A 288,358-nucleotide genomic window follows, 5' to 3' on the forward strand; every position below is an offset into this window, starting at 1 on the left:
TACGGGCAGGCGTTCCCTCAGAGCAGGTCTCCAGGCGCGTCGTGGTCATGACAGACGCCTCCAAGATGGGCTGAGGCACCGTTTGCAATGGGCACGCAGCCACGGGCCCGTCCACAAGGTGTTACATCAACTGCCACGAGTTGCTGGCAATTCTGCTTGCCCTGCAGAAGTTCCGGCCATTGATCTAGGGAAAGCACGTATTAGTTCGGACAGACAACACGGCAACGGTAGCATATGTCAACCGCCAAGGCGGTCTGCGCTGTCGTTGTATGTCACAACTCACCTGCCGTCTCCTCCTCTGGAGTCAGCAGCACCTCAAGTCGCTGCGAGCCACTCACATCCTGGGTGACCTCAACACTGCAGCGGATGCGCTGTCATGGCAGGTTACCCTCAGGGGAGAGTGGAGACTCCACCCTCAGGTGGTCCAGCTGATCTGGAGTCGATTCGGACAGGCACAGGTAGACCTGTTCGCCTCCCAAGAATCCTCCCATTGCCCGCTCTGGTACACCCTGACCGAGGCGTCTCTCGGTATAGACGCGCTGGCACACAGCTGACCCCCTGGACTGTGCAAATATGCATTTCCCCAGTGAGCCGACTTGCACAGACATTGTGCAAGGTCAGGGAGGACGAGGAGCAGGTCATCCTGGTAGCACCCTACTGGCCCACCCAGACGTCTCGGACCTTACGCTCCTTGCGACAGCCCCCCCCCCCCGGCAAATTATCCTGAGGAAGGACCTTCTTTCTCAGGGACGGGGCACAATCTGGCACCCAAGACCAGACCTCTTGAATCTCCATGTCTGACCCCTGGATGGGATGTGGAAGACCTAAGCGGTCTACCACCCATGGTGGTTGACACGATCACTCAGGCTAGGGCCCCCTCTATGTGGTGCCTCTATGCCTTTAAGTGGCATCTGTTCACTAAGTGGTGTTCTTACCGACGGGAAGACCCCCAGAGATGTGCAGTCAGATCGGTGCTTTCCTTCATGCAGGAGAGGTTGGAATGGCGTCTGTCCCCTTCCACCTTGAAGGTGTACGTAGCCGCTATAGCAGCACACCACGACACAGAGGATGGTAAGTCCTAAGGGAAGCATGACCTGATTATCAGGTTCCTGAGAGGCACCAGGAGGCTGAACCCCTCCAGACCGTGCCTCGTTCCCCATATGGGACCTCTCTGTAGTACTTCAGGGTCTACAGAGAGCCCCCTTTGAGCCTTTGCAGTCAGCTGAGTTTAAGGCACTCTCCTTGAAGACTGCCCTCCTGACTGCGCTCACATCCATCAAGAGGGTTGGAGACCTGCAAGCGTTCTCTGTCAGCGAAACGTGCCTGAAGTTCGGTCCGGGCTACTCTCTCGTGATCTTGAGTCCCCGACTGTGCTATGTGCCCAAGGTTCCCACGACCCCTTTTAGGGACCAGGTGGTGAACTTGTGAGCGCTGCTCCAGGAGGAGGCAGACCCAGCTCTATCGTTGCTGTGTCCGGTTTGCACTTTATGCATCTGTTTGGAGCTTTAGGATCTCTGAGCAGCTCTTTGTCTGCTTTGGTGCACAGCGGAAAGGAAGCGTTGTCTCCAAGCAGAGGGTCGCCCACTGGCTCATTGACACCATAGCTATGGCATATCACGCTCAGGACGTGCCGCCCCCGGTAGGGCTACAAGCTCATTCTACTAGGGGTGTAGCGGCCTCCTGGGCCCTGGCCAGGTGTGCCTCTCTAACAGACATTTGGGAGATTTTACAACCTCCGTGTGGAACTGGTTTCGTCCCGGGTAGTGCCACGCAATACAAGTGGATAAGCCCAAGATAGCCGGCCGGGTGTATCGCTTGCACACTGAAGACATGCACCATTAACTCCCAGTAGTGTTCACAAACTATGTTCCCTGGTTGACTTCCTCCGAGCCCTGTGGCAGTTGAGTTTTCGGGGAGACTCGCTGCCAGCCCAGTACACGTGCTAACTAAAAGCCCTATTCTGGGATAGGTGCTCCGCATGTGGCGGTTCCCTGTAAGGTAACCCCATGCGATGTATATCTTCCGCTAATTTGTTTCCCTGTTGGCAAACGGTGTCTTCCTTGGGCAGAGGCCCCTCTGCCACAGTCTCCATGTTTGTAGTAACTCCTCCCCTGTTGGGTAGGACCTCCCATGAGACTTCTCCACATGATCGGCAAGACCATGTGACGTATTTCCCACTTAAATATCCTCCCTCTCTCTGGGCGAGGTGTGGTCTCCGCGGTGTCCTCCCCTTGGGAGGGACACCCCCCAACTAGACCTGGCTGACCCAGTCAGATAATCCCCCCTTTTTTTTAGGGAGTGGAAAAAAAGAAGGGGAAAAGAGGCCACGACTGGGCTAGCCTGTCTCTATCTTTTGGGTAGTCGACTTGTCCCCAAAGGGCTGTTCAACACTCATAACTATGTTGGGGGAGGTTACGTGTCGGCCTGGTGCGCTGGCTACGAGGCACACAGTTGTCTGCCCATCACACACCGCCAGTTCACGTAACACAGTTCAACCAGTTGTGGCGTTTTGTATAGGGACCCCTAGTGTCACTACATCGACACAACGTCGAGTGAGTGACAGTCCTGGTTACTTCCATAACCTCCGTTCCCTGATGGAGGGAACGAGACGTTGTGTCCCTCCTGCCACAACACTGAACTACCCGCTGAAATGGCCGGACCTTGTCTCGGCTCCTCAGCATAAAACCTGAATGAGTGGTTGCATACCAGCTCCTTTTATACCTGTATGTTCGGGGGAGTGGCATGCAAATACCACTCACAAATTTTCATTGGCCTTTTATCAAAGACCAGAGGTGCCTCGGGCTCCCAAGAGTGACCCCTAGTGTCACTACATCGACACAATGTCTCGTTCCCTCCATCAGGGAATGGAGGTTATGCAAGTAACCATGACGTTTTTTTTATCTGTTATAACACCACAAAATATTGTCTGTAACACTTTACAGTAAGGTTGTATATGCTAACATTAGTTAACTACATTAGTTGACATGAACTAACAATCAACAACACTTATTAGTCTTGGTTAATGTTAATTCTAACATATACTTGTACATTTTAAACATTAAAAGTTATGCTAATATATGGTTAATGCTAATATTAGTTAATGCTTTATGAACTAACATGAACTAGTATGAACAGGATTGTAGGATTATAAATTAACATTGACCAAGATTAATAAATGCTGTAAAATATATTGTTCTTTGTTAGTTCATGATGCATTGTTAACGAGTACAACATTTTTCTAAAGCATATCATATTATCTGCCTGTGATGACACTTGATCAGAAACATGCTCAAAATAAGTTGTTTTTGTCAAATTCACAACAATGCAACATACTGTAGCACTGACTGACATGAATGACGTGCTATAAATGTGCCACTTGCCGATACATTTAGCAGTAACCACTCTAACATCTCTGCAGCATTTATCTGTAGCATGGACTGGAATCACAAGGGTCTTGTGTCATGCTGCCCACACCAGAGAACAAGTAGTCACTTATTTGACAAAATTCATGAAATTAATATATATTTAGACGTTTTGTTTGAGGTCGACTAAACAAGGCTCTTTCGTGTTTTCATTACGTTCAGAGACATTAGCATTATTGTTTTCCGTCACCAGTTTAGTCATGCTGGTTTATTTTAGTGTTGTCCAGAGCCCCTCCCCAAGATTTACGAGCCACTAAGCATCACATATGCAGACGAACTGGTTGGTTGTTTTTACATGTTAATCAGACGGCTGCTCGCCGGGACTTACACCGAGAAATCAGACTTGAGTGATAATTTAAATAAGATTATACAACATAGATTGAAAATATGAAAATTAAAGTCATTTTCTCTATGATTCTATTTAGTTTTCCTTTGTACTGTAGTGCACATTTATAGTTTCAGTTTAGATTGAGTTTTTTTAAACTCCTGTTTTTATTAAAATTTTAGTTAATGAAAAATATTTTGTTTTCACTGATAGTTTTCCTCTTAGTAATTGTTTTTGTTAAATATAATAACCTTGGTCCTGTCACCCGTGGTTGAAGTGAACAGGCCAGTACTCTCTTCTATCCCTTTTCTGGCCTGTCAACTACAAAAACTGTAATGCTGTAATCTTCTGCATGTTTCATCATCTCATATTGCCTCAGATATGAAAAGTCTGACAGACATTTTAAACCAATCACACTTTAATTTCATATGTGATGTTTTGGGGTGCGTATAACCTCCGTGGGCATCATAAGTAGTTTGTCAAACATGCTGGGATATCTCATTTACTTACAATAACTGCCTTAAAGTTTTTAAATGTCTTTTAAAGATACGATGCCACGAACCTTGTAAACTTTTGCAGGTTCTTTATTATAATCATGTTTTTGAATTTGCAGAAATTTGCCTAATATATTTATTCCCTTTCATACTGTAATCTATTCAGTTCTAATTCATCTAGCCTAGTTCATCTCTTAAGAAAAGATGCAAAATATTAAAAAAATTGGAGACCATGAAAACAGTTTTAATATTAAATTAAGTACGTTTTTTTTTTTTTAAGCAATGTTTAATTTAATAATCAGATTACCTTTGTCAATCTATATATGGCTATATTAAATGTGAGTAGAGTAGTGAGTACACAAAACTTTAATCCGTGTACATTCTTTGTGTAAACCTATGATAAGATAAAGACATTTTTGGGGGTTTTGTCATGGAAATGTGTTATTTAAACCTTAAACGCTATTGATCCTCCGTCGGGTCCAAAGGGGGCACTATATCGTGAAATAGTTTATGTTTAAAACGTTAAAGTCCCCGTATACATAATTCAGGCATATGAGTTATCATTGGAATGCTTAGAATCTGAACCTTTTAGAGATTATCATCACTTCTACATTTATGTTACAGAAAATAACAAAATAAGGCCTAAATAAATTTGCGTCGCAAATTAGTAATGGGGTAGAAATATTTATATGAAAATATAAGTCTTTCACATTGCACCTAATTGGACAAGTCATATATCAAATGAAAGCTCTCATTCTCAGAAATGTAACTGTACAGTTTATTTAGTTGCGCTAATACCACAGCTTGAAAGATTTCAAAAGAATAACAAAGTGAAATATGATTTCTGTAAATCATCAAATACAAATGTCTCTTTTATGCTCCAATAACTGCTGCTGTAAGCCCTAAGTAGCCAAAAACTTTATATATGATTTTACCTTGGGGAGTTCTCTAAAAAAAATGAGCCACTTTTACTTGTCTGTGAGCTTGTTTGGCTGAATAATCCAATGTTATATCTTAGATGTCCAGAACAAATTATGCCATCCAGCAGGAAAAGCATGCTAAACAAATTATGGGAAATATATGTTATTGACTATTGATGATAAAATGTTATCATCAGCTTTCAAATGACATCAAGATTGATCTTCTAGTCCACTTAGAGGCCGAGATATTCGATTAAATAACGAGGGTGGTGTTTGAACTGAAAATTAGGCTGAATGTCTATGGACGAGCACATCTTTAAGGGCTAAAATGCGTTAGAACGCCACCTACATTTCAGATAATCATTTTGTGATGGAAGGTGATAGAGGAAAAAAAAAATTTCTAGTGCTTGCTGCCATCTTGTGGGATAAAATGAGAATTTTCAAAGTGAGATAGTGGGAACAGAACCAGAATTACATGTTTACAAATTTAGGACCAAAAAAAAAAAAATATATATATATATATATATATATAAAACACCACAGAGAATTTAAGTGTGTTAAAAATGCTTTTGATGCAGAATAATTGGCATTCAGAGAAGATATGAAGACATTAAGTCTGGCCAAAGAACTGTAAGGTGTAAGACACATGCATCTGAGTTTAATCCTTAGTTTAATCTTAGTTAAGTTTAAGGTTCAGGTGTCTTAATCCTTCTTGCTCTTTTCTTCTTCTCATTTGATTTTCTCCAGCTTATCCTGTTTTAGGTGGATGCTTATAAAGACATCGTCTGAAAGGGGCAGTATAGACAAATCTACCAGAAATCATCTTCCAACTTTCTTTCCTCATCCATCCATCCCTCCTCCAGCCTATCAATGCCTGCTTATCAAACATCATTCAGGCTTGAATGAAGGGTAGAGGCAGAGGCTTTGTACAGTTTAAAACCCCCCAAAATCAGTATGCAGAGCCAGAAACTAAATGTTTTGAAAAAAGGTAGCTTAATCTGTAGTCCTAGATCAGAGAACACAACTCTGCACAAGAAAATGTGTGTGACAAAGTGTGCCATGCAAGCTGAGTTTTCAGTCCTCGCCCCATCGCTTTCTCCTTTTCTCTTGCATTCTCTCTCTCTCCTTCTTGCTATTTTTGTCCTCTCTGATGTTCCTGATATTGCAGTGCCAGACTAGGTACCAGCATCTTCAGTTCTGCCCTTTTGCCCGCATCTCCATATTACATAAAAGACTCGGCTCTGAAGGAAAGATGAAAGAAATGGCTTGGAGGTGCAGAATGACAAGCAGCTACACACCATCACTAAACTCACTGATTCATCAACCATCAATATGTTGTTCGTCAAGCTCCTGACAGATGTCCAAAGGCAAAGAACATTCTGACAAACTCAAGTCAAATCCGGTGGAACTAAAGATAAGAGAATGATTTGAGTAACTGTGATAACTTGGTCTTAAGCTCCATTCTGACAGGAATAGTTTTTCCTGAGGAGGTACAGGGAAATTTATGTTTCACAGATGCACTTTGTGATTTTAATCCCTTCTGAATTGAACATGGCAGTGTTTTTTCTCACACAAGGAAAAATTATTGTGCAAATTGAATTAAACCTAAAATCATGGAGAGTCACGTGACGCCATGCGAGGAAGGGACGTGTGAACGGCGAGCTCTGCACACTTTGCTAGTTTAAATACCTTTTATGACATAAACCGGTGAGATTCGATACACTCTGTTCCATAACTGTTCTAGGAGGACAATATGTCAAAGAATTAAAAATCCTCGGGCTCTGGAGACATTAAAAGACAGTTATGTGCTCAAGCTGACACCCCTGAGCAGGTTGCATGCCTGGGAGTTGATTTGGTTGGAGAGATGAGGGAAATGTGGCGGGAGATGCTGAACATGTCGGCAATGCTGACGAAGGTCGTTGCTGACTAGGAGGTTCTTGCTGTGATATGTCGATCGATCACTGCCATGGAGGCGAAGGTTACTGATGTGGTCACAAGAGTGGGGTATGTCGAGAAACGGATCGATTATCTGGAGTCATTGGAGAGAGAATTATCTGCTAATCCGCTAGCGACCAAGGTGGATTTGGGGTGTGTCTGGGAGAAGTTGGAGGACATGGAAAACTGTAGCCAGCGGAATAACGTCCGTATCGTGGGAGTACCGAAGGGAGTGGAGGGACAGGATATGGTGGAATTCATGGATGGGCTCGTTCCGAGTCTGCTCGACATACAGTTGTGCTCAAAAGTTTGCATACCCTTGGAGAATTGGTAATGTATGTACCATTTTTAAAGAAAACATGAGTGAGCAGGCAAAACACATTTCTTTTATTTCTTATGGGATTCATATTCAACTGTAGGTTATAACAGAATGGAACAATCATAAAACAAAAATGGCAACAAAGAAAAAAAATGAAATGACCCCTGTTCAAAAGTCTGCGTACCCTTAGATTTTAATACTGTGTATTGCCCCCTTTAGCATCAATGACAGCGTGCAGTCTTTTGTAATAGTTGTCTGTAAGGCCCCAAATTCTTGTAGGTGGTATAGCTGCCCATTCGTCTTGGCAAAATGCCTCCAGGTCATGCAAAGTCTTTGGTTGTCTTGCATGAACTGCACATTTGAGTGGCTCGATGATATTAAGGTCAGGAGACTGTGATGGCCACTCCAGAACCTTCACCTTTTTCTGCTGTAACCACTAGAGGGTCAACTTGGCCTTGTGCTTAGGGTCATTGTCGTGCTGGAAAGTCCAAGAGCGTCCCATGCGCAGCTTTTGTGCAGAAGAATGCAAATTGTCTGCCAGTATTTTCTGATAACATGCTGCATTCATCTTGTCATCAATTTTCACAAGATTCCCCGTGCCTTTGAGCTCACACACCCCCAAAACATCAGTGAGCCACCACCATGCTTCACAGTGGGGATGGTATTCTTTTCACTATAGGCCTTGTTGACCCCTCTCCAAACATAGCGCTTATGGTTGTGACCATAAAGCTCTATTTTGGTCTCGTCACTCCAAATTACAATGTGCCAGAAGCTGTGAGGCCTGTCAAGGTGTTGTCGGGCATATTGTAACCAGGCTTTTTTGTGGCATTGGTGCAGTAAAGGCTTATTTCTGGCAACTCGACCATGCAGCTCATTTTTGTTCAAATATCGTCATATTGTGCTCCTTGAAACAACCGCACCATCTTTTTCCAGAGCAGCCTGTATTTCTCCTGAGGTTACCTGTGGGTTTTTCTTTGTATCCCAAACAATTCTTCTGGCAGTTGTGGCTGAATTCTTTCTTGGTCTACCTGACCTTGACTTGGTATCAAGGGATCCCCGAATTTTCCACTTCTTAATAAGTGATTGAACAGTACTGACTGGCATTTTCAAGGCTTTGGATATCTTTTTATATCCTTTTCCATCTTTATAAAGTTCCATTATGTTGTGATGCAGGTCTTTTACAGTTCTTTTCTGCTCCCCATGGCTCAGTATCTAGCCTGCTCAGTGCATCCACGTGAGAGCTAACAAACTCGTTGACTATTTATACACAGACACTAATTGCAATTTAAAAAGCCACATGTGTGGGAAATTAAACTTTAATTGCTATTTAAACCTGTGTGTGTCACCTTGTGTGTCTGTAACAAGGCCAAACATTCAAGGGTATGTAAACTTTTGATCAGGGCCATTTGGGTGATTTCTGTTATCATTATGATTTAAAAAGGAGCCAAACAACTATGTGATAATAAATGGCTTCATATGATCACTATCCTTAAATAAAAGACAGTTTTTTTGCATGATCAGTCATATTTTCTAAATCAATGCCAAAATTTCATAATTTCTGACAGGGTATGCAAACTTTTGAGCACAACTGTAGCAGGCCATAAGCTGGAAATCGAGCGAGCTCACGGTTCCGGCTCAGCGATCCGCAGACGAGACAGGCCCCAATCAATTCTGGCCAAATTTCTGAGATCATCTGATAAAGAACTTGTGTTACGCGAGGTGTGGAGTAAAGGAAGGCTTTCTTGGAAGAACCACAGCATTTTCTTGTTCCCAGACTTTGCAAACTCGACAAGAGAGAAACGTGATCGATTCAAGGAATGCAAGAAACTTTTACATCAATGATATTCCTGGCCAAATTGAGAATAGATGCTAAGGATGGCCATAAAAAATGTAAATGCCCACAGCAAGCGATTGTCCTTCATAAAGTCAATGGAGTAAGTTATCTTGTGGTACTCACGTTGCAGCCGAGTGGACCAGCTCACTGAACATTCGCTTGACTATTTGAAGATTCTGCGCACTCTTTTTGTGCTGGTTCCGCCTGGCGGCTGGAGTTTATTTTGTAGAGCAAAACACCTTCGGGACTGTTTCATGAATGAATCTACACGCTCTTTGCGCTTATTCCACCTGTCGGCTGGAGTTTATTTATGGAGCATTTCTGGCGAAGTCATTGGAGTAAGTCATTTGCTTGCACTCATGTTGCAGCCGAGTGAACCGGGTCACTGAACATCTGCTTGACAGTTTGAGGAACCTGCACGTTTTTTTTGAGCTGGTGCCGCCTATCGGCTGGAGTTTATTTTGTGGAGTATTTCTTGCAAAGTCATTGGAGTAAGTCAATTGCTTGTACTCATGTTGCAGCTGAGTAGACCGGCTCACTGAACATTCGTTTGACTGTTTGAAGAATCTGTGCATTCTTTTGTGCTTTTTCCAGCTAGCTGCTAGAGTTTATTTTATAGAATAACACACCTTGAAGACAGTTTTATGGATGAAGCTACACGCTCTTTGTGTTTATTCTGCCTAATGGCTGGAGTTTGTTTTATAGACTATCTTTTGCTGTGTAATACTATGTCACACAATGTGTATAAAAACACTGGACTTGAGTAATGCAACGGCAAGGTTGTCGCGGGGGCTCTCGTAGGCATGCATGGATTGTTTGAGTTTGGAGGGATGGACGCCAGTTGGCGCTGTTGTGCGAGGGGTTAATGCGCATGTTTTTCTTTTTTCTGTTTGTTTTGTTCTAGGGGATGTTCGGGGTTTGATTGTTGCACTAATGTTGGAATGTGGTCTTTATAATCATGTTTTTGACACACGATCTATTTTTTCTTATATGTTAAAATGTCAAATGTTAATATGAGTGGATTGTCTCTCTCCACGTGTAATGTGAATGGGTTGGGGCACCCCATAAAAAGTAGGAAGGTTATTTCTCTTCTTAAGCATAAGAAATATGATATAGTGTTTCTTCAAGAAACTAACCTTTCTCCGCAGGAAGCTGAAAAATTTGGAAAGATATGGGGTGGCATATTTAAAGATATTGGGTGCATATGGCTTTTTTTTTTTTTTTATAGTGCTGGCTCGAGTAAGAACAGGGGAGTCATTACTCTGATGAGTAAACACCTATAATTCAAATGTCTCAAACAGTGTAAAGACAAACTAGGAAGAGTCATTATTGTTTTAGCTGAAATTCAGGGACAAAGTCTTATTTTGGCTAATATTTATGCACCTAATGTTGATGATCAGGGCTTTTTTTATAGATCTTGAAGGGATGTTCCAAGCCGCTGGCACCCCTCATGATGTAATATTGGGAGGAGACTTTAATCTTTTGATGAACTCAGTCCTTGACCATAGTGAAGCAAAAGTGTGCAATCCCCCTAGAGCAACATTGACACTTCACAGGATGTGTAAATATCTTGGTCTATAGATATTTGGAGCCTTTTGAACCCATCTGGCAGGGACTATACTTTTTTTCATCAGTCCATAAGATTTATTCTAGAATAGATTTGTTTTATATATATATATATATATATATATATATATACAGTATATATATATATATCTGAGTCCCTCATTTAATCTGTTTTTGATTGCTCAGTTGGAAACATTTTAGTCTCAGATCATGCCCTGGTGTGTTCAGAGGTGTTGCCATATATGGAGAAAAAGAAATCATATAGTTGGCGCTTTAATGTATCCCTTTTGCAAAATCCGGAATTCTAACAGATGCTAAAAGCTGAAATTAATTATTCTTGGGGGTATGGCTTGGGAGGCACTTAAGGTGGTTCTTTTGGGGCGGATCATACAGTATGCCTCATTCCCAAAAAAATCCAAAGCACAAGAACTCATGGAATTGGAAGGGAATATTAAAATTGCTGAGGCAGATCTGAAGTGCCGGATGCCATCTAATGGCCTCAGGGAATTGACCCGATTGAAATACAGATATAATACTACTTTGTGATAGAAGGTGGAGTTTTGGCAATTCAGTCATACTTTGAGTTGGGGGACAAAGCAGGGAAATTTGGCTAGATATATAAAACAGAGAGAGTCTTTTTCTACCATTCCCTCAGTGAAATCTGATGATGTGAAACATTAACCATTGATATTAATAATGCTTTTAAGGAATTATGTCTTGATCTCTATAGTTCTATGTCTTCATCTACTGATGAGGATATTAGAAACTTTGTGGAATTATCAGAACTTCCTAAACTGACAACTGAGCAAAAAAATTCTCTTGATTCTGAGATAACCTTGGAGGAGCTTGGCAAGGTAATTAAGGCCTTGTCTACAGAAAAGGCTCTGGGGCCAGATGGCTTTGCCACTGATTATTTTAGATCTTATGCTACAGAACTGGCTCCACTTTTGCTAGAATTTTATATGGAATCATTAAAGAATGGAAAGCTTCCACCAACCATGACACAAGCCTGGATCAGTCTGATTCTTTAAAAGGACAAAGATCCAAGCGAGTGTAAGAGTGTCCATCCAACTTCCCTGATCCAGCTAGACGTTAAAATACTGTCAATAATTTTGGCTAGCTGATTAAGTAAAGTTATGACATCTCTTATACATATAGATCAGGTGGGGTTTATTCGGGGCTGTAACTCTTCTGATAACATTAGGCGTTTCATTAATGTCATGTGGGCAGTAGTGAATGATCAGACCCCTGTCGCTGCCATCTCACTTGACACTGAAAAGGCATTTGATATGGTTGAATAGGATTATCTTTTTAAGTTTCTGGAAATGTACAGGTTCGGGAATACTTTTTGTTGGATTAAGTTACTTTATAGACACCCGGTAGTGGCGGTTCAAACGAATGGATTAATTTCAGATAATTTTACTCTGGATGGGGCACCCGGCAGGGTTGCCCTCTTTCCCCCTTATTTTTCTGTCTTGCCCGTAATCATTAGCAGCCACGATAAGAAAGGAGGATGATTTTCCAGGGGTGGTGGCTGGAGGTATGGCGCATAAGCATTTGCTTTACGCAGATGATATTTTATTATTTGTCTCCGACCCTACTAGATCTATGCCTTGCCTCCACAGAATTATGAATTCCTTTTCTAAATTCTCAAGATACAGAGTGAATTGGTCTAAATCCGAAGCTTTGGCTCTGACAGCGTAATGCATGGTATCGTTTTTTTAGCCGGCGCATTCCAGTGGATAGAAAAGGGCATTAAGAATTTGAGTATTTTATTCCCAGCAAATTTGGGTGATTTAGAAGGAGTTAATTTTGACCCTTTAATAAAAAGGTTTTCAAGCGATATGGGTAGATGGGCTTCATTACATTGATCTATGACTGGGAAGGTTAATGTTATTAAAATGAATCGTATTCCAAAATTCAACTACCTGCTACAGTCTCTCCCTATAGATGTTCCCCTCTCTTATTTCAAGCAATTTGATAGCATAGCGAAGTCCTTTATTTGGAATGGTAAGCGTCCCAGATTACATTTCAGTAAGTTACATAGGCTGATTGACAAAGGTGGGCCTACCCAAGATTTTGTTTTATTATTACGCATTGGGCTCAGACATTTGGCTCATTGGTCTCTTCCACCTGAGAGAGCCCCTCCCTGGTTTTGTATTGAACAAGAAGTCCTTGCCCCTATTTCGTCATTGCAAAGCATTTCTATCAAACTAACCAGAGAAGTTAAGTTACACCCCGTTATCTCACATTTGCACTCGGTATGGACAAAAGTGTCCAGAGTGTTTAATTTGGACATTTATTTAAAAGCTGCTTCGAGTATATGGCTGAACCCAGTTCAGGAGAGAGAGAGCCACACGCAGCTGCAGTGTGTGTATTTGTGTTTGTGTCTTTTTGCTTAAATTAAATATTATTTTGACTGTTCAGCTGGTTCCCGCCTCCTTCTTTCCCATTTTAACCTTGTTACATTGGTGCCGAAGCCCGGGAAGGAGGAAGGACGCGCTGTCTTGGAGTCCTCACCACTGCCATCCACCCAAAGGAGCAGCCGCGGCCACCCACCGGGGGATGGAGGAGTTGCTGCCGGCTGCCTGGACCCGGAGGAACAGCTGCCATCCGCGAGAGGAGGAGGGGCACGCTGCCTGGAGTGGTGGAGCCGCTGCTAGGGGCGGAGGAGTTCTTTACCGGCCGCCAAAATGCGGAGGGGCATTCCATCTGCCAGGGGTCAGAGGACTGGCTCCGGTCTGCCCAAGGAGGAGCGGCAAAATATAATTTTGACTGTTCAGCTGGTTCCCACCTCCTCCTTTCCCATTTTAACCTTGTTACAACAATAGTTTGCTGTTAAAAATTTTGCATTCTGGGAGATCAAGAGCAGGCTCACTGTGAAGTGACTAGTTTTATGGTAAATAGGTGTTGTTTGCAAGGCATTAGTGGAAAATGAACTTGAAAAATCATGATATCATCTTGATGAAAGCTAGTGACATTTTGAAACATATATTTTAAAAGCCCCCATGATAATTCAAGTTTGTGGCACATGGTTAGTGTTCATGATGTTTTTGACCAACTCCTCTGTTCTTTATTATCTCACATCAGCCTTCACTTGTCTGTCTAATGAGAAATCAAATTTAAAAAGTATAAATCAACCTTTGAAGCAATGTACATATTAAATGTAAAGTGTTGCCAGGATTGAATAGTATATTTTTTTTGTTAAAAAAAAAAAAAAAACTGTACACAGTAAAATAACAGTAAGCACTGCACTGTGGGTTATAATGGTGAAATACCCATAAGCATTTGCGCTTGAATAAGTATGTATGCTTTGGCAATGTATTGGGGCTACAAAAATGTAAAAATAAATAAATAAATAATAATAATAATAATAAACTATAAAAGTTGTAATTTAGACTTAATAGAAGTCATAGTTTTATTTAGTGTTGTTGTTTTATCATCAATAGTTGTGTTTTGTTTGAAGTCACCATTATAGTGATTAGTGTTCTCTTGAGGTGGCACCTTGGACCTTCTTTATTATTATTTTATGCACTGTGCTACTTGGAAGACAAAACCTAAGGTCAAACTGAATGTCTGATCCTACCTTGCAAATGGTGTTATATGTGGCAATAGTGATGCGTTACACATAAAAACATAAAAGCAAAAACATTAAAGGATATTTCAGAAAAATTATATCAGCAAATTGAGTATTTGATGTTTCTGATGAACTTACAGCATAACTTGAGTTGCTAATAAGACACAAACAGAAATCAACTCTCTGCATACAAGATGCAACAATGGTGAAAATTAACAAACATACTTTTACATAAAAAAGTTAAAGCTGAACATTAAAATACAAGTAACTTAGACTGCAACAAAAACAACGTCAAAATAAACCAGTAAATAGTCAAAAATCTAAGTAATTTCTTCTTGCCGCAGTGCATGCTGGGAATTTAGCTTTTAATTTCAGCAACAGTAGATAGTATGTAATTTGACAGCTATATGCTGCTAAATTACAGTTGTATACTGTAGCTGTAAAAACAGTATCTAGCTGTTCCCTATCTGTCACTCACTCGACATTGTGTCGATGTAGTGACCCTAGGGGTCACTCTTTGGAGCCCGAGACACCTCTGGTCTTTGATAAAAGGCCAATGAAAATTGGCGAGTGGTATTTGCATGCCACTACCCCGGACATACGGGTATAAAAGGAGCTGGTATGCAACCACTCATTCAGATTTTCTCTTCGGAGCCGAACGGTCATGCTCATTGAGCTGAATACTACTGTTCGTTCACCTCTGCTGGATCTGACGGCACATTTCAGCGAATTCTCCCTCCTCTGCACTGGTGCACTGCAGAGAACGCCCCTGGGCGCTTCGGCAGAAAAACTAGAGAGTATATTTTCTGAAAGAGCTTTTTCCCCTCTAAAAGAGTATATATTTCTCAAAAAGAGCGCACACACGGAACGTCTTTTTAAAGACGCGTCTTTTTAAAGATGCCTTTTCGATTGTGTGTTATTCCTGGTTACGGTCGTTATCGCTCAACTTCGGATGGTCATGATCGCTGTCTTTCGTGTCTGGGCGTGACCCACACAGAGGCAGCATTTGTGAATGGTTCATGTTCTCACTGCGAGAACATGACCATGGCAACATTGTGGTCGTGACTTGCTTTCATAAGAAAGCCACCCCAGTGGCTACCCGCCTCGGTCCTTCTACCTACGGGTATGAGGCCAGCGTGGCTAGCACTGGGGGCGATTTGGGAACCCCAATGTGATCGTCTCCGCCGGGTATCCCTCCGCGGACCTCCCATTCCCCAGCACGCTCATCTGCCCCAATCGGGCTTCCGGATGAGTTCACCGGCTCGTCTCATGGCGAGTCTAGCTTCTTGTTCGGAGCCTGCGAAGATGATGAGCTCTCAAGCACAGCATCGCAGAGCGGGCTTGTCCAGTCGGACGTAGAAGCCTCAGCTGGGCTTCACCCTTTGGGGACGATTTCCAGTCAAAGGCTGATGCCGAAATGACGGACATGCTTTCCCGGGCGGGTTAGAGTGGAACCCTCTGCTCTCCCCTGAACCCTCGCGGCTTGGCACCGCTCAAAGCAGCCATGCCCCGCTCCAGTGCCATTCTTCCCGGAAGTGCATGAGGAGCTGACGAAGTCGTGGGAGGCACCTTTTACTGCCCGGCCCCGACTCCGCAGTTCCCCCGCTCTCACTACCCTCGATGGCGGGGCGGCCAGGGGCTATACGGCGATTCCCCCGGTGGATAAGGCGCTCGCGGTTCACCTATTCCCGCAGAGCGCCGCCACCTGGCGCGGATGCCCTAAACACCCGTCCAAGCCCTGTAGGCTCACGTTGTCCCTGACGGCTAAAGCCTACAGTGCTGCTGGACAAGCCGCCTCTGCCCTGCACACCATGGCTCTCCTGCAGGTCCATCAAGCCAAGGCGCTGAAAGAACTGCACAAGGGTAGTTCCGCCCCAGATTTGATGCAGGAACTGCGCTCAGCGACTGACCTTACTCTCCGAGCGACGAAGTTCACAGCGCGGTCTCTCGGGCGGACGATGGCCACACTAGTGGTCCAGGAGCACCACCTTTGGCTCAGCCTGGTCGAGATGGGCGAGGCCGACAAGACACAGTTCCTTGCTGCCCCCATTTCCCAGGCGGGCCTATTCGACGACACCGTCGAGGACTTTGTCCAGCAGTTCTCGGCGGTGAAGCAGCAGACGGAGGCAATCCGACACATCCTGCCCCAGCGCGGCTCAAGATCCCGCACCCTGTCTGCTCGTTGCCAAGGGTGTCCCCCTGTGGTGACTGCATCGGCTCCACCGCAGCCCGCCCCTTCGGCCCGGCCCTGGCGTGGAGCCCGCCGCAGGAAGCTGACGCCACCCGTCTCACAGCCGGCGCTGAAGAACCCACGGAGGTCCTTGAAGCGCCCCTGAGACGGGCAACCCAGGAACGAGGGAACCCACTCACGTGGAGCTGGTAAGAAGACCACTCCATCCCCCGGTGGAGAGCTGGGTGGAACATCTTTTGTTGCCTTTTTGTTTGATTTCGCCGCATGCCCAAGTGGCTGCAGTACCCAACAGTTCAGCAAAAGAGCGGCTTCCTTCCTCCCTGGGTCACTTACCCGGTGTGTACTGTCGTCACCACGACTACTGTCCACGGGCTTTTTCTTGCAGGATTGGCGCTCCAGCGGTGGCCTTTCTGCCCCTGAGCGCCCAGCTGTGGCACACAGCCGCCCCCAATGTGGCAGTCTCCACGGGTTACGAGGACAGGCCACTTCCTCCCCCGTCCCAGGCTGTTCCGGGGGTGGTCACAAGGAGCCAGGTAAGTGCTTCATGTCCCTAGATTCAGCATGGCCACGACGTGGTGTGGCACCTCGTGCTCTGCCCTGCCGCGAGGCCCCACCTGCCGGTACGTCTGACGACGTTGTCCCCTTAGTCCCCCTCGCATGGAACTTGGACGTGTGGCTCGCGCTTTCCAATCCATCGCGATGGCTGATCCGGACCGTCCGACTCAGCTACGCGATTCAGTTCACCAGGTGCCTGCCCAGGTTCAGCGGTATTCACTTCACCTTGGTCAAGGGCGAAAACGCTGCCACCCTGCGTGCGGAGATCGCTACCCTCCTACGGAAGGACGCGATAGAACCTGTCCCTCCAGCCGAGATGAAGAAAGGGTTTTACAGCCCCTATTTCATCGTACCGAAAAAAGGCGGTGGGTTGCGGCCAATCTTGGACCTGCGAGTACTGAACCAGGCTTTACACAGACTCCCGTTCAAGATGCTGCCGCAAAAACACATTCTGGCGAGCGTCCGGCATCAAGATTAGTTCGCAGCGGTAGACCGGAAGGATGCGTACTTCCACGTCTTGATCCTTCCTCGACACAGACCCTTCCTGCGGTTCGCGTTCGAGGGTCAGGCGTATCAGTACAAAGTCCTCCCTTTCGGCCTGTCCCTGTCTCCTCGCGTCTTTACGAAGATCGCAGAGGCTGCCCTTGCCCCGTTAAGGGAAGTGGGCATTCGCATTCTCAACTATCTCGATGACTGGCTAATCCTAGCTCACTCTCGAGACATGTTGTGCGCATATAGGGACCTGGTGCTATCACACCTCAGCTGACTAGGGCTTCGGGTCAACTGGGAAAAGAGCAAGCTCCTCCCGGTTCAGAGCATTTCTTTTCTCAGATTGGAGTTGGACTCAGTCTCCTTGACGGCACGCTTTACGAAACGAGCGTGCCCAGTCGGTGCTGGCCTGTTTGAAGGTGTTCAAACAGAGAACAGCGGTTCCACTGAAACTTTTTCAGAGGCTCCTGGGGCATATGGCGTCCTCGGCGGTGGCCACCCCGCTCGAGTTGATGCATATGAGGCCTCTTCAGCACTGGCTCCTGACTCGAGTCCTGAGATGGGCATGGCGCCACGGGACACATCGCGTGGCCATCACGCTGGTCTGTCACCGTTTTTTCAGCCCTTGGACCGACCTCTCCTTTCTACGAGCAGGTGTTCCTTTAGAACTGGTCTCCAGGCGCGTCATGGTCACGACAGACGCCTCTAAAACGGGCTGGGGTGCTCTTCGCAATTGGCACGCAGCCACAGGCCTCTGGATGGGCCTGCGACTGCATTGGAACATCAACTGCCTCGACTTGTTGACAATTCTGCTCACCCTGCGGAGGTTCCAGCCGTTGATCCAGGGCAAGCATGTGTTAATTTGGACAGACAGCATGGCAACTGTAGCATATGTCAACCGCCATGGTGGTCTGCGCTCTCATTGTATGTCACAACTCGCCCGCCGTCTCCTCCTCTGGAGTCAGCAGCACTTCAAGTCGCTGCGAGCCACTCACATCCCGGGCAACCTCAACACTACAGCGGACTTGCTGTCACGGCAGGTTACCATCAGGGGAGAGTGGAGACTCTACCCTCAGGTGGTCCAGCTGATTTGGAGTCGATTCAGACGGGCACAGGTGGACCTGTTCTCCTCCCAAGAATCCTCCCACTGCCTGCTCTGGTACGCCCTCACCGAGGCTCCCCTTGGCATAGACGCGCTGGCACACAGCTGGCCCCCTGGCCTAAGCAAATATGCATTTCCCCCAGTGAGCCTGCTTGCACAGACCTTGTGCAAGGTCAGGGAGGACGAGGAGCAGGTCGTCCTGGTAGCACCCTATTGGCCCACCCAGACGTGGTTCTCGGACCTCACGCTCCTCGCAACAGCTCCCCCCTGGCGAATTCCCCTCAGGAAGGATCTTCTTTCTCAGGGACGGGGCACCCTCTGGCACCCGCGCCCAGACCTCTGGAATCTCCATGTCTGGCCCCTGGACGGTACGTGGAAGACCTAGATGTAGACACGATCACTCAGGCTAGGGCCCCCTCTATGAGGCGCCTGTATGCCTTTAAGTGGCGTCTGTTCGCTAAGTGGTGTTCTTCCCAATGCGAAGACCCCCAGAGATGCGCAGTCGGATCAGTGCTTTCCTTCCTCCAGGAGAGGCTGGAAGGGAGGCTGTCCCCTTCCACCTTGAAGGTGTACGTTGCCGCTATAGCAGCACACCACGACGCAATCGACGGTAAGTCCTTAGGGAAGCACGACCTGATCATCAGGTTCCTAAGAGGTGCCAGGAGGCTGAATCCCTCCAGACCGCGCCTCGTTCCCTCATGGGACTTCTCTGTAGTTCTTCAGGGTCTACAGAGAGCCCCTTTTGAGCCTTTGCAGTCAGCCGAGCTTAAGGCACTCTCCTTGAAGACTGCCCTCCTGACTGCACTCACTTCCATCAAGAGGGTAGGTGACCTGCAAGTGTTCTCTGTCAGCAAAACGTGCCTGGAGTTCGGTCAGGGTTACTCTCACGTGATCCCGAGACCCCAACCGGGCTATGTGCCCAAGGTTCCCACCACCCCTTTTAGGGACCAGGTGGTGAACCTGCAAGCGCTGCCCCAGGAGGAGGCAGACCCAGCCCTGTCATTGCTGTGTCTGGTGCGTGCTTTATGCATCTATTTGGATCGCACGCAGAGCTTTAGAATCTCTGAGCAGCTCTTTGTCTGCTTTGGTGCACAGCGGAAAGGAAGCACTGTCTCCAAGCAGAGGATCGCCTGCTGGCTCATTGACGCCATAATATGGCATATCTCTCCCAGGACCCCCGGTAGGCTACGAGCACATTCTACGAGAAGTGTAGTGGCTTCCTGGGCCCTGGCCAGAGGTGCCTCTCTAACAGACATTTGCAGAGCAGCGGGCTGGGCAACACCCAACACCTTTGCAAGGTTCTACAACCTCCGGGTGGAACCGGTTTTGTCCCTGGTAGTGGCACGCAACACAAGTGGATAAGCCCGGGATAGCTGGCCAGGTGTATCGCTTGCACATAGTGCCTTCCACCTCCCTTGGAGCTGAAGACGTGCGCCATTGTGTTCACAAACTTTGTTCCCTGGTTGACTTCCTCCAAGCCCTGTGGCAGTCGAGCTTTCAGAGAGACTCGCTGCTGGCCCAGTACACGTGCTAATTAAGAGTCCTGTTCTGGGGTAGGTGCTCCGCATGTGGCGGTTCCCTGTAAGGCTAACCCCATGCGATATATATCTTCTGCTAGTCCGTTTCCCTGTTGGCAAACCGCGTCTTCCTTGGGCAGAGCCCCTCTGCCCCAGTCTCCATGTTTGTAGTAACTCCTTCCCCATTGGGCAGGATCTACCTTGAAGACTCTCCACATGGTTGGAAAGATCATGTGACGTATTCTTCCACTTAAATATCCCCCCCTCTCTTTGGGTGAGGTGTGGTCTCCGCGGTGTCTTCCCCTTGGGAGGGACACCCCCCGACTAGACCTGGTGGCCCAGATGGATAATCCCCCTTCTTTTTGAGGGAGTGGAAAAAGATAAGGGGAAAAGAGGCCATGACTGGGTTAAGCCTGTCTCTATCTTTGGGTAGTCGACTTGTCCCCAAAAAGGGCCGTTCGACACTCATAACTATGTTGGGGGAGGTTATGTGTCAACCTGGTGTGCTGGCTATGAGGCACATAGTAGTCTGCCCACCACACACCGCCAATTCACGTAACACAGTTCAGCCAATTGTGGCGTTTCGTATAGGAACCCCTAGTGTCACTACATCTACACAACATCGAGTGAGTGACAGATAGGGAACGTCATGGTTACTTGTGTAACCTCCGTTCCCTGATGGAGGGAACGAGACGTTGTGTCCCTCCTGTCACAACGCTGAACTACCCGCTGAAATGGCCGGACCTTATATCGGCTCCTCAGCATAAAACCTGAATGAGTGGTTGCATTCCAGCTCCTTTTATACCCGTATGTCCGGGAGAGTGGCATGCAAATACCACTCACCAATTTTCATTGGCCTTTTATCAAAGACCAGAGGTGTCTCGGGCTCCCAAGAGTGACCCCTAGTGTCACTACATCGACACAATTTCTCGTTTCCTCCATCAGGGAACGGAGGTTACACAAGTAACCATGACGTTAATTTCAGCAACAGTAAAACACCATTAATTTTACAGTAACTTGCTGGCAACCCTGCTGCCAATTCTTTACTGTTTTTTGATGGGAAAATCTTTAACAGTGTATTGGATCCCCTCTAGATTGTATAGTCTTGGACTTAAAGACACGCCCGCCTGCTGGTGATGCCAATCAGAAGATGGGGACACAACCCAAGTTTTTTAGTGGTGTGTTAAGATCCAAGAATTCCATGTATTCCAAAAATGCAACTACCTGCTGCAATCTCTCCCTATAGATGTACCCCTCTCTTATTTCAAGCAATTTGATAGCATAGCGAAGTCCTTCATTTGGAATGGTAAGCGTCCCAGATTACATTTCAGTAAATTACATAGGCCGACTGACAAAGATGGGCTAGGCCTACCCAAGATTTTGTTTTATTATTACGCTTTGGGCTCAAACATTTGGCTTACTGGTCACTTCCCCCTGAGAGAGCCCCTCCCTGGTTTTGTATTGCACAGGAAGTTCTTGCCCCTATTTTGCCATTGCAAAGCCTTTCTATCAAATTAACTGGAGAAGTTAAGTTACACCCTGTTATCTAGCATTTGCACTCGGTATGGACAAAAGTGTCCAGAGTGTTTAATTTGGACATTTATTTAAATGTTGCTTCGAGCATATGGCTGAACCCAAATTATGTATTAATAAGTCCCCTTTCTGCAGGACAGAGTGGATTGTGAGGGAGGTTAATACGCTTGGTGTCCTACAGTTGCAATCAAAATCATTCAACCCCCCCACCCCCGCAGGCTGTAAGGATTTACAAAGGTAAGCTTTTCTGATGACCCTGAATTTTTAAACTTTACATCTATATCAGTTGAGTGACGCATTCAAAGTCATAGTGTGAATATATAACCTAATATTTCTAAATAGCAGGATTTTTAAAAAATACAGCCATGTCATAATTATTCAACCCCTATTGCATGTAGCTGTTTCTTAAATATGTAAGGCTACACAAGTAATTGTTTTAAAACAAAATTAAGTCATCAGTCTGCAATGGCACTTATTTAAGTTTTGAAATGTAAGTTTAGCGTTGTAAGCAAAAATGTATTTCTATGCAAAAAATCAAATCTCAAATTTCCAATAGACAAAGTTGGCAGCACCATTCATAATTTTTTTTAATTATGGTACAACAGCAACCTTCTTGGGGTGTGGAATAAAGCAAAACTTCACTAAGGGAAATGTTGACTCCAGTTGACTGAATATTCAAGAAGTAATTAGGAAAGACCTGGAAGAAGGTTTTATAGACGTATGACACTAAACTGAAAATGAGTTTTAGACCCATGGGTCAGCAGTACGTCTGGAGTAAGATGACAAGATGATGACAAGAACGACACCATCCCCACAGTCAAGCATGGAGGTGGGTCAGTCCTGTTATGGGGGTGTTTTGCAGCTGCAGGAAACAGCTATGTGACTGAAACCATGGATTCTTTCAGGTATCAGGCCATTTTGGTATGAAAAATGTGATGCCTTCAGTGTGTAAATTGAAGCTCGTGATCACTGGATTTTCCAGCAAGACAGTAACACCATGGATACATCCAAGTTTTCCAAAATCTGGTTCAGGGATATGTCGTGAAATGTCCTTAAATGGCCCTTTCAGTCCATCATTAAAATCCCATTGCAGACATATGTTGGGATTTCAAGGAAGCAGTGGCAGCACAGAAACCAAAGGATGTCAATGAGCTGGAAGCTTTTGCTCATGAGAAATGTGTAAAAATTCTAATAGAGAGGTGTCCGAAACCTGAGAACACTTACCTGAAACATTTATTTGCTGTTATTAAGGATAAAAGTGTCAGGAATACCCAGACTCGGAGATGGTGTTGAACCCAATGGCAGGAGTTTATTGCAACACAAAAAACAAACAGAAACCAACAGGTGAATTGTAATCAAGCAAGATGGTTCAGACGTATAGTGTCGAGCTGTGAAGGACTGGGATAATTCAGGAGTGGGATATTCTTAAGGTGGTGATCATACAACTGGGTGCTTACATAGGAAAGGAAGATATCGGGATCACTGGAGTGGAGAGGAATTGTCAGGAGATCAGGATCGCAGGAGTGGAGTGGAATTACTCGGAATCTTGTGAAGAAGTTCCTTGGAGGACCAGTTAAGTGAGTCTGAATTCTTTGTCGAGACCAGACAATGATTGACAGTAGAATGGGGTTTAAGTAGAGGAGCTGATTGACGCGGTGATGAGAAACAGGTGCAGGTGATTAGTAATCAGGAGAGAGCGAAGTTTGAGTGAATGTGGCAGAAGGGTCAGATGGGTCCGTGACAAAAAGATGCTCCACAAATGATTGACTTTGGGGGTTGAATATTTTTGACATGACATTTGTGGAGAGAATTAGTTATTTTTTATTTTAAAATTTGGGTAAACTGAACTCTTTGTTTTCAAAATCACTCAAATGTGTATTAAAAACTTACTTTGACTGTTTACTGAGGTTTTAGTTGATGTGTTTTAATTCACATCACCAGAATGTATTGCTGGTCAGGGGGGGTTGAATAATATTGATTGCAGCTGTATATGAGAGTGGAGTGTTGAGGTCCTTTGAAAATACATTTCAACATTTTGGGATTCCCAGGTCTCAATTCTTTAGGTATTTACAGTTGCGCCACCTGCTCTGTACTATTTTTGGGAGTTGCATACACCCCCCTAAAGTGGCAGATACTCTGGAAGTGGTGATTACTGCTTTTGGAAAAGGTAATGAGGCATCAATGTATTACTCCCTGCTAATTAAGAGTCTGGGGGACGGAGCTTCAAATTCTCTCAAGAGATTATGGTAGAAAGATTTAAACTTGGTACTGGAGGAGGGAGTGTGGGCTAAGATTCTAAAAAATGTCAAGTCTACATCTAGAGATGCAAAGGTGCGCCTTATGCAATTTAAGATTTTACATTGATTTATTGGACCCCCTCTAGATTGTATAGGCTTGGACTTAAAGACATGCCCGCCTGCTGGCGATGCCAATCAGAAGATGGGGACACAACCCAAGTTTTTTAGTGGTGTGTTAAAATCCAAGAATTTTGGTTGAGGGTTCAGAGTTTTATGTGTGATGTATTAGGCACTCAAATTTCATTTTGCCCCAGGCTCTGTATTTTAGGTGATGGGGTGGTTTATTTATTCTTAAGTGTTTCCTCTTGTCTGGTTTTATATTTTATTTATTTATTTATTTATTTTTATTTATTTGTATGTGTGTATATTTTCATTTTGTATTGATTGTTTGTAAATCAATCCTGATTTTTGAATCAATAAAATGTTAATAAAAAAAATAAAAATAAATAAAATCATGTGGTTTGTTGAGAAGAGATGTGCTGTTACTTTTCTGGGCAGTGAGACTTGCACTTGTTGCCTGGTGGATGATAAAACAGGTGAAAGAATTTACTTACTTTGAAAGTCGGACCCAAGCATATCTCCCGACCAGAAATATTGAGGCCTATGGCAATTATTCCCTGCAACCACCCAGAACACTGGAGTAGAGTTAGACCAATATATCGGTTTTGCGGATTAATCGATGCCGATAGTTGCTTCTTGGAACTATCGGTTATCTGCAAAAGCCTATGGCGATAGTTGCCAATAGCTTTTTTTTATATAAATATATATTTACAAAACCCTTTATCTCATAAATATATAGGTTTAATTTGGTAAATACTTACAGGCCCTGTCTCAAATGGCACACTCCGCTCCTGCGGTCTTCCTCTGAGTGCAGACTTTGGTGACATAAGCGAGTGTAGACCGATGGGGCGCTAGTCAGCAAGTCCATGAGGGGGCACGAGTGGTACAAGTGTGCATTTGGGACAGACTTCAAGACTTCAATCAGATGATGCATTTTTTACATTATGTTTTATATAAATGCAATTTTACAAATTATTATTTTAATAGGTTGTGGCATTGATAGATAAAGAAACCCACTTAAAATTCACTATAACATTTTTTAATTTTTTATTAAATAATTTCAAGCAACACACTGACAATAAAGAATTAGATAATTTAATCAAGAACATCTGAAAAACATAGCGCACATATAACTACAGCAACCAAACTCCATCGTTTTAAATCTTTAGAGAACAAATAAACATGATTCAGACACATGGATGGTTACAGGCAGGTGCTTAGAACAAAGTAAAATGTATTGAAAGAACATAGCGCCATATATTCGCAAAGATAGTTATAAGATACACACAGCCACACTGGGGGTATAAATATCACATGTTAGACCGAATGTTGCTATATCAATAAATATAAGCAATCTTACAAGCTTCAGCCATTTCCATTAAATTATTCTCTCCTGTCTTGATATTTTAGAGACTCACAATAATTCTTAAATCCTCTTTGAAACAAAAATAGCACAGTTTTAATGTTAGGTTACTTACTTTTATGAACGTAAAACTTCCCCAAGGAGTACTATTCAATAAACGAATTCCATATCTCAGTAAAATTAAATAAAACAAAGTTTTGAACCAGTTCTACACATCAGACTTAAAAGTGATACTACATACGCATGATAAGAAAGTGATCCACCGTTGACAATCAAGCAATTTATTAAAATTAATCTTTAATCCGCGATTAACATCGCCTCATCTGCCACGTGTTTTCCTCCAGCTCAGAAACTCCTGTCCGCTGTGATTGATCGAGAGGATCAGCAGTGGTGACTGTTGGGTAATAGTCCACTGTGGAGCTCGCACTGATGTGGGCTCAGCTGAAGGGCGCATTGAGGGTGCAAAGGGGGCACTCGCTAGCCCCCCTCGGAGTCAAATGGGACACCCTACAATGATGGAGACTTGGCTCTAGTACAGTGCTCTATGGCCCTGTCCCAAATGGCACACTTGATGTGGACTTGCGGTCTCGTGACCTTCATTTGCGGATTCCCGCGAAGTCGACGAGACCGCAAGTCCACATCAAGTGTGCCATTTGGGACAGGGCCATAGAGAATTGTACTGGAGCCAAGTCTCCATCATTTTAAAATAAGAGTCACTGGTGTATTTCAATTTAAAGTCCCACGTTACACACCAAATTTCTTTATTTTTTCTTGTTATTGTTGGGATTTTGGTTGCACAATAAACTGCATCTGGGATTTTATTAATTTTGGACTCTTTAAGCCTCTATGTCTGTGGATATCATAGTAAGGAAAGACATTTTAACATTCTATAAACCGATTTTTAAAACTATCGGACGATCTGCCTTTTCCACCACCTTAGTTATCAGTATCGACAAAATCTGCTAATTGCTGACCTCTACACCCTAGCAACCTCATAGCAATGCCCTGGCAACCCACAACACCCTAGGCTAGCATTGTGGCAACAGGTGTTCATTAGTTGTGGACATTTACTGTACAAATGGGCTTATTTTTATGTCCTTTTAAAATGGCTGCCAGCCATCCATGTTGAAATTAAGGTTATTTGAGATAATAAATGACACTTACATGTAATAAATTACCTAAGATGATTATCTGATTATAAAGATGCTAGCTTGTGCATAAAACACAAAAATTGTTGCAAAGATACACTTTCATTACATTTTAAATATTTAATTTTGGCACCCCTAGCTAGTGGTGGCGGCACCCAGTTTGGGAAGTGTCATCAAACACGAAAATAATTACTGTTTTCAAACCCTGTGTGCCATTGGGCACTCAACAAAAATAGGGCTGGTCATGATTATCAAAAAGAAACAGAACAATGTTTCGTTAGCACTAAAGAGCCACAATATTTACAATTGTCAGGTAAATCAACCTAGAGCTTTCTAACTGTATAGTGTGTCTCTGCTCACATCAAAACATTATAAACCTCACCTTAAAATGTTCAACAGAATCAGAATGAGCTTTATTGCCAATGTTCTCATGTACACAAGTAATTATTATTATTTATTTTTTTGGTGATAGGAGAAACAAGTTCACAGAAGTGCACATGTCTGCAAACTTCAGTAGCTTCAGGATATGCTTTACATAATACATACCTCATTTGACTTTCAACAGGACAACAATTTATACATGTAGAAGAGGGTAGAAAAGATGTTAAGCATTACATCAGATGCATAAGCCACTGGCTTTTAGTCTGCTATTTTTTTGTGCTTTCTTTAGTGTAAGACAGAGGTGAGTCTTTTAATGAGAGCAAACTTACATAAGTAACCCACTGAAACACTCAGGCCCCTGGAATAATCTTTAGTCTCAAACCAAATGGGAAATACTTAATTGGAGAAGCATAATTAAGTTGTTTTACAATATGGGAGAAAAAAATCTATACATTTGATAAGCTAGCAGAATGATTAGCCCTTTGAGTCGACAAGGCCTTGTAATAACGTTGTCAATGTAGCAGTTTTGTGGTGCAATTTTCCTGCTGAGAAAAAGGCTTAAACCAGCCTAGGGTGGTTCTCTGGTCTAAACTGGTTTTGTTTGTCTCCCGGTTTGGCCAAACAGGTGTTTAGCTGGTTTTTCTGGTCGGTCAGCTGGTCCCACAGCCTGACCAATTAACGAGGGCCCAAAACTAAAACAAACGAGCCTAGCAGCTTGGCCAAGTTGAGAGACAAATTAATCACCTTGGGCTGATTTAAAGGGTTAGTTCACCCAAAAATGAAAATTCCCTCATCATTTACTCACCTTCGTGCCATTCCAGATGTGTATGACTTTCTTTCTTCTGCTGAACACATTTGAAGAAAAATAGAAATATTTCATAGCTCAGTGGGTCCTTAAAATGCAAGTGGATGGTGATCAGTCAGCATAACATCATCCATAGTGATCAATTTTGCTGCGAAAAAGATAAATATTTAAGTATTTTTTAACTGTAAATAATCACTTCCGGTCAGCAGAATTACGCACGTGTGACAATCGCGTTGGCATGTTCACGCTAGAACAGACACACGTGCTGCACACCCGAAAGAGAAGCGCTGTTTACAACTGAGTTTTACTCACTCACAGTGGGGCATTTGTGTGCTCATCCTGGATGTCTCAAATGAGAGAAAAACCTGAGATTACATATATAACATGCCAACGCGAAAACGTCACGCCATGATTTATAGTTAAAAAGTACTTAAATATTGATCTTTTTCACAGCAAAAGCGATCGTTTTGTTTTAGAAGACATTAATTTAACCAGTGGATTCGTATGGATGACGTTTATGCTGACTGTCTGTTCTTTTTGGAGATTCAAAGGTCTAATCACCATCCACTTGAATTTTAAGGACCTACTGAGCTGAGATATTCTTCTATTTTTCTTCAAATGTGTTCTGCTGAAGAAAGAAAGTCATACACATCTGGGATGGCATGAGGGTAAGTAAATAATGAGAGAATTTTTCTTTTTGGGTAAAGGAAGTTTTTTAAAATTAATATTAAACAGGTCTCTGGAAAACTCAATTCAGATTGGTCAGTGGCACCATCTAGCGGTCTGATATTTCTGAGTAATAACTGCACATTCAGAGAATAATACACATAAGTGTCAGAAACGTGAGACAGAGGACCCAATAGAGGAGGAAAACAGTTCAAGTATTTATTAATAACAGAACATTTATCTTTTTAAACTGAACAAAGCCCAGGCAATGGAGGGCTGGAATTTACCGACACACGGGCAGAGATGAGGAATCCTCCTCGGCGATAGTGGGCGGCGAAGACAGGCGTAAGGCGAACTGAAACGTAAACAAACATTAAACATTGACTATCACATAGAACGATCCAACGTCGGACATGACACACGAGGGATTTAAATAAGTGGGAAACAAACAAGGGGCAAGTGCCGCTCGCAGCTGAAGGTTGTCATGATCAGCGTTCCCATGGAAACAATCAGGGTAGTGGCATCTGAAACACATAAGGGAAAAATGTAAACACGCTTTGACCAAAACAGACAGGGAACGATGATGCCACTGTCCTTGTCAGACAAAACACTCAACCTGGCAAGGTGACAAAACTGTGACATCACCGCATGGCGGTAACTTGCGCACGGCATAACCAACTACTAGACCCGTGCACCCACACAAAGCACATAAACGAAACACAAGACAGACGGGACAATGATGTCATGGTCCTCATCAGACAAAACCTAACCTGACAGGGTGATAGGATCATGACATCACCGGAGAGCGCACGGCGGTAACTCGCGCACTGCAGTCACCAACAACCGGACCCGTGTGCTCGCAAAAAGAGAGTACACAAAACACGAGGCAAGCTGATACTGCCACGATCCCGTCAGGCAGAAACCCAACCTGACAAGGTGACAGGACCGTGACACATAAGACCGGTTATCCAGGTATTGCGAGCCATCTTTCCTACTTCTCGTATTACTCTGTGATCTCTACAAGTAAGCTAATAAAATAATTTAAACTTAAATCAATGTTTCATGTCCATTTATTTATTTATTTGGCAAGTAGTTTTGTAATAAGCTTGATAATGAGCAGTCAGGTGGTCATTTTTTACAAAATAAACACCAACTGAACTCTGACACAAACCTTAAGTGGAATTCAGCTGTTCATCGATTTCTTTCTTCTCACATAATTACATAATTTAAAAGCAAATCAGTATTTCAAGTCCATTTATTATTTATTTGGCAAGTAGTCTTGTAATAAGCTGGATAATGAGCAGTCAGATGGTCATTTTCGCAAAATAAACACCAACAGAACTCTGATGCAAACCAGAGGTGGAATTCAGCAATTCAGTGATTGCTTTCTTCTCACATAATTACATAATTTCAACATAAATCAATATTTTATGTCCATTTATTTATTTATTTGGTTAGTAGCTGTGTAATAAGCGGGATAATGTACAGTTACTTCATGTCGGGGTTTATTTTGCGATAACAACCAGCTGATTGTACATTATCCCGTACTTAACAGAGTGTAGATTGTAGCCAGATTGTTGTACTAGTCCTCACTTGAGTCATTGCTTTCAGATTACAGCCATAACAGTTTATTAATATGCTGATTTACCCGTGTTTCTTCCTACAATGCTGTTCAAGGTTGGAACAACGATGATAGCAGCTCAGCAGTTTTGTTTACTTTGTCTTCCTCCTGATTAATAATTTAATAGATTTAATAATACATTTAACAAACTAACATATAGACCCTGACACATAAATAATAACATTAATTCTATAGGTACTCTGCAGTGATATAAACAGTAGCTATGTGTGCTTGTTAAGCTAGGAAACCAGGTGTTTTGGCATCATAACTATATCATAAATTTTAGCACGGCTGACAGCTGACCAATCTGCATTCTGGACCAGAAATATCTGTTTAATAACACGTCTTTTGTTATTCTCTACAATCTTACTGTTGATGAGTAGAGGAAGGAATTAAACAGTTTAAACTCAGATTACAACCCAACAGGGTCCAAACAATACTGATGCAGTGGATTGCAGTAAAGATGTATTAAATCTCTCCATCTCCATGCTAATGTTGTTCCTGCCAGTGCTGATTACTTTTCCTTATAGTGGCAAAGCCCTCCTGCCCTGGGTCACAACTTAATTTGCTCTTTCAGAACACCTGTCAAGTGCATAGCTTTTTTTTTCTCTCTCTCTCTCTCTCTCTGAGTCTTTTGCTTTCTGCTTCCTTTCCTCTTTCTCTTGCTCCTTTTTCACTATCTCCCCCATCACTTTATCTCTTGCTGTGGCAGACACAGGGCACTAGCGGAATGCTAATAGATCAGATAGTCACTGAAGTAAAACCACATTTCCATTAACAATAATATTTTCTCTCAGTTATTCTCAACAGAAACTTTGTAAAAACTGATATTTCTTAGATTGCTTGGGGAAAATGTATTACCGCGGCTGGTATTAAAGATTATTCATTATTCAAATTTGGCATTAGAACTGCATATCTATTTGCATAACAATAAACCACGTTATTATTTGGACGTGAACGTGATTAATGAGACTGCTGCCAGTTCTGGGCAAGAAATGATCGGCCTGTTGGTCCTTGGCTTATTTGGTTCTTCAGATAAAATGGTCTTTGAGAATTTTAACTTACCCCTGGATTGCTTGATTCAGTTGATTTATTGTTAGCACATTAAGAACCTTTGAAACTCTTTAACCTTTCCAAACATTCATTACTGCTCACAGCAGCAACTGGCGATCCTGGCTTCTCTCACTCCTAATGTGTTTTCAATATTAATTAAACTCAAAACGGTACTGTCATTGCTCCAACTAAAAGAGATATATATTTTTTCAATTTAGTATAGCCCAGCGGTTCTTAACCTTTTTGCGAGTGCGACCCCCTTTCAAGAACGACAATGTATTGCGACCCCCGCCCCCCCACGGAATTGCATTTGCATGTCATTTAGGTGAGCCCCGATATCCGGCCACAAGTTTGCTTATAGCATGGTGATCCCGTTCAGAAAATCGTCCAGTAACGGGAAAGCATCAAAGATATCATTGTCCAAGCGTGTTTGCCATAATGACAGTTTTCTGATCCATGCTTCAATCTTATCAGAAAGAGTGAAGAGCGATGAACTTTTCCTACTAGAAAGTTTTGGAGTTAGCGGGGAGTTTTTCTCCAAAAGAGAGATCCTCACCTCTTCTCGGAGCTCATACAGTCGACTGAGAACTTTTCCTCTGGAAAGCCACCGTACTTCACTGTGGAACAGCAGCTGCTGATGTTTTGCGCCCACCTCTTGACAGACAACTTTGAAAAGTCGTGTGCTTGTTGCGCTCGTTTTTATCGCTTTGACTGTGCAGACGGCTTCATCCATTACTTGTTTTAGTTCGGGTGGCATTTTCTTGGCCGCAAGAGCTTGTCTATGTATAATGCAATGTGTCCATACTGCAAGTGGAGCGACGGCCTGTACTTTTGTCACAAATCCACTGTGTTTACCGGTCATTGCCCACGCACTGTCAGAGCAAATTCCCACGCAGTTCTTCCACTCAATGTCATGTTCATGTACAAATGAATCCAATGTGGCAAAAGGTTGCTCACCTGTTGCACATTCAGGAAGAGGGCGACAGAACAGAAAATCCTCGTTAATTTGTCCTTCATCAACAAATCTGACGTAAACCAATACTTGTGCTTCTCCGGCAATATCAGTGCTCTCGTCAATTTGGAGAGAGAAAAAAACGCTCGATTTAACTTTCATGATTATCTGCATTCGCCCAATACGATTAGCCACAGTATCATTTGACACTGGAATCAATGTTAATTGATCAGCAGCACTTTGTCCACACATAACAGAAACAGTCTCTTTAGTGCAGGGTAAGAAAAACTTCTTACCTAAATTGTGTGGCTTCCCAGTTTTGGCAATCCAATGAGAAATAATAAAAGAGGCGCAAAGAGCCCTCTCATTCACCGTAACGGCTTTCTACATGAGTGATTTTTGACCACGTAACTCCTGTAGTTTTTGCTGGAAAAACTCAAGTGGCTTTGTCTGCAGTGATTCGTGTTTAGTTGTCAAGTGCCTTAGCATTTTTGAAGGTTTAAGGCTCTCCTTCACCAACACCTCGCTGCAAATCATGTGGTCGTGGATCCCCCCCCAATCTCTGGTCTGAGTAAAGCCATATTCCAAGTACTTATCGTCATATTTCCTGCTTTTGGCCTTCTTTCCTTGTTTTGACTGTTTCTCGGCTGGATGCTTTTTAGCGTCAGCACCAATTAAAAATCGTTCCATGTCTAATCAGCAGTCCAGCTATGATGACTATGAACCACAAATTGCTATGCCCATGTGACTACTTCCAATCAGCAGTTAATAAGTTATATCATGTCACCGGAAGGTGGTACCATTAGGTGAGTGTTTTATGTTCAAAATTAAAGTTTTTCCACGACCTCCCAGCTACCGCTTTGCGACCCCCCCAGAGGGTCGTGACCCCCAGGTTAAGAACCGCTGGTTTAGCCTAAAGCTTGTTCTTAGTCTTAGACCAAACACAATTTGTAGTTGATGCAACATATCCATGGACTTTCTCTTGTTCTCAGTGACAGGTGTATCTAGTGCTCCAAGCTTGAGAGACTGAGGGATTTGGTTTGCTTTCCTTGTCTAAATAAGTTGTGACACTTAGCTTGATGCCTGTGTTTCGGAGGGATCAACTCTGCTTGATGAACAGGAAAAAAGCCAGATAAGGTCTGACAAAGTGAGAAAGGAAAGTGTGTGTTCGTTTGTTTAGTTAAACATAAGACATGAAAGATGATGAGTGTTATGACCCCTTTGTTTAAAGAGGCCATTTCCCCTGGGAACCCAGTGTTTAAAGGGGACATACTGTATTTATTTTTCCCTGAAATCCACTTACAATGTAAGTCAAGGTTCCATTAGTTTCGAGTAGTCATACTTTTGACTTGTGGCATAAAGTCCGGTCCATATTGCAGCTTATTCTGGCCAAGAACTGTCCACATCAACTCTGCTTGATTAACAGGAAAAAAGCCAGATGAGGTCTGACAAAGTGAGAAAGGAAAGTGTGTGTTCGTTTGTTTAGTTAAACATAAGACATGAAAGATGATGAGTATTATGACCCCTTTGTTTAAAGAGGTAATTTCCCCTGGGAACCCAGTGTTTAAAGGGGACATACTGTATTTATTTTTCCCTGAAATCCACTTACAATGTAAGTCAAGGTTCCATTAGTTTCGAGTAGTCATACTTTTGACTTGTGGCATAAAGTCTGGTCCATATTGCAGCTTATTCAGGCCAAGAAATGTCCACATCGACAGATGAAGAACAACTGCATATAAACTGACCAACCACAGTTTAAATAGATGGGCGTGGAAAAAAACAATTTGTGGACAAATTCAAAATAATGTGGTGTTTTTGATCAACTGTACAAAAACACAGAAAAAAAGAAAATAGCAAAAATGTATTTAGACTTTGTAATTAGAATTTAATTCCATATAGAAGTAATAAGTACTGATTATTTCACAGACATCAAACACCAAAAACAAAGTGGTAAGTATAGTTCTGCTCGAGGAGTTTGAGTTTATTTGCTTCTAAACATCTTTAAAAAAAAAAAATTATGCCTCTACTAACTTGCCAAACTTGGCTTGGCCAACCAGCCAGCCAGTTTTGTATGTAATATGAATCAGACGGTCAATGAACTGACTGCGGGTATTGGTTTCTTGCATCAAAAACAGACATCTTCTGGCCCTTAGAATTCAACAGTCTGTTTTTGTTACTGTCACTTTAAAAGTTTTATATGTAAATGACTTCTGTTATAATTGGCTAAACTCCAGGAACTGTAATTCCTACTGTCATACATCAGGACAGGCCAAGTTGCTGAGTACTGAAGAGGTATTCACTGTAAAAAAAAATTCATTATATTATATAACATTATATTATATAACATGGAGTGGTGGTGGTGTAGTGGACTAAAGCACTGAACTGGAAGGTTGTTGGTTCAATCCACACAGCCATTGTGTTCTTGAGCAAGGCACTTAACTCCAGGTTGCTCCAGGGGGATTGTCCCTGTAATCAGGGCACTGTAAGTCGCTTTGGATAAAAGCGTCAGACCAAATGTAAATATATAAAACAATTTTTTTTTTTTTTGTTTCCATCCATTTAATGTGTCACGTTAATTCCTGACATTTCTATTCAAGTTTTCTGAGTTTCAACTTTGTTCTTAATCAGTAATCACAGTGGCAAGAAAAAGTATGTGACCCCTTTGTAATTAGCTGGTTTGCTCCATTAATTGGTCAACATTTTATCTCATCTTCATTAAAGCCACAAGTATAGAAAAACACAATGTGCTTAAGCTAACAACACACAAACAATTATAATCTTTCATATATTTATCGAACAAATCCCATTAACCCTCTGGGGTCTGAGGGTGTTTTGGGCCCTGGAGAAGTTTTGACATGCCTTGACATTTGTGCTTTTTTAGTTGCTTAAAAACATATTAATGGCTAAAGTCTGATAACACTTTTTTTGCAACAAAAATTATGTGAAAACCATCCTGATCACTCATTCATACAAAACAATATAGTAATTTAACTTTTGTATGACACTTTTAGTGTTAGAAAGGCCATATGCGAGGAGGCGTGGATGATCATGAATATTGATGTTATTCACACCTGAGGAGACAAAGACCCCTCCCCTGAGAGAGAATGAATGTGAGGAGACTTAATGATTGAATGTATTGTTTGTAGCTTATTCACAAAATCAATTTTAAGTTAAAAGAAGTAATCTGACTATACATTTTCTTTACATAAAGACTTTACTTAAAAACTTTAGACCTACACTACCGTTTAAAAGTTTATAGATCTGTAAGATTATTTTAATGTTTTTAAAAGAAGTCTCTTCTGCTCTCCAAGGCTGCATTTATTTGATCCAAAATACAGCAAAAACAGTGATATTGTGAAATATTTTTACAATGTAAAATAACTTCTATTTGAATATATTGTAAAATGCAGTTTATTTCTGTGATCAAAGCTGAATTTTCAGCATCATTACTGCTGTCTTCAGTGTCACATGATCCTTCAGAAATCATTCTAATATGCTGATTTTCTAATATGGGCATATTTACGGCACATTTTACACATTTACACCCAAACAGATATTTGCAAGCACAAGTTTCGTCGATGATAATGAGGCAGCATAAACACTAGTTAAAATATAATCTAAACATGCATATTATTTTTATATCATTTACATATCATATTGATATCATACAGCATACAATTTAAATACATGCTTTAGCAAAAACAACATTTAAATGTAACTAAAACTTGCCTATTAGGACATATTTCAAATTTCAATACTTTGAATACTGGCTGGCAAGTCTGGAAATAGTCCAGCTAGTAAAATATGTACATGTTTATTTAAAATAGCATGTCAACTAATATGTAAGTAAAGACTTACTCATCCGAAATTGTATCCTCGGCTAGATCAAGTCGCTCTTCAAAATGCAAATGTTCCTCATTGGATTCTGCTCTCCTTCTGAGGAAAATGTGAACTCTTCTTCACTATCCAGGAGCTTCCTCACCTGTGTAGCGTGCCATCTTACAAAAGTGTATGAACTTGATGCTTTTTAAGGCATTGTTGGGGGCGTTTACCATTTGCATTGATCGCCTCATCACATTACCATATGAATAGTGCGCTGTGCTGGTGGGTGTGATCACATTAGCGATAATTAGCTGAGCCAGGACAAACTGTACATGTTTCATAAAGATTACATTTCCGGAGAATATTTGTTTTAAATTTGAATTGTTTTATTTAAAAGTAGACATTTTAAGCTTTCTTTAGACATATGTTTCACGTTTGTGTGATAAGTATTCACAGAGTTTCAGTTCATTTTTGTGACGTGTTTCAGAAAGATGCTCACGGAGACAGAGACGGCTGAAAGCGCACCCTGTTTATTTTCTTTATTTTAAAAAAGCACAAGATTTTGTTGTCATTGTGAGTGTACACAAATAAAAGTAGACCGTTTATAGTCTCTAATGATGTCTTACACTTATCTGTATGCCCCAAAATGATGGAGTATTTTAAGTTGTTTCCGCTGTTATGAGGAAAATATCCAGCAGGACGCGCCGGTGTGTCCATTGACCCCAGAGGGTTAAACATTCACAGTGCCGTGGAAAAAGTAAGTGAACCCTTGAATTTATTAACTTGTTGATCCTCCTTTGGCAGCAATAACCTCAACCAAGTGTTTCCGGTAGCTGCGGATTAGACCTGCACAACATTCAGAAGGAATTTTGGACCATTCTTGCTAACAGAACTGCTTCAGCTCAGCCATATTCTTAGGATATCTGGTGTGAATAGCTCTCTTGAGGTCATTCCACAGCATCTCTATTGGGTTAAGGTCTGGACTCTGACTGGGCCACTCCAAAATGTGGATTTTCTTTTTTTGAAGCCATTCTGTAGTGGATTTACTTCGATGTTTAGGGTCATTGTCCTGCTGCATCACCCAACTTCTACTGAACTTCAGCTGGCGCACAGCCTCCCTGACATTATCCTGTAGGATATCTTGATAAACTTGGGAATTAATTTTTCCTCGATGACAAGCGGTCCATGCCCCAAAGCAGACCCAAATCATGATGCTCCCTCCACCATACTTCACTGTTGGGATGATGTTTTCATATTGGTATGTGGTGCCCTTTTTACACCAGACATAGCGCTGCATGTTCTTCCCAAACTATTTAACCTTAGTTTCATCAGTCCACAAATTTTTTTTCCCATCAGCGTTGTGGAGTGTCAAGGTTATCTTTGGCATACTTCAGGTGCGCAGCAATGTTTCTGTTGGAAAGTACTGGCTTCCTTTATGGTGTCATTTCATGGATACCATGTCTGTTTAATGTTTTCCGTATAGTAGACTCATGAACAAGGATTATAACTACTTCCAATGATTTCTTCAAGACTTAAGCTGTCACTCTAGGGTTCTTTTTTACCTCAATAAACATTCTGCAGTGTGCCCTTTGAGTCATCTTGGCTGAATGGCCACTTCTAGGGAGAGTAGCCGCTGTACTAAATTGTCTCCATTTATAGACAGTTTCTCTAAATGTTGACAGATGAAAATCTAAGCCTTTGAGATAACTTTGTAATTCTTACCAGCTTTATGCAAAGCAACAATTCTTGATTGTAGGTCTTCTGAGATCTTTTTTTTTTTTTTTTTTTTTTTGCGAGGCATGGTCCAGGTCAGCAGATGCTTCTTGTGAATAGCAAACTCAAAATGTTTGAGTGATTTTTAGAAGTCAAAATAGCTCTAACCCACTCCTCCAATCTCATTTCATTAATTGGATGCCAGGTTTGCCAAATTCTGACTCTGATTAGCTTTTGTTGACGTCATTAATTTAGGGGTTACCATACTTTTTCCCATCCTGTACTGTGAATGTTTGAATGATGTACAATTGTATTCAATATGTACAAGAACAATAAAATAATTTTTGTGATGTTAGTTAAAACAGATTGTGTTTGTTCATTATTGTAACTTAGATTGAGATCAAACCAGATTTAAAAAAAAAAAAAAAGATACATAAATGCAGAATTCCAAAGGGTTCACGTACTTTTTCTTGCCACTGTAATTATTAATAAACTTGAAAAAGGCATGATTGCAAATTTAATAAGAGACACTAAAAAACAAATTTACGTTTGAATAAAAAAAACTTAAATGATGCATTTAATAAAACTAACTATAGTATATAGCTATAATGAATGAACATGCATTTACATTTAATGATGACAAATATTAGAATTTTTGATCAAGTTAAGAGAATTGGAACTGTGTTTTTAATGTAAATGTTGGCTTTTTTTACATGTTAATTTAAGAATATCTAATGGCAAACAAAACCAGATTTTTCCCTACAATCAGAGCATTAGTACAGAACAGATTTTACACAGCAGGAAAACCGATAGCTTGGTCCATAATTAATGGAGGTCCCGGTTTATAGCCCTTTTATTTATTTTATTTTATTTGTAAGAATTACCAAATGTTAAACCACGGATGGCCCTCCAAAAAAAAAGTACCCTAAACACATTTATAATCAATAACTAAAACTGCCTTCATTATAATACAAACGGAATAGACTTCTCCTTTCCCTTAAATAGTTGTAATATAAATCTATAACATTTCAGTTGTTGTTGCTACAGTAATGGCACACATTATGTTTACAATATTGGGGCTGTTTGGCCTTACAAGATGTTTGACACTCTCCATACTCGTCCACACAAGCATGAAAATGAGCGCAACTCACGACATACGTTGCACTGTATGGAAAGCGAATTTAAAATAAAAATGCTTTGGGATAAGCCAGTGAATGTCTTAAGGGTGAGCCCACACACTAGATCACATTTTATTACCAAGGAAGAGCAGTCTTTATTCTCGCTTACCTGTGCGAAGTGGCCATTTATCACAAAATTCTGCAGGAAAAGAGTCGGTGGTTTTGCTGCCCCCCTTCCCCCCCCCGACACACACACACATAACAAGGGAAATGCTTTAATTAATGAAGGCAAAAAACAAAGATGGAGAAAGTTTGTCTGTCAGTCTGTCCTGTACATCTGTGTGATGCTTGGCCTGTGTAGGAGTCTGTGGTTTTGCTTACCAGAGAGAAGCTTCTTTACATCGGGTCGACTACATGTATCCAGGCTGCTGTCTGCTGCCCCCTCATATAGCCACAGAACTTTACCACACCGCGAAGGTGTCGGGTTTGTTCTACTCAGCCCATTTAATAGAACACTATTTTAAGCCCAGATTAATCAAATGTCTTTTCTTTCATGCCTCAGGGTCTGAGCAATTCAATTTGACATGTAGGGGCTGTTGTTATCACACATATTAAAACTGTGATGTTGGGCCTAATGTACTTATTGGAAACCATGTAAGGTCTTACCGACTTAATAGAATTACATTATTACACTTTTAAGCTGCCAGCTACCTTTCTTGCTATGCTGTCATTGTGTCTTTTAACATTAGCTTTACTGGCTAAATTTTTTATTTTAGCATTGACATTTGGAGGTTTGCACTCTATGTATCGCAGGCAAAGAAGGCGTGGCCGGATGTTGAGTGTGTGTGAAACCAGCAAAAAACGAATTGCCAAGCAGCCTCTTTTAAATGCTGCACTTCATACTCTGGGAAAGTGAACTTAAAAAGAAACTCACCGCTAAAATGATATCCCGGTCCATTGTGAATATTCAGTGTAGCTGTGTTCGCAGGACTGCCCACACAGAGGTCACTACCAAACCAAGCAACTTTCTATACATTTCTAGTATGGTGGAAGTTCCAGAACGGCTGACATGTTTAATAAGTTCTGTTCTCTGGTTTGTGTGCAGCTGTGTTATGTTCTGTTGTTACTATCACTGTGGAAGACCTTTTTTAGAGTAACAAAACAAGTTTTCGCTCGAACACCCCATCTCACAAGCGAGGGCTGTGTATTCTTCTGCTCTCATGCACTCTCATGAACATGCACAGATCAACGGGCAGTAAAGATTTTCACTAAATAATCTATTTGATTTCGGTTTGTTTGTCACCAAACCTTATCGTATGCCTTCAGAACAGGGCCAAGTCGCATACAATAATTCATTAGACTTCTGAATTAAACTTTTGCATTCTTTTTGAAGTTTGAAGTGGTGGTCACCATAAATTAACTTAATTGAAAGTCTGTACATGTAATCTGATTACAGGGATTAAAAATGTAATGCCTTGCACTACTTTTTATATTAAAAGAGTTAAAAGTATTCAATTTTAATAATTAAATACTTTTTAATTAGATATACCCAACAAAAGTTGTTGTAAAGCAACAATTACACAATAGTTATAATAAAGCTACTGTTATACTGTAATTGTAGTAGAGTATTGATGTCATTATATGATTATACTTTCATAATAAATTAAGAATACTGCTAATTTTAAAACTTAGCAACCACTTAGCAAGGCTCACATAAAACTTATATATATATATAAATGTCTTATAACCTTCAGTCTTCAAACTTACCTTCAGACTGTTTTAAAGTTGGCAAGGCTTTGCCAAGCCACTTGTTGAAAGTTTTCTTGATAAAAGTACCTTTTGTAGTTGCAATAGTGACTTTTGTAAAAGAGAACCATGACCACACATTTAGTATATCGGAGTGTTTTACTGAACAGTACCACATTAGCTTTATTAATTTGGATTTAAAGTGTTCCGATTTTGCCCCTGTTGTTAATAATGTGGTATTAATAATTGTTTTCAAAATTTATTTTATAATATTGCATAATATTTTTTGGTTTAGTCACATAACCTGAAATGTGTTTCATCAAGTAACAAATAAATGAACTGGATTTATTTATTTTTTAAGTCAACATTTTTATTTAATAGGCCTGAATCAATCTGAATACATTAGGTTTCACCATTGAAAGTCATTTTGAAGGGTCAGATCAGATAGAAATAGCTCTAAATGTAATAACCGCACATTTTCACTTTTTAAAGTGTAGGCTTATTTATTGTATTTCTTCTTTCTTGTTAACATAGAAAGAGGATAGTGAGATAGTGAGATGTTAAAAATGAGCTACTGTAGTGTATTAGGAGAACCCAAGAGCATAATGAGCTTCTGTTTTGGTAATAAATACACCACTTCAATTCCCTAAATGTGTTTTTAAGAGTCACACAAGGACCTAAATTGTGCCTCCCTTTAATGCGCTTAATTTATGATGATGCATGTATCTAAAAGCTGTTAATGGTAAAAACAACAAAACCAAATGTATTTTGAGACATAGACAGCATTTAAAGCCTAAAGCCTTGCCCCAATGCTTCAAATTACACTCTAGATCCACAGTGAGCATCATTTGTGTCTCATTAATGATGGCTTTCGGCCTTTTGTAACATCAAAAGCAATTAGCTGATTACATGATGTGAGAACAGTCTGTATGCACAGATATGCAATCACAGCATTCACTAATGACTCATGATTTTCTGTTAGATGGAAAAGGTTTCATTGCACATCTGATGTGTGTTTTGGTTGGAGTCAGGCTGTAATGTGTCATATTTGCATTTGTGATTCAGATGGAATTCATTTTTGAAATGATGTTTGAGTTGCAGTTATTATGCCCGCCATTTCAGTGTACTGATAGAGGCCTGTTAGTTTTTGTTTTACTAATGTAGCAGTGTCTAGTGTGTGGATCGGGGCGTTATAGAATGTTATGTGTTTTGGTGTGTGCCTCAAGAAACCCATTGAATTGAACAAGACTTAAAAATTTGAGACATTTGTAACATTATGTATGTATATAATTTAAAGGAATTTAATATTTCAGTGACCGTTCTGAACAGTGCGTGATCAGACTCTCCTCATTGTATTAATTCTCATTTTCTTTTTACGTTGGATGTGTTGCCAGCAGTACTTGATCCACCAACTGTTATTTTACTCTAAGGTCTAAACCCACAATGAAGGTGCACCAGGCTGCACAAGTTACGATATTCAACAAAAAAAATACAGCAATTACAGACATTCCTATCTGGATGGGATTTGATTTCTCAGCATACGCCTGAGTTAACTGAAGAACAGTAGGTAATTTTCTCTGCAATTTTTACTGAGGTTGTGTGTGAAAAACACAGCCATGTTGAATTCAGATGGGATTAAACAAGCATTTGCAATACCTCATGAGAGAAAACTGATCCTGTCTGAACGGGGCTTATGCCTCTATTTGTCATAAGGGCAGTTTAGGTGACCCCCAAATTGGATGAAGGAATATGATGTTTCAATCAATTACAACTTCAAAAACATAGCCATTTGTCCAGTTTTTATTTTCTTTGGTCCAGAAAAAAAGGGATAAAAGTTATACACCCTTTAAATAAGTGGTAACTTGTGTGATCATTTGAACAGTATTTTATGTGCAGGCTCATGCACTTCAGCTGTATTTTTTAAAGAAAATGGCATTTATCACATGCTTTTTCATCCAAGGCAACATTAAATGGACTAAAATTGCAGAGACAGTCCACCTGAAGCAGCTTTAGATTAAGTGCCTTGTTCAAGGACACAACAGTGACAATTCTTTCAGTATCTCTCCAGTTCTCAGGTTGCCCCTGTGCCAAGAACAAAATCTGTGAATGCAATATATGTGTTTGCACAAGACTACCACTACCAAAGTGTCTACAGCCTTGGTAATTGCAAGGTTAGGTGTGAAGATTGGTTTTGTGCCACTAGTGTCACCAAACTAAATAGCTAAAATAATGACTCCGAACTCTCACTCTGTCTTTCATTGGTCGTCCAAGCACATATAGTCTTACCCCTGGTTGAGCCAATGCTGCCATGTCAGGCTAGTCTGGATGCTCAAACAAACATAGCAAAGTTTTAATAGCGTCACAGAGCCGGTGTTCACGGTTTATGCAGTAATCAGGCTATTATTGGCTTACTTATAGTTGTCTCTGAATATAAAGCTAGGATAGGAAAGTATATTTACATTGGAATAAAATACCCATACCCATACCCAGTGCTGAAAAAACACCTCACACCAGTTTAAGGTGGTATGCTGGTCTTTGCTGATCTAGCTGGTCTCCCAGTCAGACCAGCTGAAAAGCTTAGCTAGGCTACCAGATAATCACTTTAGGCTGGTTTAAGACATTTTTTTTTCTTTTTTTTTACATTCAGTCATTTAGCAGATGCTTTTATCAACAACAAAAAAAAAAACTTATAAATGAGGAACACAGCAAGCAATTTGTCATACAGAAGTCAACAATATCTGCACCGCCATGTTCTCAAAGTGGCTGGAGTAGTATAGAAGATAGTGTTGAAGAAAGAACAAATTTTATATATAAATATTGTTAAATTTTAAGTAGGTGCATTTAGTGTGGATTGATTAAGTGCTTTTGGAACTGGTTCTTGAATGTTGTGATGGTTTCAGCAGAACGTGTGGTGGTTGGAAGCTCATTCCACCACTGAGGAACAGAGAAAGTGAATGATCGTGAAATAGACTTTGTGCCTTTATGCGACAGAACCCCCAGGCGTCACTCATTCATTGACCGCAGAGAGAGAGTTGGGACATAGACCTGGAGGAGTGAATTGAAGTAAGAGGTATTGTGCCACAGGCTGTCGTGAAGGCCAGATCTTTGAATTTGATGCGGGCAGCTACAGGTAACCAGTAGAGTGAAATCAAAATGAGGTGATGTAAGCCCTCTCTGGCTGTTTGAAGACCAGATATGCTGCTGCATTCTGGACCATCTGCAGTGGCTTAATCGTGCTTGCTGGATGTCTGGCCAACAAAGCATTACAGTAGTCCAGTCTTTAGATGACCAGAGCTTGGACCAGGAGCTGTGGAGCATATTCAGACAGGAAAGGTCTGATTTTCCTTATGTTGTAAAGTGCATACCTGCAAGATTGTACGGTCGATGTGATGTGGGCAAGTTGAGCTGGTCCTCTACCACCACTCCTAGGCTCCAGGCTGTTCTGGTTGGTTTAGTGTAGTTGAACCAAGATGAATAGTGAGGTTGTGGTCAAAAAACAGGTTGGCTGTGATCACAAGGATTTCTGTCTTGGCCAGGTTGAGCTGAAGGTGACGTTCCTTCATCCAGGCCTATATCTCAGAGAGGCAGGCAGAGATACGAGTGGAGATGGTGGAGTTGTCATGCTGGAATGACAGGTAGAGCTGTGCATCATCTGCGTAGAAGTGGAAGGAAAAGCAATGTCCCTTTATTATCAGTAGGAACTTTTTTTCTTGTTGAATGGTCTGGGAATACAGTGCTTTATGGAGGTGTAATTTCAAAGTTTGAAGGGGGTCATGTCATGAGGAATAACATTTTATTTGATCTTTTGACATATTAGAGTTTATTGTACTATAAAAACAGACAGTAAGATTCAGAACTCAAAATTTCCTCTAGTCCAAAAAAAACAAAAAAACATTCTCTACTTCTGCAACTTCTCTACGCCACTTGGGGGCCTTCATTTATGCATTACTACCTCATGAGACAGCATGAGATCAATGCCCCTACATCATCACTTTTTTGGTCCGCCCACTGGTGCGCAGTCAGAGTGAATGATAAGGAGAAAGCTGGACAAGGACAGCCATTGTTACACACTTAGTGGGACTATTGCTGTAGTTGTTATTTAATTAACAAAGAGATTGCATTGTCGAGGAAGATACTAAAACGTTTAGCCATTCCTGACTGTGAAAATGTAGCATGTCTGCATAGCCTTCTGAAGGATGATAAAGTTAGGATAGAGTGGCTGAAGTTTATTTTGAATAAAGTTCCTGATCGTGTCAATGTGGGATTCTTTTTGGCACATTTCTCTAAGGATTTTATTGAGAACTATTATGATTTAGATTTTGCAAAGAAACTTGCTTTTCAAACTATGGAGTAGTGCGATCAGGACTCCAACACGGAGCGGATCATGCATATTACACGTAAAGAAAAACATAATTGCGCGTGAAATATTGATGTGAGTTTAAATAATTTTATTATGTAATCAGAATGTGTAACAGAGTGCAATGAAAGACAATGGTGTTGTACAAGCTAATGGCTGCCATCTCATCTGTCTTGTGTTAGCCAGGACGTCCCGTATTTTGGCTGAAATAAACACATCGGGACGCCCTTATCCCCTGTTTAAGCAGCAAAACAGTCGAAGGTGATCCCCTTCCCCCTGTTGACTGGCGAAATGTCCAGACTCCCCACCCAGCAATCACCGTACATCCTATTACACGGGATATGTATTGAAGCAGCTACACAGAGGCGAACACCTGGGTCAACTGTCCGTTACAGCTGGATACAGATTTATAAACTCTTCACATTCACTGCTTGTGTTACTCTGGACTGTTTTGACTGTTCTCAGTTTTATATAGCATTAATGTATCACAAAATCTTATATGCATAATAAAATAAGTATTTGGGAGCAACAGTATGCAGACTTTCTTCAGTGTTCGAATTTTTATTTCAGTCGGTAGTTGTAGTAGTTCGATTGCATGCTTCACATAAATTGGGACATACTGTAGCTTTTTAAGTCAGGACCACTTTGTCAAATGAATACATGACTTGAATGAATCATTTTATTAACTTTGACAATTTAAGTAATCTGTTGGTGTTGGTGGTATGGTTCTATTTTGTTACCGCCACTTTTAGGTTAGGGAGGTACATTTTACTCATTAAAACCTCCATCTAAAATTCACCTCAAAAACCTTGTCTGATTAGGACACAATTTCACTCGCTTGTGGCATCCCCCACTGGACATTTCACTGGGAAACTGCAGCCAAATGTGTAATAAGGCAGGTAATTTTGTTTTGCAAAAATGTTGCTACATTCACATAATTTTCATGAGACCAGGCTGTTAATTGTGGTGTAGATCGACGTCAGATAACAACGTTTATTCAGTGCCATTAACGTTGACGCATCAATGTTGACTTAACATTGTTTCAATGCTTGTTTGCTGTCTTGGTAAGAGTAAAGAAAATTCTGAAAAATATACTTATGTACTATGTGCTTGTACTTCAACGTATGGCTCTTGTTGCTAAAAGTGTTTGGGTTATGAAAAGGCTGACAAAACAGGGTGTGATGTTCCTACAAAAGAACACTGTTTTTAGGATAAAGATCTCCATTCACTCTCCAACGTTGAGGGGAGGGTCTCTGATTTAATGTCTACAGTACAGACACCAGTACTGTTTATCACTGTATATGCAAACCACAGAAACGTCTGCAATGTAGATCATGTGAAACACGCACATCTGAAATTCATTTACTACAGGTATACAACAAAAGTGATGCTTATAAACGAGGGCCTCAATCTAAGAGAAACCAAGTTTCACTTGCAAATGCACTTTAAAAACTTGTGATAATGCCATCAAAACTGATGAGTAATGTGTTCTAATTTTCTGATGAGTAATGCTTTATTATCTTCAGTCACACTGGTGGCATTGGTGTAATGTATTTAATTGTATCAGAAACAGTCTGTCATTTTTTAGCTTGAAAATGACATAAGCAGACAGGCAAAATCCTTCAACAAGGCAACATGAGCAGATCGTCTTTCTCACTGTCTGGGGTTTTCATTAGTTATCTTGGAGAGAGAGAGAGAGAGAGAGAGAGAGAGTGAGAGATAGAGAATGTGATATGGAGTGCAGGAATAGGCAGTCACTTAGTTTGTATGCTAATGGTCCTTGTATATATGCACATAACCAAACAGGAAGCTCTTTAAACATGTGGCGGAGTGTTAATGACAACGTTATTGGGTAATATAAAAGCTTGATATTCTCTGTGCTGTGCAGAGGCTATTACAAGCAGTACACTTCCAATTCATCCAGTCTAAACAAGCTCTGGATATTTTGGGAGAGTTGTATTATTATTTTTTCTTCTGTACTGTTTTGCCTGTTTCTGAATTAGATTTCATGGGGAGAAAGCAATAAGCCTGCTTAGTGCATTACACATAATGGGCTTTGGGTAGTCTTATCCTCTTCAAAGACATTAGGTTGCATGTGTGTGTGCATGGAGTTATGCAAAGTTTTTTTTCGATGCAGGTTTTAATTGCAATTTATCAACAGTAATTTGAATTATGCCTAGAACATATATTTCTCAGTGTTTTTGATATACATTTTGCTCTGTCAGCATTGCATTTCACACCCATTGACCAATTGAATTTGCTCCTTTCCAACCTCACCATCTCTACTTTTCCATTTCTAAATCCCAAGGTTTGAATTTCTAAGCTAAAACTCTTTTTCTCTGCAGGTGTTTGTTTAGCCCCCTCTGTCCGCTGCCACCATGTTTAGAAACAGCTTGAAGATGCTGCTGACGGGGGGCAAGACCAACAAGAAGAGCCGCAACAGCAGCGGTCAGTCTGACCTTTCATATTTAATGTCTCAGTGACATGTATTTCCACTAAACATGAATTGGTCAAAGCAGATGTGTTTACGTACAGTGGCAAGAGAAAAAGTATGTGAACCCTTTGGAAATAGATTGTTTTCTGCATTAATTGATCATAAAATGTACTCATCTTAATCAAAGTCACAAGTATAGACAAACACAATGTGCTTAAGCTAACAACACACAAAGAATTATAATATTTCATGTCTTTATTAAACACATCCCATTAAACATTCACAGTGCTGTGGAAAAAGTAAGTGAACCCTTGGTTTTAATAACTTGTTGATCCTTCTTTGGCAGCAGTAACCTCAACCAAGCATTTCCGGTAACTGCGGATTCGATGTTTAGGGGCATTGTCCTGCTGCATTACCCAACTTCTACTGAGCTTTAGCTGGCACACAGCCACCCTGATATTATCCTGTAGGATATCTTGAAAAACTTGGGAATTAATTAAGTAGCAAAGCATCCCCAAATCATGATGCTCCCTCCACCGTACTTCACTTGTTGGGATGATGTTTTCATATTGGTATGCGGTGCCCTTTTTATGCCATATGTAGTGCTGCGTGTTCTTCCCAAACAATTCAGCCTTAGTTTCATCAGTCCACAATACATTTTCCCAGTAGCATTGTGGAGTGTCAAGCTGGTCTTTGGAAAAATTTAGGAGTGCAGCAATGTATTTGTTGAAAATCAGTGGCTACCTTCATGGTGTCCTTCCATGGAGACCATGCCTGTTTAATATTTTCCATGTAGTAGACTCATGAACAGAGATCCAATGATTCCTTCAAGTCTTTAGCTGTCACTCTAGGGTTCTTTTTTTTACCTCACTGAGCGTTCTGTGGTGTGCCCTCGAGTCATCTTGGCTGGACGGCCACTTCTGGGGAAAGTAGCTACAGTTCTAAATCATTTCCATTTTTAGACAGTTTATCTAACTGTGGACAGATGAATATCTAAGCTCTTCGAGTTAACTTTGTAACCCTTTCCAGCTTCATGAAATGCAACAATTCTTGATCGAAGGTCTTCTGAGATCTCTTTTTTTGCAAGGTATGGTCCACGTCAGCAGATGCTTTTTGTGAATAGAAAACTCAAAATGTTTGAGTGATTTTTATAAGTCAAAGTAGCTCTTACCCATACCTCCAATCTCATTTCATAAATTGGATGCCAGGTTTGCATGATGTATTCAATATGTACAAGAAAATTAACCCTCCTATGGTATTCGGTCATTTTTGACCGAAATACATTTTTAAAATTTAATAAAAATGATTTCCTTTATCTGAGCAGTACAAGACTTCATTGATTCAATAAGTCTAAGTGGTCGTAAAAGAAAAACAGAGCAATTTTTTTTTTTTTTTTATCTGTCAAATACTATCAATAAATCAGCCACAATACAGAAAGAAAAAAAGACAGAAATTACAGGGTGAGCCTCTAAAACATCCTCAGTGCAAAACATATGTCAAATAAAACTAATAAATCAGCCACAATGCTAAACATTCACACTCAGAAATGAAGGTTTGACACACACACACACACACACACACACACACACACACACAGAACCAGGACATCAATAAGTGTAGCTCTACAGCCATCTTTTGGTCATTGTTGGCGTTACAAGTCATCTGTTGTTTTCCAGCTGATGACAGCAATCTGACACACACACACACACACACACACACACACACACACACACACACACACACACACACACACACACACACACACACACACACACACACACACACACACACATATACATATACATACACATACGTTTGCAAAATTTTTACTATAGAATATTTGAAATTGCAAAATGTTTACTCTGATTCTTCTGTTTTAAACTCTAATTGTATTTTCAGAATTTTGCAGTTAATTTCAGTTTCTTGATTAGGGCTGCAACTTTTGATTATTACAATGATTATTCAACTATTCGGCGATTACTGCAATTGATTATTCAGCTTGTATCCAACTTAAAAGGTTGTATTAAACATGCTTACTAACAATAAGGAGGACAAAATCATCTTTTAGAAATACCTCTAAATGACATTCACTGAATTAAAGGGAAAAATACTTTTTTATTAAGTTTAATTCAGTAAAGAAATTCACTGCAAAAAAATCCTTTTGTTATCATGTGTTTTTGTCTTGTTTTCCATTTAAAATAGTCTAAAAATCCTGAAAACAAGATACATTTACTTGAGAAGCAATATATAAGATATTTAGACTTGTACATATAGATACATATAGAGAATGTATCTTAAATATAAGTGTATTTTGTATATAAGTGTATTTTGTCACTTGGTTATACTTCTGCGAGTGCAGTAAAGATAAAATATACTTATATTCAAGATCTATTCTCGTAAAAGCAAGTCTAAACATCTTATATGCTGCCTCTTTGAAAATGCATATTTTTTAAAGGATTTTTAGATATTTTTAAATATTGTTATTTGTAATATTATATTCAACATTCTCAGATAACAATATTTTCTTCTGCAGTATAGCTGCTAAAGAAAATTTACATTATTTTAAAGGAGTTGTAGATATTTATAATGGAAAACAAGCCAAAACAAAAACAAATCAAAAACATATTTTGTTGCAGTGTATAATGGGGCGAAGACTACCCTCTCTCACCTTTCTGTTCATTTCAATCCATTTTAACTCACAAAAATAAACTCTCTCTTATTAAAAAAGCTGCGTATTGCCAATTTTTACAATAAGAAATGCACAGTGACATATATTATGATTCAATAAATCGGGAGCCATCATGTTATAATCTAGCTGCATTAAGCGTGCACGCTCGAAGGATCCCCGCGACAGAGTGTGCCTCAGCCGGGTGCAGTTTCAATCTCTCCCCCTTAGATCGGGACATTCGTGGAACTCATAGAAGAGGCGCTGACCGCGCAGAGAAATGGCAATTTCTGAGTTTGTAGTTTTTTACATGATCTGCTTCCGTATTATTTGAACTTTAATAAAGCTGTTAAGATGTAATGCTGGGGTGTTTCTTTAAAGACACTCAACACACAAGTTTTGCTTCAGTGGAGCGGCAGCTCCAGATCAACTTATTCCACAACGAGAATGCTTCTGTATTTATTGTATTTTTGTATAATTCCCTCATACTTTGCGATCTACATCACCTGAAGCTGGTTGGAAAGTTTAGAGTGCATCTGGACTGTGAGATGTGAAATTCTTCCTCTCCTCAGTCAGGCATGAACTGCAGTGCTGCTCTCGTGCGTCATCATTAGAGTTTATTGTGATCTCATGTTACGTTAAATGAGATCAAACGACTATTCGACAACGAAACATTTTTGTCGACAGTTTTTATTGTCGACTAATTGTTTCAGCCCTATTCTTGATGTTCATTTTCTTGACATTATTATGTATACAACAATAATGAACAATAATACAAGCATAATGACAAAAAATGACACTTCAAATCAATTTTAAAATGCTAAACTTTGACAAATAATAGTTTGATAATGTCTATATATATATCCAAATGCATGTTTTGTGATTAAAATATAAAATTTGGTTGCAACAAGCCATCAAACTACACAGTAGGTCGCTACAGCCATCTACTGGCTGTTACTGGCATGACATGACTGGCAAGTTTTTAAGTAACATTATTTATATTTTGTTCACAGATGGCAGCAATCTGCCTCCAATTTATGTCACATTCTCATATTTTTTCAGGTTTCAACTTAAAATCCCAAAAGAAATGCATAATTGTATTGTTCTTACTTCAGTGACGAAATGTTTTTATCATTATCATCATAAAAAAAAAAAGAAAAAAAGGGTTACGCATCTAAACCTTCCAATCAAAAATGACCACAAATACCAAAGGAACGTGCCTTTTTTGAATACCATAGGAGGATTAAATGTGTTAAAACAGATTGTGTTTGTTCATTATTGTAACTTAGATGAAGATCAAACTGGATTATAAGACAAATTTATACATAATGCAGGTAATTCCAAAGGGTTCACATACTTATTCTTGCCACTGTATGTCTATTTAACACCAACATGATCAAACAGGAAATCGACATGTTGCTTCTGAAAGTTCATGTACCCAGAAATGAACCCCATTTGGCTGAATTACTGACAAGCACTATCAGACATTTTTGCATCAGTTGATTGTGAAAACCTTTCCCTACTGATAGCGCATTCACAAGCAACCTCAGAGATTTGGGTTCTGGTCCTGGGGAATGCAGGAAGTAATCGCAAATCACATAAAAAATGTAGAGCGCAATTCGAAGGTTGCATTTTCGTTCTAAAATTAAAATTTTACTGCACTGACGGTTAGGTTCAGGGTTGGGTTGGGGTCAGTGGTAAGAGTTAATAAAATATTCATTCCCATTGTATCATTTACAAGTAAAATTACAACTCGCTTTTGGCAAAGGTCTGTGGTTATTTCACCCTGAAATGAGCTCATGTTTTTGCCCAGTCATTCAACAACACTTCTAGCTTTGGGATCTGGGCACTGGGGGGCAGTGATTTAAATTTACAAAAGCGCAGAGGATAACACAAATTTCAACCCCCTGTTGCCGAATTCAACATGAGCATTCAAACTGGCATTCCTTGGACAAAGTGCTTTATGAAATTTCTCTAACCAAAAGAGGATATTTGAATAAGCATGCAGTACTGCTAAAACTACTATGCACTTGGCTTTTTCATAGAGTAATGAGAAATTATTAATTTAACGGTCTGTTTCGGAAGTCAGTATCAAGTGCATTCACTCTGGGCTGGCATTTCAGAAGCATATAAGAAAAAGAACAGCCTAAAGTCTTTATTATCCATCATGCCTCAGCAATAGATCTTATTTCTCTCTGGAATAGTGGGACATTCTGCCAAAATATGGGGTTCCATATGTTTCCTGATATCACTGACAAATCTGAAACAAGCACTGCCTGGGCATGAGTCACAAATCAAGGGAAAAGTGAAAAAAAAAACAAAAAACCAAACAAGGTTTTATAAAATTAAGTTCTGATGTTTCGGTAAACCAATTAGCCAAAATCACAGTAGCGTCATCACAAAGCCTCTCAAATACAACTGTACTCCCGCTGGAGTTGGTTTAGCTGGAGATGACTTCATTATCCAATGTGTCACAGAGATCAAACACACATTTTGAGTTTTACTGATGTTAACATTATCTATAAGGCTTTTCCCTCTAGGATGACGTAATAGTCAAAGCGTGTGGAATGGTTTTATGTTAAATCCCAACATTTATATGACAGTGCTACCAGACCATGCATGTTGCAGGATGAAACTTATGAGGTCAGTGGGCAGATTGGGCTCACATCCTCAGTTGGATGGGTATGTATGATATTTAAACTCAATCATCAAACCTCCTCTGCCTTGCAACCATACAAGGTTTTCTTGTTTAATTAGTCAGTAAACCTCAGTTAATTTTGCTAGATTAATTTAAAAACAAGACAATATCTTCTGTCATTTTGATTCTCAAGTAAATGTATCTTGTTTTAAGGATCTGTAGATACAGTATTTTCATTGGAAAGCAAGACAAAAATACTGAGTAAGAATTTATTTATTTATTTACTACTGTAAAGGTGAAGCTCAACAGCCAAACAGCATCAAAAGAACTGCTGCAAGAGGCACCATAACCACCATAAGGCAACACCAACATTACCAGTGGTGGGCAAACTACTCAAAAAAACGTAAAAAAAAATTTTTCAACCAGATGCACAGATTATACTGTCATAGACAAAGCATCTAAAAGACTTATTCAGCCATAATACAGTATAGTGCAATACTGTATACAAGTATAAAATATGGTGCAATATAAAATGTAAAGTCATGTAAAAAAACAACAACAGCATGTCAATTCATATTTATACATATTTATGCTACCAATACAAACCCAAGTGTTTAATATGCAAATTCACTACTTTTAAATTTTTATTTTTCATATTTATACTACTACCTGTTCAAACCCATACCCATTTAAACATAATTAATTTTGCACATTCCTATATAACAACTCTATGTACATATGCAATGTATTTCTCTATGTACTGGAAGCTTCTGTTCAGAGGCCAAATTCATGGGCACATGGGCAATAACACTCCAATATCTGATGGTATCAGATGGTACTCTCATGTTTTTTTTTTATATACATTTACCGTATTTATGTATCTTTACGTATTTACATGGTACTTCAAAGTACTTCAAATAATACCATGGTACTACCATAGTACTTTGTTACATGATTCATTACCATGTTCATATACCATTGCATTTGCATGGTGCTTCCAGGTGGTAAATGTCCAAAAAACATAGTAACGCCATGGTTCTTTGATGTGTTTTTGTACTTTATTGGTTGGAAAATGCCTTTACCTGCAGTAGTCGTTCACAAGCTGAATACGTGTTTAGCTTAATAAAGACTTTCTTCATCACTGGCAAATGACAGGATGTTTTTTTTTTCTCCGTGTTTTAAAATATTCAGCAAATGTGTTGTCGAGTGAGTAACCGCTCAAAATGTTTCAGTAGCGTGTGTGTGAGCATTCTAAGTCATTCAGATTGAATCGCTAACCGATTCAGACCACTTGGCTATCATGCGTGACTCTGGCTGAGAGTTCCACTTCACTTTAAACATCCACTGGCTAACTTCCCCTTGGGGAATCCCCTTCACCATTTTGGAAGTCCGTTCTACTTCGTAAGTGGGTGAGGGATGTTTTTGTTGATAATCCCTCAACCCCTCGATTTTGACCGAGGGGAGCAAGCCTACACAGATGTATGCTTCAGGCAGCTCCATATCCCACAATGCAACTCGACTGTGACATCACAGCACAAATCACGCTTAACCTACCCCACTCCCATAGAACTCTTATGTATGATGGAAGTGAAGTTAGTTCAAATAAGAGTTATTTTAAGAGTAATTATAATTAAGAGTCAATTAGAAGAGTTATTTTGAGATTTAACAGCATAATACTTTTAGCTACCTTAAACGGACTGTTTTTAACACAGCCATAGCCTATGTGTTCTTTGAAATCTTACCATTTTAGTTTTTTTTAAACTTGATTAATTCTTTCTAACAATTAATTTCATTATATACACTGGTGGCCAAAAGTTTGGAATAATGTACAGATTTTGCTGTTTTGGAAGGAAATTGGTACTTTAATACACCAAAGTGGCATTCAGCTGATCACAAAGTATAGTCAGGACATTACTGATGTTAAAAACAGCACCATCACTATTTCAAAAAAGTTATTTTTGATGAAATCAAGACAGGCCCCATTTCCAGCATTCATCACTACAACACATTATCCTTGAGTAATCATGCTAAATTGCTAATTTGGTACTAGAAAATCACTTGTTGAAAGCTATTTGGTTCGTTAAATGAAGCTTAACATTGTCTTTGTGTTTGTTTTTGAGTTGCCACAGTATGCAATAGACTGGCATGTCTTAAGGTCAATATTAGGTGAAAAATGGCAAAAAAGAAACAGCTTTCTCTAGAAACTCATCAGTCAATCATTGTTTTGAGGAATTAAGGCTATACAATGCTTGAAATTACCAAAAAAAAAAAACTGAAGATTTCATACAGAGGTGTACACTACAGTCTTCAAAGACAAAGGACACTTTTGAAACAGAAAAACAAAAAGAAAAGGTTAGAGTGGGCAAAGAAGCACAAACATTGGACAACAGATAATTGGAAAAGAGTGTTCTGGATCTTAACCCCATTGAGCTTTTGTGGGATCAGCTAGACTGTAAGGTGCGTGAGAAGTGCCTGACAAGACAGCCACATCTATGGCAAGTGCTACAGGAAGTGTGGGGTGAAATGTCACCTGAGTATCTGGACAAACTGACATCTAGAATGCCAAGGATCTGCAAAGCTGTCATTGCTGCACGTGGAGGATTTTTTTGAAGTAGTTTGAAGAACTGAATATTTTTGTTCAAATTGTAATAGTAATTTTTCACGTTACTAATGTCATGACTATACATTGTGATCAGTTGAATGCCACTTTGGTGAATAAAAGTACCAATTTCTTTCCATAAGAGCAAAATCTGTACATTACTCCAAACTTTTGGTGCCTTTGTATATATTTTTTAACAGACAATATTTATACATACACCTCTGAAATTACACTAAATCAGAGTTAAATGTTCTCCCAAACAGATGAGGTTTTTAAGTTTAATGCTCTATTGAGTTTTAAATCAACAAAACCTACCTCCCCACCATTTACCTTAAACCTCAACCTAACCGATAGTGTCAAATAAAGCAAATGTGACATGAAAAATGGTGCTTCAATGTCACTTTCACCTCACGTCGACTTGTGTGCTCTGCGGTACTCGTTCCTTGGTCCTTCACATTGCTAGTGCAATGTCCTATCTATTGAGCTACTGCACATTTCATCACAATTGAACAAGCTTGTAAATGTATCACCTTACGAGTCATGTGCTATAGGAAAAGTGTGTGTGAACTGATAATCTGCCATTTTACTCTTGATTTGCAACAAACAATTGAAAACTCGTTTTGTGAAAATGTAATCATGGTAACATGATTCTACTAGACCGTGTTGGAGTTTACCCTCTTTAGTTCTTTTGCCCATTTAGTGGTAAGGTTACCTTATCCCTGCCCCAATGACCTCATCATCTTGAGTCAGTGACAGAAAAGCACAATGGAGCTGTTACTGTTTTCATACGGTTGCATTGATATGGCATAAATAAGCAGAAGCCAGACAAATTTATTGACCTCGCAGTTGTTATGTACTCTGAAAGTGTTGTACAGCACAACTTTTATTCTCACTTATGTACATATATTTTGTTCTATTTTTCTCCCTTTCTTTATGTATTAGCAGATGTGTAGGTACTTCAGTGTCTCTCTCGTCTTGTTTAGTGCTCTTGACCCATATAATGATGATGTTCAGCCATTCAAATGCCACTTCCAATCCGACCTACTTTTTTATAAATTTCCATCCATCCACTCTCTAACTTTTCTTTCTTTCTCTATCTGTCTCTCATTGCCTCTTTCAATTTGCATCAGCTTTCTAAAAGGAAGAATTCACCCAAAAATGAAAGTCTGTGTATCAGTGAATTTCAGTGAACATACTGTATTTTAGTCAAATCAGCCTCGCTCCATTCTGGTATAGAACGGCCACTTTTCACAATCCAATCAGTTCCCAATGGATAAAATCAAGTCCCTCCCTACATTTTCTCATTGAATATCCTGCTTTACTCAGAAATGTAAAATGGGTTGTAAACTGTGTTTTATGTTGACTTTAAGAGAGAGGGATTTTTGAGGGTCTGTATGTGTGATGTAGATCAAGGACATTGCAGACTGGCACCAGCTTTCACATATCATTTTAGGTAGCAATTGCATGGCATCAGAGAGATTGCTCACATGGCCATGATTTCATCCTTTAAATGTGTTGATGTTGACGCTTGTATATATTGAATTTCCTCTTGGTATTTAACTTGAAAGACAGAGGTAATTAGATGCATCAAGGACTCCAGCTTTGTGTCAGAGGAGTGATTCTGCCACATTCAAGAAACATGGCAAGAAAAAAAGGGACATTTAATAGATTGAAGGTAAAGGGTTACCTCTTTGTATATTATCCATTATTTGTTCATGTGTGGTAAGTGTTGATGTATGCATGCACATACATTCAGACATCAGATAGTTCATCAGACTGTAGAAAGCTTTCTTTCTGTCTTGACCCATAATCAACACTCCTCGCTATTTTTTAAGTCATCTGTTTTTGGGTAGTTGACAAATAAAATCAATATTATAGGTTAAAATTTTAATGAATGTATAATAGAAGTGCTGTAATGCTGTAATGTCAAAGGCAGCAGACCAGGAAAAATAAAAGTCCATTTCAAGTGTTTGAAAGCCCTAAAAATATAGGGCACTTGTAAAACTTCTTTAATATAATGCGATTAATCACATAATTGTTCGTAGTTAATTGAGATAAATCACAGATTTTGAAAGTGCTGAAATTAGACTCTAAATATACTTATTTTCCTGTCCAAATGCATTTATTATTCCTTCTTAGGAAAGAAGACAAAACAATATGTAACAATAAAAATCTATATTAACATTTTCCAAACAAAGCGTTCCACAGTATAAGGATAGAAATGCACTAAAATAGCACCATTTCAAGTAACGTAAACGTTTCCCAAAGTAGGAGGTTGACTAATTTAAAATAACTAGTCCCCACATAGGTTGAGTATTCATTGCAATGGGCATTACATCTCTTAAACTCTTATCTTCCAAAATATTAATCAGCCAGCAGGCTGTAGCTATCTGTTTTATTACAGGAATCGTGAAGCCGCGTTCATGATTCGCGTCAGGGCGTCAACGCCAGTGTTAAGTGCCGCTTTGAACTCCACATGAAAAGCGATTGAGAACAAAAATGTCTCATTCTGTGTTTTGGTGATAGCTAAGACTTGGTGTGCTTCTGTGGTAATTAAAATGCACCTTATGTAGGCTGAAAAATACTTGATTTCTGTCACAAGTCCCATCTGGGCTTGTTTTGTACAACAAATAGCATTAAGAGCTCCTTTCTCCATCATTTGATCAATGACACGGAAGCACTGTTGTGTGTGTGTTATGAAGTGTGCGTCAGCGACTTTGGGCGGACACGTCGAAAAAGTTTTGCCCTTCTGATGCTGGTTTATGCTTTGTCTATTGTCATTCAGCTGTCACAGAAACGCAAACAGATGTACATATGTAAATCATATTATTTTAGACATGTGTGACCCAAGTAATGTTCTTTACAATAATTTAAAATCTAATGCGTTACACTACTTTTTGTCTGAATTAGATTTTGACTAATTAGATTACATTAACTAACTACTTTGTTATCAGATTACACCTAACACTTTGCATTATTTACATTGAACTAATTGCTGCATGCAGCTTAAGACTTGTACTTGGTCCAATATGTTGAATCAAAGCTTTATCTCTAACAACTTCCTTAGCGTTGTTTCTTTTTTTTCTTTTTTTTTTTTATTATTCCTCCACATTATTCCCATCCACTCACGACTCATGCTGTGGAATTGACAACAAAAGTAGCGAGAAGGAGTAAGAGAGTGAGAAAAAAAAGAGATAATAAAGGTTAATAAGCATCTGCACAGTTTATCAATCTTCTCTGTCTGTTGATTAAAATCTCAGTAAAATTCTCTCCTGTCTGACAGTCCGTTTCTCTCGGCATTTAATCTGCATTTTTTTTTTTTTATAGCTGCCTCATGCCTTCTTTCAACTTCCCCCGCCCTTCATCTTCAAACCCGACCTTCGTCTCTCTCTGCCAAAATCATTGTCACCTTTCTATGTCTGCTCCTCCTACACAGCAGATAGAAGCAGTCTTATCTACTGTAGGTTTGTGTATGTGTGTGTGTGTGTGTGTGTGTGTGTGTCTGGGCGGGTTTGGGTGGTTTACGAGGACATTGTTTTAGGTTACAAACTGGTAATTACAAGGGCATTATGCTATAAATGTGGTTTATGAGGACATTTCTAGTGTCCCCATAATTCAAATCACTTAAAAAACATACTAAACAATGTTTTTTTGAAAATGTAAAAATGCAGAAAGTTTTTTGTGAGGGTTAGGGTTAGGGTTAGGGTTAGGGGATAGAATCTATAGTTCGTACAGTATAAAAATCATTATGTCTATGGAGAGTCCTCATAAACATAGCCGCACCAACATGTGTGTGTGTGTGTGTGTGTGTGTGTGTGTGTGTGTGTGTGTGTGTGTGTGTGTGTGTTCTCATTAGATTAATGCTGATGAAATGTTGGTTAAAATGATGATGATTTGAGTCACTTTAGCTGACATTCTGTTACACTATTTTGTATTTTTTGTTTGTTTTTCAGCTACATTACAGTAGCTGCTCCAAAATCAGTGTACTCTCTCTTCTCTAGCTGCGTTTAGACCTGATATTAAAATCTGTTAAGATCTTGGGTTAAAGCCAAGCAGACTGTGTACATAGACTGTCACTTATGTCTGTATGATATACATCTTAGCTAAGACTTTACATGATTGACAGCATGAACTGTCGCATTTTAAAGACATTTTATACAGCACAAACCAACAAAAATGCAAAGTAAGAGTGTCTAGAGATAAGCACGATCATAACATGAAGGGAGCGCTAAATAATGAAATATTTATGTTGCCAGAATGCAAGACTGCAACCCAAAATTTGTCGGAGGCTAAAGGCCGAAAATACTTAGGTTTTCCACTTTTTGCTATGTCTCAAATTTCAAATATGCCATACATTTCGTCATCAGCACAGTATGCGCAGCCTAGTTTGTGTAGATACGCAGACTGTCCACATCTGTATGCGCATCTGCATATGCACCTGCCGTTGACTGTACATAACCCTGTAAAGCCTGACTTACGAAAATTTAATTTTTATTTACTTCAAACTGTTTTTAGTACCATTTTACTAAATATGAGCATAGACAAACAATTTTTTTTATGTATCATATTTGAACCATTAAGCTTTAAAGGTCATTATCCTTCTGAGGCCCAGCAGTTAATTTTTGTGTAGGACATTTGTTATTTAAGTTTTTCTTCAAACAAGGACAATTTTAAAACTTTTTTTTGCTGAGTCTCAGGAATTTATGGCAAGATGAAATCATAATAGCCTGTAATGTAAAATAATAGATATTTATAATCACAGAGCAGGCTGCATATATTAAAATACACAGAAATATTAGTTCACACTTTAAATAATTTTATATATAATATTTATATGTCAGAATTTTCAAAGCTCTGTGATTTTTGTTTTTGTTTTTTTGTGGTGGGCATGATTGGAATGTAATAGTGATTGTGAGATATACCTCAAAAGCCTGTTGTATCATATTTGATACATGGATTTCAAAGGGTTTTCAATAAAATATATATTTTTTTTAACCAAGCACATGTTGGGGGCCTGGGTAGCTCAGCAAGTATTGACGCTAACTACCACCCCTGGAGTCGCGAGTTTGAATCCAGGGAGTGCTGAGTGACTCCAGCCAGGTCTCCTAAGCAACCAAATTGGCTCGGTTACTAGGGAGGGTAGAGTCACATGGGGTAACCTCCTCGTGGTCATGATTAGTGGTTCTCGCTCTCAATGGGGCATATGGTAAGTTGTGCATGAGCCTCCACATGCTGGGAGTATCCGCGGTGTCATGCACAACGAGCCACGTGATAAGATGCGTGGATTGACGGTCTTAGTAGCGGAGGCAACTGGAACATGTCCTCCGCCACCCTGATTGAGGTGAGTAACCGCGCCGCCATGAGGACCTACTAAGTAGTGGGAATTGGGCATTCCAAACTGGGGGAGAAAAGGAGATAAATTAAAAAATAAATAAATAAAAAACAAGCACATGTTGCTTATTTTCAGCAAATACTCATTTTTAAATATCAGTAACAATATAATCATTACTGTCACTTTTACTTTATTAAAATAAGCTGACATTTATCCCAACATAAGTCACTTTTCACACATGTCTGTCCATCTCCATTTTAAATAGATCGATATAAATATTGAAACCACTTTTTTTACACAAATAACCACTAGATGGTGCCATAAAAGTGAAACTTACATATACCATAGGTTGTTTGGCTCATCAGCTTGAACAGAGAGTGAAACAGGAGCTACAAATGGCTTTATAGGGTTAAAGAGTATCACAAAGCAGTCATAGTGCGCATGCGTGCAACTTGCCCATATGGGCTTGCGGTCAAAAAAGTATACTTTGAAAGGCTAAGCGCTTGATCATGCGCAAGACTGAATGGCATGCAGAAAAACGTATAACCTGACGTGTACCCTTCATCTCAAAGGCATTTAATTGGCTGCCGGTTAGCACTAAGCAATCAAAGACTGCTGTTTTGTAGAAATGTTTTACGATTACCAAAATGTTTCGCAATCAACAAAATCAAGAACAAATTCGTACAGTTTGGGGCAGACTATAGTTAGAAATGCATGTGACCACATTGCATTTGTTGTGTAAATAAAAATTGGTTTCTTATGGTTGCAAACAGTGAAGTACCGCCTACTCACCTGTCAATCAAGCTTTCTGCAAAAAAAGTGTTTTAAACTTTGCCTATTAGGTATGGCTTTAAAGGAAAATATCTGTCCAATCTAAAAAATTACATATACATGCACAAGACCACACAAAATATCAAACCCACTCTCATCACAAGTCGTAATAATTAGTATGAGATGGAAAAATTGTAAGAAAATGCACAAGTTGGCTTACGAGTTGGCTCGTATCCCTAACCTAACCCTAACTTCCAAAAGAAAAATAAACAAACCTGCAAACAATGTTTTTATGATTTAACCCCAAACCATAAAGTCTAACCCCTTACCAGAACCTTAAACCTAACCATTCATTTAACAGGAAAATAACTTTTGTTTATCATGGAAGAAAGAAAACATTGGGGTTTTAACTAGATGAGGGTAGCGCATTACAGGTTATCGAAATTCATTAGTCATCACTTAAATAAATACGGAATGAGTAACCAAATTTGCTCACAGAATTTTCCTTTCTTAAAGTGTTAGATAGGAGGCTGGCTAAAATTTGATGTTTGTATTATATTGATTTGAAATTCAGTTTTTTATAAGTTTGTCTCTTTGAGAATAAAAATTATACACCTTTTTGCACGAGCCAAGATGTACGATATCTTACGATTCCGCCATCTCCTACAAATCATTTAAGAGTGGTCATATTTTGGAATATACTGTAGTTGGTATGCCTGACACTAGATTAATTGGCTAGATTTCTGATTAATTTAGATTTCAGTTAAAAAAAACCCCTTGGCTTTACAGAGCCAAGGGTTGTCACAGAGAGAAGTGTGATTTTTCAAGACGCCATTTATGCGATATCTGTCATATAGTAGGGACATTATATGAGTGCTATTCCAAATCACTTACAGCATCTTTAATTCTGTGAACATTTTTCAGCAGGGAATGAAGAGCTCTTTCTGTAAGCTCGGCTCTGGCATACTGTAGTACAGTACCGGACATTTGTCAGCAGCCTGCTTGGACGCACTCATCTCAATGTCTGCCAAGAAGTGCCATATCACATTCAGTCTATCAGGCCGAGGAGTGTGTGAGTGTGTATGTGTGTTTTTGAATGGGCTGACACTTCTTCATTATAGTGGTGTGTATCTTTGCTGTGCTCCTGCTGATAGCTCAGTCTTTGACGCACACACTCACTCAGACCTGCGTCATCATGAGGTACCCACATGGGTTTTCATACAGACACACACTTTTAAGTTTGGAGACAACCCAAAATTATTGCACTCATTGATGCAGAAAAAATTAAATAAAAAATATCTTATTTCACTGAAGTCATTCTTTCTAAATGACATCTTATATTTATCTACCTGCACTGTAAAATCTAATTGGTATACCTTAGTTTGATCTAAGGCAGTTGTTTTGCATGCTTTTTCTAAGTAAATATACTTATTTGCCTCAAATAAAGTGAACTTAATTATTTAAGTACAGTTAACTAGTTACTAGTAAACTTAACTCATGTAATTAAAGTATCATTGTTTTTATTTGGATTCTAGGTTAGCCATATGGCACCTTGGATTCTCCTCAGTACTTCTTAGAAGTGATGGGTCATTCATGAACGATTCGTTCATTTTGAACTAATCTTTTATGTGACTCAGAAGAACGAATAGTCTCGGAGAGTAATTCGTTCATTTTGTGTTGGCCGCGCACGTGCATTGCGCAACCTCCGTTCGTTTGTTACGTGAAAACCGCATAGGCGCTGTACAGGAAACAGAAATGATTAGTTCACCTCTCGACTCTTTTGGTCCGAGTCGTTCGTTCTTTTGTCACGTGACAGCCGTATACGCTATGCGTTGCTCACACAGGAAACAGAAATGATTAGTTCACCTCTCGACTCTTTTGGTCCGAATCGTTCGTTCTTTTGTCACGTGACAGCCGTATACGCTATGCGTTGCTCACACAGGAAACAGAAATGATGTTCACCTCTCGAGTCTTCTGGTCCGAGTCGTTCGTTCTTTTGTCACGTGACAGCCATATATGCTATGCACATACGGGGGGGGGGGTTTGGCTATTGAAAATGTAACATTTTAATTTAATTCTGCTCAAATTGAAGATTCTTTCATTTTGCTGAACGAGACTTGAATCTTTAAGTCAGTAAAATGATCCGATCTTCCCATCACTACTTTTAGTGCACATAAATTTGCACCTTTATAAAGTACAATTGAGTAAAGAAGAATGGCTTTAATTTAACAGGCTCCAAGTTCACCAGAGGTAACACTAATCACCCTCATGGTGATTTCACAAAAATCACAACTATCAACCAGTTACAAAAACAACAACAATAGTCATAATAATTTAAACTTTATACATTTTTCAATAACAATGATTAAACTTCTCCATAAGTTCTGTTGTCTTGACCAAACATACTGTACATAATTTATTCAAGTGCAAGGGCTTATGGGTATTCCACACAGCTGCAAATTTGTACTTGATAATTTTGAGTAAGTAGTACTCTAATCCAAAGTTTAAAGTATGTATATATTCGAGTTATGATTCCAAAATGTGACATTTTAAGTACTGTTTAATTAGGACCACTTGATTGTTTTTATTAATGACAACTTTAGGGTTTAGAGAATAACAGTAACTTAATTAAAACTAGTAAGAATAGTAAAAAAAAAAGTTTTATTTTTTAAGTTGTCAACTATTTTTTATTTTTTATTTCAGATAACTAAGTATTTACAGTGTGCCTAGTCGTAATGTCTTAATACAGACAAGTGGTCGATATGGGTTTGTAATAGCTGATCCTGATATTTAAGGAGCAGGGTGGCCAAAAGGCAACATACAGTACGTATATAATATAATATAAAATAAATTATTATAATATTTAATTTAATATACATTGGCAAGAAAAAGTATGTGAATTAGCTGGTTTTCTGCATTAATTGGTCATACAATATAATCTCAGCTTCATCAAATTCACAAGTATAGACAAATACAATGTGCTTAAGCTAACAACACATAAACAATTATAATCTTTCATGCCTTTATTGAACACATCACATTAAACATTCACAGTGCTGTGAAAAAAGTAAGTGAACCCATGGATTTAATAACTGGTTGATCCTCCTTAGGCAGCAATAACCTCATCCAAACATTTCCGGTAGCTGCGGATTAGACCTGCACAACGTTCAGAAGGAATTTTGGACCATTATTCCTTAAAGAACTGCTTCAGCTCAGCCATATTCATAGGATGTCCACAGCATCTTTACTGGGTTAAGGTCTGGGCTCTGACTGGGCCACTCTAAAAGATGGATTTTCTTTTTTTGAAGCCATTCTGTAGTGGATTTACTACAATGTTTAGGGTCATTGTCCTGCTGCATCACCCAGCTTCTACTGAACTTCAGCTGGTGCACAGTCACCCTGAAATTATCCTGTAGGATATCTTTATAAACTTGGGAACTAATTTTCCCCTCGATGATGGCAAGCGGTCCAGGCCCTGAAGCTGCAAAGCAGCCCCAAATCATGATGTTCCCTCCACCATACTTCATCATTGCGATGATGTTTTCATGTTGGTATGCGGTGCCCTTTTTACACCATACTTAGTGCATGGGATTGGGATTTTCCCTTAGCAAGCATGACTAATGATTCGCTGTATAGTCTAATATACAGTGTCAGTCTTCACCCTGCCTCGGATGAAGTTGAGCCACATTCAGCCTGTCAGCCCACTCTCATCTCCACCTCCATGCTTTTGGCCTCTTGTCTGCTATGAACAGACTGAAGAGCAACTAATTTGTGTAGAGGGCCTGTTGCATCTGTTGACACGTTCATCACTGTCCTGTCACTGATGCGGGCATCACGTCTACCTGGAGGTCCAGGACCAGGTGGCAGATCTGAAACAATCTGTCTGATGGACGAGTCTGATGTGTGGGTCCTGTTCTGGTGTTGTCACTTGAGGTAGAATGAACTTCAATGATGTAATATATTTGAATAATGTGAACTATTATATATTAAATTATTTTTAATTGGTGGTATTTTTCAGCATATATTGGTATATGCAATTAATTAGATTAATTCATTGCCACATCATGTAATTAATTTGATTAAAAATTTTAATCTATTGACAGCCCTAGATTACATTTATAATCAGAACTAATTGCAGAATTAAATAATATCATCCAATTGTTATATATCTAAAAATATTTTTTTCTTTAAATAGCTTCATTGTAGTAAGCTACTTTTCTAGTAGCTTGTAGTGTAGCTAACAATTTTTTTAAAGAGTAGCTTGACTGTAGTTTAACTACTTTATGTGAGTAGCTTGTACAGTTGAAGTCAGAAGTTTACATACGCTTAGGTTGAAGTCATTAAAACTAATTTTTGAACCACTCCACAGATTTCATATTAGCAAACTATAGTTTTGGCAAGTCAATTAGGACATCTACTTTATGCATCTCACAAGTCATTTTCCCAACAATTGTTTACAGACAGATTGTTTCACTTTTAATTGCCTATATCACAATTCCAGTGGGTCAGAAGTTTACATACACTAAGTTAACTGTGCCTTTAAACAGCTTGGAAAATTCCAAAAAATGATGTCAAGCCTTAAGACAATTAGCCAATTACCTTCTGATAGGAAGTGTACTGAATTGGAGGTGTACCTCTGGATGTATTTTAAGGCCTACCTTCAGTACTTCTTTGCTTGACATCATGGGAAAATCAAAAGAAATCAGCCAAGACCTCAGAAAAAAATTTGTTGTGGACCTCCACAAGTCTGGTTCATCATTGGGAGCAATTTCCAAATGCCTGAAGGTACCACGTTCATCTGTACAAACAATAGTAGGCAAGTATAAACACCATGGGACCACGCAACCATCATACTGCTCAGGAAGGAGACGCATTCTGTCTCCTAGAGATGAATGTAGTTTGGTGCGAAAAATGCAAATCAATCCCAGAACAATAGCAAAGGACCTCATGAAGATGCTGGAGGAAACAGGTAGACAAGTATCTATATCCACTGTAAAACGAGTCCTATATTGACATAACCCGAAAGGCTGCTCAGCAAGGAAGAAGCCACTGCTCCAAAACCACCGTAAAAAAGCCAGACTACAGTTTGCAAGTGCACATGGGACAAAGATCTTACTTTTTGGAGAAATTTCCTCTGGTCTAATGAAACAAAAATTGAACTGTTTGGCCATAATGACCATCATTATGTTTGGAGGAAAAATGGTGAGGCTTGAGAGCTGAAGAACACCATCCCAACCGAGAAGCATGGGGGTGGCAGCATCATGTTGTGGGGGTGCTTTGCTGCAGGAGGGACTGGTGCACTTCAAAATAGATGGCATCATGAGGAAGTAAAATTATGTGGATACATTGAAGCAACATCTGAAGACATCAGCTGGGAACTTAAAGCTTGGTCGCAAATGGGTCTTCAAAGGACAATGACCTCAAGCATACCTCCAAAGTTGTGGCAAAATGGCTTAAGGACAACAAAGTCAAGGTATTGGAGTGGCCATCACAAAGCCCTGACCTCAATCCAATAGAAAATTTGTGGGCAGAACTGAAAAAGCGTGTGCAAGCAAGGATACCTAAAAACCTGACTTAGTTACACCAGTTCTGTTTGGAGGAATGGGCCAAAATTGCAGCACTTACTGTGAGAAGATTGTGGAAGGTACCCAAAAAATTTGACCCAAGTTAAACAATTTAAAGGCAACGCTACCAAATACTAACAAAGTGTATTTAAACTTCTGACCCACTGGGAATGTGATGAAAGAAGTAAAAGCTGAACTAAATCATTCTCTCTACTGTTATTCTGACATTTCACATTCTTAAAATAAAGTAGTGATCCTAACTGACCTAAGACAGGCAATGTTTTCTACGATTAAATGTCAGGACTTGTGAAAAACTGAGTTTAAATGTATTTTGCTTAGGTGTATGTAAACTTCTGAGTTCAACTGTAGTTTGGGAAGTTACAGTTTCTAAGTAGCTTTCCCCACATAGATAAGGACCATGGCTCAAAAAAAGGCATATAGCACCTTAAATGCAATTTCACAAACTTTGTGAAAAGTATTTGTGAATTTCAAAGTTTTAACTATAGTGCAATTATTGCAGTAAATGTTGCAGGTCATTTAGACCCTTAATTTATTCTTTTATTGTACTGAATTACAAATCCGTCATTGAAATTAAGTTCTCTGTGATATATCTTAAGCACTGAAACTCCAAATTAATCATCTGAATGTAGCATTCTTTGTAGCATTTTGTTTTTATAAAAACCTGAAAAATGCTGGTTGCATAAGTATTCAGCTCCTATGTTGAAAAAGGTCTGGGACTGCACAGATGAAAAACACAGGACACAATTATAACAAGAGCACAATTGTTTTCTAATTGGCCTCTGCCTGTGAATAATTAAAATCTACCGCTTTCCTGGATAAAACCCCCACTGTTAAGGGGTCATTATGAAGGACAGCTGTGGAAAAAAGACAACTGAACACTCAAAAAAAGTAGACCTAAAGCAAAACACATGCATAAATTAGGTACAAAACAATGTCCAATTGTTTGGATGTCCCACTGGGCACTCCTGGTTCAATTATCAAGATGTACATTTATAGACAATATCAAACCACTCAGACATCGGCTAGAAAAGGTTGGCTTCAAAAACAAAAAACAAAAAAAAAAATACCAGCACACAGCCACCCTGACATTATCCTGTAGGATATCTTGATAAACTTGGGAATTAATTTTTCCCTCCATGATGGCAAGCGGTCCAGGCCCCGAAGCAGCAAAGCAGCCCCAAATCATTAGTCTCCCTCCACTTCATCGTTAGAATGATGATTTCATGTTGGTATGTGGTGCCTTTTTTCGCTTGTTCTTCCCAAACAATTCTACGTTAGTTTCTTCAGTCCACAAACATTTTCCCAGTAGCATTGTGGAGTGTCAAGGTGGTCTTTGGAAAACTTCAGACACGCAGCAATATTTTTGTTGGAAAGCAGCGCCTTCCTTCGTGGTGTCCTGCCATGGACACCATGACTGTTTAATGTTTTGTGTATAGTAGACTCATGAACAGAGATGTTAACCAGTTCCAATGATTCCTTAAAGTCTTTAGCTGACACTTTAGGGTTCTTTTTTACCTCATTGAGCATTCTGCGGTGTGCCCTTTGAGTTATCTTGGCTCGTCGGCCATTTCTAGGGAGATTAGCCACAGTACTAAATCGTCTGCATTTATAGACAATTTGTCTAGATGCATATCTAAGCTCTTTGAGGTAACCCTTTCCAGCTCAGTGAAAAGCAACAATTCTTGATCGTAGGTCTTCGGAAATCTCTTTTTGGTGAGGTATGGTCGACGTTAACAGATGCTTCTTGTGAATAGCAAACTCAAAATGTTTGAGTGTATTTTTATAAGTCAAAGTATCTCTAACCCACTCCTCAAATATCGATTCATTACATCGATGCCAGGTTTGCCAACTCCTGACTCTAATTATCTCTGAGAAAACTTGTTTGTGCAAAAGTTCTGGAAAATACTGCAGAGACACCTTCAGTCAGTTGAAGCTTGACAGAAAATAAAACTTGTTCTTTCAGTTGAAAAATGAATTCAAACACAGTGCCTAGTTCATATTATACTGTGCAATATTATAGTTAAAGGTGCAGTCAGTAATTTTTTTGTTTATTTCGTCTTGGACTTACACTGACACGTAGGGGTATGGATGCAGCATCACTCAAACACAATACTTTTCAGTTACCAATGCCATTGTATAAATTCACTATTTACAGTCAGCCATCACTAATGTAATTCATGGGTGAAAGTGTCTGAAAACAAGGTGGTAACTGAGTTGTATTCGGCTGGTCATATGATGCAAACATGGCAGCCCTTGTGAGGGGGCCCTATCCATGTAGAATAAAACAGCTTTTGTAAGGTTACAGATGTAACTGGAATCTTCATCTCATGTGACTTGACATGATTTTTTAGGTTTCAAAATAATACATTTCTTTAGGAGTAAAACTTTTTTTAATGAGTAGCATGAGGTACTGACTGTACCTTTAATATTACTTATAGACAGTTATAGTCAAGAATTTAATGACCCAGTCAAAGCCTTGAATTAAACCGCAAATCTGTGGTACTGTTTGAAATTTGTGAATCCTTCTTTTGAATGTGAATGACTTAGCGTTTTTTAACAAATCAGTTGAATCAATCACTAAATGACTCACTCATAACACAAAATACTCTAATTTGTCAGTACCTGCTGATGTAAAGATATAATCTGTAGAAATGGTCAATGAATGAATCAATATAAACTCAGCAAAAAGAGAAACATCCTCTCACTTTCAACTGCTTTTATTTTCAGCAAACATAACGTGTAAATATTTGTATGAACCAGCTGCATTAAGTACTGCAGTGCATCTCCTCCTTATGGACTGCACCAGATTTGCCAATTCTTGCTGTGAGATGTTACCCCACTCTTCCACTAAGGCACTTGCATTTCTGGGGGGAATGGCCCTAGTCCTCACCCTCCGATCCAACAGGTCCCAGATGTGCTCAATGGGATTGAGATCTAGGCTCTTCGCTGGCCATGGCAGAACACTGACATTCCTGTCTGCAGGAAATCACGCACAGAACGAGCAGTATGACTGGTGGCATTGTCATGCTGGAGGGTCATATCAGGATGAGCCTGCAGGAAGGGTACCCAATGAGGGAAGAGGATGTCTTCCCTGTAACGCACAGCGTTGAGATTGCCTGCAATGACAACAAGCTCTGTCTGATGATGCAGCATAAACGTCTATTGCGGTGAATGGGTGACGAGAGCAAATATTATTTTTGCTTACCAGTTTGCCAATACTGAAAAAAAAAAGTTTGAAAAATTAGGCATTTTTTACTCGTTTGTGAGCTTGCTTGTGTGAATAATCCAGTGTTATATCTAAGATGTCTAGAACAAAAAATGCAGTCCAGCAGGAAAAGCATGCTAAACATGCTATCGACTTTTGATGATAAAATTTAAAAAATCATCGCAAAGAGGAGGATCTCAGCTTTCTAATGACACATTGAGCTTCTAGTGCACTGAATAGACTGAATGTCCATGGAAGAGCACATCTGTGAGGACAAAAATGCGCTAAAGCGCCACCTACATTTCAGATCGGCATTTTGTGATGAAATGTGATAGAGAAAAAATATTTTTTTCTAATACTTGCTACCATCTAGTGGAATAAAATGAGACTTTTTGGAGCGAGATGGCGTGAACAGAACTAGAATTACGTGTTTACAAGATTAGGACAACAACAACAAAATTTGAAAAAGTGAGTACTGTTACTCCCTCAGCAACTGTATTAGAAACCTCATCACAGATGTGGTAACTAGTATTATTAAACTAATCCCAGGGAAATACATGATTAATAATAATGTTATGAATTTACACACAAAAAAAGTAAACATTTCAAATGTAAAAAAGTTTTCTAGGTTTATGCTGCTAAATAAGGCAGAAATGAAATATTTATACCATGATCAATAGAAACATGTAGATGCTTCATGCTGTAACATCTCCCCCCCCCCTTCGATCTACGCCCTTGAATGTAGCTATACTGTATGTCCTCTTGTTTTAACAGATGTCTCTGTTATCGCTCTAAAGGTGGTGATTCATTTGAGTACATCTGTTCACTTTAAAGTGAGTCTGCTCAATAACTTTTTTGCTTTTAAACAACAAAGTATACTGTATGTACACATTTGCATACAGGTAATATGGACAGAATGGAAGAACCTTAATATTCTGTTATTTCAAAAGCTGTTTTAGAAGTAATTATCTGCACACTGCATGAGCACTTTAAACCTTATGGCCTTGAGTAAGCATTACAAATTATCTTGATTTTCTGTTCTGCGGTGTAGATACATAATGAAACTCACTCAACCAAAGATATAATGCAAATCACTCCTGTGGGACAAACGTAGCCCCCAGTGATCATATTGCATGTAATCTGTTCTTCTGTAATGAAAGATACAAGCACATAAAGATCTGCAGTTGTGTCAAGACCAAAACCCAGGGCATAAATTTCAGCATAATGAGTGGATCATTTAACCACTGTGAAGTGATTTTGTACGCGATACTCAGTGGGAATTATACAGTTTAATTTTTAGTGTTTGCACTAAATCCCAAACTAGTCTAAGACAGTGTTATAATCTTTACCAAAAATTAAATGACAAAATTTTCGCTAACTTAAATAAAAACAGAATTGGAAAAACTGAAACTAAACTAAAATATATTTTCTAGAGGTCGACCAATAGTGGACTGTGGCAGTGGGGGCGTGGTCAAGCATCTCTCCAGAGAGAGAGAAAGCGGTAAGGGCGCTTACACCTGAGCTAAATTATGTCTAACACCTGTCTCTAATTTCAGTGAGCACGGGGAGAGTGGCATAAAAGAGCCACACCGCCAGTAGACGCAGTGAGAGAGAGACTGGCACAAGAAAAGCCACACTGCTACAGAAGCTATTGTGATGTTGTATGTTAAAGTAAATATTTTCCTGTAAAACTGTAAGCATCAAGCTGGACAAATTAAACACCTACCTGAACTGGGAAACCTTGCTTCTCGCCTCCTCCTTTCCACTGAACCCCCTTACATGGACTTTGCCTATATATTCACCAGATGAAGAGTTTGTGTGTGTGTGTGTGTATGTATGTATGTATGTATGTATGTATCTATATATATATATATATATTCACTAGATGAGGTTTACTGATGAGGAATAAAAAAATGAGGAATAAAAAACTATCGGCATAGATTTTTCCCGATAACCGATAGTTGCAAAAATTGCACTGATTAATCTGTAAAACTGAAATATCGGTCTAACTCTAACATTTTCATGACTCCAAAATTAACTGCAATAATCTAAAAATGACCAAGGATTAATTTTAGTTTCAGTTTTGTCAGCCAGACAGTATCTTCATGTCTAAGTGGGTGGTTCTTGGCCAGGGGTGGTTTTTGGCCAGGATAAGCTTCAATTAGGGTTGCCGCCCGTCCTGTAAAATATGCAATCATCCCGTATTTAAAGATGAAATTATGCATCCTGTGTCGAATCAATATGGGATGTGACTTGTCCCATATGTAAGCTTGTCCGATGGCGTCACCGCAAAATTGTTCAAGATCATTAATTTAACCGTAATATTTGTTGGAAACTGTGCCTACAGACCCCCCAACTCTAGAGAGAGTATCCCGTATTTTACAACTTCAAAAGTGGCAACCCTAGCTGCAGTGTGGACCAGACTTTATGCCGATAGTAAAAAGTCAGGCTATGTGAAAGTAATCTAAAACAAACCTCATATACCCCATGATCATCTGGGCCTTTTGGGTAGTGATGATTGTATTATTATGTTAAGCTAGAGAAATAAGCCCTGATTTTATATACTGCTGCAATAATTCTTGTCTTATTTCCTTGACGTAATTAAAAGAAATGCATGTCTTCGTCTCACCCTCTCATCTCCTTTGATCGCTTCTTAATGGAAAATTGATTGTCGTGACAGTAAATTCCTGTTTGATGTGCTGTAACAGGACAGCAATTTCCTTAAGAGAATGGGAGAAAGCAATCACCAATGTTCACATAATGGCTGAAGCTAATTTAGCATCGGTTAATCGAATGTTCTGTGTTGAGAAATGTCCAAGCCTTTCAGTGGTCTGTGCAGCATTTCGGTATCACTCTGTGGTTACTTAGTTATAGAAGATATTCATTTGAGATTCAAACTCATGACTGGACACTGGGAAACAAGGTTGTTGTTAGCCAAGCAAACACTGACCTACATTGCACATGTATGCCGTGTTGCAGTGCTTGACCCTCAGGCATGTAATATTCATGAATCGATTTAGGTTGATCATTTCACCCACTATGGGCACTGTGTGTTGGATTTTTATGTATTTACTTTCAATTTATTATTTTCATTTCTCTGCTAAAAAAAGAAAAAAAGAAAGTGGTTTGCTGGTCTTAGATTAATTATCTAGCCAAGCTGGTGTTTAAATGGTTAGGCTGGTTTGTTTTGATGGTTTAAGAGTGGTTTTTGGCACTTGTCAGCTGGTCAGGTTGGGAGACCAGCTGGTTGACCACTAAAACATGACTTTCCCCTCCTTTTCTTTAAAAAAAAAAAAAAAAAGCAAACGTCTGGGTCTCAGTGAGGCACTTACAATGGAAGTGAATGGAGCCAATACGTAAACGTTAAAATACTCGCTGTTTCAAAAGTATAGCCACAAGACGTAAACAGTATGCGTGTTAACATGATTTTAGTGTGATAAAATCACTTACTAACCTTTTATGTGTAAAGTTATAGCCAGTTTTACAACTTTGTTGCCATGATGATGTAATGTCAACAAATCCTAAAACGTCTGTAAAAATGACGATTTAACTTTAGAGCTCAAATTGTACGAGTTTTAACAGAAGAATCAATTTAAGTGCTTTTATAAAATTATAGGCATCACATTTCTGCCTTTAAACCCTCAAAAAAATTGGCCCCATTCACTTCCATTGTAAGTGCCTCACTGTAAGTTCGGTTTTTGATTTTTTTAAAGAAAAGGGATGAGTCAAAATTCATTTTTGTGGTAATCAATATTATGCCACAAATGCTGTCGATTGAGCTTAACTTGTATTGAACCTGGAATATTCCTTTAAGGTGTTTGCTGAACTTAGCTGGTTTAAGCTGGTCCAGCTAGTCTCCTAAGCTGGTGTCTATCTGGTTTCAGTGGTCAGCCAGCTTGTCTCTCAGCTTGACCACTTGAAAAGTGCCCAGAACCCCTCTTAAACCATAAAAACAGACCAGCCTAACCAGCTTGGCCAGCCTGGGAGAACAGCTAACCACCATAGGCTTTTTTTTAGTAGGGTTGTAATTCCTGCAAATAATAATCTACTTATTAACACACAGGGGGATTCAAAACATGACTGTTTCACCTTCCATTTCCTGCCAATCCAGAGAATAAAAGCACTATTACCAAGACCTGGCCAATGTTTTTGTGATAGCAGTCTTCTTATGAGATCCTCTGTATGATACGCTTGCTTTGTGTCGCCACTGATCAAGATCTATAAAGAGGTCTGTTCTACAGGGATGAAGCTAATGCCCATTGACGAACCATACTCCTGTCATAATAGGCCAGGGCCGTTCTCTCCAGTCCCCTGAGGTCAAAAGTAGTGATCCTGCTATCGTTAGCTCAATGCTAATCCATCATGTACAGTAGGCTACTGTATTTTCTCTCCAGCTCCACCTTCTTCTACGCCAAAACCACAAAAGTGGAGCAGTCTACAACAGCTTGACTGTTTCCTGCACAATGCTAGACTTCCATTGACTTAACTACACTGCACTTTTGGAGCTTATCACTTCCTGTACATGCCTACCAGTCCGTAGAGGACAAATATTTAAGTTTTGATGGAGTCATGTTTGTTCACTGAGTGATTATGGGGAAGACCAAGAAATGGCGACTTCCCTTAGTCCCACACTTTGCCACCTTGAGGGGCAAGTCGCCCTCTCGGCGGAAGAACGTAGAGGGTCTGTGCGCGAGCACTCTGCTGGGGGTTTTGCACACTAGAACCTGGTTACTGGACGCCAACTTAGTGTATTTGCTGGAACGGACTCAAGCTGGCCCCACTCCACCTCCTCGTGCTCACTCGCTCTGCTCTTTCTCTCGTACTTCCTCTGCAGATGGAGGGAACGAGGAAACATTTGATCTACCAACTTCCAGCCTGGATCCCCTGCACAACTTCACTGGACAAGGTAAGATATGATTCAGCTCTGTCTTTTGGTTGCCATATCTTTTAGAAACTATCCATTGCCTTGTCTCATACTAATTCTTTGTTTTAAAATAGTACTTCACTGAAAAGTTCCCAAAACCATCCTTAGAAGGTTAAAAAGGCACCCCTTTGTATTTTTATTTGTTTGTGTCATTTCTCTTTCATTATAGCACTGTACATTTTAACATCTACAGTATATAGAATATGCATGATGGTGTCTTTTCTACAGCGATGTGGTTGACTAATACCAGCAGCGTTTTAAAGGGATAGTTCACCCAAAAATGAAAATTCTCTCATCACTTACTCACCCTCATGCCATCCCAGCTGTGTATGACTATCTTTTTTCTTCTGAACATAAATTAAGATTTTTAGAAAAATATCTCAGCTGTGTAGGTCCATACAATGCAGGTGAATGGTGGCCAGAACTTTAAAGGTCCAAAAAGCATATAAAGGCAGAATAAAAGTAATCCACATGACTCCAGTGGTTAAATCAATGTCTTCAGGAGTGATATGATAGGTGTGGGTGAGAAACAGATCAATATTTAAGTCCTTTTTAATATAATTTCTCCTTCCTGCACAAAGAAAGTAAGTCACACACATCTGGGATGGCATGAGGGTGAGTAAATTATGAGATCATTTTCATTTTTGGGTGAACTATCCTTTTAGTATGTCACCTCGTAATCGTTTCATAGTAGGTTTTTGAGCGATCAATGTCCCAATGTTCATTGGATCAACCCCCATTCCAGTGCTTGAATTCATGTTCATGATATACTGATTCGTGACATAGAGAGCTAGGGAGTGAGGTGAGACACCCTGAGATTTTAGAGCTGCACCGAAGGGGAATATTTTCTCTGAATAATAAACTTAAATTTTGGCATAACATGCATGTCCATACAAGGGGGCCAAAAGTTTAGAACGTCTTTATTGCCTTTAGACTTTAATAGCATGTTGTTGATATTCTACTTGGATTGACAAGTTCAATAATTCGGAAGAGTACCATGATGTGCTTTACTCTGCGTCTGTGTGAGCACGTGTACATTTTGCCCCACAGGCATTTTGTATTGGATGGACAACAAAGTCATGCAGAGATCATATCATTCAAATACAGCCCTGATAAACAAAAAATAACATTCAACTGTGTTACGCATATCTGCTGTGTTCTAGCTTAAAGGTTATTTGTTCTGCAAATTCATTAGTAAAAATGATTTTCTTTATGTATTTAAATAGTAACATTTAAAGGTGCACTAAGTAAGTACATATTTAGCTTTCACTGGCTCTAATCCATGGAGGCATACAGTTTTCAGTTTAAAAAGGTTATTACCTCAGTTGAATTACAAGACATGGCTGGTCATGTGATATCAACATGGCAGCCACCATAGGGAGTGACCCGCCTTATTTGCAGAAAATGACAACTGATCAAAATAACTAAGGTTAAAACTAAACTAGGTTTTCAGACCTCGAATAGTGCAAAGAAAACATTCACATTCATTTTTAAACAACACAATACTAATGTTTTAACTTGGGAAGAGTTCAGAAATCAATATTTGGTGGAATAACCCTGATTTTCAATCACAGCTTTCATGCATCTTGGCATACTCTCTCCACCAGTCTTTCACATTGCTGTTGGGTGACTTTATGCCACTCCTGGCACAAAAATTCAAGCAGCTCGGCTTTGTTTGATGGCTTGTGGCCATCCATCTTCATCTTGATCACATTCCAGAGGTTTTCAATGGGGTTCAGGTCTGGAGATTGGGCTGGCCATGACAGGGTCTTGATCCAGTGGTCCTCCATCCACACATTGATTGACCTGAATGTGTGGCATGGAGCATTGTCCTGCTGTAAAAAGCAATCCTCAGAGTTGGGGAACGTTGTCAGAGCAGACGGAAGCAAATTTTCTTCCAGGATAACCTTGTACGTGGCTTGATTCATGCGTCCTTCACAAAGACGAATCTGCCCGATTCCAGCCCCAATCAATCAATCAATCAATCAATCAATCAATCAATCAATCAGTCAATCACATTTATTTCTATAGCACATTTAAAACACATGGACAATATAGAACATAAACCCAAGAATAAATACAATGCATCTAGACACAGTTATAGGCAATAGAGAATAGATGAGCCTTCAGCTGAGATTTAAAAGACTCAATTGTACCACAGGATCTAATGTGAAGAGGCAAACTATTCCAAAGGCGAGGGGCCACAACAGAGAATGCATGATTTTAAGACAAGACTTGGGGACACTCAACCGCAGGCTCTGTGAAAATCTTAGTGGTCTAGTGGTTTGATATTGATGTAAAATTCCGAAATGTAATCAGGTGCAAGCCCATACAGACAATCAAGAGCACCTTAAATTGAACTCCATATTCAACTGGAAGCCAATGTAGAGAAGAAATACTAGTGTGCTTCCTGGTGCAAGTTAGGAGGTCTGTATATAATGCACAGAGAACAGGACTAGACATATCTATTTTAAATAGTTGCACCTCAAAACTCGCATAGTTTTCTACTGATATTGTTTGGCATTTAAAACAGTTCCTGAAAATTGTAGCAACCTCCCAACTTGGCCCAAAACATTAGTACTGTGTTGTTTAAAAATGAATATGAACTTGTTTTCTTTGCATTATTCGAGGTCTGAAAACACTGCATATTTTTTGTTATTTTGACCAGTTGTCATTTTCTGCAAATAAATGCTCTAAATGACAATATTTTTATTTGGAATTTGGGAGAAATGTTGTCAGTACTTTATAGAATAAAACAAAAATGTTCATTTTCTCAAACACATACCTATAAATGGTAAATCCAGAGAAACTGGTAATTTTGCAGTGCTCTCTTAATTTTTTCCAGAGCTGTATATATATATAATATTTTATTTTTATTTTTTTTTCATGTTTTTTAGGTTTGTTGTTTTGTACCAACAAGTTTTCATTTGTGTGCTGAAAACATGCCCTACTGTAATCATACCCATTAATACTTTCATTTGTTTCATGTGTCGCTGCAATTCTGTAGGTGGCAGTATAGACAGTGACTGTGCCTTTGAGGCTGACTACGCAATACCTCCCATCTCCATGGCTGAGGGTTTGCAGCACATTCGTATGATGGAGGGGTCGTCTCGCTCTCTCCCCTCATCGCCTCTACTCACCCACCAAATCGCCAGCTCAAGACTGCCGCCCGTGAGGACCGTCACAACCACAGGTACAGATGGGACACTTAACGTGAAACTATCCTCTGTTCATGTGTGACGTAAAGTGACAGAATCATAGCCAATGAGAAGCTATTTTATGTTCAATGTACAGTTTTGAGTTGCAGAATTTTGGACTAATTAGATTTCACGGTGGGCACAGCTTTTCAGAAGTACGCTGCATAATAGAAACCAAGTGACTGACAAAATGTCGTGGCCGCAGCTGGTAAGAGTTACATGGAAAGGGGCGTTCACACTGATAGAGATTTGGAGCAACAAAACCTGAATTGCTTAATTTTCAGTAATAGTTAACAATTTCTGGTAACTTGAGTTAATTCATACAAATGCAGCACAAAGACTTGCCAACCAAATTAATGTTAGTGTGAACACCCCTAAAGAGAGAGGTTTTATCGCTTGTTGCTTTATTGCCAGGCAATATGCATACACAAAATGTTCTTTTGGGACTTATTTCAAGATCGCTGTTTGTAATTTTGATACCATTGTGCAGAGAGACAGAGGGATGCTGTGCTATATTGCTGCTGTGCCAGTATATGGCTGGTGTTGGATGTGTCCACTAGGGTGTATCAGTCTCAAATTCCTGTTGAGGCTGAACACAGGAATAAATTCTATACTCTCTGGACTCTACACTTAATAGACTCTAACAGATAGCCTACATGTCTGTTCATTTGAACAGATTTCACGCTGATGCTTGTTTGTCTGTATTAAATATCTGTCTTCATATTTATTTTTATTTTTTTATGAATGTGTGCATTTGTGGGTCTTTTTTGTGTTGGAGCCATTTAAGTTTAAATGCATTTGTTCAGTCTAAGTTTCCAATATTAAATTGATTGTTGATTTATTGATTGTGCATTATAAAAATTTGGGTTTTGATCATGCTTTATGGACATACAGTGGTTCTGAATCTGAATTTATGACTTTTAAACATTGTTTGATTTAAAACGTACAAATAATGTGTTCTATTAACTTCCATTTGTAACACTTTACAATAAGGTTCCGTTTGTTAAGTAATGGATAATGTACAGTCAACCATTTGTTATTGCAAAATAAACCCAGATATGGTGATCTTGTATCACACTGAATAGGTTTATTTTGCAATAACAACCGGTTGACTACATTATCCCACTTATTACACAGCTACAAACAAAATAAATAATAAATTGACATGAAATATTTATTTGCATTGAAATTATGTTATGTAAGAAGAAAGAAATCACTGAACAGTCGATTTGCACCTACGGTTTGCATCAGAGTTCTGTTGGTGAATATTTTGTAAATAATGACCGTCTGACTGCTCACTATCCAGCTTATTAAGACTACTTGCCAGATAAATAAATAAATGGACATAAAACATTGATTTTAATTTAAATTATTTTATTAGCTTACTTGTCGTGATCGCAGAGTGATATGAGAAATAGGAAAGATGATATGCAATACCCAAATGACCGCTCTGATATGTCTTAATCCCCTGAGGTACGGTTGATACTCAGACATATCAGACTGCTAGATGGCGCTATTGACCAATCAGAATCGAGTATTCCAGAGAGCGGTGTAATAACATTTGTTAATGCACTATGAACTAACATGAACTAAAAATGAAATATTGTATTTTTATTAACTAGCATAAATGCTGTAAAAATATAATGTTCATTGTTAGTTCATGATACCTAGTGCATTAACCCATGTTAAGCACGAAGCATGTTTTTTGTTGTATTTTTTAACCTTTGGATAATAAATCCATTGTTATTTTATTATCAACTACCTTTTTTGTTTATTATTTTATGGATTTTCAATGTGTGTGGAAAACCCTCAACCTTCTTACCACGTGGATGGCTTAATTTTTAATTTTGTATAAAGAATGCCCCTACAGTTTACAGTGGTTTATCAGATACAGTATGAAGGTGTCTGAAAGTTAGTCTAGACAAAAAAGATTGTTATATTGTCCTCGGTATGAATCTCAAATTCTTGTATAAGAAAGTATATACTTAAACTTTCGTCTGCTGTGAAATCAAGTGCATTTGTGGAGATGTACTGAAAAGGACAGCATGTTGTTCATTCATATGAGTCACTAAATGGTTCTTTTATTGCTCTTTGTGATGTTAATGTGTCTTACTGCTTTATGATTTAAGGTTCACTGTCTTTCAGATTGGATGATTAGTTTCAGAGTATGGGATCAGAATTTGGCTAGTTTACAGAAAATAAAATGGCAGCACCATCATTTGTTTAAAGCTGAAAGGGGGGAAGGGAAAACTATAACGCTCTCACACCCACACATACTTATTCCATAACATCAAAAGCATATTTTTAGACTCTTAAAGTGATTGTTCATCCAATAATGAAAAATATCTCATCATTTACTCACCCTCATTACTTTCTATATTCTGTGAAACACTAATAGAGAAATGTTAAGCAAAATGTTTCATTAGGGACTGACAGCCTCAGTCAACATTCATTTCTGTTATATGGAAGTAAAAGAAGCAATAAAAGTAAAATGATGACTTAGACTGTCAGTACGAAGAATGAAAGTCATGTGGGTTTGGAACAACTTGAGGGTGAGTAAGTGATGGCAGCATTAAACTTTCACTTTACTGTAAATGCAATTCCATGAAGTCATCTATAAAATGAATGGTTAGAGAATCATCTACGCCTTGTTTAGGAGAAACAGAAAAGTAATTTTACCAATTTAAGGGTGTAGTGGTTCGCTCCCAGCATTTATTGCAGTGTTTTCTTGGTGGCTGATTTGTAATTCTCCAGTGTAAGCAGCGCTGCGAAGCTTCTCATCTCCGCTAATGAAAGTCAGGCCTCTTTATGAGCGCCCTTTCATCCTCTGTTCTTTATGCAGTTCTGCATATTTATGAGAACCTAATCAGGTGTTGCTTTTGCATTTAGGCTCTGTCTGTTATTACAGAAAGAGAAATGTACCATATGGACCAAAAAACTAAGAATTAAACAGTGATATCACTCAAAGGTTTGCAATTAGATCTTTAGATTAAAGAAAACCAAGTCTTCTGTGATTTGAAACTATAAGATGAAAGATCTTATGTTATAAAGGATGGATTTGAAACTGTTCCACTCTACTTTGGTCAGCTTGGTCCAGATCCTAGTTCCCTATCTGTCATTCACTCAAAATTGTGTCGATGTAGTGACACTAAGGGTCAATCTTGGGAGCCCTAAACACCTCTGATCTTTGAAAAAAGGCCAATGGGAATTGGTGAGTGGAATTTGCGTGCCACTCCCCCGGACATACGGGTATAAAAGGAACTGGTATGCAACCACTCATTCAGATTTTCTTTTCGGAGCCGGGCGGTTCTATTTATTGAAGCTGAATTCATCCGTGAGTTCATTCACCTCATCTGCTGGATTTTACACCGCATTTCAGCAGCTTCTCCCCCTCTGCACCCGTGGAGTGCAGAGAATGCCCCTGGGCGCTTCAGCAGAATAACAAAAAGAGTATATTCTAAAAAGAGTATATTTTCATTCTAAAAGAGCGGCACACACGGAACGTCTTTTTAAAGATGCCTTTCCGTTTGTGTGTTATTCCTGGTTGCGGTCGTTATCTCTCCGCTTCTGACGGCCACGATCGCTATCTTACGTGTCTGGGCACTGCCCACGTGGAGACATTGTTCGTGGATGGGTCTTGTCCTCATTGCGAGAACAGGACCATGGCAATGTTGCAGTCGCGGCTTGCATTCTCCCAGGTTGGCCTATTCGGCGACACCGTTGAGGACCGTTCTCGGTGGTGAAGCAGCAGATGGAGGCAATTCAACACATCCAGCCCCGGCGTGGAGCCCACCGCAGGAAGCAGATGCCACCCGTGGATGACCCAGGGATGAGGAGATCCGCTTCTACGGAGCTGGTAGACAGACCACTCCATCCCCCGGTGGAGGGCCGGGAGGAGAATCTTTTGTTTCATTTATCGCCGCCTACCCAAGAGGCTTCAACAAAAGAGTGGTTTCCTTGTTCTCTGGGTCACATGTCAGGTGTGCACAACCGTCGTCATGACCGCGTCCACCGTCCCATTTTCGCAGGTTTGGCGCTCCAGCAGCAGACCCCCCGCCCCTGCGCTCCCAGCTGTGGCACAAACACGCCCACACCGGGTTGGTTCCGAAGGACTGCGGGGACGATGTTCCTCCTCCCCCCTCCTCGACCAATCTTATGGTGGGTATCAGCAGCCAGTTAAGTGCTTCGATGTCCCTGGGGCCATGGGGCTCGAGCCCCTGCGATGTGGCACCTCAGGCTCTGCTCCGCCACGAGGCCCCACCCGCCGGTTCGTCCGACATGATTATCCCCTTGGTCCCCCTCGCCTGGAGTTTGGACGCGTGGCTAGCACTTTCCCAACCCGTCGTGATGGCTGACCCGGACCGTCCGACTCAGCTACGCGATTCAGTTCGCGTCCGCTTCACCTCGGTGAAGGGCGAGAGCGCCGCTACCTTGCGTGCGGAGATCACGACCCTTCTGCGCAAGGGCGTGATAGAGCCTGTCCCTCCAGCTGAGATGAAGAAAGGGTTTTACAGCCCTTACTTCATCGTACCGAAGAAAGGCGGTGGGTTGCAGCCAATCTTGGACCTGCGAGTTCTGAACCGGGCCTTGCACAGACTCCTGTTCAGGATGCTGAAGCAAAAACGCATTTTAGTGAGCGTCCAGCATCAAGATTGGCTCGTCGGTTTTACCTTGACACAGACCCTTCCTGCGCTTTGCTTTCGAGGTCCTCCCTTTCTGCCTGTCCTTGTCCCCTCACGTCTTCACGAAGGTCGCAGAGACAGCCCTTGCCCCGCTAAGGGAAGTGGGCGTCCGCATACTCAACTACCTCGATGACTGACTGATCCTAGCTCACTCTCGAGAGTTACTGTGCACAGACAGGGACCTGGTGCTCAAGCACCTCAGCCGTCTAGGGCTTTGGGTCAACTGGGAAAAGAGCAAGCTCTCCCCGGTTCAGAGCATCTCTTTTCTCAGCTTGGAGTTGGACTCAGTCTCGATGATGGTGCACCTCACGAACGAGCGTGCACAGTTGGTGCTGAAATGTCTGAAGGCGTTCAGACAGAAGACAGCGGTTCCACTGAAATTTTTCAGATGCTCCTGGGGCATATGGTATCCTCTGCAGTTGCCACACCGCTCGGGTTGATGCATATGAGACCGCTTCAGCACTGGCTTCAGACTCGAGTCCCGAGATGGGCATGGCGCCGCGGGACACATCGCGTGGTCGTCACGCCAATCTGTCGCCACCTCTTCAGCCCTTGGATGACCTAGCATTTCTATGGGCAGGGGTTCCCCTAGAGCAGGTCTCCAGGTGTGTCGTGGTTATGACAGACGCCTCCAAGACGGGCTGGGGCACCGTATGCAACGGGCACACAGCGGCTGACTCCTGGACGGGCCCGCGGCTGCGTTGGCACATCAACTGCCTCGAGTTGTTGGCAGTACTGCTCGCCCTGCAGAGGTTCCGGCCGCAGCAGACGCGCTGTCATGACAGGTTATGCTCAGGGGAGAGTGGAGACTCCACCCCCAGGCAGTCCAGCTAATCTGGAGTCGATTCGGTCGAGCACAGGTAGACCTGTTTGCTTCCCGCAAATCCTCACACTGCCTGCTTTGGTACGCCCTGACCGAGGCACCCCTTGGTATAGATGTGCTGGCACACAGCTGGCCCCCTGGACTACATAAATATGCATTTCCCCCAGTGAGCCTACTTGCACAGACCCTGTGCAAGGTCAGGGAGGACGAGGAGCAGGTAATCCTAGTAGCACCCTACTGGCCTGCCCAGACGTGGTTCTCGGACCTCACGCGCCTCGCAACAGACCCCCCCCCCAGCGAATTCCTCTGAGGAAGGACCTTCTTTCTCAGGGACAGGGCACCATCTGGCACCCATGACCAGATCTCTGGAATCTCCACGTCTGGCCCTTGGACGGGATGTGGAAGACCTAAGTGGCCTACCACCCATGGTGGTAGATACAATCACTCAGGCTAGGGCTCCCTCTACGAGGCGCGTGTATGCTTTGAAGTGGCGTCTGTTCGCCAAGTGGTGTTCTTCCCAACATGAAGACCCCCAGATATGCGCAGTTGGATCGGTGCTTTCCTTCCTGCAGGAGAGGCTGGAGGGGCGACTGTCCCCCTCCACCTTGAAGGTGTATGTAGCTGCTATAGTGACACACCATGACACAGTGGACGGTAAGTCCTTAGGGAAGCACGACATGATAATCAGGTTCCTGAGAGGCGCTAGGAGGTTGAATCCCTCCAGACCACATCTCATCCCCTCATGGGACCTCTCTGTAGTCCTTCGGGGTCTACGGGGAGCCCCCTTCGAGCCCCTGGAGTCATCTGAGCTTAAGGCACTCTCTTTGAAGACTGCCTTCCTGACTGCGCTCACTTCCGTCAAGAGGGTAGGGGACCTGCAGGTGTTTTCTGTCAGCGAAACGTGCCGGGAGTTCGGTCCGGGCTACTCTCACGTGATCCTGAGACCCCTATGTGCCCAAGATTCCCACGACCCCGTTTAGGGATCAGGTGGTGAACCTGCAAGCGCTGCCCCAGGAGGAGGCAGACCCAGCTTTGGCGTTACTGTGTCCGGTGCATGCTTTACGTATATATTTGGATCGCAAAAGCTTTAGAAGCTCGGAACAGCTCTTTAGAAGCTCGGAACAGCTCTTTGTCTGCTTTGGTGGACAGCGGAAAGGAAGCGCTGTCTCCAAACAGAGGATCGCCCACTGGGTCATTGACGCCATCGTGATGGCATATCAGGCTCAGGATGTGCCGCCCCCCCCGTGGTGCTACGAGCCCACTCTACTAGGAGTGTAGCGGCCTCCTGGGCCCTGACCAGTGGCACCTCTTTGGCAGACATCTGCAGAGCAGCAGGCTGGGTGACACCCAACACCTTTGCGAGGTTCTATAATCTCCGGGTTGAGCCGGTTTCGTCCCGTGTGTTATCAGGTCTGAACAGGTAAGTTCCGAGACAGCTGGCCAGGTGTACCACTTGCGTATAGCGCCTTTCCCCTCCCATGAGGTGAAGACGTGTGCCTTTGACTCCCAGTCGTGTTCACAAGTTGTGATCCCTGGATGATTTTCCTCCTCGGCCCTGTGGCAGACGAGTTTGCGGAGAAACTCGCTGCTGGCCCAGTACATGTGCTAACTAAGCCCTGTACTGGGGTAGGTGGTTCACATGCGCTGGTTCCCCATAGGTGACACCATGTGATATATCTTCCACTAAATCGTTTTCCTGTCGGTAAACTGCGTCTTCCTCGGTCACCATGCTTGTAGAAACTCTTCCCCCCTCGGGTAGGACCTACCAGGTGACTTCTCCACATGACATACTTCCGACAATACTCGGTAAGGCCATGTGATGTATTTCCACTCAAAATACCCCCCTTCTCTGGGTGGGGTGTGGTCTCCGCGGTGTCTTCCCCTTGGGAGTGACCCCAAGACGATGTAGACATTTATGGCCCCCAGTCGGTTAACAAATTCCTCTCTTTTTTGGGGAGAAAAAAGAGGTAAAGAGGCCACAGCTGGGCTAGCATGTCCCTATTTGTTGGGCAGTCGACTTGTTCCCGAAGGACCGTTCGACGCTCATAAGAGTGTTGGGGGAGGTTACATGACGGCCTGGTATGCTGGCTACGAGGCACACAGAGGTCTGCCTGTCTCGCACCGCTAGTCCACGTAACACAGTTCAGTAGTCTTGGCATTTTTTATAGGGACCCCTAGTGTCACTACATCGACACAAAGTCGAGTGAGTGACAGATAGGGAACGTCCTGGTTATTTTCGTAACCTCCGTCCCCTGATGGAGGGAATGAGACGTCGTGTCCCTCTTGCCACAATGCTGAACTACCCGCTGAAATGGCCGGGACCTTGTCTCGGCTCCTCAGCACACAACCTGAATGAGTGGTTGCATACCAGCTCCTTTTATGCCCGTATATCCGAGGGAGTGGCATGCAAATTCCACTCGGCAATTCCCATTGGCCTTTTTTTCAAAGATCAGAGGTGTTTAGGGCTCCCCACAGTGACCACTAGTGTCACTACATCGACACAACCTATCGTTCCCTCCATCAGGGAATGAAGGCTACGAAAGTAACCAGGACGTTTGCCCAAATTACTGTATAAAGACTTTTTAAAATAATAGAGTAAATGTTTTATTCTTAGGGAGACTAGGCCAAGTTGTGGAAGATGTCTATTTTACTTTAGATTGTATTTTAAACAAAGGTATTCATCTCAAATCAGTGTCAATATACACTTACTGAGCACTTTATTAGGAACAACTGTACACCTACTTATTCATGCCAATCGTGTGGTAGCAGTGCAGTGCATAAATTCATGCAGATATGGGTCAGGAGCTTCAGTTAATATTCACATCAACTATCAAAATGGGGGCATAATGTGATCTCAGTGATTTGGACCATGGTATGATTATTGGTTCCAGATGGGCTGGTTTGAGTATTTCTGTAACTGCTGATCTCCTGGGATTTTCATATACCAGTCTCTAGAGATTACTCCGAATGGTGCCAAAAACAAAAAACATCCAGTGAGCGGCATTTCTGTAAATGGAAATGCCTTGTTGAGGAGAGAGGTCAAAGGAGAATGGCCAGACTGGTTTGAACTGACAGAAAGGCTACGGTAACTCAGATAACCACTCTGTACAATTCTAATGAGCAGAATAGCATCTCAGAATGCACAACACATCAAACCTGCAGATGGGCTACCTCAAATACACTTCTACATCTCATCCATCCTCTTTTGCTCTCCTCCCTTTTCCTTTTGTTGTTCTTTTTCTTTATCTCCCTTATTCCATTTGTCTGCTATTACTGATTGCCAGAGAGGAGAAAATGGCAGATTGTATCCATCTCTTCACGTTCAGATTTGAACAAAGCCCAGCAAGAGAGCATTGACCTTTTTACAGGATCAATCACATCCTGATTTAAGCCTCCCAGGGCGAGGCGGGAGGTCCCATGCAGCCCCTCATCCATCAGTTCAGCCTGAGTGACTAGTGAAGGTGTGCAACCCCTGAAGAACCACCAGTTCTTGATTAAATATGTCACTAGTCCTTTGTTTTCATAGATTGATTCACATTTCTCTTATGTGCATATCGGAAACGTCAATTAACTTCTGTGGACACTTGCAGGGAAGCACTTAATTCACTGCTGAGTGCTACAAAGTCAGATATATGCCACCCCAATGTGGCTTAGTTGATTTATTGAGATTTAATAAGGCTGTTTGTGTCATCTATTGAGAACAATTTGTCACTTCTCTGTAGAGTATCACTGGTAAGGTAATTGTAAAGAGGGCTGGCCCTGCATGCATTTGAGAGACAACTTGTTGATTGCTCAGCACGGTGTCTTAAGGCCGGTCGCACGGTTTTAAATGTGAAAATTTACTAAATTTATAAAAACCTGAGCTTCTGAAATACTGAATAGACTGAATTATTAGCTACTTTTAAAAAGTTAGCCCACTGTATTCTGAATTCTTCATGCTTTAGAGACTTATGAATTTTCTGTGAAAGGAAATACGTGTAGAGTGTTTCTTACACAACGCAAATTACGCATATTCTGACTTGCGCATCATTTAGTTCAAGTTCACATGTTCATTCACTTAACTATGCAGATGTAAGTGGTTATACTACATACATGTATATGTTGTGGATATAGTGATTAAACTCATGTATACTGTAAATAGGATGCGTTTGAATGAGGTATTTACCCTGATTTAAAGCGGTTAATTTTAGTTAGTGCATTCAACTCACGCAGCTCAAGCGGAGAGTATCACTTTTGTCTCATCATATTTTCATCAAAAGTATACTTTAATAAAATCGTTTAACTATCGTCATGAGGCGCCTTTTTTGTCTCGTCTTCGTTATCGTTGACGAAATAAAAAAACAATTTCGTCAGTGATTTTGTTAACAAGATTAACACTGACTGTGTAAGAAAAATAGTAAGTGTGAGATTATAAAGACATGTTTTTTGGAAAATTTAAGAATTTATGTTTATATTGTCAGTGTTCTAAAGCCAAAAGAACATTTTAAAAGTCTATCCGGAAAATATTCAATTTGTATTACTATATACAATACAAATTAATTAAAATTACACTGTTGGCAGATTTTTGTATGCACTATTAGAGTAATGGTGGGTGTATGACCTTTTTAGAAAAAGTAGAAATTTTTTTAACTAGGTCTGGGTAAAAATATTTTTTTTCCTCATTTGAACGATCTTGATATCGATTCTTTAATCCCAAGATGGATCTTTTACTTTATGCACAACACTCTTCTATAATTAGAGAAAATCGCTTGCATTTGCAACCAAATTTCATGCTATTCGACTAAAAATTTCTATGATTTGCCATTGGCTGGTAAATGTTTACTCAACAGTGACTATGTTCACATGGACACCAGAAAGCGGCTTACTGGAAGAAAGCAGCGTATTGTGAAAAAGCAGTGTTGCGGTTTACATGCACTGTTTAAGCGGCGTACTCTTTACTCCTGTATACATGCAGCTTGGTCAGTAAGCAGCTTTCTCCACAGCAACGTTGTAAGGATGAGGTAGGCTGAGAGGATTCCATTTGCGGATATTTATTAGAGGGATTGAACAAACAATCCAAACAGTATTCATTAAACGTAGTCAGGTCACAGGCTTGGGTCAAAACACAGATAAATCGGTCCACAGGCAAACAAATCCAAAACAGTAATCCAGAGATGTGAATCCAGTAAACGATGACAGAGAATAAACGCTTGTAAGACAGATAACTGGCAATATTTTGCAAAGTGATACTGTGAGCACATGGCTTATATACATGGTGAATGACCAAACAGGAACTGATGTGGCAGGAACAGGAAGTGACAGAGTTCAGTATTCAGGTGAGGGCTCCCTCTGGTGGACAGGAGCCTATTCAGACGTTACAAACGTAGTTTCCCCGCAACGCTTGTGTAAATAACAAACATGGTATCTGAGGAAGACTTCACTATTTTATTCTCTGTTGCTTCGCTTTATTTCCAGATATTCCAGAGTTGTTGTTGTGTTTGTTTCCTTAACTTTCTATCGCAGCCTGCAATGGAATTGCGCTGCAATAGTGGGGTTTGCCTCTAACGTAAAACTCTGGGATTCCCTCAATGTACAAGCCCATATATGCGAACATGAGGGACCGTCGATACTTTACAGTGGTGTTTATAAATTGGTATAGTTTAAAGTGTGCTTTTCCCACTGTACTCCCAGAAATGTTTTGATGACTTGTTGTTGGGCTCCATCCTATGACGTTTGTTCTCCGTTTTGTCCCACGTAAATGAGCACTCCTCAAAACCCTTTAAGAACGCCGCTTATGTGTTTACATGGCCACGTAAGGAGCTTTCTTTGGGAGAAACCTGGGTGAGTTAACCTGCTTTCTCTAAATCCCTTAAATGGCGTAAAGTAATCTGCATTCTCGTTTCATGACGTTTCAGAACGCCGCTTTCTGCAAAAACCCTGGAATAACCCACTTTCTTAATTGCATGTAACCATGGTCAGTGTTTGAGTAATATAGTGGTGAAGAAGTTCAACAGCGAGATCCTTTCACTGCGTGTTGAAAGTAAAAGTTTGGTTTGACTCATTCCATGTGTATATCCAAAGACGAGATCCACGCAACCCATTTGTCATTGAATAATGTCTCTTCTAATATTCAATTTTTTCTTTAGTCAGTTTTTGATAAAAAAAACAAAACAAAAAAAGAAACATTTAATTCTCATCACGCATAGCCGGATGAGTTAAAGCCATTTGATTCCTCTCTTGTTAATATGCGCTCGTTTACAGACGCTCCTTACAGAAATGCCGGTTTTCTTAAAGAGACAGTACCAGTTTTTAGCATGTGTTCAACAAATCAATGTAAATACTTGGAAATAGTACAAATTATGCAATTAAACAGTAAACATGTAACAAAATATAATATATGCAAGATAATGTCATATTTATTGATGGAATACATGGATTTGTTCATTTTTAATAAGCAAAAATGTGACCAAAAATGATGAAAAACGAATAAATATGATTAGTAAAATGTATATTTTCTTACATTTACCTAGTTAGAAGGTCCCCTGAATAATTAGCAGCATTAGCTGGGAGAGAATTTCTTTCATATGTAAGCAAAAGGGACATTATAACTGAAATATACCGATATGAATCAGTATCGAATCGGAATTGAATCAAAAAAGCTTGTAAATTGGAATCAAATTCAATTGGGAAATCTGTATCAATACAAGCCCTATTTTCAACACAATTCAAGTGTATTTTTATATCGCCTTATGATGTTGCCTCATGATGTCTAACCAGTCTTTAGAAAGCAGAATGAAATGCTAATAATATCAAATTTGTGTATATGTTAACTTTTTTACCTTTTATTTTAAGTACTTTTTTTTTTCTCTGAAATTTTCCTGTTTGAAGGCCATGGTCTTTTGAGAATGCAGCTTTAGCTTGTTGATTTCTGGGGTTGTATCAGAAGAATCACTCCTCCTGCATTTCAATCCTCACATCCCCTCCTTTTCCAAATCCAAATTAACTACCACAATCAGTACCATTATTGCCATCCCAATAGATCCCTATGGAAAAAATAAAAATAAAATTTTCCCTCATTACAGCACCACATCCTCCGCTGTCGATGTGCGTCCACTTTTTCTCCTCAATCCATACCACAATTACACTGCTATGATTAGCCCTTACAACAAAGCTCAGGCTTTCTATTCTCAGTTACCCTTTTTGAGAAAACAAGTGGTTCTCTCTCCATCCATGAAGTAGGATTACACCTGAAAGAAAAGGGTCTTGGGAAGATTCTGTCATGATTTACTTACCCTCATATCGTTTCGTATAACTTTCTTATACAAAACAGTTTGGAAAAGGAGGGGATGTGAGGATTGAAACGCAAGAGGAGTGATTCTTCTGATACAACCCAGGAAATCAACAACAAGCTAAAGCTGCAATCACAAAAGACCAGGGGCTTTCAAACAGGAAAATTTCAGAGACATTTAGGCAAATTTTACATTATTAGCATTTAATTCTGCTTTCTAAAGAGTGGTTAGACATCAAGAGGCATCAAGAGATTCTCTGTAAAGCTGCTTTGGAACTAGGAGACATTTTAATGAATATCCCGGTCTGTCTTTTTAATACAATGGTAGTTGATATAGACTGAATAGTGAACAGTGTAAAAAAGGACCCAAAAGTATCATAAATGTTGTCCATGCTACTTGCGTGTCATATTCCAAGTCTTCTGAAAACATACAATAGGGCTGGGTGTAATGGTCAAAAAAATTATCACAATATTTTTTTCTATATGTCAATATATTTCGATACTGAACAATATCGATATTTATCAAGATGTATATTTCATACCCTTAATGGTGGTAGAACTGTATTCCACGTTTGTTAGACCTCAAGAATGAATTAAACATGACTTGTTTGTTTACAAGTAAACTCTAGAGGGTAAGCTACCTTTAAAGAACACTTAGTTTATGATGTAATCCTACATAAACTGTGTGACATCTTTTCAGCTGATCTTTGACTCCAGTGATAGACTTTCTTTTGACGCTCCACACTCCAGCTCAGTAGGTGGCGGTAATGCACCCAAAGCTGGATTGCAAACCGCGAATAAACATCACTAGAAGAAGAAACACTTTCTTGCCTGTGACATCGCTATGGATCATGAAAAAACTTTTAACTAAATCGTGCATAAATAAACAGCAGTGATGTTGATGTCAGAGTTGTTGTGTTCAGTCGATAGCTGTATTGCATTGTCAGTGTTGTGTTGCTCGGTACACAACAATATCATATTAGTCGGATAGCTAGCTGCTAGCTAGCGGCTACCAAGCCTCATTGCCACTTTCCATGACAGCAGGACTGCCTGCTAATATTTACTAACAGGCTGATTTCATGACTGTGATTCAGTTAGATAGTTGTGTGTATAACTTTGCCAAACTGCTTGCGTTTTTAGCGACACCTGATCCGATCGTATAGATGCAGGACATAGGCTAAATATTAAAAATTACTCAAAAGTTTATCATCGATATCGAACATTTATATTTTTCGATAAATATCGATATGGTTTACGATAGGTTTTGGTGAGAAACAACCTGAAATTTAAGTCATTTTTTTGTGAAAGTGTTGATGTTCATTGCACGTTCATGAGCACTATGAAAGAAGCTTGATAACTACTTCTGAGTCCCTTTTTTTAGCTTTAAGGTGAGTCACTATAAACTGCCGTTGTAAAGACAGACCAAGTTATTTATTAAAATTTGTCCTTTCGTGTTCCACATAAGAAAAAAGTCATGGAGCTAGATGGTTTGGAACACATGAGGGTGAGTAAATTATGACAGAATTTTCATTTTTCTTTAAATCGTAAAAGTCGCGGAAATTTCTATAGCGAATACACCTTTTTCTAGTTTTGGTCTAAAATACTAATTGGCTTGATTTGCTCTTGAGTTGAGTAACACTTGTATATCCTTGTCTAAAGGATTTTTGGAAAAGCATAAACCTCTTTAAATTGTGTTGGATTTATGCTTAAAACAAGAAGAATACAGTTTGCCAAAGTCTTATCTTACTTTTGCTTTCAAATACATGTATCGCCTTTTTTTTTTTTTTTTTTAGGATGTTTAGATATTTATACAGGTAAACAAGTAAAAAATACTGATTAAGAAAATATTTTTTTTTTTGCAATATGGAAAGGTAATGTAAAATTCATTGAAATTCATTTGTCAAACAGTACGGGAACCCTGTCGGGAGGTCAGGGACCACCTCAGAAAGGCATGACTTGAAAGATTGTCTTTCCTCATGTTCAACCTCCTTCTCCTGTGGCTTTTCCAAATCACTTCCCAATTACACCCCCTTCCCCCACCTCAGTCATTTGTTCAGCTAAATGGAAATGTGACATTTACTGCATGGAATTGTACTCAGGTGAAGAGGGTTGGGGAGAGAGTGGGCCCAAATGATAAAGAGATGGCTATAAAATGAGAAAGAGCTCAAAAAAGGCAGAAGGTCACAGACAATGATGACGTCGTTTCCTCTTAGAAGGTAGAATCAGCATTTATTTGTATGAATGTAGGTCTAAATCAGTGTATTACTGTACATATACTGTATTACCTATGTGAATAACTGGAATTGCAGAGCTCTTTTATCAACGATTCAAAGGCTGTTACAGCCAATGATGCTCCCAGCTGACTGATGTTAGGTCAGGATAAGGGTTGCCAACTGTCCCTTATTAGCCGGGATGTCCCATATATTAGCTGAAATTAACATGTGCAATGAAAGGGGACATTCAGCTGTCCCCAACCGTAATTGATATCCTCTTAAATTTTAGATCAAATGACAGACCCAGTATTTCATATTGTTTTTGTTTTGTTTTGTTATTTGCTTTTTTTGTACATATGCAGCTCAGTGCACTATTTAGTATGCCATAGCATACAGCGCAGAAAACAGTGCAGTGTTTATCATGCAGGACTGCTGCTTGACATTCAGAGGACAGAGAGACATGGAGTGATATTAAACCCATAAATCTTTGTCCGTTTAAACAGAACAAATATAGTGCAGCCAGTGAAATGGAGGCTGTCGAAAAGTTAGATAAATTCAGGACAGATCACTTACTACCATTCAAGGCAGATTTTGACCAGAATGATAAATTTGTATGATTCACTGATGCATTTAATCTTCTTGATCTTTAATATTTATGTCTAATTTAATAGTGCCCAACACCAGCAATGGCAAAGTTGTGAGTTCGATTCAGGGGTGCACACATACTAATAAAATGTATGCCTTGAATTAAGGCTGGGCATACAGTATAGCTAGAAAATTATATCAATATTTTTCTTAATAAATATTTATATTATATATATATATATATATATATATATATATATATATATATATATATATTATACAGCATCTACTACATATAATATATTGGCTTAATAACTTTTTTTTTTTTTGGTTTCCCAATCAGAGGAACCATCATTTCAACCAAACAGCCAAGAATTATGTTTAATAATTTTCATTTATATGAACCCATATAACAACACATCGTAATAAACAACAATATTTAATTACACTTATTTTTACTAAAACATAAAAAAAAAATTACAAGCAGTGACTTCCTTGAACATTTTTGAGCAATAGCACAAGTTACGAGACAAGAAAAGAAATATAATGGCCGAATAAAAAGCGCATTAAAATCATCATCATACTCACATCATCGCCAACAAAACCAGCGTAAATACACTGTATTGTGAATATTCAATATTTTGCCCAGCCCTACCCTGAATGCACTGTAAGTCTCTGGATAAAAGTGGCTACCAATTCATAAATGTAAACACAGTTCTGTTCTCAATGAAAATCAAAAAATATATAATTAAACAGATTTAAAAAAAAAAAAAAAAAAAGTGTCATTTTAAATGACTCATTTGTCATTAAAGCAACCCATTGCTCAAGTGCTCTGATGTCTATCAAGTTTGAATTAAGAACAAGATCGCTACAGTATCATCTCAAATAGAACATTAGTGAGAGCAGCAAGAGTCACTAATGATCTCTAGGCATCATTAGATCACTAAAAACTCATTGTGAGAAGTGGAGATAGGCACTGAATAAATCCAACAAAATAGAACAAACAGCCTCAGGTTTTTAAGTCGCCATTTTAAGGGACAGTTCACACAAAATGTTTAACTCTGGCATCATTTATTCACCCTCATGTTGTTCCATACCCATATGACTTTCCTGCCATGTTTGACACCAATGGATCTTAGTCAGAGTAGATGCCTTATTTAATTTCACATGAATGAAAGCAAGGAGTAGAGGGATAGAAGTGTGGTATACATGTACAGTCCATTCAATATGTTGTACTATTGTGTACTTTGGTGTCGATTGTTCAGCTGATGAAACACTGAAAATACATCTTTCCAAAAAAATTCAATTGGTCAAAAAACTGGAAAACATGGGTTGTGAAAATGAGATGTGTTGACCTTTAGACAGTACACCCAACTGAACCGACTGCACACCTGTCCCTCACAGCCTCATTTCACTCGCCTCAAATTTCAGGCATCCACACTGACTAAAGGCCAGTTTCTACATTGAACCTACAAACCTGCGTAAGCTCTGCGTAGTTGGTTTGCATTTATAGTTCTGCATCGGTACGTCTGCATCGTTCAGCGAGTACTCAGCCAAAATGCTAGTGTACTGAGAGAAAATGCCTCCATGAAATAATGAAAGAATTACACATTTCATAAATAAACAAAAGCAATTTAATTTGTGCATTCAAAAGTATTTAATAATTATTGTAGCATTAAAAAAGAGTTCACCAAAATGTATGAACATATTATTTATTATACATGTTGTCTGGAATGCAAAGAGAAATTAAATTAGGCATTTACTGAATACTTGCCCTTGAGTCACTTTAATAATATAATAAATCAATATTATGGCATACTTTTGACGCTCCGTGCTGAAAAAATAAATAAGTGAATTAATTAATTATTTGCTTGACCAACACAAAATGGGTGTCATTTGAAAGTTTAGAAGCTGGACTATACAATGCATATAGGCAATATAACCAACTCTGAACAGGTGCTTTTTAATTTGCTGATAAATTTGATATGTTTTCATAACTTATGAAATATGATTATTTACTACACACTAGAGATGTTGCAATTATATGGTTTCATTTTAAAGGTGCTGTAAGCATTCTGGAACTTCCACAAGACCGAGCCGCTGAATTAGACATGTCCCCTCTTCCCAAAACACCACCCTCCAAAGATAGCATTTATCAGTGCATCTTCTCATGGTTGTCAAACACAACAATAGCAAAATAGTAGTGGATTGATACGTATACTATATTTGTTAAGTGTGAGCTGATTGAAGCAAATATTAAGAAAAAAAAATATGTATTTTCAGTCCGGGCTATGTTATAAAAGAGAGATATGTCATTATTATCTTTATTAAAATTAAAATAAAAAAAAGTCAATATTGTTATTTCTTATGGGCCCCCCCACCCCTCAATTCGAGCACTGGTGCTGCTGTTTCTATGGTTACAGACCGTGTCCGCGTGGTGCTTGGCCAGGTATTGTGGACTGAACGTGAACTTTAAATTCACGTATGAACACATGGACTCGAAAATATAACAGAGGAATTCAATCTACTACACACATATCTACCAAAAGTGACTTAAATCGGCTGTTTGGGAGCATTTGATTGACTAAGGTTTACTGAAGACTACAAATGTAAAACATGTAGACAGATGTCATATAAAGGTGCACATCCTCCAAAGGGACAGGATGTTCCACTAGTTGTCCAACAACAAACTAGTGAGATTAATATTTTAGGGTTTAACATTTGCGTGTTGTTACTATCAGCGTGGTAAACTTCGAGTAGTTGCATCTCAAATCATTCTCATTATTTAAAGCATTACTTGCGTACAAATGCACCACATTCAACAATATATACATTTTTTTGTCATCAGTCATCACTGAACTTGAAATCGCCTGCTGTAAGCAATTTTCCATCATCATTCTCCACCCAGGATGCGCATAAGCGGTGTTGTGCCCTATCTTGGATTGTCTCTATTACTTCCTATTTATTTGTTGTGTAATATATCAGATTTCCAATTTTAAGGCTGCGCTTAGCATCCATATATCCCTAGGAAACGCGTCCATGAACACTTTCAATTGTGATATTATATTACTTTTTTTGCCTCAGTGCTGTTGCACACCATACATTTTGGAAAGTTACCGAATAGAATACAACAAATATTGTGTCACTCACATACCAAATACGTATGTATCGAGTAAAAGCCCAGAGGAAAAAGCCCAGAGTTTATATTAGGGATGTCTTGATACCGATACTGGTATTGGAATCGCATCCGATATCGCGCTCATGTACTTGTACTCGTGCTCCGATTCCAAAAACCGATACCATCTGATTTACGCATCATGCATCATGACGAATGTCGCACAAATTTAAATCACATTTTGTCCAGTTGTGATTCATAAACTGCAAAGGCTGCAATTTAATGAGTAAATATATTATTTGCATGTGCTGCACGCTTCAGTGTAAATAGATCTTGTTTTAAGAAAGTTTGAATGTAAACGTGAAGCTGGCTGCTCATACCATGGAGCTCTAAAACACCATCATGAGCATTGCGTTCTTTGTTTGAAGATGATGACAGCAAGCATATCGCTAATTCCCTATGTAGTGTACAGCACATACAGACTACATATTTATTTAATGAAGTAGCAGCCTTTTGCGGTTTAATAATCACACTGCTTTTCTGGAGGTGAGAAGCTACTGTCAAAAACACACAGAAATGGAAAGGACTTCACTCAAAAATAAAAGCTTTCGCCAAAATAAAAGCTCCATTTAAATGGAAAAAGAAAAATATGTAACTATAATAATCATAGTATTAATAATAAATCAAAAATAATTATCTTATATTTAAGCAAAATCTCACATCTTTGATGTTCTGTTGTGCAGCACTTTTATTTGACAAAAATAACTCCAATGTTGTATTTTGGAATGTGCTGTGAGGATCTGTATAAAAGCACTTCATTTTATAAAAATAATACAATATTATGTTCATTTGATTACAGTTTTAATGAATTCATTTATTTAGACACTGTTTCGATGATCAAATTGACAAACTGACAAAAAAAACAAAACAAAAAAACAGGTATCGGTATCAGCGAGTACCAAAAAGGAAGTATCTCCAAAAAATCTCTAGTTTATATGTTGTAAACAAATGTCTTTTTGTAGCATTTTTGCTTGTAACTTCATTAAACATTAGCACAGAAGATGCTCCTGATTAAAACAATGCTCCAGAGTCCAAATACAATGTGATATGATGCATATGTAACAGGAGCCAGCTGCTACATGCTGTGCAGTGTGTGTAAACCTCACTCCCCTGGCCTCAAGAGGTGCACTAGCGACTGACGCTAAGGGCTGCAGCCTTTAGCCTCCACGTTAGCGCGCCCACCTCCCATGCCGGAGATGCCAGTTCAAATCCCATTTGGTGTGGGTTGAGCAGGACCGGTTACAGTGGTGCCGTGACCCAGATGGGAGTGAGGTTTAGGGGCATGAGTGTAACAGGAGCCAGCTGGTAGGTAGCTGTACAGTAGGTAAACCTCACTACCCTAGCCTCAAGAGGTGCACTAACAACTGAAGCTAGAGGCCGTAGCCTTTAGCCTCCTTGTTAGCACGCCCACCTCCCACACCAGAGACGCCGGTTCGAATCCTGTTCGGAGCGGGTCGAGCAGGACTGGTTACAGTGGTGCTGTCACCCAGATGGGAGTGAGGTTTGGGGGGGTGAGTGTAACAGGAGCCAGCTGGTAGGTAGCTGTGCAGTAGGTAAACCTCACTACCCTAGCCTCAAGAGGTGCACTAACGACTGATGTTAGAGGCTGTAGCCTTTAGCCCCCTTGTTAGTGTGCCCGCCTCCCACACCGGAGACGCCGGTTCGAATCCCGTTTGGAGCGGGTCGAGCGGGATCGGGTTACACATAGATTTTAAAATAATATTGGAGAAAATGCAACACTATCTAAGATGTCTTTTTTTCATCCTGGGGGATGGTCCCTGGTTACAAAGTGGACCAATCACAGCTGCTGTGGTCTGCGGTGATGTGATGCGTTGTTAAATTTTTGGAGAGGTGCACGTCAGGCTGCGGTGTAGCAGAAGTATAAATTGGCCTTAAGATCCATGACAAGATACGAAAAATGAAGATATTTGACATCATGGACGTCAAACCTAGCACAGTCTGGATTGACACGCAATGTTTGAATTGAATGTGAGTGAATGTGATTTGAGAATTACACATTTTTGTGAATAACAACTTCAATTTAGTTTTTTCCTCAAGCAAAACCATCATATGGCTTTCGAAGATATGAGTCATTTGCACATTTAGCATACGGTTGTGTCATTTTTGGAGTCCCTTATTAAAGAAAAGAACACTCTGGACATTCTGCAAAATATCTTCTTTGTGTTCTAAAGAAGAAAGCCATACAGGTTTGAGGATAAGTAAATGATGACAACATTTTATTTTTGGATGAACTGTTCCTTTAACTGTGCAGCTTGAATTTCCCTAGCATGACCAAATATAGCACAAAAATGGAAAGTCATTCATTTTTTTATTTTTTATTTTGGAATGCCCAATTCCCACTACTTACTAGGTCCTCGTGGTGGTGCAGTTACTCACCTCAATCCAGGTGGTGGAGGACAAGTCTCAGTTGCCTCTGCTTCTGAGACCATCAATCTGAGCATCTTATCACATGGCTTGCTGTGCATGACACCGTGGAGACACCACGCACAACTTACCAGGCACCCCACTGAGAGTGAGAACCACTTAATTGTGACCACAAGGAGGTTACCCCATGTGACTCTATCCTCCATAGCAACCTGGCCAATTTGGTTGCTTAGTAGACCTGGCTGAGTCACTCAGCACACCCTGGATTCAAACTCGCGACTCCAGGGGTGGTAGTCAGCGTCAATACTCGCTGAGCTACCCAGGCCCCCATGAAAAGCCATTCATGATTTGATGCATGCTCTTCATAAAACCAACAAGGGCGATGAATAGATGAATTATAAAAGCTGGAATGGCATGAATCTGAGGGAGATAAGGTGAAAGAGTGAGTCGAGTACAGGTGGATAATTTGATAAATTGATTTGTAGATGAATAGATGGTTAGTTGGCATTTTCAAGGGTAACAAAAGGTCACGCCGGCTGATGAATCAGACCTGTGCACCGGCAGCACCTAGAGCCCCTAGTTATACACCAGCTACAATTACCACTCTCCCTACACACACACACACACACACACACACACCACTGGCCATTCCAATGCTACAGTGTCCCTCTCTCTATCTCGTTCTCTTACTCCCCCTCACCACTTTACCAGCCTCCTTCCCAGTGGTTGCCATGACAACAGCAGCACTGCACCATTCATGGACTGTAGCGGCAGACACACACTCGCTTTCTCTCGCCCTCTGCTTGCGCTGATCACTGCTTTCCAGTTCTGTCGAAGGGGTTCTCCTATGCACACTTCAGCTGGATAAGGTGGTCTTCAACGTGTGCACAGAAGACGAGGAGTCAACCTTCCTCAGGAAACGGAAAGAGAGGCTCATTGAGGGAGGAAGTGAGCATTTTCAACTTCCTTTAGGATCCTGTTATTTATTTGCATGCAGCTGTTTCAAGCCAAACAGAGTAGAATGATTCTTCCCTGACGTTTTTCCACCTCTGTTACGTCCTTTAAACCCTTCATTCTTCCATTGGATCTTGTGGGCTGAGAAGGCATTGTTTCTGAGAGGAGATACTCCTCGCTGTGTGTCCGAACTTTAGAGAGAGTGTGTGTGTGGGCACACAGTGAGGTGTTGTGGATGAGCTGGCCATCGTTAAGGTGCTCTCAGGGGCTGTGTGTGTCCGTGGACGGAGAGGGAGGACAGATCTACACCCGTCTGCCAGCCCAATGCGGGATTTGGGTTGAGCATGGTGAGCTACTGCTACCCCACCCTCTACGTATCTCCTTACCTAACCTCTCTCTTTCTCTCTGCCTCTTTCTCAACCTCTCTCCTCCCACACACACATAAACACACACATTTTCGCACTCTCTATCTGTCCTAAACTGCCTGCGATGTGGATATCTAATGAAGTGCATGTGTGGGTGTGTAGGAGTTAGGTTGTTGTTGGCAATATGGGCTTTTCAGTTTTGTGCTCATATTTCCTTAAGTATCGGTGTGTTTGACATGCCAATTCCATTCTCATTCCAAAAAGCCAGTTTTCATTTAAAATATTTTAAATTTTTGGGGAGCTGTAGAGTCTAGACTAGTCCAGACTTCTGTGTGTAATTTAGGGGATTCAGTGTAAGCTGTCAGCTGGTTCGAATGGGTTTCTCGAAGATGGGTTGGGGTGTTTATGCTGCAGAAATGATAGGCTGAAACTAATGATGCTGGTTGGAGGACCTGTGGTACGTGGAAAGTGCTGCAATGTTCACAATGTTCTTCTCAGCTTGAGGATGCTCACCAAGAAGGACTTGTGCATGACTCGTTAGTTGAATTGTACCCTTGTACCCTAAATTGTGTCCTTCCTCTATCTTTGTGTGTTTGTGTGTGGGAGGTTTGGATCTATATGTTAGCTTCTGGTTCGTAATGGTGTGTTTTGATCATAAAGTCTCAGGGGGGCGGCTCTATTGCAGACAATATACGAAGGCTCGGTAAAGCGCAGCACAAATCAATCCAAACAGAGACAGATCTGCTAAATGATGATCTTTATTGGGGCTTCATTTTCCAAGGTCATTACAAACATGACAAATGCTTTAATGGTTGGAGGTGTTCATAGCTTTATGAAGAATCTTGCCTACTGGTTTTCAAACAGGGTGTGACCTTAGGGCACAATGATTGTAGAGATAGGCACTGTCCTGCTCTGTCACCATCATGCCCTTAGCCATGAACACTTTTCTCCAAGTTTCTCCAGGACAACAGTCCCTACTCCACTGCCATTTAAATCTATAGCACATACCTAATATATTTTAAGCATTAGTTTACCCATAAATGACAATAACTTTATTTACCTACTCTCATGTCTTTGCAAATCTGTAGGATTTTATTTCTCCTAGGGGAACTCAAAAGGTAAAGTTTTACACAATGTCCGAGCTGCAAAATTCAAATGAATGGTGATTTATACTGCCAAGCTCCAGAAATGACAAAAAAGCACAATAAAAGATTCCATGCTGCTTGTGTTCTTTGTTCCAAGTCTTCTAATTATTTTCAAGTTATCCCATTCGTGCACAGTCTGTCAAAAGACCTTTTGGAGGTAAGAGCAAATGAGATCCGACAGCTGTGATGCGAGATTTAAATAACAGCTTTTAATCTATTCCTATCGAATATCTTCAGAAGACTTTTTGGCAGTTCCTGGTCACTATATGTCTTCATTGTATGGAAAAGATCAGCTTGGAGATTCTGTTAAAATCAACTTTTGTGTTCCATGGAAACCGAATAAAGTAAAAGCATTGTTACATGTAACTGCACATCAATAGTATAAGTTACATACATCATTCATCAATACCAACATTTTTGAAGAAATATGTTTAATAGATTCTGAGTAAGGTACAGACATGTATCCATTTATTCTACAATAGCTATTGCGAGTCATTAACTCATTTTAGGGATAAGCTAATGGATGAACATACAGCTGCTTATATATATACAGGTGCATCTCAATAAATTAGAATGTCATGGAAAAGTTCATTTATTTCAGTAATTCAACTCAAATTGTGAAACTCATGTATTAAATAAATTCAATGCACACAGACTGAAGTAGTTTAAGTCTTTGGTTCTTTTAATTGTGATGATTTTGGCTCACATTTAACAAAAACCCACCAATTCACTATCTCAAAAAATTAGAATATGGTGACATGCCAATCAGCTAATCAACTCAAAACACCTGCAAAGATTTCCTGAGCCTTCAAAATGGTCTCTCAGTTTGGTTCACTAGGCTACACAATCATGGGGAAGACTGCTGATCTAACAGTTGTCCAGAAGACAATCATTGACACCCTTCACAAGGAGGGTAAGCCACAAACATTCATTGCCAAAGAAGCTGGCTGTTCACAGAGTGCTGTATCCAAGCATGTTAACAGAAAGTTGAGTGGAAGGAAAAAGTGTGGAAGAAAAAGATGCACAACCAACCGAGAGAACCGCAGCCTTATGAGGATTGTCAAGCAAAATCGATTCAAGAATTTGGGTGAACTTCACAAGGAATGGACTGAGGCTGGGGTCAAGGCATCAAGAGCCACCACACACAGATGTGTCAAGGAATTTGGCTACAGTTGTCGTATTCCTCTTGTTAAGCCACTCCTGAACCACAGACAACGTCAGAGGTGTCTTACCTGGGCTAAGGAGAAGAACTGGACTGTTGCCCAGTGGTCCAAAGTCCTCTTTTCAGATGAGAGCAAGTTTTGTATTTCATTTGGAAACCAAGGTCCTAGAGTCTGGAGGAAGGGTGGAGAAGCTCATAGCCCAAGTTGCTTGAAGTCCAGTGTTAAGTTTCCACAGTCTGTGATGATTTGGGGTGCAATGTCATCTGCTGGTGTTGGTCCATTGTGTTTTTTGAAAACCAAAGTCACTGCACCCGTTTACCAAGAAATTTTGGAGCACTTCATGCTTCCTTCTGCTGACCAGCTTTTTAAAGATGCTGATTTCATTTTCCAGCAGGATTTGGCACCTGCCCACACTGCCAAAAGCACCAAAAGTTGGTTAAATGACCATGGTGTTGGTGTGCTTGACTGGCCAGCAAACTCACCAGACCTGAACCCCATAGAGAATCTATGGGGTATTGTCAAGAGGAAAATGAGAAACAAGAGACCAAAAAATGCAGATGAGCTGAAGGCCACTGTCAAAGAAACCTGGGCTTCCATACCACCTCAGCAGTGCCACAAACTGATCACCTCCATGCCATGCCAAACTGAGGCAGTAATTAAAGCAAAAGGAGCCCCTACCAAGTATTGAGTACATATACAGTAAATGAACATACTTTCCAGAAGGCCAACAATTCACTAAAAATGTTTTTTTTATTGGTCTTATAATGTATTCTAATTTTTTGAGATAGTGAATTGGTGGGTTTTTGTTAAATGTGAGCCAAAATCATCACAATTAAAAGAACCAAAGACTTAAACTACTTCAGTCTGTGTGCATTGAATTTATTTAATACACGAGTTTCACAATTTGAGTTGAATTACTGAAATAAATGAGCTTTTCCATGACATTCTAATTTATTGAGATGCACCTGTATATATATATATATATATATATATATATATATAGTATTTATTTATTTGCAGTGGTACCTTTTTGTCCTGTGGGACATAACTTGCATAGTACTGAATGTACTGTATAGTTCGTTTTATGTTCTCTGCACAAAAATGGTTAGAACAAAGATCCATTCCAAAATCTCTCCTCTCTCTCCCTGTTCCCTGTTTTACCTTTAAAATCCTCTGGGTCTGAAATATACAGCATTGTTATTGTAAAGCTGAAGTTGCCCAGGCAATGTATGAACAAAAATGAGTAGGTGGCTGCCATCCAACGTTTCCAGTCATGTTTATCTTAAATTGTGTTTTCCAAAAGAAACAGAAGCTCTGTTCCAAAACCTAAAGAGCTACCTCGCTGCGTACTGCTTACATAGGCAGCTGCCTTCGCAATTTTGAACTGATTTTAAATGCTATAGGCCTTACATAGGCAGCAACTAGCAAACAGCACTCTAGACAGGAGACTCAACTCACAACTGATTTCAATAGATTTTGAAGTGCACATGTTGCTAAGTTAACTGCATGATATCTGCTCAGCATAAAAATACACAACTCCAAAAATATTGGGTCAAAACATTTTTTTTTATTATAATTAACTATCTGTATTGATACTTTTCAATACAGAATGAAATAAAAGTTAACTTATTATTAACATTTCAGACTGATCTCACAGTGAAATCAGAAACAGTAGATTGACTTTTCTCAGCTGAAATCGGTCTGTGCTCACCGACATTCGAAAACACTCCCCCCAGTGGCCAGAGTGGTAAATGTTGTTGGCACGTGTAACCTCATTTTCTGGTCAAAATGTTGAGAAGGATATAGCTTCAGGCAGAGCTCTAAAAAGGGGCGGGAGTTCAAAACCACCAGCAAAGTTATAGGAAGTCCCTAACCCTGACCGTGAGTGGAAGTGATGCCCCCTTTTTGAGTTGGTGTAAACCCACCCCTTCTGGAGTAACCCCGCCCTCTTTTTGGAGGTCTCCAGCCTGCAGCTATACCTACGTGGAAATGTCCACGGTTGTGAAGCGAGTTGTTTTCAGCTGTACAGGCTGTAATATATTAAAGAGGAATGCATATTGTATAAACTGTACCCCCAAACCTAAACCTAACCATCAGCGGAGTAAGAATTTAATGTAAGGTGGGAAAATGCAACCTCCAAATCATGCGCATTACTGATTACACGGACATGACTTCTTGATTTTAAACATTGGACCCGGGTCTTACACGCTGCTCACACAATGCGCTCCCGGTCACGCCGTTGGGGATGATAAACACGACAGAGCTGATCCGAAAATGTCTGATAGGAAATGGCGCTTGTCAGTGAGTCGGCATAATGTGGCCGATCCTAGGGTACCTAAACTCTCGGAAATATTTCTTGAACATTTCTCTCGCTCCATCTTGGATTTAATTCTTCACTAAGTTTGTTACAAAACATAATGGGATTGCCTAAAATGAGGCATAATTAAGATACCTGTTTTTTGGAAGAGCTTTCGCCTTGGGAGCGTCCCTTTGATACAGCTCACTAGGTTTTGGAACGGAGAGATGCCAAAAATGAAGCTTTTAAAAGAAAACTCCACGAATTAAACCTGAGATAAGATGAGGAGAACAGAGAGAAGGAGAAGGTGGGTGAAGTGTACTGAAAAGAGAGACTGAGTGGGAGCGAGAGAAGGACAGAGAAAGAGGGAGGAAGAGAGAATTCTGCAGTGTGCCATTAATAGTCTTGATAATGATTTGCTTACAAAACAGAGCTGTGGGATTAACAGTGTGTTGGATCTTTCCCCACAGCCCCACAGCTAATACCGATGCTACCGAGGTGAGCTGCCATTCACGGGTGTTTTTTTACGTGTGTGTTCACTGTGATGAATTATGGAGATTCTGTGATCGCTTGAAAATTTGTACATGCTCTATATAATAAATGTAGTTGTACAGCAGTATTTCTCAGATGGTGCTCTGCTGCTACTGAATCTACAGTGGCTGGGCAAAAGATATGATATTTTACCTTGAGTTTAATGTAATGAGATAAAAAGACAGTGCTCTGTGAAATAATGTTAAGAAAACATGTCTTTCTATTGCATTGTCTTTACTGGTTACATGCAAAACAAACATACAGCAGACTAGTGTAGGTCAATTCATGAACAAAAGACTCTCATGAGATGACTCTTTTAATGCATTGTTCAAAAAGTCTCACAAACTCGAGAATTATCGGTTTGAATCAGTCTGATGAATCCGGTTTGTAAATTAACATCTGACTCAATAAAACTGCAAGTATTTCAAACCTAGTCTCATAGAATGAACATTACTATAACTACATTTTTGCAATCTGAGAATTATGTGCCACGTTTTACGTTTACACTTAAACAACTGAGTTTTATTCACTTTCACATAAATCACGAGTACAACGGCTGATTATGAATTTATAAACACTTATGTTGTATACCTCTCATTTGTTTTTGGACACTGATGGTTAGGTTTAGGTTAAAGTTTTAGGTTAGGGAGGTAAGTTTTACTCATTAAAACCTCCATCTAACATTCACTTTAAAATATTTCACTCGCTTTTGGCGCCCCCTGCTAGACATTTGACTGGGAAATGTGAAATAAAGCAAAACATTTCGTAAGGCCTGTTCACACCAAATCCGTGGCGATTTTGCGAGACGAATGTCTGACGGAAGGTCTGTTCACACCGAGTCCGTACAAAAATGAAACTAAAAACTATTTCACTCCAGTGTAGTAGGTGGTGCTTTTGCGGTGCTGTTGTCATACCAGTCTCCTGTCTGCACCCTTCAGCTGTTTAAGATTAATATATTGAACGCTGTTAAAGCATTTACTTTCCTAATTTGGCATAACTGTTTTATTATTTTCTTTCCATGCTGTTGATGCATTTTGAGGAGTATATAATCTGTGTTTTTTAATGCGAGTGAGATGAGTAAAAGGCTCTGTTGGATATTTATTTGCACATGTATTTTGCTACAAGTAGGTCTATATTCCAGACTCCCGAATTCAACTTCTCTTTTTATAATGCCTGGATTAATGCCTGGATAATATAACACAAGGTACAGTGATAGATATGCACATGTAAAAATGTACATTGAGAATAACGGGTAGTATAAAATATGCATATATTAAAAACAATATAAAAGAAAACACTGCTCAGGGTCTTTTCTTTATTTAAATTATTGCAATACTTTATTATATTGTCCTTATAGCAGTGTGGTTCTGTATGGAGTTATATATGTGCCAAAATTCTGTGCATGCAAAATTGTATTTTGAGTGTGTAAAATGATATTTTTGAGCACACAAAAATGTTTTGTGCATGCAAGATGATATTTTGAGCATGCAAGTTTATATTTTGAGCGCACAAAAATGTTTTGCGAGCACAAGATGATATTTTAAGCGCACAAAAAGTTATTTTGTATGCCAATGAACTCGGTTTTGTAAAGCAATGTATCTTCTTACAAAGATTAATACATTTTTTGCGTGTGCAAGATCTCACTCGTTCTCTCTCCTCATATGCCCTCTGCTGCGCTCTTTACTTTTGACTGCTTGTTTGCTTTTCAAACCGTATTCCAACAAGTCCCACCTCCTACGTCAGGATTGGCTATTAGAAGCTGCTTACAAGCACTCTGCGATTAGATAGCTACAGCAACCATAATCATCTCAGTGTAAATGTAGCAGAAGTGCTAACAGGCACAATGTTCCAAGTTCAGTACACACTTTATATACTGTATGCAGTTATCATTACAAAAGATATTTTCCCCATGGATTATAGACATACCAGGAATACTGTAAGGCTTAACTTACTGTAATGTGAGTTTTTCAAAATATAGTAGCCTGAGATCATGCAATGCTAAGGAGTACTTTCTATTTTTCTAAACTTTTTGCAGTCTCAAACAATTGAGGTTCAATATACTGTACATTTAATTTACCCCAAACTATGTCAGGAGACATAATTAGCCTCTTTTCCTTTTCTTCCATTTCTTCTCATTAATAAATTTTGCCAGAAGGGTTGTGGTAGAATGCATAAACTTCATAAAAACAGCACACTGAACATTTCAAGATACCCCACAGCTTTTAAATGCAAACATAAACAGCTTTTCTAATTTATTATCAAGAATAGAATGGTAATTTAGGCAATATTTATAGTGTTCATAATATTTATAATATACAAGACTGTCGAAAAAATAGGAGAGGATACACTAAAGAAGGTTTATGTTTATTAAAGAAAATATTTCATATAATAATAACAAAAAGAAGAAGGTTCAGTGGTTGCTGATCCATGGTAGACTGTAATCTGGTCACTTTTTTTTAATTTTTTTTATAAACTGCTCTCTCATTTTATCTTGTGGGATAGATAGAAGTCAAATTAAGTTCCCCCAAAACTACACTATTACGTTAGTCTAAAAGAGTTTTACACATGGGAGAGATTAAATTAATATAATTTCAGATGAAAGTGGTAGCTAACATGGCCAAGCTAGTAGCTATGTAAATGTAACTTGGTAACCTAGATAACCAAATACTAGCCAAGAGAACCATACTAAGAGAGCTAGCCAGATAGTTAACTAGCTAGTAAGCCTATTGGCAGTGTACAGACTAAAAAATATATATTACATAAAGGTTAAATAAAAACAGTTAAGTCAACATAAGAGCTGCTTCATGATCATAGTGTGTTACACATTTCCTTTCTTGAAAACAAACTATCCCCTTCTCCTCTTCCTCTTGTTTTTATTAGCAGTATGATCTGTGGTCTAGCCAGCCACTCAAAATTTACGACCTCATCACTGATTGGCTGAAATTCTGCCACATTATAATGCTGTGACCTTGTTGAGCAAACAAGCAGTCAAAGCTATGAGCGCACATAGTGGGTAGGAGGAGAGAGCGAGATCTTGCACACGCATTAAACAGTGGAGTTACGTAAATTTCAGAATTCTGTGCAAATTCATATTCAAATAAACTTTATTCAAGCACAAAATAGATTTTTGTTTGCTCAAAGTGAATTTATCTTTGCAAGAAGATACATTGCTTTACAAAATGCACATGCAAAGTACCTTTCAGTGAACTCAAAATATCATCTTGTGTACGCAGAACATTTTTATGAACTCGAAATAAAATCTTGCACGCTCAAAGTATAATTTTGCGCACACAGAGCATTTTTGTGCTCTTAAAATATCATATTGCGTGCTTAAAATATTCTTTTTGAGAATTGTGGCACACATATAACTCCATAGTTCATAGTTCTACAATTCGTTTGTCTAAAACATTGCATGTAACGAAACTTTTTATGGGATATTTTATTATGAGCTTAGCGCAAACGAATTGCCGAACCGCGCTGCTATTTTTAATCCCATAACAGGCACAGTGATATACATATTAAATAATGTATATTTAAGACAAAAAGCCATAAGCAGACTTTCAAAAGCAGATCGGGTTTATGTTTGCAGTACAAAGGGTTCATGAATTGCAACTATTTATTTCATTATAAGTATTATAATTTTCTGGGTGTGTATCAGCTGTATGTCCAGTGCCAGTGTTTGCTAGTTGATTAACGCCACCAACGCTCTGGATTGTGCAGCTGCAATGACTCTGTAAAAATTACAAAAAGCTCTTTTCTCATTGTTCAGTCAGTTTTTATCACAGTCTGAAAAAAAAAAAAAATCAGAACACTCTCCGTAAAAAAACCTTCGGATTGTCGGCGGACGATTTGTCGGACCCACTGTGAATAGCACCATCAGAATCCATTGTTACCGTTCAAAAGCTTATTCGGAACGAACAATCGCACCGAAATAACGGGTTTGGTGTGAACAGGCCTTTAATGCAAGCATTGATGAAAACTTTTATTCAGTACAACAGCAGTCTTGCTTGTGAGATATTGCTTGAATATAATGTAATTATTATGGATATAATTTTTATCATCATTATTATTATTTATTATTATTACTACATTGAATATAGCATTTTACTATACAGTAGTAATATATTTCTGTTGCATTTTTTTTTAATTATTATTTATTTCATGCATCTTGTTAAATTGAGCTTTATTTTGGTGGAAAACCAGATGAACCCTCCTCAGTTTGTAGGTTGTTTACGACAGCTTCACACATTCGGATAAGCAGTTCGCTATATGGCCTAATGTGCTTATAAAACCATCAAAGGCTGCAATTAAGTTCTATAAATATATTGTTTTCATATGCTGGGCACTTCAGTGAATAAATCTCTGCTCTCTGTCATTTATTACACACACAGGGCGCTTGATTGTGTATGAGCTGCAGGCTTCACACATTCACTTTAAAGCTTGCAGCACATGCAGACTGTGTTTTTATTTAATTAAATTGCAGCCTTTTGTGGTTTAATCAGCACACTAGGACATATCACGATTTTAATATTATTAATTGTGCTATCATACATTCATTTTATTCCAAATATGCCAAATTCCGTGACATTTCGCATGTTATAGTTACTTCTGTTTTTATGACTGGATTCCGCAATCCATTCTGGTTTTCCACATCGCATCAAGTCTACGGACTATTTTTGTCCCTACTGTATATGGAGCTTGACAGCCTCTTGAAGCCATATTCTTTTGTTGTATGGAAAAGAGCAGCTTGGACATTCTGCAAAACATCTCCTTTTGTGTATCACTGAATAATTCTGCAGGGAAAACTGTTATAAAAATAAATTATAGCTTTCTATTTATGATTGGACATTCATGCATTTGCTCTGTATCATTTGTAATTGAAGTTAACCTGTTTGTATCCTTTGAGTGTCCGCACGGCTTTTACTGCCATCCTGGTTCACTAAACTGAAAACCCACATACCAGCATGTCTGATTAGCCATGTTACAAATTGTCACCCTCAATATTTCCACCCCCTCATTACCTCAGTATTACTTAGTAATACCCCTTCTGTGTGTATTAAAAGAAGGCTGATGGACGAAAGAAGAAATTTACTTTTTTTTTTTGTCAATTAAAACTACTGATCATCTGATGTATGTTTTACATGAAAATGGCTGAAAAAGAGCTGGAAAAAAAGTGCAAACAGAGCTGTCCGAAATCACCAGTTTCAAACTGATTGGCTGGCTGCTACCCAATATATCAACCAGGTCTCATAATGAAAATGTGACTATATACATTTTTTGCAAAACTTGTTATATGTGCCTCCAGGTACAATTCCCTGCAGTTTCAATGAGAAATGAACACTAGAGCTGCTAGAACAACTGTGTGTTTTATTCAGTTTCACTCAAATCATGACTTTAATGGCTGATTATGACTTTATATATACTTATTTTTCTCTCTATTACTCAGACCCTGCTATTTTATTATATCTACACACTTTTACTCAAACACATATTTTGAAAAACAATAAATTTTACTGCTTGTATTACAGACTCACCAACATATATATACTTATCCCAACATGACTAGCTTGCGTGGTAGCTCACCTGATTGGATGTTGGACTTAGAGTCAAAGGACCATGGTTCAAGTCCAGCCATGAACCCATACTGACACATGACAGAACAGACTTATAGAAGCAGCACGAAATGAGGTGGATGCTTCAGAAAATATGCTTTTTCATTTTGCTTCTGCATTTTAAAACTAAAATTTCACTGGAAACCTGCAGCCAAACATGTTATACAGCATGTACAATTTGAAATGCAAAAATGTTGTCGTGTTAAACAAGGTACCGGATGATACAATAAGCATTTCTCAGGAAGAACTGGTTTGCTGAAGTTTCCAGGTTCATGGCTTCAAATCTTTAAAAGATATTCAGAATTTTGTCTGGATTTGTGGAGCTCTCCACAGAGGAACTCCATTTGCTCTCATAAAAGTTTCATCTTCTGCTGGAATCATTCCTATCAGGGCTGAGTGATTAGGTTTAAAGATTAATAAAATACTGAACATTATTCATCCGCGGATCCAAAACCTTTAAAAAGTTTGTCTGATTGATGGTGTGATATCCCATGGAATGTTTTTAAAAGATAACATTCTCTCAACCTTTGCCAAGGGTCAGGCTGATGAAGTATTTCACCCATAAATGAAGATTCTGTCCTCATTAACTCAACCTCATGGCACTCGAAACCTGACTTTCATCTGTGGAACAAAAGAAGACAATTAGTAGAATGTCTGAGCTGCGCTTCTACAAATATTGGATAGAGACCAGGGGTGGACTGGCCATAGGGAGAACCGGGACTTTTCCCGGTGGGCCAGCCGCGAAACGGGGCCGAACGGGTGGCGATAAGCTGAAACGGGTCACTGCGTTATGCCGAACGGGACGCGACTGGCTGAAGAGGGCCGCAAAATGGTGCCGCAATATGCCGAAGGGGGCCGCAAAATGCAGAAAAGGACTTGTTCGCCACATTCGCAGTCTATAAGTTTGAATGTGCTCTATTGCAAGACTATTGCATCTATTGTAATGTGTCAATACTGCATTTATTTGTATCAGCAAGACAACTGAAAATACTTTAATGCACAATTCTTATTCCATTGATTTATAGGTTTTGTACTAATCCTCATCCTTAGAGGCTGTATTGATGCATATGTTTGGGCAGATTTCAAGGTGTGATTTTGGTTCAGATGGATAAATGGATGTTTCACTGTTTATCTGGAGAATGTGCGCAAGGACCTGCTGAAGCTCCGTCCTCTTCCCGGTTACCATGGTGATCTGGGCCGCACATTCATGATCTAGCTGTGCTCGCTGTGTAACGCAGAGTGTGCTCTTAGTGTGCTGTTATTGTGTATGTGTGCATGTTGTGTGTGTTTGGACTGCCCACAGGTGCGAGTGCTGCTGCTCAGCCTCTTTGGCACTGAAATTCAGGTTTCATATTCACACAGTGTCAACAGTGCTTCGTGCTGCTGTATTGCATCGCCTTTGCATGTTATATAATGGTAAAGCAGCCAGTTTTAAGCCTCTAGGGGGTGTTTTTTAAACAATGGAGCTAACCATGTTAATTGCTTTTGCTTTGAGTTTTTTTTTTTTTTTTTTTTTTTCGTTTTTCACAATGAAGTATCCAACGATACTCACAGTATTTAAAAAAATTAAAATAAAATGTGAGCAATAAACCATGTACCCAATGGCATATCATTAGCAACATGCTAAAAACAACCTGGTCTCAAAGAATGTTTTTTTACTTTACCTGCATTTTTGTTAAATGATTTCTAATTGGCTCGTTGTATGTATCGTGGTAGTTCTACGAAGAAATGAGCATTAGAGGTGCTAAAACAATTACTTTTATTTCCTTTCACACAAATCACGAGTAAAAGAGCAGATTCACCTTTCCTCACACAATGCTATCTTTTGACATCAAAACACTTTTACTGTAGCACATGACATGTAAGGTGATACAACTGAATGTTTCATTACATAACTAACTACATTTATAAGCTTGTTTTGATGTGATTAAAATGCGCGGTGGCTCAACTGATTGAGCGTTTCACTTGTGATGTCAAAGACCACCCGGGTATGAGTTTTGAAGAGCACGAGAGATGGCACGTGAACCGAAAATGTCATAAGGGGTTTTCACACATGAAATTGTTAACCCAGGGTCATCCTTAACCCTGGGTAAATGAAATCCTAGGTTATTTTGTTTTTTATGTTTCATACTTTAACCTGGGTTACTAACTAATCCTGTTTTTTTATGTTCTGAAGTTTCACACTGTACATTCGTAAACCCCAGGTTAACGTTCTTATATGCATATTTACGGTGTCAATAACAACGACTGGACGAATACATTTTGCAACAGACACAGAACCTGTCAATGGTGCTGCTTATTTGTGGAATTATCGGCAAGCAAATCACCTCTGTTTGTCTTTCATCTTCCGAAACATACCTCGAAAACACGAGCAAAAGGAATTCTGTCTCTTTATCATGCAATAACTGTAAAATTTTTTACTGGTTTCCTTTAGACAGAGAACGTAAAAATTGCGTGAATATTAAATGAGGTAAGCACTTAGCCATTGTAGGATTGGTTGTGTGCTGCTTAACAACTTTCTGTAACATTCTAACACCGTATTGTTTCACACTTTATTCCTTTGGCACCGCAATGTGGGGTTAACCCCTCAAATGCGGTGCTAACCCTGTTCCGAAGCAGGGTTTCATAACCCCCGGTTAAAAGCGGTGCTAACCTAATGTAAATGTCTAACCCCCTTTTAAAATTACAAGTGTGAAATTTTGCTTTACCCTGGTTTAAAAAGACGATAACCTGGGGTTAACCGCAGTAGGGCTGTCAACAGGGTTGAGAAACTAAATTCTAAATTTTACATTAAATATTACCAAAATTCTAATTAAATTCAAATTTTAAAGTCACCAGGTTTTTACATTGACGTTGTTTCCTTCGTCCACAAGAGGGTGCAGTGAAGTTATGCATAAACCATACAGCACCGTGTTATATTATTGCAAAAGAATATTCCTGGCTGTAAAAATATTTCTGGCTGCATTTCATTTTAAACTAAAGTGCACTAAAAAATAAAGAAATAAAAATAAAGAAATAAATACAAATCTAAATATTTAACCAGTTTATATTCTCAGCTGTTAAGTAAAAAAAAAAAAAAAAACGATGTGTAAAAACGCTTCAATACACAGTTCTACTGGTATGTTACCATGGTGTTGCTCTGGTGCTACAGTACTACCACAGACTCAAGCTTCATAATAACGGTGATACCACAGTGTTTTTAATTCATTACAGCTGTATATACTGCAGAAATATTCTACCAGATAATACTGGTGTTCATCTGAACTATATTTTCAAATATATAGTATATCAAAAAGAGCTTCAACCTAGTGGTCGACCGATAGTGGATTTTGCCGATACAGATAACTAAGATGGTTGAAAATACAGATAACCAATTAATTGGCCGATAGTTTTAAAAATCGATTTATACAAGGTTAAAAAACTCTCTTAGTCTTTCTTTGCTACAAGAGTCTAAAATGAATAAAATCCCAGATGCAGTTTATTGTGCAACCAAAATAATAACCAGAAAAAAAGTGAATATTTGGAGCATAACAAGCCTGAAATAAACACACTTATTTTGGGACTCTTATTTTGAAATGACGGACACTTGGCTCTGTTATAATGCTCTATATTTAAGTATTTAACAAACTAAGATTTTTAAAGCCTATATATATATTCACCAGATTAAGAATATATATACAGAGAGAGAGAGATACATCGATCAGCCACAACATTAAAACCACCTGCCTAATATAGTGTAGGTCCCCCTTGTGCCACCAAAACAGCTCTGACCCATCGAGGCATGGACTCCACAAGACCTCTGAAAGTGTCCTGTGGTATCTGGTACCAAGACGTTAGCAGCAGATCCTTTAAGTCCTGTAAGTTGCGACGTGGGGCTTCCATGAATAGGACTTGTTGGTCCAGCACATCCCATAGATGCTCAATCGGATTGAAATCTGGGGAATTTGGAGGCCAAGTCAACACTTTGAACTCTTTGTAATGTTCCTCAAACCATTCCTGAACAATTTATTCAGGCAGTGTGCCAGGGTGCGTTATCCTCCTGAAAGAGGCCACTGCCATCAGGTAATACCGTTGCCACGAAGGGGTGTACGTGGTCTGCAACAATCTTTAGGTAGGCGGTACATGTAAAAGTAACATCCACATGAATGCCAGGACCCAGGGTTTCCCAGCTGAACATTGTTCAGAACATCACACTGCCTCCGCCGGCCTGTCTTCTTCCCATAGTGCATCCTGCTGGCATCTCTTCCCAAGGTAAACAACACACATGCACCCGACCGTCCACATGATCTAAAAGAAAATGTGATTCATCAGACCAGGCCACCTTCTTCCATTGCCCCATGGTCCAGTATTGATGCTCACGTGCCCATTGTATGCGCTTTCGGCGGTGGACAGGGGTGGGCACTCTGACCGGTCTACACAGCCCCACACGCAGCAAGCTGCAATGCACTGTGTGTCCTGACACCTTTCTATCATGGCCAGCATTAAGTTTTTAAGCAATATGTGCTACAGTACCTCTTCTGTGGGATCGGACCAGACGGGCTATCCTTCGCTCCCCATGCGCGTCAATGAGCCTTGGGCACCCATGACCCTGTCGCCGGTTCACCGGTTGTGCTTCCTTGGACCACTTTTGGTAGGTACTAACCACTGCATACTGGGAACACCCCACAAGACCTGCCATTTTGGATATGCTTTGACCCAGTCATTTAGCCATCACAATTTGGTCCTTGTCAAAGTCGCTTGGATCCTTATGCATGCCCATTTTTCCTGCTTCCAACACATGAAATTCAAGAACTGACTGTTCACTTGCTGCCTAATATATCCCACCACTTGACAGGTGCCATTGTAATGAGATAATAAATGTTTTTAACTTCACCTGTCAGTGGTTTTAATGTTGTGGCTGATCAGTGTGTGTGTGTGTATATATATATATATATATATATATATATATATATATATATATATATATATATATGGCCCAAATAAGAGATTTTATGTTTACCTGGGACCTACACTTACAAAACCGTGCAATATGCTGTATTTGCTGTATGCTTTTGTATGACTTAACAACTGTAATATAGACATATTCTCAAACACACTCTCAAAATTTAGGTATAAGAAAGTATGTTGAAACTGATCAAAACAACTACATTCAGTTTGTGCTTGTGTAAAATGTCACTTAATATGAAGCTTTGAGCTTCTTTACGGGTTTTATAATCCCTATAAATATTTACAGTACCATGACAACCGTAGTTTCTGCCTAAAATACTGTAGTTACTTGGGTTTGAAGATAGAAAGATTCTGTTAGCTTCTTACACAGTTTAAAGAAAACATTTGAATTTATAAGTTCATAGTAGGCCTAGTTACAGTAATTGCACATATTTTAGCTTTTGTTTTTATAGTTACCATAATAATTAGTCCCAGTACATACTGTTGTGAATACCGGTTTCAACAGTACGAATAAGATAAATCGGGGTCAAGCTGACCATTATTCATCGACTGTTATCATCGAGTGATAATGACAAACTGAGTAACAGTTGGCTGTTTGACCAGCACCTGACAGCACCTCGTCTGATCCAGCAGAGAGATGTTATTTCTCTGGAGCAGAGCATAAGTAAAAGAGCAGAGACACTTCCTATTGCACTCAGTCAGTCCCGTTTAATCTCTGAGACAGTCACATGGTAGCGAAAACTGTGTGGAAGAGCAGACTAAACTCTTAGGAAACAATTGCACATATATTAAAACTAGTGCTGTCAGTCGATTAAAATGTGTAATCGCCTTCATGATTCGCATCAGGGCATCAATGCCAGCATCAAGCACCGCTTTGAACTCCACATGAAAAGCGCTTGTAGACCAAAATGTCTCATTCTGCATTTTGGTGTCAATTAAGACTTGACGTGCTTCTGTGGTAATTAAAATGCACCTTGCATAGGCTGAAAAATACTTGATTTCTGTCACAAGTCCCATCTCCATCATTTTATTACTGTGTGTTGTGAAGTGCACGTGTAATGACTCCAGGTGGACACATTACAAAAGTTCCGCCCTTGCAACAAGTGTTTATGCTGGTTTATGCTGTATTAACGGTAAATGCGTTATTCGCATTTAAGAAAAATTAACGCGTTAAACGTTTTAAATTAATCACATGCATTAATAAGTTCATTTTGACAGCTCTAATTAAAACACATCAGGACCCAACATTTATAGCCAAGCAACCCAATGCTGCAGTAGAGCATTAACCTTAAAAACATCTCACATTTGTTTTTATGACACTATTGGTTAGTTTTAGGTTTAAGGTTTAGAGTAGGGAGGTAGATTTTGATTTAGAACTCGATAAAGTATTAACATTAAAAACCTCATCTGTTTGGGTGAAATTTTTAATTTACCTCTGAACTGCCACAATACGTGTAAGGAACCAGGTAATATCATTTTGCAAAATTTGTCACCAAAGTCATGTAATGTTCATGAGATCAAGCTTGCTAAAAACTATTCAGAACACCAAAGCAACCACCTTGTGTTGGCGAGTTCTGCACAGGCAAGCACCACTCACATTGTCTAGTTAACTAAAATGATCTGTTGAGCAACTGAATAAAAAAGGTGAATGATCCATAAAAGATAGTATCCAGTTTTGAATCTAACTGTAAACATTGATGGATTTGGAATGCAATATTACATGAAGGCATGAGAAGAAATCTTACACCATGCTAATCAAATTATCTGATAAAATCACTGGCCAAAATATAATTTCTGCACATCAACACAATTTCTCTATATACTTCCAAAAATAAGATTGTGATATTGTGTATATTACTGGGGTAATTCAGTGGCAGGCTCATTAAAGTGACAACTGCAGGGCTGGATGCCCAGGCTTGAACAGCTAGCACATTAAAAAGCAACACATCTTTTTAATATCCTTTCTGTCCTCTGCTCTATTCACAATCAACACCAATGGAAAGATGTTATTTTGATTAGCTCACCAAAGCCCAGTATTCAGTCCTACTGAAAGAAAGATTAATCACTTGATTTGTGTGGAGATTGTGTGCATATACAAACACAAACACACACACACACAGGTTTCTATTATTACCTCTGACATTATTAACTGTTTGTTAGCTCATTAACACTGAGGATAAGCTAACCGTCATCTGTCACAGTGTCAGGGAATTCCAGAACAGAAATGCAACTCACACACTGTTTTATAGCGCCTTTCCCAAAATATTTCCTCACCTCGCTGATTGCAAAATTTGCTGCAGTGTGTGTGCACTACATCTCTGGCACTCTTGCATTGTTTTACTATGTTTTTTGGGCATTCGTTGCAGAATTCCTTTGAGATTTATCACGATTTTTGCACGCACACTTTTTTTTGTCTCTTCAGGGCTTTGAACAATAGGAGTTCATTAAAATTACTGCAAGTCAATCATAACCTGAGGCTGTCAAATACATCCAACCCAAAATGAGACCATCAACCACATAATGATTGGAATACATTTTTAGATTTTTGCCCAATGTAATGTGTCAGTTATGCCAGAATGTTTTTATTCTTTTAACACATTCAGACTTTGGCTGACTTAATCATTCAGATAGCCTTTGAAAAACATAAGATTACTTGAACAATTAGGGGTTTCCTTGTTTATACAGAGAGAGTATGAGTGGCCGATTTTCACTAAATATATTATATATATAATATAAATTAATGATAGCAAATGAGACATACACAAAATTGCTGAAATTCAGTAAATATTAATCATACACATTTATTCCTATTTTATGTTGTTGTTCTGATTATAGATTGTATTACAGAAAAGTGCTCAAATTAGCTTTTCATAAAGCTGAATCTTGTAGTTTCAGATATGTTTTTCCAAACAACACTCACTTTATTGTTTGTCATAATTACATTTTAGAGATCAATTACATAATTACAAATCTATTCAGGATGTGAGATTATTATTAAGAGTTCATAAATATACTCTCACTTCTCAATACATTGCACAAGCTGCATATTTCACCTCTGTTCTCATGATTGACAGCAATCCATGTGATTTATTCTGTTGTTCTGATCCGGTTTCATTGTTTTTAAAGGCATCAGTGTTCAGAGGATTGACAGAAATTTAAAGCTCTCTCATTGAACCATCACAGGCTTCTCCAAGCAGATACAATGGACCCTTTTCACATTTCTGGATTTGGAACGTAATATTGCGTGGTATACCGGTATGAATGAAATATCACAATACCAAAACATTTTAAATGGTACGATATCATCTTGTTGTTATTTTCGGTACCATAAGAAAGTATGCTGCCCTTAGCAAAATGTAATGTAATGTGAGAGTTTTGTGATGAAATCAAAGACTATTTGAAAATATTTTAAAAAAGTCGGCGTAGTTTGGTGGCGGGAGTGGTGGTGGCATAATGGACTAAAGTACTGAACTGGTAAGCAGAAAGTTGTTGGTTCAATCCCCACAGCCACCACCATTGCGTCCTTGAGCAAGGCACTTAACTTCAGGTTGCTCCAGGGGGATTGTCCCTGCAATAAGGGCACTGTAAGTTGCTTTGGATAAAAGCATCTGCCAAATGCATAAATGTAAATGTAAGTCTTGATATGGCCAAGTGTGATCATTAAACAGCAGAAGGATGTCATTTAATATACAGTCACATGTGCACCACAGAACAAATGAGAGGCTCTGCTCTGTCGTCTCCTTCACACACACAAGCACGCAACACACACTACTACTGCTTGATTTTCATGCAGTGTGTCCAATAGTATCCATCTGCAGAGCCGCAGAGCAGTGTGTTTAGTGTATAAACGGCTGTTAACAATCAAATTAACTTTTTCACCGGAGATTTCAGCTTGTGAGTCGCGGGAAGTTTAATATAACAAACCCTTCAAAAACAGGAAGAACTTCAAAGGTCTTTCAAAATAAAAGTCCTGAAATGAGACCTCTGTTCAGCTGATTGCATGGTATTGAATACATTACAACAGAAAAATATTATACTGTATATAAGTGTAATAATCAGAGAAGTAGCAATAATACTCATAATAACAATAATATAATATTATATGGTTATATTATTAGTATTACTATCTGTAAACAATATCACATAACCAAGTGTACTGAATATCAGCATGTTGTGATTCAGCCATGGCAGCCTCAGGTAATCAGATTGTTTTCATTTATACTGTAAAGCTCTGTTGTGCATCTTTTTTGTTTTTTACCAAAAATAATTATTTATAAATTATTATATTATCATTTGATCAAAGCTGTACAGTATGTATTTTGTTAAACAAAATTTGATCATAACATTTCATTAAAACATTTAACATGGAATCTTTAAACATGGAAAATTAAACAGAAAAGGCATAATTTGTATCCATAAGACTTTATGCAGATCTTTTTGTCAATAATTTTCTGTGTAATTTCATAAAAAATCTGAGTATTGTTTTTAATTTGTTGCCTAAGTATTGCGTTAGTATCGATACCGAGGTACCAGGGCTGGTATTGTACAGCAACCCTACAACACTGTAAACTTCTATAGCGGTAAATGGGAGACCACAGCAAATATTATTTTTCCATTTCCATTTACTCCAACAGCGAAATAAAAAAATCCATTATTACGTTTCTACGACTTTCTACAAGAGGAAAAAAAAAAAGAGAGATGGATTACGGCAGACAGATATACACTATATTGCCAAAAGTATTCGCTCACCCATCCAGATAATTGAATTCAGGTGTTCCAATCACTTCCATGGCCACAGGTGTATAAAATGAAGCACCTAGGCATGCAGACTGCTTCTACAAACATTTGTGAAAGAATGGGCCGCTCTCAGGAGCTCAGTGAATTCCAGTGTGGTACTGTGATAGGATGCCACCTGTGCAACAAGTACAGTCGTGAAATTTCCTCGCTACTAAATATTCCACAGTCAACTGTCAGTGGTATTATAACAAAGTGGAAGTGATTGGGAATAACAGAAACTCAGCCACGAAGTGGTAGGCCAAGTAAAATGACAGAGCGGGGTCAGCGGATGCTGAGGCGCATAGTGTGCAGAGGTCGCCAACTTTCTGCAGAGTCAATCGCTACAGACCTCCAAAGTTCATGTGGCCTTCAGATTAGCTCAAGAACAGTGCGTAGAGAGCTTCATGGAATGGGTTTCCATGGCCGAGCAGTTGCATCCAAGCCATACATCACCAAGTGCAATGCAAAGCGTCGGATGCAGTGGTGTAAAGCACGCCGCCACTGGACTCTAGAGCAGTGGAGACGCGTTCTCTGGAGTGACGAATCACGCTTCTCCATCTGACAATCTGATGGACGAGTCTGGGTTTGGCGGTTGCCAGGAGAACGGTACTTGTCTGACTGCATTGTGCCAACTGTGAAGTTTGGTGGAGGGGGGGATTATGGTGTGGGGTTGTTTTTCAGGAGCTGGGCTTGGCCCCTTAGTTCCAGTGAAAGGAACTCTGAATGCTTTAGCATACCAAGAGATTTTGGACAATTCCATGCTCCCAACTTTGTGGGAACAGTTTGGGGATGGCCCCTTCCTGTTCCAACATGACTGCGCACCAGTGCACAAAGCAAGGTCCATAAAGACATGGATGAGCGAGTTTGGTGTGGAAGAACTTGACTGGCCTGCACAGAGTCCTAACCTCAACCCGATAGAGCACCTTTGGGATGAATTAAAGCGAAGACTGCGAGCCAGGCCTTCTCGTCGAACATCAGTGTCTGACCTCACAAATGCGCTTCTGGAAGAATGGTCAAAAATTCCCATAAACACACTCCTAAACCTTGTGGAAAGCCTTCCCAGAAGAGTTGAAGCTGTTATAGCTGCAAAGGGTGGGCCGACGTCATATTAAACCCTATGGATTAAGAATGGGATGTCACTTAAGTTCATATGCATCTAAAGGCAGCGAATACTTTTGGCAATATAGTTTATTTCGGCGCTGTATTTGAAACCCCATTGCAGCAGTGTTGACTAGTTGTTTTTATTTCATTTATTTTTTTATGTGAGTTTGTGTGTATTTTATTAATGCCAGGGTAAAATAACACAAAGAATAATGTTATACATTTATGCAAAATACAATAAAAAATTTAAAATATTATTATTATTATTATTATTATTATTATTATTGCTAAATTAATGTGGAATCCCAGTCTGTGAAATGTTTCTCTTGTCAGGAAACCTTTACAAAATATAAACACAAGTGCAGGTTTGGGGAATTTACATTAGAGTAGCTATGGTACAAGCTATTAAATTAGATAACGGTGCATTTTTTAACCATCAGATTACATAATTTATTATTTATAAGTGATTGAGATCAGTATTTATCTTTCCCCAAAACAATAAATGTAATTAAAGAATGAATGAATCTAATGAATGAATCTAGATTAGAGTGACAGCATTTAACTTGAACAGATATTCACAATATAATGTTTTGTCATGCTACACTGCTACTTATGGGAAAAAGCTACATTATTTTGAAAACAAATAAATTACTTAGATGCTAAAAAATTGTAGTTTTGTAAGTAGTATCATTAATGATCGTTAAGTATCGTTGATGATTGTTGTGCTGCACTGATAATCTGCACAATGGGACAGGTGAATGCTCTGTAATCGTGATTGCTTATATGGTCTCCCTTGTAAAAAATATAATCCATAACGAGCAAATTAAAAATTAATCATGATTGTCACTAGAGGGCAAAATGCGTCTGCCATATCCAGAGATCAGAGATGGTGAAACGGCAGCGTTATTAGCTGTCAGTCATTGAGGCTCAATGGCAGTTTGGGCATACCAAGATGGCCGCTCAAACACTTCCGGTGGCTACTTCACCTCCTGCTGCAGTTTAACATTGCGTCAGTGATCCAGTTCTATGTATATATATCAGTGATCAAAACCAAAACAGAGAAGCAAACCAGTACGACAACATACACATATCAAAGCAACGTGGGAAACCAGGGTCATTTATTTGAACATTCACACATGAACAGACAGTCCTGTATGATGTCATTGTTTAGAGACGTTCCATTCCTTACTGTGTCTGACCTCAAATGAACTACACACAAGTGCAGCCCAGTTGTTTAGCACTATCAGAGATGTAGCAGATGCTACATGTGTAGATGCGTGTACAATGCCCTGCACTATCTGAATAATAAGGAGATATTAGATATGCTCAATTGAGCCCTATCTAGGATTTGGTTTGTTAGGGGTGTTAGTTCTGTCTCCTCTGACATGTGTGTATTAGTGTGCATTTATCTGATCGAAATTAATCTGAAACACAGACATCAAAACATACAGTAACTTTCTCTGGTGACAGACTTTGAATAGAATTAGACTGATGAATCTGTATCCATGTTGCCTCAGCCTCTGTGAATTCAGTTATCAAGCCCCTCTCTTTCCCAACCTGTTTATGGATGAATCTAATGAAATCTCTCAAAATCATGTCCGAGTCCTATTTAATCCCAAAATCAAAAGAAAGAAATGAGAAAATATTAGTTTATAATATTTAAAATATTTAATAAAAATAGACAATTAGTGTCGTTTTATAAAAATATAGTTGTTCATTGTTAGTTCATGTTAGTTTATAAGGCATAAACTAATGTTAAAGGTGCACTTAGTAACTTTTTATCATCTTGGACTTACAGTGACACCTGGCTTGGATGCATCATTCAAAAGTTTTCAGTTACCAATACCATTGTAGAAATTAACTATTCACAGTCAGCCATGATTCATTATTCCATGAGTGAAAGTGTCCAATAACAGGATGGTTACTGAGATTAAGCCAGTAGCATTTGACTGGTCATGTGATTCTAACATGGCAGCTCCCATGCGGGGACCCTCTCTATGTAGAATAAAACAACTTTTATTAGGTTGCTTTGATGACTGGACCCTTCATCTCATGTGAGTGCTCATGATTTTATACATATGTTTCAAAATTACTATTAAATTCTTTAGAAGTAAAACTTTTAATGAGCAACAAAATACTAAATGCACCCTTAAATTTATACTTATAAACTTTTCATTTGAAACATTTATTAGTATATGTTGAAGTTAACATTTACCAAGATTAATAAATGCTGTATAAGTATTGTTTATTGTTGGTTCATGTTAAATACTGGATTTAACTAATGTTAACAAATGCGACCTTATTGTAAAGAGTTGCCATAAAACCTGTAAAATTATTATTCATTACCATGGTATAAGACACCACAGTCCTTTCTAAAGGGTAACTTTGCATCAAGCTATTTTTATAATATATTATTTTGTGCAAATAAAGATACTGTATGAGTATTTTCCGAATATGGGTTTTTCAATGGCTTTTACATTTGGTCTCCCCTTAATTGTGAATATTTTTGTAATATTTGGTTACATCTTTGTAAGTATCAGTGAGCACATAAGAGAGCGGTTCGACATGGAATGCCAATGTTCTGGTTTGAGAACAATAGAATGTTTTGCATAACTGTGTTTATGGTTATCATCTGCAAACAGAAGTTAAAAATAACATTCATACACATGCAAACACACAATAAGGCTGCTTGTTGAACCACCATACAACTTAATTCACCTTCACATCTCACATAAGGTGTTTAAACCATGTTCCCCAGCTTTTAGAAATTATTCGCTGATTGCATTAAACAATGATTCTTAGTAGAAGACTCCTTCATTAGACAACTAACAAGGACAATCCATCTATGTGAACTTCTGCAGTTAAATCCAGGATGGACTTCAAAGATATTAGTCATTAATCTTACAGTTCATACAAATCTTTGTTTAAGCACTGGCCCTTAACACGTACTTAGTTTACTAATTTTAAACCATGACTTGCACTGCACATAAGTAATATTGGCATTATATTCATGATGTTTAGCCAGAGGGGAACTGGCCCCCACAGTGAGCCTGGTCTCTCCCAAGGTTATTTTTCTCCATTAACCAAAATCTTATGGAGTTTTGTGTTCCTTGCCACAGTCGCCTTCAGCTTGCTCACAGGGTTTCTAAATACAATTATTATTTAATTACTTATTTTTGAACACAATTCACAATCGTATTTTATCAAACTACACAATGATGACTCTAAGACTTTATAGATATTACGTCATCATTTTCTGTTAATGCATGATTTTCTGTAAAGCTGCTTTGAAACGATATGTGTTGTGAAAGGTGCTACACAAATAAAAATGACTTGACTCTGTCATTCGGTTTCTTTTTGGCAGTGGGTTGTACAAACATGCTAGTGGTAAACCATATTTTCACATGACTAGCTCTCAACGTTCGGCAAATCAGTTTGGGCGAGAATATGTGAAAAACACGAGAAGTCATCTTTCACAAAAATGTGCAAAAATATGTTGTCGCAACAATATTTTGGGTGTAATTATTACATATTTATGACAAAATAGCTTTAGTGGTTGACATTTCTGGAAAGTTAGGTTTTAACCTTTCAAATAGTATGCCATTTGAGTGTATCTATAGCAAACAGGCATTTAAAACTGTGTCATACTTCTCAATAGAGGCTGATGAGATTTATAATGTGTGTGTGTGTGTCCCCCATTTTCTGTATCCCCCCTACACCACTGATTTTAACACTCTGTAATGCTCTTGAACATAAGGGCTGTGTCTCTCCAGAGAGCAGTCACAGGAGCGCTGTATCCGCACTGCTGGTGGAAGTGCAGTCCCCTGCTGTTGTTAAGGCATCTGTCAGTGTGTGTTCTGTGTGAATGCTTCACATTTCCCCTTGAGCTGGTTTCATGTTCTGCTATTCCTCGACCATCTAAACCTCTCATGGAATGCGGTTTGAGTTATGCTGAATGCCTCTCACACTTTTATTACAGAAAACACATAAAGATGGTTTAGATTAGGGATGCACCGATGTATCGGCTGCTGATATTTAATGGTCAGATATTGACTAAATTAAAAACACCGGCGTATCGATTATAAGCATGAAAATGCAGATATGAAAAATTATGGTTTATTTATAATCAATTAGTAACACAGTTTGTGAAAAGTCTGTGAATTCAAATGCACAATCCAGAAATAATAATTGCCACAATAATGTAGAGGTTGGCATTCTAAGAACATGTAATATAAAATTTGTATTCATTCTCATTCTCAAGTTATTGCGGAAAAACCGCCATAGACGTTTGTGACAGTTGTAAAAGCGGCACTTACCTATAAACTACATTATGAGGGAAACCATCCAAAATGCTTTGAAACCAGCAGACACTGACTTCTGAGATATCGGTATGATATCCATTTTTCCTGTATGATTATTTGAATTAAGATTGACATTGCAATTTGGCCTTTCGTGATTACTAAACTTTAAAAGACTACATCTGGACGGCGTTATCCGTTATCACACTATACAAAATTAAAAAGGGTTTTTTTCCCCTCCTTTTGGATAAAACGTTAAATTTTTCCATGATGTGGTTGACATTTCCATGCTTGAACATGGGCATAGTATGAATTGTAATGTTATATCATATACAGTAAATACATCTTCTGTTGTTTTGAACTGCAAAAACGGGTGTGCAAAACTGTTTTAGAAGTACAAAATAAAAATGTTCATATCAGTCATCATGTTATCATATTACATTTTGATATCATATTACTCCACCATCTTTTTATCTTCTGTTTATCTTTCATTGTGGCTCTCTTTAAAATGTTGGCCTGTCATGTGTTCAACAGATCCAATCCATTTTCAAAGGGAATTATTTATTGTTAGAACAGTAAAAAAGCTTTTTTACCTCTTTTTACATTTTTAAAGCATAATTCCTAAGTAAAACTGATCTGATGACAAAATAATGTAAGGGGCAGAATGTTGTTATCGGTATCGGCCTGTAGTTTTCATATCAGTACATCCCTAGTTTAGATGAAAACATGTTATATGATATTATCAATATAGTTTGAGATTCTGCATGGTAGCTGATCTTTGCTGGCACAGTTGTGAAACATCAGGCTGAATGGTTAGCATTGCTGAATCGTGCTGTTCTGTACCCATCCAGGCTCGTTAACATAGTTACGGTTTCTTTTTCCATCATGACTAATCGTGAGTCGCCACGTCACTAAAGATGTTACACCAGCACGGTTGGGTACGTTTAAATAGCTGTGCTGAGAAATTCGGGCCAGGAACGATTTCCGAACCATGCTTGGTGGAAACACTACTGGAACCATTACTCACGGTGCAGAGTACCATTCAGCCAGATGATGGAAAATCAGCTATATATATATATATAAATATAATGAGAAGTGATTATGTTGTAGTGTTATCAAGTGTACAGTATGACCCATAATCAAATCATATAATTACACAAGTTTTGCATTTTTTGAAGTAATTGTGAGTGATAGCCCCTGCAAAACTCACTGCCACAAAGCAAGGGTTTTCTGGGTGGTTTCGTATGTGGTTGCTAAGATGTTCTAACTGGTTGTTGTTGCATTGCTATGCCATTGCTAGGGTGTTCTGCATATTTTTAGTGCATCACTATGTAGTTGCTAGGGTGTTCTGGGTGGTTATTATGTGGTTGCTTGCTGGCCCATTCAAAAGAGACCATCTATAGTGTCTGTTTTTGTGGTCCCAAGATAAATATACACTCACTGAGAACTTTATTAGGAACATCTGTACACCTGCTTATTCATACAGTTATCTTAGCCAATCAGCCAATTGTGTGGCAGCAGTGCAATGTATAAAATCATGCAGATACGGGTCAGGAGTTTCAGTTAATGTTTACATCAACCATCAGAATGGGGAAAAATGTGTGTGTCTCAGTGATTTCGACCGTGACATGATTGTTGGTGCCAGATGGGATGGTTTGAGTATTTCTGTAACTGCTGATCTCCTGGGTAACTGGGATTTTCGTGCACAACAGTCTCTGGAGTTTACTCAGAATGGTGCCAAAAGCAAAAAAACATCCAGTGAGCGGAAGTTCTGCAGACGGAAATGCCTTGTTGGTGAGAGAGTCCAACGGAGAATGGCCAGACTGGTTTGAGCTGATAGAAAGGCTGCAGTAACTCAGATAAACTCTCAGATAAACTCAGTGAGCATAATAGCATCTCAGAATGCACAGCACATTGAACCTTGAGTCGGATGGGCTACAACAGCAGAAGATCATGTAGGGCACTTTATTAGGACCATAGTGTTCCTAATAAAGTGCTCAGTGAGTGTAGATACCTAATGGATTTTTTTAACCATTTTATTGTAATGAAAATAATGTCACAATGCAAAATCTTAATCACAAGCGATGCGGGAACTTTAAAATGTAGGCTTAAGGATTTGTTGAAATACCCAAACCTAGATATGAGCAATAGTAATAGTGATGCTTGTGTTAGAAAGCACCAGTAATAATGGATATTAATTGATTGTCAGGTAAATGTATCTGCCATTGCAATCTGTCCTGTCCGAACAAAATCAATGTTCTACCAGCAATAGTGAAACCCTATACTCCCTTCACACACACACACACACACACACACACGCTTTGACTTGATCCATCTGTTCTTTGTTCTACTATAACCTTGGCTTATGGCCCCTCTCTGTCACATTTCAGGGTGTGCTGTGTGTGTGTGTGTGTGTGTGTGTGTGTGTGTGTGTGTGTGCTCTCTGAGCTTATGTAAAGCTAAGTTTGTGAACAGCCTTTACATTCCCGTGTCTGATCTCGGCTCTTCTACACACACACGTCTCCCGCTGCACAGAATCTCTTCTCAAACACACACACACACACACACACACACACACACACCTGGTGAGAGCAGTCACATGTTCTGAAAAGACTCCAGAGCATCTCTCTGGGTCTCTGTTGGCAATCTTTTATGACTCATTCAGTAACAATGTTAGAGCACCAATGCATGCACAGATGCAAGTTATGCACCATTGCATGTCACCAGTCGCTATATTGGTTGGTGCTTATGAATGTCACTACCACAAAGATGAAACCCCTGTGGCTCTGTGGTGCTATAAAAATATTGCCCTGTTTGATAGAGCGTCCTGACCATCCGGCACAGCAACACTGACCCAACCATTGTCATGAGTTTGGGGTGGAACTATCTGTTTGTTTGATCAACAGCAGACGGGGAATTCTTTGCGAAAGCAAAAAAAAAAAAAACAAAAAAAAACGGGTTTATTTTTGCAGTTGCATTTGGTGGTGCTAGTGTATGCAGAAATTGCAAACTTCAGCTTTAAGATGCTCATTTTAATGCACTCTCTTTATCTCATGCTTCTAATTATGTCAGTGTATTAACAATTATTTGTTCAGTTCGGTTCTGTACACACTATGCAGATTTATTGTAAATGTGTTTAACTAACTGAATAGATAGGGAGTCAATTTAGATGAATGTGTCACTCTCATAAGGTGTCATTCCCATAAAGAACTCTAACTCTGTGTGTACAGAACGGGATTATGCACTCAAAAGATGAGTGACAACCACAGTAAGCTATAGTGTGTATATGGCTATAGTGTACGCAAAATAACTGTATAGTAAAAAGGGAAGAGGCTTTCCAGTGATCCATTTTTTCTCATACTCCAATCACTGATAATCTAGTCATGAAATTGCACAAAAAAAAAAAAAAAAAACAATGTTTTATCATTCCTTAGTTTTTACGAACATGTCCCCGAAAAACCATTACATTTGCTTTTCAAATCAAAGAGTCTTCTACACCTTACCACAGACCTGTTTTTCCCCCTATTCTAGTCATGTATAAAGTCTGGAGTGGTTTGTCTTGGGCTGTTTTGAGAGCTCGGCCAGTGGCCTCTGAAAAACAGTGTAGATTTTAGCCTCTTCTCATCCCTTTTTAACCCCTCTCAGCGCTGCCACTCTGCCAAGGACGAGATGCCAGCAGAATACTGTAACATCATCACGCTGCAGTGAGGTGCGACACATCTCAGCAAAGTATCTGGGATTTACATAGCCTCGCTTTACATCGGAAGGTATGCTATTGTTTAGAAAAATAGTATGGGAATTCTGCATTGTAATTTTACCTGATTCATTAAAGAAACTGTGCAAATTGGGTCGCCAACAATCTGTACGCCAACAATCAATGCCATTCATGTCGCCGCAAATCGGCAACTCTCATAGACAGCAATTGCTGTCAGTGTGAACACCCCTTTGATGGTACTGTACAGTATCACCAGTTTTAATTTTTGTTTTTTAATTAAGTTTTTTTTTATGTTAGTCATAATTTTTTTCTTTTGACAAAAATGGCACTTTTCGCTACAATTTCACAAGGTGGAACTACCGTTAAAATGTTTAATAGCTAATTTGATTACTCACCTTACAGCTCAAAGCAAGGAATACGATGAGTTTGTTTAAGCTAAAGCAGAAGCTGCAGAATTCAGTTAATGTGAGGTTAACCTCTTAACCTGTTGAGGTTAAGAACAGTCAAAACATTTTGAAAATCTTACTTATTTAAAATTATCTTCCCTGAGGTCAAATGATAATGTTATAAAAGTTTTTTGCACCAGAACAGTCACAATTTAGTAATATATGATAATTTTCCATCCTGTTTTTGTCCCTCTGAAACGCTTGGTTTTGGCCTAAGCGCCTCCTTAAAACTTCAATGTAAATGCCCACTGTTATGATTGTCGAACATCATGCAGCCCCTCAAATTCGGCAAACTCAATCGGAAGAGAATGAACCTCGACACTATAAAACAAAATTGCATGGTTTACACATAACACACATCCAACACATTGCATCTGAATATATTAAACTGTTCATCTTAGCACAACTGTTAACACTCAGCACCATAAACTATCAAACAGCCATGACATTTGAAATAGTCATGAATGAAACGGTTTACTTAGTTTTTAAGTGTTTTTAACTGCCCCATTCTTCAATAACAGTTCCTTTGCAAAGCTTGAATCATATTTTGTCTGTTCACAAGCAATCCGTGCTGACATGAGCCGAAAAAAATGCACATACATAGTCCAAAGAATGGTGAAATTATGCACACACATACTGAAGGCGCACTGAGGTGCACATCGCCTGAAACAGACCGAAACGGTCAAAGACGTCCATTTAATCTTGTTAGACTGGGGAGGAAGTTTTGAGTTCTGAAATTTACAGTATGTTTTTATAGTACAGTTACCTCTTATATGTCGAAATATCAAGGAAAATGTGATTCTCCATTTCATGACCCCTTTAATGTGAGCCTAACAGGAAACTATTCAGAATTCAGTTAGTATGAGTTAAGAATGTTAATTTGAGTTAATGATTTTTGTTTCAATGTTTTGTTTATAACTGAAACCAGCTACTCTGAAACATGGAAAGCATGTAGAAACAGAGAATAAAGTTATTATTAACATTTATTTCGAAGTTGTGTAATTAATTATCAGTGATTTTAAACAATGTAGCATAAAAAAGCAGAACTTCCAAACAATCCTTATTGGCAGATGTTGTTTTAATTAATCATAAAATGGTATTGGCACACAAGTTTTGTATCGGTGCACCCCTAATTTGAAATCACATGGCAATATGCAATCACTGAGCACTTTATTAGGAGCACTATGGTCCTTATAAAGTGCCCAATGTGGTCTTCTGCTGTTGTAGCCCATCCACCTCAATGTTCAACGTGTTGCGCATTCTGAGATGCTATTCGCTCACTACAATTGTACAGAGTGGTTATCTGAGTTACCGTAGCCTTTCTGACCAGTCTGGCCATTCTCCGTTGACCTCTCTCATCAACAAAGCATTTCCTTCCACAGAACTGCCGCTCACTGGATGTTTTTTGTTTTTGGCACCATTCTGAGTAAACTCTAGAGACTGTTGTGTGTGAAAATCCCAGGAGATCAGCAGTTACAGAAATACTCAAAGCAGTCTGTCTGGAACCAACAATCATGTCATGGTCTAAATCACTGAGATCACATTTTTCCCCCATTCTGATGGTTGATGTGAACATTAACTGAAGCTCCTGACCCGTATCTGCTTTATTTTATGCATTGCGCTGCTGCCACACGATTGGCTGATTAGATAATCGCATGAATAAGTAGGTGTACAGGTGTTCCTAATAAAGTGCTCAGTGAGTGTAGCTATTTGGATTTCTGAAAGCACAACTGAACTCAAGTAGGTATAGCTGCAGCCCGGAGATCTTCAAATAGGGGTGGAACCTCCAAAAGAGGGTGGAGTAACTCCAGAAGGGGTGGGGTACTCCAGAAGGGGGCGACACTTACACACAGGTTAGGGGCTCTGTTTATTCATTCTAGTATAAACTCTAATGTGTAGGCACTCTGAGACACAAGGTTTTGCGCTGAAATACAGCACAATAAAATGCCACATCTGTTGGATTTTCAATCTGTCAAGGTTCACAATGTCGGTAGCATATACCTCAAAAAGGTGGCAATGTCTAACTTTGCAGATGTTGTCCTGGCACAGTCCGGACTGCTGTTCTCCTGGGACACAGCTGCACTGCGTGTGCGAGACAGTTGAGTAATGACTGGAATCATTTACAACCATGAGTCAGCTGGCCTCTACTGAGACTTTTGCGCCTGGCTCCATTGTCTTCCTCTCACTATCTGTCTCTGTCATCAGAGGCACACTGTTGTTTAGGATGCTGCTCAGTACGCTCTTTCACTACCTGCAGTGACTCTCAGTAGATGATAAATCTAAACACTGCTTCTGACGGGCAGCTCTGTGCCAGACTTCAAATCTCTCGTACTCGCACCTGTGCCACAATGCTGGCATTTCATGCCTGACGGACTCTACTGCTGGGCAAGCATGCCTGGAAAGGGTGAAAAAAAAACTACACACATAACACACACACACACACTCCCTGGGAGAGAAACAACATGCTCACTCCTGGGAAACTACAGCCACACTTCCTACCGCTCGGCCTGTTGCCATAGCAACCATCTGTCTTCTCCATAGCACAGGAATGCAAGGATGACAGGAGAGAGGGGGGAGGATGTGGGGGACAAGGAAGTGCTTTATGCTTTCTTCTACCATCTGCATGCCCTCTCACAGGGAAATGTGGGTCATTTCAGTGAATCGTCCCATGAGAAATGGCTGTGTGGGTGTTGAATGATCATTAATTTCATAATCCCAATGGGTACTGATAGCACCAATCTCTCTAATGTCACATCCTGTTTCTTTTTAGATGGGTATGTGCTCAGTATGTATGATCACCTATTGTTATTGCTTTTAAATGAACTCCTAACCCTTAGTATTAAATGGATGGCTCATCCAAAAATGAAACTTCTGACATTATTTACTCGCCTTCATGTTGTTTCAAGCCCGTATGACTTTCATCTGTTAAGTTAGGTAGAACGAGAGCTTCAGTCACCATTCACTTTCATTGCTTCTTTTTTCCATTCAATGAAAGTGTACACCCTAGTTACCATATAGCAATGCCCTGGTAACCACCCAAAACACCCAAGCAACCACATAGCAACGCCCTGGTAACCATCCAGAACACCCTAGCAACAGCATAGTAATACCCTGAAAACTACCAAGAGCCACATAGCAACACCCTACCAACCATTCACAACACCTTACCAAATGAAAAGCAGCACCCAGGCAACCACCCACAACACCTTAACAACCACATACAATGCCCTGGCAACCACCGAGAACACCCTAACAACCACATAGCAACACCCTGGCAACCACCCAGAACACCCTATCAATGGCATAGCAGCACCCTGGAAATCACCAACAACACACTAGCAACCGCATTGCTGTGCCCTGGCAACCAACAACAACAACATCCTAGCAACCGCATAGCAATGCCACTACAACCATCCAGAACACCCTGGCAACCTTAAAGTAATGCCCTGGTAACCACATAGCAGCAACCTAGCAACCACCAAGAACACCCTAGCAACCACAAAGCAACACCCTGTCAGCCATCCTCAACACCCTAGCAACCACATAGCAACACCCTATCAACCATTCACAAAACCGTACCAAATGAATAGCAGCACTCTGGCAACAACCCACAACACCTTAACAACCACATACAATGCCCTGGCAACCACACAGAACACACTAGAATCTGCAGAGCAACACCCTGGAAACCACCCACAACATCCTAGCAACCGAATAGCAGTACCCTGGCAACCACCCTCTGTGGCGGTGGGCATACACCACTCATGTTTTCTTCAGAAAATTTTAAAATCAAGTTACTTTATATAAATCTAACATGGAAATAATTTTCCTAGACACACTATAAGGATCATTTGTGTTTTTCTACATAATAAAGCTTGTGTACATGAGCGTGTTGCACCAGCGCATTATGTGTGTCCTATAGATAGCTTCACTGCAGTGTATTTGAGGTAAGCGTGTGGGTGCTGTGACTGTCTATGTATAGACGTATTTCTAGTTCTGACATTCTCATAGAAACCTGCACACAAACATACAATAAAAGCTAACTCGACACACAAATGTTAATTTTTATATAACCAACAAATCCAGAGGCTGTGGCACTGTGCTGCTTTTATTTTAAAAAATTGTGGAACAGAATGAACAGGAATATGCTGCCATGAAGGGAGAATGCTTTTAGATTTTAGTCATTATGAAATGAGGTCTCTCATATCCTCGCACTCGATTGAATCTGTATTTGCCTGTCAATCAGGTCTGACCTGTCCATTACACAGATTGGGCTGGACAAGGCCCTCTAATGTATTCAGTGGCTTAATGTTATCTGTGAAAGGAGGGTTGTCATTGTTTCTGTAGCATACAGACCTGCATTTCACTTTCAAGTACTCTCTCTTTCAACTGAGCACTTAGAATTGGATCTTTGTTTTAGGCTTCGTATATACAGTTCACCAACACGTACACATTTGAATGTGCCTGTGATGCCCAAAATGCCGTCTAGGTAGGCAGCTCACTTGGTTTGAGATGTAGGCTGTGCTTGGAATGGAAATACTAGCTTACTACTGACTGAATACTGCATAGTTTACACTGTATACTGCCAGAGACTATTTAGCACAGACGGGCCACTTCTATTAAAATAAGTAATAATAATAATTCCTTACATGTATATAGCACTTTTCTAGGCACTCAAAGCACTTTACATAGTATAGTGTGTAACTACCAGTGTGCAGCATCCACCTGGATGATGCGACGGCAGCCATAGTGCGCCAGTACACCCACCACACACCAGCTATTGGTGGAGAGGAGAGTAGAGTGATGTAGCCTATTCAGGGATGGGGATTATTAGGAGGCCATGATGGACAAGGGCCAATGGGGGGAATTTGGCCAGGACACTGGGATACACCCCTACTCTTTACAAGAATTGCCCTGGGATTTTTAATGACCACAGAGAGTCAGGACCTCGGTTTAACGTCTCATCCGAAGGACGGTGCCTTTTTGCAGTATAGTGTCCCCATCACTATACTAGGGCATTAGGACCCACACAGACCACAGGGTGAGCACCCACTGCTGGCCTCTCTAACACCTCTTCCAGCAGCAACCTTAGTTTTCCCCAGGAGGTCTCCCATCCATGTACTGACCAGGCTCAACCCTGCTTAACTTTAGTGGGCAACCAGGCGAGAGATGTAGGATGATATGGCTGCTAAATGGGAGAAATTAGAATGCCCACCTGTCAACGTATGTAGAAAGGAAGTCTCACCTTACTGGTAAAAGAGCCAATCACCATTTAGATACATAAATCAATCAACTCGAGAATGCGCATGCGCATTAGCTATACAAGCTGGGAAAATGTTGTTTTTTTAGCATGAACTGAGGTGAAGAAGAACAATTTATGATTTCATTGTTGGCAGAATTTACTGTTGATTTGAAATATGTTCTTTGATCTTAATCTTTTTGAGATTTCGGTGTTCCCCCATTCAAGTAGATAGGAGCTGCACTATCATGACTGAAAATAGCCTCCTGAGAGCGTTCCAAAGATGGCCGCCAGTGGATTGATTTGTTAGAAAAACTGATATCACCTACTATTTTTTTAAACTGATAAACCTGTCAAACATTGTTGTCACATGACCTTATTATGTTTAATTCAGTGGAGCACATCCAGTTTTAATCTAATTTTGTGTATAAATGTCGTAACATTTGGCTATCCAATTAACTGAGTCAAGAAAGTTGGCAAAAATCATGGCTGATATTTCTTCCAGTTCATCAATCTCACTAGAACTGGAAGGTTAAGTGCATTGAGTTGCATTTTGGCAACTGTAGTAAGTCATCTGGGTATTCTATGCATACAAAAAATTTACAGTCTGTGCACAGTTCACGTACTATATACGGCAGCAATAGTTAGAATAGTATGCTAGTATGCTTTTCTGAACATATCATAGCCATTATGTCACAACAAACACTGAAAGTTGTTTGATTTATCTTTCTCTGGTGATGTTTTTAAGTGTTAATGTGACAGGCTTGTGGAGGGTGTGTCTGCTAGACAAGTTGAGACACCTGTTTGATGTTGACACTGTCACAGTTTGGGGTCAATTGTTCAGTCTTTTAAGATTGTATCAGATGATTAAGCACACACGTTATTGCTGGGGGCTTATTTGGAAAGGCAGTTTGTCTGGTTTATCTGTTGTTGTACAGGAAGTGGAATTTTATGTTGTGGTGAGTTAGAAATAGTTAGCTGGTAGCTTAAAGAGCAAATAATGACGTTACTTTGAGAAAACAGGTAGATTAAGTCATATAAAATGCAATGCAAGCTTTTCTACAGTGAATGTTTTATTTGTTACCACCGTACATGTGTAGCATTTTATGAGAAAGTTAAATCAGCAAATTTCTTCAAGATCAAACTATGCTCTCCATATGAATTGTGTAGCTTTATATTCTTCCAAAGGCATTTAATGAAAAACAGCTGAGACAAAGTTGATACCTTTTTCACAACTGAGAACTCCAGTCTCTTAAGCTATGAAAGATCACTAAAATAGTCCTCTGGGTTTAGTTTGTCATTCAAAGATCTTTTATAATCTTTATTCAGTGATATATTGTTTACTGGGGTAGGGCAGTCCACCCCTGTCCTTCCCAAAACAGCTGAATATTTCACAGAAGACTCATTAGAAGCCCCACCACACTAAAGTACACACACATACACACACTGTCCCTCCCAGACATGCAGCTCTTGTTTTGTGGAAGTAGTAGGCGTGTTCACCTAGCACTCCATGCGTGTACACACTCTAATGTTCACTGTCTGTTGGACGCACCACACAGAGGATTATTGTTTAATGAGCTGAAGGAATGGCAAGCCAGGGAAAAGGTGTGTGTTGTTCGTTCATTTACATTTAATTTGTTTCAATTGAATCTTTAAGTCTCAGTTTGTCCTGTCTTTTTTTGAATATACATTTAAGAAACTTTGATGACTATTTGTGACCAAAGACATTAAAAGGCAAGCTCAATGTGGTGGCTGTAGGAATAGAAGTCCCATCTTTAAAGAACCAAATTATCTGGACAAGCCTGATAAACACAGTTTTTAGTTGCTTTCTTTTTCAGTCTTTCCCCATTTAAGTGGATTAGGAGCTGTACTTGTATGTATATTACCTAAATAGAAAATGCTCTAGCTGCCCAGGGACATTACCAAGATGGCCACCAAGTGAACTTAGTTGACTTAAAGGGACTTTACTAGTGAATCACTGTTTTTCACACTATTTCGGTTTTCAATCTGTTGGTTTGGCAAAGCTTTCCTATTATTATTTTACAAACTTGGGTTAAACACTACACCAATTCCAACAGCTTTCCAATTTCATTCACTAAACCAGTTTATCCATCCATCCGTCCATTGTCTGTCTGTCTGTCTGTCTGTCTGTCTGTCCATCTATCTATCATCTTTTGTCTGTCTGTCTGTCCATTTGTCTGTCTATCTGTATATCTGTCTGTCCATCTGTCCATCTATCTATCTATCCATGCATCCATCCATCCATCCATTGTCTGTCTGTCTGTCTATATCTATCTGTCTGTCTGTCTGTCTGTCTATATTTATCTGTCTGTCTGTCTATCCATCTATCTATCATCTTTTGTCTGTCTGTCTGTCCATTTGTCTATCTATCTATCTATCTGTCTATCTATCCATGCATCCATCCATCCATTGTCTGTCTGTCTGTCTATCCATCTATCCATCATCTTTTGTCTGTCTGTCTCTCTGTCCATTTGTCTATCTATCTGTATATCTGTCTGTCCATCTGTCCATCTATCTATCTATCCATGCATCCATCCATCCATCCATTGTCTGTCTGTCTGTCTATATCTATCTGTCTGTCTGTCTGTCTGTCTATATCTATCTGTCTGTCTGTCTATCCATCTATCTATCATCTTTTGTCTGTCTGTCCATTTGTCTATCTATCTATCTATCTATCTATCTGTCTGTCCGTCCGTCCATCCATACCTTTGTCTGTCGTCTGGTTGTCTTTTCAAATCAGGCAAAGCTTCAAATTTATCCAAGTTTCTCTTGATATACTTGCCTTTTCTATTTCTCCCTGTGTCTGTTTCTGTCTCTCTCTCTCTCTCTCTCTCTCTCTCTCTCTCTCCTGTGGTTCTGTTAGCTGATTATATACCGCAGTGTGAGCTGGTTGATGTAGTTTGTGACTCTGTAAGTCTTGTTCCAGAGCATTCTCTATCAGCACATACTCTTGTAGCTGCAGTAGACCGCAGGGTGATTTTTATTGCTAAGAGAAGAAAGAGATTGATGTCACTGTGAGGGTGAGGTGTCATTTAAGATCTGTGGGAGATCAGTGTTGAATTGTTGAATTATAATATAGTTGATATCAGTAGTGGAAGACACAGAAGCTCATAATTAACATGTTTCTGCTCTGGTGAGCTACTTTTCTGGTTTCACTTTTCACTTCATTTAATTTTCTTTTTCTCTGTCTCTTTCTCTCTCTCCCACCTTCTATCAGGGGGGTTAGGTCCAGAGCTAGGCCCCCCTCCCTCCGTGGACGAGGCAGCAAACACGTTGATGACTCGCCTTGGCTTCCTACTGGGAGATAAAGTGAGCGAGAGGTCTCAAGGGCTGCAGTACAGCATGGAGGAGCCTGATGATGCACAGGTGAGATACTTAACCTCACCTCTGGCTATAAATACATACAGAGTGACTATTTGCACCCAGGTGTAAATACTAATAGCACCTGCAACACAGCACAGCTATTGGCACCCCTATAGTCTGGTGGTACCACAGAAATATACAACAAACTGGGATACAGTTGTCGCTGTAGTGGTGTGGGATGTAAAGACGATGTAAATGTGTATTTTCGTGCAAGCGACCCGGGTTCGATTCTGCATTTTGTCCCACTTTTTCCCATCTGGTTTCCTGTTTCCACTCTTAATATTTCCTTTTATACTACTTATAATAATAAATAAAATATAATATAAAGGTTGATTTCATCGCAGTGATTTGGTTATGGTGAATGACGGGGAGTGCAGAGAAGGGTTTGGCTCTGTGGCGCAGCATCACTTGTGTGTAGATTATATCACTCCTTTTGCAAAAGTCTCAGTAGACTAACCCATATGAAAATTAACCATGGTTTTTCGATAGTAATATTGTAGTAACCATGTTTTTTGCCTGGAACCATAGATTTGACACAATTAACCATAGTGTTGCTACAGTAATATGGTGTTAATATAGTAACCATGGTTAATTTTGTGGTTACTATGATTTTACATCAAAATACCATAGTGAAACTTAATTCTACATATGGTGCTACACAGACGTGCATGATCGCCACTATGTTGAGAACATATGACCAGCCAAATATTGTTGTGTTCAGTTTATCTCTATAATTCCTGTAATTTGACGCTTTCATTAGTGGAATAAATTAATGATGGCAAATTGCAAATTATTACAATGACATCGGTATCTGAGAATAATGTTTTTGTGTGATGCTGCGTCAAACATTTTTTTTTTATTCTCAGTGGTGATTCTTATTAGATTCTCCTTACTGTAATACAAGTTTTTACTTCATTACAGTAAAAATTACTGTAATACAATGTTTTTTATTTATTAGAATCAGCATAATTAAAGGCATCAGAACAAAAACTATGATGTATAAATGTTTTATTTTTTAATATTATTATAGTATCTTTAATATATATATATATATATTGCATTGTTGTAATGAGTATAGGTGAGTAAATGTGTTTAATTGTCATGAAAATAATGTCACAGTGTAAAAAATCTCAATGGTCCTTAAAATAGTCTTGTTCTTATTTTTCTTATTTCCTATTTCCTTCGTTTGATTTTGTGCTAAAATATAGCCCGGACATGATCTTGACAGATTATGTGAGATTCACTTCAGAAGAACTTTAAAGCCAAAAATTTGGGTTCCACACATTTCATATTCAAACCACAGTTATTTGAAGTGTCAGCTTTATTCAAAAATATCTTTCACTCTTGCAGTGAAGAGGCCACATTTGGAATTCAAATGAGTGTACCTCTAATTAGGGAATTACATAAATACTGCTACTTTGCTATTCCAATCTGTAGATACAGCATTTTTTAGAATGCAGTCGTTGTCTTTTCCCCATGTTTGCTTGCAGTGTTGAGCTTCGTCACAAGTCTAAGTGATTCCTCTACTCTGCAGCAGAAACTCTGCAGCAGAGATTTGTTAGTTACCTTTGAGTCCTCCATAGAGCAACTTGCCTGTTCTATGGGATTTATCTAATTAGATGCTTGTTGCACTCATTACGTTGGTGTAGTAGTGATAAAGTTGGTCTTATTCTTGTGAGACAATGAGTTAGCAGTAGCACCATGTCTAAAATCACAGATTTGAAAATATAGGGGCAATTCACTAAACATGCTGTACAGTACCAGCAAAATACAACCTAGCATTTAGAACCAACCCGCAAGAATGGGAATTGCACTGTGCAAAGTGTGTTCAGTACAGAGTTTTTGGGCACGTCAGCAGCGTTTCTTGATTTGCGTAATTCCTTTATTGAATCGTGTGCCATAACAATGCAGACAGTTAGTACATTTACATGCATTTTAAAAGTTTGATTTCAGTTGAACTAAAACAATAATTCGTCTTTTTACATTTTCATGTAAACTCTTTAGTCCTACCAATCCAATTTTTGTGAAGTTGGACTAACAGACCAAGATAATGCAATTGTAGCTCGGCTTCGTCCACCATGCATTCGTGCTAATCAGAACATGACTGGCCTCTGCATTGTGTTCAATATGATGAAGAAATATGGTTACGGACGCTATCAATGGGGGAATCACAAACCTGACTATTGATTTGATCTGTGATGTGTTTCAAGTTTAGCCAACATTTGAAAAGGGATCATTTTACAAACTTGGCAATTTCAATTGCAAATGATAAACATTTATCATGTAATATTGCTCTGACTGAAGCGGTGAATGCAGACTATATTTGAAAACAACTTTTTGCGGTTGTCGGACAAGGCAATGTTGCGATTTTAGTCTTAATTCAATCAATTTCTCACAGGTCAAATTCTGCAGGTTTAAAAGTGTTTTGGATGTTTTTTTCCATGGCCATTTTTGTTACGTCTGTAACACAAGTTCATTTCTGGATCTAAACTAGACTCTATCTGTATGGGTTTACGGTTATAGCTTACAAATAGTCTAAAATCTGGTCATGAATAATTTGTATGAGAAGTTAAATTTCAAGTTTAGATCGCAAAGGTCAAGTCTGTAATGCTGAAATTGCTGAGGAGATGCGCAACCTTAAATATTTGACTATGCATTGTGTCATGTACAGTGGCAAGAAAAAGTATGTGAACCCTTCATACATTAGCTGGTATTCTGCATTAATCTCATCTTCATCAAAGTCACAAGTATAGACAAACACAATGTGCTTAAGCTAACAACACACAAACAATGATAATATTTCATGTCTTTATTGAACACATCTCATTAAACAATAACAGGGCTGTGGAAAAAGTAAGTGAACTCTTGGATTTAATAACTGGTCAAACCTCCTTTGTCACCAATACCCTCAATCAAGCATTTCCGGTAGCTGTGGATTAGACCTGCACAATGTTCAGAAGGAATTTTGGACCATTCTTCCTTACAGAACTGCTTCAGCTCAGCCATATTCTTAGGATGTCTGGTGTGAATGGCTCTCTTGAGGTCATTCCAAAGCATCTCTATTGGTTAAGGTCTAGGCTCTGACTGGGCCACTCCAAAAGGTGGATTTTCTTTTTTTTAAGCCATTCTGTAGTGGATTTACTTCGATGTTTAAGGTCATTGTCCTGTTGCATCACCCAACTTCTACTGAGCTTCAGCTGGCGCACAGCCACCTTGACATTATCCTGTAAGATATCTTGAAAAACTTGGGAATTAATTTTTACCTCGATGATGGCAAGCAGTCCAGGCCCCAAAGCAGCAAAGCAGCCCCAAATCATGATGCTCCTTCCACGGTACTTCACCGTTGAGATGATGTTTTCAAGTTGGCATGCAGTGCCCTTTTTTATGCCATACGTAGTGCTGCATTTTCTTTCCAAACAATTCAACCTTTGATTCATTACTCCTTAAAACATTCTCGCAGTAGTTTTGTGGAGTGTCAAGGTGGTCTTTGGGAAACTTCAAGTGCGAAGCAATGTTTTTGTTAGAAAGCAGCGGCTTCCTTCGTGGTGTCCTGCCATGGACAAAATGCCTGTTTAATGTTTTCTGTATAGTAGACTAATGAACAGAGATGTTAACCAGTTCCAGTGATTTCTTCAAGTCTTAAGCGGTCACTTTAAGGTTCTTTTTTACCTCATTAAGTATTCTGCAGTGTGCCCTTTGAGTCATCTTTGCTGGACAGCCACTTCTAGGGAGAGTAGCCACAGTACTAAATCGTCTCCATTTATAGACAATTTGTCTAACTGTAGACAGATGAATATCTAAGCTCTTTAAGATAACTTTGTTACCCTTTGCAACTTTATGCAAAGTCAAACTAGCTCTAACCAACACCTCCAATCTTGTTTTATTTATTTGGATGCCATGTTTGCCAACTCCTGACTCTAATTAGCTTTTGTTGACGTCATTAGCCTAGGGGTTCGTTCATTTTTTCCATAGCACTGTGAACATTTAACGGGATGTGTTAAATAAAGACATTATAATTGTTTGTGTGTTGTTAGCTTAAGTATATTGTTGTTTGTCTGTGCTTATGACTTTGATGAAGATAAGATAACATTTAATGACCAATTAATGCAGAAAACCAGCTAATTCCAAAGGATTCACATATTTTGTCTTGCCACTGTATACTTGGACAGACAGAAAAAGACTGTAGCTCGACTACACAAAAACCTGCTGTAGCTCCATTATAACTACACATGTAAGTGTACTAAATGTGCACACATTTTTTTTTTTTACAATAAGCAGGTGTGACTCATTCGTAGAAAAACTGCAGAGAGAACTAGATTGCAAGAGTATCTTTCTTGGTACTCCAGAGATCTGTGTGTGCGTGTGTGTGTGTATACTGTCTCTTTGACCTTAAGCAGTTGTGAGTGTTTAAAAGGTGAGGTGCATTGCCTGTTGTGATGTTTGATGTTAATCGTGGGAGTGGGCAGATTAGCCATGTCATGCTTCATCATGTCCTGCCTGGGGCCTGAGTGCCCGCCTAACCTGAACTGACACCAGCTAAGCCTGCCACATAGCACCACAGTAGCCCCGTCTTTCAGCAACCAGCAGATGGGGAGGAGAGAGAGGGCTTCCTGCTGCAAGCCTGTGGACTTCCTGTGCTGATAGAGATGAATTGGTACAGTAAAAACAAAGGCACGCACTGAGAGCAAAGGTTTTTTTTGTGCAGGGTTTAGGAGCCAGTGGGAGGATGACTCCGTGTTCCACTCTGACCAGCAGTACCGCTTCTCCGCCCGCCTGCAGTCCCTGCTCCACACTCCCTCCAGCTGCTCCGGGACAGGCTGTCACCAGTCCCACATCCACCCTTGAGAGCAGAGACAGTGGCATTATCGGTGAGTGACAGACACACTTTCACATGAATATTCTCTTAAAAATAAAGATACACTGAATTATACATACAGTACACATATACAGTGGTGCCATTGGACACTTATAGGAAAAAAAAATTCATGCAAATTTGTTTAAGAACAGGGCTCAAATTCTAAGATTTAAGTACTTGACAGGAAATGACTGTCAAATGTATTAAAATATCAGTATCACAGATGAGATTTGAAAATTCTGGTCTGTTCTGTCACACTTAAAAATATATGAATGACATTATCATTATATAACAAAATATCAAACCAAGTGGCATTTATTTTAAAGCAGTGTTTCTCAACTGGTTTTGTTTCGGGACCCATATTTTACATTGGACATTAAGTGACAACCCAACATAGTAAAAACGTAACATGTATTTAATGGGTTGCATTTTCTTTTTATCTTGCATAGTTTTGTTCATGGTTTTCAAGTATAGGGGCATGCATTATTTTGCTGTGGAAGTCTTGGAGGTCCTTACTTTAAAGCCCTTTATGTACTTGCCCTTATATTTAAAGTGCAGTGTCATGTAAGCACAGGTAAGACCATGGATGGTTTCTCATTACCGTGGTTAGGTCAGTGTAGCCAGTCTTTTTGTAAAAAAAAAAAAAAATTTGATATAAATAAATTATAGTATTTGTTATGAAAAAATAGCAGCCTTTATCAACCAAAACTCCATTTCCATCATGTCTTTTTAATGTGAATGTGTTTTAAAAGTTCTTGAAGACTTTTTATTGCATTAAAGCTGTAACTTTATCACACATTTCTTAAGATAATGCACTTAAAGACAAGCTAACTGATTCTCACAAAAAAGACCTTGAACAGTTCTGTAAGAACTTAATTGTTGCAATCACTGTTCACACAGTATATTTCGATTCAACCGCTTGCAGGTTGCAGGGGAAATTATCTGCTCTAACTGAATTTTCTTTTGTGTGAAATTCACACAAAAAACACTGTAGATATGACTCGATGAGCTGGAATGTTCAGTTTTGACACCCTGCATTTGTTTTCGCATATTGCTATTCCAGCCACCCTGACCAGTTACTCAGAGCCCGCAGACAGGAGCGGGAAGCACAGCGATGGCTCTCGAGGCAGCAGCCTGAAGCTCTGGCACTCACACAGATCCATGCTAGACTCCAGTTTGTACCGCGTGGATGAGAACATGGCCGCCTCCACCTACAGCCTCAACAAGATCCCTGAGCCAAGCTCTGCCCACTATTCCTCTCACTCCACCCCCCTCTACCTCATGCCCCGCCCAAATTCTGTGGCAGGTGAGTTTTAAGCCCTGCCTCCTCCTTAAACCTCTGGCTGTGGATGTTTGTGGCACTTTCCATGGATAGGGTACAAAATAGGGCATGAAACAAAAACTACAAAAAGCATTATTTTTTTTAGACTTATTTCAACAAATTGAAATGACTTATTTCACCGTCAACCTCAGTCAAAAAACAAATGTTAATTGAGCCGTTATTTTCTATTCATTTTATATGTTACCAAAATATGACATATGTACTGTAAAATCCCTGATTTTAATTTTTTATTTTAATTTTTTGTTGATTTCTAGCAATAAACATTTTAAGTAACCAAGTTGCAAATTTAGCCTAAATTAAACACTCAGCAGCAGCTAGCTAGTTTGGGACCAAATGTTGGTGTATAATTATTGAAACATGTTTCCAATAAATTAAAGAAAAATACTTATTTCATCATTTTTCTTGCAATAACTTTGTATCAGTACAGCAAAAAATTTAAAAATTGAATAAATGGAAGAAGATTACTTACCACCATGCTTTAAAAAAAGAGTCCAATTATGTTACTTCTTAGGTGTCACAATTTAAAGGAATCCTATTTTTTTGTAAACGTTAAAGGGATAGTTCACCCAAAAATGAAAATTCTCTCATCATTTACTCACCCTCATGCCATCCCAGATGCGTTTGACTTTCTTTCTTCTGTTGAACACAAATAAAGATTTTAGAAGAATATTTCAGCTCTGTAGGTCCATACAATGCAAGTGAATGGTGGCCAGAAATTTGAAGGTCCAAAAAGCACACTGGAGTATTTAACTCCAGTGGTTAAATACATATCTTCAGAAGTAGGGTTGGGAACCAAAAACTGGTTCTTGATCAGAACCGGTTCCATTCTTTACAAAATACCGTAATCGGATGATCTTCGTGACTTTCGGTTCTGTTAACGGTTTCCCTATGTGAATGTTCCGCCGATGCGGCTGGAACACCGTACTGAAATACTCTTACATTGTTTCCAGCAGTGCTGCCCTCTACTGGTTGAAAAGCGTAAAACATACAAACAACTGACTCTAATGAGCCAGCTCTGTTGAATCTACAGCGCGAAACAGACTTCCGGTATGGTCTGATTCCCAAAAGAACAATTTAGATGAGCCGGTTCTTTTGAATCTACAGTGCGAAACATACAGCGCATCTGGTCTAGTCCGGTATAGTATTAATCTTACACTGATGTGCAAGTTATGAATGTCCAACTGCACAAGAACTATTGAAGTCTTACAAGCTTGAAGTACAACATTAGACAACAGAACACAGTCTTAACTGTCTCTGGAACTGTTACTGTTATTTCATGTGACTTTAGACCTGTGAGACTTTAATCAAGCAGTGCATTTACTGACTGGTTGTTCATATGACAGTGTTTAATTAAAGATACACAAGTTTTGTAATACAAGGATATATATATATATATATATATATATATATATATATATATATATATATATATATATATATATATATATATATATTTTTTTTTTTTTTTTTTTTTTTTTTTTAAATGAATGAATGAAATATGCCATCACATTTCTTGTTTGTTTAGATACAGTCCAGATATAGCCTAGTTAGGATCAATTATTGGATTAGATATATGTCTCTAAAAAGTCAGCAAACACAACTTTTACAAGAATTGTATTAAATTTGATTTGTTACATCTGCTGTGTTGAAATCTTAAAGGATCTCATCATTTGGCAACAGACTGCAGAGGAGAGTAAATCCAATAAGAATTGGATTTCTCATTTTCAAATAATTCTTCCTCAAAAGTACTAAAAGAACTACTGGAATCGTTACTGGAACCGTTAAGCAACCGGAATCGTTAAGAGGAATCGGAATCGGAACCTGAATCGTTAAATTCCTAAGGATTCCCATTTCTGTTCAGAAGCAATATGAAAGGTGTGGGTGAGAAACAGATAAATATTTATGTTTTTTTTCTTCTCCTCCCTGCCCAGTTGGTGGCGATGAAAGAATGCGAATGAAAGTGAAAGTGGAGATTTATAGTAAAAAAGGACTTAAATATTGATCTGTTTCTCACCCACCCACACCTATCATATCGCTTCTGAAGATATGGATTAAACCACTGGAGTCTTATAGATTACTTTTATGCTTCCTTTATGTGCTTTTTGGAGCTTCAAAGTTCACTTGCATTGTATGGACGTACAGAGCTGAGATATTCTTCTAAAAATCTTCATTTGTGTTCAGCAGAAGAAAGAAAGTCATACACATCACAGGTGGCATGAGGGTGACTAAATGATGAGAGAATTTTTTATTTTTGGGTGAACTATCCCTTAAATTTTATATTAGATAATACATTTAACAGTTAACTTATCTAACAGTTTTCACAACAAAGAACATGGGAATTGTGCCTCCAAAATGTAACATTCACGGAAAGAGTTTTGTTTATTGTTGTGCATCTCATTTTATCAATCATCATGATAGTGCTTTCCTGTTGAGGCACTCAATTCACATAACATTGCCGCTCCTTGGGGAACAGCTTCCTGTGGCAAATCTCAAACACACAACAAAATATGTATTTAAGTCTGCTAAAACATGTCCTGGTCAATGCACTCCAATCCAATAACACCATTACAGCTTGACAAATACGTTTCCCTCTCTTCAAAGCCATTTCACCTTAACTCAATCATACAAGTATGTTTGCTTACAGCCACTCAGCACCATCAAATTGCAATTAGTGAAGAAAGCAGTCCAGGTCGTGGACTATATGTTTTCCAGCTATATATGCAGTGCCGGGGTGGCGTTAACAGGAGATAAGAGGCGGTGATGATAATGATGAGCCTTCTCCCTAAAGTAAATGCTAAATCTGTCTGATGATGTTAATATGTCTCTTACTTAACACAGCGCCTCTTCATTGCTAGGTGATTGTGTTATTGTCCAAGTAATCAGCATTGTTGTATTTATGAGAAGAGCTGTTTATAAGAGAGAGAGAGTAATGACTTAAAGAAAAGTGGCTCTCAAAAGGGCAAGTGATATAAAAGATTACTTGTTAATAGAGAAAGTGGGTGGCATTCATGCTTAGTAATCATGAATGATGCAGTTGCACCCAACTCTGGTGGCGGCATTAATCGTATAGCAAATCTGACTGCAGCGTGCTGTTTGAAACGACCTGGAAAATATACAAAGGGAATTCACTGATGATTTTATGAATTATTTTATTAGTGGTTTATTTTCATGCGCTGTCTGTGTTGTTGTAGCTCCCCTTTCGCTAAAGGAATTATGCAAATTAGGCACAAAAATGCCCCATGTGAATTGCAAAATTCTCGATCTTGCAGGTTAACATGGCATATTTTGCAGGGACAACAACATTGCTCCACCACTGCGATCCAGACACCTGAATCGGCTCTTTAAAAAGCCAAAAGTGATTGAATTTGATTGAAATCTATTTACCACCTCATGAAAGGAGGTAAACCTAGAAAGGAGGTATGTATGCTAAAAAGAATGACAATTACTCAATTTTAATACTCATGACACTGCACTATACCAGCGCATTTGTTAAACTGGATTGGAGGTGTTTCATGAATGCACTCAGCCCCACCTGCTAAAATACAGAAAAATTGCATTTATTTATTGAGTGATTTCACCACACAGTGTGATTGAAAGATGCAGTAGCTACTCTTTTTATTCTGCCAAAATGTCTACCATTAAAACCAAAGGAGGAATAACATCAAAATTCTGGAAATATATTCAGCACATTAGTTGGTCTAGGTCACAGACAGCGGTGATTGTTTCTTCAGTGGGGGCAGTGCTGGTAGTAATTGTGGGAGCAGATGTTCTCATTAAACATGTATCGTAACTTGTCTTTTACATCAGTCGGCAAGAATCACAATGAGATAAATCTCCATGGTGGCCGCCTGGATGTCTTTTCTATGCTCAGCCTGAAATAACGCAGGGTTTATCTAATACTATTTGAGCGAGCTGAAGTAAAACAGAAGTGTGTTTGTGGATACCCATCGGATTAAAAGAGGAGAGAGAACAAGGTACTGTTGTGACGTGAAACAGTGCAGCACTTTTATTTGGAGAAACCAGAGATTAAGAAAGATGTTTAGGGGGAAATAAAGAAAGATTGAAAAGACAGATTTCTAAAGCTATTTTTATTTGAGTAAAATGTGCTCGAAATGTGGTAAAAATGAAATGGATATTGTTCTTACATTTATTTTTAGTAAATTGTTACATCAAACAGTACATCTGACATCATTCTAAAAAAGGAATTTTCTTTATTTTCTTTATGTAACTACTGTATGTATTTCAACAATTTAGTTGAATGATTGAATAACTGAATACAAACTACAGACAAATAAAATAACAAAATCCCAGTCAAAGAGATCCATCTGAAAGGTAAAATTATTCTAGAAACTATATACTGTTCAGGCCTATGAATCTATACATATTATGTACATCTAAAACATGGAATTATTTAACAATAACTCCATAAATGAAACATAATAATTAATAATTACATTAAATACGTTGTCAAGATAAAGTACTTAAACCCTTTGGAATTTCTGGTATTCTTCATTAATTGATCACAAAATGTGATCTCATCTTCATCAAAGTCACAATTATAGACAAACACAATGTGCTTAAGCTAGCAACACGCAAACAATTATAATCTTACATGTTTTTGTTGAACACATCCCATTAAACATTCACAGCGCTGTGGAAAAAGTAAGTGAACCTTTGGATTTAATAACTGGTCACTCCTCATTTGGCAGCAATAACCTCAACCAAGTGTTTCCAATAGCTGTCGATTAGACCTGCACAACGTTCAGAAGGAATTTTGGACCATTCTTCCTTATAGAACTGCTTGGGTTCTTTTTTACATCATTGAGCATTCTGTGGTGTGCCCTTTGAGTTATCTTGGCTGGACGGCCACTTCTAGGGAGAGTAGCAACAGAACTAAATCGTCTCCATTTATAGACAATTTGTCTAACTGTGGACAGATGAAAATCTAAGCTCTTCGAGATAGTTTTGTAAACCTTTCCAGCTTTATGCAGAGCAACAATTCTTGATCGAAGGTCTTCTGAGATCTTTTTTGCGAGGCATATTCCACATCAGCAGATGCTTCTTGTGAATAGCAAACTCAAAATGTTTGAGTGCTTTTTATAAGTCAAAGTAGTTATAACCCTCACCTCCAATCTCATTTAATTAATTGGATGCCGGATTTGTCAATGCCTGACTCTAATTAGCTTTTGTTGACATCATTAGCCTAGGGGTTCACATACTTTTTTCCCAACCCACTTTGTGAATGTTTATACAAAATTACAAATTTATACATAAATGCAGGGAATTCCAAAGGGTTCACATACTTATTCTTGCCACTGTAATAATGACACCAGAAACAACATGCCACTGGGGGCCTTTAGCCCCAATTCTGAAGGTCAAGTTCAAATTTCCCCAAGGGTCTAACTTAACCATTTCACTTCAGAATAAAAACATTTTTTACTCCACAGATCTAAATACATTACCACTGATCCTACGTAAACAAACAGACATAAAAAACTTTTAATATTAGAATATCACAGATCACTACTTTCCAATGACACTAAATTAGATCAATTAACCTTAAAAAAGTTCTGATGGAATACATCTCACAGATGTTGATATTCAGGTTAAATGTTGAAGTGCCGAAATTTTTTCAAACAAAAATTTATTTGGCCACATCCACACTAATCCATTTTCATTTAAAAAACATCATAGTTTTCCAAAGTATGCGGTAATGGAGTGCATTTTTGAGACGCTCCGTTTTCATTGGAGGACGAATGTGGATGAGAGGCATAAACGTAGCAAAATGAATGCGTTTTCAAGCGAAACTGTTGTAGTCTGGATGTGGCCTTAGAGAATACTGAAATACTATCACACCAAATGATTTAAGAAGTAATTAATCAAAGAGAGGACAGAGAAATATTGAAGAGGAGGATGGTGGAAACAAATGACAGTGGTGAGGTAAGGGATTATGGGTGAGAAATGGAAGCAGAGAAATGAAGATACAATGAAAGGAGAGGGGAGTTGGGTGCAGAAGAATGCTGGCTTTGGATTGACTGAGCTCCCATGGTGGAGGAGATCAAAGCTGCAGGCTTTAACCAGCTCAAACCCCTCGAGCACACTGCCAGTTTCTCATCTGCACAGAGAGGAGAAAGAGACTGGGGAGCTGAAGAAGTGTGAATAGAAATGCAGCAGTATTTAGAGGGTAGATTATGTAATGTTGTAGAGGTGTTGTGTTGTGTGTAGTTGAAAAGAGATACTGAACATATTCTGAAGACATGATAATGTACTAATTAGAGGTTTCTAGAAGAGAATGTAAAGAAAAAATGAAAGCCAATAGGATGGGGGAAAGGTATGATGTAACGTTCTTAAAGGGATTATTCACCCAAAAACAACCTCACATTGTTTCTAACCTGTATGACTTTTATTCCCCAGTGGAACACAAAAGGAGATGCACAGCAGAATGTCTTAGATGTTGTTTTCCAAACACTGAAATTGAATGAGGACTGGGACTGCCAAGCTCCAAAAATGACAAGCACCATTAAATATTATTATCATCAAGTATTCTGAAGTCATATGTAGCTTTTTGGGAGGAACAAACTGAAAATTAAATTGTTATTCCAAAATGAAATCATCGTTAAATTTCGCATACATTCAAGATGGCTCAAGCCGCATCATGTCAGATTGGACTTCATTGATGAGACGCATGAGAACCAATGATGTGACGCATGATGAACCGCCATGTTTGAATGTACATGAACACAAATATGATTTCACTGAAAAAAAATGGTCTTGTATTTTTATCTTGTTTTCCAGTTAAAAAAAAAAACTTTAAAACAAGATACATTTAGTTGAGAAGCAAAATTACATAAGATATTAAGTTTTGAGAGAAATCTAGCCACATTTATTGAGGTTTTTGCTCAAAACAAGAATAAAAAACTATTTTCCAATGAGTTAAGAAAAATAAACTTTCCCTTTTGAAGTACTTTCCCTTTTCTTTCATACGTTTTTGTTTGTTTATTTGTTTTTAGCATAAACTTCACTGACATTTGTTAGATTTCTTTTTGGTTCTCAAGTTGTTGTGTTGTGTTTTAAGCGTGTTAAGATATTTATTTATTTTTATTTTTTATTTTACAGGGTTGAGAGCGACTTCAGAATACTTAGAATATAGCGCATGAGTCATTTGTACAATTTTATGGTGCTTTTTCATTTTATTATTTTGGAGCTTGACAGTCCGTCCCCAATCACTTTCATTGTCTTTAAAAGAACAGCCTGTGCGTTCTACCTGTTCCACATAAGAACAAAAGTCACTCAGGTTTGGAACAGCATGAGAAAGAGTAAACGATGACAGAATTTTCATTTTTTTGGTGAAACTCAAGGTAAACTAGGCCAGGCTGTGTTCCCTGGCTGGACTAATTTCTGTTGTATTTGTATTTATTTTGACTGTGTAATGAGGGTCTATCTAGTCCAATAAGAGCAGCTCAACCTGACTCAGCTTTACTGTAGTGTACTGGAAGGCAATCGTGAGAATGGAACGTCAGTAATTCCCTTCTACAGCTGCTGTAATTGCTTGTTTTCTAGTCTCACTGCATGTCTCACACCATACAGATCCTGATTGCCCATGAGTGTGCATTGCACACTGTGGCATTGCACACACACAAACACGCTAGCGCACACACACTTATTCACATACTCAAACTCAATTTCAAAATATTATCTCAGAACAAGGCTATCTTGTCACATATAGGCAAAGCACACAGATAACCAACCTAAAATCAATTTCAAAGTGATTCTTTTTTTTGGAGAAAACTTTCTATTCCATCTGATGCATTCACAATAAGACATCATTTTGGGAGAAGCTCTGAGCACTGTGGAATATGGTGTAGCTGTCATAAATAACAACTGAACTGAAAATAACACAACTTTCCTTTCAAAAATCCAGAAATATCCCTCACAGAAAAGTGCAGACCTGTGATGTGTTCACACAGGATTTGAGTTACAGTAGTGACTTGGCCTGTTGCGAATATTACATAATAATTAGGGATGTGCAAAACTGCCAATTTTCATAATCGAATAGTCTGTGTTAAGGAACCCTTAAAAGTATATTTAGACTCCGTTATGTTCATGTGACCCCAATCAAAGGTGTTTCAGAGGGATATACGGATGCTTAACGCAGCACTTCAACATGGTAACTAAAGGATATTCAACAAATAAATTGGCTTAATAACTATAACAAGAAAGTAAGAAAAGTAAGAAATAAGGAAGGATCCGATACAGAGTCGCACAAAACAATTTATGCGCATCCTGAACGCAGAATGACGCACTTAAATGCAACCGGAGTGCAGAGGTGGACAAAGTACACAACTCCATTACTTGAGTGAAAGTACAGATACTACTGGTCAAATATTACTCCATTACAAGTGAAAATTGTAAAGACAGATTTTTACTTAAGTAAAAGTACAGAAGTACTTGGTTTTAAAAGTACTTAAGTATCAAAAGTACATTTCCTTTTTTATGTCAACACATTGTTTTATTGTTGCATTGTTGTATGAAATACTTACAATAACCTACTGAATACACTGACTAAGTTCTGGATAAACTGAGAATCACAATGTTTTTGTTTCAAATAAAGATCATGATTCTCCCATGATTCTGAACGTCAACTAAAGAAAATAACATGTAATTTACTAGAGGTTCTGCCAAAATATGAATTGCTGCAGTCTATTTAAAAATGTTTAATTGATTTGAATGAATAATTAAAGAAAAATCTGTTTGAATGATTCAATGACTCACTCAAATACTTCACTTGTTTCATTACTGGATGAATCAGCATTTTTGAACGAATCTCTTGAATGAATGATTCAATGACAATGTAATCGGTACAATCATTATTTCAAGAGTCAAGTTACTTTCAAAAGGTGTTTGCCCTATTTTGATCGTAGACATCAGTGTTTACATGCGAACTGTAAACTTTTATCCCAGTATTTCTGTGATAATTTATATATTTGTAACGCAGAAAGAAATAATGATACTGTGTGGTAGAAAAGACTGTTTATGAAGCTGTTTCATATGTATACATGATAACTGCTCTCTCTGGCTCAGCGGCAGTACCAACACAGATTTGAATGTTCCGGTATGATTTTTGTCAAAGGTTTAATAGACAGGCGAATCACAGTTATCATTTAGGAAAGAGATCGTGTGGGTGTTTGAATCGAGATCGCGATCTTTTTATGATTTAATCATAACTATAGTAATTATGCAAGGTAACAACAACAACAACAAAAAAACAACAAAATTAGCAAGATATTAACGTATTTAACTCTTAAGCTCATTTACATTTGAATTCACGCTTTTGCATGCTAACTAACATCATTGTCGAACCTTACCTATTAGTGGTGTATCCACAAGGCTATGGCAACTTGCCGGGCAAATCCATAAAAAATAATTTGACCGACCATACTTCATACTGAAACTTTAGCTCTAAAGCACAAATAATTTCAAGCTTTCAAAAGAAATTGAAAGTTTACATACCTCAATATGCTTCCGCAGGTTGGACAGCGAGTTTTTGAAGGCTGTGATATGGTTCGTTTTAGGCAAACAAAGCAAATATTTAAAACGAAACGAATCTTTAACATTTTCAGAAAACATATTTTCTAAGTATGGCCATGGGTGCAGCACTGTGCCGAGGAACCGCCGTCTTCCATTTTGCCAACTGATCAGTGTTCAAAAAATGCTGGGAAATCATTGAACTTCACGGCACGTGACCCTACATGAGTGATTATTGATAGGCTGTCTGTCACCTGCAAAAAAACAATCACGTTTTAGAGAAGAGAAAAAAAATCATCCACTGATTTTCAAAGCTGCTATTTAGTAACGACTTTCTACTTGAGGACCTTGATAGCAATGTAGTGGAGTGAAAAGTACGATATACCTGTATGTCTTTCAAATGTAGTGAAGTTAAAGTCACAAGTTTCCATAAAAATAATACTCAAGTAAAGTACAGATACTCAAACAGTGTACTTAAGTACAGTACTCAAGTAAATGGATTTCGTTACTGTCCACCTCTGCCGGAGTGCGTCAGGGTGATTATCGCTACATTCAAAAGCGCAGAACTGTAAGATTGCGGGTACACAACATCAAGCAGTTTAAACCTTTTTTACTGCAACTCTTTACTTAAGTAGTGTCAGACAGAATCAGCAAAAGACTTTAATCTCTTCATAACACCTCACAAATATGGGAACATAACTCACAGTAGAGGATTTAACATCCATCAGTGATTATCTTGTGAGGTATTGTTGAAGTGGCACTTTGATGGCTGTAACAGCAGTGGTGCATAAAAGGACTAAACCTAAAGCATTAAAGAGACTGTTAGTCACTGTTCAACACTGCAAGCTATCATCACGCAAAAATGTTCTCCGAGAAGTGGAGTCTCTCATTTAATTTGAGAATTGCGTCTCCAATTAAAAATACCACCACTCAAAATATTTATGTTACTAGTCGGCGCCACTAATCGACTAGTCAGTTGTTAGACTACTTGTTGATTAGTCGACCACCCTGGCACACCCCTAATAATGGCCTAATATTATGATAATATTATTAATAACAAGAATAACACTATTGTATCAATATTATAGTACCACAATATAATTTTTAGGTTGGCTGGGTTCCAAAATACAACAGTGTCTACCAAAAGTGGACTGAAGCTGCGCTCACACATCATTTCGCTCTCCATTCACTCCTATTCACATGCATCCCAACGCAGGATGCCGGAAACGCAAGCTCATGTGAAAAAATGTTCCAAAATCAAAAATCTGTTTGTACGGTATGACGAGAAGACTTGTGACCAATAGAAGATCAAAGCTTCACACACTGACCTCTTGGTTCAATACAAAGAATTCATATTTCAAAGCTGTGTGTTTTTATTGTGCAGGGAAGTGAGTAGATGGTATATTTTAACATTTTGAATATAATATTATTTTGTATTTGTGATTTATTATTTATTAAAATCAGAAGCTCTCGAGTGTGACATCGTATCCTGTCCATTGCACTGTCTGAAGTAATTTTGCATGGATGTATTTTACCTTCCACATGTATCCAAACAGACAAACAAACAATAAGATAAGAAAAGTGAGTTTTGAACCTGGGACCTGTTGCACGAGAGCCAAGCACACAGCCCATAAGCTATGAGTCCACATGTGTTTATTCAAAGAACTTGAATTTTTCTTTACTCTACACCATCCTCTGTAACTTTAAAGGCATATCACATTTAATAACAACATAATGAGCACATATATATTTCATTACGCTTATGAGCCGGGTTTCAATTGAACCCCTCTATTATAACAAGGGTTAATGCCATTCATTAAATGTGTTGTTGTTGTTGTTTTCAGTAGGGCTAACAAATAAAATGATGAATGTTTACAATGTATTAAACATTTTTTTAGGAAGACAATTAACTAACTACTATATATGAAGCAACAGTTTTCATTCATTGAAAAAGGCTGACATTCTAGCATTGTTTTCTATGTACCAACTGAGCTAACTAAGCTATAACTTTAATGCTGCCATTCAGTTTGCATTGTTAGATCGCCTTCTAAACATCAAAATGTAAAAATACAATGCAAATAATAATATTAACAATGTTAATCGTAATAACTCTTCTTCACATTAAAGTATAGTGCCAAAAGTGTCCCTTTGCGCCTCTGGCGGTGATTTTGTGAACGAGTCTCACTTGAGAATGTAAAGTTTTACCACCGTGTTAATCTCCGTGATAATAAGGCTCATTCTGGTTGAGTACCTACTGTAGCTGTGCTAGTTTCATGTCTCTCATGTCACTTTGTGCATGCTTTCTTCAATCATAACTTAAAACCATATTTTATGTCCATTTATTTGGTATGTAGCTGTGTAATAAGCAGGATTATGTACATTTAGCCATTCATTATCACAGAATAAACCCCTTCAAGGTCATACAAGAATCTTCCACTTCACATTGTGGTCCTGATCACCTTTTCGGTTCATTTTGCGATAATGACTAGCTGACTGTACATTATCCCTCAATTTTTGTATGATTCCATGTTCAATGTGAATTATTTACTTAAAGTGTACAGTATACACCACATTTACATCCAATTAAATTGTTAATTGCAGTTATTTGTATGACACCTTTTCATCAGCCAAACTTGCATGATCTTGACAGTCCTAGTAGTGACAGTACTAAAAAGAAACTTTCTTTTAAAGGACACTGTATTTTAAAGATAATTTTGTAAAAATCCAAATAACTTTACAGATCTTTATTGTAAAGGGTTTAAACAATGTTTTCCATGCTTGTTCAATGAACCATAAACAATTAATGAACATGCACCTGTGGAACGGTTGTTAAGACACTAACAGCTTACAGATGGTAGGCAATTAAGGTCACGGTTATAAAAACTTAGGACACTAAAGAGACCTTTCTACTGACTCTGAAAAACACCAAAAGAAAGATGCCCAGGGTCCCTGCTCATCTGCGTGAAAGTGCGTGAAATGCTGCATGGAGGCATGAGGACTGCAGATGTGGCCAGGGCAATAAATTGCAATGTCCGTACTGTGAGACACCTAAGACAGCACTTCAGGGAGACAGGAAGGACAGCTGATCGACCTCGCAGTGGCAGACCATGTGTAACAACACCTGCACAGGATCGGTACATCTGAATATCACACTTGTGGGACAGGTACAGGATGGCAACAACAACTGCCCGAGTTACACCAGGAACACACAATCCCTCCATCAGTGCTCACACTGTCCGCAATAGGCTGAGAGAGGCTGGACTGAGGGCTTGTAGGCCTGTTGTAAGGCAGGTCCTTACCAGACATCATTGGCAACAATGTCGCCTATGGGCACAAACCCACCTTCACTGGACCAGACAGGACTGGCAAAAAGTGCTCTTCACTTTTTTTTTCTTCATGGTTTTGTCTCACCAGGGGTGATGGTCGGACTCTCGTTTATCGTTGAAGGAATGAGCGTTACTCCGAGGCCTGTACTCTTGGTGGGGGGATCGATTTGGAGGTGGAGGGTCCATCAAGGTCTGGGGCAGTGTGTCACAGCATCATCGGACTGAGCTTGTTGTCATTGCAGGCAATCTCAACGCTGTGCGTTACAGGGAAGACATCCTCCTCCCTCATGTGGTATTCTTCCTGCAGACTCATCCTGATATGACCCTCCAGCATGACAATGCCACCAGCCATACTGCTCGTTCTGTGCGTGATTTCCTGCATGACAGGAATGTCAGTGATCTGCCATGGCCAGCGAAGAGCCCGGATCTCAATCCCATTGAGCACGTCTGGGACCTGTTGGATCTGAGAGTGAGGGCTAGGGCCACTCCCCCCAGAAATGTCCGGGAACTTGCAAGTGCCTTGGTGGAAGAATGGGGTAACATCTCACATCAAGAACTGGCAAATCTGGTGCAGTCCATAAGGAGGAGATGCACTGTAGTACTTAATGCAGCTGGTGGCCACACCAGATACTGACTGTTAGAAGTTCCACTGCTAGAGTTTTGACACAGACTTTTTGCACCAGAAAATCCAGTTCTGGCAAAGACAGAGATGGTGGTGTTTTGTAATGAGGATTAGTGTGTTCACATTTTAGGGGCAATGCTTAGACACCACAGTGATCAATTCTTCTGTGTCATTTTCTACTTTATATATGGATTATCTGGAAAATATATGGAATATAATATAATAAGAATCAAATCAGAGAATCAGATTAGAAATTGATATTCAAGAAAACGTGGATGTGAAGAACTGTTTGAAAGCATCATTGTGGAATGTAACTGCATTTTAATCCACGTAAATGTATGAGGTACATTATTATTATTTTTTCATTCACTCTCTTACCCACACTAACTTGTCTTTTTTGGGGGAAAAAATCCATTGCCGTTGCATCACAGATATTTTAAACTGACAAGGATTTTTTTTTTTTTCAATCTTTAGGCAGCGGGATAGTGCACCCACTTTAGTCCCGTCTTGTCCTTGGCATTATAAAACTCTGTTTGTTTGAATCAAGTGTTTGTCTGAATGCCGGTCGCCCATTGGTTAGTTCACTTGTCCTGAAGGGATGAAATTGCAAAATGTGCTAACAAGGTTTCTCCAACAAAACTGGAGACATAGGCAAGTACATGACTAACTAAACAAAGTGCGCTGAATTCTAATGTTATATGAGAGCTGATTGTGGCACTTTGCAAGTCATATAACATCATATAAAAAATTTTATTGAATGAATTTCATGATATGGTGATTAATTAATCACAATTAATCACATGTATACATTTTTGATGAGAAAGGCCCTCGAATATCTATAATTCAATATATAATGCTGAAATAATGATATTAAAAATAATTATAATATATATTATAAATCTAATAATTCAGATCATTAAAATGCATTACATTATTGTGGCAGATGAGTAAAGCATTGAAAGTACAATACAAAAAGTGGCTTTAGAAGGCAATATATTGTTTATTTTCATGTTATTGAACATAAGCCAATCATTGGCCTACAGTTCACAGCAATCCATTTTGCAATTGAATTCATCAGTCTGTCTGAAATAGATTCATTATAGGGGCTTTTCTAAGGACACGTCAATGTAGACATCAGACGGATGCTTTTGGAGTGTCTTACATTGGTTGTGTCACGTCATAAAAAGCATTTTTATGTTGTTTTGTCAAGTTAAACATAGTTTCAGGATCCCTGCATTTGGAATTGCACTCCATCCAGCTGTGTTTGAACTAGGGCTGGGTACTGATACAGATTTCCCGATTAGATTCAGATTCACAAGCTTTCGATTCGATATAGATTCATCTGGGTATATCTTGGTTATAATGTCCCTTTTGCTTACATATGAAATAAATTATCTCCCAGCTAATGCTGTTAATTATACAGGGCACCTTTTAACTAGGTATATTAAAGAAAATATAAATTTTACAAATTATATTTTATTAGTTTTTCATCATTTTGTTCACATTTTAGCTTTTTAAAAATGAATAAATGTTACATTTATATAGCTCTTTTTCTGACATTACACTCAAAGCGCTTTACACAGTGAACAGGGGACTCTCCTCAACCACCACCAGTGTGCAGCATCCACCTGGATGATGTGACGGCAGCCATAGTGCGCCAGTACGCTCACCACACACCAGCTATTGGTGGAGAGGAGAGAGTAGAGTTATAGAACCAATTAATGGATGGGGGATTATTAGGAGACCATTACTGAGAAGGGCCAATGGGGCGAATTTGTCCAGGACACCAGTGTACACCCCTACTCTTTACGAGAAGTGCCCTGGGATTTTTAATGACCACAGAGAGTCAGGACCTCAGTTTAACATCTCATCTGAAAGACAATGTCTTTTAGTGTCCTCATCACTACACAGGGGCATTAGAACCCACACAGACCGCAGGGTGAGCACCCCCTTCTGGCCTCCTTAATACCTCTTCCAGCAGCAACCTTAGTTTTCCCCAGGAGGTCTCCCATCCAGGTACTGGCCAGGCTCAATGCTGCTTATCTTTGGTGAGTAACCAGGCGAGAGCTGCAGGGTGATATGGCTGCTGAAATGAACAAATCCATGTATTCAATCAATAAATGTAATATTATATTGCATACATTATATTTTGTTACATGTTTACTGTTTAATTGCATAATTTGTACTATTTACAAGTATTTACATTGATTTGTAGAACAAGTGTTAAAAATCGGCACCATCTCTTTAGGAAACCGGCATATCTGTAAGTTTCTTTAAATGAGTGCATGTTAACGAGAGGGACTTGAATGGCTTCATCGCATCTGTGCAATGATTACAATTAAATGTTTATTTATTTATGTAATTTTTATTAAAAAACTGTGAGTAAAGAACAGAAAGGATATTAAAAGAGACATTATTTAATGACAAATGGGTTGCGTGGATCTCGTCTTTGGACACACATTACATTGAACAACTTTTACACCCCAACATGCAGTAATAGGATCTCTCTGAATACTTCACCACTACACAGTTCATTCACTGGTGAGTGAAATCTGAACATTTACCAGCCAGTTGCCAAATATATACATTTTAGTCACAAAGCGCGAAATTTGGTTGCAAATGCGAGTGATTTCCTCTCATTGTATAGAGGCTATGTATAGAGTTAATGATCGATCTTGGGATTTAAGAATCGATATCGAGATCATTCAGATGAAGATTGCGATATATCGGAGAATCTATATTTTTACCCACCCCTGGTTTGAACGCAAAAAAACGTCCTCATCTTGTGCTGTTGCTAGTGTCAAGCAAGCCTGAGGTTTGTTCTCTGGACAGCTGCGCATTGCCTAAACAGCTGGAGATTCACTTACTACCCCTGCTGAAAACAGGTTGTACGTCAAGCTTGAATTGCTCCGATGGCAGGAATATTCCTTATTACGGTCTGGGGACATGATTAATTGCATTCATTTTTATTTAATCACATTATATTTTATATAATCAATCACATTGAATTGACACGTTAAAATCGACAGCCCTAAAACAAATATAAAGCAGCCGTTTTACATTCTCAATTTCTCAGTTTCATGAGCCATAATAAAATGCCACCAATAAAACAACAGCAGTTGAACTAAAGAACTTAAGTCTCTGTTTCTCATTTCTCTAACTCCCATTATTGTCTTCTGTCCCTTTAGCCACAAGTTCGGCCCACCTCGAGGACCTGGCCTACTTGGATAAGCAGAGACACGCCCCCATGCGCACCTCCCTGCGCATGCCCCGACAAAACATGGCTATGGGCCGCTCTGGGCAGGACCTGAGAGGTGAGAAGTATCCTGTGTTTTGTTCGGCTGCTTAGCTTTGATTTACATCGCCCTGAATCTTTCTTTATGGATTCCAGCTTACAAATACAGTGGGGTTCAAAAGTAGGAGTCCACTTGTAAAAATGCTTCAGTGGAAGCTAAGAAATCATGGTCAATGTCACAAATTTGCTTACATTTGATTAGTGACCTATAAATAGTGCATTATCTTAAATATGTCTTATTCTTTTTACGTCATTATGTGTTTTGTTTCTAATTTCTCAAAATCAAAAAGCTTTTTTTATTTGCAGCTTTAAATGAAATCTGACTCCCAGATTTTCAATTTGGACTCAGAACTCCAATGTATATTTGATTTGATGTCAAAATGTGCCCATAGATCACTCCATCTTTGCCACAATCACTATGTACAAAGCCTCAGTCTGTCATTGCTATGTCTTAACCTTTCTTCCTCTCACACTCACTCACAGTACGTCTTTTCCATTCAAGTGTCTGTACAAGGCCGGGTTGTGTCCCAATCTGCCCTTTGTCTCTGTGCATCAATGTCAGTGTCCCCACTGAGGCACTGAGATTAAACTCTATAGGGAGCTACACACACACTGATAAAGGAAGTAGAAAGAGATTTAAAACAGGCCTCATGTCCACTGGGTGAGGACACAATTCGTCTCATACACTCACCCTTCTCATCCTTTATCTTTATCAGTTAATTAGGAAACAGGACCCTTGGTGTGTCCTCAAATCGTCCATTTCCACTGACACACACACACACACTGCTCAGTCAGTGATGCAGAGCTATGTTATTCCTGCTGGTCCAGTCAGCCACTCGCACCTGGTGAATAATTAAAACAATGTCTGGACAGCGAAGGTGACTCCGCTCAAAATATGTTACGGCTTGTTATTAAACATTGCCTTGAGGAACAATTGTTCTGCCCGCTACTAGCCTTTAAAGGAATGTCCCGGGTTCAATTCAAGTTAAATGCATAGTTGTAAGCCAAAAAGGGAAATTCTGTAATTATTTGCTCACCCTCTTGTTGTTCCAAACCTGTTTGACTTTCTTTCTTCTGTGGAACACAAAAGGAGATGTTAGGTAGAATGTCAGCCTCAGTCACCATTCACTTTCATTGCATCTTTTGACTATACAATGAAAGTGAATGGTGACTGAGACTAAACATACTGCCTGACATCTCCTTTTGTGTTCCACAGAAGAAAGCCATATTGGTTTGGAACAACATGATGGTGAATAAATGATGACAGATTTTTTCTTTCCATGGGTGAACTATCCCTTTTTAAGCACTATCAACAGCATTTGTAGCATGCTGCTGATTACTGCAGAAAATAATTTTGACTCAAAACAGTACAGTACAAGTTAAATTAAGGCACTTACAATGGAAGTAAATGGGGCAATGCAATGAACGTTAAGATGGACACAGTTTCGAAAGTGTAGCCACAATACATAACTATTATATATGTTAACATGAGACTAGTGTAATAAACATCATTTACCAAACTTGTCTGTGCAGAGTTATGTAAAAACTGCAGAACAGACATTCTCGAAGAAGAATACCAATAAAAAGGCTCACCATTTATCTGTGCATTAAATTACACACACACTGATGTACTTGTGGATGGTATTGTGAGCAAAGAAAACCATATATATGTGCATTCTTCTGGTCAGAATCAGAAATCAGAATCAGAATGAGCTTTATTACCAAGTATGCTTACACACACAAGGAATTTTTCATGGTGACAGAAGTTTCTAGTGCAAAGAGAATACAAAAAATATACATATATAACATATACATACAAAAATTGAAATATACATATAAACATTTATACATAAACAGTTAAATAAGAATAAAAAAAATAGATACAACAGATAAATATATAGAGGAAACTACAGTAGTGTTGTTCAAATATGTTATATACAGATATAGTTATGTGCAAGGTGATTTAATGTATTGTGCAGAAGAGGTTGGATATGTCAAATAAATATAAATGGAATATAAATATGAATGAATAGTTGAATATGCTCATGATTGTTCATAAGGTGAAAGGCCTGAGGGAAGAAACTGTTCTTGTGCCTCACTGTTATGGTGCTCAGGGCTCTGTAGCGATGGCCAGAGGGCAACTGTTCAAAAAGGAAGTGTGCTGGGTGAATGGGGTCCAAAGAGATTTTTCCAGCACTTTTCCATACTCTGGAGGTGTATAGTTCTTGGAGGGTGGGAAGGTGAGAACCAATAATCCGTTCAGCAGTCCAGACTATCCTCTGAAGTCTTCTGATGTCTGACTTGGTAGCTGAACCAAACCAAACAATTATAGAAAAGCAGATGACAGATTCTGATTCTGGTACGTGGATTTGTAAATTGACTGCATGTGGATCTGTTGTGTGCATGTTTAGATCGGTTGCCCGTGGATTCCCGTGTGCATCTGTTGATCTGTTGCATGAATGTGTTCTGGCCACTAACGATGGTCAACTTTGTGCAACCACAGATGCAGAAAATCCCATGCATTTATTTCCAGCCCTGGTTATATCCAATGCTTTCAACAACTGTCATGACTGGGGGCCTGGGTAGCTCAGCAAGTATTGACGCTGACTACCACCCCTGGAGTCGGAGGTCGAATCCAGGGTGTGCTGAGTGACTCCAGCCAGGTCTCCTAAGCAACCAAATTGGCCTGGTTGCTAGGGAGGGTAGAGTCACATGAGGTAACCTCCTCGTGGTTGTGATTAAGGGTTCTTGCTCTCAATGGGCCGCGTGGTGAGTTGTGTGTGGATCACGGAGAGTAGCATGAGCCTCCACATGCTGTGAGTCTCCGCGGTGTCATGCACAGCGAGCCACGTGATAAGATGTGCGGATTGACTGTCTCAGAAGCGAAGGCATCTGAGACTTGTCCTCCACCACCCGGATTGAGGTGAGTAACCGCACCACCACGAGGACCTAGTAAGTAGTGGGAATTGGGCATTCCAAAATTGGGGAGAAAAGGGGATACAATTAAAAACAAAAAACAAAATCAACTGTCATGACTATATAAAGCCAATAAACCCAGTAACTTTCCCATTAGACGTGCAAGGATACATTTACATTAAGAAAAATCCAAACACTGTACTGTACATTGGTTACGAATACCTTGAAGTTCATTCGCATACAACAGTAGTCCCACTACTAAAATCACTATTTAGATAGATTTACAGATAAATAATAATATGAATAAGTAAATACAAATTTCATACATAAATACACATTTTCAAATAATACAAATTTGTAATAAATAACTAATGTACATACTTAAAATTTTGAGCTTAACATATCTCCTCTTAAATGTTTGAGGTTCATGGCCCTGTTAACTTCCTTTATGAGTGCATTACTGTAATCAACATTTTTGATAGTATTTTTTTAAACCTGAGGGACAAGTCCAAATTATTTTCTGTGGTAACTGAAAATAACTGTAACTGGGGTCGCTGCCCCCAACTTTTTAGGAAGTAATCATCATAATATTTTACCATTTTAGTTTTTTTTTGCTCGGCCAGCAGTGTGAAGATGATAAATGTATCCGATTGTGCAAAACAACCATGTTGAGACCAAGCAAAAGCCTCTGCCAAACAGCATACGGTAAGTGCTAATGCTAATATTGCTAGCGCCAAAGACAATATTAAGGGGAGAGAAGAAGGACCACTCGTAGAAAAATGAATTGGTGATTGTAATGCTCAATATGGCGGCTGTAGAAATGGAAGACCCGCCTTTCTGTTAAAAGAGGCAGTCACCATTTTCATAACGATTGCTTACTCTATAAATCTCCTGTGCAAACTGGACCAGCCTAAAAATTTAAATTTTTTAAACGTTTTTTTAGCCTGATTTGAGTTAAAGAACAAAATATACTGTAATACCATTGTTATCCGATTGTATCACTGATTTGAAAAATTTAATTGAAGTGTAATCTTGACAAACAGTTTTTATGGCACTTCCCTTTAATGGTAACACTTTATAATAGGTTTAGTCCCACTTTATATGTTAGGTATCTTTAACAACTATGGACTAACATTAAAATACATACAATACAATGTACTTATTGTGTAACTACATGTTGTTCTGCAAAATTCTCACAAGATTTACATTTGCTGCTACTGAGGTTGAGGTAAGGGTAGGTTTAGGATTTGGGTTAGGGGTTAGGGGTAAGGTTAACAGTGTAACTACAGATGTAATTAAATGCAGGTACTTTAAATGTAACTACAATGCAACAACACGTATGTACATAATAAGTGCATTGTATCAAATGGTAAAGTACATAGTAGTTAAAGACACCTTATATAAAGTGGGTCCTAAGGTTCCATTCCGTAACATTAGTTAATGCTTTAGGTCTCATGAATTAACAATGAACAATATATTTTTTACAGCATTTATTAATCTTTGTTAATGTTAGTTAATAAAAATACAATTGTTCATTGTTAGATGATGTTAACTAATGTTATTAACTTATGTTAACAAAGGGAACCTTATTGTAAAGCATTACTCTTTTAACTTCTGTTCATCACAGTTCCACCTCAGCCTGTCTCTCACATCCTCACATCTCCTCCATTCACCTGTTGCCCTTAGCCACAGTTTTTTTTTTTTTTTTGACTGATTTGCTTTTTCAGTGCAAGCTTTCCCTCTCTCTGTTTCTCCTGTCACCTGTGTGTGTGTGTGTGTGTGTGTGTCTCAGCTTCCGCTAACACCCATGCCTGGCAGTCACAGTCACGTAAGTGTGGGTTCTTGCGAATGCAGTCCTCTGTCCCTTCACTGTAATGTCCCTTTAATAGCTGGGTAGCAGTAGGGGTATACGATCTTCTGGAATGGCAGTATTGTACTTTATTTTGTGATGTGGATGAATTAGTAGTGTGTCGTATTAAAGGAATAGCTCATACAAAAAATGAAAATTCTGTCAACATTTCTTCACCATAGCAATCCAAACCCGTATGACTTTCTTATGCGGAACACCTAAAGAGGAATTTTAAAGGATGTCCTGTTTGCTGATTTAAATACAATGGCCATTGATAGTAATTAATTTAACGTTTAAAAAGGACCCAAAAGTATCGTAAAATTAGTCCATGTGACTCATATTCTAAGTCATCTAAGGGTGTACGATTGAAGTCATTTCACAGTAAAAGTCTTGACTTCTGCCATAGTTCACCTTTACATGTTCACGAGTGCATGAGAGAAATGGCTCGCGCTTAAACCTAGTGAAAGCGAAAACATTGCATATTCACATGTGAACATTCAAACATGCAATCAAGCTTCTCTCATACAGCCATGAACACGCAAAGGAGAGCTATGGCAGAAACGGACATTTCTGGGTTGTTTCTCACCAAAACCGTATGCCTTCTAGGGATGGGCATTTTCGAGTAATTTTGTAGTTGAGTACTCTTAACTCACAAAAAAACAACTACTCGATTACTCGTAAATTAAAATGCACCTTAAAAATAACATGTAAGTAAATCTTATATTTTGTTTTTGTTTTAACGCACACATACAGCATAAACTCTCAGTCTACATAAAAGCAATCACATTTTTATCATTTCTCATGTTATTATTCAGAAAAAACAAGTGGTGAAATTTTGCTTTTTATAAAATGCACTCTACCTGTGTTAAGCGATTTAACACACATACTGGTCTGATCAGCTTCCAAGTTTGCTTCGCATTTTCTTTCCACCACTACAAGCTGATCCTCATCTGTTGGTTTGCATGACTCCAACAAGAACCAAATATAAATTTAGTATAATTTAATAAGAATCAGTATATTACATGTTTTGCCATACTTTGCTTTCAAAAGCACAGACGCCATCATATCTTCTTCTCTCATCCAACATCTTGATGATGACACATATCCACAGCACCCCCCAGTGGACTCAATTGCAACTGCAAGATTTGGTGAGAGATTCAGGGAAAACAGTGTAATTCAGTGCCACTCACGGCAGGCAAATGAATTTGCGATTTTCAAGTAGTGTTTTTAATATTCGAGTAGCTGGTGCAGAACGAGTACTCGATTACTCATGCACATCCCTAATGCCTTCAGAAGACTTGAAATATGATGCACAAGTCGCATGGAATATTTATGATACTTTTGGGTGCTTTTTTTAAGCTTTAAGTGAGTCAACTCCCATTTTATGGATTTCCAAGAGCCCTGCATGGTTCAAAATTCCTTCTTTTGTGTTTCGCAGAAGAAAGTCATACAGGTTTGAAACAACATGAGTGTGAGAAAATGATGCCAGAATTTTTATTTCTGGGTGAACTATTCCTTTAAGGGGCGTTCACACTGAAAATGAAATCATTTGTACATTTGTGCATAATGCATCATGTTATATTAAGATGAAAAATTATCAAGCAGAAGCCTCTGCCTAATGTTAAGCATCAATGCTATCGGACCACTTGTAGAAATTAGAATAGCTGAAAGCGTAATGCTCAATGGTTGTCGCAATTTGGTAGTGTTGCATCTCTGTCTATTTTGCTTTCAAGTTAAACTTTCCTCAACTTTGTCGAGTTGCTTCATTTTCTCATTTCTCTTGCCGCCGCAAATCGCTGTCAGTGTGAACGCTAATTTAGGTGTTGATATATCTGTTTGTTTTTGTTTGTATCTGTTGATTTATGATTGTATTTTGGATTATTTGTGTGTGTTAAGCCTTGAGAGGGTGCATGCAAATGGGAGTGTATTGTTTTTGTAAACATTTGTAACTTTTTATACTGTCTCTCCATTCGCAGTGCGATTCACTCCGTACAGACTGCAGGATATAGCACTAAAGCCCTTGCTTTTCGAGGTGCCCAGTATCACCATGGACTCTGTGTTTACTGGCCGTGATTGGCTCTTCCAGGAGATTGACGCCTACCTGCGCACCTCCCACTCTGCCACCAACTTTGGCGTGGTCCTGGTAGGCAACATTGGCTATGGCAAAACTGCCATCATCTCACGCCTCGTGGCTCTCAGCTGCCACGGCAACCGCATGCGACAGATCGCTTCAGACAGCCCACAGGCGTCACCCAAACGTAAGCATACGTGACTTTATGCAAAGTGCAAAACATGTTTTTTATTGAAGGCCAAATATAGAGTGATGAAAGACCATGATTCTCAACTGAAAGACTCTTAAAGCTGAAGTGTGTAATTTCTGCACCACCAAACAGAATGGCTAAAATAATCATTGTTTGCCTCCATCTGCTGTTGGTTTGACAAACAGATAGTCCCGCCCCAAACTTACATCATTGGTTGAGCCAATTTTGCTATATCTGGCTGGTTGGTATTCACTTACACACAGAGCAATGTTTTGATAGTGCTGTAGTATCTGATGAAGAGATATGTTATGAAAACTGCATTTTACATTCTCTGAAGAAAAAGTGAGTGGTACTTGCTTGTGCTAAACCTAACCTGGTTTTGCTATGGGGTCGCTAAGGTGCTCTGAGTGCTCTGGTGGTTGCCATGTGGTTGCTTACTAGCCCAAGTCAAAAGAGTTTCATTGACTCTGTGATACTCAGGTCCCTAGATATGGCTCGGGGTCCTTCACTCAGAGTAAGTCTGTCCAATGTTTCTTTATTTTATCGTCCACCAGGCGAAAATCACAAGGCTTACAGAAGTAAAAGCACACCTCTCCTCAATAAGCCACACGTATTGAGGATTTTTTATGGGACAAGCTATCAGAATTAGGATTTTCACCTCAATCTCATAGACTTGCACTGAAGGAGGGACGCATGCCATATCTAGGGACAGAATATCACAGGGACTTAAGGGTGGGCTCTTTTAACTTATGCCAGTGAACCACCCAGAATACCCTAACAACCTGCTATAAAATATTCACAAAACCTTAGCAATGGCTAAGCATATACTGGAAATGTGGGTGACATACACAATAAAGGGAAAATTAATTGTTTTTGTGTGTGGACAGATGGCGACGGTATCCCTCTCACACAGCCGCAGCCCTCACATGGTACACTGGGAGGAGGAAGTTGCCCTGGAACTCCAGAAATAAGGAGGAGACAGGAGGAGGCCATGAGGAGGCTTGCGTCACAGGTGCAAACACACACATACTGTTCTCACATTTTTTCTTGGCCATGATACATGCACAACAGTAGATCCTGTTGACCACTATAAATACTCTCTCATCTCTCTTACACACACACACTCACACACATACAAACACACACACACAAAAGACCCGTCTTAACCTGTTGAGACTGGCTGTCTCGGTCGCAGCTATTGCATTATGCAGATATGTTTAAAAATGAAAAAAAAAAAATATGCTTGCCAGTGAGCCTCATAAAATATTTATTCAGGCAGAAAGCAATTTTCTTTCCAAGCTATTAGATCTAGTTAAGTCAATGCATTAATAATCGATTCTCTCTCTCTCTCTCACTCTGCCCTTTCTGGGTGGTTTAAGTTCTTTTAAAACGTTTGTGGGAGTAAATTAGTATTCTAATACAGTTGATTCTCTCTCTGGTTGGCACAGCCATGACTCTGCGTCTGATCGCTCTCATTTCTCCAACATCTCCAAATCCACCTGTGGTTTGTTTTATCTCTGTTGTATTTAAAGAGCTGTGTGCCACTGGACCTAATTGACCGTTACTTTCCCTGTTATGGCAGTACACACTGGTGTACGGGACACCTCGGAAGCCTTATATACTGTGTGTTTACACAGACTATTTCCTGTTGCACAGAAATGGCAAAAATGTATTTACGAGGGAATCATAATCACAGTAAACGATGCATCACCCCAACTAAAAAAAATGTGGTTCTCTGAGCGTTCTGTGTATGTTAGTTTTTGGTTCCAAGAATGTTACCAGAATAAAACTGTTCTTTTTTGGTTAGCCGGGAAAGTTTTTTACAGAATTTTATGGAAATCGAACATTTGTTTTAGATTGTGCATAATGGTTTCCCTAACATTCCCATAACCTCTAAATTACAAGAACCTTTCAGCAACTAATCTGCAACATTACATCAATAATCGGTCTACAAGCCATGTCTTGTTTTGTTATATTTTCTTTTAAGTTTGTATTAGGTTGTCGCACAACACGTTCTTGGAAGGTTTGTTTATGTTAAAAAAAATAAAGGGCAAAAAACAAAACATAAAATTTGCAGTATGCCACTGGCATTACACTTCATTCATATTCATGGAAGGGGTTTCAGGCATTTGTTGTTCTTGATTTTAAAAACCTTTTTCTAAGGTGCACAATAGAATGCATCGAACTGAATAAACATGAAGTCTCACATTTTCAGAGATGCAGTAAACAGATAATTTTTTCTCTTTCTTTAATCGCATATTTTATATAAATTATTTATATATACACTGGTGGCCAAAAGTTTGGAATAATGTACAAATTTTGCTGTTTCAGAAGGAAATTTGTACTTTAATTCACTAAAGTGGCATTCAACTGATCACAAAGTATAGTCAGGACATTACTGATGTTAAAAACAGCACCATCACTATTTGAAAAAAGTTATTTTTGATCAAATCTAGACAGGCCCCATTTCCAGCAGCCATCACTCCAACACTTTATCCTTGAGTAATCATGCTAAATTGCTAATTTAGTACTAGAAAATTACTAACCATTATATCAAACACAACTGAAAGCTATTTGGTTCATTAAATGAAGCATAACATTGTCTTTGTGTTTGTTTTTGAGTTGCCACAGTATGCAATAGACTGGCATGTCTTAAGGTCAATATTAGGTAAAAAATGGCAAAAAAGAAACAGCTTTCTCTAGAAACTCATCTGTCAATCATTGTTTTGAGGAATGAAGGCTATCCAATGCTTCAAATTGCCCAAAAGAAACTGAAGATTTCATACAAAGGTGTACACTACAGTCTTCAAAGACAAAGGACAACTGGCTCTAACAAGGACAGAAAGAGATGTGGAAGGCCCAGATGTTCAACTAAACAAGAGGATAAGTACATCAGAGTCTCTAGTTTGAGAAATAGATGCCTCACATGTCCTCAGCTGACAGCTTCATTGAATTATACCCGCTCAACACCAGATTCATGTACAACAGTAAAGAGAAGACTCTTTTGAAAAAGCCACTTTTGAAACAGAAAAACAAAAAGAAAAGGTTAGAGTGGGCAAAGAAACACAGACATTGGACAACAGATAATTGGAAAAGAGTGTTATGGATCTTAACCCCATTGAGATTTTGTGGGATCAGCTAGACTGTAAGGTGCGTGAGAAGTGCCCGACAAGACAGCCACATCTATGGCAAGTGCTACAGGAAGTTTGGGGTGAAATGTCACCTGAGTATCTTGACAAACTGACAGCTAGAATGCCAAGGATCTGCAAAGCTGTCTTTGCTGCACATGGAGGATTTTTTGATGAGAACTCTTTGAAGTAGTTTAAGAAGATCTGAATTTTTTTTCAAATTGTAATAGTAATTTTTCACATTATTAATGTCCTGACTATACATTGTGATCAGCTGAATGCCACTTTGGTGAATAAAAGTACCAATTTCTTTCCATAAGAGCAAGATCTGTACGTTATTCCAAACTTTCGGCCGCCAGTGTGTGTGTGTGTGTGTGTATATATATATATATATATATATATATATATATATATATATATATATATATATATATATATATTAGAATCTTTCATGTCTTCATTGAATACATCTCATTAAATATTCACAGTGCTGTGGAAAAAGTAAGTGAACCTTTGGATTTAATAACTGGTCGATCCTCTTTGGCAGCAGTAACCTCAACCAAGCGTTTCCGGTAGCTGCGGATTAGACCTGCACAATGTGCACAAAGGAATTTTGGATCATTCTTCCTAACAGAACTGCTTCAGCTCAGCCATATTCTTAGGATGTCTGGTATTAATGGCTCTCTTGAGGTCTAGAATGGCTCTAACTGGGCCACCCCAAAAGGTGGATTTTCTTTTTTTAAGCCATTCTGTAGTGGATTTACTTCAATGTTTAGGGTCATTGTTCTGCTGCATCACCCAACTTCTACTGAGCTTCAGCTGGTGCACAGCCACCCTGATATTATCCTGTAGGATATCTTGATAAACTTAGGAATAAATGTTTCCCTCGATGATGGCAAGCGGTCCAGGCCCTAAAGAATCAAAGCAGACCCAAATCATGATGCTCCCTCCATCGTACTTCACTGTTGGGATGATGTTTTAATGTTGGTATGCTGTGCCCTTTTTACGCTACACGTAGTGCTGCGAGTTCTTCCCAAACACTTGTACCTTAGTTTCATCAGTCCACAAAATATTTTCCCAGTAGTGTTGTGGAGTGTCAAGGTGGTCTTTGGCAAACTTCAGGTGCACAGCAATGTTTTGTATTTTTTGGAAAGCAGTGGCTTCCTTCATGGTGTCCTGCCATGGACACCATGCCTGTTTAATGTGTTCCGTATAGTAGACTTATGAACAGAGATTTCAACCAGTTCCAATGATTCCTTTAAGTCTTTAGCTGTCACTCTAGGGTCCTTTTTTACCTCATTGAGCATTCTGTGGTGTGCCCTTTGAGTTATCTAGGTTGGATGGCCACTTCGAGGGAGAGTAGCTACAGTACTAAATCGTCTCCATTTATAGAAAATTTGCCTAACTGTGGACTGATGAATATCTAAGCTCTTTGACATAACTTTGTAACCCTTTCCAGCTTTATGCAAAGCAGCCATTCTGGATTGCAGGTCTTCTGAGATCTCTTTTTTGCGAGGCATGGTCCACATCAGAAGATGCCTCTTGTGAATGGCAAACACAAAATGTTTGTGTGCTTTTTATAAGTCAAAGTAGCTCTAACCCACACCTCCAATCTCATTTAATTAATTGGATGCCAGGTTTGCCAAATCCTGACTCTAATTAGCTTTTGTTGATGTCATTAGTCTAGGGGTTCACATATTTTTTCCCATCCTATACTGTGAATGTTTGAATGATGTATTCAGTATGTACAAGAACAATACAATAATTTGTGTGTTATTAGTTAAAACAGATTGTGTTTGTTTATTATTGTAACTTAGATGGAGATCAAACCAGATTTTAAGACAATTTTATACAGTTGAAGTCAGAAGTTTACATACAATTAGGCTGAAGTCATTAAAACTCTTTTTTTAACCACTCCACAGATTTAATATGAGCAAACTATAGTTTTGGCAAGATATTTAGGACATCTACTTTGTGCATGACATGAGTAATTTTTCCAACAATAGTTTACAGACAGATTGTTTCACTTTTAATTCAATATATCACAATTCCAGTGGGTCAGAAGTTTACATACACTAAGTTAACTGTGCCTTTAAGCAGCTTGAAAAATTCCAGAAAATGATTTAGACAATTAGCCAGTTAGCTTCTGATAGGAGGTGTACTGAATTGGAGGTGTACTTGTGGATGTATACCTTCAAACTCAGTGCCTTTTTACTTGACATCATGGGAAAATCAAAAGAAATTAGCCAAGACCTCAGAAAAACAATTGTGGACATCCACAAGTCTGGTGCATCCTTGGGAGCAATTTCCAAATGCCTGAAGGTACCATGTTCATCTGTACAAACAATAGTACGCAAGTATAAACACCATAGGACCATGCAGCCATCATACCGCTCAGGAAGGAGACGCATTCTGTCTCCTAGAGATGAATATAGTTTGGTGCAAAAAGTGCAAATCAATCCCAGAACAACAGCAAAGGACCTTGTGAAATGCTGGAGGAAACAGGTAGACAAGTATCTATATCCACAGTAAAATGAGTCCTATATCGACATAACCTGAAAATCTGCTCAGCAAGGAAGAAGCCACTGCTCCAAAACTGCCATAAAAAAGCCAGACTATGAGGACAAAGATCTTACTTTTTGGAGAAATGTCCTCTGGTCTAATGAAACAAAAATTGAACTGTTTGGCCATAATGACCATCATTATGTTTGGAGGAAAAAGGGTGAGGATTGCAAACTGAAAATGTGGCAGCATCATATTGTGGGGGTGTTTTGCTGCAAGAGGGACTGGTGCACTTCACAAAATAGATGGCATCATGAGGAAGGAAAATTATGTGGACATATTGAAGCATCATCTCAAGACATCAGCCAGGAAGTTAAAACTCGACACAAATGGGTCTTCCAAATGGACAATGACCCCAAGCATACCTCCAAAGTTGTGGCAAAATGGCTTAAGGACAACAAAGTCAAGGTATTGGAGTGGCCATCACAAAGCCCTGAACTCAATCTGATGGCAAAACTGAAAAATCATGTGCGAGTAAGGAAGCCTACAAACCTGACTCAGTTACACCAGTTCTGTCTGGAGGAATGGGCCGAAATTCCAGCAACTTATTGTGAGAAGCATGTGGAAGGCTACCCAAAACGTTTGACCCAAGTTAAACAATTTAAAGGCAATGCTACCAAATACTAACAAAGTGTATGTAAACTTGTGACCCACTGGGAATGTGATGAAAGAAATAAAAGCTGAAATCATTCTCTCTACTATTATTCTGACATTTCACATTCTCAAAATAAATGAATGATCCTATCTGACCTAAGACAGGCAATGTTTTCTACGATTAAATGTCAGGACTTGTGAAAAACTGAGTTTAAATGTATTTGGCTAAGGTGTATGTAAACTTCTGACTTCAACTGTACATAAATGCAGGTAATTCCAAAGGGTTCACATGTTGTTTTTTTGTTTTTTTTTTTGCTATTGTATACACACACACACACATACACTGGAACACATTACAGTAATCATGTGCTTCTCACTCTTGTGTAAAGTTGTGCTGAATTATGAGCAGCACCAGGCCCCCTGCTCTGTCTGCTTCTTGCTTATTTCAGAAGTGTTGAATAATGAACACTAGGACAAATGAAGGTGAAATCGGAGCTGGAAATGTGTCACTACATTGTGCTGATTCCCTTTACACACTCCAGCCTATATGCTTAGTGATATTACAATGCTATTGATGTGTTAGTTTTTAGTTGAAAAAAAGACACTAAAATTCAGCAATCCTTAAAGGTGCTATTTTACTAACTAACATGGTTGTAAACAAGTAGGGATTATACCATTTTGCTGGTAGGATAAAACAAGCACTGCCTTTTTATGATTTTATGATTTATGATTTTCCTCTTGTGTCATTGTTATACTTTGGAATAAATTGTAACAGTTAGTGCCTCCCTTTCCTCCTCAGAGACAACGCCCCTGCTACCTACAGTATGTGATCCTCATAACACTGTTTGTTTCCTCGATCCCTTGTGTTGTTTATTAAGTATACTTCATTAGTCTGGACCACTTCAACACAACTTAAGATTTTCCGTCCATCAAATCAAGTAATAAAGCAGCTAATTAAACTAATTATCGCTTTAATGGGGCCAATTATGTGCACTTGTCTCCAAGACTGGCATCCCATAGAAACTCTAGATGAAAGGCTTGTCAGGCCCCTTTCCAAATTGGGAGAGAAACAGTTTGCAATTCAGCACTTTGCCACTCGTACTATACTTCTCATGGGACCAACTACTGCAGTCAGATAATCTTTTGCTGTTCTTAAAGTAATAGTTCACCCAAAATGTACAATAATGTGATAATAAACTCTCACTTATCTCATTCCAAACCTGTATGACTTCCCCTCTTCCGTGAAACACAATTTTGAATTATCTTGATGTTGCTCTTTTCACATACAAGAGGTTGTCGGTCACTAACATTCTGCCTAACGTCTCCTTTTGTGTTCCATGGAAGAAAGAATGTCATGAGTATTTGGAACGACATTAGGGCGAGTAGAATATGACAGAATTGTAGTTTTTAGGTGAACTATTATTTGGGTATTGTTGTCTTACATCAGTATTATTAGAAAATGTAAAAAACTGGCTTTCTCTCACCTGCTCTTCTCTTTGCTGCCCCCTGCAGGTTGTAGCGTATCACTACTGTCAAGCAGATAATGCCTACACCTGCCTGGTACCGGAGTTTGTGCACAATGTGTCAGCACTGCTGTGTCGTTCACCACAGCTCGCTGCATACAGAGAGCTGCTGTTGAAAGAGCCGCACATACAGAGTATGCTCAGTCTGCGCTCCTGTGTTCAAGATCCGCCCACTGCCTTCAGACGAGGGGTGCTCGAACCACTGGATGCACTTTATAAAGGCATGACAGCTCACCCATACATGAACTCACGTACAGTGACCCTAAAAGTATTTTTTTTAAAGTACTTAAGCCACTTAATAATGTATGAATGTCTTTGCATTGTCTGATAGCGCAAACACACTTTTTAAGCAAAACATTCCACAAAAAACAGCTTTGTTGGGTTTCAAATGATAAAACTATAGATAGAGTGTTGAAAATGAAGACAAAATACAAAATATTGTGACACTTTCTGGATGTCAAATATTAGTGGAACATGCCCATAGTGAATGTGATGAACTCCACCTGTGGTAACTCTGCTAGGGCACCTGTGTGAGCTTCATACATCCTCTAAACATTTATTGTCAACAGTTTGTTATAAGTAATTGCAAAAATGGCTCAGAAAGGTTGGATTGTCTGCAGATCTAATACAATGACATTCATACATTTTAAGTGTAACTTAAGTGTCCAAAAGTGTCCAAATAGTTTTTTTGTGGGCCAATATATACCTCTGCATAAGCATGTAATTGATATATTTCTCAGGAATTAGTGATTTTGTATGGTAAATATTAATACAGAGCTAAATCTTTTGTGAGACTTAAAAAAGGTTAATTCGTAAAGGATGATTTCCTGGAATTTCCCTTTATCACATAAAGGGAAATGAAAGATTACCAGTATAAGGATGTAGTATAAGTTATATGCTGTGGAAACACCATAGACGATGCAAAATATTTACTTTGTGTAAAGTTTGTGTTGTATGCTTTTTTCAGAGAGGAAGATCACTCCAGATGAAGACCTCATCATCCTCATTGACGGTCTGAATGAGGCTGAGTTCCACAAACCAGATTATGGTGACACCATCGTCTCTTTCCTCTGTAAAACCATCAGCAAGTTCCCAGCCTGGCTCAAACTGGTGGTGACTGTGAGAACCTCCCTGCAGGTACACACACAGGGCCCTGTTTTATGAGCAATAGCTCTAAGCGCAGCGCTATGCAATTTGCATATGTGCAAAGTCAGTGGGCATGGCCATGAAGTTTTGGTATTTTAATGCAAGAATGTGCTAAGTCTAGGCGCAAGTGGGTTTGGCAAAATTGCACGTGCAAAGCGCTAATGGGCTGGGTCAAGTGCAATTTAATATAGAGGTTTTCTTCAGTTATTGCACCAACTTCTTCTAAAGGCTTCTTTTTCAGTGACTTAAAAATCACTCTACAACAACAGGTTGAAAAATAACACTACAAATTAGATCATAAATACAATTGTAAATATAAACATAAGAATAATATTAATTTAAAAATAAACCATGACCTTTAGATCATAAAATAGCTACAACAGTGATTTTCAGGGACATAATTTGATGTTCCAATATTTACTGAGTTGAACTTTATTACCACCTGCTGGTGGAATCTCCAAACTGCAAATGCAGGAACTGATTTTAAACTTTGCACTGAAAACAGACGTGGTTCTGAGACGTCTTAGTGCAATGACCTATTTCTCAGGAAATTGGCAAATTGGGGAGCATACACCTACAGATAGCGCAAACAATCCCACCCATGCCCACTTGCGCTGGCACAAAAATTGCCCTTAGAATTAGTGCTCTCATGAAAATTATATAAGACGGTGGGCACAATCGTTGCGCTTTGCGCTGCGCCTAGCTTGGTCAAGAAAATAGAGCCCACAAACAATGACAGCATGACACCAAGAGACATAAAAGAGAGAAGCTGTCATTGTGGAAAGGTCATCGTCATGATACTCATAAAGTGCATAAGGCAATATTGTCTACAGTAGTTTACACATTCATAAAGTGGCACTATAACCATTGTATTTCAAACAAATGCTCAGGGACAGCCTTCACAGGTTCTATTATCACCCCAGAAAAGGCACTGCTTTATATGGGCGCTTTGTTCATATTGAGCTGAAAATGCTCAAAAAAGTGCTGTTTGTGGAGTTTCTAAATACCAGTTTCCAAAAGATTATCTGAGAATTGGGCTTCTTTAGATTTATATCTAAATCTGAAGATTTATTTTTGTATGTGTTCACTCAAACACCTTTCAATACATATTGAATCCCATATGTGAGTGTAAATGAATATAGCACAGGTGTAGACATTACTGTGCTTTGTGTATGACATTACAGTAACATTGCATCCTGAATGATGGAAAAAAAAACTACATGCAATCTGATCTGACTTAGATTACTAAGTACACTACACTGTAAAAAGGTTACATTTTAAAACAGCAAAACTAATTTCAAGGGTTAGATCGGGTAAAAATAGCTCCTTAAGGTAACAATTGCAGGTTACCACTTTTTAGTGTTCGACTACTGAGGTCTAACCTCTTCCTTGTAGGAAATCACCAAAACTCTCCCCTTCCACCGGATCTCTCTGGATGCTCTGGAGGAAAATGATGCCATTGACCAGGATCTGCAGGGTTACATCCTGCACCGCATCCACAGCAGCTCCGAGATCCAGAACAATATCTCCCTTAACGGCAAGATGGACAACACCAGCTTCGGCAAGCTCAGTTCCCACCTCAAGGCTCTAAGTCAGGGCTCCCTTCTTTACCTGAAGCTCACATTTGACCTGATCGAACGTGGCTATTTGGTCCTCAAAAGCTCCAACTACAAGGTGGTCCCGGTTAGCCTAGCTGAAGTCTACCTTCTGCAATGTAACATGCGCTTCCCCACGCAGTCATCCTTTGAAAGGGCCCTGCCGCTGCTCAACGTTGCCCTGGCCTCACTGCACCCTCTTACAGATGAGCAGATCTACCAAGCCATCAATGCTGGTTCTGTGAAGGGCACTCTGGAATGGGAAGACTTTCAGCAGAGGATGGACAACCTGTCAGTGTTTCTGGTGAAAAGACGTGATGGAACACGCATGTTTGTGCACCCTTCCTTTAGGGAGTGGTTGATTTGGAGAGAAGAAGGGGAGAAGACAAAGTTCCTTTGTGATCCCAGGTGAGCACAGCCACTGCAGTTTCATTGCTAGTAAGAAATATTTATGGTTGGTAAATTTTCTCAGTCCACCAACCATTAGCATGTGCACCAAAAGTTAATTTTGGACTCTGCCTACAACATTCTATACTTTTGTTCTCTGTTACCTTTAAATTAAAGCTTAAAGTATTATCTTTAATATCTTTCTTACACTTTCTGTATATCATTTTCTTTTTTTAAAGGAATGGCCATACTCTTCTAGCTTTCTGGTTCTCCAGACAAGAGAACAAACTAAACAGACAGCAGACAATTGAGTTGGGTCACCACATACTTAAAGCACACATCTTCAAGGTAAGAGCGATAAGCAAATATGTGATAACAAATCACCATTATGCCCATATTTTACAGGTAATGCTTTAATGCATTAAGGCTTTTTGTCCCATTATAATTTTCTTCTATCATGCTTTAGGGCCTGAGTAAGAAGGTCGGGGTTTCCTCATCTATCTTGCAAGGGCTTTGGGTGTCATACAGTACAGAGAGTTTATCTACTGCTCTTTCATCGCTGAGAAACCTTTATACCCCAAATATAAAGGTACTCTTCCACTTCAAACCAACTGTCAATGTTACTGCAGGAGCATGCTTGGGTCTTGCTAGAGATAGACGATAATCGGTTTTACCGATATTTGTGACCGATATTCACACTTTTCTACGATTATTTGATATTTAATATCTGGTCTATTGATAAATGCCATTATTACTGTATAATTATTAAAAATGCATATTGAATATTCTAAATAAAACAATATTTAGAAATAAATATAACGAAAACCGTTTTTACATATCGGTTATCGGACACTTAAAAATAAAAAATATAATTATCATGCCTGTCATAAAACTAATATCGGTTGATCTCTAGATCTTATTGAATTTATGCATCTGCATACAGTTGCCCTTTTACCAACTTGTAAAGCATTTTTTTTTTACTTTTATGTAGGTGTCACGACTACTCATTTTGGGCGGTGCTAATGTGAACTACCGTACGGAGGTGTTGAACAACGCTCCAGTGCTGTGCGTGCACGCTCATTTGGGCTACATAGACTTGGTGAATGTGCTGCTGGAATATGGCGCCAGTGTAGATTCGGCATCTGAGAACGGCCTCACTCCTCTTGGCTACGCAGCCGCCGCTGGACACCTGGGGATAGTTACTGCCCTCTGCAAGAGGAAAGCAAAGGTACAAGAGCATCTAACATAAACAGTTGCCAAAAAATGTAATTTCTGATGCAAGTAATGCATACATTACCTTTTACCAATGGTGTGCAGTCCATATAAGCTGCAAATGCTCTGCATACCAGAGTGTGGGGATTTGCTTATTAATATTAACATTAATATACATTTCCTTGTCATTTGAGGTGTAACATAAAGCTTATTTACATATTAAAATGTTGGAAATATGTATGTCGCTGTCCTCAAATTATTCCATTGCCAAACGATGGTAGTTTTCTGCAATTTGTTCCAGTTACGGAGGGATTAGGCCAGCGGATCCACAATAGCTTTGGCACCTACACTCTACTGCTATGAATCGTCATCATTGTTCCTGATTCTCATTGGTTGGTTGGCATGTGGCCGGTTTTGATGTGCTAGAAAAGCTATACCCGAATTTCTCACCCAAGCAGAAAAATTATACAGATGCCAGATACAAATTACAGAAATCACTTAAATGCAGTTAATGCCAAACTACCTCAACTAAATCAAATTAACAAAGTAAACCATAACTGTACATTTTTATGTTTTTCTCAATCAAAACATTTTGTGAAAATCCACTGAAAACATATTCCCCCACATTTTTGACATACACAAAATACACATTATCTGGCAACATTAAAAACGAAACCGTTACGTTAGGTACGTTACATATCATAACGTAATGATGCTTTAAGCAGCAGTTGGCGGTTGGATAAGGTAGGATAATGGGCATACTTTTGACTCTACACCTGCCATGGTGTTTCTTATTTTTTGTCTCTGATTTTGGTCTGTGTCTTTGAGTTTGTCCTACGCCAATGTGCTGTGCTTGGGATGTTACAGCATACCCGATTGAAAATGTCACCGCTCGCCACTGCCTTATAAACCATGTATCCAACATAGTTTCTTGGATTCCATACTCAGTGTTCGGAAATCTACTTTAAAACTGTAGCTTGCCAAGTTACAAGCTATGCACAGTTTGAAGTAATTAAAGTAGGAAATAAAGACATTATTTTGAATTAATTGAGCGGAAAAACAAAAACTGATCGGTGAAATGTCTTTGTAGGAGTTTTAGAAAGTAACTTAAAAGTAATGTAATTAGTAATGTGATTACTTTTCAATGAAGTAATCAGTAACAGTTTCCGAGAAATTATTCATAATCTGTAGTGGATTACTTATTTAGTAACGTACCCAAAACTGCTCCACAACACTATAAGTACTACAGCTTGATAACAGCATTTTGTCTTCAACACAGCTTGACCACTTGGACAAAAATGGTCAGTGTGCCCTAGTGCATGCTGCTCTTCGTGGGCACCTGGAGGTGGTGAAGTTCCTCATTCAGAGTGACTGGGGCTCTGGAGGGCATCAGACACAGCTTCAGACCCCCTCCCCTACACAATCACAGGACACGCCCTCTCCCACATCACAGGCCACGCCCTCTCCCACATCACAGGCCACGCCCTCCCCTACAGAGGCCACGCCCCAGCAGTCCCAGCCCTCAAGCCCCGAGCAGACCGAGCAACAGGCCGATTCACAGACGACTGAGGAGTCCGAACAGGAGGCTGAGCCTCAGACGGAGGAACAGGAAGAGACTCCAGAGGAGACAGAACATCAGACACAAGCACAGACTCAGCAACATACATCACCACAACCAGTGACCTTCAACAAGAATATTGCAGTGCAGCAGGCTCTTATAGCAGCAGCCAGCATGGGTTACACAGAGGTAACTTTCTGTTTTACATCACACACAACTGACCCTTTGTTAATCTCCGTCCGCTTTGGTTACTCTTACTTGCTCAGACAAGCTTTACCACACGTCCGACAAAAATTGGAAAATTCTCTGAACAGCACTATTTTCTGTAAATTGTGCTTATAAAGTGGTAAATATTTAATGGAGGTTAGTACATGGGTTGGAATGATTGCAAACCTACAGTTTTCCTTTAAAGAGAATGTAAAATACGTGATTAAAACTGCAGAGACTGTGAATCAGAATCGAGGCAAATGCTTATCACAATCATGATGAGAACACTGCATTTACTTTCAGTGATATCAACGCTTTATGTACACTTTTTGTGTTCATTTTTATTTAAAATAAATGACTTTCCAATGGCATTACAGCAACTGTCTGCCTTTGCTTACATGTAACAATAAGGGGAGAATAGTGAAATTGGCAAAAGGTAGACTTGAACCTGGTTCGCCCATGCAACTAATCAGCTGTCTTACTCATGTCACTGCATCAGATCTTAAGCCAGCAATATTCAAATTCACTTACTTATCTCTGCATGACTTTTCTTCAAAGCATATGTAATATTTTAAATAGTTTTGATAGGTTCCATCGGACTATGGGTGTGCATAGGCCGGGCTGTGCCCAGTGCTATTTACACTTATTCCAAATAATTATTTGGCTAGACTGAACCTGTGGTAGGAGGGCCCCTGGTGGCCACGGGGGTCCTATGCAGTGGCATATGTCGCTTAATAGGCTGGGCCGGCACTGAGTGAATTAATGTTAATGATAGCTAAATGTACAAATTCTTTGCATGCTCCTTGCTCATTTGGCTACTAATTGTGTCTGTGTTTTTTAGATTGTATCTTATCTCTTGGACTTGCCTGAGAGGGATGAAGAGGACACGCAACGTGCCCAGATTAACAGCTATGATACCCTGTGGGGAGAGACAGGTAGAGCTCCATGACATTGACTCTATTTACATCTGGTATTAATATCCGTTTTGGGTTATCAGATCACAAGTGGTCAATCGAGACACATTACCAATCATATCTGGTATTACATGCGTCTCAAATGCGTCTCATGTGGCCATTTGTGTTTGTATTTTGAGGGGAGTGTCTCTGATATCATGACTACTTCACTCATTGTCTGTAAAGCTGCTTTGAAAGGATGTGTGTTGTGAAAAGTGCTATACAAATAAAACTTACTTGAATATCAGTGTGTCTCAGTGTTGTTAAAAAATTTATGACATCTTAAATGACTAAAAGTGAAATCAGTAACTGTATATTTTAGGATTACTTTTGGATTACCTATTGCATGTTCTGATTAAAATCTAATAATGAATTATTTAATGTATTAAGTACAATACTTAAAACAAGTAACTGTAATCTGATTTAAAAATGTAATGTAGACTAATTACAAGTACTTGATTTTTGTAATCTGTTACTACCCAACATTGGTCTCTGCATGTTGGAAAGAAAGGCACAGAAAAATCAGCACTCAAATACTGTATGACTAAATTTTAGTCACTTCACAATCGTAATGTTTTGAGCAGAATGCTCCTAATTATTTTAGTCAAGTACCACGTGAACTGCTACTCATCTCACAATTGATTTCAATAGAGCACAACTGTGCCCACCCACCTTTTCAGCTGTCTGGGTTCTATTTCTTTCCTATTAATTTTTTCCATAGGCTTACAGTACAATAAAATCCTCCATTAAAGAGTTGTAAGCCATGAACAAAACCAACAAGCTCCAAGGTGAATCACATTACAAACTTTGATTTGAAGCAAAAAAAAGTATTTTAAAATCAGACAAAAATATCAATGACTTGTTTGGCGGGCTTTGTTGGATGCGGTTCTCTGATTGGTGGATCTTTCTGTGCTGGATCGTGGGTTGTGTAGTTGTTCACCAGGAATTCCGCTATTAAACAAAATTTTTAAACAATGAAGTTGAAATAACGAGGACTGATGGCTTCAACGGAAGCATATACCATGGATAAACAACCTCAGAGTTCACAGTTGGTCTGTCTTTAAAGCTTTATAAGTTACTGTTGAAAATGAAATTCGTCTATGGAAAAAATGAATGGGATTTTAACTTCCAGAACCAGACTGTTGCGCTCTATAGAGTTAGACATTAGAATGTTGCTAAGCTACCAACAGTATACCAGAGACTATTTAGCAGAGATGGGCCACTTCTATTCAAATGAATGGGAGAAATTGGAACGCCCAGCGGTCAACGGATATAGAAAGGAAGTCCCGCCTTACAGGTAAAAGAGCCAATCACCTTTTAGATACAGACATCAACTGTCAATCAACTCAAGAACGCACATGCGCATTAGCCATACAAACCAGGAACATTTTGTTTTTTTGTGTAATCTGAGTTAAAGAAGCACACTTTATTATTCCACTGTTGTCAGATTTTACTGCTGATTTTAAATATGTTCTTTCATCGTAATCTTGTTCAATCATTTTGGAGATTTCGGTCTTTCCCCATTCAAGTAGATAGGAGCTGATCTTGTATGCCACTTCTTTACATAAACAAATAGGTGCCTGAGAGCATTCCAAAGATAGCCACCGAGTGGACTAATATACTAGAAAGACTTTGACTATACTCTGCTTAGCAAAAAATACATAACACATAAATACAGTCCATTCATGTTTAATTAGATTTAATTGTTGGCCTTGGGGAAGGCCTAAAAGCATAATAATCCTTACTTTTTGGAGCAGCCTTAAAATGCTCACTTCCTTCAGTATGATTGACAGCTGTCTTCTGCACTTCTCCATAGCACTGTCAGCAGCAGCAGGACGGGGCAAGCTGGAGGTTTGTCTGCTTTTATTGGAGCAGGGCTCTTCTGTGGTCCAGCCCAACCGGAGAGGGGTGGTTCCACTCTTCAGCTCTGTGCGTCAAGGGCACTGGCAGGTAATGAATAAATACTCTCCCTCAAACTTTCCTTTAGAAAGAGAGAGTGTGTGTACATGTCTCTGCTTTACCCATTCTTTCAGATTGTGGACCTCTTATTGACCCATGGGGCAGATGTAAACCTGGCTGATAAACAGGGGCGAACTCCACTCATGATGGCTGCCTCAGAGGGACACCTGGACACGGTGGAGTTTTTACTGGCTCAGGGTAAGAAATAAACCACATACGTCTACAAAATTACATGATACCCTAATAGCAATAAAGGGCAAATGTAGTATGTTTTGTCAAACTCATCAAAGTCATACTTACATATCTATTTTCATGACCACGCTATGTGCAGCACTATGCGCAATGACTGTGCACTGTCTAATCCAATTTTCTTGAGAACGCTAATTCTAAGTGCAATTTTTGTGCTGGTGCAACTGGGCGTGGTTGGGAGTGCTTGTGTATTGTGTTGTCGTAAGACCTATTTCTTAGGAAAATAGCTGTACTTTGCGGCACTTCATTAACATACAATACACTCACAGTTTGCGCGCATACACCCACGGACAAACACTCCCACCTACGCCCACTTGCTATTGCACTGGCACGAAAATTGCGATTATAATTAACATTCTCATGAAAACTGGATGAGACATTGCCAAAAAATTGCACGTAGCGCTTTGCTTTGTGCAATCACGAAATTAGAGCCCAAAACATTAAACAGAGAAACATAACATATATACATTACAAAAAAATAAAATAACAATAGGAGAGCAGCAAAGCATGTTTCTAGCGTCCCGTAACCGCGTCAAGACTGCAGGTGAAACAGGGTCGAGCAGGAAGGGAGAAAACAGTTCCAGAGAGGCTGATAGAGAACATAAAACACATACAATACATCGCGGTCCAAAGCAGCGCAGCCGACAACACAGTCACAGAGGAGGGGATTCCTCGAGGCTGGAGGAAACACGAACATCCTCGATTGTATTGCACCACTAAACACCATAGAACTGAAATGATGGCAGACAAAAGAGGAGAGAGTTCACAGCAAGGACGTAGCTATTGTGCAATAGAACGTAAGACACAAAAGGTCCATATTTCTATTCTTCTAATGCATTGCATACAGCCCGTTTATACTACAAAATTCTTATGAATGGGCTGTATTAATTTACATTGTTGTTTTGCAGGGAATGGAATATATAATAGTATGCAGACAGTGCATAACTGATGAAGAACCTCAGAATTAATTTGCACTTGACCCAGCCCATTAACGCCTTGCGTACGTGATTTTGCCAACCTATTGCAGCTAGACTTAGCGCAAGCTTGCACGAAAATACCAAAACTTCATGGCAATACCCACTGACTTTGAGCATACTGTATAACGTACCGCATAGCGCTGCACTTAAAATGTAGCACTCTTAAAATAGGGCCCAAAATATCAAACCAAGAGGAATTTATTTTACGGGAAACATATGCACACACTTGATTAAAAGTTATTCCAAAAATGACTCAGAAAACTTAAGTTAGTTTTGAGAAAAGCTCTAGCATCATTTGTTGATCATTTTGTTATCTAATAAAGTGACATACAGACATTTTAAAATGGGACTTCAGTGTCCAAATATTTTTGCCACTGTAAGTCTAGAGATGATGACCTCTCTTATGTGTACGATGTCTTGCTCATGTCCAGATGCATCTTTGGATCTTATGGATAAGGAGGGGCTGACTGCGCTCAGCTGGGCATGTTTGAAAGGACATCTTTCTGTGGTTCGCTGCTTGGTGGAAAGGGGTGCGGCAACGGACCATGCCGATAAAAATGGAAGGACGCCTCTCGATCTGGCTGCCTTCTATGGAGACTCAGAAGTGGTAATATTTTTAGTATTATTATAATAATTGAAAAAATCGTTAAAGAAATTGAACACTGATTTAACCATTAGCAATCTTAAAAATTCTCAATAAATTGTATTTTTATTATATACTTCACTTTAATTTAATAATGAGAGAGAGCATAAAATATGCTCCAAATTGTTACATTTCTTTCTTTACTCCACTCATTCTCTCTCTGTCTCTTAGGTGCAGTTCCTGGTGGATCACGGGGCTTTGATAGAGCATGTGGACTACAGTGGGATGCGTCCTCTAGATCGGGCTGTGGGCTGTAGAAACACATCAGTCGTGGTCGCCCTGCTTAAGAAAGGAGCCAAAATCGGTATGGCAAAGTTCACAGGGTGTATAGTTTGTGTGTGTTCAGGAGTGTTTTCATGTAGCTCAGCTTGTGCTGTGAGTGTGCTCGGCTGCTCTAGCGTGCTGCTGCTCTGTGCTTCACTTCAGTTACTGCAGCTGTTATTGGTTACCGTGTCTCTATCTGCTAAGGATGACACTTTCTGCACTTGAATGTGTTTCTTTTTTTTTTTTCACTCTGTTTATTATCTTCCTGTTTGTCTGTCTCCTGCGTTCCGCTTACTTTCTCTTTCTCTGTTTCTTAACTGGTTGGTAAGAGATAGGTCAGGGGTCTCAAACTACGGGCCACAAGTTTTATAACTCAAGTGTTATATGCTTCTACTTCAATCCATTGTTTATCCTTAGAGCTGAAGTGTGTAACTTTTTCAGTATTAAAATATTTTCTTCTATCCCAGCTTTATATGCAGAGACAGCCATAAGTAAGCCATTCATAGGTTAAGTTTCTCAAAAACTGTAAACACTGTGTCTCTGTGGTGCTATAAAAATTCCTGTGTTTATTTTGAGCGACCCAAACAACGTTACTCAACCAATTGTGTAAGTTGGGAGAGGGACTATCTGAACAACTGCAGACGAGGGGCGTATTCGGAAAGCTGTTTCAAAAACATTGTTTATTTTTGCAATTCCGTTCTATAGCGCTAGTGTCGCAGCATATTACATACTTCAGCTTTAAATCTGTGAATCTGTTTTCACTTTGTGCACTGGCCTAAAGGTTTGGCCTTTAATGTTATCCTGTATTTCCTAAAGGAATATTCTGGGTTCAATTCAAGTTAAGCTCAATCAAGAGCATTTGTGGCATAATGTTGATTTCCACAAAAATTATTTCTACTTGTCCCTCTTTTATTTAAAAAAAGCAAAAATCACGAGTTACAGTTCGGCACTTACAATGGAAGTGAATGGGGCCAGTCCACAAATGTTAAAATAGACACTTATAAAAGTATAACTACAAGACGTAAATATTATACGTGTTAATATGATTTAAGTGTAATAACATAAGGGATTTACCGGCGTTTACCAGAAACAGCATACATTATAACATGGTTTACTGTGTTACAAGTTATTGGATATAACTTTACAGACATATGGTTAGTTCGTGATTTTATTATGTTAACACTAGGGTTGTGTGATGTCACGACAAGTCAAATTCTACTTGACTAATTGGCTCAACTAGTCAACTATTAAAAATTTGTAGTCGCGCAACCCATAGTAAAATGTAATGTTTACGTACACTCTCTTTTTTTCATGTGTGAAGAAAGCAGCGGCTTATTATTTTATTTCAGTGTAAATCCTCTTCTTTCCAGTCATTATAAAAGACAGTTTTACATGGTTTTCGGTAGCCACGGGTTCCGTATTTTCAATGGGAGAAAGGTGGCATGGGCGGCTGAATGGATTGAGGCGGCAGCTCGTTCACGAGATAAAAATATTTTACCTTTTGACGGCTTCTGCATTGTCACTGACCATCTCAGATAACTAAAAATCAGCTGGCACATTTCACATTTAGGCTGAGTTCTATTCATGGTTAAACAATTTTATGGAGAAATAACACACTCATCGAGAAATACAAACTATTTTATTTAGTTAATTTTCTTAGTTTAATTAGCTATCACTTACACTGAACACGGAATAAAATTTTCAAAGCTGTGGCTGACCTTTATGCCCCCTCAAAAATAATAGGTGCATGACACCCTGGCTACATGTACAGCTGGATTTGGGCGTACTGCCCCCTGCTGAAAACATGAAGGTGGTACTTCAAGCTTGAATTGGTCCGATGGTTGAAATATTCCCTATTATGGTCCGGGGCATGGAAACGTTATTTTTTATATAATTTATCACACTAATGTGTTAAAATGACCATTACATCAAAGCTAGAATGTGACGTTTCTGGTCTCTTAATGGGACTTAGACTTATTGCAATTCTCATGGAATAAAATCTCAGGCATCATTACTCCATTAAACATGTAGAACTCCGAAAAGGTCTGTCCATGCACCAATAATGGTATAATGCGGCAATAACATAAGGTAATATAAGTTTTAGACCCCTGAGATAGGTGATTGCTGTTAGTGCTGGTGTTGTTTTATTGTTTTACTTTAAATTTTTTATTCTAGGGCTGAAGCTGTTCCCGCCTCTCACCGTTGCTTTTTTTGTGTCCTCTCTCACCTTTCTTCCACGACCACTGCATCTCTCTTCACTTCCTCTTTCGCTCACCTATACACACACGCCACTCTCTTCACCACCTCTGATTGCGCCGTTCACTCCATCCCACTTTCCTTCAACCCTAATCTTTTCATTTACTCGCTCTTACACCCCTTGACCTCTGGCCACAGGATGTCAAACGCTGCCGAGTCGGCACAAAGGAGGTAACGCTTACGCTCAGGCTGTTGGCATTTTGCTTACCTTCAGGCATCCTGGCAGCTCTCTCCTCCTCTTTGTTCTGTGTTCTGGTGCTGCAGGTTTAACTAGCACTGTAAAAGATCTTGTACATAGGAGTATAGGATATATACCCTTTTGTGGGGTAGACAGTTGCATAGTTAGTTCATTGTTAATGGGATACAGTCAAGATACAGTGAAGTTACACCTGTCATTTTTTCATTTTCTGTTTGTGCAGTCAGTCTGCTAGCTGTATACTGTCTCCACCATCCTAGATCTATCTATCTATCTATCTATCTGTCTATCTATAGGGTGAATACAGGTAAAGTGGGACACTTTTTTGTTGAGATGAATATCAGAATTTATCCCACTTTACATGTATTCATTCACCCTATGTATCTATAAACCAGGGTTTCGCAACCGGGGAAATTATGAGATTGAATACACATGCCAATGCTGAAATTAAATAAAATGTATAATTAAAAAGTAAATGCAATAATTAAAATAAAGCTGTTTTGAAATTCTTTATATTTATTGAAAAGGTAACATTAATTAAATTCTCAGGGGTAGAGCTGTCACTATTATGAAAGTTGGCTGAAGATTAATTGTCATAGAAATAATTTAAACAATGTCTGTTTTAAGGCTTGACATGATTATGACGATTAATTATAACTAATTTTTATAAATTATAGAAATTGTGTGCTTAATACACATACACGTTAGAAAGTTGTGTATTTAACTTGTAAGCATATAATAAAATAGGGATATATGATTCCCTTTAAGGCTTTAAAAACTTGAAAAATATGCAGCCTAATTATATATGGGTTCCTTAACCACCTAGTCGAGTAATAGCTCAGACACATTTTTTGCCTGCAAATTCTGTATTACAGAGTGAAACAATTGTCATGTCAGACACATTTTTTTTTCAATAAACATTTCTTTCTTTGAAAAAAGGGGTTAACACAGCTAAATATGTCATAAAATCAAATCACAATACTTTCAGAATTGCAATACTTTAAAAATCACGATACATATCGAATCTGCAGATAAAAAACATAGTAATATTGAACTGGTAGATCTGTGGAAATTCCTAGCTCTACCGCAGACACGTGTGCATCAGGGTGCTTCGGAAGCCATTGATCTTCATGCGCTCTTCAGGAGCTGCTCTGAGTGCTGTCTGCAGTGCGGCTTAGTGAGACGGGTGGAGTTTATTTGGAGTGCTCACATAATACTATTACACCGGAAAATGCCGCATTCATGGCATTTCACTTAAAATTCCCTTATTTGGACAGTGAAATGTGATAAGAATTTGAAGTGCACAATAATCTCGGTTCTCTCAAATAACCATGGTTAGATCAAATAATCGCAATAAGGTGCTTATGTAATTATTGCAACTACTCAGGGGACATACCCCCTACTCAGGGGACATTTTATTCTAATTAGATAATGGGTTAGGTGTTCAGCTGACAAAAAATGTTGAGAAATCCTGTACAAGACATAGTACCCTTATTAAGATTAAAGATTACAGGGAATGAGAAGCTGAGTTCAAGCAGAAGGCATCTTTTCTCCTCATGCTGTTGTCCATGCCGCCATGTGTTTGCTGTGACTCCTAACACTCTTCCTTCACCCGCCGTGTTTTCCTCTCAAACCCCTGGTTGCATTTTGACCCATCAAACATCCTATTACCCCATAGGTCCTGCCACCTGGGCCATGTCGACGTCTAAACCGGACATCATGATTATCCTTCTGAGTAAACTTTTGGAGGAGGGAGATGGCTTCTACAAGGTCAGATTTACTCAAAATCTACCTCTGCTGTTTCCACAGTTTTACCATAAGCAAAGTTCTTGGATGTATTTACCTAGTTTATCATGTTTTCACTTGCAGAAGGGTAAAGTGAAGGAGGCAGCTCAGCGCTATCAGTATGCTCTCAAGAAATTTCCCCGTGAAGGATTAAGTGAGGACCTGAAGACCTTTAAAGAGCTCAAAGTGTCTTTGTTCCTGAACCTGTCTCGCTGTCGGAGGAAAATGAATGTGAGAATGGAACAAATTATTTCTAAGTAATGATTACAAAATCTCATCTGATTTTTAGTGCAGCCAGTAAGGATCTGTATGTAATACTTCTATAATGCCTCATCATGAGACATAATTTGGTTTTGGTTTCCTTTATGTTATATTGTTGTTATACCTATTGTAGTATAACTCCTGAACTTTGTCGATACACTAGTACAACTGTGCTACATAATTAAAAAAAAAAGAAATCATGTGGAGATCCCCTTCTAATAAACAGGTTTAGCTAATCTAGCTACACCCATTGCTAACACATGCATAAAATCAAGCATACAACCATGAAATCTCCTTAGATAAACACTTTTTTTGTAGAAATCTTTCTGTTCCAGCATGAAAATACCCCTGTGCATTAAGTGAGGTCCATAAAGAAATTATTTTCTGAGTCTGATGTGAAAGAACTTGACTGGACTGCACAGACCTCAACCCCACTTGACAGTTTTGAATTGAATTGGAACACAGACTGCAAGCCAGACCCCATCACCCAACATCAGTGCCTGACTTCACTGATGCTCTTGTGTCTGAATGGGAGCAAATCCCCACAGCCATGTTCCAACTAGCAGAAAGTCTTCTCAGAAGAGTGGAAGCTGTTACAGCAGTAAAAGGAGGATTAACTCCCTATTTATGTCATGGTATTTAAATTAAATGTTAAAAAAGCACAAGCAAGTTTGTGTGTCCACATACATTTGGCCATGTAGTGTAGATTTCTTGCTGAACTGACTATAAAATAAGTTTATATTATCAATATCTGACTGGGAAATTTCTTTATTCTGCCCACAGGACTTTGGAATGGCAGAAGAGTTTGCTACCAAGGCCCTGGAGCTGAAGCCTAAATCATATGAAGCTTACTATTCTAGAGCCCGTGCCAAGCGTAGCAGCAGGTAGGGGTCTTCCTTTACTTTAATTCATTTCACATCAAGTTACTTCAAGGTGGTTAGATATTCCCATTTTCCACTTTATAGGCAATTTGCTGAGGCACTAGAAGATCTGAGGGAAGCCATAAAGCTGTGTCCCAACAATCGTGAGATCCAGCGCCTTCATCAGCGTGTGGAGGAGGAGTACAGACAAGTTACACAACCAGAGGAGCCAGAGCTCGAGCCTCCTCCATCTCCACCTCCATCTCCCTTACCAGTGGAGGAGGATGAGGAGCCCCCTCATCATACTCCTCCTCCTGAGCCAAGACTAGATGACATGGAACCTGTCCAGGACTTGTTTGAAGATGATGACTTCTTGGAACAAGAGCTAGAGGCTGTGTCACTTGGCCTTGCCTCTGATATTCGCTCAAATACCTCCAGCCTGGCAATTTTACATAGCCCTCCCCTTTCTCCAGCCCATCATGACATGGGCTACCTATCTGGTGGGCAGGCTTTTGAGTTCCACCCAAGCTCCTCCTCAATGTCATCCCCTACCCATCATAGTTACCAGTCCACCTCCCCTTGCATCTCCCCTACACATCAAAACTCCCACTACCGCCAGAGTCCACCCCACACCTCGCCTGCCCATCAGTCCTCCTACCGGTTTAGCCCTCCACCCATGGGCAGTGGAGGGAACCAGGGGATGGACTATCAGAGTCCTCCACCCTCTCCTCTTCGGCGTGGGTTTCCATTCAGGGCTAGCCCTCCAGTGGAGAGTGTTTGTTTGTATCGATCCCAGTCTGGCTCTCCAGTCCGCTACCAGCAGGAGCCTCTCCCTAGCCGACCTAAATCGCCACTGTTGAAGATGAGCAGCCAACGCTCCTTCCAGCTCCAGTCACAGCCTTCAGAGAGCTCCCAGTCCACCCAGCACCACCAGGCTCAGGGTCTCCGCCTGCAGCCCTCTATGGCACAGATTGTCCGCACTAACCAGCCCAGTAACAATGTATTCAGCCAGCTGGCTCACCCACTCAGCAGCAGGTACCAGGGTAGTTCCATGGATGTGGACAGGGAACGAGAGCGGGGGGCCAGGCTGGTGTACCAGCCCTCCTTGGATGGCCGGTCCATGTCTCAAGTGCAATCCGGCCTTAGTGTGGGGGCACACTGTCAGCATGGAGGCCGAAGTGGACCTGGTGGTGTTCTAGATTCAAACTTGGGGAAAGAAGAACTCCCTCAACGTCCTGCTTCAGCCTACCGTTCCACCACAGCGGGACCTGGAGGCATGCGTTTCAGCCAAACCCCCCAGATCAGTCGCAGTCAGTCAGCGGCATACTACCCTGTCTCGAAGCATGAACTTGAGAGGGCAGTGGCAGCCTCCGCTCTGCCATCTTGCCAACTGGGCTCTCCCGAGATCTCTCACCTTATGCGCAGACCTATCAGTGCCAACACAAATGACCTAAAGCAGCATGTTCAACCCCCTAGACCACTGATCCACTCCCAGAGTGTAAATCTTCGCTTCTCCCCCTCTAGCACTAATATCTCCTCAGGCTCCAGCTGCAATCTAGCCCCTGGCTTCAGACCCTCCTCCTCCATGGCCCAAATGGAAATCCCACTGCAAGCTGCATATGACCGAAGCTTTGACGAGCCATCTGCCCTGTCGCCCTCTCAGAGCGGGCTCTACACAGGTGAACCCGCTCGATCCCGGACCACCCCGTTCATGGGCATCATTGACAAGACTGCAAGGACTCAGCAGCAGTACCTTCACCAGCCTTCCCGTGCCTGGCCTGGGGAATCGGTGATCACTAGCCCCACATCACCTGGCAATTTAATCCACCAGGCCTCCACTGCTTCCTCCTACAGCCCGCCCACTTCTTTAGGCAATATCGCCTACTACAATAAGACCAATAATGCCCAGAATGGACATATGCTGGAGGAGGAATTTTATGCCCAGTCGCAGCCCTCCTCCCTGGGAAAACTCGCCAATGGAGGGGCCCGTGATCGAGACCTCGTGGAGCGGGTGAGCCAGGTGCCCACATACCAGGATGTTAAAGTGGCACGGACAATGCCTGTTGCACAGGCTTACCAGGAGAACATGTACCGCCAGCTTTCCCGTGATTCCAGACAAGGTCCCACCTCGCCCATCAAACCAAAGAGACCCTTTGTGGAGTCAAACGTTTAATAGGCACCCAATAGGGTGGGCAAAAATGTGTGCGTGACAGTGAATGTTTGTGTCCGTAATGTAAGGGACCGTGTACGTTCAGGATATTAAAATCAGTATTTCGTGTATAGAATAAAGCATAGGAAAAATACTTTTAATTAAAAAAATAATAATAAAAAAAACAGTGTTACAGGTCTGTACAAATATCTGTCCCTACTTAAGGTGAACTCAATCTATTGTTAAAAACCTAGTTTTTAGAACTTGGGTGGTGGACAGGTTCCAAAAGCTGTGAAAGCACCCTTTTGGAGTGGTAGAAGACAAGTAAAAATGTTCTTTAAAACTCTGCACATTATAAGAAAGCACATTTCTTGACATTGGTGAGGCCTACACACAGAGGAATAGTGTATCTTGCCATTGTTCACTGTACTAAAGTGTATGAAACTGGGAATCTATTTGTTAAAAATAATTCTCTCTCTTACTCATTCTCTCTTCCCAATGAAACTTAACAAAACTGCTAGGCTTTCTGGACATCACAATGTTGTATTGTTCAATACTTTAAAAAGTGAAACATTTTCAGAAAATCTAAGATGTAGTTACAGAAGGAAAAATGTAATATTTATAATTAAGTTATATGATGTAAATACATTTTCAAGCAGTTGTTTTATTTTTAATTATTTATGTATTGATTTTGGCTTTTGGAAATGGTATCAAGTATTTTCAAAATGATGATTCAGAGTTTGTGACTAGAGATTATTATCTTTACTGAGTTATTACTTTTCAGTTGTGGCTCCCAAGCAGAGACATTGTTTGTGTCAAAATTCACAGTTGTAGAGTGGCAATAATATTATTTTAATCAATTTCTTGGGAATAAGCTCATTTAAAATGCTAACTTTTAACTAACCCCAAAATTCTGTGGATATCTTTTTTGTTCATAATAACAAAATTAGCGTAGTTAATTACCAAGCACTGGAGTGGCAAAACTGTCATTTTTCAAGTGGAAGAATGTATCACACCATAGACGTCTTATAAACTTTACACATCGCAACACAAGTTTCAGGGGAGTTTGCAAAGGTAGTAATAGAATTTCTTGTCTTTTTTGGTTTCTATATTGTTTTAAGAAATGGAATACTACATTGTCACAGAGAAGCGTCAGTATCAAGTGAAGTATGTTTGTTTCAAATTTTAAACTTTTCTTAATTTTGGTCTGCACTGATTGTCTGTGACATTCTAAGAAAGAGAGCACTTTATTCATTTGTAAGGACTGTATGTAATTTGAATACTGGGGGGTTGGAAGTGTTTGTGTTTTTAGGGATCTGGGATGAAACATCCTTACTTACAAACGTTCAGTATATACTGGAGAATAACCTGTGATTAGTTGTACTACTAGAAAACAAAATAGCAGTCATTGTCCTTGGTGCAATTCTAATTTTTCAAGCAGATGAATGAACAGTAATATAAAGAGCAGAATTATGTTTTTAAAAAGATATAAAATGTGTATATAACAGCCTTTATAGAGCGCAGTGTACTTGCTGTATATAGTGGCCAAATGTGTTTATGCATACAAAATCTTTTTCTCTGCAAACGCATTGTCAAATGAAGCGTGAGAAGGACTTCAATGAGTCTTACATGTCAAACAGTTCAGCGGCATCACACACTCTCCCAAAAAGCAAACCAGCTGTTTTGAAATAGCGTATTTGTAGTGTGAAAAACATTCAGCTAGATCCTTTTGAAGTTCTCAGCTTCAGAATGCAATATTATTAATATGCAGAGCTTAACTGTGGCTTTCATCAGATCTTCTCAAAAATACAGTATACGGACAGATATCCTTAATGGCAACCATATTAACATTCTTACTGCTGTTAGTGTAAACCTGCTTCAATCAAGAGGTGACTCAGCTGTGGGTAAGCTGAATAAATACAGAACACTCCTTGAGAAAACACGACTCTGGTGAGGGGTCTCTTTAGGGCGATGTAGTTTTTCAGTGCAAGTTATTTTTGCTGTACATAATCTGACGCATGATTTAACCCCCACCCCCCACACACACACCAAAACAGACATGCACAGATATTCGAGAATCTGTTGTATGTCAGAAGCCAACAGAGGAACAAAATGTTCACAACTGACAAAAAAAATTCTCACCTCTCATCACCACCAAACACAACAGTAAAGACATGGCATTTACTTCTGAAGGGTTTGACCATTCCATTTAGTTTTCAGTTGAGATTTGAGTTGATTTTATTGTACTTGCTTGCTAAGCAGAGTTTCTAGTCTGTAAATGTGAGCATTCAGAGTGCTGTGACAACATTTAATGACTTCAATAAACCAGAATGTGTTTTTTTTTATGTCAGTGGTCATTTTTATACAGTTTATGTAAAGGTTAAGCATATATAAAGAAACACATAACCATCATGCTTAGAAGATGATTCCTCTTATTGAGAAATAGAGAACTGCAATGTTTTGCCCTTCAGTGGCAATGAATCAAATTATTAGTGGTGGACGACAAAACAGAAAAAATAATCTTATAGACTTACATGAACAGAGGACCACCAGCTATATAACTGACATACACTCACCGACCACTTTATTAAGAACACCTGTACACCTACTTATTCATGCGATAACTAATCTGCCAATTGTGTGGCAGCAGTGCAATGCATAAAATCATGCAGATACAGGTCAGGACCTTCAGTTAATGTTAACATCAACCATCAGATCAGGGAAAAATGTGATCTCAGTGATTTTGACCGTTGCATGATTGTTGGTGCCAGATGGGCTGGTTTGAGTATTTCTGTAACTGCTGATCTCCTGAGATTTTCACGCAGAACAGTCTCTAAAGTTTACTCAGAATGGTGCCAAAATCAACAATAGTGCCGACGTGGTCTTCTGTTGTAGCCCATTCACCTCAAGGTTCGACGTGTTGTGCATTCTGAGATGCTATTCTGCTCACTACAATTGTGCAGATTGGTTATCTGAGTTACTGTAGCATTTCTGTCAGCTAGAACCAGCCTGGTCATCATTTCCCAGAAGCATCGTAAGCCTAAGTAGATCGTACAAACCGTTGGCGCTAATGGTTTCTACGATCAACTTAAGCTTGCGATGCTTTTGGGACATGCTGCCCTGGCCATTCTACGTTGACCTCTCTCATCAACAAGGCTTTTCCATCCACAGAACTGCCGTTCACTGGAGGTTTTTTTTTTTTTTGGCACCATTCTGTGTAAACTCTAGAGACTGTTGTGCATGAAAATCCCAGGAGATCAGCAGTTACAGAAATACTCAAACCAGCCCGTCTGGCACCAACAGTCATGCCACGGTTGAAAATTAACTTAAGCTCCTGACCCGTATTTGCATGATTTTATCCATTACACTGCTGCCTCACTATTGGCTGATTAGATAATCGCATGAATGTGTACAGGTGTTCCTATTAAAGTGGTTGGTAAGAGTATTTTGGCTTCTAAATGGCAAAATTTGCCAAAAAGCAAAGAGTTTGAAGCACTAGAATATCATATAGATTTGGGGATTGCATTCTGTTCTAAAAATAACTTTTAAGTCATCAAAGAACAATATCCCAAGATACATTTTTGTGCCAATCAACAGTCACCTTTTCTTTGGCACAAAGCTCAAACTAAATTTGTTTATGCACTGCAGCAATCCACAACATCATTTTTCTTGCTAAACAAACAAAAAGCTATAATCAACTGCAAGCTCTGCTTGTATGTAAATGACACAACACAAATTATTTATCTTTGAGCTGCTTGGTTCTTTTTGGGTCATGAACTTAGTTTTGATGGCTGGTTCAAAGACGATAAATAGTTTACTGTCTGTGGTATTCACTTTTAATCCCTCTTGGTTTTCGCTGTTAGAAGATGCACAAATCCTGGTACTAATACCATGACAACCAGCGGAACAATTGTGTATTTAAGAAAGAACAGGGAATAGAAGAGAAGAGGTGGAACAGTAGGCAGAGGAAAACTGCTGATGTAGTGAAGGGCCATAGACGAGAGGGCCAGACAGAGAGTCCTGGGGATCCAGGGAAGAGCCCATCCTCCTGGCTTCCAATACTGCGCAAGTCCAAGGCCCAGTAAAACCCCGGCATCACGGTTCAGAGAGGAAAAGGGAGCTGTGTCCATACGGATCCACTCTGAGTGAGAACACCACCTCTTAGCCAGTGAGATGGACCTGCAGTTCAGAGTATAAAGTAATACAGTGAGTATGATTACAATGTAAACATCTGTTATGAAAAAACAGCCTTATCTATACAGATTAGCCTTTGACCGACTAATACAATTACACAACATGCATACATTTCAGCTTCTGACCTTTAGAGGCCTAATATGTAATAATTAAGTAATAAGTAGGCCCAAGTTTTAATACATTTTCTGAAAATTCTGTGAATTCTCTGGAATGGATTTATATATATATATATATATATATATAATTAAATGTGTTAAACTGAACATAGTACTACACTCCCACTGGTAGCCAAAAACATCTATTAACAAATCAATTAAAATGGAATCTACACTGGCTAATAAACATACACTAAATAATATTGTACTTCAATATCATCATATTTAATATTCAAACTTAATAGCCAGTTTCATGTGAATAAGCTATTTACTGCTTTTAAAACAAATGTAAAAGACAATTTTAGATGCGTTACGCTGGGTTCAGACATCCTCCGTGAGTGGGGTGTGAGCAGCGCTTTTTCATTTCAGCACCCATGTTAACAGATTACACCGTTCTCGCTGCAAGCGTGAGTCGTGAGGTGACGTGTCCCAGACGCAACAGTGAGTGTATAATTTCGGCATTGAGCCTATTTTTGCTGTGTGGCTCACGTCGAGCTCAACGGCACTGGGTACAGTACAACACTAAAATAATCAGGAGATTATAGAAGACAAAAGCAAATCAAAATTATTCAAACCATACCTATAGTACACTACAATTTATATGGCTGCATGCAAGTAAACTCAATAAAATAACTTAAAGGAAAGAATTAATAAACTGCCGGACCTTTTGCCATTCTGTGTATATAGGTGTACAGTAGACACAACATTAACCAATCACAACCAAGTGTGCTGATAAAGATGAAGTGCAAGTGACTGCCCACTGTTGTCCTTGAAGCAGTAATAACCTCAGCTTATTATGACCTTATTAAAGAATAAATTTGGTATAGAACCCTATAGATAACTTTATTTTCTGTGCAAAGGCGCTGCTGTTTTTCGCAGAAGAGATGCAGCCAAAGTGAACGTTCAACGCGACCGCCCCACTCACTCACCGCTCGCGTCTCGCTCACGCCACACCCACGGAGGATGTGTGAACCCAGCGTTACATTATTATTATTCAAATATCCTTTCCCAAACAGTAGCATATGCACTGCGGTGATGGAGACGGGGCCCTGTTTGTCCCGTTAAGATCTTACATGGTGGTATAAGATCATCATTAGATCATATCTGACCTCATATCAGTCCACACTCGTTCAGTGAAGGGGCATATTCATTCAGTGGGTCAAACCATTAGGCATGTTCGACTTCATGCAACTCTGCACAGACCAATCGGTGCCTGACTATAAGCAGTGCATGTCAGTTAGAAATTTTGTCCGACTTTAGTCGGTGGCATCACCGTGACGTATGCCATCAAAGAACCGCGAGAGAGACCAGCCGGCTGGGTCAGCCGGTACATTTGCTCCAAAGAAGCTGCACGAGCTCCGACACAGCTTATTCGTAACTGGCTAGACTCTCCAATGGCAATGATGACAATCTCTTTTCATGCAATCTTAATCTTATATATCATGTTTATTCATAAAAACTATTCAAAATTATTAAAAAATACTGACTCATTTACTGGTATTAAAATAATATAGCTTATACCAGACTTTCTTCCATGACTGATATAGGTTCAGCACACGTCAGGAAGTGCAAAATATCTGAGCTGACGGCTCACTTTTCAACTCCTCCCATGACTGCAACCGGCAAATCTCGCTGATCAGTAAGGCAAGGCGCAGTAAGGTAGGGATGTCAAATGTACCAGTATTTCGGTACCAGGTTGAAACTAAAATAAAAAAAAGATACCAGTTTTCTGCAGTACCGGGCACTAACACAATTCGATACCTGTGTGCTGTCTGACGGACACGCGACTGCTTTCAAATGCTCACACATAAATTTGACATATTTTGGAAAAAATGCACAATTAGTCAAATTGAAATTGTGATATTGCCCTAGTGTGATTAATAAACCATGAAAGGCTGATATTTAAATAAAATAAACTGTCTGCATGTGCTGCACACTTCAAAGTAAATGTATGAAGCCAGCCGCTCCTCATACACAAAAAACATAAAACCAATTACTTTTCCCGGAGATGTTATGCTACTGTCAAAAACACACAAAATATGAAAAGCCACATCAAATTAAAAGCTTCTGCCAAAATAAAAGTTTGATTCAACTAGATGCTTGAAACTGATGAAATTGTGGCAGAAATGTATTACAACTATATATCAACTGTAATAATATTCATAACAACAATGGTTATTATTTATGATAATAATACTAATATTTAAGCAATATCTCACAAGCAAGAGTTCTGTTGTACCCAATCAAAGTTTTTATCAATGTTTTCTTTTATACTGTGATGCTCTGTTGTGTAGCACTTTATTTGACAAAAAACAGACCAATATTGTGTTTTATATTATGCTGTGAGGATCTTTAAAGAAGTACTTCATTTGAAAAAAATTAATTCAATGATATGTTCAAGTAATTGCTTTATTTATATTTGATTAAAGTTTTGTGAATTAATTTCATTAAACACCATTTTGATTGATGATGAAATTAAATTAAACTTTTAAAACACGGAATTCAGAAAAAAATGAATGAAAAACACAGAATTTGGGTAAAAAAAAAATTAAAGAGATTTCAGAAGGGCACTATTTAAAAAAACTTAAGGAAATGTTTACTTAATTAAAAACACCTGATAGAAACATGCATTTATTTCCGTTTATTACTTACATTTATATTTACCTTTTTAAAAAGGCTAAAGTATGGAGGTAAATTCATGACTAAAGTCTTTGAAGCATAAAAGCATGTTAAATTGCTCTAATCGAAAAAATAAATGCATTGTATTATCAGTGCTTGCATTAAAATGTGGCTGAAATTTAACATGGTTGTATTTCTAAGCATTGAATATTTCATTTGGAAACATTTCACAACTTTAAAAATTATTAAAAATTCAACAATAAATATTCACCTTCCAAAGTTAATTTCCAAAATATTCAGTTCATTTGAAAATACCATCTAGATTTTTCGACATGTAAAGTTCAGCCTATTCTATTTTGCTTAACAAAATTTGCTTCCTCAAATTCAGTGGTTCAAATTCGGTTGGAAATTCAACTTTCCGGGAACTACAGGAAAAGCAGCAGAGTACCGAAGTACAATCTCAATCTGGTGCTATTTGTTCGTATTCGTGGTGCAATGTGATTGGCTGAAGACCAAAGCTACAAGTTGAGAACAGCTGTGTACGTTTTGATAGTTTTTTTTTTTTTAATTTTGAAAAGAAACAAGCAGAAACAAGAAAGAGAAAATTAAATAAAATATTACAATAAAAATAATAAATGAATGAAAAATTAATTAGGCCTAAACAATAGGCCCACCTTTGTGCACAAATGGATACAAAGTGGCCGCATGATACAGTATTAAATTCAGAAGGAATGATGTCGATGTTATACTGTATCTACGGGTAAATTGTCTATCTTGGCGCATCTTCCCACATCCCTTCTCTTTACAAACTCTCATCCAGGTTTGGGGAGTAACAGAATACATGTAACAGGATTATGTATTTAAAACACAAAATATAAGTAACTGTATTCCACTACAGTTACAATTTAAATAATTGGTAATTAAAATACTGTTACATTCAAAAGTATTTTGATTACTGAAGAGATTACTTTGCATTTTACTGTCATTTGTTTCATTTAATATTTAGTCCTTTCAGATGGAAAACATTTATACATATAAATGATGTAATCCAAAGTGCATTTGAACAGCAATGAAACACTTTCTTATGATGTGTTACATTCACACGAGCAGACAGAGAAGTAAGTTTGGAGCAGAAGAAATAGAAATAAACCTTGTGTAAATTGTCAGCTTTACACTAAGCTAAAATGCTATTTCTAGCCATTTTACATGCAAGTTACCAGACACGATCATATTTATTTTTATCAAGAAAATTCACGTTGGATCATAATTTATTTTTTTCTAGTAAGACCTTTGATATTAGGGCAAAAATCATATTCTTGATAATTTTTGTATTGTTTTCCTGTAAAAATATTTAAAAATCCTTTTAAACAAGATCAATTTCATTTATCTTGTTTTAGAAACAACACTGCATAAGATATTTAGGTTTTTCAGAGAATCTATTTTTAACATGTTTTGTCTTACTGTACTGGCTAGAGTTTTTATAGTCAAAACAAGTGAAAAAAATGTACCAGTGCTGAAAAAGTAATCCAAAGTATTTAGAATACATTACTGACCTTGAGTAATCTAACGGAATATGTTACAAATTACATTTTACAGCTGAGTGTACATTTATACATGTATTCTGTAATCTGTAGTGGAATACATTTCAAAAGTAACCCTCCCAACCCTGCCCTCATCTTCCTTTCTGACACCGAAGGGCGATGTCACTTGCACATTGTTATGCACTGATGATTCCAATTTTATCGGAAAAGCATGCAGCCTTTGTTTCTCATGATCAATGCACTTGGCTGGGAGTGCTCTCCGTTTCAGTTTTCAGTGCTTAGAAGCAATGGCAGTTTAGAAAGAAATGGCATGCAAAGAAAATAGTGCAAAACAATGTACATAAATTAAGAGAAATGTCAAGAGATATAAACACATGCGTTTTGTGCAGTGAAGGCAGTTACAGTGTCTCTGCATAATAGTGCATTTGATAGTGCACTAGCCACTGTAGAGCAGCAGAAGATGCTGAAACCCTGCAGGTAATCTACACTGTCATTAGCCCATTTAATCCCACCAAACGGAATGAAAGGGGTCTAAAAGGAGTTGTTGATGTATTTTACACAGTGTCATCAACTGTAAATGACAGTGCAGCTTTTTTGTATTTATTTATTTTTTTTCACGAGTGGTGCAAATAGTCACATGACCAGAGCAATTTAATTTAAAACTCTCTCTCTCTCTCTCTCTATAAATATATATATATATATATATATATATATATATATATATATATATATATATATATATTGTGCTGTGTTCATTTTCTGTTGTACCAAATCTGTTAGTAGGTGTCACAGAAAAAACTCTGAGGCAGAGGGATGGACTCAATCACGGCGTTTATTGACAGAGGGAGTGGATAAGTAGTGTAACAAACAGGTGAGGCAATCCAGACACAAATATGACATGAACAGCAGGTGAGTAAACTCCAAACAGGGAAATATAACAATATGCATATGAAGGGAAAACTCACAACAGTCTTTTGGTCTTTGTAGGAATCGTAACAAACATAGGAGAGTCCAATCGCTGGGGAAATAAATGGAGGATGAATAAACATCAAGCTCAGATGAGGGGAACAAATAACAAGGTAAGTAAACAACCAGGTAAGTATAGAATAACTAGGGAGTCCATAGTCTTAGGGAGAACATAGATGAGAACATACAGTGAATGTGAGTGGGGTATAAATGCAGTCCTTGATTAATCATTGATGAAGTGCAGGTGTGTGTGATCAACTCAGGGGAGAGTGAGTGCTGTGTGGAGGGAGGGAGAGGGAGCAAAGTGTGGCGTGAGCGAGGGAGTCCGGTGGATCCGTGACAGAACCCCCCCCCCCCAAAGGGCAACTCCTGGCGCCCAAAGATGGAGGAGGGCAGGAGGACCCAGATAACGGGAGGATCCAGGAGGACGATCAGGAGGAATTGGCGGATGATCCGGTGGCCAGGGAGGAGTCTGTGGATGATCAGGTGACCAGGGAGGTGACCACTGGGCAGGGACAGGGTCAGGAGGCCTGGGAAGTGGCCAAAGAGCAGGGACAGGAGGCCTGGGTGGCGGCCAAAGAGCAGGGACAGGAGGCCTGGGTGGAACCAGCGGAGGAGAAAGGGCCATAGGTGGATCCGAAAGCAGAGCACCAGGAGTCGTAGGAGGTGGAGTTTCTGGTGTTAAAAGCAGGGCCGTGGAAGACTCTGAGGGCGCAAGCTGTGGAGGGCACGACGAAGGCAAGTGGAGCCAGGAGAGGCTCAATGGACGGAACCATGCAAGGCGGAGCCGTGGAAGGCTCGAGGGACGAAGCCATGGAAGGCAGAGCCATGGGAGGCTCGAGGGGTGGAGCCTGGGAAGGCGGAGCCATGGGAGGTTCGAGGAGTGGAGCCGTGTAGGGCTCGAGGGGCGGAGCCGTGGAAGGCAGAGCCATGGGAGGCTCGTGGGATGGAACCGTGGAAGGCGGAGCCAAGGGAGGCTCGAGGGGCAGAGCCGTGGAAGGTGGAGACATGGGATGCTCAAGGGGCGGAGCTGTGGAAGGCAGAGTCTTGGGAGGCTCGAGGGATGAAGTCTTGGGAGGCTCGAGGGACGGAGCCTTGGAAGGCTAGGAGCTAAGGACCGTGGATGAGAGCACAGGCAGTGGCCAGGGAGCTGCCTCCATAGATGTAAGTGCTAGCATCGACTGGGGAATGGGAGTCCTTTTCCTTCTCCTTTTCCTCCGGACAGCTAGGAGTGCTGTTGCGGGAACAGTCGAGGCTACGGGCGTCGGCTCTGGGACGGTCGAGGCTACGGGCGTCGGCTCTGGGACGGTCGAGGCTACGGGCGTGGACGCTGGCTCGTTTACCGTGGCAGGCGTGGACGCTGGCTCATTTACCGTGGCAGGTGTGGACGCTAGCTCGTTTACCGTGGCAGGCGTAGATGCTGGCTTGTTTACCGTGGCAGGCGTGGATGCTGGCAGTGGTCCGGGGTTCCCGCCTTAATCCACAGTGTATGGGGAGAATGTGACCTCCGTGGTCGCTGCCGCTGACCGCAGCGGGGGATCAATGCCTGGAGTTTGGAGAGGGTTAGCCCCCCAAAAAATTTATTTGGGGGAATGTTGGGATAGGAGTTACCTTGGGGGTCGATAATGGTGAGGGGTAATGGATGGCCAGCATTGCTCTGACATATTCCTCAAAGGAAAGCTTCCCCACCTCCGGAAGGGCTGTAATTCGGTGAAAGTTCAGTCCCATTCTGTAAATGGATCTGAGGTAGGAGTCTGATATAGTTGTTGGGGAAACGAGTTGACAGAACTTAGATGTGTATTCCAGGAGAGGAAGATCTTGTTTAAATAGCTCCATAAGTGAACTAGTCAGCTCCAAAATCCTGATTAATGTGCTCGGTGTTGGTGGAATATTGGAAGCCCCCGCTGAGTCCTTTTTGGTGGTCTGTTCACGTGTGAGAAAGTGTCACGGAAAAAACTCTCAGAGGCAGAGGGATGGACTCAATCGCGGAGTTTATTGACAGAGGGAATGGATAAGAGGTGTAACAAACAGGTGAGGCAATCCAGACACAGGTATGACACGAACAGCAGGCGAGTAAACTCCAAGCAGGGAAATATAACAATATGCAGATGAAGGGAAAACTCACAACAGTCTTTTGGTCTTTGTAGGAATCGTAACAAACACAGGAGAGTCCAATCGCTGGGGAAATAAACGGAGGATGAATAAACACCAAGCTCAGACAAGGGGAACAAATAACAAGGTAAGTACAGAATAACTAGGGAGTCCGTAGTCTTAGGGAGAACATAGAATAGAACAAACAGTGAATGTGAATGTGAGCTGGGTTTAAATGCAGTCCTTGATTAATCATTGATGAAGTGCAGGTGCATGTGATCAACTCAGGGGAGAGTAAGTGCTGTGTGGAGTGAGGGAGAGGGAGCAGAGTGTTGCGTGAGAGAGGGTGTCTGGTGGATCCGTGACAGTAGGTTAGGTTGTGTGTAAATGACTGAAAAATAATAAATACATCTGAATGAAGCATATTTTGTCCACTCGTGAGATAATGCGATAAACTACAAGAAAACATGCGATTAATCGAAGTTAAAAAATGTATTCGTTTGACAGCCCTAATATCTATTTTATGCATTATTATTATTAACCTTGGCTGGGTTTCCCGAAAAACTAAGTAGGATGTTAGTAGCACTTAGGTAGTACTTAATCTCGAAGGCGGGTTTCCCAAAAGCATCGTTATCAAAGTAGTTTGAAAAACGTTCGTAAATTAATGCTCTTGAACCGCTCTTAATCCCATTAAGTGCAACTTAAACATATCTTTCTGGCATTCAATGGGACATTTAATACATTTTATTAATATATTTTGATCATTGGAAAGCCATTGTAAACTATTTCAGAGAATTCAAAATAAAAGTGTTGAAAAAAAATTGCTATGAAATCAATAGGCAGTCTCGCAATGTGATAGGTCTAAATTTACAAGACACGTAATACAGTATAATGCTATATTAGCCTTCTTTGATAAACATAATTGTAATGGCAACAGAAAGACATGTTCTTATTAAACAGATTATTTAAGAAGACATATGAGTAATGTGATCACGCAGTTTAAAAATTAAAAAAATATGCCTTAATAAATAATTAAAATATGGTTAACAGAGGAGATTAGAGCAAGAGTGTGCAATGAGAGATTCCCTCTCTTTATCCTCCTCCTTTTCTTCCTCCAATGTCTGGTTCAAATCGGCTCGCCTATAGTCTTTTTACAAGGCAGTAACAAATTGTATGATGCAAAATGACACCTAATTTCTTTAATTAAATTCTATAATAAATGTTGGCGCCTCGGCAAGGTTACAAACAACGTCCATGTTTGTCAGTATTTCCACCTTACTTTAATTTTGAGAAGACAAATTCCTAGACATATTGGCCCAAGTGATCAGCACATTTGGACTGGACAGCTCCTGTAACGAAGCACTAAATTTCTACTTTATAACGAGCAATATACGTGCTGGTTTGGGAAACAGGCATTACTCTATCATAAAATAACGATCGACATTAGTTAAGATGATTGTTAATGCTTAAGTTGCAATGTTATCGGGAAACCCAGCCCTTGTCTAGGCTATTAAGATGCTCTTAGCTCTGTAGGATTACTCCAGAGCACTTGTAGATCTACGAGCATTTTCAAGTACTAGGCTACTTCAATTATGACGGCTTTGTGAAAAAGGAGGCAAAACTAAGATGAATCATAAGATGTATTCTATGATCTAGGCTTACAATGCTTTTGAGAAACGAGGCCCAGAGCTGCGCAATGTGCTCACATCTGCAATTAAAAACTTGCAATTAGAAATTTGAACCCATTCACATGTGAGCAGTAAGCATAGTTTCTATCTTGGAAAATCCACAAAAGTAGCATATTGACAGTATTGCAACAAAAAAAAAAATTGTAAAATACGTCTAATATCTACTTTGCTATCTCAAAATCTCAGACACGTCTTCATGTTCCCTCTGCGCTGTATCACGCAGCTGCGCTCAAGAGACGCAATCCATAATTTAATGAGCTGTGCACAAAAACAACAGCAGGAGAAATTGAGAGGTGATCAAATAAAATGCAAAATATTATTCTGTTTGCCCAACAAGTCATGCATGTGAGTCCTTTATCTAGATGCATGACTTGAAGAGAACAAGCTTAAAGATGTTGAACTTTGACACAGTACACTGAATTCAACATGTTTCTTGTAGAAACACCATGCCATGTGTTCCTCTAATAGACTATTCATATTAGCAGTTGACAGATAATGTATAAATAATATAATAACATTATAATGAATATAATGTATAATGAATGTTAATAAAAATTATGTATTGTATTTATTCTTGTAGTGTTTACTACAAAGCAGGAAATAGGAAAATGCATATTCTTTGGTGTGTTGGGAGTTTCAGAAATGGCAAAGAATTTACCTGAACATGAATATTAATAGTAATTTACACTACTGGTCAAAAGTTTCAAAACACTTGACTAAAATGTTTCTCATGATCTTAAAAATCTTTTGATCTGAAGGCGTATGCTTAAATGTTTGAAATTAGTTTTGTAGACAAAAATATAATTGTGTCACCATATTAATTTATTTCATTAAAACTAAAATTTTATTAAAAAAATAAATAAATTCGAAATTGATGACTTGGACCAAATAATAAAGAAAAGCAGCCAATAAGTGCCCAACATAGATGGGAACTCCTTCAATACTGTTTAAAAAGCATCCCAGGGTGATACCTCAAGAAGTTGGTTGAGAAAATGTCAGAGTACATGTCTGCAAATTCTAGGCAAAGGGTGACCACTTTGAAGATGTTAAAATATAACACAGTTTTGATCTATTTTGGATTTTGTTTAGTCACAACATAATTCCCATAGTTCCATTTATGTTATTCCATAGTTTTGATGACTTTACTATTATTCTAAAATGTGAAAATAAATTATAATAAAGAATGAGTAAGTGTTTCAAAACTTTTGACCGGTAGTGTATGCCATTATTATTTCAAAATGTGGTATGGTATGGTATGGGATTGATTATTTTGCACTCTCTATATTGTAGTTTCTGTACTTGTAAAACACTAAACAATTAAGTCAAGAATGTTTGAAGGTGAATTTAATTTGGTCAATGCTAAGGGTTAGTCTCAGTCTCAGACAGCATGAAATGGTCACAGACCATCCACAGCAAGTATGATGTAAATTGCAACATAAATTGCAAGAGCTGTCAGAAAATCCATTCTGACTGGCTTGCAGATTTTATGAGGTGCACAAGTTTTATTATTTTATCAGATAATGTTGTTTAGAAGTTACCAGGCTACAACAATGAGTACCTCTGTGGAAGAACTATAGTCGAAAACTACTTGACTTTTGATTAGATTTGCCAAAGCTTGCAAAAAAAAAAAAAAAAAAAAAAAAAAAAAAGTACTGCTCAGTTAAGAGTACTGCTTTAAACAGATTGTTAAAGTGATTCTTTGAATGAGCTACCACTTTGTTGCATGTCATGCCACATTAAATAATAAAAATAAGTAGAAAGAAAAACTAAAAAAAATACTTTCGGGGTGCCTCCAAAAGAAATTGCCTAGGGCCTCTCAATGTCTAGAACCAGCCCTGAATCACTGATTGTGTAGATAGACATAGGCATAATGAAGTAGGGTGACCACAGTTTATTAAATTAATATGCAAGATGAAATTATTCTATTAATATGATTTGCTGGAACATATTTTTTATTTTTTTTTTATTTAAAATTGTTTCATGGTGAAAACAGAGCCTTGTTTATTTATTTATTTATTTGCGTTTCCTGAACTATGTCAATATCTGAGTATTAATGTCCGGTGCTAAAGTAAATCATTCCAAAAAAAACAAGTACTTCTACACAGTAGAGGATTTTTAAAATCAGAAATGTAATTGACAGACATAAATAAATTAATAAAAACATTCAAATAATCTTATCTAGGCTAACAGTATATTTATTTCTAGCAGAGACATATCTGCCTATCTTCATTTGTAAAAGTCATACTCAGTTCTCAGCTTTTCTAATGTTAGATTGAAAAAAAAAAACGTTCTTGGGATAGGCTCCAGTACTTTCGCAAACCTTACATAGGATAAGTGGGAATAAATTAATGTGTATTAAAAAAAAAAAAAAAAAAATATACATACATATATATATATATATATATATATATATATATATATATATATATATATATATATATATATATATATATATATATATATATATATATATATATATATAGGCTGCAACTTTTATGATCATCTTAACGCCGCACATTATTTTACATAGAGAAAGCCTGTTTCCCAAAACAGCACTTATATTGTTCATTATAAAGTAGAACTTAAATGCTTCATTACGGGAGCTGTCCGGTCCAATGCTGAAACCTTGGCCAATATGTCCAGGAGTTTGTCTTCTCAACATGACAATAATGTGGAAATACCAACAAGCATGGAAATTATATGTAACCTTGTCCAGACGCTGAAAGTTAATGACGATCACAGCATTTAATTAAATAAATAATGATGACTTTGATAAGATGGGGTTTCAGATTGATGCTCAGCTTTATAGAGATTAATGATAGAAATGCATGTATTTGAATCGCATGCAATGTGAATCATAACAAGGGTTTCTAATGTTGCCAAAAGTTTGTTTCTTTTGCTGGAAACTGAATGCACACGGTATTGTCATTTTTCTATTTCATAAAATGCATCACACATTTATTTTTACATTTTTGAATCAGTGAATGTAAAACCTGGTGTAGTACTTTTTGTAAGTTAGTGAAAATTGTCCCTTCATTTACCTGTGCATTTGTCTTCTGGATTTTGGGAAAGAATTATGAAACATTCTTAATTTAATCACATTTTATGACTAAATATTAAGCCTAATATTTGGATATATTAACATGCTTACCAACTCCATTGATAAGTGTCATTAATTTGTTTAGGCTAATAAATTCATTATAATGTAATGCGGAGCTAAATAGAAAATAAATTTTGCGCTAAAAAAATGGTTACATTTGTGAATGCCAATTGTTGTTAAAGTTACAAAAAATGTCACTTTTTTGTGCTTCAGTTCTTGAACACAGTTTTCCCTCGGCACACCCAAAGCCTTGTTTCTGGCTATGGATTTCCAATGATCCAAATATATCAATACAAGTTATTAAACGTTCCTTATTCTCGGTCTATAGACAGGACTTTGTGTCCCTGACTAGTACGGTTTGTGTCACAGGCTTTCCTTAGTCTGGTTGTTTTATGAGAAAGAGATAATATGTAGTTGCAATAAAAGTTGAGCAGCAGTGGATAATTATTCTGTTGCACAGCATTGAGGACCTGATGATGATGCGGGCTGACCAATCAGTGGACCACATGTGCAAATCAAATATGTATCCATTTTCTACCCATGAACAATTCTGAAAAACAAACTATCAAAATGTACATGGCTGTTCTCTCTACCCAATAGCTTTGGTCTTCAGCAGTCAACACCCGATCGCATTGCACCACCTACAGGTGAGAACAAATAGCACCAGGTTGAGTGTGTACATCGGTTCTCTGCTGCTTTTCCTGTAGTTCCCGGATGTGGAAGGTAGAATTTCTAACTGAATTTGAACCACTGAATTTGAGGAAGCAAATTTTGTTAAGCGAAATAGAATGGGCTGAATTTTACCTGTCGAAAAATCTAGATGGTATTTTCAAATGAACTGAATATTTTGGAAATTAACTTTGGAAGGTGAATATTTATTGTTGAATTTTTAATAATGAAATTAGTTGTGAAATGTTTCTAAATTAAATATTCAGTGCTTAAAAATACAACCATGTTAAATTTTAGCCGCATTTAAATGCAAGCACTGATAATACAATGCATTTATTTTTTCAATTAGAGCAATTCAACATGCTTTTATGCTTCAAAGACTTTAGTCATGAATTTACCTCCATACTAAAAGGAGTGTGTTCAATAGCATATTACCTATTTTTGCAGTGGTATCGAAATTGGTATTGAATTGTGAAATTATACCGGTTTTTACACTACAAACATTTTGGTAATGGTGACAACCCTGTACGGAGGTGAAGGAGAACGATTCACTGACTTAAAAGATTAGTTCACGAATGAAACATCTCTACTGCATGCATTGTAGAAAGCGTGGAGCTGACTGGGGCTAGCAAGCGTTACATTGCATCAAAAATAAATTTCATGAAGCGGTGCGCCGCTGCTGAATACATATAGGGGAAACAATGAACTTCAGTCGACTGTAATTCATGTTTGCTCCTTTCTTATAGTTTGCATAAATAACATTCTTGAGATAATAAACTCACCAAGACAGATCAATCCCAATATTTTGCAGGGCAGCGTGCAGCAGAAGAGCTCCAAAGAGCAGAGTCATGCTGTAGCGTAGGAAGAACGACAGAGGGCGAAATTCAGGCACGGTTCGGTTCAGATAAACCCCCAGTATCACCCCTGTGGAAAAGCACATGAAGTCTCCAGATCTGTCCTGCCACTATGTGATTTTAAAATGTCTAAATGACTACAGCCTCACTCCTGTCTTTATGCTTGTTGGAGTTTAAACAATGACACCTAACCAGTTATTACATTGTAATTCACATGTAAAAGCCTACCTAAATAGGTATTTTGTTTATGTGATAAAGGTATTACCTGTCAGAAGACCTGCAATGACTTGATGAGGGAAATGAGCCAAGATGAAGATCCGAGAAAGACTAACACATCCCAACAAAACCGCATAGAACAGATACGGCACTGCAGCTAAGACCTTACTGAGAGAGAGAGAGAGAGAGAGAGAAATAATTTGGTCATTACATATAATAATGGTATTCACTGATCTCAGACATGTTTTTGACCCCGCTGTAAATACAGTGATTTGAATTATTACCAAAGAGCATGATATGTGACCCCTTGAAGACAGACCTGCCTGTGCGAGCATGAAAGTAGGATGCCAGGGAAGAGACGATCACCCACCAGACAGCACTTGTGACCATGGCATGACCTGAGGGACTGCCTGAAAGAGAGAGTCGCCTGGTCATTTTGTCTTAACATCTGGAATGGTTCAGGTAATCTCATCCAGAAAAAGATGGATTGCTCTGCTTCTTTACCTGGGCCAGTTTCACAAGTGGACTGGAACTGTTGAACATTTGGTGGGTTTTTTGAGAACAATCTAGATTCTCCTATCCACCAATAAGGCCTCTCCCCAAACAGGATCCTGTCACATTAAGATGAAGATTAACAAACAATGTGGTGAGGGATTATTTGGAATTTATCAAAAGAAAGCAACTAATCGAGCACCTTAAAATGAGGGATGTCCTGATACTGACATTGGTATTGGAATTATTCAGAATGTAGCGTGCAGCACATACAGACTATATATTTATTTAATGAAATAGCAGTTTTGTGGTTTATTAATCACATTGGGTCACGTAGACTCCTGTTTTTTAAGAGGTGAGAAACTACCATAAAAATTTTTTTTTTTTAAAAAACAGAAAGGGCTTCACTCCAAAATAAAAGCTCTATTTAAATGGAAAAAAGTATGACAGAAATATATCACTACTGTATACAGTTAAAGTATGTAGTATTCACTATTATAAAACGGATAGTTCCGGTCCTGGATGCTGACTGGACAACAGCCGTGTTTTATTCATGATAAAGCACTGCTCTGACCTCTTCACAGAACTTCTATTTGCACCCATAGCTGACAGTTATTCATGTTGCCTAGCAACGTTCTGTTTACTGTTTACTGCCAGGGACTATATTTTCTGGCAGAAGGATGGCACTTAATGATTTTACTTACAAAATATAACATTTTAATGAACATCTGTAACCTTAATATTTTTATTATGTTGACCTTTTTATAAAAGCAATAAGGCACTCAAGGCCGTGTCATATTGTGAATATAGTCACAGCTGAAGGGGTTGCAACGCAATTCAGCTGTGACTATATTCACAATATAGCATGGCCTTGAGTGCCTTATTGCTTAATACTACTACTACTACTAATAAATCATTAGTTATTGTATTATATACAAGCAATATCGCACATCTGTGATGCTCTGTTATGCAGCACTTTATTTGACAAAAATAACTCCAATGTTGAATTTAGGATCGTGCTGTGAGGTTCTGTATAAAGCACTTCATTTGATAAAAATAATACAATATTATGTTGAAAATTAAATATTCTATTTTAATTTGAGTACAGTTTTAATGCATTCATTTATTTAGACCCCATTTTTATGATCAAATTTAAATAAACTGTTTAACAAGGAATTAGTTGATGTAGTACCACATTAATGATAACATCATGGTAGTGAATGATATTATCAATATTCCTGAACCACAGCATTTACATCCCAGATAGCAAGAAGATCTGATCCAAATATGGCTTATTTTTGGCACTTCTGATTTGGTTCTTGCAGTGAAATTTTAACTCCTTTGTGTGAAATAACATTTGGCTGAAGTCTGGTGTGAATCCGGTCAACAAAAAAAAACAAAGCCAAGACAAACATTCATTTGGCTGAACACTGGCTTGAGTCTGGTCAACCAAAATCGGCTGAGATCTGGGCTGAGTTTGGTTTGCCAAATTAAGAAAAAGACACGCTGTCGGCTTAATTGTGGCATGAGTGCGGATAAAACAAGAAGACACGCTTTCGACTCATTTCTGACTGACCTGTGTTTACAAAAGACGAGAATCTGATCATGTTCAACCTTTCAATGGCCTCAACTGATCTCCAGCTACATGATGAAATTTATAACAAAGATGCCATTTTAGAAATATTGGTTCAACAATAATGTAGATATATACAGACGGTTCAAAAGACCCAGATTCTTTATCCCACAGTTTAAAATTAAAATTGCAAAATGGTGATCAAATATCAGTATTCACTACAGAAGTCATTCTTCTAGCTCTTGAATGGGTAGAAATACAACAATGAGAACAGCAATACAGTATGTACAGACTCATTATCAGACTAACAAGCATGCCAATCAACATCAAGACAAGTATGTAGTCCTACAGAGTCTGTTTAGAGTATGGCACTTAAGGCTGATGTATACTTCTGCGTTAAACCTATGCCGTAGGTTACAAGTAGCTATGTGCACCTCAAATATGTAACTGCATGTTGCGTCGACACAGACCACAACAGCTATGATTGGTCCGCTGTGTTACCAGAGACTGCCCCCAGCATGACAAGAATAATCTGAGGTAGCAGCACATTTTCTCCAAGATTATTTATCTATGCATCGTATGTATCCACTGATCTGTGATTGTGTTACATTGTATTTGGACCCAATCCTCTTGCTTCTACCTAATAAAAAAAAACGTCTCTCTCCTTCCTCCCTACTTGTACTTCTCTGAGCAATTTGAAACTTTGTATTGCAGCACTTCTCATGTTATTGCCGCATTAGGATGAATCACTTTTGCTGTATTCTTAATTTGTAAATCGCTTTGGATTAAAGTGTCTGCTAAATGAATAAATGTAAGCAAGGAGAACAAAGACAAGCACTCTACAATAAACAGCATATGCGCATATATGGGAAAACTCAAACATCAAAACAGTCACTTTGACTGATAGCTTATGAACTTGGTTCTTTTATTTTTAGGTTGCTTTTATTTTTAACTGTTAAGTTTAACATGTCTTTTTTTCCAAACTTATTTTATTTATAATTTTTACATTTACTGTTTGTTTCAGTTCTATTGTTTTTTGCAGCTTATTTGATTGTTCATCATTTGTATGTGTATTGCTTGCTTTTGTAATATTAATGTATCCATTACATAGTTTACATTTGTATATTTTATTATTTTCTTTAGATACTGTTTTATTTTTTAATGTTGAACCATTTTTACATTTATTGCTTGCTTTTGTTACGTTGTCTTTCTGCAGCTTTTTTTAATCCTTTACATATTTTCACACTTATGTCAAGATTTGAGTATGTGTATTTTTTTCCATGAGGGTTGCAATTATGTTGGCAAATGTATGACATCATAGTGTTTTAATCCTGAATTAAACCTGAATAAATTAAAAAAAAAAATATTTAAATCTACATCTTTACTTTTTTGCCATATATTTGACAAAAACATTTACATATGGGGCTTGGTAATGTTAAGGCTGTTATCTGGCTGACATCTGAGGATTTTGTTATAACTGTGGTTCAATTACGGCTGCATTCTGGGGATGTACAGGATAAGTTGCGGCCGAGTTCTGGTGCGACAGCGGCAAATTGTTTGGCTGTTTTCTGGCTGATGTCTGGGGGAAAAAAACGGCTGCATGCTGGAGGAGCAGGATAAGTATGGCTGAGTTTTGGCATCTTTCTGGGGAGGATACAGTTTACATTCGGTAAGTGGCTTTTGGGCCAATTTTGGACCGTAATTCCACGCGGTATGTGGGCCAAACTCACAGGCAGAATGCAGCCAGATCCGGGCCAAGAAAATCTTGCTATCTGGGATGGTACTCCAAGGTACTTCAAAAGAATACCATGTATTGTCAAAAAAAAAAAAAAAAAATATATATATATATATATATATATATATATATATATATATATATAATACCATTGTATAATCATTTATCTTATTTATCCTATATATAATTTCTCAGTTCTTTCCAGGTCACCATAACTGCAAAGTCATTCTTACCATTTGAGAACCAAATTAAGCCACTCTGATAGAGCTGCAACCCAGATAATAGCGATGCCAGTTCGTCGATGTACATAAAACACAATTGGAAAGACCAGAAGAACTGCAGCTTTGGGGTCTCCCATATGAGAAGCAACAAGCCAGAAATCCTCATAGCTTCTTGTTCTCTGCTGAAGAGCCTCCGCCATCCAAACACCTTGGCTGTATATGGTCTCCATTTCTGAAGGATGAGTACTGATAAAAGTCAAGCGTCCACAAATCAAGTGTATAAAGATCCTCTCACAGCTAATGAGCTCAGGGTTTACAGTCATTCATTTATAATTTCATCCTTGTTTACGAAGTAATCAACTTTAGCACTTGATAAACCAGCCGACGGACAGTCTGATGAGCGGAGAATCAGAGCAGTTACCTTACAAACTAAACCAGCTGTCAAAGATGCTCCTGCACCCTCGGTGAATACTGATCCAAACAAAGTCCTTGTTTCCGTCTGCCTTATACTGATCTCTCATCACACACTTACACATTACCAAACTACGGGTGCCACAATTGGACAAAACGCATCGTGAGAAAACACGTACTTTCAGAGTATGTACAGTATTTGTTGAAGGACGCACTTCTCCGCCGGTAACCCTGGTGATAAAAATTAAATAAAATACTTTATTGTATTTCAAATATATTTGCTTTTTCAATAGTACATTGCAAATATATTAACAAAGAATTGTACCATCTTTAAATATATAAAAAGTATATTAACATCATGCTTTTACCTATTTTCACAATAAAACTATTAACACTTTAAAATAATTGTAATGTAGTATATTTTCTAAAAATTTGTTTTAGAAAAATATACTTAAAGTGAAAGTTCCGTGTAATTTTTAAGTTTACTTATTCATGCTTGGAATTCGCTAAATTACTTCGACATTTCTTTCAGAAAGTGTTAAATGTATGACTAATGCGTTGAAAGTCACATTAGTATTTGGAATTAGCCAAAAGTATAACGGAGTATTTCGCAAAAATAATATATTCATGGTATATTGCTAGTATGTTTGGAAGACACTCATAATAAATTTGTGATGTACTTATAACACAATTAAGGTACACTTTAATTTTACTAATCAAGCATGTAATTAGTACCTACACAGGCATATACAGTGGCATGCAAAAGTTTGGGCACCCCCTAATCAAGATTTCTGTTGCTGTGAATAGCTAAGCGAGTAAAAGATGGCCTGATTTCCAAAAGGCTTACAGTTAAAGATGACACATTTCTTTAATATTTTAAGCAATTTTACTTTTTATATTCATCTTTTACAGTTTCAAAATAACAAAAAAGGAAAAGGGCCTGAAGCAAAAGTTTGGGCAGCCTGCATGGTCAGTACTTAGTAACACCCACTGGCAAGGTGGCAGTTTGTAAAAGCTTTTTGTAGCCAGCTAAGTGTATTTCAGTTTTTGTTTGGGGTATTTTCACCCATTCTTCCTTGCAAAAGGCTTCTAGTTCTGTGAGATTCTTGGGCCGTCTTGCATGCACTGCTCTTTTGAGGTCTATCCACAGATTTTCGATGATGTTTAGGTTGGGGGACTGTGAGGGCCATGGCAAAACCTTCAGCTTGTGCCTCTTGAGGTAGTCCATTGTGGATTTTGAGGTGTATTTAGGATCATTATCCTGTTGTAGGAGCAATCCTCTTTTCATCTTCAGCTTTTTTACAGATGGTGTTATGTTTGCTTCCAGAATTTGTTGGTATTTAATTTAATCCATTCTTTCCCCTACCAGTGAAATATTCCACTGTGCCACTGGCATCAACACAAGCCCAAAGCATGATCGATCCACCCCGTGCTTAACAGTTGGAGGTGTTCTTTTCATGAAATTCTGCACCCTTTTTTCTCCAAACATACCTTTGCTCATTGCGGCCAAAAAGTTATATTTTAACTTCATCAGTCCGCAGGACTTGTTTCCAAAATGCATCAGGTTTGTTTATATGTTCATTTGCAAACTTCTGATGCTGAAATTTGTGGTGAGGATGCAGGAAAGGTTTTCTTCTCATTGCTCTTCCATGAAGATCATATTTGTGCAGGTGTCACTGCACAGTAGAACAGTGCACCTCTACTCCAGAGTCTGCTAAATCTTCCTTAAGGTCTCTTGCAGTCAAACAGGGGTTTTGATTTGCCTTTCTATCAATCCTACGAGGAGTTCTCTCTGAAAGTTGTCTTGGTCTTCCAGACCTCAACTTGAACTCCACCGTTCCTGTTAACTGCCATTTCTTAATTACATTATGAACTGAGGAAACGGCTACCTGAAAACACTTTGCTATCTTCTTATAGCCTTCTCCTGCTTTGTGGGCATCAATTATTTTAATTTTCAGAGTGCTAGGCAGCTGCTTAGAGGAGCTCATGGCTGCTGATTGTTGGGACAAGATTTGAGGAGTCAGAGTATGTATAAAACTTTGAAATTTGCATCTTCTGGCCTTTCCAAACAATGATTGTGAACAAGCCATAGCCCTAACAAGCTAATTAAGGTCTGAGACCTTGGTAAAAGTTATCTGAGAGCTCAAATCTCTTGGGGTGCCCAAACTTTTGCATGGTGCTCCTTTCCCTTTTTTCACTCTAAAATTGTACAAAATAAAAATAATACACTAATATTGCTTAAAATGTTGAAAAGAATGTTTCATCTTTAACTTTATGTCTTTTGGAGATCATTTCATCTTCTTCTCACTTAACTATTTACAGCAACAGAAATTTTGACCAGGGGTGCCCAAACTTTTGCATGCCACTGTACTTATACTTGAAGTTGTTCCACTTTAGCACACAAAAGTACACTAAATACACTTTAAATTGTACTTTACTACAATTAAATTACAACTAAAATATACTTAGTACAAAATTAGTTGTTCCAAAATAGAAAACTTCAAGTTAACTAATCATTAACACACTTGAAGTATACTGATCATTGTCTGGCTGCAAGTACACTGAAGTATGCCAAAATGTAATATATATAGCATATTTATTTTTCACCAGGGAAAACCTTAGACATCTATACATAGATACCTTAATATCAGCTGTTTCTATGGACCGCGATACGTCGGTGCGTCTGCCATACTTGATAGGTCACGAACCATCCCAACACATGAATGTAAATTGACAGATACGGTCTGCAAAAGTCTATTGTCTTTTCCAGCCAACTTTCAGATTATCCGGTTTGCATAAACATTGGGCAAAATTTAGATGATATAAAAAATCCTGACTAAGTCAGGACACTCTTGGGAGACTATTTCCAGTGATGTCAGTGCAGCTCCTATTTACTTGAATGGAGAAAGACCAAAATCTAAAAAACGGTTGGTCAAGATTATGATCAAAAACATATTTCAAATCAGCAATTAAATCTGACAATACTGGAATCATAAATTGTTATTCTTTACCTCATATTACGCAAAAAAACGCAATTATCCCAGCTTGTATAGCTGATGCGCATGTGCATTCTAGAGTTGATTGACAAGTGATGTCTGTATCTAAAAGGTGATGGGCTCTTTTAACTGTAAGGTGGGACATCCTTTCTACATCCGTTGACCGTTGGGCGCTCAGCGCTTCTTGGGCGCTCCAATTTCTCCCATTCATTTTAATATAAGTGGCCCATCGGGGTCTGGGTAGCTCAGTGAGCAAAGACGCTGACTACCACCCCTGGAGTCGCGAGTTCGAATCCAGGGTGTGCTGAGTGACTCCACCCAGGTCTCCTAAGCAACCAAATTGGCCCGGTTGCTAGGGAGGGTAGAGTCACATGGGGTAACCTCATCAAGGTCGCCATAATGTGGTTCGCTCTCGGTGGGGCACGTGGTGAGTTGTGTGTGGATGCCGCGGAGAATAGCGTGAAGCCTCCAAACGCGCTATGTCTCCGTGATAACGCGCTCAACAAGCCACGTGATAAGATGCGTGGATTGACAGTCTCAGATGCGGAGGCAACTGAGATTTGTCCTCCGCTACCCAGATAGAGACGAGTCACTACACCACCAGGAGGACTTAGAGTGCATTGGGTATTGGGCATTCCAAATTGGGGAGAAAAAAAAAAGAATATATATATATATATATATATGTATTACAGTATATATATAGGCCTATATATAAGTGGCCCATCTCTGCTAAATAATCTTTGCTTACATTCAAACAGCTCTCCTTGTTGTGTGTGAAAATCCCAGGAGATCAGCAGTTACAGAAATACTCAAGCCAGCCCATCTGGCACCAACAATCATGTCATGGTCGAAATCACTGAGATCACATTTTTCACATTCTGATGGTGGATGTGAACATTAACTGAAGCTCCTGACCCGTATCTGCATGACTTTATGCACTGCAGCCACATGATTGGCTGATTAGATAATCGCATGTATGATTGTTGGTGCCAGATGGGCTGGTTTGAGTATTTGTGTAACTGCTGATGTCCTGGGATTTTCATGCACAACAGTCTCTTGAATTTACTCAGAATGGTGCCAAAAACAAAAAACATCCAGTGAGCGGCAGTTCTGTGGATGGAAATGCCTTGTTAATGAGAGAGGTCAATGGAGAATGGCCAGACTGGTTCGAACAGACAAAGTCTACGGTAACTCAGATAACCCCTCTGTACAATTGTGGTGAGAAGAATATCATGTCAGAATGCTATTCTGAGATGCAGGTTGGCGCTGTTTTGGCGGCACGATGGGGACCTATACAATATTAGGCAGGTGGTTTTAAAGTTGTTGCTGATCGGTGTGTATATATATATATATATATATATATATATATATATATATGCAGGGTTGGGGAGTAACGGAATACATGTAATGGGATTACGTATTTAAAATACAAAATATAAGTAATTGTATTCCACTACAGTTACAATTTAAATCATTGGTAATTAGAATACAGTTACATTTGGTCTTGTGTAAACTGTCAGCTTTACGCTAAGCTAAAATGCTATTTCTAGCCATTTTACGCGCACATTACCAGACACAATCATATTTTTTTATCAAGAAAATTCACGTTGGATCATAATTTTTTTTTTCTAGTAAGACCTTTGATATTAGGGCAAAAATCGTATTCTTGATAATAATTTTTGTATTGTTTTCCTGTAAAAATATCTAAAAATCCTTAAAACAAGATCAATTTGATTTATCTTGTTTTAGAAACAACACTGCATAAGATATTTAGGTTTTTCAGAGAATGTATTTTTAACATGTGTATTTTGTCTTACTGTACTGGCAGAGTTTTTATAGTCAAAACAAGTGAAAAAAATCTACCAGTGCTGAAGAAGTAATCCAAAGTATTTAGAATACATTACTGACCTTGAGTAATCTAACGGAATACGTTACAAGTTACATTTTACAGCATGTATTCTGTAATCTGTAGTGGAATACACTTCAAAAGTAACCCTCCCAACCCTGTATATATGTATATATATTATCTAGCATAAAACTTAAGAGATTGTGCTAGATCTCTTTCCTGACACCTGACGCGCCTCTATGTCGTAACAGTCACGCCGTCGCGTGCGTTTACGTAAAGCTGGCGCTCCGGTTTCCCTGGCGGAGAAGATGGCGGCTCCTGGACCGGGGGAGTATTTCAGTGTCGGGAGCCATGTATCTTGCCTCACCTGTTTAGGCCAACGTTTGCAGGGCGAGGTGGTGGCTTTCGATTACCCGTCCAAGATGTTGACTCTGAGTATCCTTTTAATCCGCGGGGATGTGTATTGAAAATGCCGGGCTCGCTGGAGTCGCGCGAGTGGAACCGGAATGTGTCAAACGTGAAACTCCGCACGATCGTGTTGATGTGTGTTCTATTGGCCTCATTCAGCGCCTATTCTTAATTTATTTGCCTTTTATATTGTGTTACGACATGCTCAGTGATGTTTTGTCTCTTGGGGTTTTCTGTGGTTAGTTGACCTGATCTGGGTTCATTGATTAAAATGTCGCTCGCGTGTGTTTGTAAGTGTTGTTTGTGGTTAGCGTGTTGATTAGCATGTCCTCGCGACCCACTGTATTAGCCTGCGCGCTAAGTAAACGTCTCTGCAGTGTATTAATGTCAGCGCTCATAGGACATATTACACTCTGTTTAAACTATTATTTCGCTCTAAAGTATGCGGATTGTATTTGTAATGACAACCTTAGACGAGATTAGGCCGCCAGAAATCATGGAGTCCAGGTTTTATCAACATATACTGTGTGTAATAATTAGCAATCTAGTTGAACTGTTCTCATAATCAGTGAAATAAGCATTAATGGTCTGATTCCCACAGTTAGTTTTGCCCTTGTTATAATACAGGAGATAATGTGAAGACTAGGATTGGAATGATTCAAGGGAAGACTGACATGTCACTCTCCATTCATCATATAGATCATTTCACGCATCAGCTGTTCAGTCGAATCCATGCAGTTACTGTACAGATAGGTTGCTTGCCTAATTGTCAGTGGGTGAAATTAAGGTTGTTGGTCTTCTGCCTGCTTGTAGCTTCATAGAGGATTTGTTGACACCCCATGATCTGGCATGAACGGAAGATTTAATATTGTAGTGGAAAGTAATGCCTATACCATGGGTATTGCAGTACTGCATATGAAATAACAGTTAAACAACAGTGGTGATGGTTTGGTTGGATTAAGGTGGTATGTTGGTTTTTCGGGTGTCTACAAAGTCTGATTCATAATTTTGACTCATCTTCAATGATAAATGATGACTGAACGAAGTTGTATGCTGGTCGCAAATACAATTGACTGATATGTAATTTCATACCTCTTTAAAGCGCTTGTCCCTGTGCAATTTTGAATGTGACCTTTGCCTTTACTGTTTGACACAGATTGTTGTTAACCTGTCACTGTCATGAGGCATGTATTTTTACCCCATTTCATTTATTCAGTCATTTATTTTTCATTATTTCATTACTATTTCATTTTGTTGTCTTTTAGATTGATGGCTGTGTAACCTCCTGGCCTCCTGAAACAAAGTGGCAGACTAAAGTGGTGGTTGAACCCCTTATTTTGGTTGTCTTTTGGTGTCAGGGCATTGTAGACCGTTACTAGGGGTGTGTCAGTAAGGGCTTTTAATGTTTTGAAAATTAAGGTCTTGATTGGTACATTTTGGGTTGCAGCATATATTCTTAAAGGGGCAGAGGTCTAAAAAAAAGAGAGAGGTTTAGCAAAGGAACTTTGTTTTCTCTGTTAGATTTATCCTTAACCATTCGCCCAGAATGTCCTTCTTCAAGTGGTAAGCCCAACCTAAGTGATGTCATCCTGGTGAATTTAGCCTACGTTTCAGAAGTGGATGTTATTAATGACCGCACTGAGACTCCACCTCCTCTAGCATCCTTGAATGTTAGCAAGGTAAGATCACCTGCACTACGTTTTACATTTAAATCAAATTATTAGTAGTTCTTTAGATAACTCTTTTTTTTTAATTTATTTTTTAAATCAAGTTAATTTATTGGTCCGTAATGGCTGACTAGTGTTTGCATTGAAAATAAAAATGTTTCTAGCATTTATCTTCAAGTAAACTATGCTAAAGATATAACTTTTTAATATTCAATGATACAATTGTTATACATTTCTTTATATTATTTTTTACCTGTATTTATTGGTAGTTTATTTTCCTCTGTTTCTGTTCTCTTACATACATTTAAAATGAGCTTGTGACATTAAAGGAATATTTCACCCAAAAATAATAATCCTCATCATTTACTCACCCATATGCCATCTCAAACCTATGACTCTCTTTCTAATGCGGAACACAAACAAACATATTTCGAAGGATGTTTGATGTGTTTTTGTCCATACAATGTAAGTCAGTCAGGGTTCAAGCTCCAAAAAGGACGCAAAGGCAGCATAAAAGTAATCCATTCGGTTGAGAAACAAAGCAAAAATTCAGTCCTTATTCGCTAAAAATCTTCTCTTCCACTCAGCACTCTTAGGCGTGTTTATGAGAGAAGCTCGTCCTCACACCTGACGCTTGCACGTTCTCGCAAAAACTGACGCGTACGTGATGGAACAAAGTTCTCGTGAGAATATGCAAATGCGCATGAGTGCGTAAACAAGCTTTCATAAACGTGCATAGGAGAGCTACAGATTTTTGGTGAATAAGGACTGATTTTTTTTTTGCCTTGTCTCCCAAAGATATCATATAGATGGAGACATGGATTAAACCACTTCATGAATTACTTTATGCTACCTTTATGTCTTTTTTTGGAACTTGAAAGTTCTGATTTCCACTGTATGAACAAAAAACACATTACAAATCTTTCAAAATATCTTGATTGTGAGAAAGTCTCAAGTCTGAGACAGCATAAGAGTGAGTAGATGATGAGAGTATTATAATTTTTGGGTGAACTATCCCTTTAAATAATGCAATCTAGTGCTGCCTGTCTGACAGTATATTATTTCTTTCAACATGTCTTATTTCTTTTTTACTTATAGCTTGCCAGTCGGGCGAGGATGGAAAAGGAAGACAAGTTGTCCCAAGCCTATGCAATCAGTGCTGGGGTGTCAATTGAGGGCCAGCAACTATTCCAGACTATACACAAAACGTAAGACTCATACAATTTTACATATAGCATGAACATTTGCCTGTGAAATTGGGCTAAACCAATTCAACACCACAGCTTTAAGTCCTTTTTTGCATTAAACGTGAATCTTTGCTGCAATTTCTCGACTTGATTAGGCAAACATTTTTAATTGAAACAATGGATTGCTAATGAGCCATTCACACCTAGAGCGAACATAGATGCCCCGACAAAGCGAGTTTGTCTGGGGTTTTTTTTCTTCACCCCACGATGAAATGCCCCGACCTATCAAATTTGAACCCCTAGGCTAATGATGTCAACAAAAGCTATTTATAGTCAGGAGTTGGCAAACTCTTTCCAACATAAACATTGCTGCACATCTGAAGATTCCCAAAGACCACTTTGACACTCCACAACGTTAATGGGAAAATGTTTTGTGGACTGATGAAATTAAGGTTGAATTGTTTTGGAAGAACACGCAGCATTACATATGGTGTAAAAAGGGCAGCGCATACCAACTTGAAAACATCATCCCAACAGTGGAGGGAGCAACATGATTTGGGGCTGCTTTGGGGCCTGGACCGCTTGCCATCATTGAGGTAAAAATGAATTCCCAAGTTTATCAAGATATCCTACAGGAAAATGTCAGGGTGGCTATGAGCCAGCTGAAGTTCAGTAGAAGTTGGGTGATGCAGCAGGACAATGATCCTAAACATCAAATTAAATCCACTACAGAATGGCGTCAAAAAACGAAAATTGCGCAGTCAGAGTCCAGACCTTAACCCAATAGAGATGCTTTGAAATGACCTCAAGAGAGCTGTTCACACCAGACATCCTAAGAATATGGCTGAGGTGAAGCAGTTCTTTAAGGAAGAATGGTCCAAAATTCCTTCTGAACATTGTGCAGGTCTAATCTGCCGCTACTGGAAACGCTTGGTTGAGGTTATTTCTGCCAAAGGAGGATCAACCAGTTAATAAATGCAAGGGTTCACTTACTTTTTCCACAGCACTGAATGATTAATGGGATGTGTTCAATAAAGACATGAAAGATTATAATTGTTTGTGTGTTGTTAGCTTAAGCACATTGTGTTTGTCTATACTTGTGATTTTGATGAAGATGAGATCACATTTTATGACCAATTAATGCAGAAAACAAGCTAATTCCAAAGGGTTCACGTAAATTTTCTTGCCACTGTAAATATTCTTAATTTCAATCAGTTTGTATTGTCATCCTGTAACTGAGGTGGCTGGTTTTATAAAGGTTTGCCTTTCTTGGTTTAATGTTGTTTTATCTCTTTGTTTTCCAGCATCAAAGACTGTAAATGGCAGGAGAAGAACATCATTGTGATGGATGATGTCATAATCTCACCACCATACCAGGTGGAGAACTGCAAAGGCAAAGAGGGAAGCGCTCTAAGTCATATACGCAAAATTGTGAGTATCTCTGAATATTTCTATTTCGTTCAATTCAAGAGTTGCCATATAGTAACATTCAAAGATTTTACAAGATGCATATTAAAAGATAAGCCAAAGTTGGATGTGGGATGGTACTACTTGATATCCCAACTTTGAACCATAAAGGCATTCCATTGCCCTATGCCCAGATGACAAGGTATAAAGAATCCAAATGGCAATGCTACCGTTAGCTTTGCTGGTGTTTGATTGTCATCAAAGATGTCTTCTGGCAACCAAATTTCACACAATAAGTGATGCTATGCAATGCATGCATGTGTTCTGCAGGTGTATGATAAACAACTAAATATTTTACACAACAGTCTCTGCAAATGTTTGCTAAATAGATTGAATGCAATGTAGGGACAGTGACTCATTGATGCATTTTATTTGCTTGAAAGTTAAGGTTAATCACTGGCTGTGCCTCGTTTGGAAGGATGTGTCCTCTGAAGGTCGCATTTGTCGGCCGCATACGTCATTGAGGCTGTCTCGTTTCATAAAAGCGAGTAGGACATTTCGAATGCAGCCTTTGAATGCGACTTTCTTTCACGGGAATTCGGAGGATGCATGAGGTGTATCCTTAATGGGCACTCATAACCCACAATTCTTTGCTTCAAAGGAAATGTCTAAAAAAAAACAACAACGCCAATTTGCCCGTAAATATGATGTTCAAACGCAAGTAATGTTAATTACCAAGTTGAAGTACCTCAGTAGATGGGTGCAGAGTATATAATATGCATAAGTATATTAAAGGGGTCATGAACTGAGAAATCAAAATTCCCTTGATCTTTTGACATATAAGAGGTCATTGTACTATAAAAACATTCTGTAAGTTTCAGAACTCAAAACTTTCTCGTTAGTCTAAAAACAGCTTATATTGAAGCCAATCTTCCAAAACGACAGGATGTGGAATGTGCCACTTTATTACGTAATAGTGTGGCTAAACACCGCCTCCACAGAAGATCAACGCCTGCTTCTACATCACTGCCTGTTTAGCCCCGCCCACCGATTCACGCATGTAGTAGGTAAATAACGAGAGAGGCAAACGCAGGTCTACGCAGAAACCAAACGATAAAGATGGCTCCAAAGACAAGACGCTGTGCGTTGCCAAGTTGTGGAAAAACACAGTCTTTGCATTGCCTTCCTTCTGATCCCAACATTAGAAAAGAGTGGACTTTATTTTTAATGAAGTTCCAGACCACGTCAGTAAGAACTTAGTCCTTTGTTCACTTCATTTTACCGCAGATTCATTTACAAACAAGGCACATTTCGACACAGGATTTTCAGAAAGATTGAAACTAAAAGACAATGCTGTGCCGACTATATTAGAACCGACAGTAATGTCGCACCACACAAGTATGAGTAACTATTTTTATTACGTGGTCACTATTGCTTTGTCTGTTATTACAGATCGTTTGATATGTACTGAGTATTTATGCGTTTTTAACCTAAATCACAGCAGCGTCCATCTATGAAGGATGTAGGCTGTCAAACATATAGGTGCATCTCAATAAATTAGAATGTCATGGAAAAGTACATTTATTTCAGTAATTCAACTCAAATTGTGAAACTCGTGTATTAAATAAATTCAATGCACACAGACTGAAGTAGTTTAAGTCTTTGGTTCTTTTAATTGTGATGATTTTGGCTCACATTTAACAAAAACCCACCAATTCACTATCTCAACAAATTAGAATACATCATAAGACCAATAAAAAAAAAACATTTTTAGTGAATTGTTGGCCTTCTGGAAAGTATGTTCATTTACTGTATATGTACTCAATACTTGGTAGAGGCTCCTTTTGCTTTAATTACTGCCTCAATTCGGCGTGGCATGGAGGTGATCAGTTTGTGGCACTGCTGAGGTGGTATGGAAGCCCAGGTTTCTTTGACAGTGGCCTTCAGCTCATCTGCATTTTTTGGTCTCTTGTTTCTCATTTTCCTCTTGACAATACCCCATAGATTCTCTATGGGGTTCAGGTCTGGTGAGTTTGCTGGCCAGTCAAGCACACCAACACCATGGTCATTTAACCAACTTTTGGTGCTTTTGGCAGTGTGGGCAGGTGCCAAATCCTGCTGGAAAATGAAATCAGCATCTTTAAAAAGCTGGTCAGCAGAAGGAAGCATGAAGTGCTCCAAAATTTCTTGGTAAATGGGTGCAGTGACTTTGGTTTTCAAAAAACACAATGCACCAACACCAGCAGGTGACATTGCACCCCAAATCATCACAGACTGTGGAAACTTAACACTGGACTTCAAGCAACTTGGGCTATGAGCTTCTCCACCCTTCCTCCAGACTCCAGGACCTTGGTTTCCAAATGAAATACAAAACTTGCTCTCATCTGAAAAGAGGACTTTGGACCACTGGGCAACAGTCCAGTTCTTCTTCTCCTTAGCCCAGGTAAGACGCCTCTGACGTTGTCTGTGGTTCAGGAGTGGCTTAACAAGAGGAATATGACAACTGTAGCCAAATTGCTTGACACGTCTGTGTGTGGTGGCTCTTGATGCCTTGACCCCAGCCTCAGTCCATTCCTTGTGAAGTTCACCCAAATTCTTGAATTGATTTTGCTTGACAATCCTCATAAGCTGCGGTTCTCTCGGTTGGTTGTGCATCTTTTTCCTTCCACTCAACTTTCTGTTAACATGCTTGGATACGGCACTCTGTGAACAGCCAGCTTCTTTGGCAATGAATGTTTGTGGCTTACCCTCCTTGTGAAGGGTGTCAATGATTGTCTTCTGGACAACTGTCAGATCAGCAGTCTTCCCCATGATTGTGTAGCCTAGTGAACCAAACTGAGAGACCATTTTGAAGGCTCAGGAAACCTTTTCAGGTGTTTTGAGTTGATTATCTGATTGGCATTCTAATTTTTTGAGATAGTGAATTGGTGGGTTTTTGTTAAATGTGAGCCAAAATCATCACAATTAAAAGAACCAAAGACTTAAACTACTTCAGTCTGTGTTCATTGAATTTATTTAATACACGAGTTTCACAATTTGAGTTGAATTACTGAAATAAATGAACTTTTCCACGACATTCTAATTTATTGAGATGCACCTGTACATGCATAAGTTTACATCGGTGGGCACACAGCTGTCCTTAGGAACAAGTTTTTTACTTTAATGAAAATGATGGACAATGAATATAAGAACGACAGCTTGACAAACGGTGGTACATTCATTTATACTTCGTTTACATGAAGCAGCACGAATTATCCTTTGTCAGCTATAACTGTATTAACGCCTAGCATCTAAACTTTATATGCAACAACCAATGAAATATAAAATGTGTAATATGCATAAATGTTAACAACATAACGACACCAACAGCTTTCTGTAGCGTCTTCAGCTAAACTCTAATATAATGTAATAGGCTAACTACCTCACAAATACATAAAGTATAAATATAAATAAAGATGATTATTTACCAAGCTGTCGCAGGCTGTAGTATCCTTGCCATTTGAGGTGCAGGCTCGTTGTCTTCTGAGTCGGGATCAGACTCTGGCTCAAACATGTATGGCTAAACTCCAGGCTGCCATTTCTCAACATCGGAAGTTTTCAAAACAATTCCACACGTGTACTGAAGGGGGCGTTGAAAATTGTTAAATATGCAAAACTGTTAGCCAATCATACCAGTGGGCCTTCCGAGTCTACAATCCGCCATGCCTATTCAAACGGTGTGTTACAATGAGAGGGGTCAAAACAGCACAGAAAATAGCCTATAACTTCTAAATTGATGTTTTTTAATGTAAAAATCTTGATAACATAAGTGGACCTCAGAGAACAGTACAAAATAAAAAGGCAGTTCATGACCCCTTTAATATAATTAAAATAAAGTATTAGACTAAAAGTACACCTGTAAAATCTATTTTCTTTTCTCTTTACATCATTATAACTCTCCTAAAATTTACCTCATACATTCCCTTCTAAAGGGACTGTTCCCTTCTCACTCAAAGCACTTGCGCTTGTTAAAGAGTGGCGTGCTGTCATAGCAACCATGTTATGGTCTGTTTCCGTTTGTCCTACGAAGGCCGTCTCGTTTAAACGAGACTTGTTTAAAGGAGGACGCTTGGTATAATGCAGCCTTCAAAGGACGCGTCCTACCTAGCACGCAGCCTTCCAAACGAGACACAGCTATTGACTACCTGGGTGCCACTTTTTTTTGTGTGACATTGTACACCTATGTCTCTATTTCGGTATGATTTTCCAGTCTGGAAAGTCCCACTTCAAGTGGTATTCTGTTCTACTTTTCCAAGTAGGAATTTAGGAATTCCAACTCTCTGAGCTATTTATTTTTTTGAACATACGGTAGGTTGCCCTCTCAAAGGCCATTTTTGGACACATTTGATAGCAAAAAAATAAATAAAAAATCATGGGTGACAAATGGTATTTTTACAATGTTATTGGTGACTTGCATCCACACCAGTATGAGTATGAAGTCCAAGACCAATGTTGCAAACAAAAAATATTCACTGTGAAAAAAGTATTTTTTTATTTTATTTTTTTTTTAGGTTGAGAAACATTTTAGAGATGTGGAAAGCCAGAAGTCGATGCAACGTACACAAGCACAGCAAACACAGAAGGACTCGTCTTTATCCTCCTGAGTGTGGGGGTATAGCTCATCTGGGGAGGGCACCATGGGCATCAAGAGCCTAACAGCTGGTCGAAACCAGCGCTCTTCTCCCCCTCCTGTGGCGTAGTCTGAGGGTGGATGCACCAAGGGCCAAGGGTCTGGAAGATCAACAAATGAAACAAAACAAAAAACAACAACAAAAAAACATTTAAAAAAAGCAAAAATGTTTTAATAAAAAAAAGTGAGAGTGAAAAGGTCATTCTAAATTAGAATTTATAAAGATAATTTAAAACACCAACCATCAAACAACCATAGTTTCTTTGACTAAGTGTCTTATCCCTTCTCTGCCCCTTCTTTCTTCTACTCATGTTTTCTTCTCTTACATCCCTCCTTCGCCTTCAATTCCATTTTGTCAAAGATCAGAAAAGCTTGTTAGTTTTCTCTTTCTTTGATGCTTTTTTTTTTTTTCTCTTGGCTGTTTATGTTCTTCAAGTGTCTGTCTTCTGTATTTTAAACAATTGTGACTTCAGATTCCACACGTTACAAGGACATTTTCTAAAATAAAACAGAAATTCTGACTGGAATACTGTACTTTCAGTATAGCTCTTTTTGAAACCTGAACTGGGAGCATGTTACGGATGTAAAAGGGGTTTTATAAAAAGCTGGAAACCTCTGTCAGCGGTTTGAATGCTTAAATTCTGGTTATGTGGATGTTTCACCTTTCTATAGAGATTCAGTCGAATAATATTTTATTCAGTGAAGACCACCATGGACATGGCACTGAACAACTAATTACATTTCTGATGAGGGGTTTCTTTGATCAACTAATATAGGGTGCTTTTCATTCCTTTAATTGTGCATTCTTGTGTCCTTGCACCTCCGTCCTCGAGCCTGTGACCCGGAAACCAATAAAAGTCTGCCATCATGAAGGATGTATCAAGTCTCTAAATGCATTACAAGGGGCCTAGGCCAGAGGATTGAGGAAGCCTCCTGAGGATGCTTGAGCGAGGAAGCACGGGTGCATCCTATGCTGAAGACTTTTTGGTCAACATACCTGACGCACGCATAAATTCTCCACACAACAATTTTAATTAATGCTTCACATTTGTGGATTGAATAAACCATAATTTTTGCATACTTTAACAGTTCATGTTGAATTATTAGGTTTTATTACGAAAATATAAATGAATCAAGTTCCTACAACATAATGCGGCTGCGCAGGGACGGTGCTCTGAAGTGACGCGTGAGTGAGCAGGATATTCCATTTTACAAATCTGTCTTGCTTCGATTCCTCTGTCCTTGTTTCCTTTCCTTGGATCTTTTCCTCATTTCCTAAGAGGGAGGAGCTAGGATGTGAGGAAAGGAAGCAAAGAAAGGAAATTATGCAAAATTTCAGAAATGAGAAGCACCCATAGTGTTTGGAATAGCAGAATACCATACTTTTTATTATACTCTATATGAATAGAGGATCACTAAAAACATAAATGCATAGTTTTGATCACTCATGAATAATTAGGAATGATAGTTGGATTATTACTGTAAGTAACACAAATGTGTCCATTAACACTACTGGCACCTGTTTCCATCTCCACATATACCTTACCATGGTTTACATCAAAGTTTGAACATGGTGTAAGATGCTCCTTGAGTTTCTCATTGTGATCTTGAAAGGACTGAGTGTCATTAAAAGTAACACTACACGTTCTGCTTCTAATTTGACGTATTGTTCAATGAAACATTCAGAATGTACCAAGGACTCTTGTTTCTTGAATGATGCAACATACTTGGAGGATAAATCAAGTCCATGTGGAGAGTCCAACATTGAAATGGATTGCCTAGCGTTTCACTTGCATCCAGGTGCAGTTTGTCTTTGATCTAAATCAAAAACTTAAGGTCTTAGCTATGTGTTTCATTTTTAATAGTGAAGCAGGTACCAATGGCACAGTGAGTAGTCTTGTTGCTAGGAAACTAATGGAGTTTGAATGTAGATGACCCTGTAATGTTGGTAGAAATGCGATACTTCACTTGAGGCTTTTTACATCTATCTTTTCACTGCGCAACTGCTGGTTCCATATTCTTGAGGACTGGTTTACATACTTTGTGGTGAGTTCAATTTCATCAATTTGTGGGAAAATTTGATATTTAATTCCTCAAATATTACATGAGTAGATGTCTCGGAGAGCACATGAGTGAGCACATCTGTCCAGGAAAAGTGTTGACCAATATGATAGGATGGAGTCTGATTGTGTGAAATGATAAATGGATTAAAGGATTAAGCTCTTTATATAGTTTGAGTATTTCATGCTAAGCCACAAATCCAAGTCGATTTCAGTCTGCAATCATGTGGTTTGGATGGATCGGAAGCTGTCTAAAACTTCACTGTAAAATGTCTCTTTCCAATGGAGATAAAAAATGTTTTTTCTTTTCTTTGTCAGCTCCACCTTTCCTACAAGACGGTAAGACAAATGGAAGCTCTAAAACTAACTTTCTTTTCTTTTTTGAATGGACTTCTGAGTCTCTTTGAGATCAGGTTGAAGCCCATCACATTTTCACTTTTGAGGGGTTCGTAGTTCTGTCCTCATCAGTGTTTTTTATTTTATATGAAGAATCTGACCTGGTGGACTGTCAATCCAGAGGGTTTACCCATATTCCACACAGTATTCCACATGGCACGTAGCTCCTGGACCCGGGTGGGAATGAATTTCCGGGAAACGGAGTTGAGGAGTACCTCCTTTATTGAGAAATGGGCCCTTCGGGTTCTTCTGATTTTACAAAGCAGGATGCAGATGGTGCACTCTAAGGTTATAACAAAAAACAAATTACTATAGATATGGAATGGTGGTAGAAACACTGTTTGAAAAAAAATTGCAAAAACTGTACCTATAGGGGTTAGCGATGGGCACGAGTACTCGGACGTGGCAGCAATGATCGATGGTGATCATGCATGATGTTACATTTCACTTAATTCGAAATGCAGTGACAATTACCTGACAATTAAACACAAACGTGTCAAAGAGGGAGCTTATTTTGAATTTTGAGATTGATTACGTTGTGATTTTGAGGGGTATATTGATTGTCAGAGACGTCTCATAGCAACCAAACTGGATGCTGCAATGCTATTGTTACGATCGTCAAAAGAGTGTAATTAACCATGTTTTGAATGTTTGCGTGACGTAACACACACCTGCTTCTCGACGAAATGGAAGTTGAAGATTTCCGCACGCGTTTCCAAGTTAGAAGTCCGACATAGTGTCATTCCGTTGCACTATTCACAGTTGAAAGGTGGAAATTCCGACTTTCTGAGTTGAATGGAATGCTTCATGAATCATCACAGCAGCAACAATACAGAGCATTGCGGCTTTCCCCACAGGAGCCAACACTTGGGGAGACACACACACAAGGCGTGTGGCAGTGGACTCAACGCGCTGAAGCAGTGCATATACAGCAGGTGAGTGTTTCAAACAGCTAGACAGAGCGCAGCTAAATGGAACAGAATGCAGTGTCTTCAAAACTGAACTTCAACTTAACATGCATATTAAAACGCGATGGTTATGGTGTCTCCTGTTATTTGAAAATAGACGGTTCAGACAGTCACTAAAAAAACTGGTGCATGCTGACTAAGATTACTACAGTAACCTGAGTGGAACAGACAGACAGACACCTGTTGTGCACATTCAGAGTTGGGCAGCGAATCTTCACATAATTACAAAATATGATGCATTATATTTTGTACATTTTGTAACATTATTTTATAACGCAATGCAGCGGCCAAAGACGTTTGTCAGACATGTTATTATATATACAGTTATGTACATGTCATTGCCCTTCGCGAACTCGATGAGAATCCTCAATAGTACACCCACTGTACTCTTCTTTATACCTGGAGGGTACCAGTGAGAAGCTATTGTACCCCTAAAGGTACAATAAAAAAATAAATAAAAAAATCTGACAGTGAAGGGCACTGAAAGTGTCTTGTCTTTGTTATTCCAGGCTCTTTCCTCTCTAACCTTTTTGGAAACATTGGACTTGGCTCACAATGAGCTCTGTGTCTTTCTTCCAGATTTCTCTGAAGGCTTGACCTTTCTTAAAGATCTCAGAATTCCCCACAATGTTCTGAAACATCTCAACACCTACTCCTTAGAGGAACTCGAAAGTCTTGAGAGGTTAGATCTCAGTCACAATCACATCCAGGTTATAGAAATTGGAGCATTTTATGGGCTTACAATGCTAAGGCACCTGAATCTGGCATGGAATCAGTTGACGGTACTCCAAGGAGGACTGCTCACCATACAACAGGGACTCTAAGTTCTTTTTTTTTTATGGGTCACAACAATATCTCCAGGATTGAAACAGAAGCTCTGGCCCCCCTACAGACACTCACCATTCCGAGCTTAGAAGCCAACCAGTTGAAGAGCCTCAAGTTTAAGACATTCTTAAACCTTCAGACACCCAGCACGCATCTGCAACTGTCAGAGAATCCCTGGACGTGTGACTGTGAGCTACATTGTGTCTTCAGTAAGATACTGCACGTCAGGTATCTCCATGTAGATGATTACTGGAACATCATGTGTCATGCACCTCATTTACTTGCTGGGGCATCTCTTGGGTTTGATGGAGAGTAAGCTATGTATAGTAGAAATAGCCACTTTCGCAATACCACAAAAGGTCTTCAGTTTCCTGATATTAGAAAGAATGATTAAAATTCACATATACGTATATTCATCTGTGCATTTGCAGATTTACTTATGAACGTGGGGTCTATTTGTAATTCAAATCAATTCTACATCTCAGCTTCCTTTACCCTGTACGCATTGCTTTAAGTGGAATGAAATCAGTGCCAATACATCTACCCTGAGTTTCTTCATCTGGACGCCAGTATCACCATCACAGAAGCCTCCAGTATGCAAGAGTTGCTGCCAGTACTGTAATGTTAGTGAGCAGCAGTTAGTGAGACTGGAGAAATTCACTTCCAGCACCTGTACGATCAGCACTGACTGCACTGCCAAGGACCCCTCTGTCAAGCTCTTGAAGTTTGCAGATGACACTACTGTCATCGGCCTCATCCAGGATGACGATGAATCTGCATACAAAAGGGAGTTTGAACAGCTCAACAGCTTTGTCTGGTGTAGTCAAAACAACCTGGAGCTGAACATGCTCAAAACAGTGGAGATGATAGTGGACTTTAGGAGGAACACCCCAACATTGACCCCGCTCACCATTCTGAACAGCAGTGTGGCAGCAGTGGAGTCATTCAGGTTCCTGGGCACTACCATCTCACAGGACTTGAAGTGGGAGACCCACAATGACTCCATTGTGAAAAAGGCCCAACATAGGTTGTACTTTCTTCGCCAGTTGATGAAGTTCAACCTGCCACAGATGCTGCTGAAATAGTTCTACTCAGCAGTCATCGAGTCTGTCCTCTGCACTTCAATAACTGTCTGGTTTGGTTCAGCTACGAAATCGGACATCAGAAGACTACAAAGAACAGTTTGGACTGCCGAGAGCATTATTGGTTCCCCCCTGCCCTCCCTTCAAGAACTGTTCACTTGCAGAGTGAGGAAAAGGGCTGGAAAAAATCACTCTGGACCCCAATACCTCTTTGAACTGTTGCCTTCTGGACGGCGCTACAGAGCACTGAGCACCAGAACCGTCAGGCACAGTAACAGTTTTTTCCCTCAGGCTATCCATCTCATGATCAGATAAAACTGCCCCATTTAGCAATAATTATGTGCAATACACAGCTTAGTCTATTTATTTATTGTATTTATCCAACATATCCTACCTCTTCTTCCTACATTCCCTTGCACTATCTGTATATAACATATTTGTACATATGCATGTATATAAACTAAGCAAAAAAAGAAATGTCCTCACTTTCAACTGCTTTTATTTTCAGCAAACTTAACATTTAAATATTTGTATGAACATAAAAGGACTCAACAATTAAGATATAAACTGAACAAGTTTCACAGACATGTGACTAACAGAAATGGAATAATGTGTCCCTGAACAAAGGGGGAACTTACTTTACAAAAGTAACAGTCAGTATCTGGTGTGGCCACCAGCTGCATTAAGTAATTCAGTGCATCTCCTCCTCATGGACTGCACCAGATTTGCCAGTTCTTGCTGTGAGATGTTACCCCACTCTTCCACCAAGGCACTTGTAAGTTCCTGGACATTTCTGGTGGGAACGGCCCTAGCCCTCACCCTCCGATCCAACAGGTCCCAGACATGCTCAATGTGAATGAGATCCGGGCTCTTCGCTGGCCATGGCAGAACACTGACATTCCTGTCTTGCCGGAAATCACGCACAGAACGAGCAGTATGGCTGGTGGCATTGTCATGCTGGAGGTTCATGTCAGGATGAGCCTGCAGGAAAGGTACCACATGAGGGAGGAGGATGTCATCCCTGTAACGCACAGTGTTGAGATTGCAATTTATTGTCCTGGCCACATCTGCAGTCCTCGTGCCTCCATGCAGCATGCCTAAGGCACAGATGAGCAGGAACCCTGGGCATCTTTCAGTTTTTCAGAGTCAGGAGAAAGGTCTCTTTAGTGTCATAAGTTTTTATAACTGTGACCTTAATTTCCTACCATCTGTAAGCTGTTAGTGTCTTAACGACCGTTCCACAGGTGCATGTTCATTAATTGTTTATGGTTCACTGAACAAGCATGGAAAACATTGTTTAAACCTTTTACAATAAAGATCTGTAAAGTTATTTGGATTTTTACAAAATTATCTTTAAAATGCAGTGTCCTGAAAAAGAGACGTTTCTTTTTTTGTTGAGTTTATATGTTTTTTTTTGTCTTAATGTGTATTTCTATATATACATATATTTTCAATTCACTATTTTTATTCTAATTTTTTTTATTAAATCTGATTTGTTGTATTGTTTTTGCACTGGAAGCTTCTGTCACCAAGAGAAATTCCTTGTATGTGTAAGCATACTCGGCAATAAAGCTCATTCTGATGTCGTTTTGCCAGAATCTGACTCCCCGATACCTGATTTGCCCTTATCCCTAAAGCCCACCCCTAACCGTCTCTAATTAGTCCCTGCAGCCCATCCCTGAACATAAGGATACTAGGGCGTAGGGGGTCCTGGGTAGCTCAGCAAGTAAAGATGCTGATTACCACCACCCCTGGAGTCGCCAGTTCGAATCCCAGGGCATGCTGAGTGACTCCAACCGGGTCTCCTAAGCAACCAAAATAGACCCGGTTGCTAGGGAGGGTAGAGTCACATGGGGTAACCTGCTCGTGATCGCTATAATGTGGTTTGCTCTCGGTGGGGCGCATGGTGAGTTGTGTGTGGATGCCACGGTGGATGGTGTGAAGCCTCCACACATGCTATGTCTCTGCAGTAACGCGCTCAACAAGCCACATGATAAGATGCATGGGTTGACGGCCTCAGACACGGAGGCAACTGAGATTCATCCTCCACCACCACGATTGAGGCAAGTCACAACACCACCATGAGGGCTTAGAATGCATTGGGAATTGGGCATTCCAAATTGGGGAGAAAAAGAGGAGAAAAAAAAAGGATACTAGGGAGTAAAAATTCAGCAATATGCACTGGTGCATACCCACTCAATATGAGCACTGTCTGTGCCATCTTTTACCATATCACACTTTCACTTGGATTCTTTTTGACATATGCTTTTCTGTTAAGCTTAAATGCTTTTTATGTTTCCTTACCCTTTTTTTTTTTTTTTTGTGGTCGAGAATGTAAATATTAAGTTTGAACAGTAATAAATATTACATTGTTAGACTAGATGTAGCCTTCCAGATCCCCTAGCCCTGCTGTTAATGTTGATAGCTTGCAATGTTATTAATAACTTGCGAATAGCTCTCAATGTTGATAATTTCTTGCTAAAAACTCTAATTTTTGGTAATAACTTGCTCCACCACTAAACAACCATACTTTTCGGCTGAAAAGCCCTCAAATAGAGACCACTCTTCAGGATCCAATCAATTCCCAATGGATAAAATCAAGTTCTGCTGTACAGTTATTTCTTATTGAATTCAGTTTTACTTGGAAATACATCACATTTTGGATGTATAATGGTTTGTGAATGCCAATTCATGTTTACATCCCTTATTGAAAGGCAGCACCAGCAATAATTGTCCATACTTAGTAACTGCAGAAGATAAGATTAGCTTGCTAATGGAAATAGGTCTCAAATTTATGTTTTGCAATTTAAGAATACTTAGTAGTGATCTCAGGGTGAATGACACATGTAAAGCTACAGAGAAGGTTTATTTACTCTTTGTAACTAAATACCTGGAAAACCCAACTTGAACCATGGGGACTGCCTGTTGTTTAATTTATTCAGTTACTTTCAATTTTACATAAAGGGATATAGTAAACAGTGCATTATTGTGTCACTTAATGTGATGAAAAGAATTTGTTGCATGTATTTCTCCCAATTCTTCTGATCTGACCAGTTCATTTGTATAATTGGAAATGTGTGTGTGTGTCTCTCATTTGTGAAATGATTTGGAGAATAGTTTTTTTTTTTTTAACTATTAGTATGAATTTTACTTCTATATGTGAACATGCATGAAACCTGTGGTTTGTTACTATGAGTTCCAGAGTTGCCACTTTAACATTTACAGGAAAAAACTGCAATTTAACTGTCATCTTACTATACCTATACACTGTATACCTGTAGCTTAACTGAAAGGGCAAGGCGATGCCAATGATTCCCAGGGAACACACCTACTGATAAACCTGAATGCACTGTTAGTGGCTTTGGATAAAAATGAAATTCTACAATAACCAGAAGATTCAGGATATACCAGAAGTCTATACAAAACAATGATTGTTTTTGACAACAATATTGCAATAAATCTTATAAGAAATGCAGATTGAATGCAAGCAGCAAAATACAGTGCTATTTTAACTGCCTGTAATATGTGGGGGGAAATCCCTTATACATCACTAACAACTTAAGAACATCCAAACTTGACCAAAGTGTTTTTCCAAACTGGCCATAATTTATCATTCAACTTTAACATTATTTTAAGACATACACTGGTTTTCTTTACCATTTAAATAATGCATTAGAAAAAGAACATAGGTGAAATGTAAACAGTCTTTTGAAGACTTCATGCTTGCCATCGGAATTCCAGAGGTGAATGAGTCACATTGCCAAGCAAGCTGAGAGTTGTATCCTCTGTACTTTTGTGTGTACATACTCAACCTCTGTCAGCGCCTGGCCAATAATTGCTTTGATATCATCAAAAGATCCCCTGAGACATATGCTTGATCTCTTGTGTTTGTCCAAAAGCACTGCCTGCACAGAGATGTTGTCTTTAGCCATCTGTGGCCAGAATAAGCACTGCTCCAAAGATGCCGACATTCTGCCCGATGAGCTTCATCTGGTTCCAGAATTCCACACGGCAGGTTCGGTGCCAATAGCCAATGTTGCCATCAATAAATAGCACAACCAATGGTAACAGAATTGCCAGGATCTGGGAGGCTATACGCACATAGCAGCCAGAAAGGTAGGCGAGTGCTAGCACTCCACACACAACCACCAGGAGCTGGATGGTGATTTCTCCACCAGGAATGTGGTCCAGGTAGGCCAGTCTGTCTTCCTTACTGTGCTGTAGCGAGTACACCTGAAGGAGAAAGATAATGCAGGTAGTAATGACTGTAAGAGATCATTCAGCCACACTGCAACATACAGTATTATGTTCAGTATTAAGGCTAGGGTATCACACATGGTTGAGCGCTTAGCCTTTCAAAGTACATTCTTTTACTGTGAGTCCATACAGACGTGTTTGACGCATGCGTCCATGTGCTTTGTGATACTCTTAGTATAGCTAGGTACATGTGCAGATGGCGCTCACAGACCGCATGTCAGTCTGTGTCTGTGGACGGCATCTGCACATGCGCCTGGCATTGACTGTAATAATAGAGTGGGCAACAGCATCTGTTCAGGTCTAGAATAACTAGACATTTTGGCCACGCGATTTACAGGCACACGAAGGATGTCACACTAGGTTTTACAGTAAGTATGCAAAATTAATTTAAATATTCTTTTAGTTTACATTTAAGTAGTGCTTGTATTTTGTATTTATTTTTTTTAATAGTGACAGAATGATGTGTCAAATTATATTTGACAATTTTGAGATTATTTATTTATATTTTTGATGCCATATCAGCAGCAATGGCTATATTCGCGGCAAAGACGACAGTGTTCAAATTAAACAATGTTTACAACAGTTTGACAGATACAAAAATCCACATATATAACAATAATAACAGTAGTAATAATTATATAGAGTTTTTCAGTTTAGTATGTGATAGGAATTCTAAAATTTTTCCCGGAGAGACCTTTTTGAAAATGTCCATCAATATATTTTCTGAATAAGTGTTGTCTAATATCATTTAGATATGAACATTCTATCAAAATATGTTTTAAACTCAAGAAATTCTTAAATAGATCACAAACCGGTTTCTCTTCCCCTTTCAATAAGTATGAATGAATGAGTCTTGAGTGACCAATTCAACATCTCATATATACAACCTGGTCATATCTATTTTCAAAGAGGAAATAATAAACTCCTTTGTTCACTTCATGTAGTTTGTTATATATGCATTCATTCCATTCCATTTGCCATTTGTTGTGAATGTACAGATTCAATATGGTTTTAACATCAGATGCTGGTATATTACATTATGTCATGTCCAACTGAAGTGCTTCCTTAGCTGCTTTATCTGCCTGTTCATTGCCAGCCAATCCCATATGGCCTGTTATCCAACAAAAGACAATATTGAAATCTTGTTTTTTTAAAGAGTCCACTTTTCCTATTATGCTAATAATTGTAGGGTGTTCTGTTTTCAGAGGTTCAAGTGCTTGCAGGCAGGATTTAGAATCTGTACAAATTAGAAAGTGATGTTGTTCCTCTTCTATTTGTTCTAAAGCTAGTAATAATGCACAAGCTTCTGCTGTGAAAATTGAACTTTGTCCAGGAATACACTTGCCAACACGTTCTGGGCCAATTGCAACTGCTGCAGATACATGATTGTCTGACTTTGATCCGTCTGTGTACACTGGTACATGAGATGGTAAGCTGCATCTTACAGTGCATCCGGAAAGCATTCACAGCGCTTCACTTTTTTCCACATTTTGTTATGTTACAGCCTTATTCCAAAATGGATTAAATTCATTATTTTCCTCAAAATTCTACAAACAATACCCCATAATGACAACGTGAAAGAAGTTTGTTTGAAATCTTTGCAAATAAGTATTATTTGCATAAGTATTCACAGCCTTTACTCAATACTTTGTTGAAGCACCTTTGGCACCAATTACAGCCTCAAGTCTTTTTGAGTATGATGCTACAAGCTTGGCACACCTATTTTTGGGTAGTTTCTCCCATTCTTCTTTGCAGGACCTCTCAAGCTCCATCAGGTTGGATGGGGAGCGTCGATGCACAGCCATTTTCAGATCTCTCCAGAGATGTTCAATCGGGTTCAAGTCTGGGCTCTGGCTGGGCCACTCGAGGACATTCACAGCCACTCCTTTGTTATCTTGGCTGTGTGCTTAGGGTCGTTGTCCTGTTGGAAGATGAACCTTCACCCCAGTCTGAGGTCCAGAGCACTCTGGAGCAGGTTTTCATCAAGGATGTCTCTGTACATTGCTGCATTCATCTTTCCCTCGATCCTGACTAGTCTCCCAGTTCCTTCCTCTGAAAAATATCCCCACAGCATGATGCTGCCACCACCATGCTTCACTGTAGGGATGGTATTGGCCAGGTGATGAGCGGTGCCTAGTTTTCTCCAGGCATGACGCTTGCCATTCAGGCCAAAGAGTTCAATCTTTGTTTCTCATGGTCTGAGAGTCCTTCAGGTGCCTTTTGGCAAACTCCAGGAGGGCTGTCATGTGCCTTTTACTGAGGAGTGGCTTCCATCTGGCCACTCTACCATACAGGCCTGATTGGTGGAGTGCTGCAGAGATGGCTGTTCTTCTGGAAGGTTCTCCTCTCTCCACAGAGAAATGCTGGAGCTCTGTCAGAGTGACCATCGGGTTTTTGGTCACCTCCCTGACTAAGGCCCTTCTCCCCCGATCGCTCAGTTTGGCCGGGTGGCCAGCTCTAGGAAGAGTCCTGGTGGTTCCAAACTTCTTCCATTTACGGATGATGGAGGCCACTGTGCTCATTGGGACCTTCAATGCTGCAGAAATTTTTCTGTACCCTTCCCCAGATCTGTGCCTCGATACAATCCTGTCTCAGAGGTCTACAGACAATTCCTTGGTCTTCATGGCTTGGTTTGTGCTCTGACATGCACTGTTAACTGTGGGACCTTATATAGACAGGTGTGTGCCCTTCCAAATCATGTCCAATCAACTGAATTTACCACACGTGGACTCCAATCAAGTTGCAGAAACATCTCAAGGATGATCAGTGGAAACAGGATGCACCTGAGCTCAATTTTGAGTGTCATAGCAAAGGCTGTGAATACTTATGTACATGTGATTTTGTTTTATTTTTAATAAATTTGCAAAGATTTCAAACAAACTTCTTTCACGTTGTCATTATGGGGTATTGTTTGTAGAATTTTGAGGAAAATAATGAATTTAATCCATTTTGGAATAAGGCTGTAACATAACAAAATGTGGAAAAAGTGAAGCGCTGTGAATACTTTCCGGATGCACAGATGTCCAGGAATTTCTCCTGGTAGACGTTTGGATGATTTATCTTTTTAGTATACTGAGCCAGGTTCATCATGATAGTTGGTTTTTTAATATTCCAGGGCGGTATAGGACACAGATGTGTTGATGTTAGGATATCCAGATTAATGTCCATGTTCTCCATGTGTGGTTTTGTGCGAATTCCATAAGGACTGATGTACCTGGGTCTGGCTTCATACAGGTGTGAATGTTGAGGATGAAAGACTGAAGGATATGCTGGGTTACTTTCATTAGCTTTTAGTTTAACTGCATAGTTAAGGGCCAATTTCAGCCTTCTGTTATATAGTGATGGTTCTCTTGCTTCTGTATACAAGCTTTAGATTGGAGAGGTCCTAAATGCTCCTAGTGCAAGTCTCAATCCTGTATGATGTACTGTATCCAACATTTTAATATATGACTTCCTGGCAGATCCATAAACTGCACTCCCATAGTCCATTTTTGATCGAACAAGTGTCCTATAGAGTCTCAAGAGTACTTCACAATCTGCACCCCATTTGATCCTTGCTAGCACTTTTATCAATTTTTAGCTTATTAGCATCAGCCGATAAAAGTGCACAGTTGACAGATTAACAGAGGCGGCCCTTGTGTTGGCTTCAAACTCTACTAACATCTTTGCGAATGGATAATTCACAGTTTCATTTATCAAATATTTTTAGTGAATTTAGTAAATTTTCTGTATTTACTCTGTATTTTCTGTATTCAGTTATTACAATTAAAATGTATTTATCACATAAAAATTGGCATAATATCAGCCCCCCATGCTCTAGTTATCGCATTGGCCAAAACCCCATTTTGATCGACCACTACTATTAAATGTGTATTACGTAGAACAGGATGATGCACCAAATTAGAGTTTCCTACATTTTACATTCAGTCAAGACGTCAATATGTGACATTTTCGTCAATTGGTAGTCTTATCATTATGCGAATATGCAAATCAGAGTTCACCAAAACTAATGCATATAATATATAGTGTGTGTATATATTGTATACACACACATATATTTATACAACAATTAGCTCCGGTCCTCGAATCTGATTGGATGAGAGGCGTTCCAAGAGTGCTGATAAATAAGTCATTACAGCACTCATTAATTCCTGTGAAATTACACATTTACGCAAAGAGATGGTGACAAATGACCATCGTTGAGTCTGCTTTATCTGTCAGTGAGCGGATTTACTCAGTCAGAACATCGTCAATTGTCTCTCATGCTGCCTTCACGTGCTATCGGAATTATCATACAAGTTAACTTGGAAGATACACAAACGCCCTCTCAAGTCCTAATTACATGTTTTCCCTCCGACAACAAGACATTTGAACATAAAATACTCATAATTGCAGCTTCAGAAGTGGGATGTAGGATAATTCCAATGGCAGCATCGCTTCATGATCGCTCGAAGCAGATTACTACTATGGAATATTAGTTAAACTAGCAGCGTCGGCATTACTGTTTATCACTGAGAAAGACACAGATGATCACACGCTCACTCTTTCTCTTTAATGCACACCCACATTCTAGTTACTTCAATTACAGCCCAAGCCGTCATTACTAGTTCTAAAGTAACACTTTCGAATTAGTAACGGAAGCTTGGGCGCATCTTTTGAACTGTGGCAGATCCTGATCCAAGGCGAAAGAAAGTAGTTCCACACAAAAGATTTTCCTTGACCCTGGGTCGACAAAGAGACTCTACTGAAAGCAAGCACAACTCTCTCCCATAGACCAGCCCCTAAAGCCAATGATAAAATGGAAAACTCACCATACATATCAAGTAGATGCCTAGAAAGACCTGTCCAGTAGACTGCAGAGAGCGTGTACGAGGTTTCTGTCTGTAAACCTCTCCTGCTCCACTGGCCAACACCAGAAACCCTCCAATGATGGCCATTGCTCTGGAGTACATTCTCACCTGTGATGATCATGAACAACAGCATAAGAGGTGAACATTGTGGTCTTAAAACAGCATATTTATTTGAATGTCTATCTCTACATACACTAGAAGCAACAAATGTCACAACTAAAAGTTTAAAATCAAGCAATTAGACATTCAACAATGACCTGAGTGATTCCAACAAACCTTCCTTTGAACGCAGTATTATGGCCAAAGAGAAACTTGACTGCAGTCATATAACACTAAGTTGCAGATGGTGGACGTGATATGAAAAATTGATTTGCATAAGCATGCAGAGACACAGTAAGTGTAAGAACCAACAGAAAAGAAAAAAACTTTAAAAGGCAAAGTGTGTATTTTTATGTTAAAATACTTTCTCTAAAGACAACTATAAGGATACGTCCACATTAATCTGAATACATTTGAAAGTGGCATTTTTGTTTTCGAAACGCTCTCTGTCCACACTGCCGTTTTCAAGCGTTATCCAAAAGTTGCTCGTCCACACTAAAACGTTTGAAAACTCTTAAATCCCCTTACTGCGCATGCGAAAAATCGCCGTTTCATATACGGTCCGAAATGCAATTGTCCTCGTGTTCAAATGCCAGACAGCAATGCCGAGTAAACTCGCCGGAAACAGAGGGTCATCCGGGTATTTCTCGCCTATTCTTTTCTGAATACTGAGGGCATAATACTCCGTTGGCATACTATATAGTAGAGAAGTATGCATATTCGGACACAGCTTCTAAGTTTTGTCTCAGCTGTTATTATAATCAATAACCTACCTTCAACCAGTCACCATAATGAACCTGTCCACCAGCATAGGACACATATGTGCTCAGGGCCAAGTGAATGGCAGCAGCCAGGGCAAACCATCTTCTTTTCACCCCGAATGACATGAAGCTGGCACACAACACCGCAGCTCCCAGGTCTATGTACAGGTATGGCACCTGGATATCTGGCTTCCTTAGAAAACAGAAAATCACCAGGTATTTTAGAGCTGAGCGATCTTTTCGGATACCAAAGAAGCAGTCACTGATGTTGCTATCTAGCTTCAGTTAAAATAGTTCTCACATGCAATTTATGATAACCAAAACTTCATAAAAATACTGGCTTATATTAAAGGATAATATAATTGAGTAATAGATTATATTATCTAATCAAATATTATCTATTATAAAAAAATAATAGATAATATTCAGTAATATTAGCTTAATTGAAAGATTCCATGAAATTACTTAAAAACTGCAGTTTCTATGTTGATGTTTTTCCTCTTGAAACAAGTAGTGGGAACAGTACATATCAAAGTGATTGTCCTGTTTACTTAGTAGAATATCTCAGCTCTGTAGGTCCATACAATACTAGTGAATGGTGACCAAAACTTTGAATCTCCAAAACGCACATAAAGGCAGCATAAAAGTAATCCATACGAATCCAGTGGTTTATTCATGCCTTCTGAAGCAATCTAATCAATTTTGTGTGAGAACAGACCAAAATGTAACAAAATTTTCACTATAGATCTTGACATCAGCAGTCTCTTTGCATCATCAAGAGCTCTGCGCATGCATCAAGCACTAGGAAGTGTATTCGAGCTTGAAATCATGATCATGCCTAGAGGCTGTAATAGCAGGATGTGCAGTGAAATGTTTATTACATTTTGGTCTGTTAATACCATAAACCGTTTATATCACTTCAGAAGACATGGATTTAACCACTGGAGTCTTATGGATTACTTTTATGCTGCCTTTATGTGCTTTTTGGAGCTTCAAAATGTTTGTCACAATATTCTTCCAAAAATCTTCGTTTGTGTTCTGCAGAAGAAAGAAAGCTATACACATCTGGGATGGCATGAGGGTGAGTAAATGATGATTGAATTTTAATTTTGGGGGGAACTATCCCTTTATATATGCAATAGCCTTTATGTCAAGATTTGATGCTTGCTACTGCTATTCATTGACGGTTGGTATTAAGGGGCGGGGCAATATCATTCCAGAGAGTATTTTATTGGTCAATAAAACTGACACACCCATGAGTGCAAGATGAGTCATCGATATTTGTGGTCAGTTTCCAGAAAAAGAGACTAATTTTCAATCCGCTAAAAGTTAATTTTGTCAACTTTATGGAGCAGAATAGCATTTAGATGGCCTCAAAGCTAACAGCCAAAAAGCTCCCATTTTAATTCCACGGGGTTTTTAAGACTTCACTTTATATAGCTTCATATACTGTAGGTCTTTGTCATAACTTTTAAAATAAAAGCAGTAAAGACATGTAGTTAAATTCGCTTTACACATGATGATGCTTGAACACGTCAGCATCTCACAAATCCAGATAAAGCACAAACCCTTTAATTATGAATATGATCCTTCCCCCCAAACTACTGCATTATCGCATGTGTCCACAGACTCTTTCTAAGTCGTTCTATAGGCTTTCTTTTAACTTGCATTTACCTTTTCACATCTGCCCGCTCCGCAAACAGCATCAGCATACTGAAACAGTTCCAGAACCCGAACCGGGTCAGAATAAAGGCTCCAAACTGAGAGAGAAATCTTAGTGCTTTTTTGTGGGTTGCAGCAGCCATGGCTCAGGATGGCGGAAGTACCGTCTCCTTTCAGGACCCGTGAAGGCAAAAAAAAAAAAAAAAAAAAAATTATTTCCTTAAGAGACGCAAGATTGTCTTCCACCAGGGGGCGCTTGGCGGCTCAAAACGCCGAATCTGTCTTAAAGTGTTTTTGACTTACTGCACAAATTTGAATATAAAAACTTAAAAAAATTATATAAATATAATAATTTATATTAACGTAGAGGACATGGTATTTAACATACAACATTACATTTTCACCAGTAATCTTAATTATGTTTTAAATGCATTACTCAAACGATAACAAACGACTGTGATTAGTCCATTCTGATCAACGCTGAGAATTGCAACAGGGACCACATGACAATGGCGTCTGCGCATTGCCCAGTGGCCTGGATAATAATTTACACACGAATAATGACACTTAGGAATCATTTAATTAAAAAAATACTCGTTAAATGTTTAAACAGGTGAATTATTATTATTATTATTATTATTATTATTATTATTATTATTATAATTATTATTATTATTATTATTATTATTATTATTTCGACGCGTCGTTCCTGACCAATTAGAAACAACACTGAGCCCTTCTACACGCTGATTCTATTTCTAAGGACAAGCCATTGACAGGCCAAACACCTTGTTAAGGCAGCTCAGTCCACTCAGCGGCCATATTTGGAACGCTCTCGGGCAGGCTGGACAGCTTTTTTCAATGTAAGCAAGCGACATAAAAGTGCAGCTCATATCTACTTCAATGGGGAAAGACCGAATTCTCCAAAACAGTTGGTCAATATTACGATCAACGAACATTTAAAAAAAATCAGCAGTGAAATCTGACAACAATGGTATCATAAATTGTGATTCTTTAAAAACGCAATTTTTGAGGCTGGTTCAGCTAATGCGCATGCGCGTTCTACAGATGACTGACAGGCGATGTCTTTCTCCCATTCATTTTAATAGAAGTGGTTCGTCTCTGCTAAATATCACTGGAAAGGCACACACAGATAAGTGGAAATGCTGTAGTGCCATCTATTGTTCAATAGTAAAAAGTGCAACAACAGAGCACACTGAAATTCAAATATTCCTTATGATGTTAATCTCCCACCCAGAGATTATCTATTATTAATAGTCGATTAAATAATTATTATTTATATAAAAATATATTGCAAAATGCTATATGATGTAACTCAATAATTATAAAAAAGTTGAGCCAAAATATTGATTTGTGAGATTAAATTGACATCGACTCTTTGAATACTATGAAACTGCTGAAAGATGCTTTTAATAAAAAGCAACTTGTCCTGATTCTGGGAAACTGACAACTCAAGATATCCTCCTACTTGGACTAGTCTTAGCTCAATTTCTGCAGATTTAGAGCCTGACAGCCTCTGGAAAACGATAAGTCAGCTGTCACTACTTGTCAGACTGGCATTAGAGAAAGTATGTGACAATGAAACACAATGAACACCGTTAAGTAGAAGTGGAGGAAACACATTCCTTCTCAGGAAGATATAGACTGTCCTTATTACTTTGGGTTCATTAATGACTAATTTCCATTGCATTACCTCTTTAAATATACCTCACACTCTTATTGTGATAACTTTATTACTTTATTAATGGATATAAATAAGACATGCAAAACATTAAATGGCATCACTTTAATCTCTTTATAATATAGTATAGATCTACACTACGAATTATTTTACAGTAGAAATCCTTGGTTTATTATGAACTATTGCATGCCATTGGAGTTGTATGTATTTATGTATAACTTGCATATTAATGCTGATGAAAGTGCTACAGTAAATCTTCACTATGTGCTGTTTTTATTTTTTAATTTTTTTAATAATTTTTCTTAAACAAAATCCACATATACTTTAGGTGAAAGACTACCAGGTGTCAGATGTCAGTAATTATTGCTGTATAATTCAGCCAACTGTAACTTCAAAATGTAATAGTTAAAAAAGTAAACATCACTTCATGTCATTGCGTGATGCACTACAGTAGGAGCTTCTAGAAGCTCTTCATTATAATGAGGCTATAAAGTCACTCATCATGAATCAGAGCTTCAAGGTCCCTGTCGCTAATCCTGGACAAAAGGGCCTAACTCAGATCGCCAGAAACCGGCTTACAGGTGAGGCCACAACAAGCTTACCCAGTGAACAACCAAACACAGTTTCTAAAAAGCACATAGTCAAACCTATACAGGATTTCAACACATTTAGAATTACAAAAAGGTGAGTAATTAAAAAAGTATGGGTGAAAACAAAAATGTAGTTTAGAGTGAATTCATACCCACATAGTTTATGAAAAAGAAAAAAAAAATGCATCCATTTAAAATAATTTAAAAAATAGCATTTTTAAACTGGTTTGTTTTTAGTGATTGTCCTGAAAGAATGTCAGTCAGTGGATAATAGCCCTGTTTTTTTATTTTTCAATATTGCAATGTGAGAAAGCATTGCAGTTATTAAGTACTGTAGATTACAGTTTGTGTAATCCTGAGCTGAGTTATTTTTAGGGTCATGATGTCAGTGACTGACTGCCAAAAGTACCTGTTATAGTAATTTCTGATTGGGAATCTGTAGACTCTCAGCAGCACCATACTTCCTCAGCGCAAATAAAAAATAAATAAATAAATAAATATATATATATATATATATATATATATGCTAATGTGTTAGCAATAAGCTGCAAGGTTAAATAGTTATTTGAACACATTCAGTTTAAGTTAACTCAATTCATTTAGGTTTTCTCTACACAAACTATTTGAGTAGAGCCTATGTTTTAATTTAATATCAAAGAAATGTATTTTCATTGTGTGGAACCAGTGTCCACAACTGAATTAAGTTTAACCAACAAATAGTTTTTTTCAATGTATATTCAAAGAATAATGTTACATTACTTCTGTTTGGGGTCCCCCAGGTAAAAAGAATAATATTTTTTTTTTTTTTTTTGAATAAATGCAGTTAATTGTCATGCTAAGATTTTCTTATTGGTGTGTATACACAGTTTAAAGGTGATGTAAGCAATTTTTTTCATGGAAAAGTATGCAAAAAATGTTCCTACTCCTTTAAAGATATTAATGAAATAATGGTCCTGAGATATCTCACCGTTGTCTGTGACAGCTGTAGACTTTGTAAACAGAAAACAAAAATGTGTCCGCGTACCGTGGACTTTGACGTTTTTCACCTGTCAATCATTTTGCTCGTTCTCATTTGAAGCGGATCATTGGGGCTATGAGTCATATTATTTGTCAGTTGAGGGCGCTATTATGCCACTGTTGAATTTGACAGCCACGGGAACAAACAATGCTGCTTTGTTGCTCAGTTTTTCCCTGCATTCCAAACGGGATAAATCTACCTCTGAATGGCACTTCGAAGGGGGTATGATTTTGGCTGCCAATCTGAAGGGTCGTTCCAAACCAAAGTGCTCATAAATAACTGCTTCGAAGGGCTTTTCAATGCGGGCGTTTCCATAGGGTTCAACAGATGGACACTGCACTGCCAAGCAGACTGGTGTTGTGTCGAAGTCTGTTCCCCCTATGTTTCCCTGGTTATTGTTCCCCTGCGGCGTTAAACATTAAACATAAAGGGAATAGACTCCGACAAAGGGGAAACATAGAGGGAACAGACTTCGACAAAGGGGAAACATAGGGGGAACAGACTTAGACAAAGAGGAACAGACTTTGACAAAGGGGAAACATAGGGAGAACAGACTTCGACAAAGGGGAAACATAGGGAGAACAGACTTCGACAAAGGGGAAACAGACTTCGACAAAGGGGAAACACAGGGAGAACAGACTTCGACAAAGGGAAACATAGGGAGAACAGACTTCAACAAAGGGGAAACAGACTTCAACAAAGGGGAAACATATGGAGAACAGACTTCGACAAAGGGGAAACGTCATGGTTACTGGTGTAACCTCCGTTCCCTGATGGAGGGAACGAGACGTTGGTGTCGATGTAGTGACACTAGGGGTCACTCTTGGGAGCCCGAGACACCTCTGGTCTTTGATAAAAGGCCAATGAAAATTGGCGAGTGGTATTTGCATGCCACTCCCCCGAACATACGGGTATAAAAGGAGCTGGTATGCAACCACTCATTCAGGTTTTACGCTGAGGAGCCGATATAAGGTCAGGCCATTTCAGCGGGTAGTTCAGCGTTGTGGCAGGAGGGACCAATGTCTCGTTCCCTCCATCAGGGAACGGAGGTTACACCAGTAACCATGACGTTCCCTATCTGTCACTCACTCGACGTTGGTGTCGATGTAGTGACACTAGGGGTCCCTATACAAAACGCCACAAGGCTGAATTGTGTTACGTGAACTGGCGGTGTGTGGTGGGCAGACTTGCTGTGTGCCTCATAGCCAGCGCACCAGGTCGACACGTAACCTCCCCCAACACAGTTATGAGTGTCGAATGGCCCTTTTTGGGGACAAGTCGACTACCCAGAGATAAAGACAGGCTTAACGCAGTCGTGGCCTCTTTCCCCTTCTCTTTTTCCACTCCCTAAAAAAGAAGGGGGATTATCTGACTGGGCCACCAGGTCTAGTCGGGGGGTTTCTTTCCAAGGGGAGGACACCGCAGAGACCACACCTCGCCCCAAGATGGGGGGGAATATTTAAGTGGAAAAATACATCACATGGTCTTTCCGACCATGTGGAGAGCCTTCAAGGTAGATCCTGCCCAACGGGGGAGGAGTTACTACAACATGGAGACTGAGGGGCTCTGCCCAAGGAAGACGCAGTTTGCCAGTAGGGAAATGAACTAGCGGAAGATATAGATTGCATGGGGTTAGCCTTACAGGGAACCGCCACATGCGGAGCACCTACCCCAGAACCGGGCTCTTAGTTAGCGCGTGTACTGGGCCGGCAGCGAGTCTCTCCGAAAACTCGACTGCCACAGGGCTCGGAGGAAGTCAACCAGGGAACAACTTTTGTGAACACTACTGGGAATTAACAGCGCACGTCTTCAGCTCAAAAGGAGGTGGAAGGCGCTATGTGCAAGCGATACACCCAGCCGGCTATCCCGGGCTTATCCGCTTGTGTTGCGTGCCACTACCTGGGACGAAACCGGTTCCACCCGGAGGTTGTAGAACCTTGCAAAGGTGTTGGGTGTTGCCCAGCCCGCTGCTCTGCAAATATCTGTTAGAGAGGCACCTCTGGCCAGGGCCCAAGAAGCCGCTACACCACGGGTAGAATGGGCTCGTAGCCCTACCGGGGGCGGCATGTTTTGGGCAAGACATGCCATAGTTATGGTGTCAATGAGCCAGTGGGTGATCCTCTGCTTGGAGACAGCGCTTCCTTTCCGCTGTGCACCAAAGCAGACAAAGAGCTGCTCAGAGATTCTAAAGAGCTGCTCAGAGATTCTAAAGCTCTGCGTGCGATCCAAATAGATGCGTAAAGTGCGCACCGGACACAGCAACGACAGGGCTGGGTCTGCCTCCTCCTGGGGCAGCGCTTGCAGGTTCACCACCTGGTCCCTAAAAGGAGTGGTGGGAACCTTGGGCACATAGCCCGGTCGGGGGTCTCAGGATCACGTGAGAATAGCCCGGACCGAACTCACGTTTCGCTGACAGAGAACGCTTGCAGGTCACCTACCCTCTTGATGGAAGTGAGCGTAGTCAGGAGGGCAGTCTTCAAGGAGAGTGCCTTAAGCCCGGCTGACTGCAAAACTCAAAGGGGGCTCCCTGTAGACCCTGAAAAACTACAGAGGTCCGATGAGGGAACAAGGCGCGGCCTGGAGGGATTCAGCCTCCTGGCGCCTCTTAGGAACCTGATGATCAGATCATGCTTCCCTAAGGACTTATCGTCGACTGCGTCATGGTGTGCTGCTATGGCAGCAACGTACACCTTCAAGGTGGAAGGGGACAGCCTCCCTTCCAACCTCTCTTGCAGGAAGGAAAGTACTGATCTAACTGCGCACCTCTGGGGGTCTTCCTGACGGGAAGAACACCACTTAGCGAACAGACGCCACTTAAAGGGATACAGGCGCCTCGTAGAGGGAGCCCTAGCCTGAGTGAACGTGTCTACCACCGCAGGTGGGAGACAGCTTAGGTCTTCCGCGTCCCGTCCAGGGGCCAGACATGGAGATTCCAGAGGTCTGGGCGCGGGTGCCGGATGGTGCCCCTTCCCTGAGAAAGAAGGTCCTTCCTCAGGGGAATTTGCCCGGGGGGAGCTGTCACGAGGAGCGTGAGGTCCGAGCACCACGTCTGGGCAGGCCAGTAGGGTGCTTACCAGGACGACCTTCTCCTTGTCCTCCCTGACATTGCACAGGGTCTGTGTCTGTGGCTCACTGGGGGAAAACGCATATTTGCGAATGCCAGGGGACCAGCTGTGTGCCAGCGCGTCTATGCCGAGGAAGGCCTCGGTGAGGGCGTACCAGAGCGGGCAGTGGGAGGATTCTTGGGAGGCGAACAGGTGCACCTGTGCCTGACCGAATCGACTCCAAATCAGCTGGACCACCTGAAGGTGGAGTCTCCACTCTCCCTTGAGGATAACCTGTTGTTACGGCACGTCCGCCGAAGTGTTGAGGTTGCCCGGGATGTGAGTGGCTTGCAGCGACTTGGTGCTGCTAACTCCATTGGAGGAGACGGCGGGCGAGTTGTGACGTACAGCGGGAGCGCAGACCGCCTTGGCGGTTGACATATGCTACTGCTGCCGTGCTGTCTGTCCGAACTAGCACGTGCTTGCCCTGGATCAACAGCCGGAACCTCCGCAGGGCGAGCAGAATTGCCAGTAACTCGAGGCAGTTGATGTGCCAACACAGCCGCGGACCCGTCTAGAGGCCGGCAGCTGCGTGCCCATTGCCAACAGCGCCCCAGCCCGTTTTGGAGGCATCTGTCGTGACTACGACGCGCCTGGAGACCAGTTCTAGGGGAACACCTGCTCATAGAACCGAGAGGTCGGTCCAAGGGCTGAAAAGACGGTGACAGACCGACGTAATGGCCACGCGGTGTGTCCCGTGGCGCCATGCCCGTCTCGGGACTCGAGTCTGGAGCCAGTGCTGAAGCGGCCTCATATGCATCAACCTGAGCGGGGTGGCTACCGCCGAGGATGCCATATGCCCCAGGAGCCTCTGAAAAAGTTTCAGTGGAACCGCTGTTTTCTGTTTGAACGCCTTCAAACAGGCCAGCACCAACTGGGTGCGCTCGTTCGTAAGGTGCGCCGTCAAGGAGACTGAGTCCAACTCCAAACCGAGAAAAGAGATGCTCTGAACCGGGAGGAGCTTGCTCTTTTCCCAGCTGACCCGAAGCCCTAGTCGGCTGAGGTGTGAGAGCACCAGGTCCCTGTGTGCGCATAACACGTCTTGAGAGTGAGCTAAGATTAGCCAGTCATCGAGATAGTTGAGAATGCGAATGCCCACCTCCCTTAATGGGGCAAGGGCAGCCTCTGCGATCTTCGTAAAGACGCGAGGAGACAGGGACAGGCCGAAAGGGAGGACTTTGTACCGATACGCCTGACCCTCGAACGCGAACCGCAGGAAGGGTCTGTGTCGAGGAAGGATCGAGACGTGAAAGTACGCATCCTTCAGGTCTACCGCCGTGAACCAATCTTGATGCCGGACGCTTGCTAGAATGCGTCTTTGCGTCAGCATCTTGAACGGGAGTCTGTGTAAGGCCCGGTTCAGTACTCGCAGGTCCAAGATTGACCGCAACCCACCGCCTCTTTTCGGTACAATGAAGTAGGGGCTGTAAAACCCCTTCTTCATCTCGGCTGGAGGGACAGGTTCTATCGCATCCTTCCGTAGGAGGGTAGCGATCTCCACGCAAGGTAGCAGCGTTTCCGACTTTCACCAAGGTGAAGTGGACACCGCTGGACCTGGGCGGATGCCCGGCGAAGTGAATCGCGCAGCCAAGTCGGACGGTCCGGACCAGCCCTCGTGACAGACTGGAAAGCGCAAGCCATGCGTCCAAGTTCCGCGCAAGGGGGACCAAAGGGACAATGTCATCGGATGTACCGGTGGGTGGGGCCTCGCAGCGGGGTGGAGCTCGAGGTGCCACACCACATCGTGGTCGTGCTGAGTCCGAGGACATCGAAGCACTTACCTGACTCCTTGTGACCACCCCCGGAACAGCCTGGGACGGGGGAGGAAGAGGCCTGTCCTCATGACCCATGGAGACTGTCACATCGGGGGCGGATTTGTGCCACAGCTGGGCGCTCAGGGCCGGAGACCACCGCTGGAGCGCCAACCTGCCAAATGGAGTGGTGGACAGTGGTCGTGATGCCAGCCGTACACACCGGATATGTGACCCAGGGAACAAGGAAACCACTCTTGCGGAGCTCTTGAGTACTGCAGCCACTTGGGCATGCAGCGCAATTAAATGCAAAAGGTAACAAAAAGATGAAGATCTGCTTACCAGCTCCAGAGCAGCGGGTTTCGTTGTCCCTGGGTCGCCCGTCTCAGGGGCGCTTCGAAGACCTCCGTGGGTTCTTCGGTGCCGGCTGTGAGACGGGTGGTGTCGGCTTCCTGCGGTGGGCTCCACGCCGGGGCCGGGCCGGAGGGGCGGGCTGTGGCGGAGCCAGTGCAGTCACCACAGGGGGACGCCCTCGGCGATGAGTAGATGGGGTGCGGGATCTTGAGCCACGCCGGGGCAGGATAAGCCGGCTAGCATCCATCTACTGCTCTACCATCGAGAACTGCTGGGCAAAGTCCTTGACAGTGTCGCCGAATAGGCCCACCTGGGAAATGGGGGCAGCAAGGAATCGTGTCCTGTCGGCCTCACCCATCTCGACCAGGTTGAGCCAAAGGTGGCGCTCCTGGACCACTAGTGTGGCCATCGTCCGCCCGAGAGACCGTGCCGTGACCTCCGTCGCTCGGAGAGCGAGGTCAGTCGCCAAGCACAGTTCCTGCATCAATCCCGGGGCGGAACTACCCTCGTGCAGTTCCTTCAGCGCCTTGGTGGACTTGCAAGAGAGCCATGGCGTGCAGGGCGGAGGCGGCTTGTCCAGCAGCGCCATAGGCTTTGACCGTCAGAGACGACGTAAACCTACAGGCCTTGGACGGGGGCTTTGGGCACCCGTGCCAGGTGGCGGCGCTCTGCGGGCATAGGTGCACCTCGAGCGCCTTTATCCACCGGGGGATTGCCGAATAACCCTTGGCCGCCCCACCATCGAGGGTAGTGAGAGCGGGGAAGCTGAAAAGATCGGGACCGGGCAGTAAAAGGTGCCTCCCGTGACCTTGTCAGCTCTTCATGCACTTTCGGGAAGAAAGGAACGGGGCGGGGCGTGGCTTTGAGCGGCGCCGCGAGCCCAGGAACCAATCACAGAGCCGCGAGGGTTCAGGGAAGAGCGGTGAAATCCACTCTAACCGACGCTCACGGCTGTCCAGGAAAGCATGTCGTCATCTCCGCATCAGCCTGTGACTGGCCGATCGACCCCGAAGGGAGGAGCTCAGCTGAGGCTTCCGACTGGACGAGCCCGCTCTCCGATGCTGCGCTCGAGAGCTCATCACTTTCGCGGGCTCAGAATAAGAGGTCGAACTCGCCGTGAGACGAGCCGGCGGACTCACCCGGAAGCCCGATCGGGGCAGACGAGCGTGCTGGGGAATGGGAGGTCCGCGGGGGGATACCCGGCGGAGGCGGTCCCATTGGTGTCCCCAAATCGCCCCCAGTGCTAGCCGCGCTGGTCTCAAACCCGTGGGTAAAAGGACCGAGGCGGGAGCCTCTGGGGTGGCTCGCTTTCTTACGAAGGCGAGCCGCGACCGCAACGTTGCCATGGACATATTCTCGCAATGAGAACGTGACCATCCACGAACGCTGTCTCCGCGTGAGCAGTGCCCAGACACGAAAGACAGTGATCGTGACCGTTAGAAGGCGAGAGATAACGAGCACAACCAGGAATAACACACAATCGGAAAAGCATCTTTAAAAAGACGCGTCTTTAAAAAGACGTTCCGTGTGTGCGCTCTTTTAGAGAAATATATACTCTTTTAGAGGGGAAAAATGCTCTTTCAGAAAATATACTCTCTAGTTTTTCTGCCGAAGCGCCCAGGGGCGTTCTCTGCAGTGCACCAGTGCAGAGGAGGGAGAAGCCGCTGAAATGCGCCGTCAGATCCAGCAGGTGAATGAACAGTAGTATTCAGCTCAGCGAGCATGACCGTTCGGCTCCGAAGAGAAAATCTGAATGAGTGGTTGCATACCAGCTCCTTTTATACCCGTATGTTCGGGGGAGTGGCATGCAAATACCACTCGCCAATTTTCATTGGCCTTTTATCAAAGACCAGAGGTGTCTCGGGCTCCCAAGAGTGACCCCTAGTGTCACTACATCGACACCAAAGTCGAGTGAGTGACAGATAGGGAACAGACTTCAACAAAGGGGAAACATAGGGAGAACAGACTTCGACAAAGGGAAACATAGGGAGAACAGACTTCGACAAAGGGAAACATAGGGAGAACAGACTTCGACAAAGGGGAAACAGACTTCAACAATGGGGAAACATAGGGGGTAACAGACTTCGACAAAGGGGAAACAGACTTCAACAAAGGGAAACATAGGGAGAACAGACTTCAACAAAGGGGAAACATATGGAGAACAGACTTCGACAAAGTGGAAACAGACTTCGACAAAGGGGAAACACAGGGAGAACAGACTTCGACAAAGGGAAACATAGGGAGAACAGACTTCGACAAAGGGAAACATAGGGAGAACAGACTTCGACAAAGGGGAAACAGACTTCAACAAAGGGGAAACATAGGGAGAACAGACTTCAACAAAGGGGAAACATAGGGAGAACAGACTTCGACAAAGGGGAAACAGACTTCAACAAAGGGGAAACATAGGGAGAACAGACTTCGACAAAGGGAAACAGACTTCAACAAAGGGGAAACATAGGGAGACCAGATTTTGACAAAGGGGAAACATACGTTGACAAAGGGGAAACATAGGGAGAACAGATTTCGACAAAGGGGAAACATACTTCGACAAAAGGGAAACATAGGGAGAACAGACTTCGACAAAGGGGAAACATTAGTTGACAAAGGGGAAACATAGGGAGAACAGACTTCGACAAAGGGGAAACAGACTTCAACAAAGGGGAAACATAGGGAGAACAGACTTCGACAAAGGGAAACAGACTTCAACAAAGGGGAAACATAGGGAGACCAGACTTTGACAAAGGGGAAACATACGTTGACAAAGGGGAAACATAGGGAGAACAGATTTCGACAAAGGGGAAACATACTTCGACAAAAGGGAAACATAGGGAGAACAGACTTCGACAAAGGGGAAACATTAGTTGACAAAGGGGAAACATAGGGAGAACAGACTTCGACACAACCCCCTATGTTCCCCGGATAGTGTTCCCCGTATTACCGTTAAACATAAAACATAGGGGGTAACAGACTTTGACAAAGGGGAAACAGACTTCAACAAAGGGGGAACATAGGAAGAACAGACTTCGAAAAAGGGGAAACAGAATTCGACAAAGGGGAAACATAGGGAGAACAGACTTCAACAAAGGGGAAACATATTGAGAACAGACTTCGACAAAGGGGAAACATATGGAGAACAGACTTTGACAAAGGGGAAACAGACTTCGACAAAGGGGAAACATATGGAGAACAGACTTTGACAAAGGGGAAACAGACTTCGACAAAGGGGAAACATAGGGAGAACAGACTTCGACAAAGGGGAAACAAATGGAGAACAGACTTCGACAAAGGGGAAACAGACTTCGACAAAGGGGAAACATAGGGAGAACAGACTTCGACACAACATCGGAACCAGAGCTTACATCACAAATATGGAGGTTTGCCAAGTGTAATTTATGCTGCATTCTGTCAACTTGGATAGTCAGATTTTCCAACGTCCTACTATTAAAGTGAAATGGAACGCTACTTGAACTCGGAATTCCAACTTGGAAAGTCGTGCGGAAATTTTAAACTCAGATTTCGCGAGATGCACGTGCACCCAGAAAGATGTACAAAATAAGTGATAAACATTTACTTTTATTAAATAATATAGATAAATAAGTCAAAGTTCCTACATTACATGAAATTAAAGCATGTTTAACAAATGTTAGCAGAGTAGCAGATGGGGTTGCTAGGAGACATCTCTAGTGACAGTCAAACACCTGCTAAGCTAATGGGAGCATTGCAGTTTTGTTTTCTTAAACGTCATCTTCCGTCAAAAAAAAAAGTGGCATCCCTTCATCTCTATAGTCTATAAAAGGTTTTAATTATTATAATGAACTTTTTTTTTTTATTTAACCCCTGGCTTTTTGTTTGAAACTGGTTAATGCTTGTGTTATTTTAATGAGAATTTGCTGAATCAGTTATTCTAAAAGAGTTTAAATAAAATAATAACACAATGTGGCATTTTATTTATTTAAAAAATGCACTGTTCATTTGTTTATTGGTTTCTTGAAAAAGGGATGAGCCCTTTGGAATGGAATGCACCCTTTGTCTCAAAATAATCTTTGAAGGGGGGGGTTTGGAATTAGTGGGCGTGGCTAATTCAACGGCTGAATCACGTGAAAGCTTCAGAACGCTAAAATCGCTTACAGCACCTTTAAGTTCATACCAGCCAATTGTCTCTTTGGATTTCTTTTACTGAATATTTCTACGATGTGTTTTAGCTGAGGTGAAATTGACCCCAAACCGAAACATTGTTAGTAGACTGGATAAATGTCTGCAAAGTTTATGTGTGGCATGATTGTTGGTGCCAGACGGGCTGGTTTGAGTATTTCTGTAACTGCTGATCTCCTGGGATTTTCACACACAACAGCCTCTAGAGTTTACTCAGAATGGTGCCAAAAGCAAAAACATCCAGTGAGTGACAGTTCTGCGGACAGAAAGGCCTTATTGATGAGAGAGGTCAACGGAAAATGGCCAGACTGGACATAAGCTGACAGAAAGGCTACGGTAACTCAGATAAACACTCTGTACAATTCTAATGAGCAGAATAGCATCTCAGAATGCAAAACGTCGAACCTTGAGATGGATGCTACAGCAGCAGAAGACCATATCGGGCACTTGTTAGCGCCACAGTGTTCCTAATAAAAATGTCCATCTTCATTATTCATTAACGCTCAAATTAGTCTGATGTATTTTACAGAGAAAATTTGCATTTAGATTTTGATTATTCTTATAAATGGAATTTTGAAAATTGGTTAAAATTGTCATTTTAATTAATTTGGCTGTGAATATCTTCTAGAAACAATTTATTAAAATACTCTTTAGATGGGGGATGGAAACAAATTCTTAATAGATAAATATAATCTTTTGTGTTGTATTGTATATCTGTGTTTCGGTAATGACAAATTGGGGGAGAGGAAAAACATTCCTGAAAATACAATTTTAAAACTGTCTGTACTTTTACTAGATATTTGTACCTAAAATATGATACAATTTACACTACTGGTCAAAACTTTTGAAACACTTAACTGAAATGTTTCTCATGATCTTAAAAATCTTTTGATCTTAAGGCGTATGCTTAAATGTTTGAAATTAGTTTTGTAGACAAAAATATAATTGTGCCACCATATTAATTTATTTCATTATAAAACTCAAATTTTTATTAAAAAAAATAAAAAAATAAAAAAATAAAAAGTTTTTGAAATTGATGACTTGGACCAAATAATAAAGAAAAGAAGCCAATAAGTGCCCAACATAGATGGGAACTCCTTCAATACTGTTTAAAAAGCATCCCAGGGTGATACCTCAAGAAGTTGGTTGAGAAAATGTCAAGAGTACATTTCTGTAAAATCTAGGCAAAGGGTGACTACTTTGAAGATGCTAAAATATAACACAGTTTTGAATTATTTTGGATTTTGTTTAGTCACAACATAATTCCCATAGTTCCATTTATGTTATTCCATAGTTTTGATGACTTTACTATTATTCTAAAATGTCATATAATAAAGAATGAGTAAGTGTTTCAAAACTTTTGACCGGTAGTGTGTATATATATATATATATATATATATATATATATATATATATATATATATATATATATATATGAACAAATTTAAAAATGTTTCAAATCTCAAGTTTGAACCTGTTCTGCAAAATGGTATATATATATATGCAATTCACTCACACAATCTCACGAGAATTCATCACAATAGTACGAGGTGGCAAATTCGTACCAATTCGTACAAAATTGTACTAGTTATTCACCAACCAATGAGAGACACTTCAAATTAAGTTGTAAGAACCGGTACGAATTTGCCACCTTGTAGTATTGTGACGAATTCTCATGACACTATGTTACATTCACTATATGCAATTCATTTATTTGGTATGAAACTCATGATAACTCTTAAATGAGACCACTGATATTACATAATGTAGGTAAATGGTGAATTATGGTGGCAGGTCTTTAATCACATAACAGAACAACACTCATCATCAAGATTATTCATTTTTAAAGAACTTTCTTAATAATTTATTCACTGATTGCATGAAGCTAAAAATTTACTTCTTATCTCTTCATGCACTTCATAAATACTCAAATATCGATTCCAGTGTTTGTCATGCTTGGCGATTAATAAAATTTGCATTGATAAAAATGTGAATATTACAAAATCAATGCATCTATTAACAAAACCCAAGATATTTAATTGACTTAATTGAATTGAAGGGAACATAATACTCTAGTGAGCAACATGCATGGCTCCACTGTCTGAGTTCCTCTTTCATGTCACTCATAGAGCATTTCACTTTGAAAATTAATATTTACTGCTTCTACTGGTCTGATTGTGTTAAAGTAATGCTCTGCATCGTGCCTGTTGATTACATATCAAACTGACCTCGTAAGCCACAGTTTGCATGTATAGATTCTTTCTAAGATGCATAGACGTTAAACCCAACTAGACTTCCACAACAAGTAAGTTATTAGTTAATTACAGATTTAACACACCGGCTGTGTTCTACACCTTGTTGCCATCAAAGATCCACAATTGTCCTGTCCTGCTGCCCTTTTCTTCTAGTATTCCAATGTACTTTAGAGGTTACACCTCACGGCCACATCCTACTTCCTCTCATTGGCTTAATGAGATCAGAAGAGATTGATGACATCAGAGCCCAATCCCCACCAAGTTCAGTCCCTACACCTGAGAGAGCGAGGGGGGAAGGAGTGAAAATGTAGAGAAGACCGAGGGATCAGAGCTCAGTCTGTCCAGAGAGGAGGAGGACAGGAGAGGAGGAAGACATCCCCAGCTGATGATCTCCTAGGAGACATCAGGACATTTCTCTAACTTCTGGGAGTCCCACCATTCAACGGGTAAATAAATTATTTTTGCTCAGAATATATGAGATATAAGATAAATTCGCAGAATGGTTCAATGGGAAATCAATCACAATGATAATTTGACTGAAACAGTAAGTTTTGACATGCATCAGGCCTGAATTCGGATATATTTCATGCTGGTTGGCAGTAATTTGACAAAACTTTTCATCTTCTTTACAAATGGACAATTAAAAAAAAAAAAAAGGTAGTGAGAGGTGACCAAAAGTTGTTTTTAAAGCTGCTTTGGAACCATAGGCTTTGTATTATGAAAAGTGCTACCCAATAGCATTGCATTGACTTATAATGGCACTAAATGCATTCTCTGGGATTATTCTTTGTTTTAGACAAGCCTCAATGTTTATTTAACATTATGTGCTTTGAACAGTACAGAAGTAAATCACTGCATTCAAATGACCATCACTGTTTTTGTAATTTTGTTGTACTGACAGTGAATTTCAACCATAATTTCACTAATCTCTCTTGTTTCATCCATTTGTCTCCGATAGGCAGGATGGCTCGGGACATGTCAGATAAAGACATCCTAAAGATGGAGCTGGACCAGCTGAAAGTAGAGGTGAACACACCCAGAACAGCGGTGAGAACTTGTCCTGAACTCTATAGTTCTTCCATCACCATTAACAAGTACCCAAGTCAGCAATTACAATACAACTACATCCTGTTTAGTTGCTTGTTCAATTCCAATATCTATTTGAGCAGGATGGGTTTAATAAATGATCTTTTCTTTTTCTTAGATATCAGCAACAGCCCCAGAGCTCATTGCTTATGTTGAGGAGATGTCTGCTGAAGATCCTCTGATCAAGGGCGTCCCAGAAGACAAGAACCCATTCAAGGAGAAGGGTGGCTGCATTATTACGTAGCAATGGCCCTGGGGGCACCAGGGTGATGTTCAATAATTGCTTTTGTATGAAATATCAAAGGATTATTTGTTCTAGTGGAGAATCCGGGACAACACTGCAAGATTTTAGCATCCACTGTCGTTACAGTAATGTACAGAAAAGAAAAGGGACACCCTCATGTCGTTCAATATATCTTGTGATATGATGTAATCTGTCTCTTTTTAAAATAAACCCGCTAGCAATGTAAGCAAAAGTCTCATGAATCTCATGATTTCAATAGACCTTAAATGGGTGATCGTAACACAAACCTATACAGTACTCAGTGATTTCAGGTCCATTCTGGGTTGCGTATTTCATCGAAATGAAGTCTGGTGAAAGTATTCCTTCCTTAATTTAAGAAAGGAACTGGGGATGAGTGTGTAAGGGGTCATGTGTATGTTATCTTGTATTAGTGCATACACAGTAGGTCTGTATGCGTAAAGCTCTGCAGGTACTGTCGATTGAATCAGTCATTGGTGTGTGGTCATTTACTGGCTGCTGTTATAATGAGATTTGGGCATCAGACCTCTTTGTCCTGCTGATGAGCATCTGCTTCCTGTGTTTCAAGAACTTAAGCTCATTCACTGATCCTCATCCCAGGATTGAACCTTTCATCCTGTAAGCTAATTTCCAACTCAGTACCGCTGCCCCTCTTCTGTCTCTCTCTCTTTCCAACTCTTATTTAAATACAGAGCCAGTAATTGAGATGAGCAGCAGCTCTTGTATGGTTGACTGCATCTGGTGAGGGAAACCTGACCAGTAGTTCAACTGGTAAGGCATTGTGCTAGCAATAGCCACTTTCACACATGAAACCTGGTAAATTACTGTAAAATTGTTGAATTTTCTTTACTGGTAAATATACCACATGGTTATAGAGATATTGTGTAGATATAGGGGAAAAAGTTATAGTGCAAAATTTGTCAACTAATGCAAAAAATGCTTCAGAAAAGGGTGCACAAATTCCTGTTAATTTAATAACAATTAAACAATTAGGCATTTCATAACATCTCAAGTATTCTATAAACAAATTAATCTCCATTGTGATTGGATGAGTCAATGTGAGCCCACTTTGAACATTTTTATAACAAATCTAATCCCCCCACTTAAAAAAAAACAAAACAATCTGTTTTATAGGGGCCTTTAGCATCAACAGGGGGGCTTTTTACCCCAAATACTATCCTTTCACTTATTGGACAGTTATTAAAAAACTTTTGATTTAATGACCTTGAACAAAACTGAAAATGATAAATAAGAATTTTGTCTCAAAATAAATGTGATAATTTCAGGGATTTTCATTAGCTATATAAATTTGCAACATTTTCAAAATCAACCTTTAGACATTGCACCCGATGATCCCATGGATCAGGAAAATTTGGCAGTGTATAGTGACAAACAGGTGTTTAGTAAATGTGCTGTGGTATTTTTTGTTGCTATTTAGAGTTTTGGGAGAAAATAAAATCAAAGGAGCTTTTACCCCATGGGGCCTTACCCCATTGAACCCACTAACTAAATCAATACAGATAAAAACTGGGCATCGCACAACAAACAACTGAGGATCGCTATGGCTTTCAAGCCGATCTGATCACAAACAACCCCCATTCTAGGAGGCACATGACATGTAAATGCCGTTGATGTTGCTGCATTTCCGTTCCGAGTCTAAAAAGAAACGGGACGAGTGCATTTGAGTGCAGTTTGGACTGCAATACGAGTTGGTGGTGAGTGCTTGTTCACCTTCTCCATTTCATCGTGTTCCAATGTTGTGGCCGTGCACGGTTGATTTCCATTGGCTGCTCACCATGTGACTTCAGATTTGAGTTGTGGAGCATTATACACTATGAGATTTCCTCAATAGTCTCAATATTTGTATATCCTCCAACTTTTTATCTGTCCAATTTGATGCCTTTTTACTCCAGAATAACTGAATTCTCTCCATCAGAACTTTGTAATGGCCCAATGCAGATTTCTTATGTCAGCGCGTCTCGAGTCCTGACCTTGTAAGATCTCAAATTGTTAATCTAATGTTACAACTTCTCATTCAGGGAAATTGCTAGTGCTGATTTACCATTATTTTCAAACAGGTCATGTCAAATGACCTCTAAACTAAAAAATGCATTTAATTTTCTGAAAAAGCGATGGTCCATACTGATAACGCACATACTGATAAAAAATGTATAGCTAGAATGCACTGTGTTGCTTTGGATAAACACCTGCCAAATGATTAAATATAAGACATGTGCAGCGCAAGTGCATTTTATTAAAATATATAGCTCTAATATTGTATTTAAAAAAATTTTTTTTTGAGAGGTGACTATTAACAAAGTCAATTTAGCAAGTCAGTCCACTGACAGCCATCTTTGGAATGCTCCCGAGAAGCTATTTCCAGTCCTGACAGTGCAGCTCCTATATGCATGAATGGAGAAATCTCCAAAACTTACGATCAAAGAATATATCAAATCAGCAGTAAAATCTGACAACACTGTTATCATAAAGTGTGCTTCTTTACCTCTAAAAACGCAATTTTCCCAGCTTGTATAGCTAATGGAAAATGTTACTAAATTGGAGCAAACAGAAAATCCATTCAAACTCGAGTTGATTGACAGGCGATATCTGTATTCAAAAGGTGATTGGCTCTTTTACCTGTAAGGCAGGACTTCCTTTCTACATCTGCTGACCACTGGGCGTTCCAATTTCTCCCATTTAATAGAAGTTGCCCATCTCTGCTAAATAGTCTCTACTATTACTACTACATTTGAAAAATGCTTAAACTTCAACACATAATTGCAGGTCTTCCAGTGACTGCTGATTTAATTTAAGCTTTTGATTTGATTTCATTTGAGCTATCATAGAAAATAATTGAAAATTACAGAATTATTGATAAGGTTTGCAACCCAACACCAATTTAGATACAGGTATAGGGCACAATGGAGCAAACTTAACGGAAAAGTGTAAATGTCCACATCTGATATTAATGCTCCAAAACTGAATCAAGCAATTACAGCATCAGGTAAAATCCCTTTGCAAAATGAACCCCAGGTGATGACATAATCAGATTAGGAAGTCACTTGATTTATAAACAGGATTTATAAACAGGAAGCCCACCGGAAGTCACATGATTTGTAAACATATATCAATCATCTATGTTTCAGCCATCTGAAGTTCTCAGTGCAAACTAAAGTTCCCTATCTGTCACTCACTCGACGTTGTGTCGATGTAGTGACACTAGGGGTCACTCTTGGGAGCCCCAAACACCGCTGATCTTTTGAAAAAAGGCCAATGGGAATTGGCGAGTGGAATTTGCATGCCACTCCCCCAGACATATGGGTATAAAAGGAGCTGGTATGCAACCACTCATTCAGATTTTCTCTTCGGAGCCAAGCGGTTGCATTCAGTGCACTGAATACAATTCCTCCAATTCACCTTGTAAAACTGCTGGATTTACGGCGCGTTTCAGCGGCTTCTCCCCCTCTGTGCCTGTGGAGTGCAGAGAACGCCCCTGGGCGCTTTGGCAGAGCAAAAAAAGAGAGTATATTCTAAAAGAGTATATTTTCATTCACAAAAAGAGCGGCACACACGGAATGTCTTTTTAAAGATGCCTTTCCGTTTGTGTGTTATTCCTGGTTGCGGTCGTTTTCTCTCTGCTTCTGATGGCCACGATCGCTGTCTTACGTGTCTGAGCACTGCCCATGTGGAGACATCATTCGTGGATGGGTGATGTCCTCATTGCGAGAACATGACCATGGCAACATTGCGGTCGCGAGCTCCCCGCACCGGTCCTTCTACCTATGGGTTTGAGGCCGCGTCGGTTAGCACTGGGGGCAATTTGGGGACATCAATGGGACCACCTCCACCAGGTATCCCCACAGAGCCCTCCAATTCCACAGCACGCTCGCTTGCCCCGGTCGGTCAGGCGCTTGGACGAGACCGCCGGCTCAATCTCAGGGCGAGTTCGACCTCTTGTTCGGAGCCCGGGAAGATGATGAGTTATTGAGCGCAGCATCGGAGAGCGGGCTCGTCCAGTCGGACGCAGAGGCTTCGGCTGGGCTTCCTCCTTCGGGAATGGTCGCCCATTCTCAGGCTGACACGGAAATGACGGACATGCTTTCCCAGGTGGCCGTGAGCGTCGGGCTAGAGTGGAACCCTCCACTCTCCCCTGAACCCTCGCGGCTCAACGATTGGTTCCTGGGCTCAGGGCACCGGCCATGGCCACGCCCCGCCCCGGTTCCTTTCTTTCCAGAAATGCATGAGGAGCTGACAAGATCGTGGGAGGCACCTTTTACTGCCCGGTCCCGGTCTTTCAAATCCCCTGCTCTCACTACCCTCGATTGTGGAGCAGCCAGGGGGTATTCAGTGATCCCCCAGGTGGATAAGGCGCTCACGGTGCACTTGTGTCCGCAAAGCGCCGGCACCAGAACCTCCCGTCCAGGGCCTGTAGGTTTACGTCGTCCCGGATGACTAGGGCCTACGGTGCTGCTGGACAAGCCGCCTCCGCCCTGCACGCCATGAATCTCCTGCAAGTACACCAAGCCAAGGCTCTAAAAGAGCTGCACGAGGGTAGTTCTGACCCGGGATTGATGCAGGAACTGCACTCGGCGACCGACTTCGCTCTTCGGGTGACAAAGGTCACGGCGCGGTCTCTCGGGTAAGCGATGTCCACCCTGGTGGTCCAGGAGCACCACTTTTGGCTCAACTTGGTTGAGATGCGAGAGGCCGACAAGGCACGGTTCCTTGACGCCCTCATCTCCCAGGTTGGCCTGTTCAGCGACACCGTCGAGGACTTTGCCAAGCAGTTCTCGGCGGTGAAGAAGCAGATGGACAATACCGACTCCTGCAGCAACAACACCGGCTCTGCCGCAGCCCGCCCCCAAGGCCCGGCCCCGGCGTGGAGCCCAACTCAGGAAGCAGACGCCACCTGTCTCACGGCCGGCCGCTAAGAACCCGAGGAAGGCTTCAAAGCGACCCTGAGACGGGCGACCCAGGGGCAAGGAGACCAGCTTCTCTGGAGCTGGTGAACAGATCACTCTATCCCCCGGTGGAGGGCCGGGAGGAGAATCTTTTGTTTCATTTTTTGCAGCATGCCCAAGAGGCTGCGATACCCAAAAGTTCGACAAAAGAGTGGTTTTCTCGTTTCCTGGGTCACATGTCCGGTGCGCACAGCCGTCATCACGAACACCATCCACTGTCCCATTTTCGCAGGTATGGCGCTCCAGCGGCGGACCCCCCACCCCTGTGCACCCAGCTGTGGCAAAAACATGCCCACATGGGATTGGTTCTGGTGGACTTCAGCTACGAGATTCCTCCTCCCCCCTCCTCAGCCAATCTTATGGTGGGTGGCAGGAGCCAGGTAAGTACTTTGATGTCCCTGGACTCAGCACGGCCACGGGGCTCGAGTCCCCTCGACGTGGCACCTCAAGCTCTGCCCCGCCGTGAGGCCCCACCCGCCGGTACGTCTGACGTGATCATTCCCTTGGTCCCCCTCGCCTGGAGTTTGGGCGCGTGGCTCGCGCTTTCCAACCCGTCGCGATGGCTGACCCGGACCGTCCAACTCGGCTACGCGATTCAGTTCGCCAGGCGCCCGCCCAGGTTCAGCGGCGTCTGCTTCACCTCGTTGAAGGGCGAGAACGCCACTACCTTGCGTGAGGAGATTGCGACCCTTCTGTGCAAGGGCGCGATAGAGCCTGTTCCTCCAGCTGAGATGAAGAAAGGGTTCTACAGCCCTTACTTCATCATACCGAAGAGAGGCGGTGGGTTGCGACCAATCCTGGACCTGCGAGTACTGAACCGGGCTTTGCACAGACTCCCATTCAAGCGGTTCCACTGAAACTTTTTCAGAGGCTCCTGGGGCATATGGCATCCTCAGCGGTGGCCACACCACTCAGGTTGATGCATATGAGACCGCTTCAGCACTGGCTTCAGACTCGAGTCCCGAGATGGGCATGGTACCACGGGATACATCGCGTGGCCATCACGCCGATCTGTCACCACCTCTTCAGTCCTTGGACCGACCTTGCATTTCTGCGGGCAGGGGTTCCCCTAGAGCAGGTCTCCAGGCACGTCATGGTTACAACAGATGCCTCCAAGAGGGGCCGGGGCACCGTATGCAACGGGCACATGGCCGCCGGCTCCTGGACTGGCCCGTGGCTGCATTGGCACATCAACTGCCTAGAGTTGTTGGCAGTACTGCTCACCCTGCGGAGGTTCTGGCCATTGATCCAGGGCAAGCACGTGTTGGTCCAAACGGACAACACAGCGATGGTAGTGTACATCAACCGTCAAGGCGGTCTACGCTCCAGTTGCATGTCACAACTCGCCCGCCGTCTCCTCCTCTTGAGTCAGCGCCTCAAGTCGCTGCAAGCCACTCACATCCTGGGCGACCTCAACACTGCGGTGGACGCACTGTCATGACAGGTTATGCTCAGAGGAGAGTGGAGACTCCACCTCCAGGTGGTCCAGCTGATTTGGAGTCGATTAGGTTGAGCACAGGTAGACCTGTTTGCTTCCTGGGAATCCTTCCCCTGGCCGCTCTGGTACGCCCTGACCGAGGCACCCCTCGGTATAGTTGCACTGGCACACAGCTGACCCCCTAGACTATGCAAGTATGCATTTCCCCCAGTGAGCCTACTTGCACAGACCCTGTGCAAGGTCAGGGAGGACGAGGAGCAGGTCGTCTTAGTAGCACCCTACTGGCCCACCCAGACATGATTCTCGGATCTCACGCTCCTCGCGACAGCCCCCCCCCCCGATGAATTCCCCTGAGGAAGGACCTTCTTTCTCAGGGACGGGGCACCATCTGGCACCCACGACCAGACCTCTGGAATCTCCATGTCTGGCCCTTGGATGGGACACGGTAGACCTAAGTGGCCTACCACCCACGGTGGTAGACACGATCACTCAGGCTAGGGCTCCCTCTACGAGGCGCCTGTATGCCTTGAAGTGGTGTCTGTTCGCTAAGTGGTGTTCTTCCCGACACGAAGACCCCCAGAGATGCGCAGTCAGATCGGTGCTTTCCTTCCTGCAGGAGAGGCTGGCCCCCTCCACCTTGAAGGTGTATGTAGCCGCTATTTCAGCTCATCACGATGCAGTATATGGTAAGTACTTGGGGAAGCATGACTTCATCATCAGGTTCCTGAGAGGTGCTAGGAGGTTGAATCCCTCCAGACTGCTTTGGTGGACAGTGGAAAGGAAGCGCTGTCTCCAAACAGAGGATCGACCACTGGGTCATTGATGCCATCGCGATGGCATATCAGGCTCAGGACGTGCCACCCCCTGCGGGGTTATGAGCCCACTCTACCAGGAGTGTGGTGGCCTCCTGGGCCCTGGCCAGTGGCGCCTCTTTGGCAGACATCTGCAGAGCAGTGGGTTGGGCAGCACCCAACACCTTTGCGAGGTTCTACAATCTCCAGGTTGAGCCGGTCTCGTCCCGTGTATTGGCAGGCACGAGCAGGTAAGTTCCGGGACAGCTTGCCGTGTGTACCACTTGTGCATAGTCGTGTTCACAGACTGTGATCCCTGGATGACTTTCCTCCTTAGCCCTGTGGCAGTTGAGTTTGCGAAGAAACTCGCTGACGGCCCAGTACGTGCGCTAATGAGCCCCTGTACTGAGGTAGGTGCTCCACATGTGCTGGTTCCCCGAAGGCAACCCCATGTGATATCTTCCGCAAAATCGTTTCCCTGTCGGTAAACTGTGTCTTCCTTGGGCAGAGGCCCCTCCGCCCCCGGTCGCCATGCTTTGTAGAAACTTCTCCACTTTCAGGTAGGACCCACCATGGGCCCTCTCCACATGACAAACTTCCGACAAGACTCGGTAAGACCATGTGATGTATTTCCACTCAAAATACCCCCCCCCTTTTTTGGGTGGGGTGTGGTCTCCGCAGTGTCTTCCCCTTGGGAGGGACACCCCCCGATGTGGACACTTATGGCTCCCAGTCGGTTAACAAATCTTTTTGGGGAGAAAAAAGAGGAAAAGAGGCCTCGGCTGGGCTAGCCTGTCCCTATTTTGTTGGCAGTCGACTTGTTCCTGAAGGAACGTTCGACGTTCATAAGAGCGTTGGGGGAGGTTACGTGACAGCCTGGTGCGCTGGCTACGAGGCAAACAGTGGTCTGCCCATCTCACACCGCCAGTCCACGTAACACAGTTCAGGTAGTTGTGCCATTTTGAATAGGGACCCCTAGTGTCACTACATCGACACAACGTCAGTGAGTGACAGATAGGGAACTTCATGGTTACTTTCGTAATCTCCGTTCCCTGATGGAGGGAACGAGACGTTGTGTCCCTCTTGCCACAACGCTGAACTACCCGCTGAAATGGCCGGGACCTGGACTCGGCTCCTCAGCACAAAACCTGAATGAGTGGTTGCATACCAGCTCCTTTTATACCCATATGTCCAGGGGAATGGCATGCAAATTCCACTCGCCAATTCCCATTGGCCTTTTTTCAAAAGATCAGAGGTGTTTGAATGAGTGGTTGACTCATATACACACACAGTGGCAAGAAGTATATGAACCCTTTGGAATTAGTTTGTTTTCTGCATTAATTGGTCATAAAATGTGATCTCATCTTCATCAAAATCACAAGTATAGACAAACACAATGTGCTTAAGCTAACAACACACAAACAGTTAAAATATTTCATGTCTTCATTGAACAAATCTCATTAAACATTCACATTGCTGTGGAAAAAGTGAACCTTTGGATTTAATAACTGGTCGATCCTCCTTTGGCAACAATAACCTCAACCAAGCATTTTTGGTAGCTGCGGATTAGACCTGCACAACATTCAGAAGGAATTCTGGACCATTCTTCCTCACAGAACTGCTTCAGCTCAGACATATTCTTAGGATGTCTGGTGTGAATGGCTCTCTTGAGGTCATTCCACAGCATCTCAATTGGGTTAAGGTCTGGGCTCCGACTGGGCCACTCCAAAGGTGGATTTTCTTTTTTTTAAGCCATTTTGTAGTGGATTTACTTTGATGTTTAGGGTCCTTGTCCTGCTGCATCACCCAACTTCAACTGAGCTTGAGCTGGCGCACAGCCATGACATTATCCTGTAGGATTTCTTGATTAACTTGGGAATTAATTTTTCCCTCTGTGATGGCAAGCAGTCCAGGCCCCGTAGAGGCAAAGCAGCCCCAAATCTTGATGCTCCCTCCACCGTACTTCACCGTTGGAATGATGTTTTCATAATGGTGCAGTGCGCTTTTTATGCCATTCGTTGTGCTGTGTGTTCTTCTGAAACAATTCAACCGTAGATTTATCAGTCCACAAACATTTTTCCTAGTAGCATTGTGGAGTGCCAAGGTGGTCTTTGGCAAATTTCAGGTGAGCAGCAATGGTTTTGTTGGAAAGCAGCGGCTTCCTTTGTGGTGTCCTGCCATGGACACCATGCTTGTTTAATGTTTTCCGTATAGTAGACTCATGAACAGAGATGTTAACCAGATCCAATTATTCCTTCAAGTCTTTAGCTGTCACTCTACAGTTCTTTTGTACCTCATTGAGCATTCTGCAGTGTGTCCTTTGAGTCATCTTGGCTGGACGGCCACTTCTAGGGAGAGTAGCCACAGTACTAAATTGTCTCCATTTATATTTGTCTAACTGTGGACAGCTTTGTGATGGCAACTCCAATACCTTGACTTTGTTGTCCTTAAGCCATTTTGCCACACATTTGGAAGTATGCTTGGGGTAATTGTCCATTTGGAAGACCCATTTGGGACCAAGCTTTAACTTCCTGGCTGATGTCTTGAGATGTTGCATCAATATATCCACATAATTTTCCTTCCTCATGATGCCATCTATTTTGTGAAAGGCATCAGTCCCTCCTGCAGCAAAGCACCTCCACCAGTAGCAGTTCTAGCTTGTATGGCGCCCAGGGCGAAACCCGCTTCAACACGCTCCCAAAGTTGTTGACCGGGGGGGGTGGATGGTGGGTGGTGTGATTGTGTGGGTGCCTCGTGCCACACCCCCCCCCCCCCCCACAAGATGCCACCCTGGGCAACTGCCCATGTCGCCCATGCCTAAATCTGCCACTGACCCCCACAACATGATGCTGCCACCCCCGTGCTTCATGGTTGGGATGATGTTCTTCGGCTTGCAAGCCTCACCATTTTTCCTCCAAACATAACGATGGTCATTATGGCCAAACAGTTCAATTTTTGTTTCATTAGACCAGAGGACATTTCTCCAAAAAGTAAGATCTTTGTCCCTATGTGCACTTGCAAACTGTAGTCTGGCTTTTTATGGTGGTTTTGGAGCAGTGGCTTCTTCCTTGCTGAGCATCCTTTCATGTTATTTCGATATAGGACTTGTTTTACTGTGGATACAGATACTTGTCTACCTGTTTCCTCCAGCATCTTCACAAGGTCCTTTGCTGTTGTTCTGGAATTGATTTGCACTTTTCACACCAAACTATGTTCATCTCTATTAGACAGAATGCGTCTCCTTCCTGAGTGGTATGATGGCTGCGTGGTTTCATGGTGTTTATACTTGCGTACTATTGTTTGTACAGATGAATGTGGTACCTTCAGGCATTTGGAAATTACTCCCAAGGATGAACCAGACTTGTGGAGGTCCACAATTTTTTTTCTAAGGTCTTGGCTTATTTCTTTTGATTTTCCCATGATGTCAAGCAAACAGGCACTGAGTTTGAAGGTAGGCCTTAAAATACATCCACAGGTAAACCTCCAATTCAGTACACCTCCTATCAGAAGCTTATTGGCTAACTGTCTAAAGGCTTGACATAATTTTCTGGAATTTTCAAGCTGCTTAAAGGCACAGTTAACTTAGTGTATGTAAAATTCTGACCCACTGGAATTGTGATATAGTCAATTAAAAGTGAAATAATCTGTCTGTAAACAATTGTTGGAAACATTACTCATGTCATGCACAAAGCAGATGTCCTAAACGACTTGCCAAAACTATAGTTTGCTCATATTAAATCTGTGGAGTGGTTAAAAAATTTGTTTGACTTCAACCCAAGTGTATGTAAACTTCTTACTTTAACTCTATATAGTCTTATTAAATAAGATGTCATAATGGGGTCAAGAATACTCCAGAAAAGGCTGATGTGGACATTTGTAAGTTCTAACCGATGCTAATATTATAGTCATTATGTTGCATAAAAGGTAAATATCAAATAGGAAACTTTAAAATTATCTATAATATAATAAGCTTTCATGACATTCATGCTGTGATTAGATCTGTATTCCAAAATATACTTTTATTTCTGCATTTGTTTTTATTGGGCTTGGAGTACCTTAACAACAAGATGTGTCTCATAATGTCATAGTGATAAAAAAATAAAAATAATAAAAAAAACCTGAATGATGCATGTACAAAATATGAGATGTTAATTGCCTTATCTGGTAATGATAAAATGAAAAATGCATTTCCACTGTTGCTTAATTTAACAAGACGAAAACTCAAAACAGCAGAGACGTGAAGCTTTTTGCTGATCATGCCTCTTGAAATATAACATACTGTAAATATCTCGATTTAAATATATTTAAAATCAGGATTGTTAAAATAATTAACTTGAGTCGCTAAAATAATACATTTAGAAATACAGTGGGATTTACATAAAAAAAAAACCTGGGATTCAAAATTTTAACTTGGATATTAAAAGATTTACTATTGGGAACATTTTGAAACAAAGAAACACTATGACAAAATGAATCATAAATATTTAAGATTCTGCATTATTTCTAGGTCACTAATAAGGTTTTACACAAACTTGTAGTGCAAAAGGGGGAAATTTGACTAAGAAATTCTGAAAATAATGTTAACTTTTCAGTTCAACTTTCACACAAATTGTTATGCTGCTAATCTAATTTATAATTAAAAAATTTTATTAGAGGGAGGTCATGTGACGCCATACAAGAAGCAGACATGTGAATGACGAGCTCTGCGCACTTTGCTAAATTTTTAATTATTCTCATGTTATAATCTGGTGAAATTCGATACACCCAGTTACACATTTGCTCTTTGAGGTAAAACATGGCAAAGAAGTCAAAATCATCGGGCTCTGGAGACATTAAAAGACACTTACATGTTCAGGATGAAAGCCCCGACAGGCCTACAGACCGGGGACTCGATTTGGATGGCGCGGCGGGAGAGGAGATCCAGCGTCAGTTGTCCAACATATCAGTGATGATGACAAAGGTTCTTGCTGACTTGGAGGATCTCGTTGTAATACGTCAATCGATTATGGCGATGGAAATAAAATTCTCTGAGATAGTTACAAGAGTGACTGATGTTGAGAAACAAATCAATTATTTGGAATCTTCGGAGAGGGAATTAACCGCTAATCCGCCCGCGACCAAAGTTGATCTGGAACTTATTCTTGAAAAGCTTGAAGATCTTGAGAATAGAAGCCGCAGGAATAACGTCAGAATTGTTGGAATTTCTGAGTATGAGGAGGGCAGAGATATGGTGAAATTCCTAGACGAGCTCTTCCTGAGTCTGCTCGACATAACAGGCCACAAGCTGGAAATCAAGCGAGCTCGCAGAGTCCCTGCTTGGAGAACTGCTGAGGAAGACAGGTCCCGATCGATTCTGGCCAGATTTCTGAGATCATCCGATAAAGGTCTTGTGTTGCACCAGGCGAGGAGCAAAGGGAAGCTTTCTTGGAGGAATCATAATATTTTCTTGTTCCCGGACTTTGCGAGTTCGACAAGAGAGAAACGTGATCGGTTCAGGGAATGCAAGAAACTCTTGCATCAGCGTAAGATCACTTTTGCATTGATGTTCCCGGCCAAACTGAGAATAGAGACGAAGGACGGTCGCAAAGTATTTACATGTCCCAATCAGGCAATGTCTTTTATTGAATCAGTGGGTGAGTAAACCATTGGATGTTGCTCATGTGAGTGGGTCGACTCGCTGTACTTACTCTGGCTTTTGAGGAAGCTGGGTGTCATTTTGGTTTCTTTTTGCACTGGCTTCGCCGAGCGGCTGGAGTTTGTTTTGTGAATAACACTTTCCTTAAAGAAGCTTTTGCATTGACCTAAGATTACTTTTGCATGGAAGTTCCCGGCCAGTTTGAGAGTGGACACTACGGATGACCGCAAAATATCTACATGCTCACACAAAGAATGTCTTTTATAAAGTTGACAGATTGAGTCATGGTATATACTTTTATGCGGCCACCGAGTGAATTGACTTGACCATCCGGGATGTCGGTTTTGTTTCTTTTTGTACTGGCTCCGTCTAGCGGCTGGAGCTTGTTCCGTTTACGGGACACTGGAATGATTATGACATCCGCTGAACTCATAACAACTGGCTCACTGAACATTAGTTTGTCTATCCGTGAAACTGAATGGTTTTATATCAGCTGAAATTTGTTTTGTGGAGGATCACACCTTTAAAACATTTCTGTGAATTAATCTACATGTTATTTGTTTTCATTCTTCCTTTTGGCTGGGGTTTATTTTACAAAGTATTTTCTGTTATGTAATTTTACTTCACAAATTTGTTGTCATGGGGGCTCGTGGGCATTCATGGACCTTTTGAGTTTAGAGGGATTGTCGCCGGTTGGCGCTCTCGTGCGCTGGGTTAATGCGCACATTTTTCTTTTTTCTGCTTGTTTTGTTCGGGGGGAAGTTCGGGGTTTGATTGTTTCACTAATGGGGAATGTGGTCTGTATAATTTTGTTTTTGACACACAGTTTATTTTTTTTTATTATTTCAATATGTCAGTTGTAATATGAGTGTACTATCTCTCTCCACATGGAATGTGAATGGGTTGGGGCACCCCATAAAAAGAAGGAAGGTTATTTCTTTTCTTAAACATAAGAAATATGATATAGTGTTCCTTCAAGAAACACACCTTTCTCCGCAGGAAGCTGAAAAATTTGGGAAGATATGGGGTGGGCATGTTTTCTTTAGTGCTGGCTCAAGTAAGAGCAAGGGAGTCATTATATTGGTAAATAAACATCTGCAATTCAAATGCCTCAAACAGATTAAAGATAAATTAGGAAGAGTAATTATTGTTTTAGTTGAAATTCAGGGGCAAAGGTTGATTTTGGCTAATATTTACGCACCTAATGCTGATGATCAGGGCTTTTTTATAGATCTTGAATGGATGTTGCAAGCTGCTGGCACCCCTTATAATATAATATTGGGAGGAGACTTTAATCTTTCGATGGATTCAGTCCTTGATCATAGTGAAGCAAGAGTGTGCAAGCCCCCGAGAGCAACATTGACACTTCACAGGATGTGTAAAAATCTTGGTCTTACAGATATTTGGAGACTTTGGACCCATCTGGTAGGGACTATACATTTTTTTCATCAGTCCATAAGATTTATTCTAGAATAGATTTTTTTATATATATCCAAATCCCTCATTTCATCTGTTGTTGATTGTGCAATTGGAAATATCTTAGTCTCAGATCATGCCCTGGTGAGTTTAGAGATGTTGCCACATACGGAGAAAAATAAATCATATAGTTGGCACCTTAATGTGTCCCTTTTGCAAAATCCTGAATTCCAATAAATGTTAATGACTGAAATCAATGTTTATATGGAGACCAATTTGTCCTCAGTATCCACTGTGGGCGTGGCTTGGGAGGCACTTAAGGCGGTTCTTAGGGGCCGGATCATACAGTATGTCTCATTCACCAAAAAATCCAAAGCACGAGAACTTGTGGAGTTGGAAGGAAATATTAAAAATGCCGAAACAGAGCTGAAGCGCCGTTTGTCATCTGATGGCCTCAGAGAATTGACTCGATTGAAATATAGATATAATACTATTTTGTTGCGGAAAGTGGAGTTTTGGCTATTCAGGGCAAGACAGTCATACTTTGAGTCGGGGGAAAACTTTTGGCTTGATATATAAAGCAGAGAGAGTCTTTTTCTACCATTCCCTCAGTGAAATCTGTTGGTGGTGAAATATTTACCTCGGCTATTGATATTAATAATGCTTTTAAAGAATCTCTATAGTTCCACGTCTTTGTCTACTGATGAAGATATTAGAAACTTTTTGGAACCATTAGATCTCCCTAAACTGACGACTGAGCAAAAAAATTCTCTTGATTCTGAGATAAACTTGGAGGAGCTTGGCGAGGTTATTAAGGCCTTACCTACAGGCAAGGCTCCAGGGCCTGATGGCTTTGCCGCTGAGTTGTTCAAATCTTATGCTACAGAACTGGCTCCACTTTTGCTAGAAGTTTATACTGAATCATTAAAGAATGGAAAGCTTCCGCCAACCATGACACAAGCCCAGATCAGTCTGATTCTTAAAAAGGACAAAGATCCAAGCGAGTGTAAAAGTTACCATCCAATTTCCCTGATCCAGTTAGATGTAAATATTTTAAGTAAAGTTATGACATCTCTTATACATATAGATCAGGTGGGGTATATTCGAGGCCGTAGCTCTTCTGATAACATTAGGCGTCTCATCAATATCATGTGGTCAGTAGCGAATGAACAATCTCCGGTCGCTGCCATCTCACTTGACACTGAAAAGGCATTTGATATGGTAGAATGGGATTAAGTTTTTAAGGTTTTGGAAATATACGGGTTCGGGAGTACGTTTATTGAATGGATTAAGTTACTTTATAGACACCCAGTAGCGGCGGTACAAACAAATGGATTAATTTCAGATTATTTTACTCTGGATAGGGGCACCCGGCAGGGTTGCCCTCTTTCCCCATTATTGTTCTGTCTTGCCCTGGAACCATTAGCAACCGCGATAAGAAAGGAGGATGATTTTCCAAGGGTGGTGGCAGGAGGAATGTCACATAAACTCTTGCTTAACGCAGATGATATTTTATTATTTGTCTCTGACCCCAGTAGATCTAAGCCTTGCCTCCACAGAATTATTAATTCCATTTCTAAGTTTTCAGGATATAGAGTCAGTTGGTCTAAATCCGAAGCTTTGGCTCTGACAGCGTACTGCCCAGAAACGGCTTTCCAGCTGGGTGCTTTCCAGTGGCCCAAACAGGGCATTAAGTATTTGGGTATTTTATTTCCAGCAAATTTGTGTGATTTAGTTAGAGTTAATTTTGACCCCTTAATAAAACGGTTTTCAAGCGATGTGGGCAGGTGGGCTTCATTGCATTTAGGTTAATGTTATTAAAATGAATTGTATTCCAAAATTCAATTACTTACTGCAGTCTCTCCCTGTAGATGTCCTCCTCTCTTATTTCAAGCAATTTGATAGCATAGCAAAGTCCTTCATTTGGAAAGGTAAGCATCCCAAATTACATTTCAATAAGTTACATAGGTCGATTGACAAAGGTGGGCTAGGCCTACCCAAGAATTTATTTTATTATTATGCATTCGGTCTCAGACATTTGGCTCATTGGTCGCTTCCATCTGAGAGAGCCCCTCCCTGGTTCTGTATAGAACAGGAAGTTCTTGCCCCTATTTCGCCACTGCAGAGCCTTTCTATCAAATTAATCAGAGAAGTTAAGTTACATCCCGTTATCTTGCACTTGAACTCGGTATGCACAGAAGTGTCCAGACTGTTTAATTCTGACATTTTTTTAAATGTTGCCTCGTGCATATGGCTGAACCCCAAATTATGCATCAACAAGTCCCCTTTTTGCTGGTCAGAGTGGATTGGGAGGGGGGTTACTACACTTGGTGAACTATATGAGAATGGAGTGTTGAGATCCTTTTAAAATTTGGTTCAGCTTTTTGGGATTCCTAGATCTCAGTTCTATAAGTATTTACAGCAGCGCCACCTGCTCTGTACTGTTTTTGGGAGTGGTTTACACCCTCCTAATGCGGCAGATACTCTGGGAGTGGTGATTACTGCTTTTGTAAAAGGTCATGAGGCATCTGTGTATTACTCCCTACTAATTCAGAGTCTGGGAGACGGAACTTCAACTTCTCTTAAGAGATTATGGGAGAAAGATCTAAATTTGGTATTGGAGGAGGGAGAGTGGGCTGGGATTCTAAAAAACGTCAAATCTGCATCTAGAGATGCAAGGGTTCGCCTCATGCAATTTAAGATTTTACATACAGTCTATTGGACCCCCTCTAGATTGCATAGGCTTGGTCTTAAAGACACACCCACCTGCTGGCGATGTCAATCAGAAGATGGAGACACAACACATGTCTTTTGGGGATGTGTTAAGATGCAAGAATTTTGGATGAGAGTTTTATGTGCGAGGTTTTGGCCTCTCAAATTTTATTTTGCCCCAGACTCTGTATCTTAGGAGATGGGGCAGTCATTAATTTGGAGAATAAGCACATGAAAAACTGGGTCCTAACTAGTATTATGATCGCCAGACAGATCACTTTGAGGAGTTGGAAGTCGGCTGGAACGCCCCCGTTTCAGGAGCGGTGTTCAGAGATGGTCAGAGTGGCAGCTCTTGAGGAGGGGGTATCCAGAAGACTGGGGAGTCTAGACATGTTTGTGAAGAAGTGGGGCAGATATCTGTCTTTTTTGGAGGGCTCTCAGGGAGGGACAGTGGAGAGAGCGGTGTAGGGGGTTTATGTGTGTGACTGTTTTTTTTTTGTTTGTTTGTTTGTTTTTATTAATTTATTTATTTATTTTTGTTGTGTGTCTATGGTTGTTTGACCACTGGGGTGTTGTTGGGGGTCGGGTGGGGGATTGGGGTGGGGGTTGGATATTGATTGTGTATATGTGTGTTCTGCTATTTATATTTAATGGTTGAATCAATAAAAAAATGTTAATCGAATTTCTTTTTTTTTTTTTATTAAATCAGAAAAATGCATTGATTTGCACTAGTAGTCCCAGATATACCAACCACCCACTGTATACAGATGCTATATAAAAATCCATTCTAAATTAGGATTGTTGTAAAGGATGATTTTTACATCATATTCATAATTAATCTCCTGTCCAGGTCGATTTGACAAGGAAATTGTGAATAATGATATATTGTTTTATCAGTCTTTCACATATTTTTGAGGCTTGTCCCCAGTTATTACTTAACACAGTGAAGAATAATTTCAAAAGAAGTCAAGCTTTCATGATATAGCTTGAATTCCAGTAGAGATAAGATATGCACTAATACATGTACTTATTTACTCTTCTGATTGCACTGACATTAATTTTCAGAACAGAAATTCAGAAAGTAAATCCTAACATAATTTCTTATCTACATGACTGTTTGTGGTATGTATGTTTAGTCTGCATGTTTACTAAATAGTTTGCATTAAATATTATTACCAAACTTATCTTTACTGATAGCCCTTGGACACTTTATTGTTGCCCATACTATGTTCATCTCTGAAAACTGAGACCTTTGGTCCTTGCTTACATATAAATGACCCCCTTGAACTGACTTAATTTTTGAATAGCGTCGATGTGATACATGCTCTCATTTTCTTTCTCTCTTTAGCTTGAAACTGTTGTAGTTACTATCCGCAACAGTGTACTTTCAGTTTATGAACAAAAAATTAAAAGTTGAGTTAATAGTCAACAAGAATCAGGACTTTTCCATTTGACTCTGTAGCACTAAATTAACTCAAAGGATGTGGTTGCTGATATTTTTGGTGTGCCTTCTGATTTGTGCTGGTGGAATGTACTGGTACATATTTGGCAAGCCAGGTCCATTTACACTGGAGTCCTTGAGGCCCCCAGGGCCTTATGAGATGGACCAGAGGAAGAGAGACAAAGTGTTAAAACAAGGTAGTATCAAGCATCTTGAGATGTTTGTTACCTGCTGCTTTAACTGGGGTACTGGGGAAAGACTGGCCTTAGAATGACCGTTTTAAGCCTCTTTTGCTAATCTGCAGCATTTAAAAAAGGGAATTTACCATCAGTGGTCTATATAAACTGTGAGTTAACCATCAAATACAACACATTCACGTTCTGTGTAAAGAAACACATTCTAATTGTCATCCAGTATCTAACAAATTCTGAGCATCCTATATTACTCGTTGATAAAAAAAAAAAAAAAAAAAAGGTTCTAACCAGGAATTCAACATCTTATAACGTTCTCAGTAAATGAAAACAAAGTCAAAGTTATGTTTTAGACTTTAGCTCTGGATTAATAGTAGGCTCTGAAAAACAGTTCTTGTTAACTTCTCCACTGAAAATCTAGTTACAGTTCAAGTTCTTAATTGTTGTCGTTGTACAAGTACAGCACAATTATTTTGTCCTTCACAAGTGTTGCATCAAATTAAATAGAGAATTAAGGATAAGATAAAACATTTAATCTATAGAAGTATGAAAGAAATAAAGTGAGAAGTACAATTGCAATCGAAATTATTCAACCCCCCCAAGACAGTAAGGATTTACAAAGGTAAGCTTTTCTGATGAACCAGAATTTAAAAAAAAAAAAGAATTTTCTTTACATCTATATCAGTTGAGTGACGCATTCAAAGTCATAGTGTGAGTATATAACCTAATATTTCTAAATAGCAGGATTTTTTAAAAATACAGCCATGTCATAATTATCCAACCCCCACTGCATGTAGCTGTTTCTTAAATATGTAAGGCTACACAAGTAATTGTTTTAAAACAAAATTAAGTTATCAATCTGCAATGGCACTTATTTAAGTTTTAAAATTTAAGTTTAGTGTCATAAGCAAAAATGTATTTCTATGCAAAAAATGCAATTAAACATAAGCTGTCTCAAAAGCTAATAGAGGAGATTATTTCATTACACAAGAAAGGTCATGGCTAAAAGTACATTTCCAAGGCACTTCAATTTCCAATAGACAAACTTGGCAGCACCATTCATACATTTTTTAAATATGGTACAACAGCAACCTTCTTGGGGTGTGGAAGAAAGCAAAACTTCACCAAGGGAAATGTTAACTCCAGCTGACTGAATATTCAAGAAGTAATTAGGAAAGACCTGTGGAGTCCTGGAAGAGGGTTTTATAGACGTATGACACTAAACTGAAAATGAGTTTTAGACCCATGGGTCAGCAGTACGTCTGGAGTAAGATGACAAGGTGATGACAAGAACGACACCATCCCCACAGTCAAGCATGGAGGTGGGTCAGTCCTGTTATGGGGGTGTTTTGCGGCTGCAGGAAACGGCTATCCTGACTGTGACTGACGCCATGGATTCTTTCAGGTATCAGGCCATTTTGGCATGAAAAATGTGATGCCTTCAGTGTGTAAATTGAAGCTCGGTGATCACTGGACTTTCCAGTAAGACAAAAAACACCAAGGATACATCCAAGTTGTCCAAAATCTGGTTCAGGGATAGTCCCATTGCAAACCTATGTTGGGATTTCAAGGAAGCAGTGGCAGCACAGAAACTAAAGAATGTCAATGAGCTGGAAGCTTTTGCTCATGAGAAATGTGTAAAAATTCTAATAGAGAGGTGTCCAAAGCCTGAGAACACTTACCTGAAACATTTATTTGATGTTATTAAGGATAAAGGATGCTCCACTAATGAAAGATTTTGGGGGTTGAATATTTTTGACATGACATTTGTGGAGAGAATTAGTTATTTTTTATTTTAAAATTTGGATAAACTGAACTCTTTGTTCTGAAAATCACTCAAATGTGTATTAAAAACTTTGACTGTTTACTGAGGTCTTAGTTGATGTGTTTTAATTCACATCACCAGAATGTATTGCTGGTCAGGGGGGTTGAATAATTTTGATTGCAACTGTATATAAGGTTTGAGTAAAGAACATTTTAACCCTTAAACACATACTTGGTCTTTAGAGACCCAGGACCTCATCCATTTTTTGGAGTTATACCCACACCTCTTAAGTATTCCTCAATCTATCTCTTTTAAATAGTGTAACACAAAAACATGGCAAAAATTAGATTTTTTAAATTTTTGTAATAGTTTAAGTACCAAAAGTGTATAGGGTTATTAAAGACCCTAGGTATGTAATAGTGTTTTCATATTTTGTATATTTTTTATTATCTAAATAAGTTTACTATCAAAGGATATCTATTTCTTTATTTGTTACAAGAGAAATTAGTACTATATTAATCCAAATGACTACTATATTGCGAAGATTTTCTGTCTTTTTTTACACTATCTCTGGGCATTGTGTAGATCCATTTTTGATAGATATAGGTGCCGGGTCTCTAAAGACTGAAATTCATGCATTTAAGGCTTAAAGGAATAGAAATATATAAAGATACTAAGAAATGTACATAAGAATATTAAAGTAAAAACAGAATAGGGCTGCATGATTTGGACAAAAAGTTTTGTTGTGATTATTTTGAAAAACTAGTCAAAACTAGTAAGTGATTTCTTTTGACCAAACTTTGGTAATATTTGTACTTAGACTTAAACTTAGGGTTCACACTTGAGTCCTCATAAAAAGAACCAAACTCTGACAAACTATTTCTTTCTAAATAAAATAATTGTGATATAGGTAAAGGAGACTATACAATGATACAACAAACAATAATATTTTAAATCATGAAAGTACAGTTGACTGGAATGAATAGGGGTGTGGGGATATTTGCTTGCAAAATCTTTTATTGCATGAATTTCTGAATGGCCATCAATGGAGAAACATGCTTTTTGACACCATAATGGTGTAGTTACAACATCTATTAATTCATTTGTGTTCGCCCCTAAGCATTTTGCCATCCGTCTGATTATTTTGGAATTTGGAGGTCTCACGCGCGACATGCCACGTGATAAGATGCGTGGATTGACTGTCTCAGACACGGAGGCAACTGAGATTCGTCCTCTGCCACCCGGATTGAGGTGAGTCACTACGCCACCATGAGGACTTAGAGCACATCGGGAATTGGGCATGCCAAATTGGGGAGAAAAGGGGAGAACCCCCCCCCCAAAAAAACAATACAAAAACAAAACAAAAACACATTGAAATATATACAAATATTCTATATACTGTATTTCAAAATTTCTTTACTGTTACTGTCACTAGCTATTATATTAGGGGCTCTAGACTGGGGGGGTCCCTTGGTCAGAAAAGGTTGACAAATCCTTTTTAAGGGGGATTGTCCGTGTAATAGGTGTATTGTAAGTCACTTTGGTTAAAAACATCAGCTAAATGTCAATTTACTTTTATGTATCTCTAGGATTTACAAGGGAGATGGTTCCAGCAAATCTGGATGCCACTGTAATTGGAAGTGGGATTGGAGGAATGACGGCCGCAGCCACACTGGCCAAAGTGTGAAGAGTGTCCTGTACAGGAGCAGCATGACATGGCAGGAGGCTGCTGCCACTCTTACACTGAGAAAGGCTTTGAGTTTGATGTTGGCATGAACCTATCACTTAAAATTGCTGCCAGTCTGTGCTGTTTGAAACTCATTATAAAAGTTATAATGTATAAGTTAAAGGAATAGTTAATCATTCCAAACCTGTATTCCATGTCATTCTAAATCCGTATGACTTTCTTTCATGAACGCATCTGTCTTTTTGAATGAATCTTTTAAGTAAACGAATCGTTCTCGTTCACCTCCATACACTGACTCATACAGTATATGACGTCTCTCCCTTTTGAAGCAAATGAGCTCTAATTTAAAGCATGAGGCTGCTTTGGTGGCTTTGAATCCCTGTAAAGACTGAATATAGCACAAGCCAATAACATTCGAGTGCAGGCTATGAAGGAGCATATCATTGGTTTCACCTGCTGAACAAATACACTCCTCACTGAACCAGTCAAGTCGGTCGTTTGAGTCTGAATGAGATAAACCGTCTCATTCATGAACAAACTGAATGTACTGGTATACTCTTTAGCGAATAAAATGAATGAATCACTTAGCCA

At 39.7% G+C, this 288,358-nt stretch overlaps 7 protein-coding genes across 10 annotated transcripts in view; 5 read left to right on the top strand and 2 right to left on the bottom strand.

The window, feature by feature from the left end:
- The first annotated feature begins 21,959 nt into the window (after positions 1–21,959).
- On the top strand, positions 21,960–195,812 carry LOC127422777 (protein TANC2-like). Of its 4 annotated transcripts, XM_051666527.1 has the most exons (28): positions 21,960–22,016; positions 47,227–47,329; positions 74,945–75,016; positions 78,042–78,227; positions 139,188–139,336; positions 144,039–144,201; positions 145,252–145,494; positions 162,192–162,317; positions 167,007–167,042; positions 169,040–169,321; positions 170,212–170,336; positions 177,121–177,352; positions 178,099–178,268; positions 179,673–180,280; positions 180,499–180,607; positions 180,726–180,848; positions 181,251–181,487; positions 182,751–183,218; positions 184,078–184,171; positions 186,006–186,139; positions 186,223–186,346; positions 187,806–187,981; positions 188,189–188,321; positions 190,676–190,708; positions 192,412–192,503; positions 192,603–192,749; positions 193,563–193,663; positions 193,745–195,812. In XM_051666527.1, the coding sequence occupies exons 2-28, from the start codon at positions 47,260–47,262 to the stop codon at positions 195,810–195,812; spliced, it is 6,501 nt and encodes a 2,166-aa protein (XP_051522487.1). In that variant the 5' UTR covers positions 21,960–22,016; positions 47,227–47,259. The 4 variants fall into 4 exon arrangements, with proteins under 4 accessions (XP_051522487.1, XP_051522488.1, XP_051522489.1 ...); XM_051666528.1 differs by lacking the exon at positions 190,676–190,708 and having other exon boundaries at positions 21,961–22,016; XM_051666529.1 differs by lacking the exon at positions 167,007–167,042 and having other exon boundaries at positions 21,961–22,016.
- A 3,794-nt stretch (positions 195,813–199,606) lies between these two features.
- Positions 199,607–218,430, bottom strand: LOC127422799 (glucose-6-phosphatase 3-like). Its single transcript, XM_051666580.1, has 6 exons — positions 217,915–218,430; positions 214,386–214,492; positions 214,201–214,291; positions 213,931–214,049; positions 213,594–213,735; positions 199,607–199,967 (listed from the first exon to the last, which is right to left on the bottom strand). The coding sequence occupies exons 1-6, from the start codon at positions 218,223–218,225 to the stop codon at positions 199,625–199,627; spliced, it is 1,113 nt and encodes a 370-aa protein (XP_051522540.1). The 5' UTR covers positions 218,226–218,430; the 3' UTR covers positions 199,607–199,624.
- Positions 218,431–223,423: 4,993 nt separating this feature from the next.
- lsm12b (LSM12 homolog b) lies at positions 223,424–233,020 on the top strand. Its single transcript, XM_051666593.1, has 5 exons — positions 223,424–223,590; positions 225,109–225,242; positions 226,329–226,438; positions 227,722–227,848; positions 232,375–233,020. Exons 1-5 carry the CDS (start codon positions 223,464–223,466, stop codon positions 232,465–232,467), a joined length of 591 nt encoding a protein of 196 aa, XP_051522553.1. The 5' UTR covers positions 223,424–223,463; the 3' UTR covers positions 232,468–233,020.
- Positions 233,021–236,273: 3,253 nt separating this feature from the next.
- LOC127422871 (insulin-like growth factor-binding protein complex acid labile subunit) lies at positions 236,274–238,141 on the top strand. The gene is given in 3 exon segments (XM_051666678.1): positions 236,274–236,289; positions 236,389–236,747; positions 236,750–238,141. Coding segments are annotated over 3 exon segments (684 nt in total). The 3' UTR covers positions 237,059–238,141.
- A 2,584-nt stretch (positions 238,142–240,725) lies between these two features.
- tmem101 (transmembrane protein 101) lies at positions 240,726–249,627 on the bottom strand. Its single transcript, XM_051666590.1, has 4 exons — positions 249,466–249,627; positions 247,804–247,984; positions 246,893–247,039; positions 240,726–242,057 (listed from the first exon to the last, which is right to left on the bottom strand). The coding sequence occupies exons 1-4, from the start codon at positions 249,594–249,596 to the stop codon at positions 241,749–241,751; spliced, it is 768 nt and encodes a 255-aa protein (XP_051522550.1). The 5' UTR covers positions 249,597–249,627; the 3' UTR covers positions 240,726–241,748.
- Positions 249,628–264,662: 15,035 nt separating this feature from the next.
- gngt2b (guanine nucleotide binding protein (G protein), gamma transducing activity polypeptide 2b) lies at positions 264,663–265,939 on the top strand. The gene is made up of 3 exons (XM_051666599.1): positions 264,663–264,828; positions 265,341–265,429; positions 265,587–265,939. Exons 2-3 carry the CDS (start codon positions 265,346–265,348, stop codon positions 265,710–265,712), a joined length of 210 nt encoding a protein of 69 aa, XP_051522559.1. The 5' UTR covers positions 264,663–264,828; positions 265,341–265,345; the 3' UTR covers positions 265,713–265,939.
- An 18,225-nt stretch (positions 265,940–284,164) lies between these two features.
- The window catches only part of si:ch1073-13h15.3 (inactive all-trans-retinol 13,14-reductase), a 7,762-nt gene continuing 3,568 nt past the window's right edge, over positions 284,165–288,358 (top strand). The window contains 3 exon segments of the mRNA XM_051666679.1: positions 284,165–284,321; positions 287,670–287,763; positions 287,765–287,850. Of these exon segments, the coding sequence (XP_051522639.1) occupies positions 284,165–284,321; positions 287,670–287,763; positions 287,765–287,850 (337 nt within the window).

Source organism: Myxocyprinus asiaticus, chromosome 32, assembly GCF_019703515.2.
Source record: "Myxocyprinus asiaticus isolate MX2 ecotype Aquarium Trade chromosome 32, UBuf_Myxa_2, whole genome shotgun sequence".
Taxonomy (NCBI): domain Eukaryota; kingdom Metazoa; phylum Chordata; class Actinopteri; order Cypriniformes; family Catostomidae; genus Myxocyprinus; species Myxocyprinus asiaticus.

Bases quoted from the DNA above. Each gene is read 5' to 3' on its own strand.
- LOC127422777 (XM_051666527.1), top strand. From the start codon at position 47,260: ATGTTTAGAAACAGCTTGAAGATGCTGCTGACGGGGGGCAAGACCAAC. The intron at 78,228-139,187 runs GTACAGATGGGA...ACCTTCTATCAG, and splicing joins GAGGACCGTCACAACCACAG to GGGGGTTAGGTCCAGAGCTA. The intron at 186,347-187,805 runs GTAAGAAATAAA...GCTCATGTCCAG, and splicing joins GGAGTTTTTACTGGCTCAGG to ATGCATCTTTGGATCTTATG.
- LOC127422799 (XM_051666580.1), bottom strand. From the start codon at position 218,225: ATGACTGTAAACCCTGAGCTCATTAGCTGTGAGAGGATCTTTATACAC. The intron at 214,292-214,385 runs GTAAAGAAGCAG...TCTCTCTTTCAG, and splicing joins CACTTGTGAAACTGGCCCAG to GCAGTCCCTCAGGTCATGCC. The intron at 214,050-214,200 runs GTCTGTCTTCAA...TCTCTCTCTCAG, and splicing joins TTTCATGCTCGCACAGGCAG to TAAGGTCTTAGCTGCAGTGC.
- lsm12b (XM_051666593.1), top strand. From the start codon at position 223,464: ATGGCGGCTCCTGGACCGGGGGAGTATTTCAGTGTCGGGAGCCATGTA. The intron at 223,591-225,108 runs GTATCCTTTTAA...CCATTCGCCCAG, and splicing joins GTCCAAGATGTTGACTCTGA to AATGTCCTTCTTCAAGTGGT. The intron at 225,243-226,328 runs GTAAGATCACCT...TTTTACTTATAG, and splicing joins CATCCTTGAATGTTAGCAAG to CTTGCCAGTCGGGCGAGGAT.
- tmem101 (XM_051666590.1), bottom strand. From the start codon at position 249,596: ATGGCTGCTGCAACCCACAAAAAAGCACTAAGATTTCTCTCTCAGTTT. The intron at 247,985-249,465 runs GTAAATGCAAGT...CTGTTTTCTAAG, and splicing joins GAGCGGGCAGATGTGAAAAG to GAAGCCAGATATCCAGGTGC. The intron at 247,040-247,803 runs GTAGGTTATTGA...TGATCATCACAG, and splicing joins ATTATGGTGACTGGTTGAAG to GTGAGAATGTACTCCAGAGC.
- gngt2b (XM_051666599.1), top strand. From the start codon at position 265,346: ATGGCTCGGGACATGTCAGATAAAGACATCCTAAAGATGGAGCTGGAC. The intron at 265,430-265,586 runs GTGAGAACTTGT...TCTTTTTCTTAG, and splicing joins TGAACACACCCAGAACAGCG to ATATCAGCAACAGCCCCAGA.